The 236918-nt window shown below is 42.4% G+C and overlaps 3 protein-coding genes and 1 long non-coding RNA gene across 13 annotated transcripts; 3 read left to right on the top strand and 1 right to left on the bottom strand.

Annotated features, from left to right (window-relative positions):
* Positions 1-17729: 17729 nt before the first annotated feature.
* LOC108715243 (diacylglycerol kinase zeta) lies at positions 17730-122156 on the top strand. Of its 6 annotated transcripts, XM_018260217.2 has the most exons (33): positions 68770-68871; positions 78202-78782; positions 83803-83902; positions 84287-84376; positions 86673-86750; positions 88657-88713; positions 90137-90205; positions 91824-91895; positions 92041-92157; positions 92240-92311; positions 92436-92531; positions 93709-93791; positions 94941-95001; positions 95195-95308; positions 96549-96689; positions 97439-97517; positions 97985-98040; positions 98590-98652; positions 99251-99324; positions 100464-100575; positions 101001-101200; positions 102888-102988; positions 104669-104748; positions 110273-110317; positions 111746-111815; positions 112503-112543; positions 113490-113746; positions 114517-114548; positions 114691-114734; positions 115121-115241; positions 116626-116662; positions 116942-117041; positions 119929-122156. In XM_018260217.2, exons 2-33 carry the CDS (start codon positions 78244-78246, stop codon positions 120043-120045), a joined length of 3318 nt encoding a protein of 1105 aa, XP_018115706.1. In that variant the 5' UTR covers positions 68770-68871; positions 78202-78243; the 3' UTR covers positions 120046-122156. The 6 variants fall into 6 exon arrangements, with proteins under 6 accessions (XP_041416887.1, XP_018115711.1, XP_018115709.1 ...); XM_041560953.1 differs by lacking the exons at positions 68770-68871; positions 78202-78782 and adding an exon at positions 17730-18255; XM_018260222.2 differs by lacking the exons at positions 68770-68871; positions 78202-78782 and adding an exon at positions 36781-37258.
* Positions 122157-133664: 11508 nt separating this feature from the next.
* Positions 133665-145789, top strand: mdk.S (midkine S homeolog). Of its 3 annotated transcripts, none has more exons than XM_018259452.2 (5): positions 133665-133832; positions 143561-143640; positions 143872-144033; positions 144785-144946; positions 145415-145789. In XM_018259452.2, exons 2-5 carry the CDS (start codon positions 143562-143564, stop codon positions 145438-145440), a joined length of 429 nt encoding a protein of 142 aa, XP_018114941.1. In that variant the 5' UTR covers positions 133665-133832; position 143561; the 3' UTR covers positions 145441-145789.
* A 4833-nt stretch (positions 145790-150622) lies between these two features.
* chrm4.S (cholinergic receptor, muscarinic 4 S homeolog) lies at positions 150623-176646 on the bottom strand. 3 transcript variants are annotated; one of them, XM_018260223.2, is made up of 2 exons: positions 176356-176646; positions 150623-153474 (listed from the first exon to the last, which is right to left on the bottom strand). In XM_018260223.2, the coding sequence occupies exons 1-2, from the start codon at positions 176393-176395 to the stop codon at positions 151979-151981; spliced, it is 1536 nt and encodes a 511-aa protein (XP_018115712.1). In that variant the 5' UTR covers positions 176396-176646; the 3' UTR covers positions 150623-151978. The 3 variants fall into 3 exon arrangements, with proteins under 3 accessions (XP_018115712.1, XP_018115713.1, XP_041416888.1); XM_018260224.2 differs by lacking the exon at positions 176356-176646 and adding an exon at positions 175366-176295; XM_041560954.1 differs by lacking the exon at positions 176356-176646 and adding an exon at positions 156900-160540.
* A 17984-nt stretch (positions 176647-194630) lies between these two features.
* Positions 194631-219424, top strand: LOC121393184. Its single transcript, XR_005960815.1, has 4 exons — positions 194631-195020; positions 196813-196847; positions 215297-215400; positions 219006-219424. It is a non-coding gene; the product is annotated as an uncharacterized LOC121393184 (long non-coding RNA).
* Positions 219425-236918: the final 17494 nt, after the last annotated feature.

Genomic DNA, 236918 nt, shown 5'->3' on the forward strand with positions numbered 1-236918 from the left:
GTGTGACTGTGGGATAACAGGTATAGTAGGGAGAGATGGTGCTTATAGTAACAGTGGATAATAGTCTCTGGGAAGGGAGTGTGACTGTGGGATAGCAGGTATAGTAGGGAGAGATGGTGCCTATAGTAACAGTGGGATAATAGTCTCTGGGAAGGGAGTGTGACTGTGGGATAACAGGTATAGTAGGGAGAGATTATGCCTATAGTAACAGTGAATAATAGTCTCTGGGAAGGGAGTGTGACTGTGGGATAGCAGGTATAGTAGGATGAGATGGTGCCTATAGTAACAGTGGGATAATAGTTTCTATGAAGGGATTTTGGCTGTGGGATAGCAGGTATAGTAGGGAGAGATGGTGTCTATAGTAACAGTGGGATAATTGTCTCTGGGAAGGGAGTGTGACTGTGAGATAGCAGGTATAGTAGGGGAGAGATGGTGCCTATAGTAACAGTGGGATAATAGTCTCTTGGAAGTGAGTGTGACTGTGGGATAGCAGGTATAGTAGGGAGAGATGGTGCCTATAGTAGCAGTGGATAATAGTCTCTGGGAAGGGAGTGTGACTGTGGGATAGCAGGTATAGTAGGGAGAGATGGTGCCTATAGTAGCAGTGGATAATAGTCTCTGGGAAGTGAGTGTGACTGTGGGATAGCAGGTATAGTAGGAAGAGATGGTGCCTATAGTAGCATTGGATAATAGTCTCTGGGAAGGGAGTGTGACTGTGGGATAGCAGGTATAGTAGGGAGAGATGGTGCCTATAGTAGCAGTGGATAATAGTCTCTGGGAAGTGAGTGTGACTGTGGGATAGCAGGTATAGTAGGAAGACATGGTGCCTATAGTAAAAGTGGATAATAGTCTCTGGGAAGGGAGTGTGAATGTGGGATAGCAGGTATAGTAGGGAGAGATGGTGCCTATAGTAACAGTGGATAATAGTCTCTGGGAAGGGAGTGTGACTGTGGGATAGCAGGTATAGTAGGGAGAGATGGTGCCTATATTAACAGTAGATAATAGTCTCTGGGAAGGAAGTGTAACTGTGGGATAGCGGGTATAGTAGGGAGAGATGGTGCCTATAGTAACAGTGGATAATAGTCTCTGGGAAGGTAGTGTGACTGTGGGATAGCGGGTATAGTAGGGAGAGATGGTGCCTATAGTAATAGTAGATAATAGTCTCTGGGAAGGGAGTGTGACTGTGGGATAGTGGGTATGGTAGGGAGAGATGGTGCCTATAGTAACAGTGGATAATAGTCTCTGGGAAGGGAGTGTGACTGTGGGATAGCGGGTATAGTAGGGAGAGATGGTGCCTATAGTAACAGTGGATAATAGTCTCTGGGAAGGGAGTGTGACTGTGGGATAGCAGGTATAGTAGGGAGAGATGGTGCCTATAGTAACAGTGGGATAATAGTCTCTGGGAAGGGAGTGTGACTGTGGGATAACAGGTATAGTAGGGAGAGATGGTGCCTATAGTAACAGTGGATAATAGTCTCTGGGAATGGAGTGTGACTGTGGGATAGCAGGTATAGTAGGGAGAGATGGTGCCTATAGTAACAGTGGGATAATAGTTTCTGGGAAGGGATTTTGGCTGTGGGATAGCAGGTATAGTAGGGAGAGATGGTGTCTATAGTAACAGTGGGATAATTGCCTCTGGTAAGGGAGTATGACTGTGGGATAGCAGGTATAGTAGGGAGAGATGGTGCCTATAGTAACAGTGGGATAATAGTCTCTGGGAAGGGAGTGTTACTGTGGGATAACAGGTATAGTAGGGAGAGATTGTGCCTATAGTAACAGTGGGATAATAGTCTCTGGGAAGGGAGTGTGACTGTGGGATAACAGGTATAGTAGGGAGAGATGGTGCTTATAGTCACAGTGGATAATAGTCTCTGGGAAGGGAGTGTGACTGTGGGATAGCAGGTGTAGTAGGGAGAGATGGTGCCTATAGTAACAGTGGGATAATAGTCTCTGGGAAGGGAGTGTGACTGTGGGATAACAGGTATAGTAGAGAGAGATTATGCCTATAGTAACAGTGGATAATAGTCTCTGGGAAGGGAGTGTGACTGTGGGATAGCAGGTATAGTAGGATGAGATGGTGCCTATAGTAACAGTGGGATAATAGTTTCTATGAAGGGATTTTGGCTGTGGGATAGCAAGTATAGTAGGGAGAGATGGTGTCTATAGTAACAGTGGGATAATTGTCTCTGGGAAGGGAGTGTGACTGTGAGATAGCAGGTATAGTAGGGGAGAGATGGTGCCTATAGTAACAGTGGGATAATAGTCTCTGGGAAGTGAGTGTGACTGTGGGATAGCAGGTATAGTAGGAAGAGATGGTGCCTATAGTAACAGTGGATAATAGTCTCTGGGAAGGGAGTGTGACTGTGGGATAGCAGGTATAGTAGGGAGAGATGGTGCCTATAGTAGCAGTGGATAATAGTCTCTGGGAAGGGAGTGTGACTGTGGGATAGCAGGTATAGTAGGGAGAGATGGTGCCTATTGTAGCAGTGGATAATAGTCTCTGGGAAGGGAGTGTGACTGTGGGATAGCAGGTATAGTAGGAAGAGATGGTGCCTATAGTAACAGTGGATAATAGTCTCTGGGAAGAGAGTGTGAATGTGGGATAGCAGGTATAGCAGGGAGAGATGGTGCCTATACTAACAGTAGATAATAGTCTCTGGGAAGGGAGTGTAACTGTGGGATAGTGGGTATAGTAGGGAGAGATGGTGCCTATAGTAACAGTGGATAATAGTCTCTGGGAAAGGAGTGTGACTGTGGGATAGCAGGTATAGTAGGGAGAGATGGTGCCTATAGTAACAGTGGATAATAGTCTCTGGGAAGGGAGTGTGACTGTGGGATAGCAGGTATAGTAGGGAGAGATGGTGCCTATAGTAACAGTGGATAATAGTCTCTGGGAAGGAGTGTGACTGTGGGATAGCGATATAATAGGGAGAGATGGTGCCTATAGTAATAGTAGATAATAGTCTCTGGGAAGGGAGTGTAACTGTGGGATAGCGGGTATAGTAGGGAGAGATGGTGCCTATAGTAACAGTGGATAATAGTCTCTGGGAAGGGAGTGTGACTGTGGAATAGCAGGTATAGTAGGGAGAGATGGTGCCTATAGTAACAGTGGGATAATAGTCTCTGGGAAGGGAGTGTGACTGAGGGATAGCAGGTATAGTAGGGAGAGATGGTGCCTATAGTAACAGTGGATAATAGTCTCTGGGAAGGGAGTGTGACTGTGGGATAGCGGGTATAATAGGGAGAGATTGTGCCTATAGTAATAGTAGATAATAGTCTCTGGAAGGGAGTGTGACTGTGGGAAACGGGTATAGTAGGGAGAGATGGTGCCTATAGTAATAATAGATAATAGTCTCTGGGAAGGTAGTGTGACTGTGGGATAGCGGGTATAGTAGGGAGAGATGGTGCTATAGTAATAGTAGATAATAGTCTCTGGGAAGGGAGTGTGACTGTGGGATAGTGGGTATAGTAGGGAGAGATGGTTCCTATAGTAACAGTGGATAATAGTCTCTGGGAAGGGAGTGTGACTGTGGGATAGCGGGTATAGTAGGGAGAGATGGTGCCTATAGTAACAGTGGATAATAGTCTCTGGGAAGGGAGTGTGACTGTGGAATAGCAGGTATAGTAGGGAGAGATGGTGCCTATAGTAACAGTGGGATAATAGTCTCTGGAAAGGGAGTGTGACTGAGGGATAGCAGGTATAGTAGGGAGAGATGGTGCCTATAGTAACAGTGGGATAATAGTCTCTGGGAAGGGACTGTGACTGAGGGATAGCAGGTATAGTAGGGAGAGATGGTGCCTATAGTAATAGTAGATAATAGTCTCTGGGAAGGGAGTATGACTGTGGGATAGCAGGTATAGTAGGGAGAGATGGTGCCTATAGTAACAGTGGGATAATAGTCTCTGGGAAGGGAGTGTGACTGTGGGATAGCAGGTATAGTAGGGAGAGATGGTGCCTATAGTAACAGTGGGATAATAGTCTCTGGGAAGGGAGTGTGGCTGTGGGATAGCAGGTATAGTAGGGAGAGATGGTGCCTATAGTAACAGTGGGATAATAGTCTCTGGGAAGGGAGTGTGACTGTGGGATAGCAGGTATAGTAGGGAGAGATGGTGCCTATAGTAACAGTGGGATAATCGTCTCTGGGAAGGGAGTGTGACTGTGGGATAGCAGGTATAGTAGGGAGAAATGGTGCCTATAGTAACAGTGGGATAATAGTCTCTGGGAAGGGAGTGTAACTGTGGGATAGTGGGTATAGTAGGGAGAGATGGTGCCTATAGTAACAGTGGATAATAGTCTCTGGGAAAGGAGTGTGACTGTGGGATAGCAGGTATAGTAGGGAGAGATGGTGCCTATAGTAACAGTGGATAATAGTCTCTGGGAAGGGAGTGTGACTGTGGGATAGCAGGTATAGTAGGGAGAGATGGTGCCTATAGTAACAGTGGATAATAGTCTCTGGGAAGGGAGTGTGACTGTGGGATAGCGGATATAATAGGGAGAGATGGTGCCTATAGTAATAGTAGATAATAGTCTCTGGGAAGGGAGTGTAACTGTGGGTTAGCGGGTATAGTAGGGAGAGATGGTGCCTATAGTAACAGTGGATAATAGTCTCTGGGAAGGGAGTGTGACTGTGGAATAGCAGGTATAGTAGGGAGAGATGGTGCCTATAGTAACAGTGGGATAATAGTCTCTGGGAAGGGAGTGTGACTGAGGGATAGCAGGTATAGTAGGGAGAGATGGTGCCTATAGTAACAGTGGATAATAGTCTCTGGGAAGGGAGTGTGACTGTGGGATAGCGGGTATAATAGGGAGAGATTGTGCCTATAGTAATAGTAGATAATAGTCTCTGGGAAGGGAGTGTGACTGTGGGAAAACGGGTATAGTAGGGAGAGATGGTGCCTATAGTAATAGTAGATAATAGTCTCTGGGAAGGTAGTGTGACTGTGGGATAGCGGGTATAGTAGGGAGAGATGGTGCCTATAGTAATAGTAGATAATAGTCTCTGGGAAGGGAGTGTGACTGTGGGATAGTGGGTATAGTAGGGAGAGATGGTGCCTATAGTAACAGTGGATAATAGTCTATGGGAAGGGAGTGTGACTGTGGGATAGCGGGTATAGTAGGGAGAGATGGTGCCTATAGTAACAGTGGATAATAGTCTCTGGAAAGGGAGTGTGACTGAGGGATAGCAGGTATAGTAGGGAGAGATGGTGCCTATAGTAACAGTGGGATAATAGTCTCTGGGAAGGGACTGTGACTGAGGGATAGCAGGTATAGTAGGGAGAGATGGTGCCTATAGTAATAGTAGATAATAGTCTCTGGGAAGGGAGTGTGACTGTGGGATAGTGGGTATAGTAGGGAGAGATGGTGCCTATAGTAACAGTGGATAATAGTCTCTGGGAAGGGAGTGTGACTGTGGGATAGCAGGTATAGTAGGGAGAGATGGTGCCTATAGTAACAGTGGGATAATAGTCTCTGGGAAGGGAGTGTGGCTGTGGGATAGCAGGTATAGTAGGGAGAGATGGTGCCTATAGTAACAGTGGGATAATAGTCTCTGGGAAGGGAGTGTGACTGTGGGATAGCAGGTATAGTAGGGAGAGATGGTGCCTATAGTAACAGTGGGATAATCGTCTCTGGGAAGGGAGTGTGACTGTGGGATAGCAGGTATAGTAGGGAGAAATGGTGCCTATAGTAACAGTGGGATAATAGTCTCTGGGAAGGGAGTGTACTGTGGGATAGTGGGTATAGTAGGGAGAGATGGTGCCTATAGTAACAGTGGATAATAGTCTCTGGGAAAGGAGTGTGACTGTGGGATAGCAGGTATAGTAGGGAGAGATGGTGCCTATAGTAACAGTGGATAATAGTCTCTGGGAAGGGAGTGTGACTGTGGGATAGCAGGTATAGTAGGGAGAGATGGTGCCTATAGTAACAGTGGATAATAGTCTCTGGGAAGGGAGTGTGACTGTGGGATAGCGGATATAATAGGGAGAGATGGTGCCTATAGTAATAGTAGATAATAGTCTCTGGGAAGGGAGTGTAACTGTGGGTTAGCGGGTATAGTAGGGAGAGATGGTGCCTATAGTAACAGTGGATAATAGTCTCTGGGAAGGGAGTGTGACTGTGGAATAGCAGGTATAGTAGGGAGAGATGGTGCCTATAGTAACAGTGGGATAATAGTCTCTGGGAAGGGAGTGTGACTGAGGGATAGCAGGTATAGTAGGGAGAGATGGTGCCTATAGTAACAGTGGATAATAGTCTCTGGGAAGGGAGTGTGACTGTGGGATAGCGGGTATAATAGGAAGAGATTGTGCCTATAGTAATAGTAGATAATAGTCTCTGGGAAGGGAGTGTGACTGTGGGGAAAACGGGTATAGTAGGGAGAGATGTGCCTATAGTAATAGTAGATAATAGTCTCTGGAAGGTAGTGTGACTGTGGGATAGCGGGTATAGTAGGGAGAGATGGTGCCTATAGTAATAGTAGATAATAGTCTCTGGGAAGGGAGTGTGACTGTGGGATAGTGGGTATAGTAGGGAGAGATGGTGCCTATTAGTAACAGTGGATAATAGTCTATGGGAAGGGAGTGTGACTGTGGGATTAGCGGGTATAGTAGGGAGAGATGGTGCCTATAGTAACAGTGGATAATAGTCCTCTGGAAAGGGAGTGTGACTGAGGGATAGCAGGTATAGTAGGGAGAGATGGTGCCTATAGTAACAGTGGGATAATAGTCTCTGGGAAGGGACTGTGACTGAGGGATAGCAGGTATAGTAGGGAGAGATGGTGCCTATAGTAATAGTAGATAATATCTCTGGGAAGGGAGTATGACTGTGGGATAGCAGGTATAGTAGGGAGAGATGGGTGCCTATAGTAACAGTGGGATAATAGTCTCTGGGAAGGGAGTGTGACTGTGGGATAGTAGGTATAGTAGGGAGAGATGGTGCCTATAGTAACAGTGGGATAATAGTCTCTGGGAAGGGAGTGTGGCTGTGGGATAGCAGGTATAGTAGGGAGAGATGGTGCCTATAGTAAACAGTGGGATAATAGTCTCTGGGAAGGGAGTGTGACTGTGGGATAGCAGGTATAGTAGGGAGAGATGGTGCCTATAGTAACAGTGGGATAATAGTCTCTGGGAAGGGAGTGTGACTGTGGGATAGCAGGTATAGTAGGGAGAAATGGTGCCTAATAGTAACAGTGTGATAATAGTCTCTGGGAAGGGAGTGTAACTGTGGGATAGTGGGTATAGTAGGGAGAGATGGTGCCTATAGTAACAGTGGATAATAGTCTCTGGGAAAGGAGTGTGACTGTGGATAGCAGGTATAGTAGGGAGAGATGGTGCCTATAGTAACAGTGGATAATAGTCTCTGGGAAGGGAGTGTGACTGTGGGATAGCAGGTATAGTAGGAGAGATGGTGCCTATAGTAACAGTGGATAATAGTCTCTGGGGAAGGGAGTGTGACTGTGGGATAGCGGATATAATAGGGAGAGATGGTGCCTATAGTAATAGTAGATAATAGTCTCTGGGAAGGGAGTGTAACTGTGGGATAGCGGGTATAGTAGGGAGAGATGGTGCCTATAGTAACAGTGGATAATAGTCTCTGGGAAGGGAGTGTGACTGTGGATAGCAGGTATAGTAGGGAGAGATGGTGCCTATAGTAACAGTGGGATAATAGTCTCTGGGAAGGGAGTGTGACTGAGGGATAGCAGGTATAGTAGGGAGAGATGGTTGCCTATAGTAACAGTGGATAATAGTCTCTGGGAAGGGAGTGTGACTGTGGGATAGCGGGTATAATAGGGAGAGATTGTGCCTATAGTAATAGTAGATAATAGTCTCTGGGAAGGGAGTGTGACTGTGGGAAAACGAGTATAGTAGGGAGAGATGGTGCCTATAGTAATAGTAGATAATAGTCTCTGGGAAGGTAGTGTGACTGTGGGATAGCGGGTATAGTAGGGAGAGATGGTGCCTATAGTAATAGTAGATAATAGTCTCTGGGAAGGGAGTGTGACTGTGGGATAGTGGGTATAGTAGGGAGAGATGGTGCCTATAGTAACAGTGGATAATAGTCTCTGGGAAGGGAGTGTGACTGTGGGATAGCGGGTATAGTAGGGAGAGATGGTGCCTATAGTAACAGTGGATAATAGTCTCTGGGAAGGGAGTGTGACTGTGGAATAGCAGGTATAGTAGGGAGAGATGGTGCCTATAGTAACAGTGGGATAATAGTCTCTGGAAAGGGAGTGTGACTGAGGGATAGCAGGTATAGTAGGGAGAGATGGTGCCTATAGTAAACAGTGGGATAATAGTCTCTGGGAAGGGACTGTGACTGAGGGATAGCAGGTATAGTAGGGAGAGATGGTGCCTATAGTAATAGTAGATAATAGTCTCTGGGAAGGGAGTTTGACTGTGGGATAGCAGGTATTAGTAGTGAGAGATGGTGCCTATAGTAACAGTGGGATAATAGTCTCTGGGAAGGAGTGTGACTGTGGGAATAGCAGGTATAGTAGGGAGAGATGGTGCCTATAGTAACAGTGGGATAATAGTCTCTGGGAAGGGAGTGTGGCTGTGGGGATAGCAGGTATAGTAGGGAGAGATGGTGCGCTATAGTAACAGTGGGATAATAGTCTCTGGGAAGGGAGTGTGACTGTGGGATAGCAGGTATAGTAGGGAGAGATGGTGCCTATAGTAACAGTGGGATAATAGTCTCTGGGAAGGGAGTGTGACTGTGGGATAGCAGGTATAGTAGGGAGAGATGGTGCCTATAGTAAAGTGGGATAATAGTCTCTGGGAAGGGAGTGTAACTGTGGGATAGTGGTATAGTAGCGGAGAGATGGTGCCCTATAGTAACAGTGGATTAATAGTCTCTGGAAGGAGTGTGACTGTGGGATAGCAGGTATAGTAGGGAGAGATGGTGCCTATAGTAACAGTGGATAATAGTCTCTGGGAAGGGAGTGTGACTGTGGGATAGCGGAATATAATAGGAGAGATGGTGCCTATAGTAATAGTAGATAATAGTCTCTTGGAAGGGAGTGAAACTGTGGGATAGCGGGTATAATAGGGAGAGATGGTGCCTATAGTAACAGTGGATAATAGTCTCTGGGAAGGGAGTGTGGACTGTGGATAGTAATAGCAGGTTATAGTAGGGATGAGATTTTGGTGCCTCCTATAGTAACCGCGTGGAATAATAGTTCTCTGGGAACGAGCGATAGGCATAGACTGAGGCGGTCCCCGCGAGGAAGTTTTCGCTATAGTAGCGGGAGAGAGGTGCCCTATATTAACAGTGGAAATTAGTCTCTGGGAAGCGTGTGGAAACTGTAGCAGCGAGGAGCGTTATATCGGGAGGCAGATCGTGCCCCTATAGTGAATAGGGTAGATAATAGTGCTCTGGGAAGTGGCAGTGGCGTGCGTGAACAAAACGGTTCGCTATAGTCCTAGCTAATGGCAGAGCATACTGTGCCACTATCAAGCTAATGAGAGAGTGAGAGTGAGTGCGTGCTGGGAAATGGTAGTGTGACTTGTGGATACGCGGGTATAGTAGAGAGAGATCTAGCTCGCTACTACTAGTAAATATTCTCGTAACAGTTGGAAGGGGGTAGTGTGGACTACAGGAGATACGTGGAGTGGATATTTAGAAGGGAGAGATGGTGCCTATAGTAACAGTGGATAATAGTCTCTGGGAAGGGAGTGTGACTGTGGGATAGCAGGGTATAGTTATGGGAGAGATCAGTGGGCCCTATGTAAACAGGATAATGTAACTACGATGGGTCATGAGGATAGACACTGCGTCACATATGATGGTGGGGACCACAAGTGCATAGTGATAATAGCTGGTATTGGGTGCCTATAGAGTAACGTGGGATAATACGTTCTCTGGAAGAGGTCGTGACTGTAGGTGATAGCAGTATAGTAGGGAGAGATGGTGGCCTTAGTATACTCAGTAACAGTGGGAATAATAGTCTCGTGGGAAGGGGACTGTGACTGAGTGAGATTAGCAGGAGCTATACAGCTTAGGTTATTGTGCCTATAGTAATAGTAGATAATAGTCTCTGGGACACGCAGGGAGATTATGGACTCTGGGATAGCAAGTTATAGTAGGAGCAGATTGGTGCCTATAGTTAACAGTGGGATAATAGTCTCTGGGAAAAGTGAAGTGTGACTGTGGCGAGTGATAGCAGTACTAAGAAATGGTAGAGATGCTTGACCTTTGCTACAAGTTGATAATTAGTCTCTGTGTGAAAGGACTCGCGTGTGGAGCGAATGCGGACTATAGTTAGGGAGAGTACACACATGGTTGTCCATGTATACATATCTGGAAATTTCCTCGTGTCTGGAGTGTCTGTGATAGTATGTGTGACTGTGGGATAGCAGGTATTAGTAGGGAGAGATTGGTGCGTATAGTAACAGTGGGATAATATGTCTCTGAGGTAAGGGAGTGTGACTGTGGTATAGCAGGATTATAGTAGGGATGACAATGGTGCCTATGTTAACAGTTGGATAATAGTCTCTGGGAAAGGAGTTACTGTGGCATAGCAGGTAGTAGAGAGATAGGTGCCGTATAGTAACAGTGGGAATAATAGTCTCTGGGAAGTGAAGTGTGACTGGTGATAGCAGAGTATAGTAGGGAGAGATGGTGCCTATAGTAACGAGTGGGATAATAGTCTCTATAAGGAGACTGTGACCTGATAGGATTTAGTCAGGTATAGTAGGGAGAGCCTATAGTAACAGTGGGATAAAATGTAGGAATGTACTGGGCATCAAAAAACGGCTGTAAATATGTTTGCCTAATTAAAGAAAATGTAAGTTTAAGTAACTTTCTTATAAAAGTGTGTAAATGTAGCTGCTATTAAAATCTATAGTCTGACCAATTTCATTCTCTGCCCTGGTGGTTGTTAAGTCATAACCAGCAGTTCTGAGCACAAAAAAGACAGACAAAGCAGCAATAGCAATTACATTTATAAACTACTTTAAGACCTTCTGCACTCTGCTTTCTATCACAACCCATTCATTAGTTTGATATAAATCAGAGATTCTTGTGTGTCATTTCCATTAATCGGGAGGAAACAATTCAATCCACGTTTCCGTTCTGATTTCTGCGCACTTAAGGGACGTCCAGACGCCAAGGAGAGAAATTGTTTAAAACATCGCCAGGCATGCTGGGTAAGAGAGAATATTGTGAGATTGCGATTGGTCTGCCCTTTATACATAAAATACCAACAAAATACACTTGGAAATGATGGAAAACTACTACAAAAGGCACTTAGCACAGGTTGGCTGCATTACTCATAGGAAAGCTTATAAAAAATGTATCAAGGCTGTTTTTTTAACCCATTACTTGCCAACGATGTCGAGTCAACTTTGCTGACACTCAGTGCCAAGCAGCGCGGCTATCTTTTTCATTCACATGGTATTTTAAAAAATACGGCTGGCAATTAAAGGGTTAAATGTTTTAAAGGATAAGTAAACCTTACAAATAAGTGAATGTAAAAGTGTTATTCTAAGCACTTTTGTAATTTACAGTCATTATTTATAGGGATGCACCGAATCCAGGATTCCTTCTGCCCGGCCGAACCGAATCCGAATCCTAATTTGCATATGCAAATTGGGGGCAGGGAGGGAAATTGCGTGATTTTTTGTCAGAAAACAAGGAAGTAAAAAATGTTTTCCCCTTCCCACCCCTAATTTGCATATGCAAATTAGGGTTCGGTATTCGGCCGAATCCTTTGTGAAGGATTCGACCGAATCCAAAAAAGTGGATTCGGTGCATTCCTAATTATTTATTTTGTTTTTATTTTAAGATGTCAAAGGATACATGTACTGTTGATATGAATTATGTAACAACATCGCCACCTGCTGTTCATTTTCTGACCATTTTGACCACCAAGTAGTCAAGGAAGTTGTCTGGACAAAGAAAGAGGCTGCTCTGTTGTTCTTCTGCTTAGGAAAGATCTTAGAAAGGTTTCTAATTTTATTCCTAAACCGTAGAACATCAGGGCAGCCTCTTTGTCCTGACAACTTCCTTGACTACTTGGTGGTCAAAATGGTCAGAAAATGAACAGCAGGTGGCTCTGCTGTAACAAAATTCAATGATGTTAACAGTACATGAATCTTTTAATATCTCAGAATTAAAAATAAATAAATAACGAATGTACATTGCAAAAGTGCTTAGAATAGCCCCCTCATCAATTTTACATTCACTTCTTTTAAAGGTTTACTTTTCCCTTAAAGGGGTTGTTTACTTTAACTTTTAGTATGATGTAGAGAGTGATATTTTGAGATGATTTGCAATTGGTTTTCATTTTTTTATTATTTGTGGTTTTTTTTGCTTATAATTCAGTAGCTCTTCAGTTTGCAATTTCAGCCATCCGGTTGCTAGGGTCCACATTACCATGCTACGAGAGACTAGAATATGAATAGGAGAGGTTTGAATAGAAAGATGAGTAAGGAACAATAACAATACATTTGTAGCCTTACAGAGCATTTGTTTTTTAGATGGGGTCAGTGACCCCCATTTGAAAGCTGGAAAGAATCAGAAGAAGAAAGCAAATAATGCAAAAACTATAAAAAAGGAAAAAGGCCAATTTAAAAGTCGCTTAGAATTGGCCATTCTATAACATACTAAAAGTTAACTTGTAGTTGAACCATTCATTTAAGTAAAAGGGTCTTAGTGATTGAGTAGAGTTAATATGCTCTCTCTCTCTCCTGTTCCACAAAGAGTTAATGAGGCGGCCGCAGATGTTCCCAAACATGGAAAAGTCACTGAGCAGGGATTCTAATTCAGCCCAATCAGACCACATTCCCCTAATGAGATCAGGCATCGCTCCAGTGGCCTGCAAACCCCTGCGTCTGCTCAGCAAGACTGGATTCCTGGGCCAGAACCAGCATTACAGAATTAGTCAGGAACTCTTGGATCTGAATAGGCTGTACTTGTGTATACACTGTGAGGGCTGCAACTGTACATTAATGGCAACAGACTGCAACTGTAAATAAACTGCAACATGCTGCAACTGTACATTAACTGCCACGGTACATTAACTGCAACAGGCTGCAACTGTACATAAACTGCAACTGTACAGAAACTGTAACAGGCTGCAACCATACATTAACTGCCACTGTACATTAACTGCAACAGGCTGCAAGTTACATTAATTGCAACAGACTGAAACTGTACATTAACTGCAACAGGCTGCAAGTTACATTAATTGCAACAGACTGCAACTGTACATAAACTGCAACAGGCTGCAAGTTACATTAATTGCAACAGACTGCAACTGTACATAAACTGCAACAGACTGCAACTGTACATTAACTGTCACTGTACATTAACTGCAACAGGCTGCAACTTACATTAATTGCAACAGGCTGCTACTATACATAAACTGCAACTGTACAGAAACTGTAACAGGCTGCAACCATACATTAACTGCCACTGTACATTAACTGCAACAGGCTGCAAGTTACATTAATTGCAACAGACTGCAACTGCACAGAAACTATAATAGGCTGCAACCATACATTAACTGCCACTGTACATTAACTGCAACAGGCTGCAAGTTACATTAATTGCAACAGACTGCAACTGTACATAAACTGCAACAGGCTGCAACTGTACATTAACTGTCACTGTACATTAACTGCAACAGGCTGCAACTTACATTAATTGCAACAGGCTGCAACTGTACATAAACTGCAACTGTACAGAAACTGTAACAGGCTGCAACCATACATTAGCTGCCACTGTACATTAACTGCAACAGGCTGCAAGTTACATTAATTGCAACAGACTGAAACTGTACATAAACTGCAACAGGCTGCAACTGTACATTAACTGCAACAGGCTGCAACTTACATTAATTGCAACAGGCTGCAACTGTACATAAAATGCAACAGGTTGCAACTGTGCATAAACTGCAACAGGCTGCAACTGTACATTAACTGCCACTGTACATTAACTGCAACAGGCTGCAACTGTACATAAAGTGCAACTATACATAAACTGCAACAGGCTTCAACTTACATTAATTGCAATGGGCTGCAACTGTTCATTAATGGCAATAGACAGCAACTGTACATAAACTGCAACAGGCTGCAAATGTACATAAACTGCAACTGTACATAAAGGAAACAGGCTTCAACTTACATTAATTGCAACAGGCTGCAACTGTTCATTAATGGCAATAGACTGCAACTGTACATAAACTTCAACAGACTGCAACTGTACATTAATGGCAACAGACTGCAACTGTAAATAAACTGCAACAGGCTGCAACTGTACATATACTGCAACATGCTAAAATTTACATTAATTGCAACAGGCTGAAACTATACATAAATTGCAACTGTACATTAATGGCAACGGACTGCCACTGAAAATGCAACAGGCTGCAACGGTACATAAACTGCAACGTGCTGCAATTTACATTAATTGCAACAGGCTGCAACTGTTACAAAAACAGCAACCGTACAATAATGGCAATAGACTGCCACTGTACATAAACTGCAAATAGTTGCACTTGTTTACAACATTCATAGCATGACATGATGTTTGTCTCTCTAGGTGTAACATGGACAGTGCTCACACCAGTCCAGTAACCTATAGCAACAGATGTTTGCTTATGATCAGTCCAATGGCTGCTACACTATATACTACCAGGCTTGTGCAAACACCCATTAATGCTTGACCTTCATTCACTGTATTTTCACTCTCAATTTCCCAGTTGTATTTAGCTGACTGATATATTAATAGCTGCAAAGGGTTGCTTTATTTTCCCAAGCTTCTGCCGCTCTCTCTGCTCTTTCTTTTCACCAATTGCTCCCCCTGAAATGTATCTCTTCTGCCTGCACCTAGTTTGGCCAGTGATCCCCAACCAGTGGCTCGTGAGCAGCATGTTGCTCTCCAACCCCTTGGATGTTGCTCTCAGTGGCCTTAAAGCAGGAGCTTATTTTGTAATTCCTGGCTTGGAGGCAAGTTTTAGTTGCATAAACACTTAATGTACTGCCAAATACAGTCTCCTATAGGCTGCCAGTCCACATAGGGGCTACCAATAGCCAATCACAGCCCTTATTTGGCACCCATAGGAACTATTTTCATACTTGTATTGCTTAAGGCGACCACCTGGCCGGTAAAAACGATGGTTAATCCCAATGTTATTAATAGGGAAAAAAGATAAATATATAGGAAGGCCAGTATTTTTTTTCCAGAAAAGGTGGCGACCCTAGTATTGCTCCTCAACTCTGTTTACATTTTAACGTGGTTCACGGGTAAAAAAAAAAAAAAAAGTTGGGGTCTCCTTTCTTTGGGTGTATGGTGTGTCTGTTCTAACTTTATTAGGGGACACCAATTCAAGTCTGGGAATCTGTTTTCCTACCCATAAATTGTCTTAGAACTTGCTAAGCACCCTACTATTTCATTTCTGGGTCCTCCTCTTAAATTTAGGACTGGATGGTCTGATTCCTAATGGGGCTTTTACCAAATTGACCACCAGCTCCCCTCCTGGCCCCACTTGCCACCCCCCCTCCGACCCCCTCCCCGCATACCTGTTCTCTTGCTGAAGTTGGGATCAGATTAGGGTCAGGGGGCAGAGCATGGTCTTAGGCAGAAGAGGGTCTAGGTCAGCGGGGCCCACATAGGGTTGCCATCTGGCTGGTATTTTACTGGCCTGGCCTGTAAAAATGATGGTTGATCCCAATGTTTTCAATAGGGAAAAAAGATAAATATATAGGAAGGCCGGTATTTTTTCCTGGAAAAGGTGGCAACCCTAGGCCCACAACAGCCCATTTGACCTTGGGAATAGGGCATTTTTCAAGAATATATACTAAACTGAACCCCTCTGGACCCCCCTATCCCCCCCAGCAGTCATAGGGTTTGCTATCTTTGTAGTTAGAGGTCAGTCATCAGTCTTTGTGGCTGTTAAACCCAGGGCCAACATATTTTATTTGATACCACCCTCCTATACAGTGAACTCCATCTCTGTAACTATTGTGCATATTACCCAGCAACCCAATGGGGTCCTACAGAGATGCAGTAATTAAACCTGTTTCCTAATCCCAGGAGGTCTTTCAGATTCCTGCACAAGGTTTTGTTTCGCTGCACCCAACGTGGCACCCAGGCAATAACCTCATTATTTGGAGAGAGCAGATTAAGCAGGGTGCTATTATTATGTATGGGTCAGTGTATATGTATTCATTTAAAGGTGGGGGATCCATGCTGTGGAAGACAATGAGGATGCCATTCAGTGGAGGTGCCTGGGTCACAACTCATAACAATAGGATCAGAGATTTGTGAAGGTCAGGAAGCTCAATGGCTTATTCTATAATTGGGATCTCATCAATATTTTGTAACATTATTGTCCCTTTAATAAGCTGGAATACAAAACATAACCCTGCTCAAAATATCCTTTCTCTCTCAGTAACACTTGATAATGTAGATGATGATGTAATTTTTATATATATATATATATCTATATATCTATATATATATATATATATCTATATATCTATATATATATATATATATATATATATATATATATATATATATATATATATATATATATATATATATATATATTACACAAACCTTTAGGCTGGTGCAGTAAGTGCGTTATATAGAATACAGCATTTATAACCATATTTTTTTTAAGTCTTTCATCCCCGTTTTATATTATAAACTCCAACGAGAAATAACATGACCCCCAAAAATGTTGTTTTGAAGCTACAATGGAGTGCCAGTAGAGGGAGCTCCATCTATGTCTTGGGACTGAAAATCTCTGAAATTTTAATTTTTTTAATGTGCCAGTAGTGTTGCCACTTATCATGAGACAGGGTTCAGCCGTTGTGGAGTCAGAAGATCTAAATATGTGATTGATTGTTTTATGTTTTCCAGAGGCCCTTTATATGGTCCCTCGGCATCCTTATAATTCACAGTAGGGGGTACATTATCCTTTATAATACTTAAATGATACTCAGAGTTCCCTGTATAACTCAGCCTGCAGCCTTGTGCCTTTATATGGTCACATAACCCCTCAGTGACTTCTAATATCCTTATCGTATACAGTAGGGGGTACACCATCCCTTATAAAACATGAGTGATTCTCAGAGTTCCCTTTATCCCGTCTAATGACTTCTAATATCCTTATAGCTTACAATAGGGGTTGTCAGGCTGCATGAGTCTAATCTTACACCCTAAGGCAATACTACTTGGCCTCACACCCTGCCTCTGTGTCCCTCACCTTCTCCCATCGGTCTGCACCCCCTTAACCTCTCACTGCTCCCCCTCCAATTGTGCCCCCACCCAGTTGAATCCAAAGCACATGCCTCTGCTGCCGACCCCTAGTTCCAGACCCGTGCACTGCCCCTGTAGGGGAGATCACATATACAGGGGGGGTTCATTTGTTGTGCTGAAGGAAGGCTGCTATTGGTCAGAGCTGACTCATACACAATGCCAGGGGATCATATATTTATTAAAATACATTTGTTTTGATTAATATGTAAAATAGACATACACAGCATGTAAGTGGTTCTATGCACTCCTTTCCATAGATACAAAGGCAGGGGATGCTGCATCATGGGCAGGTATATAGCGATGCCAGCATGTGGGTCACATCTCCTGTGAGTTTAGCACTCGGCTGATCCATACAGTCACTCAGGGTTAATTATTGTCTCTAAGGTGACACGATGAACATTATTGTATTAGAGAAGTCACCTCCTCCTCCTCTTCGTCACTGTACAGGGCACACAGCTCACTGGCTGTCACTCCATCGTGCTCTCAGCTCCTCAGCTCAGCCAGACGCCACTCACACACACCTTGCCCTCTCTACCTGCCAGCCTGCCAGCCTCTCCTTCTGCTGCTTTCCCATTACACATCCCTCCCCTCTCTAGTGCTGCCTTTCTACCCATCTCTCCCTCTGCTCGGCTGATTCCCATCTTTCTCATTTCTTCTTTTTTATTTCTTTTTCCATTCATTTTCTTTCTGAGCCTGGCACTGCTTAGGGCACACGGGGGAGACTGATCTGGCCACAGTCAGGTGGGGGTGACAGTGAGAACAGGAGAGGGCATCTTTAACATGGCAGAGGGAGGGCAAGTTAGGGAAGCAGCCAAGGAAAACGTAAAGCTGGGAGAGAGGCGGGGGTCCTGCTTCCCAGAGATGGGAGAAGAAATGGACGTGGTACCAGGCACCTCCGGGGGCAGACGATGCACAGATCCAGGAATCAGCGTCCATGGTGCAACAGAAACTCTTCTGCCTCTTTATATGAAGAAACAGATGTCCTACCGGTGAGTGAGCACCCCATACATTACCTACCTGTTTAGACCCTCAATAAAGCATTACTTGTGCCAGCCTACCCCGGCTGATGCTTTTACATTATATATGTGCTCTGCATACTATATACCAAGCAATCCATGTTGTGACTACCAGAATTCTCTAACAGCCTAAGTCTGTTATAGTGGGGGTACAAAGACAATTGAAGGGATGCAAAGACAATAGGGGCCCTTCTTTATATTGGACACACTCTTGCCCATTTAGAGGAACAGTAACACCAAAAAATGGAAGTGTCCTAAACGAATGAAAATATAATGTAGTGTTGCCCTGCCCTGGTAAAACTGGTGTGTTTGCTTCAGAAATACTACTATAGTTTATATAAACCAGCTGCTGTGTAGCCATGGGGGCAGCCATTCAAGCACAGGATACACAGTAGATAACAGATAAGTTCTACTATAGTTTATATAAACAAGCTGCTGTGTAGCCATGGGGCAGCCATTCAAGCACAGGATACACAGTAGATAACAGATAAGTACTACTATAGTTTATATAAACAAGCTGCTGTGTAGCCATGGGGGCAACCATTCAAGCACAGGATACACAGTAGATAACAGATAAGTACTACTATAGTTTATATAAACAATCTGCTGTGTAGCTATGGGGGCAGCCATTTAAGCACAGGATACACAGTAGATAACAGATAAGTACTACTATAGTTTATATAAACAAGCTGCTGTGTAGCCATGGGGGCAGCCATTTAAAGCTGAAAAAGGAAAAAAGACACATCATACACAGCAGATAACAGATAAGCTTTGTAGTATACAATGGGATTCTTCAGAATTTATCTCTTATCTACTCTGTGTCCTGCTCTTGAATGGCTGCCCCCATAGCTACACAGCAGCTTGCTTATATAAACTACAGTTGTTTTTCTAAAGCAAACACACCAGTTAATCCATTGCAGGGCAACACTATATTGTATTGTCTTTCCTTTAAAACACGTTCATTTTTTGGTGTTACTGTTCCTTAAATTATGCTTTTGGTTCTGACCTCACTGGTTTGACCAAAGTGCCAAAAGGGGGCAGGTTACGAGTGCAATTCCGGTTTGAATGGGACTTTCATATAATTGCACTCGCCGCTGCTCAGTCCGTCCTGCCTCCTATTTTTGAAGGCAGGGTATCCCTGGGACAGGGTCGGACTAGGTGGGCAGGACACAGATGAAAAAAAACAGGGCGCACCCCACCCAATTGCATGTAAATGTGACAGAGAGGGGTTACATTTAGAGGGGGTCCCTTTCTTGAGTCCCTGTGTGCCCCTGAACCCCTATCTAACACTGTCCCTGGAGCTAGGGTTGCCACCTTTTCTGGAAAAAAACACCGGCCTTCCTATATATTTATCTTTTTTCCCTATTAATAACATTGGGATCAACCATCATTTTTACCGGCCAGGCCGGTAAAATACTGGGCAGGTGGCAACCCTACCTGGAGCAGACGCATACATGTAATTCCCACAACAAACGCCTACTGGATTCCATTGCGTCTGATTCACTATGAAGTGCAAATGCTGTTGCGTGTGATTTAATGCATCAGCTGCAACTGTGTCAGGCACATCACCACCTTGCGACGGGAATTAAGGGGAAAAGCATTGCACTTTGCACATTGCACTTTGCACTTTGCACATTGCACTTTGCACATTGCACTTGCAGTTTTAATGCAGAAGCATAACAGAGTGGAGAATTCATGAGAATGGCATTGCATGTGTGCATCAGACACAGAAGGGAGCAGAAGAATTACATACCCAGTTGCAGTAAGCTCTGACTCTACTTCCTGATTCTGGGCTGCTCTCCTACCCATGGTCAGGCCCATGGTTCTTGTGAAAGTTCTGGAAAGGGTGGGGCATTGGATAAATTTACTGCAGTGCTGCTAATGCTTTAATAGATGCAAATAGGAACACAGTTAATCTCAAATGAAAGAATAAATGCCCTTTGGAACGCCAAAAAAAATAAATCAGGGCTGTTTTGTCTAAATAGGGACAATTACGAGGTGCTTCAGGGCAAACATAGTTGCTTTACAGAGGAACCTCTCCTCTCTGCTGTCATATCAGATAAATTAAAGGGCAATAAATCAAGAAAATAAACAAAGTTTAAGGAGGAGGTTCTATCGCTACACCAGGTATATCTGCATTTTAGATTAAGAGACCTGGCTTTTACTTCCCCTTAGATCATTGATTGCAGGTGCTCGTGGGAAACCCATAAACCAAGAGTTTTTTATGATATTGAGGAAAACAATGCTTTTGTTGTGACTTTTCCGCTGGGAAGTGTCCCTTGGGGCTACGCAATTATTAATTCCATTTCATAAAGGCAACGTCTCCCTCGGTGTGAGATCTGCTTGTGCTGCTTTCTATGGGGAGGCTGGGAGTTCACACATTCGGCTGTTATTCCTGCGCTGGGTTATATAATATTATATATTCACACTTGCATTTCATACTTTCCATACACCTGTGTCACAGAGTCTGCAGAAGTGATATGTGGGCCAGTCTGAAACCCATGGGTCGGATGACTTCAACACAAATACTTTGAGGGTCATGGTCACATTGTCATCAGGGTCGGATTAGGGGGTCCTTGCCGCAAAGCCCCCTCGGGCCCCAAACGGTTTTTCCTGGTGTCCCGCTGGCCGAGTCCAACCCTGATTGTCATTATACCCTCTTGTATGAACATGGCCCTGCTTTGCCCCCTTTCATTGACATTATAAATGGACAGGCCGGGGCAGGTGTATAAATACAGGTGTATAAATACAGGTATATAAATACAGGTATATAAATGCAGACACTTTGTCGGGTTGAGAGTAAGCAGGTTGCGATTTGGTCTGGATTGACTTTATGTCACCAGCACATCACTAATCTGCATGTCTGCTATATTTGGGAAAAGTCGTATAATGTCCAGTACAGGAACAAAGGGATGACACTTGGGTCAGTCTTTACTGGGGTCAATCTCTGCCTGCAGTGCAGGGTGCATAGTGCAAAGAAGGGGCAAAACTCACCATTTCTTTGCACTTTGCACTCTACCCTGCAGGTGGAATTGTCACACGTCTCTGTGCTCATAGGACTCCCCTTACCCTTCCCCAAAACAAGGGGATATATTGGGGCGCTGTAGCACCGGCCCTATGGTAAGCACAGTACTGCCTTGTGCCTGTCTGTGCTTCACATGGGTGGGGCTATGAAATCGAGGGGTGGAGTCATATCAAGCATGGAGTTGGCTGGAGTGTAGAAGAAAGAATGGTGTGGTGTTTATACAAATGGCCTGTAGATGTCACTGTGCTCAAGACTTATACTGTGCATACTTTCTATACAGATTGTGGTGTTAGAGTTGCTTACTGTTGTGTAATGGCTGCATGAGCCTGCTAATAACACACTGTTATACTCTACTCATCCTCGGCTACCCAAAACTTAACAAATTGGCGACGAGGATGGGATGAATCTATGGTGGTCCGCAGAAATTGACTAATTGTTACAAACTATCCGGCAAGTGAACTGCCGTTAAATATGTAATACTGGCTGTGGCTGATATTTTAATAGCTAGGCCGGTGAAATACAAAATCTAGGTGCAGTGGTGTAACTACCATGGACCGAAAAAAAGGGCCCGGGAATAGAACAATGAGTTCATGACACTTCCCACCCCGCTACCTGCTGCACATCCGCCTGATTGTTTGTGGCAGTGTCGGATTGGCTCACCGGGATACCAGGAAAACTCCCAGGGGGCCCTGATGTCAGTGGGCCTCTTACTTCTAACCATTTAGCCTATTTCATAGCCATTCCCTATTTCTTTAGGGACTTAATAATGGACGAATAGAATATAGTATGTAGAAATAAAAGACTAGAAGAATTAAGAGGTTGAGTGAGGAGAGGAGGAATAATAGTTTGGAAAGTGGGTCCATGGTTTAAGGTTTTTCTGATGGGCCCCTGGCATCCCAGAACAACACTGGGGGGCGGTGAAAAATCAGAAGGCAGAAGGGGACAGGAGAAGGAAATTCCATACAGCAGATCCCGCAACTGGGCCCCCCTATTTTCCAGGCACCCTCGCAGTTGCTGGGTCTGCTGTGTGATAGTAACGCCAGTGCCTTGGTGCTGAGGGCAGCCAGACCCCTGGACCAAAGTGCCCTCTAAATATATGGATGTGCTTTTGTAAGAAAATAAGCCTTTATGTCTTTTAATTCTGCCCAATATCTCATTATCATTCATGCACAGACACACAGTGCGCCATCGCTTGAATGTGCTCAAGTACTGTGAGTCCCAATAAAACAATCAGAAGGGAAGAGAATTAATATTTCATGAACGTTAAAAAGGATAAATGGATGAATATTTTATTAACAGAAGAAAAAGGAAAGGGACACTAAGTGCTTGACGGATGTATGCGCATTTAGTGGGCGTGACTATATTTATATATATGTTAAGTGTTATTATCTGTTGCACTGGAAGATAAAGGTGCCGGAGAGTGACCAATTTTAGCAATCTGGTTGCCAGGGACCAAGTTACCCTAGAAACCATGCATTGATTTGAAAAGGAGACTGGAATAGGAATAGGAGAGGACTAAAAAGAAAGATTAGTCATAAAAAGTAGCAATAACAATACATTTGTAGCCTTACAGAGCATTTGTTTTTAAGAGGTCAGTGACCCTCTTTTAAAGCTGGAAAAAAAAAGGCAAACAATTCAAAAACTATAAAAAAAAAACAAAGACCAATTGAAACGTTGCTTAGAATGAGCAATTCTGTAACATACTAAATGTTAACTGAAAGATGAACCACCCCTTTAAATGTAGAAAATGGAAGGGTGACGTAGAAGAGGAGAAATCATCCTGACCCCTGTTCCAATTGAGGGGTTGAGTCCCAATACTGTTCTGTGTGGGTGAGGGGTGCTGGGGTCTCAGTATAATATTCTAGTGGGAGTCCCAGTTCTGTTTTATGCTGGGGATGGTGGTCACAGTGTAATTGCCTGCTGGGTGACACAATACTGCCCTCTGCTGGCAGGTAGATGGAAGTTACAGTGTTGAATTATGCTAAGAGTTTACAGGGTGATTTTATGGTGTTCTAAAGGCGGCCATACACGAGCGGATCTCTACGTGTATGGCCGCCTTTAGAATACCATAAAATCACCCTGTAAACTCTTAGCATAACGTTTGGGATATTAGATTTTGCCAAACGAGTGGATCTCTCCCTGATATGCCCACATTGAGGTGGACGATATTGGCCTGATCCAATCGTGGGCCCTAGGGCCCAACAATTAGATCATAATGCAGCCAAATCACGGGAACGCATCCCCACAGATGTGGCCACGATCCGACAGGATTTTAAACCCTGCTCGATCGACATCTGGCCTACATCGGGCCAATAAGCTTGCGACAGACTCGGTCTGTCAGCAGCTTTTATCGGCCCGTGTATGGCTAGCTTAACCAATAAAAGGGTCATCAAGGGTTGCCACCTTTGCCTAGTTATAAACCCGGACCAGGGGGAGCATGAACCTTAACGCAATAACCCCCGTTTCCGAAGTCATCATGTGTTATCACACACACGCAGGTAGCACCATTATGACTTCAGAAACGGGCGTTATTGCGTCCGTCTGATGTCATTCGGACGATTTCTGCCCTGCTTTCAGAATATTGAATGGTTTTGACAGCCTCTTAAGAAACCAGGCTGTCTGGATCAAAACTAGACAGGTGTCAATCCTAGGCCCATCACCTGTTGTGCTCTAACTTACTCTCTATCCTTTGCAGGAGAGACCCCTCGGAAGCAGGGAGCACTATTAGAGAGGAGGGATCAGCAGAACCCTCTCCGTTGCTAGAAATAATATGCGCCGGGTGCGAGGGGGGAGGGATCCAGGCCCGGATTTGTGGAAAGGCCACCTAGGCCCGGGCCTAGGGCGGCAGGATTTTAGGGGACGGCATGCTGCCCAACCACACCCACATTGGTTCAAAAACACTGGGGATGCGCTGGAGATATAGTCATTTTTTAAATTTCCCATGCGCCAATCCCCATTGCTCCTGTCCCCCTGGAGGGGCGACAAACGGCAGTGTGCCTAGGGGCGCCCACTATGTAAATCCGGCCCTGGAGGGATCAGAAAGGCTGCCTCAGGGTGGCAAGAAGCCTCAAAATGCCCCTGGCTGGGGTTACTAAGACACCTCTGATAGAGAATGGGTTCAAAATAGCTGAGCTTATGAATTGAAAGACACGCATTGTACTTCCTGGGGTACTTGTTCTTGTAGTCAGAGCTGCAGTGCAGGGTTTTTGCTTTATCCCGAGTAATAAGCAGCCTGGAGCTATTGTGACACTTAGGGATGCAGGGCTAATTACCCAAAAACTCTGCACTTATTTCAGTAAACTGTGAGGGCAAAACTAACATCACTTCATCTCACTGAACTGTAACTGCACGTCAGGCAATTAATAACCCCAAGTGCCTTGAAAATTCCCATTTCATATGGTACACGGCCCCTTGAATTATTCATGGAATGGGATTTTTTTTTATGCTGGCTGCAAACTGCTAATTATAAAGGCGAGTCGTCTCCGATAAATGGAGTTTTTAGAGGTCAGGGAGAGCTTCTCTCTAAACATTTCTGCCACTTTGCCGTTTGGTGTGAACGTGCTATAAATATTGCATTGAGTGCGGCAAATCCATTGCCCATTGTTCATGACATTAACAGCCGACCCTCTTTATTTATATAAAATGTAGCACCTTATAATAGACTCATTTATAGGACCCCTCTAGCTTTTTATATTCTACCTTTGCGTTTGTTTAGTGGAAGAAATAATGCAAAAATATCTTATAATGTACTCTCAACTGTAAATGATAAGGATATTAGAAGTCACTGAGGGGTTCTGTGGCCATAAAAAGGCACAAGGCTGCAGGCTGAGTTATACAGGGAACTCTGAGTATCACTCGTATTATAAGGGATAATGTACCCCCTACTGTAAATGATAAGGATATTAGAAGTCACTGTGGGGTTCTGTGACCATATAAAGACACAAGGCTGCAGGCTGAGTTATACAGGGAACTCTGAGTATTACTCATATATTATACGGTATAATGTACCCCCTACTGTAAATGATAAGGATATTAGAAGTCGCTGGGGGGTTCTGTGACCATATAAAGGCACAAGGCTGCAGGCTGAGTTATACAGGGAACTCTGAGTATCACTCATGTATTATAAGGGATAATGTACCCCCTACTGTAAATGATAAGGATATTATAAGTCACTGAGGGGTTCTGTGACCATATAAGTGAATAAATGATAAGGATATTAAAAGTCACCAAAGCGTTCCAAGACCAAATAAAGATATGCAATGACAAATACACATGTTCTGCAAGGTTCTCCTGTTATATCTAAGTCCAAAACAAATTCTGATGAAAGGTCTGGAAATTGCCAGTTGGGCGGGGGCGAGTATGATGAAGTGATTGTTCATATTCCATGTTATTCAGTGTCATTTCTATTCCCTCAGAGTTAAAAGGAAAAAAAGCCTCCCCCTGGTGTGTACTTGTGTTCCAGGCATCCTGCCACTCAATGCAGAAAACTAATTAAAGTGATTTTTACAGTTGACACCAAATGTCAGCAAAACAGAACAGTGTTTGTTATATCTGACTTGGTTCCTGTTAGAGAAATGGATGTGTCTGGCAGAGTTAAGGCTGGCGAGGTGGTGCCGATGGCATCATTGTGATATTGGCTGCCAGATCCTTCTGTCTGAATCATGGGGGTCGGTGGATAAGCAATGGTTTAGTTATACAATGGCCAGAGCAGAGGTTGGAACTGGGTAAGGTCTTTGTTGCAGGAAATACTCCAAGCACAGTTGCAGTATTAGAGTGCATGCTCTTAGATACAATTTATAATGTCATGGCCGAAAAGAAATAGGACTGCTGCGAATTCAAATGTTAATACAAACCTAAACTGCCCTCCACCTGTATCGCCCCTATAGGCAGCTGTGTGTGTGTGAGCGAGGATAAGCAGCATCTTTGTGCTTTGCCATTGGTTTCCTTATCTCGTATCCCGGCTGCGCGAGCCATGCAATCTGTCACTTATCAAGAGAGGTAATTAGCACAATATCCACCGCTCCATAGAGACATGCAAAGCATTGGCCATATGCTTGTTTCTAAAGATGCGCTCCCCAATCATTTGTCACGGTGTATCTGCTCCAGGAATCATGTTAGCATTTCCAAAAAACAGTAACAATTCCAGGCAACAATGGTTAGGGGCTTCTATGGCAGTTATCCTTAAGGCTAAGGCCACACTGGGCATTTTAGGGAGATTTGGTCGCCTGGCGACTAATTGCCTTGTCTTTGAGGTGACTAATCTCCCCAAACGCTTCCCTCACTCTGCGCCGGCTAAAATGAAAAAATCACACGCGGCAATTCTTTTCCGAAGTTTCCTCCTAAAACTTCTGATTTTTCAGGCATTTAAATGGAATCTCCACCATAAAACTGTTTTTTGAAAGAAGACTCAGTATGAGAGTGACGTCCCCCAATATTGAAAATGTAGCTCTTCCCTAAGGTTATGCCCACCCTAGAGCTACACAAGTTTGGGGGCCCATAGGCAATTGTTATGGGAATGCAGGGCTGTTGCATTGATGGACAACATACTGGTTGTGTGATACCCCCAATAGAATTATTACTGCATGCATGGAGCCTTGCTGGGACAATCGCAGCACTATTGGCCAATAGAAGTAGTAGGTGAGTAGTTTAGGGGCACTGTGCAAAGCCTTTAAATAGTTTTTAAGTCACAGTGGTAGGGGATAATAGATTGAGAGTAGCAAAGTTTTGCTCCAGCTGTAGTAACCCAAAGCAAAAAGCTCAAAGTACTGTGTTATATGTACTACACTCCCGCAAATCCACTCCTACTGCAATTGTGCTGCTGGTCCTCCGTTGACCCGGCAATGTCCCTTAGCAACAGCAATTTGGTTTTCGAATCCACACACACACTATTCTCTGCAGTCGGAGACATGACCCTTCTTTTTATTATTATATCACCAATAGTGTCTGTGATACTGTTGGTTATATAATAATAAAAAGAGGGGCCACATCCCCGACTGCAGAAAATAGTGTGTGTGCGGATCCGTCAATCAAATTGCTGTAACCCAAAGCAACCAATCAGAAGTCTGATCAGCAAGCCAGCATGTGCTACCATTTTATAGAGGTTGCTTTGGGCTTTAGCACCCGGAGTAAAGTTTCTGTTTTTACATTAACCCAAGGTCGGATGGGGCTGGTGGTATTTGTAGATTTTGAAGTGCTCAACCCTTCTGGTATACACCTGTTATGGATGAACTTCATCTGCCCATCAGGTCTCATATCCAATATAGAAATGAACCAGTAGCACACTGATTGAAGTGAAAAAATAAGTGGATTTGTTGTTCATTTAGCCCAGGGATCCCCAACCTTTTTCACCTGTAAGCAAAATTCAAATGTAAGAAGGGTTGGGGAGCAACATAAGCATGAAAATAATTCCTGAGGATGTCAACGAAGGGCTGTGATTGGTCATTTGTTAGCCCCTATGTGGACTGGCAGCCTACAGGAGGTTCTGTTTGACAGTACAACTGGTTTTAATACAACCAAAAGTTTTAGCCAAGCCTGGAATTCAAAAATAAGCACCTGCTTTGAGGCCACTGGGAGCAACATCCAAGGGGTTGGGGAGCAACATGTTACTCACGAGCTACTGGTTGGGGATCACTGATTTAGCCCATGTACATACAAAATAAGGGCAATGTTTTGGGCCCTTTATCAAGGATGGGGTTTGTGGAATACTTACCCGAAAGCCCTGGCCACCCTTGGCATGCAGGGGAGTGTATTTCTGGTGTCTTAAACTTAGAAATGGACTGCAGAAGCAACAAGAAGAGGTATGTGATGCGCAGGGAAGAGAGGTTTGAAAGGGGTGCGGGGGCCTCCACAGCTGGGGCGGTGGAACCTCGGGCAATGGTCCCAGTTGAACCAGTAGGCATTAAAGGCCAGACAGAGGGTGGGATGATGACATCAGAGGACAGGATGGTGATGTCAGAGGGGCAGAACTGTGACATTGTAGATGGGACCAGTGACAGGAGTAAGTCTGGTGATTTGGAGGGCAAGCTCAGTGATGTTGGGGGCTATCTGTATGGCTGATAATATTTGTCTGGTTCAAACCAGACAGGTGTCAACCCTATACGCCAGTCCAACACTGACTATGTGCACTGGGTACTGATCTTTTTTGTTTTTGTCTGGCTTGAATGAAAAGCCTGACCCTATCACTTTATATGAAGTTAGTTTCAAGGGGAAATAAAGCTGTATAAAATGACATTCCCCCAAAGCAGCCCTCTGTCTGCTTGTTGGGACTAAGGCAGTGGGTGTAACTGGGTCATTACTGAGGCCTATACTGGGAATGTTGGGAACTTTGCAGTTTAACAGGCTTGTCTGGGAGACTGGGGCTATTTTTCTAGTATAAGCCAAAACTGCAAGTCAAAAAGGTAATTTCCCAGGTTAAGTGGCTTGGTGTGACCCCCATCTAATGTCAGAATGGTGCCTAGAGGATGGGTAGGGGGTGTGAGGGTGAATGACACTGCCCAACAGTCTCCTTATGAATACAGTGCGGCCAAACACAGCTCTGTATTCACAAATGGAAAGCAGGTCTCTGCACTGGAAATTAACATATCCTTCCTATATCCAGAATACATCCACTAACCCCTTAACCCATTCTCTATTTCTGCTCTTTATACCCAACTCCCTCGCCCCCCCCATACCCGAAATGTTCTTTAACCCTGCTCCCCTCCACGCTCTCTTGTACTGCCAATCAGCCTGCTCGCACAGGAATCCTGCTAATTAATTATGTTTGTCAAGCAGCTAAATATACATCTCCATTCTCTGTGGCTGACATGTCGTCTAAAGATCAACAGGGGGAAAGGAGCACATTCTGTTCCCACTTAATAAGGCAAGAGAAACCAGAAGCTGTAAAGAGAAGTGGATGGACGGAGTTTTTACAGCAGAAGCTGTACTGACTGTGCTGCTAGCAGTTATTATTTGTGCTGCACAATCAGGTCCTACAGAATGACAGGCCACTTGTCTTGTCCCAGTTCCTTTAATGAAATACTTAACAAGCTAAATATGACTTAAATATAGGGCTTGCCCCAGTTTTTCCAATTTTGAACATTAGATTTACAGTCAATGACCACACTTATGTCACAGAAAGGTGCAAATACACACATATATATGAATGTTCTTTAACTGTCATCTTTCTATAGGGGTATTTAGATGACAGATAACAATAAACAAGCACTCACCCCAAATCTCCTTCTATCTGGCCTTTAGGCTGGCCCCCTTTAGCTCATAACAAGGTTACATCTATATATTTATATGTATAAATATTGGGGTAACAGTCACCCTGCTATAGTTCCAGGGGTACCCAGGGCACAAATAATCACTCACCCCAAATCTCCCCCTAACTGGTCTTCAGGCTGGGTCCCCTTAGCTCAAAACAAGGTTACAGATATATAGAAACATTTGGGTAACAGAACAGTCACCCTGCTATAGTTCCAGGGGTACCCATGGCACAAATAAGCACTCACCCCTAATCTCCCCCTAACTGGCCTTCAGGCTGGGCCCCCTTAGCTGACAACAAGGCTACAGATATATAGAAACATTGGGATAACAGTCAAAATAAAAACAAATAAGCACTCACTCCAAATCTCCCCCTAACTGGCCTTCAGACTGGGCCCCATAAGCTCATAACAAGGTTACAGATATATAGAAATATTGGGGTAACAGTCACCCTGCTATAGTTCCAGGGGTACCCAGGGCACAAATAATCACTCACCCCAAATCTCCCCCTAACTGGCCTTCAGGCTGGGTCCCCTTAGCTCAAAACAAGGTTACAGATATATAGAAACATTGGGGTAACAGAACAGTCACCCTGCTATAGTTCCAGGGGCACCCAGGGCACAAATAAGCACTCACCCCAAATCTCCCCATAACTGGTCTTCAGGCTGGGCCCCCTTAGCTCAAAACAAGGTTACAGGTATATAGAAACATTGGGGTAACAGAACAGTCACCCTGCTATAGTTCCAGGGGTACCCATGGCACAAATAAGCACTCACCCCTAATCTCCCCCTAACTGGCCTTCAGGCTGGGCCCCCTTAGCTGATAACAAGGTTACAGATATATAGAAACATTGGGATAACAGTCAAAATAAAAACAAATAAGCACTCACCCCAAATCTCCCCCTAACTGGCCTTCAGACTGGGCCCCATAAGCTCATAACAAGGTTACAGATATATAGAAATATTGGGGTAACAGTCACCCTGCTATAGTTCCAGGGGTACCCAGGGCACAAATAAGCACTTGTAACATGTTTTTGGACTTTCCAGGCCAACGGGGTTAATAACCAGCTAGTATACTAGAGCATGGGTTACACTGGACTCTAACACTTAAGGCAGGGCCTTCGCAAAGTGGAAGAAATGAAGGTGCGGTGTAGTGCAACTGCTTTAAACAATAAAGAAATGGGCACCAGGAGGTTCTTGCAGTCAAACAGAATAGATTATTTGTCAAAGATAAATGATCAGAAGTAGATGCAAGTGCATTCCCTGAGGATGTAGTCAAGGCAGTATTTTCGCTTTAGGCAGAAATACCTCACCGTGGTCTGGATCTCACCCAGTGGAGGGGTCAGGGAGGAGAACCTAAAGCACGACACCCTATCTCCTCCTTACTGGCCCTCAGGCTGGGCCCTTTTAGTTCATAATATTCGTCATTTGCTTGTTTCAAATTTGTTTCCCACTTTTCTTATGGCACACTATATTACAACACAAGTCGGACACCCCAAAAACTGTCGCTTTGGTGCTAAAAGAAAAAAGTCTGAAACAACGTTGCTTTTAACTTCAAACATTTTAAAATTGTACATAAGCCATCCACCCACCCAAAGTGCCATCGAATCCAGTTTAAAATGCCTTGGACCGCCCATAATGTCCCCAAGGGACAAACAACCAACTGATTGTTGCACAATAGAAGGAAGAAGTTGTGTGCCCCCCCCCACCACTTCCCTAATCTGCAAGGCAACTGAATTGCACCATGAATTGTGGCACAGACTTATTTTAAAGGAAGGAAACTTATTTAAAAAGAAGTGAATAATTGTATTACAATTCTTGAAGCCTAAATTTAGCTAATCACAGGCCATTGTGACACCACTGAACAGTATCACTGTAATAAACCTTTCTGGCACTTTTGCCTTTCCATAGCCCACTCCCGGTATCAGACTCCCCCAGCCATGCCTGAAGCCTTGTGTGTACTTATGACACTGGCCTTGGGGATGAGACAAAGGCATGAATGGATGAAGCATCAGTGCTAATAGTAGGGGTCATTTATGAGGTCATAAATGATCCCTACTGTTAGCATTGGTGCTTCACCCATTTTTTTTCCCGTCCTTTGCATAATGTCTTGGAGCTCCAAGACATTATGCAAAAAACAAAAAAAAACAAAAGTCAAGCACAACCATGTGAAGTGCTAGGTTTTCTGCCCACAAGAAACCTTGTCATCACTGTGTCTTGCAGCCTAAGTGCTCTATACCTAGGGTTGCCACCTGGCCAGTATTTTTTTACTTGACCGGTAAAAATGGTGGTTGATCCCAATGTTATATATATGGGAAGGCCGGCAATTTTTCCAGAAAAGGTTGCAACCCTATCTATACCACCAGCTCAGGGTGTTGATTTGAAGGGCCTCTTAAGTGGGGCAGGCAGGGGGAAGAGGTATGAAACAATGGGGAATGGTATGGGTTACAAAACAAAGCATGCTAAATTGCATTTAGGTGGGGTTAACACAATTAAGGGATGTCACCTGCCTATGAAATCAGTACAAAGTATGCTTGACATATGTAGGATAAGGGAGACGCTCCTGCCTTCTAAATACATGGAGGACCTTCCACCAGATATCGGTTGGGCAGACTTTCAATATGACCCCATACATAGGTCCATAAGCTGCTGACTCGATCTGGCTTGGCCAACTTGCCAGCCCAAGTAGGGTCATCTTAAGAAAATCCAACTCTTGGCAGTGTACAGCAAGTCAGGAAGAAGTTCAAACACTAAAGCCATGACACGATAAGCAGATCGGAATACTCTACGACCCCTGAGAACTTCCACTGGCACCTTTCAGCTTAAAAACGCACACTGGAGCACCAGCAAAAAGAAGGTCTTGTTTGCCATCAGCCTAAGGGGCAAATTTACTAAAGGGCGAAATGGCCATCGATATCGACACTTTGCCAAAAATCCAATCAGCAGGGACATTGCCAATTTACTAACAGGCGTAGAGGACAATCCGCTAGGGAAAGAGACTATCGCTAGCGCATGTTCGCCCCCTATCGCCAGGCGACTTTTCACTTTGGCGAACGGTCGTTACTAAAGTGTAAATTTGACAGAACGTTACTTCTTTCACCAGAGTTTCCTTCGCCATCTTAGACCTGGCGAACTGATAAGATGAAGCTACATCCTCCTCAATCTTATGTCAGTGACATCATATCCTGTATGAAACTCATAAAAGTTCTAAAAAATGCTGACATTTTTTCATATTTTAAAGCGGGATTGCCTTCAAAAGTCCTAACAATTAAATATTTTTGTGTTACCATTTTTTTCCAGACATTTGAGGGGCATGCCACATTTGTTTTAGGCTGGGCTCATGTCTAGGGCATTAGAGGATCTCCTTTGTCTTTATTTTGCTTCCTTGGACATTTGTAATAATAATAAGTGGCCACTTCAAGAATTTGCACCAACATCTCTAATAAATACGTCTATACGACCTATATGTACCTGCCCTACTCAAATTGACCTAAGCGTAAGAGTACTAACAAAGTTTCACTAGGCACTGCCGAAGTAACGCTAGTGAAAAGGCTGCCAAGACCCAACTTCGCATTTTAGTAAATTAGCGTAGTGGTAACGAATTTCTAAACGTGGAACAACACAAACACCCTGAAATGTCCACACTCAGCTTCTGAGGACAGCAGATAGGTTGGTCATCAAGAAGCTTTCTAAGCTTCCAAATACTGCAGAAAATAGGAATACCGTTTATATTATCATGAGCAGACTGAAAATAGAGTACCTGTGACAACAAACAAAAAAAAGGGTGAGTATGCGACTCGACTTGCTATAATGATAATTTTAGAAATATTGCAATTAGGCTTCCCTTTTAAGTTACATGTTTTGTGGTTTCTTTCCTGTTGTTGAAATAGCAGTGTGTGACTGTGTTGCAGAATAGCTCATTGGTTATTATCTCAGGATGTATATATATATATGTATATATATATATATATATATATATATATATATATATTTATATATATCTAGAACTGGAAATGCCGGCACAGCACGTATACTGGTATAAGGTGCCTGGGTGCAGAGCTATGTATTAGTATTTACAATGGCTCAAAAGAAGCTAGCACACACAGGACTTATGGAGAAAAAAAGGTTTTTATTTTAACAGAAAAAAACTAACGTTTTGGCTAGTTCCCTAGCCTTTCTCAGAGAAGCGAGAAACTTTGAGAAAGGCTAGAGACCTAGCCGAAACGTTAGTTTTTTTCTGTTAAAATAAAAACCTTTTTTTCTCCATAAGTCCTGTGTGTGCTAGCTTCTTTTGAGCCATTATATATATATATATATATATATATATATATATATATATATATATATATATATATATACACATACTCAAACACACTACCGGGGAAGCAGGGGGTGGATTGTACCGAGGCCCGTACAACCACATATCCGGCAATAAGATCACTTCCGTAGGGGGTCCCGGCTGCATAGCCCACACTCGGGCCTGATGCCACCTACTTACTTTATTGACTTTTGGGCAGTTGTCCAAGTCTTCCTGTAAAGACCAGTTGTTGTTTTCTTGCATAAAAGCATAATTGCACACATTTTGATGTGTGCTTCCAAGGGTAAATTAGAACCTAGCAACTAGATAGCTGCTACAATTGAAAACAGTAGAGCTGCTGAACAAAAAGCTGCATTACCAATTGTAGACCAACTCTGTCTACATTACACTCAAATTTAAATAAACTTCCCCCTTTATATATACTGCTTCAGCGGTTTACAGAAATTATACTTACAACAAATAAATCTATACATCTCTCAACTTGATGGAAAATTTCATAGTGTTCTTTCACCCCATACATCTTTTAGGGAAGTGCTTTCCAACCAAAAGATGGCAGCCTGGATGTGGCCCTCCCAAGGTCTGCATGTCCTTTGTTCCTCCTAGTAGCTCAATAACCTTTCTTTTATAACAACATCATTGAAAAGTGATGGTACAGTGGATAACTAGAGTCATACTGGGGTACCCAGTATTCACCCGGTACCTGACTCAAGGGCCCACCGCCCAGCCTCCACCCGAAGCAAAAAAATTAAAGAAGATGGCTGGCTTGTTGGCAAATGGCAGGACCCAAGAGGGTCAGGGGCCTACCAGGATTTTTCCCAGTATCCCGGTGGGCCATTCCGACCCTGCCTACTACACTGAAGCACTGAACACCACTGCCATTGGAAAGCCAAACTAGAGCAATGCAACTCAAGATTATATGGTCTAATGATGCAAACATAATCCTCAGTGATGTCAAAAGCCAGACGTGCATACTGAACTCCCCCCAGAGAAAATTTTAAAGGCTACTTTACAAGATAAATCACTTCTCTCTAAAGCTACCTAGAGGTAATGCTACTGTGGCAACACTTCTCTTTCACAAATCTTCTTGTGGGTAAATGATGGACACACTGTATATATCTTTTATTATAAAGATAAATATGTAATTTAAAGCATTTCACTACTCATCAGTAGTGCAACTAGTAGTAGGGAATTTCCTGGCATTTTAGCCATTTTAGGTAATGCAATTACCTCCTCAAGGCAACGAATATAATTCAGCTGTCTCTTGCCATAGTCATTCCTATGAATCATAGCCCAGTGACCTGTTGGATCAGCAGGGTTTCCCCGAGTTCTAATGATCTTAGGGAAGGTATGAAGTCTAAATCGTGCTACATATGACATAATCTGACCAAAATACCTACTTGTTTAATGATTCCAGTTTTCCTCTTTCTCCGTTGATAAACCAACCCTGCCGAGATGAAGGGAAGATGGTAGTTAATTGGGACAATGACGAAGAATCAGGAAAATAAGTAATTGAATAAAGATGCCATTATTAGTCTGGTGTCTTGGGTGCACCGGTCAGAGGATCCAGATGTAAATTTAATTCAATTTTATTAAGGATATTAAACAAGGAAAGAAATAACATAAGGGCAAGCAGCTTCCTTACCAAGATATTAACTAACTGTTTCCCATCAATGTGATAAAGATCTGTTACTGGATTCAACAAAATGATAACATTAATGTCCGAATGACCATGATCTGAAAAATAGCCGAGATGGCAATATGAATAAATATAAAAATGAATAAGATACAGTAGAATATGGGTTAAGCTGGTGCCTGAGTTTTAGGTGACAACCTTGCCCATATGCTCTGTTGCCCATAGTGATTCCTATAGAGGTTCCCAAATTATGGGGCTGGCCCAGCATAGGGGACATCAGAACACCATGGGAGTGGCTCAGCCAAGAGGCTGAATTTTTAATTTGTTTATATTAGGGTTCTATACAGAACCATTAGGAGGGAGCACTCTTATGACCCCCATGCAGTTCTTGCCCAATGGGATTTTCAAGCCAGCCTCATAGATATCTGCCCCAGCCCTGACCACATACTGTTTAGGGAGACTGTAATTTTGGACCCATACATGGGCCAACTATAACTATAGTTAAATAAATATAACTATTGAGCACACCCATGACTGCGAGGGAGCCCAGTAGGAGACTTACAAGTAGTGCATGTTTATGAAAAATGTGTTGTTCCCAAAATTTAGGGGGAATAAGTTTACTGCAAGGCCCAATAACTTCTAGTTGTTTGGGCCTCTATGTGCTCAGCCTAGATCCGGATTTCTTTGCTGGCCGCCCCTAGGACGCACACGTCCCCATAATGCGGCTGGGCGGCATGCCGCCCTAGGCCCGGGCCTATGTGGCCTTGCCACAAATCCGGGCCTGCAGATCTGCCCCGGGCCAGTAAATTTTTTTAGTAAAGAGGTGTTCTGTCCTGGGGCCTAAAGCAAGTGATTATAATCAGTGGGGATTCCTAAAAAAATGTAGTACCTCCAGTGAGTACCCTTTCCTACTCCTCTAAAACCAACAAATATGAATGTATATTTAAAAAGTTGCTGAGAATGACATTTTCTCTCATTGTGCACATTTTGGGGGGTTTAAATCCCTTTTAGCTAAAAAAAAATAGGAAGGGTTGCAGTAGCATTAAGCTGGGGGTGCCCCACACAGACATGGGTGCTGTCTCCAGAAGATGGTGCTGAAACCTATTTTAACACCAATATCCTGTCAGACAGAAGGCTGCACGCTATCCTCTGCTTTCTTTGCACTCGAGAGGGTCCGTGGGTGGAAACAATCTGAAACAAGAGAAATTATAGAAGGAAGTGTTAAAAACAGGAAGGCGCAACCAAATATCAGCCTGACATGAAGAGTCAAGACACGAGCGAGGAGATGGGAGACATAAGGAAGAGAGATTAGCGAGGCAGGAAAGGAGGCACGAGTAAAATTAAATAGACGAGTGAGGGGAAATAAAAGAGAGCCGAAACAGAGAGGCTTCTGGGAAAGAGAGTCATAGTCATGAAAAGAGCAGAAGAGAGAAATCAGCTTTGGGAAGAGAGGACAGATGGGTGAAAGCAGGGGGAAGTTAGATAAGCAATTTGGTACAAAATCAGCATTTGGAATAAAAAGGGAGATCAGATAAGGAAGGAGGTATAACAATAAGCAAAAGATAATGGAGGGGTGAGTGAGGCAATGCAAAGGGTGCTGTGCTAATTGAGAGCCCAGTGATCAGGCAGACAGGCACTGCTCAGGGTGCGGCTGGTGACAGGTTGAGAGCATCAAGGAAAGTGTAACAGAAATCTGTGCCCATGTGGAAAAGATATTCCTGGGATGTGCCACCAACACCCCTGGAGGAAGAGACAAGGTTAGTGTCCATGAGTATGTATGCATAAGTTTCAAGGGTATTTCTTTTTAGCAGGTTCTACAATGTCCTACTGCCTGGCTGCTAGGGTGACTTGGACCCTATAGCAACCAAATTCCTAATGGATGAGCTTCTGAACAAAGCCAATCACTGAAAAACAACAAAGAATAAAGATCAGTTGCATCAAACAAAATGAATTACCCTTTGGATGGGCTCGCTTAGCCTGCTATTTGATAAGTTTTGCAAAAACTAACATGCGGTGTTATATTCTGATTGTAAGAAAGGCACAACATTTGCTATGATAGGGGATGGGAATGAAAGATCTCTTTGGTAGGCTGGTGAGACTAGAGACAGGGGCTGCAGGTCGCATAATTTTGTAAAAAGGGCTGCTGGGCATTTATTACAGGGGTTGGATCTGGGGCAGCGGGTGCCTGGGTCCACCTGTTGATGGAGATGGGTATGTGGGCATATGGCTCCATAGCAGGCTGGGAGTTATATATCTATAAAGGGGCAGGGTGTTTGGGAGGGTTTATGATGCCATTGGAGGTTATACATGTTACTAGATGAAGAAAAAATGCACTTGGGTCCATAAGTCAGGGTCGGACTGGTCCGTCGGGACACTGGGAATAAACCCGGTGGGTCCCAGCCCGCAGAGGCCCCTGCCGGCCCAGACCTGCCCCCCGGCTGCCCAGCTGTTTTCTGCACATGTGCATGGCATTTTCCACGCATGCACACGGATTGTCGTTTTCTGTGCATGCTTTCAGCGCGTCGTTTAAAGGCTGGGAGGGGGCCCACGAGGACTGATGTCTTGCAGCCCCAGTGGGGCCCCCAAGGCTCCAGTCCAACCCTGGTAGAAGTAGATAGTTCCACTTCCACTGTGACATGGAACTATCTACTACTACTACTGGCCCTTAATAAAATCCTAATACTACTAATTAAATAATCAATCATAAGGTTTAGGAATCGCAGGCTAATGCAGAGTAACTGCTGTTTACATTTTTATTGTTCTTTCATGCGACATGTTTCGGACATCAAGGGCCCTTCCTCAGGGAACTACAGCAGGAACTAACTACATTTAAGTTGTTAGTGTGTAACCCTGAATCCTGACTACTAATTAAATGTCATTATTAGAGATTATTATTAGAAATTATGGACTGCCTGTAAGGAGGGCTAGACTGCATTATTCTTTCACTTTGCTTTCTAATAAATAGTCAGTAACCCATATGGAGATTTTGCACAGATCTTGTGTCTATTGATTTGTTACCATGGCAAATTTAAATACAAGTAAGGGAACTATTATCCAAAAAATGCTTGGTGACTGGGGGTGTATCGACAGATAGAATGTTCATGGGAGATTTTGAAGCGTGCAAAGTTCACCGCCTAAATGTTGTTGGCTTTGTGTTACATTTGGAAAGGCCTTATGGAGGAACTGAATGCTCACTGCACATGTGCATTGACCCCCACCCTCCGACTCCTTTCCACAGCTCCCATTGACCTTAAGTATAAGGCCAATGACATGGATTCTCCGCTGGTGGTGAACCTGCTGCCCCACTGCTCTTCTTCTACTGCTGTGCTGCAGGCACAGCGGATTTCGCATAAAATTCAAAATGGTGCGTTTAGGCACCAAAATCCTCTGTGCAGGCAGTGGAGCAGGGGGCAGCGAATTCTCTGCCTGTGTTTCTCCGCAGGTTGAGATCCATGACATGTGGTCCTGGCCTAACAGAAACCGCAAGTGTTATTACATTTCTCACCAATGCGTTTTTGGGCAAAAAAAAGCTCTCACACCAGAACTTCTGCTGTAAAAGAAAAACTGGCAACATGCGATGAGTGAGAATGCAAATGTGGAGGCATGCCAGACAAAATATTATAAATTGGTAATACCTTATGCATCCCTCCCCTCCCAAAACTGTTCCACTGTCAGACCAAACCTTTTAAGCCTCCTGTTCCTTTCCTAAAAGGCCTTGGAAAAACAGGACTGTTTGGGTCAAAACCGAACAGGTGGCAAACCTGCCAGCAACATTTTGGTGATGTTTAACACTAGGGTTGCCACCTTTGACTTCTGGTATCAGGGGCAGAGCAGTGACATGTGGAGGTAGGTTTATGATATTTGGGGGCATATTTGTGCTTCATGCAGATGTGTTTTTGACATCAGAGGTGGTTATTGGGCAGATTTAGGGTTGCTACCTGTTCGGTTTTGACCCAAACAGTTTGGTTTTTGTAAGGCCTGTTCTTGTCTGAACTTTCTGTTCAGTTTTCAGCCTTATGAAATAAGCCAATACATGAAAAGCATTTAAATACTAAGATGCTCACCTAAACATGGCTTAGTTACTATCAAGTACAGTTCATTTCTTATTATTACAGATACAAAAAAAAAAGCAAATCAATCAAAAATAAGAATGTTTTTTTCTAAACTAGCATTGCTGTATTTCAGAGCTTTCTGGATAATTGATTTCTCTATAATAAATCTCATACCTGTAATTAAAGGATTGGGCTTCATCATCAAGCAGAATATAGCTAGAGATAGGGTTGCCAACACTTGAGAACATTGAGAATACTCAATAGAAATCCAGCCAGTTGCATCTAAGTGATGCAATAACCATGCCCTGGTGCCATAACTTCACCAACACCATTGTGCCCACCTCTGATGTCATCATGCCTGTTCCTACATCACTGCCCCACCCCCAATGTTATCTGCCCCGCCCCCCGTGTTCGGGTTTATCCAACAGCAAAGGTGGCAACCCTAGGCAGATTATTGTTCTGTTTTAACAAGGCTGAAACCCAAATAGGCAGCTGTGATCTGAACACCACTTAGAAAAACCAATTCAGGTCAAAACAGGGCCGCTACTGCCATGAGACAAGGGTAGAACCTTGCTCCAGGGACACAGAGCAGCCAGTTACAAGGGGTGGCAAAAAGCCGCCTCTTGTAACTGTAAAAGCCAAATTTCTGAGTTTAAACCTTAAAATTTGGCTCTGCTAATGCAGAGAGCACTATTGAGCTCAGGGCGCAACAAAAGGGGGTGCTGGGCAGGTACCTGTCCTCTGCCTACCCCTAGTCCATGTTCGATACTTTCGCTCCCCTCCGGCAATCTCTCCCCTTCTGCGCATACGAGCGCACCTTCCGCCGATCTCTCCACTGCATCGCTAACCCTTCTGCCCATGCGCACACACCTTCCGACGCTCTTTCCGCCAAAGGGCATACGTGTACAGACAGTCAAGGGGGAGCGCAGTGGCCAGCCAGGTCGCCTAGGGCGTCCGGTCAGCTTGGCCTGGCGCTGATTGCACTAGTGATGTTGCCCCTTTTGACCTGCTCCAACGCTGATGTTTTAGGGAGGAACTCCACCGGCGATTTCAGCGTGATCCGATGGCCTGCGTAAAAACGCATGTGCCAAGTCGGATGCGACGCAAATAAGGTAAGCTACAGGAACGTCGGATGGTGTCGCAGCGTTAGTCCGACAAGACTGCATCTGAATCCGACAGTTATGTTGCGTCGGATGAACTTCATCCGACATTTCCATCTCTTACTTTATTTCTGTCGCAACCGACTGGACGCCTGCGTTTTTGAGCAGTGCGTCGGATCGCACCAAATCACCCGTGGAGTTCCTCCCTCAAAGGAAAACTATACCTGCAAAATTAATACTTAAGCAACATATATATAACAGTTTATATCATATTAAGTGACATATTGAAAAATCTTACCAAACTGGAATATATATTTAAGTAAATATTGCCCTTTTATATCTCTTGCCTAGAACCACCATTATGTGATGGTCTGTGTGCTGCCTCAGAGATCACCTGACCAGAAATACTACAACTCTAACTGTAACAGGAAGAAGTGTCGAAGCAAAGGACAGAACTCTGTCTGTTAATTGGCTCATGTGAACTAAGAAGTATAGTTTGTTTGGTTTGTTTGTGTGCACCGTGAATCGTACGATCCCTTAATTTCTAAAATGGCAATTTTCTATTTATGATTACCCAATGGCACATACTACTAGAGAAGTATATTATTATGAAAATGGTTTGTTTACATGAAGCAGAATTTTACATATGAGCTGTTTCATATAGAGACCTACATTGTTTGGGGGTTATAGTTTTCCTTTAAGCAAGGAGAGGCAGCATCAGCCCAAGGATCTCCCCTGGGCCAAAACAAACAGATGACAAGCCAAAGTAACACTGGCTCTGTACAAATGCAAAATGTTCAGTGGTTTTAAAGTTCTTTGTAAATACATTTGCATAAGGCTCTCATAGCCCATTATGGCCCACAGTATTCAAGTATCTATTATGGTGCCTTCTATTTTATATACTGTATGTGGTGGAGTAGTGATTATCACTCATTGTTTTCAAGTTACCAGAAGGTGGAGCTCGCTGCTTGGCTTTAGTTCTGGTCAGTCTGAGCAGGCAGCTGAGAAGACGCCTATGTCGGCGGGTCCTTCGAGTGGACGCACAGGCTTCAAACACTTCCTGGTTGGGAAGAGTCGTGTTATTGTGAGCTGGGAAGTGACAGGAAACGTGTTGTGTGTCAGAGGGGAAGGAGCCCTGCATGCCTGTAGCACTGCTGACTGGGGTTTAGAGCTTGAAACGACTCGGGTGGCAGCAGTAGGGTTACTGTGTGTGTGTCAGGTACAGTAGGTTTTGTCTGCTACGGTATGTTTGGCAGCTTTGGGTTATTTTATAGGGAGCTGTGAGTTTTAAAGTGTTCCTGAGGCTTGTTGTGGGCAGTGTGTGTAATATGTGAGGAGCCCAGTGCTGTACCTCTGTGTATAGCAAGTGAGCTTCATTGCTTGTGGGCTATGCTGTAACTAGAAGTGACTGGGCCCCACAGTAAAGGCAGAAAAGCAACCACAAGATAATGATAATATACTGCATAGCAATCATCCCTTCCATGCCCTCTAGCTGCTTTTCAACTTAAGCCCCTTAGCTGTTGGAATGGCTTCCTACCACTGTCACTAAATAGTCTGTTGTGTCGCTATTGTATTACTTTACTGTAATCAGTCCCTTTTCCACTGGGGCAGCAGTGGCACCTTCCGATTGTATTTGTGATTGGGGTGTAGGGTTTCCTGGCTTGGCTGTAGAGCCGGGGGTTATGGTTTCCACGCTGCTGTCAGGTTGCTCATTCGTCTTTAGAATCAGTTTGTTCTTGGATTAAAGGCAGGCGGAAGGAGTTTTATATAAAGGCTACAAGTGACAATGGACAGCTATAACACAAAAACAGGGCTGTAATTGAAGTATTGCCACCTTGCTTGTGTTGTAAGCCTAAGGTAGTGTCAACACCGATTTGAAGTATGAATAATTGTGCCTACGGTGTGCCAGTAAAACACTGTATTAGGGCTGAGTTATTCTGTGTATTGATAACGATGTATGTGTAGACATTGGCAATGTTTTTTCGCATTGTGTGTGTACACTGGTATTTGCAAGCAGTATGCACAGCGCTCTGTGTTGGAGAGACTGATCAGACAGGACTTGTTGCTCTTTTCCTTTGATTTGGGAGCATGGCTTGAGGCGACACAGCTGCCTAGATCTTTGGGGGGGGGGGCAGGTAAGAGGGCATGGACGAAGACTTGGGCAACAGCAGCTCGGGAGCTTCCAGCGAATCGGAAAGGAACCCTGAAACTGAAAGACTTGTGGTGAGCCGGAGACACAGCGTCAAGGCCTTCAGTGGGCTTCGATTCTTCAGGCGCAGGTGAGACAATGGTTGGTAATTCTAAAAAATCATGTGCCATTACTAGGAATGAACCGAATCCAGGATTTGGTTCGGTATTCCGCCTTTTTCAGCAGGATTCGGATTCAGCCAAATCCTTCTGCATGGCCAAACCAAATCCGAATCCTAATTTGCATGTGCAAGTTAGAGACAAGAGGGAAATCGCGTGACTTTTTGTAACAAAACAAGGAAGTAAAAAAATGTTTTCCCTTTCCCACCCCTAATTAGCATATGCAAATTAGGATTCTAGTTCGGTATTCCGCCGAATCCTTCGGGGGTTCGGCCGAATCCAAAATGGTGGATTCTGTTCATCCCTAGCCATTACTATATGACTTTCCCACCCCATGATGTTCTGTGATGTGGCAGGCATGTGACATCTTTATTATTGTCAGTCTCATCTGATCATATGGGTTAATTGCAGTCCTGCGCCTAAATTGCCGTTTTATTTTGTATATGTGTTCTTGTGGTTGTACTGTGTGTAGAATAAAGGATTGTTTCCATTTGATGTTGTCAGCGTGAATCGGATGACTCTATATATTTTCCACTGGTGAATGGTCTCGTGGAACAAAATATCGTATGATGTGTTTTTGCAAATTGCTATTTATTCCATAACAGAAGATTTTGTTACCTTGTGATTTAAGATCATTTTGCTTACTATAATGCAAGGCGGGTGCCCTCTGATTTGGTGGCATTTTTGATACTTACGTTACACTTGTATCCAGACGCTGCAGATCCACAACTCCTACTATCTCTCCATTAGATGAGCTAGTGACGGGATCCTGGGAGTCCTGAAACAGCTGAAGTAACAAAGATTGCCTGTCATTAGATATTCGTTCTGAGTCTTATATCTGGTTCTTTTTAAAGGGGGGTAGTTCACCTTTAAGTTAACGTTTAACATGTTGTAGAAAATTCTGTTAGCAACTTTTCAATTGCCCTTTATTTTCTCTTGTTTCTGAATTGTTGCCTTGTTCTGCCTCTCTTAAGCTTTCAGATGGGGGTCATTGCCCCCGCCAGCCAAAGGCTATTGCTGTTGATTCTTTTTATTCCTCATCTTTCTATTTAGGTCCTCTTGAATTTATCTTTCATTTTTTTCATTCAAACTGCCACCTGGTTTCTAGAGTGAATTGGACCTTAGCAACCATTTCAGGTGCCTTAATCCCTGAACAGAATAGTAATAAACATGAATTAAGCAAAAAAAAAAAAAAAGGTTGTTACCACCACGTGGTATCCCTCCAATGAGCTCCATAAACTCTGTGTGCTCAGCCACCAGCGTCCCGGCTGTATTGTAGATCCAAATGAGCAATTCAGACGGCACTCCGGATCAGTTTGAAGAAGTTTATTGCAACATTAGTGTAACAACATAGCCTGAAGCATTTTCGGGTAGGGATGCACCGAATCCAGGATTCGATTCAGGATTCTGCCTTTTTTTCAGCAGGATTCGGATTCGGCTGAATCCTTCTGCCCAGCCGAACCAAATCCTAATTTGCATATGCAAATTAGGGGCGGGAAATCACGTGACTTTATGTCAGAAAACGAGGAAGTAAAAAATGTTTTCCCCTTCCCATCCCTTATTTGCATATGCAAATTAGGGTTTGGATTTGGTACGGTATTCAGCCGAATCTCCAAAATAGTGGTTTCGGTGCATCCCTAGTTTTGGGAGACATTCCCTTAATCATAGGCAGGGAATGTCTCCCGAAACGCGTAAGGTTATATTCATCTTTCTGTCTCTCAGTCTGCTGCCTTGTTGCTAGGGTAAAATGGACCCTAGCAACCACCTGCTTATATTTCAAACTGAAGAGCTATCGAAACAAAAGCTAAATAATTCAGAACCCCCAAGAAAAATAAAACGTGAAGGCCAGTTGCCAATTGTCTCAGAATATCACTACAATAAATCATACTAAGAGGCAGATATGTGAAACTTGACATTTTTACTAACTTTTACATTTTCTTTCAAACTTTGATTGTGCACTTAATTTTGGAAAAAAACGCAAAACAAATCCATATAAATGTTGATAATTCTACCCCTACCAGTTAATGTAATGGGAAAATACCCCTTTAAAATAATCTCATGGATGAAGTCAACTGTTGTTTGACTTTCATTTATTTATTAAGACACAACAGTGAATTGTGATGCAAATGGTTTCGTCAAGTACATTTGTTGCTCCACATAACCGCTTCCCTTTTTTTTACTATCTGAGAGATAAGGGGCAAATTAATGCCTGGTGCAATGAATATGGTCATTAGTCCCTACGGCTGCTCCTTGTGAACATGGGCAAGTCGCTGGATTTTCCTGTGCCTTCCTCAGTGCTTTTGTGTCTCTTTGCGATTAGGATTTGCTATATGCATTGTGAATGGGACCATTGAAAAAAATATTATACCAACTACATAGCCTGCAGATCGAAATGAATATCGTTCCTCAAAGGTAAAGCCTTTGTATTATATAAATAGAATTGTGCGATTGAGACAATTTATCCCTTTTAACCCATACACCTTCTCTAGTGTTATGTTGTACTACAGCCCTAAGGGTCAATCAGGAGCTATGGAATAAAGAACAGATTAGTTATCCCAGGCATGACATGCCAGTGCAGACTTGTTCCATTCCATACCGTGTTTTTGCTAACATGGAAGTTTTTGGTAGTTTTGCCTACCATGGTTTTTTTTTTTTTCAGTAGGCCAAACATTCAGGGCCAGCATACTCTTTCACTGGCTTCCCATTCAGGCAAGAATGACCCTCTTAGGGCAATACTCATAGGGTCCAGTAAAAGGCAGTTTTGACCCCCGTTTTTCCAAAACAGTGGTATGTACTGTAAAGAAAAGTGGTTTAGTGGCCAGGTTCCCAAACAGTCCCAAATAAGTGTTGGGCTTTCCATCCTAGATTTTCATCTGTAACTATAGAAAAGAGACTGTTCATGTGGTATTTTCATATATTTTTAACTGAGTCAAGGGCAACTAAAACCTTCCTCTTGATCAACTAACAGCTAGGCAGGTTATATATAGACATAAAAGGTTAAACTTGATGGACATATGTCTTTTTTTCAACCTAATTTATTAGTAAAGTCCAACATTCTATGTCTGTGGTCCCCAATTAGTGGCTCATGAGAAACATGTTGCCCCCAGAGGTTCAAAGGGGGTGCTTATTTTTTAATTCTTGGTTTGGAGGCTTTTTTTTGGTTGCATAAAACCAGGTGTACTGCCAAAAAGAGCCTCCTGTATGCTGCCAGTCCACATAGGGACTACCAGCCAACCACGGCATTTATTTGGCACCCCTAGGAACTATTTTCATGCTTGAATTGCTCATGCTTGTATTGCTCCCAGACTCTTTTTACATTTGAATGTGACTCACGGGTAAAAAAAGCTTGGGGACCCCGATCTATGTGATCCTGATTCTGTTGTGGGACTCTACTCAAGTTAGAGTCCTGCATCAGGTCGGGTACCTGCGGAATACCTGCAAAGTGGTCCAGTTTCGGGCAAAAAGTCCCCAATTTCTTGGCCATGCGGGCAGTCCGTGTGTAACCTGGCTGGGTACCCAACATAAGGTGTGGGCGTGATCCCTCCCATCAACCCTTGTGGTTCTTCTAGTCTTTAATTTTTTGAGAAGATTTGGCACCGGAGTGTCGTCACTTCTGGTTTCTCGTGTCCCCTGGGTCTGAAGGTTATTTGGCCTATTGCAGGTTGTGTAGCGGGAACATGCAGGTCAAATTGTGGGTTGTGAGTACTGGTTGGTTGCGGGTTTCATTTTTCAAAATGGACCCACGCAGGACTCTAGCTCAAGTGAGCATATGGGCTTGTGTAAGTCCTCAATGCAGAAAAGAAGGCCCACACTTTTCATCCTTACAGCCCTGGCATCCTAAATTGGATTGTGTCCTTTATTATCTGCAATAAGATTATACCCATATGTATGAGGGTTCCTTCTACACATGGCTCTTGATTAGGCTTGCCACCTCTTCTGGAAAAAAATACCGGCCTTCTTATATATTTATCTTTTTTTCTATATTAATAACATTGGGATCAACCATCATTCTTACTGGCCAGGTCGGTAAAATACCGGCCAGGTGGAAACCCTACTCTTGATCAAATTCACCCTAGAGTGTGTGAATGTTCTAGGGCCCTTAGATTGCAAGCTCCTCTGCAACAGAGGCTATGAATCATATAGTCTTTAGAAAAGCACAGACTAAAATAGGATGGTGCTATATAAAGCACAATAAAAGTTACATTTAGTAATACTGCCGGAGGTATTTTTGCTGATCACGGCAGGGCGCTCTACATGGCACAGGCTGTTACAGTAGAATGGAATCCGCTCTTCTATTCGCCCACACACACACAGCTCAGGCTCTTTTATCTCCTAAAGCTTTCTGATCTCACATATTCCTACCGTCCTGTGGTAGCACATTGTGAGGTGTCACATGCTTCACTTACATCCAGTAGCGAGGGTGTGTTCTGAAAACTCCTTTTTTTTTTTATATATGAACTTTTCTCTGAACAATAGAGAATACGTATAAGGAAAAGACATACTAGGCAGAACCACCTCTTGTCGGCCTGCAACTGAAATTGCTGTCTGGGTCACTGACTTCAGTAAAGAAACCTTAACAACCCCACAGCAGTAGAAATTCCACTACTGATAGCGGCACAACAATGGTAAATAATTTAAAAAAACACCAGAAATCTAAAAAGACAATGTGAACATTGGCTGAGAATATCGCTGTGGGCATGACACTTAAAATTAATTTTAAGCTGAGCTAAATGTATAAACACAGAGGGAGGTCACCCAGACAGTGACTGACTGTCACCATAGAGCGGTTTTGCTGACCGTTGGTGAAGATGTCCGTGGATAGTGCTTCTTTGTTTCCATCTTGCAACACAAATTGCCCTCAGAGAAAGGGACCCTGATGATCCTGTTGGGAGGATGATTTGTAATATCCTGAGGCTGGATGCTGATAAGTAAAGTGCATAACTCCCAACATTTTGGAAATAGAAAGGGGGACTGCGGGTTGAGCTGTAAAAATCGTGACTGTCCCTTGAAAAATGGGACAGTTGAAGTATGAAAGTGGCATTTAAAGTCTCCCATTTTAAGGCCAAGGTTGTATGGTCCAGTATTAGTTTCCCTCTAGCTCAACCTAATGTTCCATGTCTCTTCACCTAGCACCTCTTTATGCACTATTCCCCACCAAACGTCTCCCTAGTACCTAGGGCTCTTTTAACATAATTCTCCTTGCGCCTCTCCCATGTCTTTTGGTGTTCTCTCCAAGCTTGTCTTTCTAGTGCCCCAGGCTCTTTCAGCACTCTCGCTCCATCTGGCATCCCCCAGGCTGCTCCAGGGCTCTCCTTCTGGTGCCCCCGGGGTCCTTTGGTGCTCTTCCATCCCTTGGGTGCTCTCTCTCAAGCGCCCCCAAGCTCTCTCCCTCTAGTGCCTTCCGGCTCTTTCAGGGCTCTGCCTTTAGCCAACCCTGCCCCCTGGGTCTTTCAACTGCATTATACTAGAACCCTTCACTCTTTCAGCAGACTTGCTCTCTCCCCTTTTTGGGGTACTTTATCAACACTCTCCTCTTTTTGGGGTACTTTATCAACACTCTCCTTCTCCTTTTTAGGGTTCACTCAACTCTCTAAACTTTTTTGGGAGTTCTTTCAGTGCTCTGCATTCTCTGGGGCAAATTCACTAAAGGGTGAATTTTCGCCAGCGAGCGTTCCGCCACACTTCGCCAGGGGAAAATTCGCTACCATTACACTAATTCACTAAAATGCGAAGTTGCATCCGGACAGCCGAACTCTGGTGAAGTTTCCCTATCGTTAATTCATCAGTATGACCAATTCATTGAGATCATTCACTAGCATTGATTTCTGCCTAGCAAAACTTTGTTTGAATAGGGCGAGTACATATAGGTCATATGTCATATATGTCTGTATTAGAGATGTGCAAATGCTTAAAGTGGCCACTTATTATTACAAATGTCCAAGGAAGCAAAATAAAGACAAAAGAGATCCTCTAATGCCCTAGACATGAGCCCACCCTAAAACAAATGTTGCATGCCCCTCAAAAATCTTTTAGAGTTAGAACTTTTTAAGGCAATCCCGCTTTAAAATATGAAAAAATTTCCGAATTTTTTAGAACTTTTATGAGTTTTCGGCATACAGGATATGATGTCACTGACATAAGATTGAGGAGGATGTAGTGACAGGTCTAAGGTGGCAAAGGAAGCTCTGGTGAAAGAGGAAAAGTTCTGTAAAATTAGTGAACGATCATTCGCCTGGTGATAGGGCGTGAAACTGCGCTAGCAACGGTCTCTTTTACTATCGAGTTGTCCTCTTTGCCTGTTGGTAAATTGGTGAAGTCCCTGCGGATGAGATTTCTGGCAAATTTTCGTCCCTGTAGTAAATCTGCCCCTGTGACTCTTCTCCTTGCATGTCAGGATTTCCTGGTACAGGTATTGGACCTATTATCCGGAATCATCGGGACCTGGGGCTTTCCGGATAACGGGTCTTTCTGTAATTTGGATCTTCACACCTTAGGACTACTAGAAAATCATGTAAACATTAAATAAACCCAATAGGCTGGTTTTACTTCCAATAAGGATTAATTATATCTTAGTTGGGATCAAGTACAAGCAACTGTTTTCTTACTATAGAGAAAAAGGAAATAATTTTTAAGATTTATAATTATTTGATTATAATGGAGTCTATGGGAGACGGCCTTTCCGTAATTCGGAACTTTCTGGATAACGGGATTCCGGATAATGGATCTTATACCTGTAGTAGTCCCTCCGCTGCTTCTTTTAACATTTTACAGCCCAGAGAAATTTTATCGGCATGCTAGACTTCTGCTTGATATTTCATTCTGTATGTTTTTTTTGTTTTTCAATGACACTTCCATACTTTAATAAAAAATGCAGGCATTCTGACAAACTCGTCCATTAAACAGCATTGCGCTGCGAGGAGCCTTTTTATTCAGTGGAACAGATGGAGAATGCTCGTTGGATGTTATTTATATGGGAGTCAGAAACTGCTTTTATCAAGAGGAATGAGCAGTAGCAGTAAATGTCAGGTTCTAATTTGGTTAATTACATTTAAGCTTTCCTCTACTGCTTTCCCCTCTCATAGCTGCTTTGCACATCATTTAAATCAAATTAGTTTGTCTCCAATATTGAACAATATAAGGTTTAGCCGCTGTCTGTTCTATGTTGAACGTTTATTATATAGTGGCAGCAGGCAATGCTTAGACACACATTTATCAAGGGTCCAATTATAAAAAAAAATTAAAACTCCTATGAACTCGAAATCGAATTTTATTAATAAAATCAAATTTTTAAAAGTCGGGTGAATAGAATCGACCTGAAAACTCGAATTGTATTCGATTCGAATTTAAAAAACTTCAGAGATAAAAAACTTGAATTTCAGAAAGTCTGTAAACCACTCCAAATTGATTCCTGGACGTCTCCCGTTGACCTAAACAGCAATTCAGCAGGTTTTAGGTAGAGAATAGTCGAATTTGAGTTCTTAAAGGGGTGGTTCACCTTTAAGTAAACTTTTGGTATGTACTAGAATGGTCAATTCTAAGCAACATTTCCATTGGTTTCCATTATTTATAATTATTTGCCTTTTTCTTCTGAATCTTTCCAGCCTTCAGATGGGCGTCGCTGACCCCATCTAAAAAGCAAATGCTCTGTAAGGCTACACACTTATTATTACTGCTAATTTTTTTGCTCATCTTTCTAGTAAGGTCCTCTTCTATTCATATTCCATTCTCTTATTCAAATAAATGCATGGTTGCTAAGGTAATTTGGACCCTAGCTACTAAATTGTTTATAATGCAAATTGAAGAGCTGCTGGATAAAAAGCTAAATAACTCAAAAACCTTAAATAATAAAAAATGAAAACCAATTGCAATTTGTCTCATAATACCCCTCTCTATATCATACTAAAAGTCAACTCAAAGGGGAATAACCCCTTTAAAGGGCCGCAGTAGGATAAATCTCGAAAATCAAATTAGAAATTTATTAAACAACTCGAATCGTATTTGAATAACTCCCTAGTTGAATTTGACAGATTTGACCATAAAATAACTCTAAAATTCGAATTTCGAACTTTCAATTTAACACTTGACAAAGCTGCCCCTTAGTGTTTTCTAAATCCATGATATGTGTGTGTGTGTGTGTTTATAGTATGTTCCAGTGATAGGCCATTGGCTCACTAAGCATAATGGGAGTTTTAGTTCTTGGCCATAAGAAATACCCTACCCTAGCTAGTGTCGACCTGAACACCAACGACATGCTTTCTTTCTGCCTCCTCGATAGGAAAGTGCAAGAAACAATTCCTTGTGAGTGGCAACAATTTGCTTGGGGTTAGTTACCATTACTGGTTTAAAGCTGAATACAGTGCAAAATCATAAAAAACAGGTTGCATGTACTGTGTCATGTTGCTGTCGGGTACGGTGACCCTTTTCGCAGCCTATGTGTCGGTGCTCCCCAAAGGAGAACTTTATCCACTGGAACAATGAGAAGCCAATTCCCCATCCATACGTTGTTTGCACTTCCTTGAATTACTTGTATTTCCTGAAGCATGGGTGGGGGGAAACGTACCTTCCTCTAATGTTCTATTGTGCATGTCTGCCCCTGTGGCCTAGGGTAACCCGCAGCATGGATGACACTCCTCTCAAAAACTACAGTATTACAGCAAACAGCTGCGTTTTTAAAGGGAAAGTACCTCCTTTTTTTTTTTTTCTTACCTGGACTCATTCAGTTGGACTTATGTAGCAAAAAACTTAAAATAAATGGAATTGCATTTTATTTTTCAACAGACATAGGGGGTATCATTACACCCTCAACATAAAGGATCTTGGGAAATAGCTTATTAGCCTTATCATGGTGTTTTTTTTTAATCTGTTGAATCGGGTATGTTTGTGTAAAACAAAAATATTATCTGGAAGTTTGAATATGATCTACATAAGCTCAACCGAATGAGCTCTTGTCAAAAATGTTTAAAAATCATTCCCTTTTTCTCTGTACAGGTATGGGATCTGTTATCTAGAAAGCTCCGAATTACGGCATGGCCATCCCCCATAGACTCCGTTATAATGAAATAATCTAAATTTTTAATTTTAATATATATATATATATATATATATATATATATATATATATATATATATATATATATATATATATATATATATATATATATATATATATATATATATATATATTTTGCCAAATAACAGCACTCCAAGGAAGTAAATAACGCCAAAAAGATTAGTAATATGCCAGGTTTATTAGTTCCAACGTTTCGGCTCCATGTTGGAGCCTTCGTCAGGGAAAAGGCTTTGACCTTCTCATGGAGTGCGTTCCAATATCGATTTTTATATATATATATATATATATATATATATATATATATATATATATATATATATATATATATATATATATATATATATATATATATATATATATATATATCCTCTGGACTGCTAACTGCTGTACCCCTGTACCCCCCATGACCTCTTGACCACTATATCTCTCCTATTTTATTGTTTTCTTTTATTGACACTGCAAGGTAATCTGTAAAGAATGGAGGTTTATGCAAGTCTGAAACTGCCATATAAACCAGAGAAAACATACTGTAGCAAGAAAAAGACACCTAAGCATTCACTGTAGTAATATCATCACACTTTGTTTATATAAATATAAAAGGGAATATAAGTAGTGGTCCATTCACGATTCAGGAAATGCATTGCTTGGATTTACAACATTGCCGTCTAGGGTAGCTTTTAGGGATGCACCGAATCCACTATTTTGGATTCGGCCGAACCCCGAATCCTTCGTGAAAGATTTGGACGAATACCGAACCGAATCCGAACCCTTATTTGCATATGCAAATTAGGGGTGGGAATGAGAAATTTTTTTTACTTCCTTGTTTTCTGACAAAAAGTCACGTGATTTAACTCCTTCGCCCCTGGGTTCGGATTCGGCTCGGCCTGGCAGAAGGATTCGCCCGAATACCGAACCGAATCCTGGATTTGGTGCATCCCTAGTAGCTTTATAAGATTCAAATAGTGGATGCTCAGCAGGCATTAAACAAACTGATCAAGGGTTTAGGGAAGAATAGCTACGCCTTCTATGTAAATGGGCTGTGAGGGTCAGTCTTAAAATTACAACAGCTACAAACCCCCTCCCACTACTTCCTACTCCAGTTCTTCCAGGTCAGGAAGTTGTAACATAGAGCAATTGTACAAAACAGGAAGTGATATTATGGGAAACTGCTTCCCCTTCATTCTTACAACACACCATTATATTTAAATGTGTTCATCTTGCTTTTTTTTTTTTTAAAGGCAACATACAACAGCATTTATTTCCCATGAACTTTTAATTATATAAAAAAATAATATAATTTGGTGTAACTTTCCAATATACATTCATAACATATTCCTTTTCACGGATTATTTTTTAAATGTAATCAAAATTGAAAAGGGTGTTTGTCTCATTCTATTCTCTCTTTATGACTTTTGGAACACTGTAACAGAAATCTGTTTTTCCCCCAGGTCTGTTATTTAACTAGCTTCTGATGTACTGTCTCAGAAGTCAGAACCAGAAGTGCAAACAATAAAAAAAAAAACAAAAACAAAAAAAACAGCCAGAGACCTTGTGCTTTTGAATCCAATTACATGTAAAAATGATTTTAGAAAACATTTTAATAGAACAAAAAATATCTTTTGGGTGTGACTCCCCTAGTTTGTGATGAACACTTGTGTTTGCAATTACAGGCTGCTTATTTGCAAAAGATATGTGAAGGCACATTTGCAATATACAAATGATTCTTTTAATGGAGCTCATGTTTATTTTGGCAGGTCTTAGAGTGAAAAAAATACAATATGCAAAATTCTTTACCGCTTTAGAAGATATTGTGTCCCAGTGACTGTGGGATAGCAGGTATAGTAGGGAGAGATGGTGCCTATAGTAACAGTGGATAATAGTCTCTGGGAAGGGAGTGTGACTGTGGGATAGCAGGTATAGTAGGGAGAGATGGTGCCTATAGTAAGAGTGGGATAACAGTCTCTGTGAAGGGAGTGTGACTGTGGGATAGCAGGTATAGTAGGGAGAGATGGTGCCTATAGTAACAGTGGGATAATAGTCTCTGGGAAGGGAGTGTGACTGTGGGATAGCAGGTATAGTAGGGAGAGATGGTGCCTATAGTAACAGTGGGATAATAGTCTCTGGGAAGGGAGTGTGACTGTGGGATAGCAGGTATAGTAGGGAGAGATGGTGCCTATAGTAACAGTGGGATAATAGTCTCTGGGAAGGGAGTTTGGTTGGAAAATAGCAGGTATAGTAGGGAGTAGCACAGTAACGAACTACCGTACTCTTTTGTAGCTATAGAATACCTATATTGTTGTATCTAAAAAGAGCAGATTTATTCTGAAGGTCCCGTGGCATCACACACCCATTTAGAAGATCTGCCTGAGGTTGTATGAATATATATGAAATATTTAATTGGAGTCTTGTGACTTTATAAATCTTACAGCTCATGGTACAAACCGTTCAGGTGAAAGTACAGATGATTTACTGGACAAACAAAAACTGCATTTCTTCCCTTAAATCAACTCTGTTACATATTGTGGTGGGGGGGGGGGGGGAACTGGTTTAGCAGCATGCTGCAAGATAACTACATGCCTAAACTGGTAGCCCAGACTAGAGCTCCTACATTGTTAATGATATCACTCATACACCATTCCACTGCACTATCACCACTTTCACTCTGATCTCTTCATGTTTTACTTCATTAGGGTTGGTGCCCTTCCCCTGACATACTTACTATAATTCCATTGATAAGCTCCATGTAAGCGGCCGGGCAGATGCTGTTGGACAAAGTCCTTGAAATCACCTAAAATACGTTTCTCAATGAGTGACCAATAGTTAGAAATTGACCAGAGGACCCCCGTTCCTCCTGCTGTCTTTTTGTACAGTATTTCCATACTCAAAACTTTTGTACTGTATCTTTTGTTTGTGCGTATATATATATATAATTTTTTTTTATGTTTAACTTGCTTTTTCTTTGCATATAAAGGAGCCACTTTGGCAACAAGTCGGGCAACATTCTTGTCTTGTCGTCCCAAGATTTGTTAGTGACATCATCATGACCAAGTATGGAGTCGGGTTATATGTGACCTCCAAAAGGGCACTCCCTCGTCTGAAGTTTCGCTGAATGTTTTTATTTCGTAAAGCCAAGCAAGCGTTGTACTGGTGCATTGTTAGAGCCGACGGGTGCAGTCCCACACACAAATAAAGTCAAATATGCAGACACACTTGGGTCCCATGCAGTAAAAATGGGGCTTGATCTGCTCAGACTTATTTCACTGTGTAAAAAAAAACATACTGTTATAAATAAATTTATAGTAGTATGTTTTTGTTTTCTTCGTTTGCATATATATATCTATTTTATATCTATTTTATATATATATATATATATATATATATATATATATATATATATATATATATAATTAAGATCAGGGATGTCCCTGAGGAAGGTCACTGTTAGGTGAACAAAACATTGGATTCCTTATGCTTAAAACCACGGGCAGAGGGGATCTAAATATTTGCACTTCCTCTTCCTGGGCTGTTCTCCTTCCTGGTGGTCAGGCAAATGACCCCCTTTGCTTTGATCCGTAAAGAGCCATTGAAAGCATTGTGAAGCATTTTTATGAAGCATGAGCGCCCTCTTGTGGTCAAAGTTACAACAATCCTGGCCAGTAGAGATCAATGGTTAAAAAAAAAAAAAAAAAACACCCTAAGCAAACCCCTCCTCTTTGTCCAGCCAGCAGGAAAGAGAACAGCCCAGGAGTAGAAAGAACAGAATCGGTCTTTATTGAAGCTCGAAAGTGCTTCATCCCCGAAGTGCCTGTGTCACACAAAGTGCTACGGTGCTACTTCACCTTAAAGGAGAAGACAAGTCATCCTGCACTTGTGGTTGCCAAATGTTAGGCACCACAAGTGATTTTTAATGACTTACCTGAAACCCCAGGCCGGTGCTCCTATCAGCAGAAAACTGCACAGGGTAATACCAGTGAGCACCACGGAGCACTTCTTTCCGCCTTCCGATTTCTTCACTCGGCTGTGCATGCCCAGTAAAACGAAACGGCGAACTTTAACTAGAAAGTCGGCTATTTCGTTTACCTGCGCATGTGTTTGCCCTGTGAAATTTGAAGCAAGAAGAAGCCAGAAGAGGATCGCTCCTTGGTGCTCGCTGGTATAACCCCGGGCCGGTGCAGTTTTCTGCTGATAGGAGCACCGGCCTGGGTTTCAGGTAAGTTAATACAATCGCTTGGGGTGCCTAACAACTACACTTGATCTTAGCCAAAAGGCTTGAGAAGTACTGGATCGGAGGGCTTTACCTAAGGAAAAATAGGAAGGAAGTTGGATCTAATTTCCAGGGGGAGATTCTTTAAAGGATAAGTAAACCTTAAAAATAAGTGACTGTAAAATTGATGAGGGTGTTCTTCTAAGCACTTTTGCAAATGTACATTCCTTTTTTCTTTAATTCCAAGATATTAAAGGATCAAGGAAGTTGTCAGGAGAAAGCTGGTTTGATGTTATTCTGGTTAGGAAAGATTTCAGAAAGGTTTCAGAAGAACATCAGAGCAGCCCAGACCCAGACTAGAAATCTGTGGGTTTTGACAAATGCCAGAGGGGCTGCTGTAAAATGCCATAGAAAATGACTACTAAGAGGGCTGCTGGGGGCTGTTTGGGCCTCTGTGTACGAGGAATGCCAGGGCCTATTTTGAATCCCTGTCCAGTCCTGGAGCAGCCTCTTTCTTTTTCCTGACAACTTCCTTGACTACTTGGTCAAGTGCTTAGAATAGCATTCTCATCAATTTTACATTCACTGATTTTTAAGGTTTACTTATCCTTTAAAGGGCTAATGTGAATGGGGCCAGGTACAATGAGGAGAGAACCAGGTCTTTTCATTGGGGCTAAAGGGGAAAAAATTGCCAGGGACATTTAACTGCCCTTGAAGCGTGACATTTCCATTCAAATCTAAATAAAGGGGAACTATTTAATTTTCTGTTGACTCAAGGACATGCCATGACTAGAAAAAGCTTTACCTTCAGCAAATAAAACACATTGAAACAAATGTTTGCAGTGACAGTAGTGAAGATGCTGAATTAGCTGCCTCATTGGCAGATATATTAAACTTCATGGTGCAGATGCTGATTATTTTTTTAAGAAATGGTTCACATGTTTTACAAAGGAGTGTTATTCCCTGCAGAAAACAATACACCTATATTAATATATGTATTTATATCTCTGAACTTTACACATGTGGTATATTACCCTCTATTTTGTTATAATACTATAGCAGGGTGACTTTTACTGCAATGATTCTATATATATATCTGTAACATTGTTATGAGCTAAGGGGGCCCAGTCTGAAGGTCAGTTAGGAGGAGATTTGGGGTGAGTGCTTATTTGTGCCCTGGGTACCCCTGGAACTATAGCAGGGTGACTGTTACCCCAAAGTTTCTGAATATCTGTAACCTTTTAATGAGCTAAGGGGGCCCAGCCTGAAGGCCAGTTAGGGGGAGATTTGAGGTGAGTGCTTATTTGTGCCCTGGGTACCCCTGGAACTATAGCAGGGTGACTGTTACCCCAATGTTTCTATATATCTGTAACCTTGTTATGAGCTAAGGGGGCCCAGCCTGAAGGCCAGTTAGGGGGAGATTTTGGGTGAGTGCTTATTTGTGCCCTGGGTACCCCTGGAACTATAGCAGGGTGACTTACAGCAATGTGTAAATATAGTGGTTCTTGTATGCTGGGACTTGTAGTTTAGTATATACAGTATGCAGTCCTGTATGGGTATATATGAATTTTATACTGTATCAAACACGGTTATATTTATAAATGTGTCGTCTTATATGGAATTCAGTCAGATAATGGCTTCTCCTGCTCAGGTTTATATACAGTACGTCCCGTGTGAGTGAAAGGGAATAGTGTAGGAGCAAGTGGGATGAATTGTCTCCACTGCAATCTGTGTAATTATCTGTGGCCCTATGGCTTGAGCTGTAATATTCTACACAAAGCAACACAATTACAGGAGAGATGCTGAAGGCAATCGGCACAGCTTGTAAGGAAGGGGGAGAGAAAAATCTTTATAAACATTTTGCTGAGTTCATACAGCAAACAACCTTCTTTTCAGAACAAAACAACTGCTCTTTTATGTCGTTACTATTTTCTTTTGCTAATGCACGATGACTAAAACTGACGTCAGTTTGTGGCTATTGAAGGTATGTTGCGTCCTGCCAGGGTGCTCACCCAGAGGCGTCCCAGTTAATTGCAGGCACTATATTATTGTTATACGTAGGCAGCTTCATCTTTGTACGATTGTCTTTGTGTTCATTCACAGAAATAGAATGGCGGGATTTGCAACCAGCATCTTGCTGGAAATCCATCTAACCAATGACACCCAGCTTCCCTGGAAAACACATGTTTTAAAGGAGAATTCAATCCCCCCTATAATAAAACCCACTCCACCCTACTCTACATAGTCCCCCCCCCTCCATGCTTCTGCCCGCAAAGGTTATAACTCCGCTAATCCTGTAATTATCCCTCTTTGCAGAGTAAGCGCAGCGGAGCTCACGGACACCATCTTCTTCTCTTCGGTAATCTTCGGAAAGTAAGCGCCGTATCGGCGCATGTGCAGTTGAAGCAATCTTCTGGTTGCGGACACTGAAAGTGATGGAAATAGCCGAAGGGAAGGAAGAAGACCCGAAGATTACCAAAGAGAAGAAGATTGCGCCCGTGAGCTCCGCTTACTCTACAACGAGGGGTAATTACAGGATTAGGGGCAATTACTTTAGTTATCTCCTGTGCGAGCGGGGGCAGGGAGCGGGGACTATGTAGGGTAGGAGGGAGTGTTTTATTATATGGGGAGTTAAATTCTCCTTTAACTGCCCTTACTTTAAAGAAATCCTTTGTATGCTTCTGTTATAAGGAGAACTAAAGCCTAAATAAAATCATATTGCTAGAAATTAGAGTCCTGCGTGGAACCAATTTATTAAACCTTAACTCGCAACCTGCATACTTACCCGCAAGTACCTTATCCGCAATCTGATCCGCGATAAGGAACAGGAACTGCATTGTAAACCGCAAGTGACTTCATTGGAAGTTGGCGTGATCAGAAAAAAAGGAGTAAAACAGGAAGTGACATCATTGAAAGTAGGTGTGATCAGAAAAAAAGGAGTAAAACTCGCTATTGAGAAGACCGCCGACCCGCGTCTATACCCGCTCCCGAAACTTCTACCTGCAACCCGCAAGGTACCGCAGGTTTTTGTGTGTAACCCATGGGTACCCAACCCACTGCAGGACTCTACTAGAAATGCTGTATTTCATATACTAAATTCATTTTACCAACCTAGAAGTTCAGCAGCCCTAGAACAGTAATGATCCAGCCCTCCACAGTTGCCCCCAGCAGCTCCCCATCTTATTAAGCCTCTTTTGTTTGTCAGTGGCACTGCACATGCTCAGTGGGCTCTGGGCTACTGTTGCTGTTGGGAAGCTGAGCTGAGGGTTGTGGTCATAGAAGCCAATGCTACAATGATTATTATGAATGAATTCTGATGCAGAATGAACTTGTTTCTATGCTGCCAGGTAATGTAAACTATTGTGAGTGGGTCCCTCAGCTCAGGTAAGTGATTGCAGCCCAGAGCATGTTCTATGGACATCAGAAGAAAGCAATATAGGGAGCTACTGGGGCGTCTTATCTGCTTATGGATCTTGTGCTGGTACAGAGCCCCATATAATAAAGTATAGCCTTTGTAGCTTAATTCTGTGCTGAGCCTTAGTTTACAGTCCTGCACAGAACCAGTTTTTGAGACTCCAAACCACAACCTGCATATTTATTTAGCTTTTAATTCAGCCGCTCTCCAGATTGTTTAAGCTCTCTGGTTGCTAGGGTCCAAATGACCATAGTAATCATGCACTAATATGAATAAGAAACTGGAATATCAATAGGAAAGGGTCTGAATTGACAGAAGACTAATAAAAAATATCAATAACCATTACAGAGCATTTGTTTTTTAGACGAGGGTCAGTGACCCCTATTTGAAAGCGGGAAAAGAGTCGGATAGAAAGGCAAATAATTAAACCGCTATAAATACTATAAGGGAATTATGTCCCTGAAACTGAACTTATGTCCAATTGTTCAAGCACAGTTGCATTAAATTGTACTATGCTCTTTTCACTTGATGGACGTAAATGATCCTTTATGTCTTTGTAAAGACAACAGCTGCCTGCGTGGGTGCAGTTCCTTATCTGGTCAGCAGGGGCCGCTCCTGATCTTGTGTGTGAGCACTGGTGCTGTGAGTTGTGGGCTAAAAACAGAGTGCAGCACTTCGTAGGTTATACGACCTTATGAAAGTGGCGTCATAGGTGCAAATGATGTTTGTGTTGCTTGCATAATCATCTGTGGGGCCTTTGTACGCATTATTTAGGCTGCTGCCCCTATCTGCCTTCTCTCTTTCAGCCTGCCTGTCTATAGACCTCTTTCAAATGTCTTTTATTCAGTTATTTTCAGGAAACAAGAGGCAGTAAGTCCATTCTGAAGTATCCCTGAGACAAGTCAGTGTCTAGTCCATGTCTTGCACCTGACCTGGTGCCACTCTCTACTCCTATGACTTTCATATCGCTATATAACTTCTTGTTGCAATCGGATTGTTGGTCTGGGGGTTTGGGGGGATGAATGGAGAAACCCAGTCTGGTCCACCTTATTAAGCAAGCATGAAGCATGTCCTTTTTGTTAACCTCTTGGCCACTTTTTTATTAAAGGGGTGGAACCTTTAAAGGAACCCCAAAAAATGGAAGTGCTTTATAGTAATGACAATAAAATGTACTGTTGCCCTGCACTGGTAAAACTGGTGTGTTTGTTTGAGAAAGACTGCTATAATTTATAAAAACAAGCTGATGTGTAGCCGTTGGGGCAGCCATTCAAACACAGGATAACAGATAAGTACTACTATAGTTTATATAAACGAGCTGCTGTGTAGCCATGGGGGCAGCCATTCAAGCATAGGATACACAGTAGATAACAGATAAGTACTACTATAGTTTATATAAACGAGCTGCTGTGTAGCCATGGGGGCAGCCATTCAAGCACAGAATACACAGTAGATAACAGATAAGTACTACTATAGTTTATATAAACAAGCTGCTGTGTAGCCATGTGGGGGCAGCCATTCAAGCACAGGATACACAGTAGATAACAGATAATTTCTGAAGAATCACATTGTACACTACAGAGCTTATCTATCTGCTGTGTATCCTGTGCCTTTTCTCCATTTTGAGCTTTGAATAGCTGCCCCATGGCTACACAGCAGCTTGTTTTTATAAACTATAATAGAATTACTGAAGCAAACACACCAGTTTTACCAGTGCTTCACAACACTACATTATAGTTTCATTACTGTACGGTGTTCCTGTTCCTTGCTGTCTAGTGCACCATTTGGTAGAATGCTATTCTTCTTTTGTCCATGGCCAGAGAAGTTCTCTCTGCAGGGTTGGATCGGCTTGACGGATTACAAGAGAATCCTCTAGTCTGGGACAGTTCCCATGCACTTTATCCTATATCCTCCATAACACTATATAACCTCTATAGCATTTGTCATGGTCTCATCTAATTGCTGTGAGAGTGGCTCCTGGATGTCTGATTCTCTGGCGGCCCTAGGTCTCATGTGCTACAGGTATGGGACCTGTTATCCAGAATGCTTGTGACCTGGGGTTTTCCGGATAATGAATCTTTCCGTGATTAGAAAATCATGTAAACAGTAAATAAGGCTGGTTTTGCTTCCAATAAGGATTGATTATATGATAGTTGGGATCAAGTACCAGCTACTGTTCTGTTATTGCAGAGAAATCCCTTTGGATTATTTAATGGATAAAATGGAGTCTATGGGAGACTGCCTTTCCATAATTGAGAGCTTTCCAGATAATGGTTTCCGGATAATGGATCCCATACCTGTACTGATTTTCTTTCTTTTGCTACTTCTGTTTTTCAACGGGTTATATAATAGCTGTCTCTTTCTGTCTTCCCCTCGCTATAGAGCTTGTGTCTCTCACTTTCATTTTGACTTTCTCACACTCACTCTTTCATTCCCCCCCCTCTCTTTTTTGGTTACTGTCCTGATACTTACCCCCCTCATTCTGCAAGAGGTGACCTTTATTTTTTTATACACCTCTTGCGTTGAGCATTGCCCTCTCTCTAAAGTTTATCTGCCATTTTGGCTCTCCCTCTTTTAAAGGGGCAGATGTCACTTTTTTTTTTTTTGATGACGTGCTCTGTGATCTTCAGTTGATCTTCATTCTTTTTACATTTTTGTGTGTTTCTATTGATTCAGCTCTCCAGTTTAGATTTTCAGCACTTGACAGGTTGCTGGGGTCTATTTTACCCTAGCAACTAGGCAGTGAGTTGAATGGGAGACCGGAAGGTGAACAGGAGAGGCCTGAATAGAAAGATATCCGGAGTAAAAAGCTGTGCAGGCTGCATGTATTAGATCCAAATAATTGCAAACTGCCCTCAGAAGAGCAACTGACCTATAATCCTGCACCAGCACTAATCCCCTTTTCTGCCTCTGCTGCAGGCTTGCTGGCACTTTCAGGGTTAAATGCTCTTGCAGGATGGCGCTGACCCATACAGCTTCCCTTGCTTTGGACTTGGACAGGTGCCTTCAAGCACTTATGTTTACCTGTGCCATATTGTAACAAAGTATTAAAAAATAAAAAATATATATATATGTATATACACATATACGTGTGTGTGTGTGTGTGTGTGTGCACGCACGCACGCACACACACACACACACACAAATATAAGAGGTCTTCTGCACTCAACCCATGATATATACAGGTGTGGGAAAGCTCCGAATTATAGAAAGGCCATCTCCCATAGACTCCATGTTATACAAATAATCCAACATTTTAAAAAGGATTTCCTTTTTCTCTGTCATAGGCCCCAAGCATTCTGGTTAACAGATCCCATACCTGTACACATGATTATATGTATAGTATAATTGATTTATGTATTGGGGTGGTTCACCTTTAAGGTAACTTTCTAGTATGTTATAGAATGGCTAATTCGGAACAACTTTTCAGTTGGTCTTCGCTATTTATTTTTTATAGTTTTTGAATTATTTTCCTTCTTCTTCTGACTCGCCCCCAGCTTTTTGATGGGGGTCACTGACCCCATCTAAAAAACAATGGGGCTACAAATTTATTGTTGTTGCTGCTTTTTATTGCTTGTATATCTATTCAGGCTTCTCCTATTTAAATTCCAGCCTCTAATTCAAATCAGTGCATGGTTGCTAGGGGAATTTGGACCATAGCAATCAGATTGCTGGACAGGTGCTGGCTAAAAAGCTAAATAACTCACAAGCGACAGATAATAAAAAATGAAAACCAATTGCAATTTGTCTCCGAATATCAACCTCTACATCATTCTAAAAGTGAATTCAAAGGTGTACAACCCCTTTAAAGCGGTTGTTCATCTTTGAGATAACTTTTAGTATGATGTAGAGGTTGATATTCTGAGATAATTTGCAATTTGGTTTAATTTTTTATTATTGAAGGTTTTTGAGTAATTTATCTTTTTATTCTACAGCTCTTTTAAGCAATCTGTAACTAGGGCCCAAATTACCCTAGCAACCATGCATTGATTTGAATAAGAGACTGGAATATGAATAATAGAATAGAAGGATCAGTAATGAAAAGTAGCAATAACAATAGCCTTACAGGGAATTTGTTTTTTTAGGAGTCAGCAACGCCCATTTAAAAGCTGCAAAGAATCTGAAGAAAAAGACAAATAACTATAAAAAAAAAAAAATAATGAAGACCAATTGAAAAGTTGCTTAAAATTGGTCGTTCTATAACATACTAAAAGTTACTTTGAAGGTGAACCACCCCTTTAAGCATTGCTGTAAAAAACATTATTTTCACCTAAAAATCATCTGATTTCTCAAAGTTCTCCCCCCAGGTCTAGCTGCGGCTTTACCCTGCTCGCTTTTTTCTTCTTCTAGCATGTGACTCACACCTTGCAGTTTCAGCCTCTGGGTGTTTGTGGGGGCTGCTCGAAAAAGTGTAGGGGGGGGGGTAGTAGATGCTAAAGGGTAAATAGTGCTGAGAATAAAGGAGCACACTTGGCTGTGCACCTTCATTTTCGCTTTCCATATCTCTGCTCTAGAAATGCACTTGCACGTACGGAGGGTGATGGGAGTTATTCCAATCACGGGCGTGCCCTGAATTTAGAATCCAGGATTCTCTTCCAATAATATTTCCTTTTTCTGAAGTTCTTCGCCCTGCCAAACCATCTCCTCTGTCAGGCAGCCTAGCGGGAGCCAGGGATCCTTTGCAAAACACAAACACCAAACTAGGACTTAAACGCCTTGTGACTCTTGGCTGCAGAACTGGCAGCCTCCCTCTTTCTCTCTCCTTGTCCAACTGATGCACAAAGTGCCCCCATATGCACAACCCCTTTCACACATCTAATGAAAAAGTACTTGCATAATACAGGTATAGGACCTGTTATCCAGAATGCTCAGGACCTGGGGTTTTCTGGATAACGGATCTTTCCGTAATTTGGATCTTCATATCTTAAGTCTACAAGAAAATCATTAAAGGGGAAAGGCTAGAAATGCTGTATTTTGTATACTAAACATAAACATGAACTTACTGCACCACAAGCCTAGTCAAACAAATAATTTATGCTTTCAAAGTTGGCCACAGGGGGTCACCATCTTGTAACTTTGTGAAACATCTTTGCAAGACCAAGACTGTGCACATGCTCAGTGTGGTCTGGGCTGCTTAGGGATCGTCATAAATGATCAAAACAGCACAAGTCAAATAATATCTTCCAGAAGCCGATACAACAAGACTGATTAATAATCAGAATAGGCAGACTGCACCGGGTCATTTAATCTTATGTGGATTTTATAGTTTTGTATTGTTTAATACAAACTTTCTCCAACTCCAGTGGCTGCAGCAAATTAATCCTCCAAATAGAATCCCAGTTTATCAGTTTAAATCTGGCTCCATGCCCTTTGTCCCTGCAGCTGGAGTTGGAAACCGTCAGGGTAGGACTCCACGAGCGATTTTGTCGCGATCTGTCGTGCTGTGACAAAACACATGCGACAAAAATAAAGTAAGAGATAGAATTGTCGCATGGTGATGCAGCGGATACAGACGAAGCACGCAGCATCCGACACTCGTATCGCGTCAGATCAACGCTGCGACACCATGCGAAAATTCTATCTCTTACCTTGTTTTTGTCGCATGCGTTTTGTCGCAGTGCGTCTGATCGCGACAAAATCACTCGTGGAGTCCTACCCTAAAGAGGATGTAAAGGCAAAAATAAAATACAGTACAAATCTCTACACAGTCGACGACTGCTCTACAGGGAAACAAACAAAGCTGCTTGAGTTCTGCATGGCTGGGAAGTAAGGAGAGGGCTCCCCCTGCAGTTCATAAGTATGATTGATTGTTTCCCTGCAGAGCAGTTAGGGACCGTCTGACAATTCCTATCCACAGCAGTAAATGAAGGGAGAATTTTACTGCATACAGTCAGGTTTCTAATAAAAACGGTACACATTATTTAATTAAAGTACATTGAAGATAGGTGTATTTTTCATTAAAGAAAGTAAAAATGGGATTTTATATTTTTGCCTTTACATGCCCTTTAAATAAACCCAATAGACTCTTTTTTGCTTCCAATAAGGATTTATTATATCTTAGTTGGGATCAAGTATAAAGTACTGTTTCATTATTACAAAGAAAAAATGAATCATTTTTAAAAATTTGAATTATTTCATTATAATGGCGTTTATGGGAGGCAACCTTCCCGTAATTCAGAACTTTCTGGATAACAGGTTTCCGGATAATGGATCCCATAGCTGTACCTTATTTTAATGTTTTACTGTATTAAGAAAACCAAATGAAATGGTGATGCTGTCCCTTTCCCTTTAAATCAGCTCTTCAGTCTCTTATTGAAAGATGAAAGGGCAGGGTCACCTGATCTGATCAGTTGCAGCCTCACTGACAGTCTGTTGGAGCTTATTGTGATCAAATTTGATAATAATATTTGACACCCCCAACAAATTTTGAACTTTTTTTTCTTTTCCTGCATTGCCAAGGGCCCCAATTTTTTTCCCCCCTGTCTCTGGCCCTGCTTTCCGCTAAGAAACAGAACCGTTTTCAGTATCATGTGACAGTCCATTGTTACTAATGTGTATAAAAATAAATATATTTAAAAACACAATGTTCTGTTAAAAGTCTGCACATTTTCACTTAGTTTTCTCATTGAACACACAGCCAAGTGTCTCCTCCGGGGAAATGAGGTCTGTGATGGGAGCAGTGTGAAAGCCAGAGCACGTACACACTGCATTAATCCCTTCGCTAGTATGACAGTTCCCACATTCCTGTACATTCCATATTTCTAACTGTCGGCGCCAGCCTCCTCCGTTCCATACACATTGCTAACGCATCATGTGTGACATGCAAACACACGTACATACACACACCAGCGGTTCCCAGGCACACAATCTCATCTTTGCTTCCCTGCTGATTGCTGCAATGGGAAAAGACACTGACTGTCACATGACCAAAGATGGCTGCCTCCATCCCTGCTGCTCAACTCTTCAAGAGCTGACATTCGGGCCCCTGGACCTTTATGCGAAGATAGCAATAAAATTGAGGACATGCTGCCATGTTTGGGGTCATCGATTAAAAATGTGGGGGTTTTCCTTTAAGTCTTTCTAAATACATCCCATGTGCCATTGCTATTGGCCATGAAAACCTCCCGTTGGGGGTTATATTATTTATTCTGTAATATCCAGAGAGCTGCTCAGTAGAACCAGACAGGTGTATTTCATTTTCCTCCCCCCTCACCAGACTGGTGCCTCCTGCCCACATGTGGCCAGACTTGCGCCTGGCATTTATTTACATGTTGCTGGGGCTGCGCTCAAATTCCTCAATTACGAGCCAACACTCATTTATTAACATTAGGCATATTGGCACATGGGCATAACCCATAGCAACCTATCAGCGGCTGAATTTTTCAGCCAGCTGCAGATAGAAAAATGAAAGCAAAAATTTGATTGGTTACTGCCCGTGTGCCAATTTGCCCATTGTTGATAAATTACCCCCTTTGTTTCTAATTTATTTAAAGGGGCACCATACTCTCAGAATTTCCCTGCAGCGTTGTCCTGGGTGCAGGGAAATCCCTATGATGGACTAGATTCAGGGTATCCCTCTGTAAGAAGCTTTGAGAATACATTGGAGTTAACTCTGCTATGGAGAGTGCCATTTATGTCGCTGGTTTTGGCTGGCCACACCCACAGTTGCATCAGGCCCTGCCCCCTTTAGTCTCATGATATGGGATTATGATACAGTTGCAGGTGATAAAGAGCCTCAAAACAACCTCCATCTGTTGACTCTTTAATTCCCTCGCACTGAATTTACACTGGGAATAATGTAATGCAAGGCTAGGCGGCAACGAGATATAGAAAGAATGAGGCTGAAGCCTTAAAGTGATACTGACACTAAAAAGCTACTTTTTAAAATATGAGTGTACATTGAGGGGCACATTTACTAATGGTCGAAGTGAATTCAAAGTGAATTTTCTAATTCAAAAACTTTGAATTTCGAAGTAATTTTTTGGTACTACGACCATCGAATAGGCCAAATTTGACTTCGACTTCGATTCGAATTGAAAAACTTGGAATATTCGACCATTCGAAAATCGAAGTACTGTCTCTTTAAAAAACTTCAACACTTCGCCTCCTTAAACTTGCCGAATTGCTATGTTAGCCTATGGGGACCTCCTAGAACCTTTAGCCAAAATTTGGCTACGTTTTTAGAAGTCTAAGTGTTTTTTTTTTTTTTTTTTTTTAAAAATCGGTCGATCGTTCGATTAAATCGTTCGAATCGAAGGATTTAATCGATCGATCAAACGATTTTACGGGTATCGAATATAGCCATATCCGATCAAAAAAACTTTGACTTGAATGTCGAACTATTGCAATTCGATGGGTTTTTTTCACTTCTAAATTCGACCCTTAGTAAATGTGCCCCTAAAAGTTACCTATAGGTTTTTTGCTGAGAGGTCTGTTTTTATAAATAATTGTTAGTTGAAGTTCCTAAACCTGACTGTTTTACCAACCTGACTGTCCCATCTCAGCCTGTCCATTAGAGTTTCTAATGCTAACGGACTCCTGCTGCACAAATATGGCAGCCCCTTCATACACGAACATGGGGCATCAGACAGGTAATGTAAAAGCATCGGGCAAATACTTTATGGCAAAATTATAAGAAGCATGCAAAGTCAATTTGATGGTAGATAAATTTCTGGTGTCAGTATCTCTTTAATACAGGTCATAGAACTACAATCCCCAGCATCCTCCAGCACAACGCTCAGCCTTTCTGTGAGCATTCATGCCAATGTAATGCCAGTATGTGTAGCGACATAATAACAGTCGGTTCCCCTTATGAGTTAACCCAATGTGCAACACACACACACACACACACACACACACACACATACACACACACACACTTGTTGCACTTGAGAAGACACAAGCAGCCCATCACACTGTGGGATTGACTCATCCTCATACACTGACAGCCTCACACCTTTTATTAACCCACTAAAAGGTTGGAACATCTCTCCTGGCACTTGTCATGCTACTCCCATGGCCACATGGGAAGCTCACACACCTCTCCTTAGCCCTCTGATAGGCTCACACACCTCTCCTTGTCACTGATAGGCTGGGGCACACATGCAGGGCGCTCACTACACACTCTCTCGCACGCTTGGCTTCCTTGAAGTTGATACTGCTGTGTGTCTCCTTGCACAGTGGGCTCAGTTTCCCTTGGCTGGAGTCTCCTGCAACGCCGATCAGGTCACACACTTTATTCCTCTCATGTCTGTCTCTTGTGTAATTGTTTGTGTGTGTGTGTGTGGGGGGGGGGGGTTCTGTCTCTTGTGTGATGGGGGGGGCAAGGGTCTCACTGGGTTCCTGTTATGTTGTGGGATGGCTCAGGGCTAGCACAGCCTTATACCTTGTATGTATTTGGAGCAATATTCTGCACATCTCCAGCACGGGACGGGCTTCTAAAGAGGCGTGGGAGCATTTAAAAAACAAAAAACAAAACAAGCATTGTTGCAGTTGCACATCACAAGTGCAAGTGTGAAGTGGTGGTGCGTGCGTACTGTGTATATACACTGTTTATACAACTGCCAGTGGGTATAGACTTACAAGTAATAGAATATTTATGTGCGTGTGTTGTGCATTTATAATATATGCACATTACTGACCATATCTTTTAAATAGCTAATGTCCAGCTACTTGTGCAATTATTATATGTATCAAAGGGATGCGTATATTGTTTATCAGGCGCGAGTATATTCAGATTATAAACAGATCATGTTTAGTAATATACACATATACAATTACATAAATGTGCGTGTGTATACCTGCTGTAAAAACAACGAATGTGCCAGCATTGCCAGTGAACTATTCATATAGACTGTTTAACTCTTTCACACATGGTCTTATTTTCTCTCTTAGTATAGATATATAGATATATAGATATATAGATATATAGATATATAGATATATATATACTCAAGCCGTCATCCCTTCCTGATGACGGCTTGAGTTTGTAAGCCGAAACGTTGCAATAAATCTACCAGCTTTTTTTCACTTATCAAGACCTATGTGTGCGGAAATTTTTTTGCTTTATAGATATGAATTTTTGTTCCAGCACCTAGGCAATCACCATGGCTATCTGAGTGCACCTATCTCGTGTTACATGCATACATACATACATGCACACATACATACATACAGAGATATAGATATAGATACATATATAGATATATAAATTAGATATAGATATAGATATATATAGATTTTTATTTTTTTTTCCCACAGCAGTACCGGCACTCACGATAAAGTCATTAGTGTGCCTGGGTCTACTGTTTATTTGGCACTTCGAAACGTCAGTCTTTTGCTCTGAAATAAAGTAAAGTTTCACTCCTGTGAGTGCGGGTCCTTCGATTTGCTATATATATATATAATATTTTATATATATATATATATATATATATATATATATATATATATATATATATATATATATATATATATATATATATATATATATATATATATATATATATATATATATATATACACACACACACTCAAAGAAGTAGTTCAGACGGCACTCCGGATAAATATAAAGAGGTTCATTGTATCATGGGTAACAATATTGCCTTACGCGTTTCGGGAAAGCATTCCCTTAATCATCAATGTCGTTATTTTTATATATATATATATATATATATATATATATATATATATATATATATATATATATATATATATATATATATATATATATATATATATATATATACACACACACATACACATACAAGCATATATACATATATACATGTGTGTGTATGTATGTATGTATATATATATATATATATATATATATATATATATATATATACACATACACATACATACATGCATATATACATATGTATGTGTGTGTGTGTATATATATATATATATATATATATATATGTATGTATATATATATATATATATATATATATTTATATACACTTATACATATATGTGTGTGTGCGTATACTGTGTATGTGTGTGTGTGTGTGTATATATATATATATATATATATATATATATATATATATATATATAGCGATAAGGAAGATAAGCACTCCAATGTTACTGGTCAATAATCTTTATATGTGTGTGTGTGTGTGTGTGTGTGTGTATATGCAGAGCCAGTCCAACCCAGCCAGGCGCCCTAGGCAACCTGGCCGGGTACGGTGCCGGCTGAGTGCGCATGTGCGAAACTGTGCTCTGGCGCGCATGTGTGAAACTTTGTGTGCACATGCGCAGAAGCGCAATTCCAAAAATATATGCGTGCCAGGGGAGAGACGGGACCGGACAATGGGGTAAGCGTCAGAGCAGGTACATGCCTGGGGCCCCCCCCTAGCTTTGCGCCCTAGTCACGTCCCTTCTCTGCCTACCCCTAGTTTTGTGCGTGCGTGCGTGCGCGCATTATGCATAGTACATTTCCCTGATTTTACATTTTCCTGGATTTGACACCATTTTATTCTGGTCCCCTGAAAGACATAAAATGGGGGTTCTTCTGTATAAATTCTTCTGTAATTTAGATCTTCATACCTTGAGTCTACTAGAAAAGCATGTAAACATTAAATAAACCCAATAGGCTTGTTTTGCTTCCAATAAGGATTAATTATATCGTAGTTGGGATCAAGTACAAGCTACTGTTTTATTATTAAAGAGAAAAGGGAAATTATTTTAAAAAATGTTGATTTGATTACAATGGAGTCTATTGGAGACATCCTTTACAGAAAGATCCCAATTATGTAAAGGCAGTCTCCCTTAGGCTTCATTTTATCTAAATAATTAAAGTTTTTAAAAACAATTTCCCTTTTCTCTGTAATAATAAAACCGTAGCTTGTACTTGATCCCAACTAAGATAAATTTACCCTTATTGGAAGCAAAACCAGCCTATTGGGTTTATTTAATGTTTACATGATTTTCTAATACACTTAAAGGGGTGGTTCACCTTCAAACAACTAGCTGTTTTCAGACACCACCAGAAATAACAACTTTTTCCAATTATTTTCTATTTGCTATGTGTCACCGTTTTTTCTATTATTGAAGTGGAAAGTGTCACATATCAAATGCTAAAGCAGTTCTGGGAGGGGGGACGCCGACCCTGTAAACTGTTCTGAATTGAAACATTTAGTTGATACATTTCTTAGCAGAATCTCTGGGTTTCATTACAGGCCGCTGTTAGAATTGATACAATAGTTGCTAATAGTCCAGAGATGATGCTGAGAAATGGATCAACTAAATGTTGCGAAATTGTAACAGTTCAGAGTCTGCACCTGAATTGCTGAGCTGCCAGACTCAAACACCAGAAACACGAACATTCAACTTTATACTTCTATTTTGGAAAAACAGTAAAAAAATAAATAATGGAAAATAAATTGTAGTCTTTATTTCTGAGGAACAGTCAACTGAAAAAAACAACTGAAAAAAGTGTTTGGAAGGTGAACCACCCCTTTAAGGTATGAAAATCTAAATTCTGAAAAGATTTGTTATCCGAAAACTCCCAGATCCTAAGCATTCTGGATAACTGGTCTTGTGTTATATTTCGGGACTCGCGTCCCTTTCTCAGACATAAACATGAAAGGGAACATGAAACGCCACATATATTTCAGTATGCTGTATTTCACACACACACACACACACACACACACACACACACACACACACACACACACACACACACACACACACACACACACACACACACACACACACACACACACACACACACACACACACACACACACACACACACACACACACACACACACACACACACACACACACACACACACACACACACACACACACACACACACACACTAAAAAATCAATCGATATTCGTTGCCTCAAATTCGTTAAAATCTTGAAGAAGGACACAAAGCCTGTCTGAAAGTTTAAGACAATAAACCTTGATTTATTTTTAAATATAAAGATGTGAGAGCTTTGTGCTTGATCAATCATTATATATAAAGCATGGTCACAAGAGGTAGTGTTCAGAGTGCTCCCCTCCACTGTATTGTAGGGAAAACCTATTTCAGTATCTTTACTGCTAATATATTTGGCGTTTCTTCTATACGCTCTAAAAATAATACGTGTTTATCTAAATATACTTTGTATAGATTTTTATATTCTGCATGGCAAGTGCAGCTTGTGCTATTAACAAAACAACATTATCCGTTGTGTGTGGGTTTGCTGGGTGCTGATACACGGGGAGCATTGTGTAGATATACCATCACCTGTGCCCTGTGTTCCCCAGCGTGTAAATTCACATTAGTGTGTTAGTGCAGCACCGGTGCTATTAATAGCTGAATGGGGAACGTTGCCTGCCCTCTATTAATAACCGCCTGAGTCTATTTTGTTAGCCCTGCTTTAAACCTTCTTAAAATGTCTGGCTTATTAACCCCTGTGTGTATTATGTACATAACAAGATAACTGCCTTCATATTAGACATCGGCCAACATGACAGGGCCAACATGACAGCCTGACCAATCAATGTCCGTCTGGAGATCAACCACATGTCTTTTGGGCAGGTTTAAACTTTGCCAGACCTTCACTGCACTGGTCAGTAATTCTGGACTTCTGACAGCAGGTCTGCATAGGCCTCTATTGTGATCCGGCTAATAGGGACTCATCAGCTTCCCTCCTATGGCTGTGAGCTGCTATAATTAATCCTGCGGTCTAGTTATGGCCAGGTTCTACCTCACATTACTAAGTGGAATGTATTTTTCAACCGGTACTCCTCCACTAAACAATTGCCATTCAGAAAGGTCTATAAAGACCCTGTGCATGCTAAGGACCATAAAAATCTCAACCTATTATACTTGCTATCCACCACTCCCTTCCCAGAGACTATTATCCCACTATAACTATAGGCACCATCTCTCCCTACTATACCTGTTATCCCACAGTCACACTCCCTTCCCAGAGACTATTATCCCACTATAACTATAGGCACCATCTCTCCCTACTATACCTGTTATCCCACAGTCACACTCCCTTCCCAGAGACTATTATCCCACTGTTACTATAGGCACCATCTCTCCCTACTATACCTGCTATCCCACATTCACACTCCCTTCCCAGAGACTATTATCCCACTGTTACTATAGGCACCATCTCTCCCTACTATACCTGCTATCCCACAGTCACACTCCCTTCCCAGAGACTATTATCCACTGTTACTATAGGCACCATCTCTCCCTACTATATCTGCTATCCCACAGTCACACTCCCTTACAAGAGACTATCCCCACTGCTACTATAGGCACCATCTTTCCCTACTATACCTGCTATCCTATTAACCCACTGTTACTATAGACACCATCTCTCCCTACTATACCTGCTATCCCACAGCCACAGTCCCTTCCCAGAGACTATTATCCCACTGTTACTATAGGCACCATCTCTCCCTACTATACCTGCTATCCCACTGTCACACTCTCTTCCCAGAGACTATTATCCCACTATTACTATAGGCACCATCTCTCCCTACTATACCTGCTATCCCACAGTCACACTCCCTTCCCAGAGACTATTATCCACTGTTACTATAGGCACCATCTCTCCCTACTATACCTGCTATCCCACAGCCACAGTCCCTTCCCAGAGACTATTATCCCACTGTTACTATAGGCACCATCTCTCCCTACTATACCTGCTATCCCACAGCCACACTCCCTTCCCAGAGACTATTATCCACTGTTACTATAGGCACCATCTCTCCCTACTATACCTGCTATCCCACAGTCACACTCCCTTCCCAGAGACTATTATCCACTGTTACTATAGGCACCATCTCTCCCTACTATACCTGCTATCCCACAGTCACACTCCCTTCCCAGAGACTATTATCCCACTGTTACTATAGGCACCATCTCTCCCTACTATACCTGCTATCCCACAGTCACACTCCCTTCCAAGAGACTATTATCCCACTGTTACTATAGGCACCATCTCTCCCTACTATACCTGCTACCCCACAGTCACACTCCCTTCCCAGAGACTATTATCCACTGTTACTATAGGCACCATCTCTCCCTACTATACCTGCTATCCCACAGTCACACTCCCTTACAAGAGACTATCCCCACTGCTACTATAGGCACCATCTTTCCCTACTATACCTGCTATCCTATTAACCCACTGCTACTATAGGCACCATCTCTCCCTACTATACCTGCTATCCCACAGTCACACTCCCTTCCCAGAGACTATTATCCCACTGTTACTATAGGCACCATCTCTCCCTACTATACCTGCTATCCCACAGTCACACTCCCTTCCCAGAGACTATTATCCCACTGTTACTATAGGCACCATCTCTCCCTTCTATACCTGCTATCCCACAGCCACACTCCCTTCCCTGAGACTATTATCCCACTGTTACTATAGGCACCATCTCTCCCTACTATACCTGCTATCCCACAGTCACACTCCCTTCCCAGAGACTATTATCCCACTGTTACTATAGGCACCATCTCTCCCTACTATACCTGCTATCCCACAGTCACACTCCCTTCCCAGAGACTATTAACCCACTGTTACTATAGACACCATCTCTCCCTACTATACCTGCTATCCCACAGCCACAGTCCCTTCCCAGAGACTATTATCCCACTGTTACTATAGGCACCATCTCTCCCTACTATACCTGCTATCCCACAGTCACACTCCCTTCCCAGAGACTATTATCCCACTGTTACTATAGGCACCATCTCTCCTAACTATACCTGCTATCCCACAGTCACACTCCCTTCGGAGTTAAACCAGTTTTGCTTGTTCTTGGAATAAGTTAAGGATTGGTCTGTATGGAGTACCTATCCGTTATCTGTGTGTTTTCCCTCTATCCCTTGAGGGAATACACAACTCTTATTCATTGTCCTGTTAATGATATTCTGATATTTGACGTAACTCAGATGTGAATAATAAAAATGCAAATAAACCGCCCCCTGTATGAACGGGGCACAGGGCAGTCATTTTGCATGCAGATTTGCCCCCACCCCATCTCCCGAGGAGAGGGCACTTTGTTGTGCAGAATATTCAGTGTACAGGAAACACACAAAACAAACCGGCTTCCTGTTTATTCTTTTCAGAGCAGAGGGACCTTTAACCTGTGTCCTTTTTGGCTGTTCTGGGCTGGGATCCAGAATGATTTTAGGAAAGAGGCTGTGAACATCCCGACTAGGGGCACAGTGTATTGCTCTGAGCCCAGTGAGCTTATGACAGAGCCAAGGAACGACAGGGCTTGCACAAATATGCTGCAGGCATTTCTGGTTAAAGAGTTAAAGAGCACACAAATCCGTTATGGTCTGTAGCCGGCACAAATATACAATGGTTCAGTCTTTGAAAAAGCACTTGGCTTGGGCTTGAGTGCCCAAACTCCCCATTCATCCATCCATCTCTCACTGTCTGGCCAGCTGATTGCTGATATGTGCTGTGCTCTACCTAATCTCACCCCCTCCTTCTCTTCCTGCTTGCTGGATTTGGCCTACAAACACCTCCTTTCCAGCTGTTGTGCTTAAAATACTGATCTAGCCCCCCTTCAAGTGAGAGCTTGCCAACGAGACGGCTGGTTCATATACACTATTAGAGATAGAGAAGGTACAGTGCCACGATATGTAAAAGGTTCTTGCGGGGGTCCAGTTTGCTCATGACTACCCTTTCACTTCTTCGTGTTCTGATAAGTGCCAATTCATTGTATGTCACTTAAAGTTTCCCCCAATCCCTCACTTTAATCAGACCCCAAACTGACCATTAATTGTCCTCATATCAACATGTATCTGTCTTTGCACTGATCAACAGTCCTGATGGTCATTTGGTTGCACCATTGTTCCACTCTTGCCTGACCCACAGCCCATTGCATGGTCGCATACCTGTTTCCTTCCTAATCTGTTATATGATTGGGGCATAGATAGACCAGGCAGTTAATCTCCTAAACTATAGACCCTATCCCACCATGGATACAGGTCAGCACCCATGTGATCCAATCATTGACCTGGAGGGCACATGATAATACCCATTCATCCCACTATTGGTGGTGACTTGTATTGTCCAACTTTAGTACTGTTCATGCAACATACAAACCCCACACGGCATTGCATATTATAGCCCTTGTCTTCTTACATTTTAGCTGTGCTATTGTCTCCTAATTCCCAGTGTATGGACTACGGAGTCCCATCCACAGGTTGCTGCAGATCCAAGGGCTTTTGAACCTGTGGTGGCCCTATAGGCAAAAAGTTGATTTTTATTTCAGCAAGTGAAAAAAAATCCAAAAGCATGGATTGAGAGATTTGGGCGCATAGCAGGAAGAAAACGGTAACAGTATGGAGTAAAGAAACCATGGTCCTGTAGTTGTTACTTTGATCCACCCATGTGCAGTTTTCCTGAAAGTTGATCAGTCCAGTTTGATGTCTGTCTTTAGCCTTCAATAGCAGATACTAACCTGCTATCCGAGAGTATTTAGGCCTCAAGAGACCGTAATGTTGGTACATTTACACTTGATAATTAGCCTTCAATAGCAGATACTAACCTGCTACTCAAGAGAGTACATATGCCTCAAGAGACCGCAATGTCGGTACATATGCACTTGATCATTAGCCTTCAACAGCAGATACCTGCTACTCAAGAGAGTATAAAGGCCTCAAGAGACCGTAATGTTGGTACATATGTACTTGATCATTAGCCTTCAATAGCAGATACTAACTTGCTACTCAAGAGAGTATATAGGCCTCAAGAGACTGTAATGTCGGTACATGTAAGTGTGACTACATAAAGAGGAATGTTTGGAGTTGGCATGGCCTCTCTATGCCAAAAACACTGGCCTAAGTACAAGTGAGGTAATTGGTCATTCCTTGCCTACACTCATGGCATGAAGTTGTTCATTAGCTTTGAGCCGTTCCAAGGGCTCTACGTGCACATTCTGAAACCTAATGTCTCACTATGCAGCCCATAAAGGAGACAGAAAAGTGGTCTTTAAAATATTGGAGGGTATGTTGTTGCCTGTGGCATCACTGACAGTTTGGACACTGCCAACTATTGGGTTAACACCCGCCCTTTACTCCCTTGCATGTGGTCACAGGGCTCCCTCTTGTGCGGCATGCCCTTTCCTCAGCCTCTCATCATAATCCGTCTCTAACTGCGTAGATACCAGTAGGGGGGGGTTCGGCCCTGATTAGCAGATGAAAAGATACTAATTAAAACCGAAAACATAGGCAGCCACTCGCGCCACTTCTACACCTACATCAAAGGGCATGGTGCCACTGCTGACACTTGGGGGGGAAGGGGGGATTTAACCCTTATTTTGCTGTAACCACCTCCCATCCCACTGGAGAATCCAGTGTATTTACAGTTTCTCCATGCATGCCTGGGAAACGATTCCCCCCCCCCCCCCCGGTGCTGAATGATATGCAGAATATTGGTCTATTTTTGTGCTGATTTGCGGCTCGCTTCAGGAAGTGCAATATATATATTATTTAGGCAGCTGCCACTCCTTATCCAATTAGAATTGTAATTTTAACACCATGGTTTCTACACCAACAGCCTACTGAAGTGCCGTAAGGTCTCTCAATTGTTGAGACCCCAATGGATACTTTCTTTAAAAGACATTTCCGCAGGAAACTTGCGTCTGCCCCCAAAGAACCTTGCCTTACTCCAACGCCGCGTCGATGTAGCGTGGTTGTCACCACAGGGAAAGCCCGACGTAGGTCCAGTGCTGGCCTACCATCATCTTCCCTGTCCATGCAACGGAGAACCTCTATCAATCCGGCACAACAAGTTCCTCTTAGTGTGGGGGCGCCAGCTCGAATCGCAAAAAGAAACGCGCGACGGAGATCAAGTACAACCACACCAAGACTAAGTCCCCGTTTTGCAGTGCAGAAGAAGCGTGGTGGGAGACTACACAGCATTGACAACCAACTTATTGGCCCATCTATGCTGCTGGCTAGCCTAATCCCTATTAAGAAGGATACAGGGAGAAAAAAGGAGAGTTCTGAGGATGAAGAGTTGATTGACACATCCGATGAGGGAGTCGATTTGGAAAATTTCATCCCCATGGACGTAGGAGCGACCAGTTCTGGAGATGGCTCAAACCTAGAACCTTGCTCCATTGATCATCATAACTTGTAGGTACTAAGTAAAGAGAGATGGAGCGCATTATGCTTACTGAGTGTATACTGACCGGTGTATACAGCTACATAATGCCAGTATACTCCAGGGAAGCACCAAATCCACTATTTTGGATTCTGCCGAACCCCCGAATCCTTCGCAAAAGATTCGGCTGAATACCAAACAAAATCCGAATCCTAATTTGCATATGCAAAATTAGTGATGGGTAGGGGGAAACATGTTTTACTTCCCTGTTTTGTGACCCGCCCCTAATTTGCATATTCAAATTCTAGTTCGGCTGGGCAGAAGGATTGGGCCGAATCCTGCTGAAAAAGGCAGAATCCTGGATTTGGTGCATCCCTGGTATACTCAAATCAAGTGCAAGATTTTTATGTACATTAGGTAAAAAAAAAGGCAAAGCCTGACACGCTTTGCCCAGTAAACACACACACACACACACCCACACCCCAGTGTTCTTTGCAGTTACATGTATTAGAGAAGGGTATAGTCGGTATATCTTGGCTGAAGAACTTCTGGTTTAACAACACTGTCAGGGGTTCTGTGAGTTGTAGACTAACTAAAAGGCCACTTATTATTTTATATAAAAAGTAAGTGAGGCTAAAAACATCCCTGTGTCGTCTTTAACACTAACCAGACGTGTTTTATTTTCGGATAAGAAATTCTCTGGATCAATTCTGTTGATTTATGAAAACCAATGTGCTTTTTGTGAAGTTCTCTAGGATACACTGTGCATCCAATTAATAAGACTAAAGGAGAACTAAAGCCTTAAAAATTAATTCAGCTACGAATGCATAACAGGAATAATTGAGGCTGTCAAAGATGTCTCCAGGAGCTCCACCATCTTGGATCTTGTTAGGCCCTCTTATGTGTGTCCGTGGCACTGCACATTCTCAATGGGCTCTGGGCTACTGTTGTGAAGCAAAGTTTAGGGGTCTTGGGAAATCATCAATCTGAATGTGAGGTTTATCTGCCGTAGAAGCTGATGCTAGATCGCTAATTATTAAATTCTGATGCAGACTGCACTGGTCTCTAAGCTGCCATGTAATGTGACTCTGAATGAATTATTAATCAGCCTTGTGTTGTGACCTTTATATTCTATCTATACTGTATATTGTGAGTCCCTAATGCCGAGCATGTGCCGGGAAATCATGGGGGGCTAATGGGAGCAAATTGAGAGACACAGATCTTCACTGTGGTCGACTCGGGCTGGTACAGAAACCCAATACAGAGTGTGCAGTGTTTCTACCCTGCTTCTTTGTTAAGCTTTAGTTCTCCTTTACAAAGAACTTGATTGTTTTTACATTCTCTCTTCCTCTTTGAATCGACACAGTAGAAATAATTATTGTCCCTAAATAAGGAGCCCTTAGTATAGGGTAATGAGCCGGGGAGGGGGTGAGCATGACAAAACTGTTTCCTCTTTTTAGCCACTGTGCCTATAAAGCCCAAATAAAACCATTCTCCATTTGCAATGTTTAGTGCGGGCAATGACACATTTCAGCCATTGTCCGGCTTCTTTTTATTAGTCGTACAGACTGCCCAGGGTATATGACACTGTTACACGAATGGAAGAAACAAGACCCAATCATAACGGTGAGATCAGATCCGCTTACCAGTGATACTGGGAGCAACAAGAAATTTCCAAGGACTAAAGGCTGAACGTCACTCCTGCAGCTGTTCTTGGCCTTTAAAGGAATTGTTCAGTATTAAAATAAAAACGAAGTAAATACATAACATGTTTCTGATATAGTTAGTTAACCAAAAAGCCAGAACACTACTTCCTGCTTTGCAGCTCTCTTGGTTTCCACTGATTGGTTACCAGGCAGTAACCAATCAGTGATTTGAGGGGGGGGGCACATGGGTCATAATTGTTTGTATTTGAATCTGAGCTGAATGCTGAGGATCAATTGCAAACTCACTGAACTGTTATGTCCCATGAAGGAAAGCTACGGAGGCATTTTATTGCCAATAGATTAGCCACAATAGTGCAAGCTACAATGCTATATTATTCTGCAGAATGCTTTACCATACCTGAGTAAAAAGCTCTAGAAGCTCTCTTTGTTTAGCATAGCAGCAACAGTATTAGCTTGGTGTGACATCACTTCCTGCCTGAGTCTCTCCCTTCTCACTTCTCTCATAGCTTTGGGCTCAGATTACAGCAGAAAGGGGGGGGAGAGGAGCAAATTTAGCATGCTCATGCCCGGGGCAAGGAGGTTTAAGCTGAAGACAGGAAGTCTGATACAGAAGCCCATGTATACACAATATAAGGAAATAAAATGCTGTGTTTCTTTTGATAGAGGACTCGGAGCAGCATTACTTTGAGGGTTTACTGGTATATTTAGGTGAAACTTTCTAAGGCTTACATAGTTTTAACCTTTCCTTCTCCTTTAAAGTCGCTGACTAACTCAGAGTTAGAGAACTGAAAAGCAGGAAGTTGTGTTCTGTTATGTTAGACATTCAGTCACTCCAGCCTTTATACATTACATTTTTGGCTAACTAACTATATTAGAAACATGTTTTATTTTGCACAGCCTGTCTATTTAGCCAGTTTGTATTTTTACACTGTTCCTTTAAGCCGATGGAGTAAAGTGAATATTTCCATTCTCCAGCCTGGCATGTGGCACGCAGAAAGCCGTGGCTGCTTAGTTTATGTTGGCCGGGGTTGGCTTTCGCTCCTGGCAGCTTTTCTTGGGCACCTGCGTAATATCCAGTATGGGGGATGGAATCCCAGAGCACCGGCCGATCACTTGTCTCCCGTATCTCTTAATACCTTTCCCGAGGCTCACGTTTCTCTTCTTGCTCCTGGGTACATTTCACAGAAAGGATTCTTTTTACAACAGACTGAGTCTTCCCTTCCTATTGATTTCCTTATCCCCCGTGCTGATGTTACAGTCCTGTTGTTTCTTTCAGACCATTTCAACGACAAATAGTCTGCTAATGAGCCAATACTAGATGGTAATGCCATAGTGCCAAAGTACCCCCTTCTCATCTGCAGTCAAAGTAGAATGAACATTTACAGTATGGAGCTTTGCATACCTCCCAACTGTCCCTTTTTCAGAGGGACAGTCCCTCTTTTGACAGCTCAACCCACAGTCCCTCATTTGTACTGGAAAGTCCCTCTTTTCTCTGCACTGAACAGCCATAAAAAGAAACAGTTTCTCACTTAATTGGCTTTTAGCAGAGAGCCCAGAACAGCTAACAGGTGCAAATAAGATACTTTGTAACAATTTTGAGACACAAAAACACAGTTCAGATAAGGAGAAATATTTTCAAACTTTCATAAGCTGCCAAATTTTGTAAAACAAACATGGTAATTAGGGGGTGTGGCCACAGAAAGGGGTGTGGTCAGAAAATTGCTGCGCTACATGCGGAAAAAAAATTTTTGTCCCTCTTTTTACTTCCAAAATTTTGGGAGGTATGAGCTTTGGTCCATAGTTTAAAGTTTGAAATTATATTCACAGGCGGTTGCCACTAATGCCAGGAATCCGACAGCAGAGAAAATGCCATTTTTCACAATAGCCTTTGAATGCTTTGTTCTGCCGTGCCCTATGTTGCCATGTAAACATCGGCACAGCACATGGTAGTTTGGAGCTGCCAATATAAATGCTACATTCCACTGCACTTTTAACCCAGTCTGTCACTTTTTGCACTGCTGGTTCTGTCTCAAAACCATGTAGCAGAAGGCAGCATAGCATGCTACTTTACCGATATGTGGAGGGACTTCAATAGGACCGACAGGTGCTGTTTTAAGCAGCAATAGATAATATGTATTGGAATTGTTTCCTTTAAGTGTTAATGGAACAGTAACACCAACAAAATTAAGTGTTTTTAAAGGAATGAAAATATAATGTAATGTTGTCCTGCACCGATACAACTGCAGTGTTTGCTTCAGAACCTCTACTATAGTAAGGCAGCCATTCAAAGCTGAAAAAAAAAAAAAAAAAAAGGCACATGACACACAGCAGATAACAGATAAGCTCTCTTGTATACAATGGGATTCTTCAGAACGGATCTGTTATCTACTGTGTATCCTGTGCTTGAATGGCTGCCCCCATGGCTACACAGCAGCTTGTTTATATAAACTATAGTAGTACTTATCTGTGATCTACTGTGTATCCTGTGCTTGAATGGCTGCCCCCATGGCTACACAGCAACTTGTTTATATAAACTATAGTAGTACTTATCTGTTATCTACTGTGTATCCTGTGCTTGGATGTCTGCCCCCATGGCTACACAGCAGCTTGTTTATATAAACTATAGTAGTACTTATCTGTGATCTACTGTGTATCCTGTGCTTGAATGGCTGCCCCCATGGCTAAACAGCAGCTTGTTTATATAAACTATAATAGTACTTATCTGTTATCTACTGTGTATCCTGTGCTTGAATGGCTGCCCCCATGGCTACACAGCAGCTTGTTTATATAAACTATAGTAGTACTTATCTGTTATCTACTGTGTATTCTGTGCTTGAATGACTGCCCCCATGGCTACGCGGCAGCTTGTTTATATAAACTATAGTTGTACTTATCTGTTATCTACTGTGTATTCTGTGCTTGAATGGCTGCCCCTATGGCTACACATCAGCTTGTTTATATAAACCATAGTAGTACTTATCTGTTATCTACTGTGTATTCTGTGCTTGAATGGCTGCTCCCATGGCTACACAGCAGCTTGTTTATATAAACTATAGTAGTACTTATCTGATATCTACTGTGTATCCTGTGCTTGAATGGCTGCCCCCATGGCTACACAGCAGCTTGTTTATATAAACTATAGTAGTACTTATCTGTTATCTACTGTGTATCCTGTGCTTAAATGGCTGCCCCCATGGCTACACAACAGCTTGTTTATATGAACTATAGTAGTGTTTCTGAAGCAAACACACCAGTTTTACCAGTGCAGGGCAACATTACATTATATAATAATTCCTTTAACGCACTTTCACTTTTTGGTGTTACTGTTCCTTTAACTTATTCTACCTGCTTGCAACATTCAGCCTATTCCCTTGTGTCTTTTCAGAAAAGCCATTGCCAAATCCGGAGCTCAGCACCTGGTGGCTACCCCAAGTGTCCTGCCCAGTGAGCCCGATACCCAAGTGCGCAACACTGTGGACTGGAGTGTAAGTACTGATTGTTGGCATCTTTTGGCACCTTATTCACTATTAATTGTCAGGCATTACTGTCTATAATGTCTATTAAAGTGGTCTATTACAAGTACTCATTGTCCGTATCATCCATTATTTGTAAATGTGTCTGTCCTTTTCTCTTCTCTGGTTCCGGCTCGGTAGCCCATTCTCATTCAGCTCTGTTAGTCAGCTGGTTTCTACGGCATTGTTTCCAGAGTCTCACACAAAAGCATAGAAAGAATAAAACCAGCAAGACAGTGCTTCCATCAGCAATGGCATTTACAGATCATTTTAAATCAACTGACAATTTGTAATAAATGAATTACGGTGTAATAACCTCCCTTTTAATAAAACTCCCTTCTTCTCTTGACCCTTTAGGAATCCGCAGTGTACGGGGACCACCTTTGGTTTGAAACAAACGTATCTGGAGATTTCTGCTACTTGGGAGAACAAAACTGCACCTCCAAAGTAATTGAATTCCTGCTTTTAGTATCCTGATCCCAAAACATCGGTTTGTCCAACATAGTCCTTTACAGACCAGTAAGCACATCTAAAGGTGGCCATACACGGAGAGATCCGCTCGTTGATGTCACCAAATGAGCGGATCTCTCCCGACTGCATCAACGATCAGATGCGGTCCGCGATCCGATGGGATTTCTAGTCCCGTCTGAACGACATCTGGCCGACTTTCAGACAGATATCGGTCGGGGAAGCCCGTTGGAGGGCCCCATACATAGGCCAATAAGCTGCCGGCCCTGTCTGTCGCCAGCATTTATTGGCCTGTGTATGGCCACCTTAAAGGGATACTGTCATGGGGAAAAAAGATCTTTTCAAAAACATCAGTTAATAGTGCTGCTCCGGCAGAATTCTGCACTGAAATCCATTTCTCAAAGGAGCAAACAGATTTTTTTATATTTAATTTTGAAATCTGACATGGGGCTAGAAATATAGTCAATTTCCCAGCTGCCCCAGTCATGTGACTTGTGCCTGCACTTTAGGATGGAACTACTTTCTGGCAGGCTGTTATTTCTCCTACTTAATGTAACTGAATCAGTCTCAGTGGGACTTGGCTTTTACTATTGAGTGTTGTTCTTAGATCTACCAGGCAGCTGTTATCTTGTGTTAGGGAGCTGCTATCTGGTTACCTTCAAATTGTTCTGTTGTTAGGCTGCTAGGGGGGGAAGGGAGGGGGTGATATCACTCCAACTTGCAGTACAGTAGTAAAGAGTGACTGAAGTCACATGACTGGGGGCAGCAGGGAAACACTATAACAATTTGTCTAGCCCCATGTCAGATTTCAAAATTAAATATAAAAAAATCTGTTTGTTCTTTTGAAAAATGGATTTCAGTGTAGAAGTCTGCTGGCGCAGCACTATTAACAGATGCATTTTGAATGAAACATGTTTTCCCATGACAGTATCCCTTTAAGTATAAGTTGCAAGCAATTGCATTTCTGTCTCCCTCTTGTGGTAACATGAGAGAATGACAGGAGTATTTGGACACGTAAGAACCAAGTCAATTACATGACTGTCTTGGGTTTTGATGGGGAAATTTGTTCCTAGGCAAACAGCAGTTGGTGAGATGTCCTTCTATTTATAGCCAGCTGTGTGCATTGCATGGATGCTTTTCAACATTTCATAACGTCAATATGCTGCCTTGTGCCTGAAGGCGTACATGCAACTGCAGTTCACTCAACATTGTTTTGGCATGAAATCTATTCCCTAGTCTCTTGCTGAAGAGTCTAAACCAGGGGTCCCCAACCTTTTTTTTTACCCGTGAGCCACATTCAAACGTAAAAGAGTTGGCGAGCAACACAACCATGAAAAAAGTCCCTGGGGATGCCAAATAAAGGCTGTAGGAATTTCACAGTCTCCACCCATAGTGCAGTTTTCCAGGGCTTACATTGGTTGTTCACCTTTGAGATAATGTTTAGTATGATATAGAGAGTGAAATTCTGAGACAATTTGCAATTGGTTTTCATTTTTTATCATTTACTATTTTGGAGTTATTTAGTTTTTTATTCAGCATCTCTTCAATTTGCATTTTAAGCAATCTGGTAGCTAGAGTCCAAATAACCCTAGCAACCATTCATTGATTTGAATAAGAGACTGGAATATAAATAGAAGAGGCCTGAATAGAAAGATGAGTAATAAAAATTAGCAATGACAATTCATTTGTAGCCTTGCAGAGTATTTGCTTTTTAGTAGGGATGCACCCAATCCACTATTTTGGATTTGGCCGAACCCCGGAATCCTTCGCAGAAGATTCGGCTGAATGCCGAACCGAATCTGAATCCTAATTTGCATATGCATATTATGGGTGAGAAGGGGAAAACATTTTTTACTTCCTTGTTTTGTGACAAAAAGTGACCAGATTTCCCTCCCATCCCTAATTTTATGCAAATTAGGATTCGGTTCGGCCTGACAGAAGGATTCTTCCGAATCCTGGATTCGGTGCATCCCTACTTTTAGAAGGGGTCAGCGACGCCCATTTGAGAGCTGCAAAGAGTCAGAAAAAAAAGGCAAATAAATATAAAAAATACATAATGAAAACCAATGGAAAAGTTGCTTAGAATTGGCCATTATACAACATACTAAAAGTTACCTTAAAGTTGAACCACCCCTTTAAAGCCTTGTGACTTTCCCTTATATCATGGGAATGGGAGATGGGCCAGCAGCAGCCACTTAATGGGTTTAAACTGCTATTCATTGTCTCTCTCTATAACTGCATTAATCCTCTCTGTCCCTCTCTCTGCTTTTAATAGCAAAAGTCAGCTACTCGAAGAAAGTGCGCAGCGTGTAAGATTGTGGTCCATACGCCGTGCATTGAGCAGCTGGAAAAGGTGAGAAAAGAAGCTGGTGTAATGGAAGTTTTCCTAACATGGCTTTCGGATGTCTGGCTATTTCCTACCTCTCTCTATTATTCATGTCTTGTTTTGTTATGACCACTAACAAATAAACAATGCTAAATGGCAAAAAAAAGATTGTTTTGCATGCTTTTATATATAACACAACAATTTCAAACACTGGGGAAAACTGTGTTTGCTTCTGGATTTTAAAGGATCTGCTGGGGAATATTCCCTGAACTGGTGTTTTTCTATTTTTTTTTTTTCAATGAAGAGGAGCAAAAGCCATCACAAGTAACTTTAAGGGTTAGTCCACACGAGCAGATTCGGGGAGATTTAGTCGCCTGGCGACTAATCACCTCTTCTTCTGGGCGACAATCTCCCCGACCAGCCTCCGCGTGTCTTCCCGTCCGCTATAATGAAAAGTCGCCTGCCACCCCGCCAGCGATTTACATTTTAGCCAGTGGGAAGGCTGGGGAAGGCAGTTCAGGGAGATTAGTCTGCACGAAGAAGAGATCTCCCCGAATCTGCCTGTGTGCCCTGACCCTAAAGGGATACTGTCATGGGAAAACATGTTTTTTCAAAATGCATCAGTTAATAGTGCTGCTGTAGCACAATTCTGCACTGAAATCCGTTTCTCAAAAGAGCAAACAGGTTTTTTTGTATATTTAATTTTGAAATCTGACATGGGGCTAGACATATTGTCAGTTTCCCAGCTGCCCCCAGTCATGTGACTTGTGCTCTGATAAACTTCAGTCACTCTTTACTGCTGCACTAACCACAGCAGCCCATCAGCAGAACAATGGGAAGGTAACCAGATAACAGCTCCCTGGTAGATATAAGAACAACACTCAATAGTAAAAATCCACCTCCCACTGGGACACATTGTTACATTGAGTAGGAGAAACAATAACCTGTCTGAAAGCACATGACCAGGCAAAATGACCTGAGATGCAGCATACACACCAATATTACAACTAAATAATAACTAAATTTGTTGGGTCAGAATAAGATTTTACATGGTAGAGTGAATTTTATATTTAGAAATAAAAACTACACCGTAAAAATCATGACAGAATCCCTTTAAGAGTGGGCATTCTGTTTTTGTAGCTGCCAATTCGGGCAAAGCATGCTCTGGAATAACATGATGACACTAACCTCTTCAACCAGACTTTGCAATAAACTGTCTCAAGGCCAGACCAGTCATTTAAAGGACAAGGAAAGCCTAAGTATTGGTGGTTATATGTTAGGCATCCTGCAGTGCATTAAAACAAACAAATGTGCCGACTCAAGGATCTATTTTAGTATACCTTGCATGGGAATTTTTGTTTGGGTACAAGGGATCACTGGGAAATAAAAGCTGCACCAGCCCCGAAATTCACTGAATTCACTAGAGGCTGTCATATTGTTAGAATACCACCCCATTTCCCTGTGAATTAAACTTTGTGTTCTGTTTAAACCAATCTCTAGGTCTACTAAACTAAACACCTAAGTGGCTGCACTGTTTTTAGTCTTCCTGTGTGGAGCTTTAATATGGAGGCCACTTTAGTTTATTTCTGAGAACTGCCACTGCATATTTACCTGTATAATAGCAGTTTTGTGCTGGAGTGTACAGATTAATGTATTCAACCAGCAACATTTCAGATATTCTGAACGTCTTATCCAGGTGGGAGGCAGTGATTGCTTGATTAGCTCTCAAAGGTTGAAACACATATTTTCTTTTAGAGAATGCCTCGCACACAGGAAGCAATATTGCGGCCCATACCCAAAAATAGAAATGGTTCGGCTGTGTGTCTTGTGCACACAAGTTACTACAGTATATGTGATGGAACTCTGTTGTCATTTATGTAAGTTCAATTAAATGATTGTAAAACATTATAAATTTGAATTTTTCAATCCTCAGATAAACTTCCGGTGTAAGCCTTCATTTAGAGAGTCTGGTTCTCGCAATATTCGGGAGGTAAGTACTGAATCTTATGTTGTGGTCTTTCCATCAAGCCCAAAATTCAAGTGGCAAAGAGGACTATGGTGGCTGTTGCACAACTACAACTACCTGCATCAGCAGAGGATGCTGGGAGATACCTTACCTGTGAATGAATGTGAGTCAAGCAAGATTTTAAAGGAACAGGAACACCAAAATATTAGTTCTTTAAAGTAATAAAAATATAATGTACTGTTGTGCTGAATTGGTAAAACTGGTGTGTTTGCGTCAGAAACGCTGCAATAGTTTATACAAACAAGCTGCTGTGTAGCCATGGGGGCAGCCATTCAAGCACAGGATACTCGGTAGATAACAGATAAGTACTACTATAGTTTATATAAACACGCTTCTGTGTAGCCATGGGGGCAGCCATTCAAAGCTGAAAAAGGAGAAAAGGCATAGGATTCACAGCAGATAACAGATAATCTCTGTAGTATACAATGGGATTCTTCAGAACATATATGTTATCTACTGTGTATCCTGTGCTTGAATGGCTGCCCCCATAGCTACACAGCAGCTTGTTTATATAAACTATAGTAGTACTTATCTGTTATCTACTGTGTATCCTGTGCTTGAATGGTTGCCCCCATGGCTACACAGCAGCTTGTTTATATAAACTATATTAGTACTTATCTGTTATCTACTGTGTATCCTGTGCTTGAATGGCTGCCCCCATGGCTACACAGCAGCTTGTTTATATAAACTATAGTAGTACTTATCTGTTATCTACTGTGTATCCTGTGCTTGGATGGCTGCCCCCACACAGCAGCTTGTTTATATAAACTATAGTAGTGTTTCTGAAGCAAATGCACCAGTGCATGGCAACAGTACATTATATTGTCATTCCTTTACAACACTTTCATTTTTTGGTGTTACTGTTCGTTAAAAGCTTCCTCCAACCCATTAGTTTGCATTTTAGGGTAGGTCTATAATAAAGTGCAAATTGCTGGCTGGTAGTCGAATTTAGCTGACAGGCAGTGGTGGGGGACGAGAATAATCATAGTGAGAGATAGATTTGCATGTGGTTTCCATGTGACATCCTAAAAACAAATAGGGGTGCAATTGTTGGAACAGCTGATTAGAACAGGCCAGAGCTGTGGTAACCCCTTCCTGGCAGTCATATTGCATCCAGAGTGCATGTCATCATTATCTTCTATTGACTAGCCATTATGTGACACTTTCCTGGAAACAATATATTTATCTCCAGTACTGATGATAAATAGTGAGCTTGCCAGTATTGGCTTTAGTACACCGTCAGTATTTCTCAGGGTTACGCAGATGCAAATCAGCATGTAAATTACCAGGTGCTTTGCACGACATCAGGAGACCCTGCATGGAGGTTTGTTAAATGTTATTCTGTCATGGCCTTTGTTTTAAGTTCCCCTTTCTGCTTCCTTGACAGCCGGTAATTGTTCGGCATCATTGGGTTCACCGGAGGCGACAAGCGGGAAAATGTCGACAGTGTGGGAAGGTGAGCGAGATGCTTCTCGGGAAACCTGGAAACCCTACCCTTTTATATATCCCACTTTGGGATTGTGCGGTGGGGGTACTTCTTGTTTTTTTATGACTATAACACACACAGGATCCTAGTGGGCCTTCGCCAAGGGCAACACCAAGCCACTCTTTCCTATAGTGTTTCCTTTTTAAAGGGGAACTATCACAAAAAACTTAAAAACCTTTTCTAAATGTAAAGGAGAAGGAAATGGGTTAAAGTAAGCTTTATTAGAAAGGTCTATATAAATACACCAGTAAACCCTCAGTAATGCTGTTCTGAGTCCTCTGTGATAAGAAACACAGCATTTCTTTCCTTCTATTGTGTACACATGGGCTTCTGTATCAGACTTCCTGTTTTCAGCTAGGGCTAGGGCTTGAGCATGCTCAGTTTGCTCTTCTCCCTCCCTCCCCTCCTCCCCTCTATGCCCAGAGCTACCAGTGAGCAGGGAGAGACTTAGGCAGGAAGTGATGTCACACCAAGCTAGTATGGCAGCTGCTATCCTAAACAAACAAAGAGAGTTTCTAGGGCTGTTTCTGCAAAATGAATAGAGCATTCTAGCTTGCACTACTGTGGCTAATCTATTGACAATAAACTGCTTTGGTAACTTTTCTTCTCCTTTAATGAACAAAAAAAATGTTGTCCCGTTTTCATGCTCCCTCTCCCAGCTGTCTGTCTTTAATCTCTCTTCATCCGGGGTCAGATTTTAATTAACAGGTACAGGTTCAGATTAAATAAAGTAGAAAAAGAACAAATCAGACTATGTTCTGGCCATGGCCACAATCTAGGGATGCACCGAATTCCTTTTTTGGATTCGGAGATCCCCCGAATCCTCTGTGAAGGATTTGGCCATATACCGAACTGAATCTGAACCTTAATTTGCAAATCAGTGAAGGGGAGGGAAGCATTTTTTTTTACTTCCTTGTTTTGTGACGAAAAATCACATGATTTTAAGGATTTGGATTCGGTTCGGCCAGGCACAAAGATTCGGTTGAATCCAAATCCTGCTGAAAATGGCTGAATCCTGGCCAAATACAGAACTAAATCCTGGATTTGGTGCATCCCATCCACAATCACATGAAAGTTATGTCTGGCGAATAGCAGTGATAGTCGCCCGTTGATATCGTCATATAGGCAATACATTGCAGAGGTATTGTCATTGGCCGACAGAAACCTTCTAACCTGTCCGATCACCATGCACGAAAAATGTTGGGACGATCCACACACAGTCATATGAAACTTTGATTCATACTACTATATCTTACATCATCTTGGCAGACGGGGCTTCCTTTCCTAGCAAATTTATTAGCGCTCACTCAAATAACTGACTCCTGCACTAAGACATCTTCTAGGCAAAGGCACAATCAGAATCTGACTCCTGCATGAAGAGTGAATGAAGAGATACCAATAGCTTAGAAAGGCAAACTTTTTTAATTCACAAACAGTACAGCATTTTTAATAGTGTATTTATTTTTTTTCACTGAGGTGAAGCTTATATTACATTTTCATTTTCACAATAGTCCCCCTGTAAATCTTGTGAGAATGTACAGTTCTGTCTGACACTGGCTTTTAACATTTGGCCTATTTCTTGTTTTAGGGGTTCCAGCAAAAATTTGCCTTTCACAGCAAAGAGATTGTTGCAATCAGCTGCTCGTGGTGCAAACAGGCTGTGAGTTGGACCTGGGAATACCCACCAAAGTTGTTCTCTCTCTCTCTCTCTCTCTCTCCTGCTAATTTGTGTCTCTCTTGCCCATACACCTGTAAATGTCCTAAAACACTACTTTTGTTTTTCCTTTTTCCCCTCGCGCTTTTAGTATCACAGCAAAGTATCTTGCTTCATGTTCCACCATATAGAAGAACCATGCTCTTTAGGGGTTCACGCTGCTGTCATTGTGCCTCCCACATGGATTATTCGGGCTCGTCGACCACAGGTAGGCTGAGTGCCATTCTCAGTTGCCCAGCGCTGCATATCTGTTTCTGTTGCTGTCTTAGTATTGCTTTTATTCCTTGCAGAGTTCCCTCAAGTCCAGTAAGAAGAAAAAGAGGCCGTCATTTAAAAGGAAACTCAGCAAGAAAGCATCCGAGGTGAATGGAAAGACCCTGTATTGTACATTATTAATCAAGATGGTCCTCTGTAAACAGCGATGGTGCTGTAATACTAGGATGGTGTGTAAAACTGTTGCTTGTAATGGATTGTTACTTCCCTTAGGAACCCAGGCAGCGGCCGTTTATCATCAGACCAGGACCATGTCCCTTAATGAAACCCGTACTCGTTTTTGTAAATCCCAAAAGTGGTGGAAATCAAGTGAGTGCCCGCTCCCTACACTGCTCTTTTCACTTTATCATGGTTTATTGTCCCTAGTTGTGGGTTTTAGTCATGTTAGCAGTTTTGTTGGATTGATCTGACTGTAGGGAAATCTAATTTGAACCTCCTCCTTCACTGCTTTATCCTTTCTTCTTTCCTTGACCATCATTTTCCTTCCTTATTACTACTTTGTCTTTTTCACCTCTGTCTCTTTCAGTTACCCCCCCCCCCCATTTCACCTAAATACCTATCTGCAACTCTCTCTCTTATTACTTTCCTTTCCCAGTCTTCTCATTTGCCATCATTATGTTTGTTTATCTCTTATCCCTTGCTGTCTTTTGTCACATATCTCTCCTTCCTATTACCCACTCTACATCTCTTCCCTCTTTGCTCCTCTTCCTCTTAAGTGTTCTTTCTGCTTCCTCTTTAGGGTAAGGCCAGACGAGGAGATTCGGGGAGATTTTGTAGCCTGGCGACTTATCGCCACGTCTTTTGCGCGACTATCTCCCCGAACTGCCTCAGCGTCTTTTCCCCATAGGCTACAGCGCAAAATCGCCTGCGCTAATGCACACGCGGCGATGCGTTTTCAATAGTTGCCCAAAGTTGCCTCCTTGATCTATAGACTCCTTCACTTCAATCCCGCTTGGGTTAAACCTATTAAAATGGCCATGCATGGGCAGATTAAAGCTGCCTATATCTGTCCTTTAGACTGATTCGGCATCTCATTTGGCCGTGTATGGGGGCTTTGGGTTTCCCTGATCAAGCCCCGATCTATCTATGGCCAAAAATCGTCCAGATATCGATCTGGCAGGTTTAATTTTCTATGTGATTGAGAACCACATCAGCTAGTTGATGCGGTCATCACCCAGTTGTCGCCCATTCCTTCGTTATAATCTGATTGGCCCTAGGGCTGAACAATCGGATTAACTTGATATCGCCCTGCAGTTGGTGGCCATATCGGGGAAAGATCCGCTTGTTTGGTGACTTTGCCAAACGAGCGGATCTTATTGTTTATGGCCACCTTTAGTTTGCACTTTTTCCCCTTGTAGCTGTACAAACACCAACAGATAAACAGGACAATGTATATATTTTTATTAAAAAAGACATGTACAGTTTAAATAATATGTATTATAATGTATGTTAAATACTGTCATTTATCTTTCTATCTGTCACACAGGGAGTCAAAATCCTTCAGTCCTTTATGTGGTATCTGAACCCTCGTCAAGTGTTTGATCTGAGCCAGGGTGGTCCAAAGGAAGCGTAAGTATAAAAGTGCATGGCTCGTCCAAGCCAGGTCACATTATATAGCAGGCAGCTGGGCACTGCTGTAATGAGGCTCATGCAAAGTGCAGAATTTACAGTCCATGCACAGTCAATACACCCATTCACCCTTTTCTACCAGCAACAGCTTCCCATTCATTTGAAAGGAAAATGTGCTGCCTATGATACTGCCAGCAATGGCTGATTGCGGGAGTTTTTTACAGAAGCTGTGTATTTGGTGCCAGCCTTTGTAACATAACCGTACTTTTTGCAGAGATGATGTTAAATGGGGATCAAAATCCAAAAAATTAATTGATATAAATTTACTCAGAGTTCTTCTCTGAGAACTTTTGATATTTACTTTCATTTTCATTGTTTATCAGTCAGTGACAATGCAGTGCATAGACAGAGTTGCTGACCCATTTTACTTTTTAAGAGAGCTGTTAAACTGAAATCCTAGTGTTGGCAGTATAAAACTGCAGAAATGGGTCAGCGGTATATAAACACAAGGATATAAAAATAAATAAACTATGGCTTGCTGTGCCAAAATGGGCACACAATTGCGGGAATTAAAACACCTTACGGAAACCTCATCCACCGTCTTGCACTCATCTATACTATTCCAAGTTTTCCAGCTGTACCTATTATGGAGTATAATACAAAAACACAACAGGTGCAGCGCTATATCAAACACTGTCTAGACCAGGCAATAAATAAAGTAGTCCCTTTGCATGTGGCACCTGTTTATTTATGATCTGTTGTTTAAATGCTGCCGTTTACTTGGCAGACCAAGTCCTATTGCAAATGGGACATTCTGCTTTGCAAGGCAACTTCTGTCTGCTATGCAATGTATTTATTTTACTATCAACAATTTAGAATAATCCCAGTAGGAAGGTGGCTTTGGTTGCTTTGTCACCCTTACTGGAGGAGATTAAGCGAGGCTGATAAAATATCCTGTCTGCCATTGCCCTTGGGTTGCACTGATTTGTGTGCAGCAAAATCACAGGCACAAAACTTTGTTGTTCTGGTATCTGCCAAAACATTTTGGATTTTGGCAAAGAATGTTGCACTTTGGGTACAAACCATGGCTTTTTGCACTACATATTCCCTGTGATCTCATCCTACCCCTTTCTTTTGTCCTCTTGGCAGGTTAGAAATGTATCGAAAGGTCCCTTCTCTGCGCATCTTGGCCTGCGGTGGAGATGGCACTGTGAGTCCCCTTTGGGCTAAATATTTTTTATTCTCCCTGTGTTATTAATGATTGTGTCTCACACGCCCCTTACCTGCATATGCTCCACTGTGCTCTACTTGCTGTTCCTGCTCTAATTGTCTCGCTTATCCCATGAGATTTTTTTTAAATTGACTCATGTCTCTGTTTTTTGCCTGGTCCTATCTTCCCATAGGTTGGATGGATCCTTTCTGCTCTGGACCAACTGCGCCTTTTCCCTCCTCCACCTGTTGCCATCCTACCTCTTGGGACAGGGAATGACCTTGCCAGAACACTCAACTGGGGTGGGGTAAGTAACTTGCCTCCGAAATACTTTCATCTACTAAATCATATGCTGCCAGGAAGCCTGTACTTTTTCCTGCGAAATTCTATGACACCATTTATTCTATTTCTATGCACATGCTTCTGCATTGGAAGTACAGGTGTGGGACCTGTTATCCAGAATGCTCAGGACCTGGGGTTTTCCAGATAATGGATCTTTCCGTAATTTGGATCTCCATACCTTGTTTATTAGAAAATCATGTAAACATAAAATAAACCCAATGGGCTGGTTTTGCTTTCAATAAGGATTAATTATATCTTAGTTTGGCTAAAGTACACGGTACTGTTTTATTATATTGGAGAAAATGCTATTTATTTTTAAAAAATTGGATTATTTGATTGTAATGGAGACTATGGGAGACAGCCTTTCCGTAATTCAGAGCTTTCTGGATAATGGGTTTCCGGATAACAGATCCCATACCTGTAGAAAAGGTATAGTTACCCTAAATTATTATTAACATGTATTTATATAGCGCCAACATATTGCGTAGCACTGTAAATACAACTATTCAAGGCTGTCCATTGGACCTGGGAGTTGTAGACCAGCAGTATCTACAGGGCTATATTCTTTTGACAGACTGTAAAACAGGGGTCTTCAACCTTAATTACCCGTGAACCACATACAGATGTAAAAAGTGTTGGCAATATTCCTGTGTGGTGCTGTTGGCCATTTGGTAACCCTTATGTGGACTGAAAGCCTACAATAGACTCTGTTTGGCAGTTCACCTGGTTTAAGGCAACCAAAACTTGCCTCCAAGCCTGCAATTCAAAAATAGCGCCTGGTTTGAAGCCACTGTGAGCAACATCCAAGGGGTTGGTGAGCGGTCCACTTGTTGGGGACCACTGCTCTAAAATATGAGGGTGTAGTATTGGCTTACTGCAAAAGCTTATTGTCGCAATAGTTAATTGCTTATAAAAAAAACAGGGGAGGGGGGTTCTGCCATATTGCTTGCTATGGCTAGAGCAAGAATCTCTAATAGCTACAGATGGCTGGTAATGTTTTAGTCAAGTCTGTAAGTAATGCCTCACATGTTATGGTGTACAAAGTGGCATTTTATGGAATTGTCTGAGCTCTCCATCTATTTCCTTACATGACACACCCTGTTGAAAGGAATTACAAACAAAAGTCTACCTTATTATAAATAGCCTTCGTTTTGTCATTTACCTGATTTAATCTCACACCTTCATATTTGTTTCTTCCTTTTTAGGGCTACACAGATGAGCCAATCTCTAAAATCTTAAACCATGTGGAGGAGGGGATGGTTGTCCAGTTAGATCGGTGGAACCTGGTAGTGGAGAGAAACCACGAAGCTTGGGAAGATGATAAGGGGGATGGTGCCACAGATAGGGTGAGAGTTGGAGAGTCATTGGTGAAACTGTAATTTGGGGAGAGTACAAAATGATCACAAGAGCTGGCTTGGGTTTGGTACATAAAATCTTTGGTATCTTAGTGATGTTGACAGATCCACATAATATCCCTCTGTGTACCTTCATTAAAAAGCATCCAACTACATACGTTCCCATAGCTTAATGGCTGCTTGTGATATATGTCTGTCTGTAAGATAGCTTCAGGAGCTTATGTGGTTATTGGGGCAAAATTGGCACTGGTATGTATGGTATCATAAGGATGCTATGGAACATCCAATCTTCGTTTGGATCATAGTTGACTTGTCAAACATTTCATGAGCTGGTGCAACTTTCGGTGCCTGCATGGTGCATCAGCCACAGCACCTGCTTGCTATAAATTGGATTGAACAATATTTATCTCTTCTACCCAATCATTCGGGTAACACAAAGTTCACACCACACATGGCCACCTATTCCCTGCAGCCACAGATTCCTGTTTCTGTCCTTTATTCTGTACAGTGCACGACCCATTTTGATATATAATGCTTCAAAATATTTCTCCTTTATTCACTGCATTGGGTAGTGCGTGCAAGCTTTCCGTCATGGTGCTAACTTGCACAAATTTAGCACCCAGTATAATATTTAAAATCAAGGGGTGGTTCACCTTTGAATTTACTTCAGTAAACTTTTTTTTACTTAATTAATTGTACTGTTGCTTGTTTTCACTTACACTGTGCTCTTTGCCTTACAGCTACCACTGGACGTATTCAATAACTACTTCAGTCTGGGGTTTGATGCCCACGTCACACTGGAATTCCATGAGTCCCGAGGTACATTGCTGTCTTCCTGTGTTTTGTGTGCAGCCAAATCCAAGGGCCACTGTTACCATTGTCCGTGTTGGTTATTTATTTCAACTTCCAATGGGTACCAGCCATGGGTGAGGTCTTTGGGTGCCAGCATGAAATGCTGAAGTGGGAAACAATAATAATAATTCTTACAGTAATAAAGAAAAGTAGCTAGGCAAGTGTGGGAACCTTTGACTTTTCCCACTATATTTCCAGACAATGCTGACTCATACAGAGCAGTAAGTCCTTTATCCTGTTACAGATATGGGGCAAATAAACACTTTTTTTTTCTTTTTCGCAGAGAACCTGTGATATAAAGCAAGTTACTGTATAACACATTTGGTTGGGGGGCCTGTGCAATGTGATGATGTATATAGTGAGGGGGCTAAAGAATTGCTTATCTGGTCAGCTGATAATCTGTGCTTTATGTTTGATCCTTTTCCCACCCTCAGAGGCAAATCCTGAGAAATTTAACAGCCGCTTCCGTAACAAGATGTTCTATGCGGGGGTGAGTGTTGATTCAGCTGACTGCAGTCATACTGTTGCTTAATCATAGCCTTAGCACTGAAAGCATTGCTCTACCCTTACCTCTCCAGTTTAGGGTTCATTGATGCTCATCTTTACTTCCACTGCCTCCTATTCTAACTGTGCACGTGTAACATGGCCATAACAGTGCATGGACCTCCATACTGTATACATACTTTTACCCAGGGGGCCAATGGGTTGGATACATATGAGCTCAGCATATGTATGGCCTTGTTTACCTGCAGATATGATTACAAGTTGCTCCCTGCACTCTCTTTCAGAATGTTTGAATGCATATTCTATTTATGCACTGTCCTCAATGCGTCTAATATGCATGACTCACGAAAATATATACACACTGCTGTTTTGCTGCTGTCATTAGTTCACTCTTGTCTTACCTTGTTGATAGTCATGCTTTTGCCATAGTCTGTGTCCTTCCTGGTATACTTCCGTTGTAATCTGATGTATCATGTTCTTCTATTCCAGAACAGCACACTGTTAATTCTCTTGTTTTCTTTGTTTTTTTTTACAGACCGCGTTTTCAGACTTCTTCACTGGCAGCTCCAGGGACCTGTCTAAACACATCAGGGTGGTGGTGAGTATTAGGCCGACAGTTTTATGTCTTCCTTTTATTTTATTTGGTTGCTTCCTTAGTGGTTAGCCAGTTCTTTATTGATTGTGTTCTGTTTTCTGATTACCCTTCGCCCAAAAGAAATGGTATAAATGGTGCCGTTCTGTAGAGCAGCAGCGACTGGAGAAATAAAGAACAAGTTATGACCCTCCTTAAACGGTTTACAGTTCTAAAAGTGTTCCCAGACACACATTATTAGAATTAAACAAAAACATAGATAGTGATCACCGCTATAAAACTGGGTACACGGAGGCAGACATCGGTATGAATACTACAATGTCGGTACATCCATTTGGTTAATTATAGAAATGGTTGCCGCCTAAATGCCTTATTTTTTATCCCGGTCCTACCAGATACTGCTGTAAGATCAGCCTGTGTTTCTGCTTTGGCCATTTATGTTTTGTAGCTAAATTGTCCATCCACCTGCCCTTGAGTCTAGGTGTAAAGGAGAGTTTAATATATGAATGAATTTTTCTTGTTCATTTTATTAGAGAATTTTTTTTATGAATTCTGCTGTTTTGTTGCCTGACAACTGACCACATTTCCATCCTCCCCCTCTCAGTGTGATGGTATGGACCTGACTGCTAAAATCCAGGACCTCAAACTACAGTGTTTAGTGTTTCTTAACATCCCACGGTAAGTGTTTTGAGGGTTACACTAACGAGAGGTTAGATTAGTGTCCAAGTCATAGACCATTTAAAGGAAGATAAGCTTACCCCTTAATGGATAAGTAAACCTTTAAAATAAGGGAATGTAAAAGTGCTATTTTTAAGCACTTTTGTAATTTACATTCATTATTTCTTTTGTTTTTATTCCAAGATATCAAAGGAATGGTGCACTGTTAATATGAATGATTTATGTTACAACAGCGCCACCTGCTGGTCAGTTTCCAACCATTCTGACCACCAAGTAGTCAAGGAAGTTGTCAGGAGAATGAAAGAGGCTTCTCTGATGTTCTTCTGCTTAGGAAAAAAATTAGAAACATTTGTCACATCTTTCCTAAGCAGAAGAACATCAGAGCAGCCTAGTTCCTTCTCCTGACAACTTCCTTGACTACTTGGTGGTCAGACTGGTTGGAAACTAACCAGCAGGTGGCGCTGTTGTAACTAAATTCATTCATATTAACAGTACATGTATCCTTTGATATCTTAGAATAAAAACATAATAAAACTAAATTACAAAAGTGCTTAGAATAGCACATCATTAATTTTACATTCACATATTTTACTTATGCTTTAAGGATGCTGTATGGATCTTTAACTTTGTGTTCACCAACATATGACCTTCCAGATGTTGATGAACACGTGCTGAGAATCTATATCCACATGGAACATTAGCTCTGCCCTCTTAGACTCTGCAGGTTTGTGGGGCAATAACAAGCCCATAATATTGGCTTGGCAGATTTGAAACTATGTTGATGACTGAATTAGCCTCCTATTATGATCCAGTTTAGTCCACCATAAGATGCCAAACAAGTGACTCTTTATGTATACAGTGCATAGGGTTAGATGTCTTCGCCTTTGCTGCCTTTTCAGTGTATTTTCTAAATCAGGCATTAGCAGCCTATAGTTTCCAGCTGTTGCTGGCCTTAATCTCCCAGCATTTCCCAACAGCTAGATAACAACTGGAGATATGTCCTTGATTTATTGTTTCTTTTCATTCAAAATGTTAAATAGGTTATATTATAGCATTGAGTGCTAACATTGCCCAATTGTAGTTAGAGAGGAGTTGTCTTCTGGGATTGTGGCAGGTGACCTTGCCTTGGTTCCCACTAGGTACTGTGCTGGCACGATGCCATGGGGAAATCCAGGGGAGCACCATGATTTTGAACCTCAGCGGCACGATGATGGATGCATTGAAGTGATTGGTTTTACCATGGCATCCCTGGTACTTAGTGCTCACATCTGTTTGTTGTCTGTGTGTCTGTTTGCTTTATATGTGCTGGTGCTGGTAATGTTTCCTGGGTGGGTTGGCTTTACCTGCAGAAGAATACTTTTGTATACCCCAACATAAGTCCTCTACCCTCTATGTGATTTCTAACAAATCCACTTGTGCTCCAGATCCAGCATGATAGTGTGCTGAGCAGGCTTTTGCCTGTGGTAGGTCTATCAAAGCCTCCGTCCTTCTGTCTGCTGTTCTGTGTTTGATTCTCTGTCGGCCCCTGCAGCACGTTTTTCAGTGTACTTTGCTCGTACCCATTCTTTTGTGTACTCACTATAGTGTTTCAGTCTTTTCTAACTCTCTGTTCTTGCAGTGTCATAGACTGCATCTCTTCTTACTCATTTCTGCTTCCTTTAACAATTTCTCTCTAGGCTGCTCTGCAGGTTGGAGGTCACGGGGAGCGTTTGCACCAGTGCCGAGAGGTTCTGCTTACCACCTTCAAGTCCATTCCCATGCAGGTAGATGGTGAGCCCTGCAAGCTGGGGCCATCAGTCATTAAAATCAGCCTGCGAAACCAGGCCAACCTTGTACAAAAAACAAAGAGGCGCACGTCTGTCCCACTGCTCAATGAGTAAGTATCCACCATTGGTCACTGATACTATTCCGTTAACCTGGCCCCTTCCCAAATATCTACTAATTTATTTTGAAAACCAATTACTCGCAATACATTGTTGCATGCACAGAGTGGTCATCCAGCTACTTGCTTGAGGGGTATTCCAGTTGGGCAATTCTTACGTTTCAGACATGTATGCTTCTCCTGGGATACTTTTCAAGAACAAGCCATGTCATTATGGGACCGATTTATAGAAAGGGGCTATAAGTTAGAAGATGTAAAATGGGCACATGAAAAAGCGGTGGGTTCTGAGCCGCGAAGTGAACATGTAAATAGATATAATAGGGCCCAATCAACTGTGCGATTTTGTACTACATAAAGTCGGGATGCCTATTCTATTCAGAGGAGTATTCGTAAGTATTAGGGAGTTCTCCTCCAGGACTCGGTTTTAGGTAAAATATTGGACAAAAATTCATTGTTTGTGTTTAGGAGAGGAAAGAATCTGGTGGCCCATATTTCCAAGAGTCTTTATACCTCGAGAGAGAAGGGTAAAAGTTCATGGCTAGAGTTCAGTCACTTGAGTGACATATAATATTAATCAATACTTTAATTGTACATCCAAAGGGATTATTTATTTGGTAACGTGCGATTGCAGTGCCCCATATGTTGGTAAGACCATACATATGACTAGTACGCGATTCTTGAAACACATTGTAGAAAAACATAAGGGGGAGACCTTGATAAGAAACGGCTGTACTGTAGGTTGGAGGCATTCTGGATCTACCTATTAAAAACCACTGAGAATTTTGGTGGTCTTAATAGTGGGAGATTCGTGTCTTGTAATTTCGTGTTATTGTATTTTCCGGTTTTGTACATATTTTATATTGAATTTGAATTGATTTAAATTAATTTAAATATAATAATTCACGTATCATGGGATCAAATAGATTAATTAATTTGTTAAACTGATTTTCTTACAATTTAATAGAATAAATTCAACTGCACCAATGATTTGTATACTTTTTACATATTGTTTTTTCCTTATGGTTTTGTCCACTTCCATTAGTTTGATCAAACCTATGGAGGTATCCTACATAGTAGATGTTTAGCATAATATTTGGACATGCAATTTTTGTTTGCCCTTTACTTTGGGTTTGGATATGTATATTTGTATTATACAACACATAGGGTTAAATGTTTTTAATGTGTGGGGTTTGCATACTATTTATTGGTGTTTGGCGGGTTGATACCATATGCTTCTGAGGAAGTGGTGTGAAGCCACGAAACGCGTCAATCGTGGGGTATGTTACACTACTGCGAGTGATTTATTGATTTTATTGAACGTAGAGCAGAGACGCACAATGTGATTCGGGGAGATTAGACGCCTGGCGACAAATATCCTCCTCTTCATGGCGACTAATCTCCCCGAACTGCCTTCCCGCCGGCTAGAATGGAAATAGCAGACGGGATAGCACTCTGAGTGCATCTTTTTCCGAAGTCGCCTCACCAGGAAAGTTCGGGCGACTTCGGAAAATGAATCGATCCGAGTGCCATTCCGTTGGCGATTTCCATTCTGGAATGAAGATTTTATGATCCAGAGTTGCCTGGTGCTCTGTGAAAATTGCAAATTTGATTTCCCTTCCCAAATAGTGCCTTATCTCTTCCTTGCTAACTTGGCATATTCAAAGCTTTTCTTTATGTTCAGTCAGCAGCCAGTCCCGGACAGACTCCGTCTGCGTGTTAACCGCATTTCCATGCATGATTATGAAGCGCTGCACTATGATAAGGAGAAGCTGAGAGAGGCTTGTGAGTAATTATTTTCTTATCTATAGTTTTATTCTTGTCCTAAACATCCATTAAGTTTTTTTTCCCTGCTTTCTCCCTACCTTTGAGCTGAGATCAGTGAGACTGACACAAAACATGTAATGGGAGCTACGTAATCTGAATCTGATTCTAACATATTGCAATAACATATATCTGTATTGTATATAATACAGGTATGTATTTTAGCAATATATTAGATTGATTACATAGCACTCTAGATAGAAAGCGTTCTGCCTCAGGATTGATCAAGAATCACCCATAAAGCATCAGTGTCAGCTGTGAACTCATGTTCTGCAAGGAATATTGCACACTGAGCATGTGCAGTGCCACTGACACTCAAAAGATGGCCTACCAAGATGGGAAGCTATATGCACAACTATGAAGCCGTGGTATATTGGTGCTGCACCTCTGAGCTAGTACAGTAAGTCCAGTAGATAAACTACAACATTTGTAGCTACATTTTAAATTCTACAGGGGGGATGTAATTGTGTTCGCTAGAGCAAAAATCATTCGCAGTGCGAATAAATGTTCTCCGAGGGAAAAATGTTGCCTTTGTGAACACTTTGCCGCTCACACGACAGTTGGATTTGATTGTGAATTGCATAGTTTGTGAATATTTGCAGTGTATGTAATAAAACTTTGTAATAGCAATCCAATTAGTGTGACAAAATTATTTAACGAAACTGCAGAGCAGGTGTTAAAGGTTCGCAATGCACAATTAAGATTTGCAATGCAATGAAAGCCTAACAAAGAATATTACAATTTTTATTCACAAAGTTGTGCTGTTTGTGAATTTGATTACCTTAGTCTTTTCTGTAATACCAAGAAATCAAAGTTTTTTTTAGAGTAATTCAAATATGGACTCGCGCTGCTAACGTTTGCTTCATTTATATAAATAAAGTACGTAGCATATGAGAGAAAGTTCTGTAGGATACAATGGGTTTAGTTCTTACACAGGAAGATAAGCAGGGGCTCTATTCAGATCTATGTAATAAGTGCCTCTGTCACATAAAATGGGTCAGTTGTTTTTGCTAAGAAATGGTATATATGCATTCTATATTAACTTAAAATATATAAACAAATGTTGACGTTGCTGGTTCCTTAACTACATTTTTTGGTGGGATACCATTGTGTGCTGCTACATTTCCTATCATAGTACAGGTATGAGACCTGTTATCCAGAATGCTTGGGACCTGGGTTTTTTTGGATAAGGGATCTGCCATAATTTGGATCTTCATACCTTAAGTCTACTAGAAAATAATTAAAATATTAAATAAGCCCGATAGACTGGTTTTGCTTCCAATAAGGATTAATTATATCTGAGTTGGGATCAAGTACAAGGTACTGTTTTATTATTACAGAGGAAAAGGAAAAAAAATTTGGATAACATGGAGTCTATGGGAGACTCTTCCTAGATAATGGGTTTCCAGATAACAGATCCCATACCTTTATTTTTATCCCAACAACATATTATATTTAGCTTTTTCTTGCATCATGATTTTTTCAATCCAAAATGCCTCCCCCCCTTCCTTTTGCATCCATTCTGTTTCCCATAATTATCCTTCTCTGTATTCTTGTTTTTCCCCTCTTCTGATTGCTGCCAGTCCCCCCTCTGTGTTTCTTTCAATCTTTTTTTTTTATTCTTTTTTTCTGTGATTTCAGCTCTCCCACTGGGCGTTATTGTGGTCCCTGGAGACAGTGACCTAGAGACTTGTCGCGCACACATCGAGCGGCTGCAGGAGGTAGGAACGCAATGTATTCAGTACACAATCATGGTATACACACATGCACACAACTGCTTTTCTGCCTCCTATAGGAGCCCTCTTGCATTATCTGCATGACACCATGCACATAGTCATCTAGTTTTCAAAATATTTACATAGATGTCAATTATCGAGTGATAAAGCTCTCTTTGCTTTGCACCAAGGAGCAGCATAATGAAAGGAAATAGACTTCAGCAACAAAGATTTCCCCGGCAATAACCCAAGTGGACTTTACCCTTTTAGGCTGTTACTCCCTATTGCCTGAAAGGCCTGACTAAAGGCCTTCTATCATTTACTGTAACACCCTCTGCTATTCATGGCCACTGTTTGGTCTGTATTATTGTAATGCTCATTAGGATGGGCAGAAAACTGCTCCTTTGGATAGGTTGCCAAATGTGCAGATTTTTTTTTGTCTTATGTGACCACCCATTCGCTGGGTAGGATTAGCACATGGGTGGTCCAATAGAGCAAATACGCTTCATGTTTGGAAACCTAGCCAAATGAGCAGTTCTTTTAGAGCAGTGCTCAGCAATCAGTGGCTGCTGAGCAACTTGTTGCAAAAGCAAAACAGGTGCTTATTTTTGAATTTCAGGCTTGGATGCAAGTTTTATTTGCATAAAAACCAGGTGTACTGCCAAACAGAACCTCCTGTAGGCCACACAGGAGCAACCAAATAGCCAATCACAGCCCTAATTTGGCATCCCAGGAACTTCTTTCATGCTTGTGTTGCTCCCCAACTATTTTTACATTTGAATGTTGCTCACAGGTAAAAAGAGTTGGGGACCTCTGTTTTAGTGTATGACAAGATCCATCAGATAACAATTGTATCAGAATTTTCAGACTTGCCTGATAGCTATCTGGCTGGAAAATCTATCGGACAACTCCAAAAAGATTCACTGGCACTCAAAGGCTTTGGAGTTTTTGGAGTTGTCTGATTTGGAGGGTGCCAACCCCTCCATCACCATGCACCAGGCGTCCATTACAGAAGGCGGTGCCTCTTATCCTGAAATGGAAAATCAATCAGGCCATCTGGAGGCACCCATATTCAGGGATGTTAATTGGCTAATTGGTCTCGAGGGGACAGAGAGCCCTACAAAAGTGTTTCTTAAGGTGGCCATAAACGTAACAATTATGATCTTTCCAAGAAAGATCGTTTGTTTCAATGCATACGCGTAGAGCTGAATTATCAGATATACAGATAGAAACAATAGAATTCTACCTGTATCTGACGATTCAGCACTAAAAGTGGGCAATGTTCAGGTGCCTTCAAAGGCGCCCAATCAAAATTGTCCACCTGGGCCGATCGACCAGCCGACCAATATCCAAGGCTTCTACCGGTATCAGTCGGCTCGTCTTCTGCCATACACGCACTGAATATCATGCGAAATTTAGTTTGTACGACAATATCTGTGTCTATGGCCACCTTAAGCGTATAGAAACACACTACCCAGAGATAAAATGTAAAGGGAATCTTCAGAAGCTTCTCCTAAAGAAAGGGAGAGAAATCTTAGAGGCCGTTATTGATTTACATTGTGTAGTCAAGGAGAAATGTCCTTGCTATACAGATGGAGAGCTACTGGGGCATCTTTGGAGACAGACAGATCTTTACTGCTAAAGGTATGTGGTTGCTTTGGGCTGGTACAGAAGCCCAAAACATAATGTACATAATTTCTAGTCTACTTCTTTAGTTAAGCTTTAGTTCTCCTTTAAACATAGTTGCTTTATTCACAGGTATAGACAATGTGGTATGTCACAAGATGGCATGTTGCTTAGGAATATGCAGACAAAGGCACCATCCTCGAATGGGAAATTTTTGCATGGGTGCAGTCATTACTTTCTGAAGGTACCTTTAAAAGTAACTTGGCTTCCACACTCTGCTCCCCTACTGCATATGATCCGAACATGTGTGTCACTTGGGAGCACCGTAGGGACACTGACATCATGGAAATAGTTTGTATTATGGATTATTCCAGCCTGAGCTGTTTTATGTGGCAGAATCCCAAGCCCTGCTGCTTTATTCTTCCACTCTCTTCCCCTCCCAGCAGCCCCATACAGAGCACTGAGGTCATCCCAAATGGATTTAGGTTTATTTAGCTTGGCGCTGGACCCCAAGCGCTCAGCGGGGAACCGGCTGCTGGGACACCTTCTCTTTCTCTGTGCCGGAGCAGCACCGAGTTTTTACCTTTTGTATAAATCTTCGCTTTCTCAGCAAGTCGAGTATTCTCCACAGTTATTTCCAAACTGGTGGGATGATCACACGGAAATTGCTGGTTGTTTTGCATAAATAGAACTTATTTACAGGGTCGGACAAAGGGGGTATCCAGCATCCTATGGCCTCTTTGGGGAAAGGGGTCAATAAAACTTTGTCCAACACACAACCATCATAATGGATATTCCTAAAACCTATTTTCTGGCCATAACGTGGTTATACATCTGTGTTAAAGGGTTACGGTCATGGGAAAATGTTGTTTTTTTTTTCTTCCCAAAATGAATCAGTTAATAGTGCTGCTCCAGCAGAATTCTGCACTGAAATCCATTTCTCAAAAGAGCAAACTGATTTTTTTAATTTTGAAATCTGACATGGGACTAGACATATTGTCAGTTTCCCAGCTGCCCCCAGTCATGTGACTTGTGCTCTTATAAACAGCCACTCTTTACTGCTGTACTGAAAGATGGAGTGATACCACCCCCCCCCCAATAGCCAACAATGGGAAGGTAACCAAATAACAGCTCCCTAACACAAGACAGCTATTGAACAACACTCAATAGTAAAATCCAGTTCCCACTGAGACACATTCAGTTACATTGAGTAGGAGAAACAACAGCCTGCCAGAAAGCAGTTCCATAGTGCAGCACTGGCTCTTTCTAAATGCACATGACCAGGCAAAATGACCTGAGATGCACCTACACGCCAATATTACACCTAAAAAAATACACTTGCTGGTTCAGCAATGCAATTTTATATGGTAGAGTGAATTATTTGCAGTGCAAGTTGTAAAATGTAGAAATAAAAATCATGACAGAATCCCTTTAATAATCAGGAGTCCTATTTTATACATGGGTCCCCTCATAGACAGAAATAGGCAGGGACAGGGATATAACGAACAAAACACAGGATATTTGAAATTCTATTTGCGGTTGCTCTGGAGAAGGCAATGTGCTTCTGGAAACAAGTTTTTCTTTGTGCTGTTCACATCCCTTTCTGCAGAAAAGCCCATTGCTCCTGGTCTTCTATTGTGAGGCTATTATTAAACACAGTATGACACTGGGAACTTAATGATCTCTCGGTTCACTCTTCTCCGTCACCTCCATGCATTTGCCATTGAGCACAGAAGGCCCTGTGGTAGCCGCCGGCTCCAGAATACATTTTCTCTCTTGTCCCAGCTCAAGATTTATTCTGTCTGCGTGTCATCCAATTCAGGGGAGTTTATGGTAACCGTACAAATTCCAATAGTCTTATAAGGCACAAACACATTTTCATGGATATTCTCATTCCTATGGAAGCTCAGGCATGTATTCACTATTCTGTGGGCACTCGTTTTTACGGTCCAGGACTGGTGTGTAGTTCCGTTCTCCATGTTTACCAGTTTAGCACTGTGGACACAGGCTCAGATAGATCCGTTAATCTGCCACTGAAATTAAAGGGAAACTATCACGAAAATAAAAATGTAATATTCGTTCCATCACACTGATATAAGAAACTTTCTAAATAAAATCAATTAAATATTCTGCATTGTTTCTGAAATAATCAAGTTTATCTTCACTATTCATCTCTCAGCATCTGTTTCTCCTCATTCTGTCTTCATTCAGAAATTGGGTGTCAGATGAATGATCCAATATATCTTATAGGGGGGCTCTTTTTGCCTAGATAGAAGTATTAGAGCTCACCAGAAATCCTGTCTCTCTACATGCAGAATTTGTGCAAAAGGTTCCAGTACAAACAAAATCTAATACATCTGCTAGGAAAGGAAGCCCCCCTATAAGATGTATTGGACCATTCATCTGACACCCAATTCGTGAATGCCGACAGAATGAGAAGAAACAGATGCTGAGACAGGAATAGTGAACTTGATCATTTCAGAAACGATGTAGAATTTTTAATTGATTGTATTTAGAAAGTTTATTACTTCAGTATGAGAAAACGTATATTCAATTTAAATTTTCGCGATATTTTGCGATATTTTTTTTATGTACCGGGTGTATTTTAATTTTATACTTGGGTAAGAGGAAGCACAATATCCATTGTGTAAAGGGAGTGGGCTGTCTGCATATAAACCTGCCCATACAGTTTGTATGAGCGTGGCATTCCTGCAGTGCACTCGTAATTATATAATCACATGGAATGACAAGTATTGGAGAGCAATGAATGGATTAGCCATAATTATAAGTGATTTGCTTGGCTAAACATGCAGGGATTAAGAACCCTGGAGTCCTTTGTTGTCCTGCCATAAAGCACCTCTCCAACCCCAGCTAATGTACTGAAGTCTACTGTATTGGATAGTTTATTTATCCCTTTAGCATTTCCTATGTACAGGAGTCAGTGCATATTTGAGAAGAGACTACAATAAGATCTAAAGCAATCTATTCTGTGACTGGCCCCTCTATGGCAGTTCTTGCCAAACTGTGGGCTGGCCATCTGGGCCAGGGGCTTGGCGTAGGGGAACACAGCAAGAATGTCTGTTAGGAGAGCTGTGGGGAGTATGCCTATTATAACGGGCCCAGTCTGATGGCTAGTTAGGGAAACATTTGGGGAGTGCTTATTTGTTCCCTGGGTACCCCTGGAACTATAGCAGGGTGAGTGTTACCCCAATGGTTCTATATATCTGTAACCTTGTTATGAGCTAAGGGGGCCCAGCCTGAAGGTCAGTTAGGTAGAGATTTGGGGTCAGTGTATATTTGTGTCCTGAGTAACCCTTGAACTATAGCAGGGTGACTGTTACTCCAATGTTTCTATATATCTGTAACCTTGTTATGAGCTAACAATGGATCTAATTATTGGACTTTTATTGTGGGGGCTTGAACCCAAAAAGTCTAAAGAACCAGGATAAAGGGGATAACTGGGGTTGAGTGCTTATTTGTTCCCTGGGTACCCCTGGAACTATAGCAGGGTGACTATTACCCCAATGTTTCTATATATCTGTAACCTTGTTATGAGCTAAGGGGGCTCAGTCTGAAGGCCAGTTAGGGGGAGATTTGGGGTGAGTGCTTATTTGTGCCCTGGGTACCCCTGGAACTATAGCAGGGTGACTGTTAGCCCAATGTTTCTATACATCTGTAACCTTGTTATGAGCTAACAATGGATCTAATTATTGGACTTTTATAGTGGGGACTTGAACCCAAAAAGTCTAAAGAACCAGGATAAAGGGGATAACTGCCGCAGCTCGTCTCTTCCATTGTTACAGGTTACAGCAGAACATTTATGAGGGAATTTTCATTACACATATCATTTATTTTGTTGTGCAAAAGTTTTTGGGGTTAAGATGATGTGGATTTTTCTCTCCAGGACTTTCCTGCCTACCCTACAATCTTACAGCGCCTCGATCTAAAGGTCTGTGCAGTCAGAATATTGTGCCAATGTGTGTTTGTGCCATGTGCTCTTCCCCGTGCCCTGTGTAAATACCTGAGTGCTTTTCCATGTAGATACAGTGTTTGTGGTTGCTGTCCTGTGGGCCCAACTGGCTTTGTTTTGACACAGTGAATGTTTCTGTTATTGTGATGTGGGTAGATGTCACTCCTGTGTATTCATGAGGAGTAATAAACACACATGGGAACCCCAAGTTCTTGCATAAAGATATTTGGCTTGCAGCCTACAATAGAGATTGTCAGTGTGTACCTTTTGGGATATATAATTTGGATGGAAATCATATAACGGGTTGGCATTGGCTGTTTACTAAAGCACTGGCCTGTCCCACAAATATGTGGTCACGGAACAATCAGTAAGTCTGAAAATGCCTTTTGACAAGGACCTCATCAGGTTTTTGATACAGCCTTATTGTGGGCTAAATGCTTACATGATTGATTAGGCACACCAAATGGATGACCAAATCATGTGAACATCCTCATATTTGAATTTGTGCCCTGTGCCAATTTGCTTCCTTAGTTAAGGTACTGGCTAAGCCATATTCTATCCCACGCCCCACTACAGAGCCTTGAAAGCAGAGGAAAAAGAAGGCCTTTTGTACCCCAGATAAAAGTAGGTAAAGGTAGGATAGTGTCTATAGTAAAGCAAATTGGCATCTCAAACTCTCTGGATAAAGGATGTCCAACCTGCAGCCTTCTCCTGTTGACTTTCTGTAGAAGGATTTTTAAAAGACAAAAGGAGCATGAGGCAACACAATTTGGTGCAAGACATGAAGCCATCTTTTATTTTAAAGGAGATGTCGTTTAATAGCAGCCAGAGAATTCCAGGCTACAGTCCTTTATCAGGTTGAGAACCTGCAAGGCAGAAGATCCCTTATTACCCGACCATGTTGGTGGTCCACAGTCAATTTAAATGGATTACTTGGATTGGGTCAGTCCTTCTCAGTCCAGTCACCTCCTGGAGTGTCTTCATTTCTCAGCTATTGTGTGATTGTGTCACTTCTATGTGGTAAACTGATCAGAACATGGCACCCAAACTGGGGCAGTAAAAGTAACCGGTCCTTCTAAGTAAAAGCTGCGTCCAGTTAGGACTCTGACTAGGCCAACACAGATGTCTATCACAGGCTGGATTATGTATAAAGTGAGCTGCTATCCTAGCTCTCTCTCTCTCTCTCTCTCTCAAGGCCCCACCACCACTAAGCACAATCAACTGCGGTGATAAAGTGCTGTAATAATAGTTAGATCTGCTCTCGAGTCCATAATGTTTGCAAGGCATCCCTGTGTGTTCTCCCTGCCATGCAATGTTTTGTGCTTTATATGCGACTCTAACCCGATAAAATATCTGACAGATGTCTGAATAATGTCGTTATTTCTCTCTTCCTTTATTTACATATAGGAGGATGGAACAGCTAGACCCCAAACTGTCTCGTCACAGAAGCTATCCCCAAAATGGTGTTTCCTTGATTGTGAGTATATGGTATATATGACTATCCTGTTGTCTGAAACAAAGTGACCACCCAATATTTGGGATTTAATGGTGTGGGGAGCAGGTGGTAGAACTCCCTTCCATATCAATTTTGCGTATAGTCACTGCCAGAAAACAAAGGCATAAATCACCTCTTGCAATGGCGTTTTCCTGCAGGGCAAGTGCATTCTTGGCGAGTTCTAAACCGCAGCAGAGACTTCCAAAAAAACTAAAGGATTTATGGAGTTTTCGTGCAGTGTGGGGCCCTGTCTTCCACTGTCCAACTGTCATTCTGCACATCTGTCATCGGATTGTGTATCGACATGAATAGATCTCATCTCCATGGGACCGTTCAGTTTGGGGATGGCACAGTATTAAATTAGCGAAGGCGAAATGTGCTATGTTAAAGAATGAAAAGGGTCTAATAACCCATAGCAACCTGTCAGATGTTTGCCTTCGGACATTTACAGGGCTGACTGATTGCTATAGGTTTCTAGTCCCATATCTGTTTCCGAGTAGCTTATCGTTACATCCGAGTTTTCGGGTGATATTGCAGAATCACAAACCTAGTGAGAGGAAGATTTCTAATTTTAATGTTTGCATTTGGCAAAATTCTACCTTACTCTTCTGTATTAGTCGTCTTGCTCACTAATCTGTACACTGTGTGACCTCTATTTCTCTTCTTCAGCCACCACTGCTGACCGCTTCTACCGAATCGACCGGGCACAGGTAATTTTTTTTTAAATTTTTTAAATTTTTTTTTAGAATGGCATTTCCTCACTTGTGGCACTGTACTGTTAAAGGTGCTTTCTTCTTTTTAGCCCCACCCAGGGCATAAGTCATTTATTTAAATACTTTGCACCTCTTCCCAGCTAATAAGAGGCTGAAGAAGAGGCAAGGACTTATCTATTCAACAGATATCTTAGAGAGCTTGGTTCATAGAGCCCTCAGCTCCAGCATAGAGAGGCTACAACATTCTACTAGCAATGATCCAGGACTTCAAACTTGTCACAGGGGGTCACCATCTTGGAAAGTGTCTGTGACACTCACATGCTCAGTGGGCTCTGAGCAGCTGTTGAGAAGCTAATCTTAGGGGTCGTCTCAAATTATCAAGCAGAAAATTAAGTTGGTCTGTAATATAAGCTGATGCTACACTGCTGATTAATAAATTCTGATGCTAATTGCACTGGTTTCTGTGCGGACATGTAGTAAGTATCTGTATTAATTACTAATTAAGGCTTTATTATCTAATTAAGGCTTATTATCAGCCTTATATTGGGACATTTCTATTCTATGTGTACTGTATATTGTGAGTGGGTCCCTAAGCTCAGTAAGTGACAGCAGCACAGAGCATGTGCAGTGAATCAGCAGAAAAGAAGATGGGGAGCTACTGGGGCATCTTTGGAGACACGGATCTTTACTGCTAAAGGGCTGTGGTTGCCTTGGGCTAGTACAGAAGCCCAAAACATCATGTACAACGTTTCTAGCTACTTCTTTAGTTAGGCTTTAGTTCTCCTTTAAGCAAATTACCAACATAGTTTTCTAACTGACCTGAAGGCATTCATGACAGAAGAATGCAGATAAATGTGATGCATTGCATTGCATAGCACTGTAGAAAATGCCAAACAGTGCCAGTTTTACCCCCAGCACCTCACCTCTCTCTTTGTCTTTCCAGGAACATCTGAACTTTGTGTTGGAGATCTGTCAGGATGAACTCTATGTGCTGGATCCAGAGCTGATCATAACCCAGTCGGTTGGCACCTCCCCTGCCCTGCTGGACACCAGCGACAAAACTGCCAGTCCCAACACCCGACTTTTTCAGTTCCCCCCACCTCCCACTTCCCCTCCGCTCACTGCATCACCAGAGGAATCTCACAGAAGCAGGTCAGCGAGTGACACCTTTCTCACCAAACCAGTCTGCAGCCATAACAGGTGAGCTCCACTGGGCCAGGGACTTGGATAATTAATTTTCCTATCTCCTATTTAAACCACTGCCTGGTCACTAGGCTCATTTATTAAAACTGATGCAAGCAACATGGGAGCCCCACTCTTATGTAAATAGGCAGAGAAGGAATGTTACGTGTACACAATTAGTTGTATGTATATACTGTTCTATCGGCAAGAATCTATTATCTGCCACTCGTGCATTAATACATACAATATGGTAGGCCCCACTCACATGTCTTACCATTGTTAGTTTATATTGTACACTAGCAACTCAAAGGCATTGAGAGGCTGCTGGAATTTGTTAGTATAAATTGAGGGTTAACTGAATGTTGGCACATGAGTAATCGGTACCCCTGCCTGTACAACTTGGCTCTGCAGGGTGGGCGTACCTTATTCAGCCTGTGCCAGTATTCACTTGGTGTAAATACCCCCTGTGCAATGGGCACATCTGAGTAGCAGCTGCCTTACAGATGTTGGCTGGCTGCAGATTGATTGATACTAACCACAAGTTTGTAGCAGATTTTACCAGTTTTGAAAGGAAGCTTTAATGATTGCTGTGGCAGGTACAGGTTTTTTTTCAACTTGGCAGTGACAACACTGGGCCCCTAATCCTTGGTACACAGTCAGCAGGATGGCATTACACATATGACAGTTACAAATTTGTTTTAGTTTTGATAAGTTTGATGCAGTGTATGTATACAGAACAAAACAGCTTTGCCATTAACACTTGCATACGTCTTGGTTTTTTTTTTTAGGACAATGGAAGGATTCTCAGAATCTCAGTCTAGTGAGTATCCCATATACTCATTTCATACAGAAAAAATTGCTCAAAATGTTTGTCAGCTGATTTGGGATCTCTGTGAAGGGGCTAAAGGGAATTAAATTGGAGTTTGAATTCTTTTAATTCCAGTTGTGTTCTTTTTCCCTAGATGGCATATTGTTGGAAGCTTCAAAAAATGGCGACCTGGAAAAGGTAAGAATGAAATGCCACAAGCGGAATTAGCATATTTTTTTTGGAAAGAGTTCTAGGGCAACAGAGCTGCGTTGAAAAGAGTACTAGGGCAACAGGGTTACGTTGGAAAGAGTGACAGGGCAACAGTGTTACGTTGGTAAGAGTTCTAGGGCAACAAGCTGCGCTGGAAAGCATGCTAGGGCAACAGGGCTATGTTGTAAAGTGTTTAGTTTTTGGTTGTGATTGTCAAAAATAAGTGTTGTAGGACTGGCACTTTGGTGAAGAGGTTTGATGTTAAACAATGTCACTATTGTGTAATATTTAGGATTTTCTCGGATGCACAGGACTAGGACTGTTCACTTATTTCATATCCGCCTATTAACGTGTTTTTTTTTTTTCGATGCCAGTTTAGGGAGGTGCACCGAGCTGGGGGCAACCTGACCCTGAGAGATGCCCAGGGCTGCACACTCCTGCATCATGCCGTTACCTCTGGGAGCAAAGAGATTGTCAAGTATATCATTGAGCATGGTAAGTGGAACCTCTTGGGTTTTCCACACCTTGTGATCCCAGGCAAAGTTGTATATGTCTAAAATGTTCCTATATAATAGCAGTGGGTCCCTTCCAAGTCCAAATTTTTTGCCCTACACATATACTTTGTTGTACTAATGCTCTAGCCTTCCTAAAGTAATGCCGATAAAATGTTGTGTATTACGACCCTCAAGCAAACATGGCATTTTAATCGCAATCTTGTTCTCAGGAAGAACTCTTTCCTTATTTTCTCTTTCACCCTACTGCCCAGTCTTAACTCCCAATACAGGTATTGGATCTGTTATCCAGAATGCTCGGGACCTGGGGGTTTCCGGATAAGGGGTCTTTCCCTAATTTGGATCTTCGAGTCTACCAAAAAATCACGTAAACATTAAATAAAGGCTGTTTTTGCTTCCAATAAGGATTAATTGCATCTTAGTTGGGATCAAGTACAAGTTACCATTTTATTATTACAGGGAAAAACATTTGAATTATTTGATTATAATGGAGTCTAAGGGAGACAACCTGTCCGTAATTTGGAGGTTTCTGGATAAAGGGTTTCCGGGTTAACTGATCCCATACCTGTAACAATCCAGCCAGGGCTGGTGTTGGCGTAGGGCCGAGATCATTAGACTTAGGCCCTGCTATATTATAGGGAGGGGAAGAACAATTGAAAATAGGGATATTAAACTCAAAGCTTTAGTGCAGGGGTGCCCAAACTTTTTGCAACAAAGGCCAGATTTGGTGAGGTGAAAATGTGTGGGGGCTGACCATTCAGCCCAACATTCTTTGAACCATTAACATTAAATTACAGGAATGGAGTAATCGTAGCAGTAATATTTGGGCACATTAGTGAAATGATCTTCCACTTGGTCTATACTGCTGTCTGTGTGCTGAAGGTGTTAGCAATAGACACGTACTGGAACGTAGTGTCGTCATACTTCTTTAGTTTACTGTACTGGCACATCAGTATGTATATTGACACCTTTAGCCCTAAAGAAATATGCGAAAACAGCGCGTCCAGTACGTGTCTATTGCTAACACCTTCAGCACACAGACAGCAGTATAGACCAAGTGGAAAATCATTTCACTAATGTGCCCAAATATTACTGCATGGCTATGCGATTCCTGATCACATTAATTTCATGAGGCTTAGGGCCCTTGAAAAAGGGCCGCAATTTGCCCAGGGCCACACTTTGGACAGGCCTGCTTTAGTGCAACAACAACTTTAAGGCTAAATGCTATTCCTCCCTCTTACATGTATTCTCTCTAGTCAAGGTTTCCAAGGGCCCCCCATCTTTTCATCTTTCTCCGGCTATCTGTTCATTGGGCACCTCCTATACTTCATTTCTTAAACACTTCTTTTCTCCTTCTCTCCCCCCAGCTCCCACTGAAATCCTGGATGTAGCAGAACTAATAAAGTGAGTTTAAACAAGGTCTTTATTTTTTGTTTTTATTTGCTTTCTAAATGGACTAAGCCAAGTTAGATATCCCCCTATGTACCATTCAGCAGGAATATTGGAAGGTTGTACCAGAAATATTTATGCCAAAGACAGATTCATACTAACCAGATGCTCCCCGTGTCATATATGTTTCTGTATTAAAGCTCAATTATTTCCTTTTTTTTTATTCTCTTCTGTTTACAGCAGAGAGGCAAAGCATCTAACATATTGCCCTTTTTCTCTTGATTGTCTTGGCAGAGGGGAGACCTGTCTGCACCTCGCAGCGTCCTTACGCCAGCGCACAATCTGCCATTACATCGTGGAAGCCGGCGCGTCCCTGATGAAAACAGACCTGCAGGTAAATAGGACTGAAGATGTCAGGGAGAGGAGCTGAAAGGTCAGGCTAATTGGGTCCTGTTGTGCTGAGACACCAGGAGAAGATAGAAATAGTCTGTACAACTGTGTGTGCGTGAGAGCTAAGGCCACATTATGGCTTTTTTTTATCCCCTGAACATGTCACACTCCTTTGCAGGTTGCTTTAAAGGGAAGCTATTGCAAAAATAAAAATTAAATATAAGCTTTATCAAACTGAAATAAGAAAATAATGAAATAATTTGTACCGTTTCTGAAATAATCAAGTTTATTTTCACTATTCCTCTCTCGGCATTTGTTTCTCTTCATTCTCTCTTCATGCAGCAGTTGGGTGTCTGATATCCAATGACAGTTAGATCCAATATATCTTATAGGGGACTCCATTGCCTAGAAGATGTATTAGAGCTCACTCTATTAAAATAACCAGACATCATGTCTCTCTACATGCAGGATTTGTGCAAAAGACAGATATTTTGTTCATACTGGAATCCGTTATTTGAGTGAGCTTAATACATCTGCTAGGAAAGTAACCCCCCTATAAGATATGTTGGATCTAACTGTCAATGAATATCTAACAAAATAACTGTCTTTTACACAAATTCTGCATGTAGAGAGACAGGATTTCTGGTGATTTTAATAGAGTGAGCTCTAATACATCTTCTAGGCAAAAGGAGCTCCCCTATAAGATATATTGGATCATTCACCTGACACCCAACTGCTGCATGAAGAGAGAACGAAGAGATACAGATGCTGAGAGAAGAATAGTGAAGATAAACTTGATTATTTCAGAAACAATGCAGAAGTTTTAGAAAGTTTCTCATTTCAGTATGATGAAGCTTCTATTTCATTTTTGCGATAGTTCCCCTTTAATTTCAGGCACTGCTTATTTCCTGCAGGCTGGACTAACACAGCCCCATACACACTATGGAACCTGAACTGATTTCTAGCTCACATTGTTCTGCCCATTCTCTTTCCAGAGAAAACCATAGATTTATCTGATCTGGCTTATAAACACTATCCATCTGGGGGGTATACACATTTTACACATTTCAATACCTGTTCCCTCGACAGATTTAGTTCTCCCCCTGTTCCCCCCCACCCCACCAGAAGTCTGTCTTTCTATAACCACTTCACCTGAGCCAGGACAGCTGCTGATCCAGAGGCCATTGGTGGGAATGGCAGGGGGCAGACATAGGAGGGGGGTTGGAGAGAACGAAAAGTGTTGGGAGAAGGGATAAGACAGAAGCTGAAGAATTCCAGACAGCTGCAGGCAAAAAAAGGGTCTCGCTCCTCCCAGGTCTGCCCTCTCCCCTGCAGCTGCAGCTTTTAATGCGCATACCATACCAGCTGGTACCTTGAGCACGGCCCTGGTACTGGGATTTTATTCACGTTTCACTCCCCGCTCAATAGATCACACAACTTCTTGCCTTTCTATATAAAAAAAACCGCAACATTTTGGCCATTACCTTCACCCTACAGTCTATAGTCCTTCCATCTCTAATCCTCAACACTTGTGTATTCTGCAACCCCATTCCTCCCGGTGACGGGCTTGGAGGTCTGGGGCTCAACAGGAAACCTCTGAGTGCGGGCCCACTCTCCAAATTATTTTTCCTTTTTTTACTTCATTCACTTTCTTTATTATTTGAATCACTTCTCCTTACATATTATCATCCATTATTTCCTCCATTTCCTCTCTTCTCTCTTAGAAATGGGGGAATGGCTGTGGTATAGACATAAGAGGCAAATAATTGGGTGAGCAGAAGGGCCCACTGATACTTGGGCCCACCGGGAGTTTTCCTGGTATCCCGGTGGGCCAGTCCGACTCTGATTCCTCCCCTTAGCACCCTTTTATATTCCTTACTTTCGAGACTTTCCCTCAATTGCCAGCATCATTTTCCAAATCTACCAGCTCCCCTAACCTTGAAAACAAATCCACCATTGTTTTCATGTAATATAACACTGATTAATACAACGCATATGATCTCCATGTAAACAAATGAAGATTATTGGTAACCTGTCACCAATCCCCACTGTTTCTACATAAAGGGTTGGTTCACCTTCAAGTTAACTTTTATTTTTAGTATGTTATAGAATGGCCAATTCAAAGCAACTTTTCAATTGGTCTTCATTATTTATTTTTTATAGTTTTTCAATGAATTGCCTGCTTCTTCTGACTCTCTCCAGGTTTCAAATGGGGCTCATTGACCCCATTTAAACCACACATGCTCTGAAAGGCTACAACTATATTGTTACTGCTACTTTTTATTACTCCTGTTCAGGCCCCCTCTTATTCATATTCCAGTCTCTGATTTAAATCAGTGCATGGTTGCTTGGATTATTCTGACCCTAGCAACCAGATAGCTGAAATTGCAAACTGGAGAGCTGCTGATTAAAAAACGAAATAACTCACAAGTGACAGATAATAAAATATGAAAACCAATTGCAAAATGTCTCAGAATATCACTCTCTACATCATACTAACAGTTAATTTAAAGGTGAACAACCCCTTTAAGGCTAATGACACACATAAGGCTTCTCCGGCCTGGCAGATGTAATGCCCAATACGCCCCCCCCCCCCACCATGCTGCCTGTCATTGACATGATCAGAATAGTGAGACCCTCCTGTTGAGAGGTGACAGGTGGCTTCCATTCTTTTTGGTGATGGGAGGCACTAGATGGCATCAGGGAGTTCTTTGCTATGTGTGCCATTAGCCTAACACTAGCTGACAGTTGGGATTTATGGCCTTGATCTGCATCCTGAAGCCCAAGCCTGGCAGATAGAAGGGATGCAATACTGCTGTCAGCCTATGACTGCCCTGGGAATACTTGCTCTATAATTCTGCCACCTTTTATCCTAATGTTTCCTTTTTCAGGGGGACACCCCGAAAAACAAAGCAGAGAAGGCGAAGGACCTAGAGCTGGCAGCATACCTAGAGAATAGGCAGCACTACCAAATGATCCAGAGGGAGGACCAAGAGACTGCAGTGTGATGCCACTGAGTGGAAGAGGAGCAGAGACTGTATCCCCCCCCCCCACACACACACACAGACTTGAACCTCTCTTCGGAAAATCCTAAACTTCCTAATTCCCTTTCTGGGAGATCTGCACTTTTGTTCACACCCTCTCCCAGCAGAAGGCCTTACTCTACATCTCCCAAACATCTCCTTCCAAGTTACACTATGGGGAGGGGAGATGTTCCATCCCTTACAGAGACAATGGCACACGCTCAACTCCCGGCAATCATACTCCCTGCAAAGCTGGACATCATTATGCACCAGTTACACTGCAAGCTCCATTGAGGCTAGGGTTGCCACCTTTTCCAGAAAAAAATACCGGCCTTCCTATATATATTTATCTTTTTTCCCTATTCATAACATTGGGATCGGCCATCATTTCTACATGCCAGGCCATTAAAATACCGGCCAGGTGGCAACCCTAATTGAGGCACATGATTATACTTTGGCTCTATGTCTCTAGAATGGATCATTCAATACAAGGAGGGGGGGGGTTGTTCATCCTCTGCATATTTGCATTTATACACAAGAGCTGGCAGTTTTCACAGCAGAGAGAAGGCTACCTCTTTATCACTACTAGGGGTGCAGTTTACAGTGATGCAGCTGCAAATACTCATGTATAAATTGCAATGGCTAAGGTAACGGCTTCCCTTAAAGTGATTGTAAGCAGAATGTTAAATTCTCGTCACCGCCGTTCTTTAGAACAGTGACGTTTGGCTACTGACTGGGATTTGGGGAGTGCAAAGGTCACTGCTTTAGAGAGGCTCCCCTATAGACCTGCTCACTGTGCGTACCTCACTATAGGCCGTATTGTTCTTTTTCTAGAATCCGTGTCAGACCTACTCTTATTTGTGGTTGTTTTTGCACAAGCCCTTGCACATATCCCCCTACTTCGGCTCAGGACTGCCCTGCTCTGGCCATGCCGTGCCCACTTGGGGCTTCATACGTTCTCTGCGTTGGAGTGACCACCTCTTGTGCAACTCGTCCTGTGAATCTTATCGCTGTCTTTCACCTTTGTCCTTACTCTGAGGTGTGTACTAACTAGATATAAGAGCAGTTTGGAGTGTTTACCTACCCAAGCGCTTCAACTTAGTTTTTAACCATATCTTCCTTTCAAAGGGTTTGTTCACTTTGAATTAACTTTTTAGTATGATGCAGAGAGCAATATTCTGAGACAATTTGCATTTGGTCTTCATTTTTTATTATTTGTGTTTTTTTAAATTTATTTAGCTTTTTATCCTGCAGCTCTCGAGTTTGCAGTTTCAGCCATCTGGTTGCTAGGGTCCAAATGACCGTAGTAACCATGCATTGATTTGAGTAAGAGACTAAACCATGAATAGGAGAAGGCCCGAGTAGAAAGATAATTAATGAAAAGTAACAATACATTTATTGAATTACAGAGCATTTGTTTTTTTTTTTGATGGGGTCAGTGACCCCCATTTGAAAGCTGCAAAGAGTCAGAAGAAGAAGAAGGCAAATAATTCAAAAACTATAACAAATAAATAATGAAGGTCAAAAAAGTTGCTTAGAATTTGCCATTCTATAACATACTAAAAGTTAACTTAAAGGTGAACCACCCCTTTAGCTCTCTCGTCCATATCCCAACCGCAGGTCAGATTGTATTTTTGTGAATTTCGTATCGATGTTGCCTCTCACCAGAGCTCTAAATTCTCAAGCCCAAACTGTTTTGTGTTGGTTGTGGTTGTTGCACATAGCGAGGGGAAATCTGTCTTATACTTGACGTTGTTTTACCTTGGACCAGGAACTACATCAATCGTTCGGCCATCTTGGACCAGTCACTGTTTTTTTTGTTTTGTTTGCTGTAGTCACTGGCCATGTCAACCACGGCCCAGCCGCCATCTTGGTGCAGCCGTTTGGCTATTCTTGCCTCCCGCACCCACGAGTATTGTAATCTACAAACTATATTGTCACTGAGACGAGTTATTTGTTTCATACTGTTTTAAAATGTGTTCTTTTTATTTCAGTGGTTTTATTTTAACTTATTGCATATTTTATCATAGGTTTTTTTTTTGTCATTTTGTTATAATGTTGATTAACGATGTCAAATAATTACACTTTTAACCTCCTATCTCTTCTCATTTCATGGTCGGTTGTTCAGAGGCTTCTCCTTGTCATTCCCACCCATGGGGGCGACACTTTACTGCTTGATAATCAAGGTGATATTCAGCCCCATCTTTAGACTAAAGCTGGCCATAGACGCAAAGGTCCGATTGCACTAATCTTCAATAACAAAACTTGCTGTCAGGGGCATAACATCGGCCGATCTGTTCTTTTCTACTTTATTTGATCGGAATGGTTAGTGGCAGGTCGGGAGATGGGGAAGTCCAATCGTTCGAGGATTCGAACGATCGGATCTTTGCATTTATGGCCAGCTTTATTTGGACAAATTCTGCCCATACCCTGTGTTTTTCCATAGGAACCAGAGAGCCTTGAAATAATGCTGCAAGACCCGAGGTGTTGGTGGGGGGTTGCAAAGTAGCATCCAAAGCAATAGTCCTCCCGTGTTAATTGTAAGCAGTTTCATCATATTCCCTGGCACCACCATCTTTTATCTAATCAATGAATAAAATAGGTGGGCTGGTTGCTTTTCAGCTGTAGATGCCAATGAATTTGGCAAGTTCAGATATGAGGCCACTCTTAATATTCCTTTACAAATCCCTTCACCATTCTTTACCACATGCAGTAGGACCATATTGTTATTCTCCATTACTTTAAATAGGAAGGCTCACAGGGGTTTGAAGGCTCACGGGGGTTTGAAGGCTCACAGCAGGCCCAGACTGGCTATCTGAGGGGCTGCTGTAAGGTCCCATAGACAGTCACCATCTAGTTGGCTGGTGGAGGACTATTTTGGCCTCTGTGACTTGGAATGCCAGGGACTATTTTGTCTCCAAGTCCAGACCTGGCTCATGGGGGTTTTAAGGCTCACGGGGTTTGAGGGCTCACAAGGTTCAAGGCACACGAGGTTTCAAGGCTCATGGCAGGCCCAGGCTGGCAATTTGTGGGTTCTGACACATGCCAGAATGGCTGCTGTTAAGGTCCCATAGACAGTCACCATCTAGCGGGCTGGTGGTGGACTATTTGGGCCTCTGTGACTTGTAATGCCAGGGCCTATTTTGACTCCCAGTCCAGACCTAGCTCACGGGGTTTGAAGGCTCACGGGGTTTGAAGGCTCACGGGGTTTGAAGGCTCACGGGGTTTGAAGGCTCAAGGGTTGCATATCCTTTACACAAGCAGGGGTGTTCCCATTGAAGCAATATTGCCATTGGTTAGCACTCGGCTGGTGTGTATGAGTTTCCACAAGATATCTTCAGTGTGTATCTGTCCAGGTTCATGCATGTCTGATGTCTCTTTGTTCTCTGTGAGTCAATATCTATTGGGCCTGAGAACAGTTCTTCCATATGCGATTCTGTGTTACTTGCCAGACACGTCGCAACAATGTGAGGGGGTGTAAACCCTGATATTGGCCAAATCCATCCAACCTTTGCAACAAGGCCGGAGAAGAAGCTGCCATGTTTAATGTGATGGGAGCTGCAGTTGCTTTCTCTGTCCAGCAGAGGCAGTGTCCACACCACAAGTTCTGGCTAGGCTACAGGCTCCCAGCCTTAAAGGGTAACCTGAACCAAAATAAAAGTTTACTATTCCTTTTAATCTCTCAATGGTGTTAACAAAAATAAAAGTCTGTGTATAGTATAGTGGTCACTTTAAACTATGAAAATAAATATATTTTAGACTGTTTAATTAAATTATCAATGAGAAATACAAAGGGCCTCGACTTTGTATTAATGGGATGCAACCCCTAAAACAAACATTTGATATTTTTCTTAATTAGTGAACATATAATTATTTTGGTTTATATGCTCTTTAAAGGAAAACTAAAGCAAAACTACAGAAATAGCTAGAAATGTTGTACATGATGTTTTGTGCTTCTGTACCACAGCCCTTTAGCAGTAAAGATCTGTGTCTCCAAAGATGCCCCAGTAGCTCCCCATCTTCTTTTCTGCTGATTCACTGCACATGCTCTGTGCTGCTGTCACTTACTGAGCTTAGGGACCCACTCACAATATACAGTACACATAGAATAGAAATGTCACAATATAAGGCTGATTAGTAATTAATACAGTTATAATACACAAAAGCCATAAATATCCTGTAAATTATATCCTTATAAACGGTGAGTTCTGATGTCATCAGTTATAAACGGTGAGTTCTGATGTCATTTCTGTCAGATGACTCACTGAAACGTGTGTATTATAATAAATAAAGTACCCCCAGTTGAAAAATATGAGGATATTAGAAGTTACCTCGGAGTTCCATGACCTGTATAAAAACACTCGGCCTTCGGCCTCGTACTTTTATATGGTCATGAAACTCCTCGGTAACTTATAATATCCTTATATTTTACAAGAGGGGGTACTTTATTCACTATATATTACACGGCCACTCCGAAATCAGTGCATTCTGAATATAATCGGCCCTGTAGCATCAGTGCTATGACAGATGAACCTCGCCTTTCTGCTTGATAATTTTCCCATCCACTCAGCTTCCCAACAGCAGCCCCGAGCCCACTGAGCATGTGCAGTGCCACTGACACACACAAGATGCCTAACAAGTTGGGGAGCAAGTTTGAAGGCCTTACTATTTACAGTAGTTGGGGCAGATAAGTGCAGCTGACTCCGCCTTTCCGGACTGAGTTGGCATCTTATTGGCCCTTGGGATCAGCCCAATATGGCCTACTCCATTAATGGACAAAGGAGGCCCAGACCTGCTTGTTGGCTAACCCCACCAAATGATTGTCAATAGGCCGAGCTTCTGGGTTGAGCCTATAACATCTGCTTCTGACTCCTGAAACCATGCCACTAACACAGCTGGAAGAGGGCTGACCTCTGCTATATTGTTTCAGGAGTCTGCACCCAATTCCACAGATTGATGCTGCGTTCAATAGTAATTATATTTATAAATACAAATTCATTGGAAATAAGTCATGAATGTAGAAAGGGAATTTGCTTAGAATGACATTTTAATAGGCATTGAGGATCAGCCATTGCTGCACTCTATACAGGTTAATACAGTAAAGGTGTTGCAGGGAGTGAGGTCACAATGGGCTGTGTGTACTTTTATCTGGGTAACCTTTCCCCGGGCCCAGTGCTCACAGCTCAACACTTAGTCGCCAGAGACTGAATCAGGCAGCTACAGGTCAAGAGAGTTGCCCCCCTTCCATCCGCCGCTCCTGGGCTCCCATTGGAGCGCTAGCTGTAACATGAGACAATCCCTCTGCCCCCCCCCTTCCTCAGCTCCTCAACACAAAGGTTTAACTGCAGGGGAGAGAGAACTGTTTGTAAACCACTTGAGATGCAGTTCATTAAAAGAGAAAGAGAGCAGTGAATGAGGAGGGGGGGGGCATTAAAGTTTGAAATAAAGCCCCTCTCTTTCTGTGCCACCTCCCCTCCCCCAGTGCATGGGCTCTAGCACTTTTTTTGATTAATTGAGAGCAGAAAAAAAAAGCCACATTGGCCAGTGCTGTTCTGAACCATTTCACTGCCTGTCCACTTTAGCAAGGCGCTGTTTATTAACCATTCTTATATAGATTTGACACTGACTATACAGCATTCACAAACCTTTAGATAAAAAGGTTGGACAGGGCGGGTGCTGCACCTTTAACCATCCCGTGGAGAAGGGACAGCGGCTGTTTGTTAGTGCACTTTTACATAGCCCGGGGGAAGGAATTCTTCCAGCACATCTCATTTCCTGGCAAAACTTGTCCCTGCTGATAGGGGCCGAGTTGGAGGCTTTTATTGGTCAGTATATGGCCACTTTTAGGGTGGGTAAAGGGGTTGTTCGCCTTTAGATTAACTTTTAGTATGATATAGAAAGTTATATTCTGAGCCAATTTGCTATTGGTTTTCATTTCTTGAGGTTTTTTACCTTTGAATTCAGCAGTTCTCCAGTATGCAATTTCCGCCATCTGGTTGCTAGGGTCTAGATTACCCTAACAACCATGCACTGATTAGAACCTGGAGAGAACATAGGCCGTGCAGGTAGAAGTGCCCTGGCTGGAATTGAACCGAGGACCCCCAGTGCTGCAAGCTGCCCCCACTCACCACTGTATAATGCTGTCCTGTGTAGTTAGAGAAAGCCACAAACAAAAGAAACAACTACTTTTAGCCTTTAGTAGCCCTTTAACAGGCAACAAATGCAAATGTGCAGTTTAACACTCCCGGGCAGTGCACGTGCCTTTATACAGAAGCTGAGGGAGGCGGCTGCACTTTTGCTCTCCTCTCCAGGACTCCACTTCTGAGCAGGGGGCAATTGTGAAAGTAAATAGCCCAGTGGTGAATTGGTTCCCCCAGCTGTTCCCAAGCAGCACCTACACAGTTACACAAACAAAGCGCTGTCAAGAAATGGGACAAAGGGTCTTCAGATCTTTTCAATGACACTAGTGCTGGATATCAAGTGTCTAATCGACCTCTCCAAACAATACATGAGAATGAGACTGTGGGATAGCAGGTATAGTAGGGAGAGATGGTGCCTATAGTAACAGTGGATAATAGTCTCTGGGAAGGGACTGTGACTGTGGGATAGCAGGTATAGTAGGGAGAGATGGTGCCTATAGTAACAGTGGATAATAGTCTCTGGGAAGGGAGTGTGACTGTGGGATTGCAGGTATAGTAGGGAGAGATGGAGCCTATAGTAACAGTGGTATAATAGTCTCTGGGAAGGGAGTGTGACTGTAGGATAGCAGGTATAGTAGGGAGAGATGGTGCCTATAGTAACAGTGGGATAATAGTCTCTGGGAAGGGAGTGTGACTGTGGGATTGCAGGTATAGTAGGGAGAGATGGTGCCTATAGTAACAGTGGAATAATAGTCTCTGGGAAGGGAGTGTGACTGTGGGAGAGCAGGTATAGTAGGGAGAGATGGTGCCTATAGTAACAGTGGATAATAGTCTCTGGGAAGGGAGTGTGACTGTGGGAGAGCAGGTATAGTAGGGAGAGATGGAGCCTATAGTAACAGTGGTATAATAGTCTCTGGGAAGGGAGTGTGACTGTAGGATAGCAGGTATAGTAGGGAGAGATGGTGCCTATAGTAACAGTGGTATAATAGTCTCTGGGAAGGGAGTGTGACTGTGGGAGAGCAGGTATAGTAGGGAGAGATGGTGCCTATAGTAACAGTGGATAATAGTCTCTGGGAAGGGAGTGTGACTGTGGGAGAGCAGGTATAGTAGGGAGAGAGGGTTTGCCTATAGTAACAGTGGATAATAGTCTCGGGGAAAGGGGAGTGTGACTGTGGGAGCAGGTATAGTAGGGAGAGATGGTGCCTATAGTAACAGTGGATAATAGTCTCTGGAAGGGAGTGTGACTGTGGGATAGCAGGTATAGTAGGGAGAGATGGTGCCTATAGTAAAGAAAAAAAAAAAAAAAAAAAAAAAAAAAAATTAGACAGTATAGTAGGGGGATTTATACAGGGGATAATAGTTCTGAAGGGGTGACTGGATAGCAGTTATAGTAGGGAGATGGTCCTATAACGTGTATAGTCTCGGGAGGGAGTGTGACTGGGGAAGTATGTAGGAGAGGGAGCCTATGTAACAGTGGAAATAGTCTTGGAAGGAGTGTGACTGTGGATGCGGTATAGTAGGGAGATGGTGCCTATAGTAACAGTGGTAAATAGTTCTGGGAAGGAGTGTGATGTGGAAAAGGTTAGTAGGGAGATGGTGCTATAGTAACAGTGGAATAAAGTCTCTGGGAAGGGTACTGTGGAGAAGTATAGTAGGGAGAGATGGTGCTATGTACAGTGATAATAGTCTCTGGAGGGAGTGTGACTGTGGGAAGAGTATAGTAGGGAGAGATGGTGCTATAGAACAGTGATATAGTCTCTGGGAAGGGAGTGTGACTGTGGGAAGCAGGTTAGTAGGGAGAGATGGTGCCTATAGTAAAGTGGATAATAGTCTCTGGGAAGGGAGTGTGCCTGTGGATAGCAGGTATAGTAGGAGAGATGGTGCCTATAGTAACAGTGGATAATAGTCTCTGGAAGGGAGTGTGGACTGTGGGAGAGCGGTATATAGGGAGAGATGGTGCCTATAGTAACAGTGGATAATAGTCTCTGGGAAGGGAGTGGACTGGGGATGCAGGTATAGTAGGGAGAGATGGGCTAAGTAACAGTGGATAATGTCTCTGGAGGAGTGTGATGTGAGCAGGTATGTAGGGAGATGGTGCTATGCAGTGATATATCTTGGAAGGGAGTGTGACTGGGAAGAGGTATAGTAGGGAGAGTGGCTTTGAATGGATAATAGTCTGGGAGGGAGTGTGCTGTGGTATGCAGGTATAGTGGAGATGTGCTTAGTACAGTGGATATGTCTTGAAGGGAGTGTGCTGTGGGGAGCGATGTAGGGAGAGGGTGCCTATAGTAACAGTGATAATAGTTCTGGAAGGGAGTGGACTGTGGGATAGCGTATAGTAGGGAGAGATGGTGCTATAGTAACAGTGGATAATAGTCTCTGGGAAGGGAGTGTGACTGTGGGAAGCAGGTATAGTAGGGAGAGATGTGCCTATAGTAACAGTGGATAATAGTCTCTGGGAGGGAGTGGACGTGGGATAGCAGGTATAGTAGGGAGAGATGTGCCTATAGAACAGTGGAAAAGTCTCTGGAAGGGGCTTTTCGTAGGACCTAGAAGTTAATATCAAGGATGTGATGGGAAGAGGTTAGTAGAATGGTGCTATATAAGTGATAATAGTCTCTGAAGGAGTGTGACTGTGGGATAGAGGTATAGTAGGGAGAGATGGTGCATAGTACAGGGATAATAGTCTCTGGAAGGGAGTGTGACTGTGGGATAGCGGTATAGTAGGGAGAGATGGTGCCTATAGTAACAGTGGATATAGTCTCTGGGAGGGAGTGTGACTGTGGGATAGCAGGTATAGTAGGGAGAGATGGGCCTATAGTACAGTGATATAGTCTCTGGGAGGAGTGTGACTGTAGAGCAGGTATAGTAGGGAGAGATGGTGCCTATAGTAACATGGATATAGTCTCTGGAGGAGTTGACTGTGGGAAGCAGGTATAGTAGGAGAGATGGTGCCTATAGTAACAGTGGATAATAGTCTCTGGGAAGGGAGTGTGACTGTGGGAAGCAGGTATAGTAGGGAGAGATGTGCCTATATAACAGTGATAATAGTTCTGGAGGAGTGTGACTGTGGGAGAGCAGTATAGTAGGAGAGATGGTGCTATAGTAACAGTGGATATAGTCTCTGGGAAGGAGTGTGCTGTGGATAGCAGGTATAGTAGGGAGAGATGGTGCCTATAGTAACAGTGGATAATAGTCTCTGGGAAGGGAGTGTGACTGTGGGAGAGCAGGTATAGTAGGGAGAGATGGTGCTATAGTAACATGTGGATAATAGTCTCTGGGAAGGGAGTGTGACTGTGGGAGCAGTTATAGGGAGAGATGGTGCTATAGTAACAGGGGATAATAGTCTCTGGGAAGGGAGTGTGACTGTGGATAGCAGGTATAGTAGGAGAGATGGTGCCTATATACAGTGATATGTCTTGGAGGAGTGTGATGTGGAGAGCAGGTATAGTAGGGAGAGATGGTGCCTATAGTAACAGTGGATAATAGTCTCTGGGAAGGGAGTGTGCTGTGGTATAGCAGGTATAGTAGGGAGAGATGGCCTATAGTAACAGTGGATAATAGTCTCTGGGAAGGGAGTGTGACTGTGGGAGAGCAGGTATAGTAGGGAGAGATGGTGCCTATAGTAACAGTGGATAATAGTCTCTGGAAGGGAGTGTGACTGTGGGATAGCAGGTATAGTAGGGAGAGATGGTGCCTATAGTAACAGTGGATAATAGTCTCTGGGAAGGGAGTGTGATGTGGATGCAGTATAGTAGGAGAGAGGCTATAGTACAGTGGATAATAGTCTCTGGGAAGGGAGTGTGATGTGGATAGCAGGTATAGTAGGGAGAATGGTGCTATAGTAAAGTGATAATGTCTCTGGAAGGGAGTGTGATGTGGAAGCAGGTATGTAGGGAGAGATGGTGCTATAGTAACAGTGGTAATAGTCTTGGAAGGGAGTGTGCTGTGGAAGCAGTATAGTAGGGAGAGATGGCTATAGTAACAGTGATATAGTCTCTGGAGGGAGTGTGACTGTGGAAGCAGGTATAGTAGGGAGAGATGGTGCTATGTAACAGTGATATAGTCTTGGAGGGAGTTGACTGTGGAAGAGGTATAGTGGGAGAGATGGTGCTATGTAACAGTGGATTAGTCTCTGGGAAGGGAGTGTGCTGTGGAGCAGTATAGTGGGAGAGATGTGCTATAGTAACAGTGGATAATAGTCTCTGGAAGGAGTGTGACTGTGGGAGCAGTTATAGGGAGAGATGGTGCTATAGTAACAGTGGATAATAGTCTTGGGAAGGAGTGTGACTGTGGGAGCAGGTATAGTAGGGAGAGATGGTGCTATAGTAACGTGGGATATAGTTGGAGGGAGTGTGACTGTGGATAGAGGTAAGTAGGGAGAGATGGTGCTATAGTACAGTGAATAATAGTCTTGGGAAGGAGTGTGATGTGGGAGAGCAGGTATAGTAGGGAGAGATGGTGCTATATAACAGTGGATATAGTCTTGGGAAGGAGTTGCTGTGGTATAGAGGTATATAGGGAGAGATGTGCTATAGTAACAGTGGATATAGTCTCTGGGAAGGGAGTGTGACTGTGGAGAGCAGGTATAGTAGGGAGAGATGGTGCCTATATACATGATATAGTCTCGGGAGGGAGTGTGACTGTGGATAGCAGGTATAGTGGAGAGATGGTGCCTATAGTAACAGTGGATAATAGTCTTGGGAAGGGAGTGTGACTGTGGGAGGCAGGTATAGTAGGGAGAGATGGTGCCTATAGTAACAGTAGGATAATAGTCCTGGGAAGGGAGTGTGATTTGTGGGATGGGCAGTAATAGTAGGGGAGATGGTGATCTATAGTAACAGTGGGATAATAGTCGTGGAAGGGAGGGGGGAAGTGAGGATAGAGGTATAGAGGAGGAGAGAGAGATGGTGCTATAGTAAAAAAGGTGGGATAATAGCTCGGGAAGGGGAGTGTGACTGTGGGATAGCAGGTATAGTAGGGAGAGATGGTGCCTATGTAACAGTGGGATAATAGTCTCGGGAAGGGGGAGTTCATTTGTGGAGGGCAACATTACTATTCTTATATGATTTAGCCTAGAATTCTTTCTGGATGGATGGATGGATGGATGGATGGATGGATGGAGGAGGGAGGGAGGGAGGGAGGGAGGGAGAGAGAGAGAGAGAGAGAGAGAGAGAGAGAGAGAGAGAGAGAGAGAGAGAGGAGAGAGAGAGGAGAGAGAGAGAGAGAGAGAGAGAGAGAGAGAGAGAGAGAGAGAGAGAGAGAGAGAGAGAGAGAGAGAGAGAGAGAGAGAGAGAGAGAGAGAGAGAGAGAGAGAGAGAGAGAGAGAGAGAGAGAGAGAGAGAGAGAGAGATATAGATGGACTGGATGGATGAGACGGACAGACAGACAGACAGACAGACAGACAGACAGACAGACAGACAGACAGACAGATAGATAGATAGATAGATAGATGGCTAGGCAGAGAGAGATGATTTAGAATTAGTTAGATACAGATAGATAAATAGATTATCGATAGAGAGAGAGAGAGAAAGCGAGAGAAATACATTATAGAGAGAAAGATAGATGGATGGCTAGGCAGATGACAGAGAGAGAGATGATTATCTGTTTAGTTAGATACAGATAGATAAATAAATTATGTATAGAGAGAGAAAGTGAGAGAAATAGATTAGAGAGAGAGAGATCAATAGATAGATCGATAGATGATAGAGAATTAGTTAGCTACAGATGGATAAATACATTATAGAGAGAGAGAAATAGATTATAGAGAGAGACAGAGACAGAGAGTAATAATTTGCGAGAGAGAGAGATAGATGGATGGATGGCCAGGCACATGAGAGAGAGAGAGAGAGAGAGAGAGAGAGAGAGAGAGAGAGAGAGAATTAGTTAGATACAGATGTAAACATAGATTATAGAGAGAGATGATAGAGAGAGGTGATAGAGAATTAGTTAGAAACAGATGTAAAAATAGATTATAGAGAGAGAGAGATGATAGAGAATTAGTTAGATACAGATAGATAAATAGATTATAGAGAGAGAGAGAGAGAGATGAATGATAGACAATTAGATATTGAGAGAGAGAGAGAGAGATGATCGATAGAATAGATGGATAGATAGATATGATAGAATGATAGATAGATCGACAGAGACAGACAGAGAGATACAGTGGACATTAGTGATGAGGGGGCTGGCCCAATACACATGGGACCCACGGGTCAGGCAGGTTCAGGGCAACCTCAACTCACTTTTTACACTACTGGCTTCTGGTTTTTATAGGCACCCGCTTGCCCCTTTTGTGATGTCATTGTGGGGGGGGGCTCGGGTCTATAACTATAGGAGGAAAGCCAGAAGCAGACAGGCGGGTGTGGGTTCTAGTTGGGATACTGGTGGAAATCCTGGTGGTGGTCCCTGGCTTGTCTGTGGTTCTCATGTGGGACCCCAGTCCGACAGTGATCAGGGACCCTTATAATACCAGGAGTTCTAATCCCCTACCAGCAATATGTTGTGAGAGCAGTGACAGTGACATGATACGATGATTCCATGTGATCTCACCCTAGTGCAGTGATCCCCAACCAGTAGCTCTTGAGCAGCATGTTACTAGCCAACCTATTGGATGTTGCTCCCAGTGGCCTCAAAGCAGGAGCTTATTTTTGAATTCCAGGCTTGACACTGCCTGTCCACATAGGGGCTACCATATAGCCCATTGCAGCCCTAGTAGTATTTTTCATGCTTGTGTTGCTCCCCAACTCTTTTTACAATTGAATGTGGCTCACTGGTAAAAAAAAGGTTGGGGACCCCTTCCCTAGTGTGTTAGTGCAGCTGCTGAGAGTGATTGGTCCACAATCATATCAGAACCCCCACCCTATATAGATACTGTATATAAGTGTAAGGACAACAATTGTATTACACCAACTGGTAACCGGACCCCAAAGTAAAATCATTATTAATTCATTGGGTGCTTTTCCCTTTTGGGCGTGCTCCTATAGCTGGACATGACGGAGCCAAGCCTTTTGCTTTTGTTAAGGGGGTTGCTGGGAGTTTTACAGCTCAAGGGCCATGGGTCGGGCAGCCCTGTTTTCAATAAATAATGAGGCCCCACTACATCTGTTTTGCCCCAGGGGACTGACAAATATCTGTCCATCATAAAACAAATGCCAGAGCTATTTCCCCTCTAGCTGCCCTTTGGGGGGGTAAATGTAGGTCTGTCCCTTTAAGTGGCAGAGAGAGCGCCCAGAGCATTTCAGGGAACGTCTCATAGACCGGCTCAAGTGCCAAATCCATTTATTCCCCGGCATAGAGTTTTAAGTCCAGATTTGGCACAGCTTGATGAGCTGAAATGGCTAGAGTAGCCCCCTGGCCCCCTCCTCTCTCACCTCCTCCCCTCTTTTTTTTTTTTTTTTAATACTTTAGGGGGAGGGTCAGAGTTTGGGAAAACTCCCTACTGGTGTCAGCTGAGCAGATAATTGAAAGGTTTCTGTGTGACTAGCTGAAACTAGTTGGGAGAACACAAAGGAGTAGGAAGATAAGGAGAGAAGTGCAGGACCCCAAGGCTGCTGAAACCTATTCCCCACTAACAGGCTCCGCTCTCCCTTCATTGAGGAGTGAGACAGAAGCAAGGAACGACCCAGAAAGGCAGGTAAGTGGTGGCACTTAGGGGCTCAGGTGGCAGTTGGGAAGTTTTTGCCTTTCCTTTCCGTTTGTTCATTCTTTTCTATTGTTACATAGTAGCGCAGTCTGATCAAAGAGACACTATTTTTATTTTATGAAAAAAGTGACTCCTACCCAACTTCTATTGTTTTCATTATATTTTTATATATCCGTTCCACAGGGGAACAATGTGTAGCGCTCTATGTAATATATAGAACTGTGTATCTATTGTTTATTGATTGATTGCATATAAAGCTTAATAGTGATACAGAGCACAGAGAATGTTTTCAGTAGCTGTTCCAGAGTAAAAGAGCAGCTAAACCACAAAGCTTGCAATTACTGGAGGAAGAATTATGGAGATACATGCAGGGGGGGTTGTTATTATAAACAGAGGTACTGGGGGATCTTTTCTCATCTTGGGTCCTGAAACAAGTTGCCCCTTAAATTTCTCTGGAACCTTGCGTGGGAGCTGAGCGGCAGGATGAAAAGATCTCACTGTAGGGCATTTCTTTCAGGTTTGGATGTAGCTGAATGGGGCTGAGCGGTGAAAAGGCCAAGATAGCAAAGGGGGTCCTACTGTTTATTGCAATGTACGAGGGGGGGGCACTGTGATGCACACAGATAAAATGTTGTTGGGGGTAGAAGAGGGAGGGTGAGTATTCGGTAGGAGTGGATGGAGTACCTAGAAGGGGGTAGGTGAGTAGGAGTGGAGGGTACACAGAAGAGGAAGAGTGAGTAGTAGGTAGGAGTGGATGGGGTTACATAGAAGAGGGTGAGTGAGTAGGAGTGGAGGGTACACAGAAGAGGAAGAGTGAGTAGTAGGTAGGAGTGGATGGGGGTTACTTAGAAGAGGGTGGGTGAGTAGGAGTGGAGGGTACACAGAAGAGGGATAGTGAGTAGTAGGTAGGAGTGGATGGGGGTTACTTAGAAGAGGGTGGGTGAGTAGGAGTGGAGGGTACACAGAAGAGGGATAGTGAGTAGTAGGTAGGAGTGGATGGGGGTTACTTAGAAGAGGGTGGGTGAGTAGGAGAGGAGGGTACACAGAAGCGGGAGAGTGAGTAGTAGGTAGGAGTGGATGGGGTACCTAGAAGAGGGTGGGTGACTAGGAGTGGAGGGGGGGTACACAGAAGAGGGAAGGTGAGTAGTAGGTAGGAGTAGATGGGGGTTACTTAGAAGAGGGTGGGTGAGTAGGAGAGGAGGATACACAGAAGAGGGAGAGTGACTAGTAGGTAGGAGTAGATGGGGGTTACTTAGAAGAGGCTGGGTGAGTAGGAGTGGAGGGTACACAGAAGGGGGAGAGTGAGTAGTAGGTAGCAGAGGAGGAGTACCCAGAAGAAAGAGTGAGTAAGCAGCACAAAGGCATGGAGGGTTACCAGAGTGAGAGTTGATGGGTAGTTGGTAGGGCAGGAGGGGTACTCAAAAGAAGTATGTGGGAAATAAATCTGCGTTAATGGAAACCTTTAAGGGGGAGGGTAAGCTGTAGGTTGAAGGGGGAGTGTTATTAGTAAGAGTAGATGTGATGCAGAAAAGAGGGAAGGTGAGCATCTGGTAGGAGAGATCTGGTGGGGGCGCCCAGAGAGTAATTAGTGGGTAGAAATAATGGAGTTTCCAGAAGAGGGAGGGTGGAGAAGGGAGGGCTGCCCAGAGAAAGACTGTTAGTGATACATAAAAGTTAAGGGGTGCCCTGAAGAGGGAGAGTTACTAAAAGGCAGGAGTGTGTGGAGCACCCAGAAGAGGTAAGGCAAGTAGCAGGTAGGAGTAGAGGATGACACATAGATTAAGGGATGGAGATGTTGGTAGTGGCCCACACGTTGAATGGAAGGAGAAGCCGTAAATTGGATGAACCCTTTGCCTGCCAACGACATCAAATCTACATCATTAGCACAAAAATGTACAAAGTGATGTGGATTCTGCAATTGTGGGTTTTATTAAAGTCTATGGGAATCACATGTCCCAGAGAGAAGTGGACACACTGGGGTAAGTGGCAGGCGTGAAAGTGTCATACAGGAGACAGTTGGGAGTAGTAGTCAGAGAAAGAAGGGGACACAGACCCAGGGGGAAACTAAGGGGAGTAATGGATTCATTATATATAAGGACAATGATAAGAGGTGGCTATGGGAAAAGGCTGCACAGGGATGGAAGATACAATGTATACAGACAGAATGTAGGATTTGGGAGCATCTAGATAGCATGGAGGCCAAGTGGTTAAAGGGGAATAAAGGGTATGGTGATGGAGCTCTTTGTCTGGGAGTGAAATATAACACTTAACATGGGGAGAGCACAAAGCTGCTCTCACTTTGTGGGTTTCTGGGAAAGAACATCTTATTTTTCTAAAAGGTTTTCCATGTTCATGAAATCTCTATAAACCAATGCTCTCCCACTGAGCCCCCCACCTAGTTCCCAATTACAAACTGGTTCTGCACATGTTTGGGCTTGTCAGAGCAGCACAGTCACATACAAAGCAAATGTGAAGACAGCTCAGTAAATAAGGATAAAATTAACTGTGGCCAAGCCTACGCCTCCTTGGTTGGTCAATTTGTGCATTACCTCTGCCTGTCCATGTGGAGATACAATTTGTTCCTACCGCAACTCCTTGCCAAAGCATCTAAAATACCCATCACCTGACACACACACCCAAATACCAACCAATATTTAAACCCTTACTCAAACATCCAAACCTCAGCTTTAACATCTAAACTCCAGTATGGAATCTCCAAGTCCAAACTCCAATAACCAAACTCTTACTCCAGTACTCAGCATCCTAACTACAACATCCAAACCCTTACACCAACATCTAGCTTCTAAACCCCAAATTTATCATCCAAAATCCAACTCCAACATTCAAACTGTGACTAATATCTAAACCGAAACTCCACAACTGAAGGTCCGACCATTATCCAAACTTCAACCGTTGTCTAAACACCAACTCCAACATTCAAACTCTGACTCTAATATCCAAACCATAACTTCAAAATCCAAACTTTGGCTCTAATAAGAAAACTTCAAGTCCAATATCCAATCTCTGACCTCAACATCCAAACTCTGACCAATATCTAAACCCCATATCCAACCTTCTTACTCTGATCAATATCTAAACCCCAACTCCAACATCCAAAGTCTGACTTCAAAATCCAAACTCTGGCTCCAACATGGAAACGTCAAATCCAATATCCAAGCTCTGACTGCAGTTATCTAACATCCTAACTACTACATCCAAACCCTGACTACAACATCCATCATACAAACCCCAACTTTAAAACCCAACTCCAATATTCAGACCCCCATCTCCTAAATGCAAACCCCAGCTCATGCTTTCAAGCCCTGACTCCGACATCCAAACTCTGACCCCAGTATCCAAATGCAAAAATCCTAACATTTTGTCTCAGATGTTTCCATTTAAAACAGTTGAATGCAGCTGACTAGTATTTTAACATAAAGAAGCCTTTGGAACTAGCGGAGAGAAGGAATTTGAGTCCTTTCAGAGGAGAGGCCACAACAACCCAGCAGGTTAGGAAATCTATACACTAGAATTTCATGAAGAGCCCTTATGTTGGGTTGCACAAAGAATCTATAAATACAAATCCCCTCCTACTCCTGCTCACATTACTGTTGGCTCTCGCTAACCAGGCCGCTCTCCTCCACTCCATTAAAAGCCATTAAACTGTCTCATGTGGCTTTTCAAATATTTATGCAGCTTTTAATATACTTTATTTGACCAACATCCAAAGGCTTCTGACCTTGGAATTCCCTGCTCAGTGAGATCCCCTCTCCCCAGCCTTCCAGTTAAACTTAATTGGGCAATTTGTGCGTAATCCTGAATTTGGAAATGTGAGCAGAACAGTTCTTTGTAAAGAATCTTTGTGAACCTAAAATCCACACACAAGGTACAGGCCTTGGGCAATGACATGACTTCATTTGCTGGATTTCCAAAGTAACGGCGATTGGACTGGGATTATACAGTAAATTAAAATATTATGATACGGCGGCAGGTGCAAATAAAGAATTAGGTAGAACCTTGCGTGTTCTTCTGGCGTCACAGGGCAGCCTCTGTATAATTGTGTTGAAGCTTTGCTGATCCATTACTGTTGGTGAAGAATATTGTGTTGATTAATTACAGGAGCTCCTGAAGGAGAGAATCTGGGCTGATCCATAAAGAGTCTGTTGGGAATGAGAAGATCCATTATAGAGGTTGTGGGATGTTGTGCTGATCAATTACAGAGGCTGTTTTAGGAAAGAAGTTGTGCCGATCTGTTAAAGCTGCTTTTGAGGGACAGGGGCTGTTTGGCAATGACAAGTTGTGCTGATCCATTACAAGGATTTCCATTGGAAACAAGATATGCTTATCCATTACAAGTGCTGTTGGGGAAGAGAAGCTGTGTTGATCCATTTGGGGGAATATAGGTAAAGAAAAGTTGCACTGATCTGTTAAAGGTGCTTTTAGGGGAGAGAAGCTGTGCTGCTCCATTGGGTGAAATGTAGGTGAAAAGAAGTTGCGCTGATCCATTATAGGTGCTTAAGGGGGAGAGAAGCTGTGCTGATCCATTGAGGGAAAGTTAGGTAAAGAGAAGTTACACTGCTCCGTTACAGATGCTGCTGGAAGAGAGAAGCTGTTCTGATCCATTGGGTGAAATGTAGGTGAAAAGAAGTTGCGCTGATCCATTATAGGTGCTTAAGGGGGAGAGAAGCTGTGCTGATCCATTAGGGGGAATGTAGGTGAAGAAAATGTGTGCATATATGTTATAGGTGCTTTTGGGGGACAGAAGCTGAGCTGCTCCATTGGGGGAAATGTAGGTGAAGAAAAGTTGAGCTGATCCATTATAGGTGCTTTAGGGGGAGAGAAGTTGTGCTAATCCATCACTGGGGATGTAAGGGGAATGGTGCTGATCCATTTGTGGGGCTGCTATATAAAAGAAGTTATGCTGATCCACTATGGGTGTTTGGGTGGAAAAGTTGTGCTGATCAATTAAAGGGAATAGGCAAAGAGACGCTTTCCTGATCCATCACTGGGGCTGTCAGAGGAGAGTGGTTATGGTGCTACTTGAGGGGAGAAGCTAAATATTAAAGGGGCTAACTGGGGGCAGATTTTTTTCACTCTATGTCCCCAAGCATCAAACCTATGCATTTGTTTATATCACAAAGACTACAAAGAACCGGTCTATTAAGTTCAGCAAATGAAGGAGCTGTGTGGCTCCAGCATTTCCCCTACTTTTTCCACAACAAGTCAATATTTGCCGGTATTTACATCAAGTCCTCCTGTATAGTGGAGACACCTAGTGATTTATTGCCCAGCTATCTCAGCCCCTGAAGCAATTACACAACCTTTCCTGTATTTACTTGCCAAACACCATAAATCATCTCAGGCTGCACCATGGGCAAATAAGATGAGGCCGGTGTCATTCATTCCCTGGTGCAACCATTTGACTCATGCTGTCTGAGAGGTGCAGGTAGTAGGAGTCATTGGCTGGAATATCCATTGCATTCCTGTGGCCCAAGTTGATTAGACTCCATTAGTATCTACATCCCCATTAGTATGATCTACATCCATATAATTTACCCACACAATTCAATGTTAATCATAGCAAAATACAAGACTATCAACTAAGTTATGGGCACCGCTAGATCTCCATGTTTGGCCAAGATGCCAGATAAGACCCGCTCCTCCATTTCGGGGCTAGTGTCCCCTAAAAAAATAGACCAACTGGGTTTTTTAAATCTCTAACATAATATGATACCAAGCCCCAAATATGATATTGGCCTTTATTTTGGGTCCAAACATGGATCTATAGGCCAAGGCTTACTTTAAATTGGGTTTCTCTTCATGGTCCCTGCTTAGCATTCCATTGCCTGTATTTTAATCAACATTAAAGAGGGGCAAGTGCCTTTTAAAAGCCCCCTCTTTGCACAATAAATTATATAAGGTTCCCATATTGAATCTGGTCTTCAAATCTGATCTATTTGCACTACTGAGGTGTCCAATGCCCCTCCATCAGAACCAGCAGGGTTAGGACTTTTAGCCAATCACAGCTTTGGGGAAGGGTAAGCTGCAGTTCTCTGTTAGGTCCACTGATAGAGTAGCAGGCTCCATGCCCACGTTATAGGGATTGGCTGGCATCCTAAAATAGGAAGTGTCCATTGGATGTCAAGTAAGGTTCCAGGGGGGTATTTAAAAAGGCTTCTTTGCTAAATATACTTCTAGATTATAGAGGTCATTTTCAGTTACACAGAGTACAAGTGCCAGCTTGCAAGCTGGTGGCACTTGGTGCAGGGCACATTGCCGCCAGTGCCATCAACCATAGGGTAGGCAGTTAAGTTAGTACAAGACTTGATTGTGGCCTCTGGCTCCTGGTACTCGGCATGACACTTAGGGGACAGGTAGGAGGTGGAAGGGAGAGAGGGCATTTATATGTCTCCGCTTACCCATCATGAATAAAGAGCTACCGAACGCAGGTTTCTAGAAAGCAGAGACCTGTTCCAGTTCTAAGTGCTGGGCACAAAAAGCAAAAGGACTGGGTCTATTTGTGGCACTTAGCTCTCTTATAATGCCCCCCTACACATCCCCTTTAATATTAAAGGATAAGTAAACCTTTAAAATGAGTGAATGTAAAATTTATGAGCGTGCTATTCTAAGCACTTTTGTCATTTAGATTCATTATTTATTTTGTTTTTGTTCCAAGATTTTATGGGATACATATAAATGAATTTTGTGACAACAGCGCCACCTGCTGGTCAGTTTCTGACCATTCTGACCACCAAGTAGTCAAGGAAGTTGTCAGGAGAAAGAAAGAGGCTGCTCTGATGTTCTTCTGCTTAGGAAAAAAAAAACAGAAACCTTTCTCAAATCTTTCCGAAGCAGAAGAACATCAGAGCAGCCTCTTTCTTATTCATATTAACAGTACATGTATCCTTAGAAAAAAAACAAAATAAATAATGAATGTAAATTAAAAAAGTGCTTAGAATAACACTCTCATTCATTTTACATTCACTTATTTTAAAGGTTTACTTATCCTGTAAGATGAACCTAGAGTTTAAAAGGGGTATGTATGTGTGTTTATTAGCCCCCCCCCACACACACACACAAGGGCTTTATCTATCATTTCTTCTTGCAGAGCAGATGGTAATTGGCCCATGATTGCCCCAGATCTGCGGATGTTTATATGGCTCAAGTACCTCTAGATATATGTTTGTGCATTCCTTTGTGTGTGCTAATGTAGATGCTACTGCTAACTGTCAGCCCCTGCTGCCTGCTGAGCTGATCGATTGCTTTGTTCTGACATATTGTATCCTACCCCTGTATAGAAAGATACATTGTCTCATAAATGATTGCATCCTTGTTACAGTTTCATGGGGGTAATTTATGTTGGAATCCTCGGCCTGCTGATATATTGCTCAGTAAATTGCTGCCTGGCTCTGCACGGTGATATATTTGGCTCCAAAACAGAATGCTGGATTCCTGTCGGCTGATATATGTGCAGGGCTGGAATCCTCTCTGTGCTGACAAACTGCTCTGGCAGGGGCTGCATTCCGCCGCCTGTTGACACATTGCTGTATAAACTGTTGCTGGTGCTGAGTGCCTGCTGCTGCCTGGCAGTTAGGAATGGTTTGGGTTTGGAGTGGATAGAAAGCAGGTCAGAGCTCCACATGGGAATCCCCCTGGGTGGAAGGCGATGAGAAGGGCAAATCTATGCTGGGTCCTGTGAGTGGAATTTGCCTGGGGGGGGGGGACAAGGAGTGTAAATGAATGAACTCCCACTGAGCTATGGCTATAGGAAGGTATTGCCTCGGGCAATGGGGGAAAGCTGACAGCAGAAAAGTGTAAATGTTCCTGACCAGGACTGGAGCCCATTAGTGGCCTGAAATGTCCCCTGTGCTTTGTTAGAGCCTCAGCTGCTGCTCCTGTTGTTGCGCTATCTCCTGGGAGTCTGAGTAGGGGGGGAGATACAGTAATATGTGCAGCATAGTCAGGGGTCAGTGAGCTCTTGTCTGAGCCAATCATTCATATGGGCCAGCTTGTAGAGTGGCAACATGTACTACAGCTCCCATCAGTAGTGATGGGCGAATAAATTTGCCTGGCATGAATTTGCGTTGAATTCTCGCGTTTCGCCACCAGGCAAATAAATTTGCGCATCTCCTGTGACTTTTTTTCGTGAAAAAGTTCGCATTGCTCGATTCTTTTTGTGAAAATGTTTGAATTGCTAGATTTTTAGTGAAAACGTTTGAATTGCTAAATTTTTCCGTGAAAACTTTTGAATTTCTCGATTTTCTGCGTGAAACCGTTCGAATTGCTCGATTTTTTTCGTGAACTTTCCACTTTCACGGTTTTCCGCGATTTCCCCCCCGTTTCATGAATTTTGCATTCAAATTGCTCGATTTGTTTTGTGAAAACGTTCAAATTGCTCGATTTTTTTGTGAAAACGTTCGAATTGCTCAATTATTCCGTGAAAACTTTCCAATTGCTCGATTTTTATCTGTGAAACTGTTTGAATTGCTCGATTTTTTTGTGAAAATGTTAGAATTTCACAATTTTTTTGTGAAAATGTTAGAATTTCACAATTTTTCCGCGAACTTTCCGCTTTCACGATTTTAAACTATTTTTCACCAGCGGGAAATTTGCAAATTTTTCAACGAAGCAAAACGGGAGAAATTCGTCCATCACTAGTCATCAAGTCTGGACTGAGAGTCAATATAGGTCCTGGGATTTCAGGGACACAGAGGCCCAAACAGCCTCCCACCAGCCCACTAAATACTGACTTTCTATGGGACCTTATAGCAGCCCCTCTGGCATTTGCCAGAACCCACAGATTGCCAGTCCGGGCCTGTCTCCCATCATTCTCAGAAAAACATTTATAAAAGCCATGGATAGGACTTTTTTTATGTGCAGAACGGAAAGGCCAGAGCATTGGTACATGCGTAGGGCATTTCAGTTTGAAGAATATTTCTGCAATGAAGGACCTGAAATGATTTTTGTTTGGGGCCCAGTATCTACTGGCAAGTGGTTAATTCAACACTATATTGTCACTCGATATTACCAGGCAATGTGTTTCCCCATAGGCCATAGTGCGTGGCAGCCAGTGCCATAGACTGTACCCACTGTGGCAGGTAAGGAGTTAAAAGGCTTCTGATTTGTTGGATGTGGGAGGGATGGTAACACAACAGGAGGGCTATAGGAGGTGATGAAGAAGACTAAACCTCTAAGCCGGTTCAGGAACAACTCCAAAGAGGAACATAATTAGCCCACCTGATTGAAACCCAGGCTGGTTGTTCTGTACCTTTGCATTACACTGACCCCTAGTGTTGGTTAATGAAATAACACTTTAGTAACCCTGCGGATCCCAGATTCGATTGCACATTGATAAAAATCCACAGATATATATATATATATATATATATATATATATATATATATATATATATAAATATAATTATATATATATATATATATGATTTGCTATTAAGCAATTCTAGTTCTATTGATTTCATTAATTTCTTATATATTTCACTTTTCTATCACTGCTTGCCCTGGCAAAGGTCCCCCTGTCCTCTTCTGTCCTGCACCTATAGGACTCCCAAAATCAGCCATGATCCCCCCTGTAGGGAGGTTGGTGGCTTGTGTGTCTGCCCAGGCCTATCCTGGTGGCAGTTTGATCCCTGAGCTCTGCACTGTTTATAAAGATTGGGTTTCTTTGGTGCCTTATCCCAATATTTTCCTTTTTCAGGATGGAATTACGAGCATTTTGTGTCATTCTCTTGATCACAGTCCTGGCCGTGAGTTCACAAGCAGCAAAGAACAAAAAAGGTGAGGAACAGCCCCATGATCCCATTTATGTCCCCCATAAAGGGGAAATCTGGTTTAAACAGAGAATATGCCCCTCTATAAAAGCAGACGTGTATTAATTTCCTTTACCATAGTGCTGGCCAATAGTATCTAGATAAGTGTCACCCACAATAGTGCCATAGGGAAGGTTATTGCCTCTCATAGGGATCTGTGTCACTATTGTAGCATTGATTTCTATATATGTTATTACAGAGAAGGGTAAGAAGGGGGCGTCAGACTGCACAGAGTGGACCTGGGGGAGCTGTATCCCCAACAGCAAAGACTGCGGAGCTGGAACTCGGGAGGGAACATGCAAAGAGGAGACCCGTAAGCTGAAGTGCAAGATTCCCTGCAACTGGAAGAAAGCCTTTGGGGGTGAGAAGCTTCCCATTCACACAGCAGACCCAGTGGCTGCCAATCTGATGGGCAGATAATACTGTATCAGAATATATGTGGATATGTGTCAGAACAAGGCTTTTAGTATGTTATAGAATGACTTCTTCTAATTCACTTTTCAACTGGTCTTCATTTTTAATGCTTTTTTAATTATATATATATATATATATATATATATATATATATATATATATATATATATATATATATATATATATATATATATATATATATATATATTACAAACAACAGCGAGGGCTGATCCTGCTTCTTCATGTATGAAAAATAATTGGTCGTGCACCTCTGGCTTCACTTGAGAGTGAGTGCGGGCACTGTGGGACATTCATATATATATTATTATATATATATGATTATTACTATAATATTATTATATCATTGTTTCTTCTTCTCACTCTTTCCAGCTTTCAAATGGGGGTCATTGACCCCACCAAAAAAAAAACCCAAATGGTTAGTAAGCTACAAATTTGTTATTGCTACTTTTTATTACTCGTCTTTCTTCACAGGCCCTCTCCTATATATTTTCCAGTATATTATCCAAACCCTAGCAACTAGATTGCAGAAATTGCAAATTGGAGAGCTGCTAAAATAAACCACGAATAATAAAAAATGAAAACCAATTGCAAATGGTCTCAGAATATCACTCTCTGCATCATACTAAAAGTTATCTGAAATGTGAACAACCCCTTTAATTCCACCTTTCTCTTTGCAGCTGATTGCAAGTACAAATTTGAGAACTGGGGAGAGTGCAATGCCACCACTGGCCAGAAGGTGCGCTCTGGAACCCTAAAGAAGGCTCTGTATAATGCCGACTGCCAGCAAACCGTGGAAGCCACCAAGCCCTGCTCCCTGAAAACCAAGTCCAAATCCAAAGGTGAGGGTCTATGATGTGTGTTGTGCTACGACTGAGACCTGGGCAGTTGTGGTACTTGTTATGTTTTGGATAGCCGAGGATGAGTAGAATATAACAGTGCGTTATTAGCAGGCTCATGCAGCCATTACACAACAGTAAGCAACTCTAAGATCACAAGCTGTATAAAAGTATGTACAGTATAAGTCTTTAGCACAGTGACATCTACAGGCCATTTGTATAAACACCACAGGACTGGTCCACGTGACTAAACAAGCATACCCAGACTCACAGCAGGGGGGGAGTGCTCAGCTTTTAGGTCAAGTATAGTGACATATGTGAGCAAAGTGTATTTCCAGTCCTAGATACTCATTGAATATAAATGTAAGGCTAAAAGAACAGTAATTTCATATTTCTGTACCAGGTCTACTAACCCATAGCGACCAATCAGATCCTTTGCATGTGACATGACTATTTTTCTCTGTCTTTCAGGCAAGAAAGGCAAAGGGAAGGAGTAGAAGAGCATAGAAGCCATAGCCGGACCATTTTCTGCAACCTGCACTCCTCTTACCCCCCTATTTGTCATGGAATTCCCTTCTTTACAATCTGTCTCCAAATGCACTCTCTGCCCCTCCCCTCTCGAGACTGATGTTTTTTAATCACTAATTTTTTTAGGGAAAAAAAAAGATAAGGAATCTAAGAAAAGAAACAGCCACTCTGCCTGTCTCGACTCCCATGGCGCCACACTATATACCACTACGCCCCCCCCTTTCTCCGTGCTTTTGTGGCTTGTTATATTTCTGTATTTTTTAGGAAGATTACTTTTGGATTTGCTTTTTTTTAATAAATGTACAGTTTGAATTTGTAGCTCTGTCTCTGTGTTTTCTCCTGAGGGTTTTCATTGTTAAAGGGGCATTTAAGCACCCAGAAATCAGTGGGAATGTAATGCTGGGAATCACTGTGCCATTTAATGCTGGGAATCACTGTGCCATTTAATGCTGGGAATCACTGTGCCATTTAATGCTGGAATCACTGTGCCATTTAATGCTGGGAATCACTGTGCCATTTAATGCTGGGGATCACTGTGCCATTTAATGCTGGGAATCACTGTGCCATTTAATGCTGGGAATCACTGTGCCATTTAATGCTGGGAATTACTGTGCAATGTAATGCTGGGAATCACTGTGCCATTTAATGCTGGAAAGTACTGAGCTATATAATGCACTTTGCAATGTAATGCTGGGCATCACTTTGCCATTTTAAGCTGGAAATCACTGTGCCATTTAAAGGAGAAGGAAAGTCTGTTTGCACTTGGGGGTGCCAAATGTTAATGACTTACATGAAACACCAGGCCAGTGCTCCTATCAGCAGAAAACTGCACCGACCCGGGCTTATTCCAACGAGCCCAAATTTCCCTGGGCAAACGCATGCACAGTAGAACGAAACAGCCGACTTGTTAGTTAATGTTTGGCTTTTCGTTCTACTGTGCATGCACAACCGTGTGAAGAAAGAGAAAGCAGGGAGAAGATCTCTCCGTGATGCTCACTGGTATAACAGACTTTCCTTCTCCTTTAATGCTGGGAATAACTTTGCTTTTTAAAGCTGGGAATTCCTGTGCTATATAATGCTGGGAGTCACTTTGCCATTTAAAACTGGAAATTACTGTGCTCTATAATGCTGGCAGTCACTCAGACCCGGATTTGTGGAGAGGCCATCAAGGCCGGGCCTAGGACGGCAGGATTTTAGGGTGTGGCATGCTGCCCAAGCAGTGGCGTAACTACCCGGGGGAGCAGGGGGTGCGATTGGTTCAGGTCCCGCACCCCCTCAGGGCCCCCCGGCAGCTCGTGCGCCACTCTGTTCCGGCCGTACGGAGGGGGCGGGGCCCGGCTGCACGTCCCGCGCCAGGGCCTGTCCCCCTCTAGTTATGTCTCTGTGCCCAAGCACACCCACATTGGTTCACAAACACTGGGGATGCACATGAGATACAATAGTTGTTTTTTTAATTTCCTGTGCGCCAATTCCCATTGCTCTGGTGAAAATGATGAATGATGAAAATTTGAGCAAATAAAAGAGAGAGTACTGGGTCTACGAACTACAGTGGGCCTAGGGGCGCCTGCTATGTAAATCCGGCCCTGGAGTCACTTTGCCATTTAATGCTGGGAATCACTGTGCCATTTAATGCTGGGAATCACTGTGCCATTTAATGCTGGAAAGTACTGAGCTATATAATGCACTTTGGCATGTAATGCTGGGAATCACTGTGCCATTTAATGCTGGGAATCACTGTGCCATTTAATACTGGGAATCACTGTGCCATTTAATGCTGGGAATCACTGTGCCATTTAATGCTGGGAATCACTGTGCCATTTAATGCTGGGAATCACTGTGCCATTTAATGCTGGGAATCACTGTGCCATTTAATGCTGGGAATCACTGTGCCATTTAATGCTGGGAATCACTGTGCCATTTAATGCTGGGAATCACTGTGCCATTTAATGCTGGGAATCACTGTGCCATTTAATGCTGGGAATCACTGTGCCATTTAATGCTGGGAATCACGGTGCCATTTAATGCTGGGAATCACGGTGCCATTCTATGCTGGAAGATGCTATGCCAGTGCACCCTGTGTTACCACTTGTTCATTACATGATCAGGTGCATTTTGCTGCTAGTTGTGTGACTGCTCCTATCAGTCTGAAGCCTCCTCTTCCCTTATGGACAGAATTCTATAAGTGAATGTTGCTGAGCACTTGTCCCAAATGCTTCCTGCCAAGATCCAGGCTCCTCTGCATCACAAGGTAGAATTAAATGCCTTTAGTCAAGGATGGAGCCAGAATGTTGCCCCAGGGCTACTCTCTTCCCAGTGGAGAGCTGGGGCAGAACGTGAAGCTGTATGACAAAACTGGCTGGAGTTTTCTCTTTGCACCAAGGTCTAAAAATCTCAAGTCAAGGGGGTCAGAATTTTAACAGAATGCTTTCTGTTTTGGCTTATCATTTGGGGTTAATCATTCTATGGGAAAGAGAGCTGCCTGAAAAAAGGAAGTGCAGATACTTATTCTGGTGCTAAAAGGGTAAATTCAACTTTACTATAACCTATAAAATTGCAATTTGAATATTCAGTATATAGATATACACACACACATACACAGGAATACCCAGCTTAGGTCAACTAAAGTATGATACAAAATGTTGCAGACAGAATTGCTGCATGCTGTTGCTTTTATGGTACGTCGATGCAACAAAACTTCTGCTTACCCCCAATCTCCCCCACTTACCTCCCAAGTGTCCAGGTAGACCCCCATTTTTACACAAAGCCAACTGAGGTTTTGGTTGTGGCCATAAATGAGCCATATTCACTTATTGGATTTTTCCGCATTCTGCTAACACCATCCCCTTCCCTGCAATGTACAACAGTGCCACCATGGGGTGTGACAAGGTTGGCCCCACTAATTTGAGCTTTACCCTCTGGTCTTTTGATCCTAGTAAAATAAATTAATTTTCCCAAAAGAAGGTCATGTATAGCCACTACATTAGATTGCTAGCTCTGTGGGCAAGACACCCATTCCTCTTCAACAACAAACTCATACCCCCAAAAAAAAAAATCACAGCTGCTATTTATAAGAGTGAAATGGAACGTCGAAGAGAAAATACAGGAGACTGGACAGAAGGGAATAAGCTTTGGTTAAATGTGGTTAAACAGAGTTTAATTAGACCCACTGTCCCCCCAATAGTTAAAGTGGCACTCAGCCTTGATGTAGTTGCCGGAATCATGCAAAAATAATGACAATCATGAAATAAAAGCACTGTATAAAAATATCTAACAATTCAGTTTGTACATAGATAGACTTTCCATAATATAATTTACACAATAATTCATAAAATCCCTTGTCAATCATTGTGGTCCCAGAGACACGGCAGGATTAAGAGTTGGGGTGTATAGGATCAATTCTAGTGTTACCTGGATATTTGTTTTAGTGGAGTCACCCACAGCAGCCAATCAGATCTTTCTTTTCATTGTCATAAATGCCCTAGAGCCATGAAAGCTGATTGATGATTGGTTGCACTGAACTAGTATATAAGGGAAGATTCCATGGGACTAAAACACTGAAATGGAATATATTTTCCATGCATCTCAATAGAGCATGTCAATCTCTATTTAACCACTTGCAAAATAAAAAGATGGTGACCTGGTATTTGTTAATATTTCATTAGATCTTAGCAGCCAATAGAATGCCAGGCTTTGAGAATTCCAAGCCAATCACATGGTGCAGCTTCCAGAAGGGAAAAATTTATTTTAATCATATGTATAGAGCCATTTATTTTCCCTTAAATATGTGTACTAAAAGCATTGTGTCTTTGGATATTTGCATCTATAAAAAAAGCAGGAGCTGCCATAATGAACACTGTCCATAGCACACAGGCTGGAAAGAGGGGATAAGCAGCAGAGACACATAGCTCAGGAGTAATTGGGATGGGGAAGTGATCCACTGGGGTAGAAGGAACAAGAGGAGGGCTGGAAAAGGGACTGAGCGGCGTGGGGGTGCAGACAAAGTGGTTGGGCGTGGTAATTTATGGAGGACCGAGTTGCAGGGAGTTGTGATGCTGTAATGAGGACCAAGAGGTGGGGTAGGGATGTGGACCACAGGCAGGTGTGGAGGTAGGGTTGCCACCTTTTGCCAAAAAAAATTCCGGCTGGTGGGGGCGGGTACACAAAGGGGGCGTGGTGTGACATCAAAGGGGGCGGGTTGTGCCACAAATGGGCGGGGCCACGGCACGGACAGGAAAAGAACCGAAGGACAAGGTAAGTTTACAGGGGATTGGGGGCTGGCCGAGGGGGTCTTTTTAAGGGTATTACAAATTTACCTGCAGCTACATTACCGGTAAATTTGTAATACCGGCCCTGGCCTTGGCAGGTGTTTTACCGGCTAGGCCGAGAAAATACCGGCCGGGTGGCAACCCTATGTGGAGGTCCCAGTAATATTGCCTTGGATACTAATACTACTTGGGCCTGGTTCTGGTATCACATGGACCCAGATGCCTCTTACATAGTTACTGTACATAGCAGCTGAGGCTGAAAAATAACATTTCCATCAAGTTCTAACTTTAAACAAGCACAGATATAGGATCCATTATCCAGAAAGCTCAGAATTACGGGAAGGCCATCTCCCCTAAACGCAATTTTATCCAAATAATTCAAATTTTTATAGATGATGTCAGTGTCGGACTGGCCCACAGGGATACCAGGAAACTCCCGGTGGGCCCAGGTGTCAGTGGGCCTCTTGCTTCTATCCATTTGGCCTCTTTCATGGTCATTACCTATTTCTTTATGAGAAAAAATGTTTAATAATGGAAGAATAAAGTAATTATATATAAAAGACTAGAAGAATAAAGAGGTTGAGTGAGGAGAGGAGGAATAATAGTTTAGGAAGTGGGCCCATGGTCCAAGGTTTTCTGGTGGGGGTAGGCAGAGTAGGCACGTGCCTAGGGCGCAAAGCTGAGGGGGCGCCAGGCTCATGCGGGCTGGAGCGAACTTTCGCGCATGCACAGTTGAGCGCGCACAGAACGGTTCTGCCTGGCATCCCAGTCCGACACTGGATGATGTCCTTTTTCGCTGTAATAATAAAAGAGTACCATGTACTTGAGCCCAACTAAGATATAATTAGGCAAAACCAGCCTACCATATTGTGTTTATTTAAGGTTTACATTATTTTCTAGTAGACTTAAGGTATGAAGATCCAAATTTCAGAAAGATCCATTATCCGGAAAACCCCAGGTCCCAAGCATTCTGGATAACAGGTCCCATACCTGTAGTTGAAATGGTGCTCCTGTATTAAACCACACTAAATCAGACTATATAAGCATTATGGCAGCCCCTACTTAATTATTTATATAGAGCAATGCTGAGAGGAAATGAATTGTTTGTACAACTGCCAATTCCCCTCACTGTATTTCCATTACAGTTGAAAGTGAAAAAGGGAATCAGACGAGAAATTACCCACCACCCAGTCCAACCACACCACATCCCTATGGAATAATAATAATAATAATAACAATAATAATAATGAGGAATCATCCGAAAAGTGCTTATCCAGCAAGAAGGAAACAGATAATAAGGGATGACTGGTTTAGTATAGAAACTGTGAAACCTGTGGGTAGTCCTGCCATGCACAGGAGGATTCTGCCAGTTACCCAAACTGTTACCCAAGCTGGTAGTCAAGTAAAATCCTTCTGGAGTCCAGACTCTCTGGCCTGTCTTTGGCTCCACACTTGATTGGCACTCTGTAGGCTTTCTGTAGAGCTCCCTCCATTGTAGGCTGCTGGAATGTGGTGGCTACTGGGCAGACTGGCTGTGGTGGCTACTGGTGCGCATTTCTGCAATTCTACAACCTGCAGCTAGAGGGCAGCAGATGCCAAGGGTATTGTACCAGGTATAGGAAAGCAGAGCTGAAGCAAAGCAGGCAAAACAACATAGAGAACTGAAGCCTTTGTAAAGAAACAAAAGGAAGGATGGGATGATAAAAAGGGGGGTGGCATGTATTTTGAAAGTACCCCTTTATAGGGAGCGTACAGTTGATTTAATAAACCATTCGTCACAGTGAGTTGAGACAACAGCTCATTAGTGTCTGCAAGAAACCAAAGCTCCATGTAAAGGTAGAAGGGGATACTTGGCCACTGTTCAATTCAGCCCCACCCAGACTAAGTCTATTGGGTAACGGAATTTGAAAATCTGCCGGAGAGCCTCAGACTGAAGAATTTGTAAACCACAAGGTGCTTGGTTGTTGCCCACTGCCCTCCTCAGTGTGGCACACAATCAGTTTGTCTTGACTTTGTACATGTCTTTATCCCGGGTACTTGACTGTACAATTGCAACTTCCCATCTGCCTAACTGCCAGCTCATTACTAGTGCAAATTCCTTCCGTTGGAATCTCTGGCACCGGCCTCTGTCGGCACTGGGGCATTTCAGAAGACTTGCTCGCCGGGCGTATCATGCTCAAGGCTTCTGAAATACCTGCTTCTTGCCAACAGGTCAGCAAACTCATAGAAAAGTCTATGTTGCCTATCTGGCTGTGCCAATGCTTTTGTACTGACACATGAGGAGGTGTTTGAAAGTCTTCTTGAAGGTGGCATTGCAAAGGGCATAGCAGGCTGGGTTTATGGTGCTGTTGACATAGCAGAGCCAATACCCAATGTACCAAACTGTTTCTGGGATGCAAGTCTGGCAGAAGGTGTTGATCAAGACCATGACATTGTACGGTGTCCAGGTAATGATGAAGGCCAGTAGGATAGCAAAGATGGTCCTGGTTACCTTCTTCTCTCTGGCTGCCATCTGCCTCTTTTTTCTGACCTGGTTGCGGGCGATGCTGGCAAACTTTCTTGCGACGTTGACTGGCCTGTTGTTGGCCTGTTCAGGCAAAGGAATGGCACATTCTGGAACAATCTCAATAGCTGTCACACACTCATTGCCTGTCTGCTTGGTGACGATCTTGATCTTTGACCACTTTGAAGCGGTATTCGCTTTTGCTGGCAGTGGTGGCATGCTCTGGGTTGGGGCCAGGACAACCCCTGAAGAGGCCTCACTTAAAGGCTGCTTCTCTGGAGGGTTGTGAGATAGGCTGGCCGAGCTGGATTCATTTGAAGTCTCCTTTTCTTCAGCTGTCTGGAGGTTGGTCATTGATTTCTCAATCTTGCCATTGCTCACCCCGTTCTTTTTTTCAACCACCTTGTCTCCAGCGTCTTGTTTGGGAATGTTCTTTGTTTGCTTAATTAGAAGGCTCTTCATAGAGCTAATTGGCTTTTTTTTCTCCTGACGGGTTTCCGGACAGTGCCTGCGGACCCTGCTCCTGCTGGCCAGAGAGATGTGGATGTAGAGTATAGTCATAATGACCACCGGAAGATAGAAGGCAGCGATGGCTGTGCCAAAAGTGACTGCCGGGTTGCTAAGAAACTGGATATAACATTCCCCACTTGGCACTGTCCTCTGTCCTACAATGAACTGCCAGAAGAGAATAGCAGGGGCCCAGAGCACAAAGGAGAGAAGCCAGGCGGCTGCAATCATTAGCCCTGCCATCTTAGTGGTTCTTCTTGCTGGGTAAGTCAGTGGTTTGGTAACACAGAAGTACCTATCAAAACTAATAATGAGGAGGTTCATTACAGAAGCATTGCTCACCACATAGTCCAGAGCCAGCCACAGGTCACACACAATAGGTCCGAGCGGCCAGTAACCCTTTATAATGTAGAGAGAGTAGAGATTCATGGAGAACACACCGATGATAAGGTCAGCGCAGGCCAGGCTAAAGAGGAAATAATTGTTGACTGTCTGTAGCTGCCTGTTGACTTTAATGGAGAGCATGACCAGGATGTTGCCCACCACCGTGACCAAACTGAGAGAACCAGTAACGGTGGCGATGAAGATCATTTCCATTGTTTGGTACTTTCCAGGAATTTCCACGATGGTTTCATCAATGCTATGGTTGCTGGCACTTGACTCATTTTCCCAAGTGTCGTTTTCCATCGCTGAGGGCCAGTAGGGGACAGAGAGGTTGTAGAATAAATCTAGAGAGAAAGATATAGGATTAGGTTTTGAGCTCACATCATCATCACAAGCATGGACAAAACTTAATGTGGTGGCTAAGGCCAATTCCCAGAACACATGGCAGGAGTTGCATTTGAAAAAAAAAACTCTTCCACTTCCAGAAAACATTGCAGGATAAATGTAGTGCAAGATCTATGGAGAATATCACAGAACACATACGATAAATGTGTTGCCAGTATCATGCATAATGTCCCCCAGAACACATGGCAGAATAAATAGAGTGGCAACCACTTGTATAATATCTCCATCCTGTTTATCACAGGAAATATTTTGGTGTTGGTTTGGGGAGACTTAGCATTTTTAAGCTAATATCTACCTATGCTAAAGAGGCATCTAATTGGCAGATACACAGTAGTATAAATAGAGTGCCAACATAATTTCATTATATATGGAATTGGCACTGTATACAATATATACTGCCATGTGTTCTGGGGTAATTTACATGGAATTGCCACTGTATTTATCCTGCCATGGGGTATTATATATGAAATTGGCACTGTATTTATCCTGCTTTTTGTTCTGAGATTTTATACATGGAATTGGCACTGCATTTATACTGCCATGTCTTCTGAGGTTTTATACATGGAATTGGCACTGTATTTATTCTGCCATGTCTTCTGGGGTATTCCACATGGAATTGGCACTGTATTTTCCCTGCTATTTGTTCTTGGGTATTATATGTGCAACTGGCACTGTATTTATCCTACTTTTTGTTCTGGGGTTTTATACATGGAATTGGCTCTGTATTTACCCTGCCATGTCTTCTGGGGCATTACATATGGAATTGACCCTGAGATACTATGAAGAAATTTGTTTTTAAAATGTCTTTAATTGGCCTCCCTAAACACAATTCACCTTCTGTCCTATGTCAATGGTACAAATTAGATGAGCGGTGAGTTCCCCTCCTTACCAGCAGATGTCACCCTGATTCCATTCACAGTTTGAATTCCTAGAAAATGAAATATTGCTGGCAGCTACTGAGCAGCCTGATGCCATAGATAGATAATTCAGGCATCAACCAAAGCCTTTAATTTGGTTTCATACAATCTGCTAAAACAATAAAGAAAATTAGCAATGCCCTAAATAGTGTTGCTCTGTGATACTCCTAACATGGGCCAAAACCTGGGGGGGATTGAAAGGGTTACTTTGCATTTATTTTCCCATAGAGAACTAAGTGGGAATCAGCCAGGGGCGATCCAGTGGGTGCTGCTGCCTGATGTTGACCCCCTTTCATATTTAAAGGGATCCTGTTACCGGAAAACATGTTTTTTTCAAAACGCATCAGTTAATAGTGCTACTCCAGCAGAATTCTGCACTGAAATCCATTTCTCAAAAGAGCAAACAGATTTTTTTATATTTAATTTTGAAATCTGACATGGGGCTAGACATTTTGTCAATTTCCCAGCTGCCCCAAGTCATGTGACTTGTGCCTGCACTTTAGGAGAGAACTGCTTTCTGGCAGGCTGCTGTTTTTCCTTCTCAATGTAACTGAATGTGTCTCAGTGGGACATGGGTTTTTACTATTGAGTGTTGTTCTTAGATCTACCAGGCAGCTGTTATCTTGTGTTAGGGAGCTGCTATCTGGTTACCTTCCCATTGTTCTTTTGTTTGGCTGCTGGGGGGGAAAAGGGAGGGGGTGATATCACTCCAACTTGCAGTACAGCAGTAAATAGTGATTGAAGTTTATCAGAGCACAAGTCACATGACTTGGGGCAGCTGGGAAATTGACAATATGTCTAGCCCCATGTCAGATTTCAAAATTGAATATAAAAAAATCTGTTTGCGCTTTTGAGAAATGGATTTCAGTGCAGAATTCTGCTGGAGCAGCACTATTAACTGATTCATTTTGAAAAAGTTTTTTTTTCCCATGACAGTATCCCTTTAAGGTAACTTTAAGTATGTTATAGAATGGCTAATTCTAAACAACTTTTCCATTGCCCTTCATTATTTATTTTTCATAGTTTTTGAATTATTTGCCTTCTTCTTTTGACTCTTTGTATTGGTGTTGCACTTTTTATTACTCATCTTTCTATTCAGGCCTCTCCTATTCATATTCCAGTCTCTTACTCAAATCAGTGCATGGTCGCTAGGGTAATTTGGACCCTAGCAATTAGATGGCTGAAACTGCAAACTAGAGAGCTTCTGAATAAATAACTCAAAAAACACAAATAATAAAAAATATGACCTCTCGGTGCTGGAGTGGTTAATCTAACGTATACAATCCAAGCATCGCTCAGCCGGCCTCCATTCCCACAATGATACAAGGAGGCATCTCTTGAACTTTAAAGAAATTACATGGTAATAATGAGACATTAAGGGGGAAGAATTCCTGCAACCCAGCATTATTGTGACACCGAGATCTCTGCCGGTGTCACCCATTCATGAAGAGCTTTGATTCTTCTTCATCTTTTTTTTAGATCATAAATGTAAAAAAAAAAAAAAAAAAATAGGCGGAAAAAGAGTAATTCTGACAGATAACTCCATTATGGAAATACGAGTATCCTCTTTTCTTCTTGATGGATGTTCTGCCCTTCCCTAGGAAAGATTATACATGCAAACCAAACTGCACTCTTGGGAAGTGGAACCCGCTGGGAAACTGGGCGGAATCCCATGGAATTTTGCTAAAAAATCTGCAAACACGACAGAGCTCTCCAACCAAGAAACAACTGTCTGTAAAACAGCACCGGTATTAACGGCCCATCTGGCATGTCTGATCAGCAGTTCATTTTCAGGAAGATTCATACTGTATGGTAATTAGCCTTTCAGCATTGTAATTGTATATATAGGCCTGGCCTTTACAAGGGGCCAGGTGGGAACCCATAGCCGTACCCTTAGAAACCCACTATTAATAAAGCAAATACGTTCATATGCTTCCTACTCTTACAGGAATAGAGCACAGAGCTTACTTGTATCAGGGCCACAAGTATTAACAACCACATTTGCTTCATTAACATTGAGTTGATAAGGGTACAGCTAGGGGTTCCCACCTGGTCCCGTGTACAGTCTGGTTTACATGCTATACTGAAAAGCTAAGCTCCAGTTAATTTAATCAAAGGTCACCAAAACCTATGTGATTTGAATGGGACACGGTTTATTTGCATCCTGATTCAAAAATATTGTTCATAGGTTTAGGGAACCTTTGACTAAATCCATGGGAAATTAAATTTTCAGCATTGTAATTTTATATGAAACACAAAAGGGGGCCTAGTGGGAACCCGCAGATGTACCCTTAGCAACTCACTATTAATGAAGCAAATAAGTGCTAATGTTCTTTAATATTCTTCCCGATCTTACAGAAATATTGGATGGAGCTTATTCACATTGGCTCACAAATATTGTTGCACAGAAGTAGGTGGGACATTGACTAGAAAGCGACTTTTATCACCTGCGTTGAACTTCTATGGGGTCTGGTTGCACTCAGTGCTGGATTGGAATTCCAGAGTTAGGTCCAAAGCAGATCGCCGTGGTTGCTAGGCAGCCCTATCTAGACTCCGACAAGGCTCCATTGTGGACTGCGGCCAACGTCACTCTATGACTTTCACATCTGAATGATGATCAACTTAAAAAATGGTTAGTGGGATGGAGGATTGAACCCTACGTGTCTCCCTCTACCCACCCATCATAAATACATTCCAGGCAGCAATATATTTCTGGGGTACACTCATTTTATCAATGTGTCTGGCTTTACAAGGGGCCAGGTCAGAACCTATCACAGCCAGCTCTGTATTTAAGGGGCATACATAGGTCTCTGCAATTCACTCAGGAGTGGAGAGATCTGCTTCAGTTTAGAAAAGAGCCATTCCTAGATTATGCAAACGTGCAATGATCCCATGGAAACGAGCATTAGTGCCCCTTGTTGGATGCATTAAACAGTCGTAGAGTCTGCATTATGTCTGTTGCTTTCCAAATGCCCAGCCTGTCAAGATGCAAGATCCAAACAGAGGCTAAAAATAGATGCGACTCCCAAATGATCACAAATCCACAATTGGGTTTCACGGGAAGAATATGAAGAGCAACGGGAAAAAGGGACTAACTAAAAGCAAATATTTCTCTAATCCAGAGCTCATCCTGCAGGAAAGCTGCAAGAAAATTCATTTGGGTAAGAAATAACTTACTCGGCCACCAGGTTCAACCCTGAAAATGGAATTGATGGAAAGCACAGCAAATCCCGTAGGTGCTGCCAACTGTATCTCCAGAGCACAAAAAGATTAATGGTACCCATAGCAAGCAGAATATTTCCACATACGGAAGAAACACAATCACTGTCCTTGTTTGTTTCATACGCTGGCACAGATTAAAGGAAAATTAAAGTCTTCTTTTTTTCAACTGGGATCAACTGAACCCGCACCCTCAGCCATTGGAGAACCTATGTGGGTAAATGGTCCAAAGCTGACTGCAGTACTTACCTCCTTTCTGCCACTGCCTCCTTGATTTACTTCCTGGTTGTGGGCTGAACCAAGCTGAACTTTATTCATGGGGATGAGCAGGCCTTAGATTATAGAATGTTTGCAATTAGCTAGAGAAGCTGGAATCAGTACTGGTTCCATCTACTGGTTATCCCAGTGCATTACAGCTAAAAAATGGGACCTTCCATGACCATTGCTCACAAAAAAAGAAAAATAGGCTCAGCCAGTGTTGCTTTATTTAAAAAACTAGAACCCGCAAGGTCTGTTTACCCAAAACAGAAAAGCAGCTCCGGAGGCAGCTTAGCCCCCTCATGATTATCCCGCTACTGGCAGTCAGAGATAATTTCCTTTTCAACGTGTAAAGACGGCAGAGCAAATTAGGACTCATAGGTATAGAATATACTAAAAGTCCCTAATGTAATCACGCCAGTATTCGTTAACCTCAAGCTCGCATTATGCTAATTGTGTTAGCTCACTGAACGAGCACATCATGTTAATGAAACATATCTGCTTCAATACATTTTACCCATAATTAGCTTTCCAGTGGCATGCTGGGAACAATTTCATTCATTATAACATATATGTGTTACCGTGGACTTTATTCTGTGCACTGTGTTGGTCATTAATTTGAAAGGTTGACCAACTTTCTCCAGTACTAAGTGGGACTCCATCTTCTTTTCTTAACATCCAATGAACGCAATAGAGCACATGATCCTTAAGGAACAATGCAGAACATATTTCATTCCAGAAGCTCTGCTACCATGTCCTCAAAGGCTTAGTAATATGTCCTTAAATGCTTAGTAACCAGCAATACAAAATGGCTACCATGTTGCACAGAACATAAAGAAATGGCGGCACCAGTGCCCCCTGAGCAGGATGGTTCAAGTATGTCAAAAGGCAGGGGGAGGGTAGACTGACCTTCCAATTTATCTCCTCTTGGACCACAGCCAAAGACAACTTCTATCAGCCAATTCTCATTTCCACTACAAGCTTGTTTGGCACATGTCTACATCTAATAGTTATGAGAGTGGGCCTTTGATGTTGGGTTCTTGTAGTCCTCTCCTGAGGTCTCCCACCCAGTCACCAGTGCAGTTGCCGGCATTGAGCAGTACATTGCTCATAAAAGTTTTCCACCTTCGATTTGGGCATTTGTGGCCATTCCAAAGATCTCTTTTCCATTCCCAGCTCTCCAAAGTAGGTAGCCAAAACTTAATTTACTGTATGATGTGAAAGAGGATCCTCATAAATCCTGTTTCTAGATCTCTAGGAGCAAGGGAAGAGATCAGGACCAGACCATGGCAGCTACTATCCAACCTGTGACCCCTTCGGTCTGTGTTTAACTCAGTACCGTCCATTCTGAGCTGCCAGTTGCTGTGTTACTGCTGCCATCTTGTCCTACCGACATCATATTGGTCTGGTAAGCCTGTGATCACCTACCCTTTCTACCTACAACTGTAGCTCTGCAGGACCCAAGACAGTGACCCTATTTGCATTGGTTTATTCTGGAAATACTTCTGCCCTTTGGCCCACTGAGGCAGTAAAATACTAGTCAGGTGATAACCCTACCAACCACGAATCGCAAACCTATGGGTTACCCAAATATTGGTTTCTTTGCTGTTCATAGTAGGTCTTCATGATCTCCTTTAATACAGCAAAAGTACATTCCCCCCATACTGTCTAAAATGAGCTTTTATTATGTTTCACATGGTATCTCAATCACTTTATTTCTGGGCCTCATTGTTTTCTTTGTGGCTTTTTAAATTATTTTTTTTATGCTGCTCTCCCACGCCTAGCATTTAAATCTGTCCTTGCGGGGGTCAGTGACCCTAGCGATAAGATACTGTTCTAAATGTCATACGGTGTGCATGTCAGAAAGAGGAGGAAAAGGGTAGTTATTAAATGCAAAAGCCAGATAAAATATATGAAGATGCAAAATACAGATAAATACATAATAACGATAATTTTATCGACGCTGACTACAATATTTTAAGTGTATTGTTACCTTCCATAGCAGTCATAGTCGCAGTAGATGTTGCCATTTCTACATACAGTGAGGTCTTTCTATACATCAGTCCGCATGATCACCGTCACTTTATACAATAAGAAAATCAACATTTTGGCTTAATTTAAAAAAAATAATATCTCTGAATGCGCACATATTAGCCAAACTGAATAATGAAACACTTGGGGATTTGCTCTTCAAAGGGTTTTTATTCCTCTCGCATGAGTTTAAAAGAAGGGCACATCCTGAAGTTATCCGTCAATGTATGTAACGTTTATTAATAAAGCCCACAGGGACGGAAGTTGGAAGGAACCTTATGTTGAAGGCCCAGCCCATACACAGATCACAGAAACCCAGATTAGCTCCGGGCATCAGTTTCATGGACTAACTGGTATGTGTTGGAATGTGGTGGATATCCATATCTACAAAAGATTCGTTTTGGGCATTAGCTTAATGATCCAATAATTGGAAAGTGGTGAACATCCATATCTGTAGACGATTAGTTCTTTAGAACATATCTGTAGATGATCAGCTTCATGTACCAATAACTGAGATGTGTTAGGATATGATATATATATATATATATATATCTGTCCATATGATCTTATAAAAGAAGCCAAGCCCATACGGAGATCATGGCACAAGGTAGAATGCAGGAACCCTCAAGGAACCGGCATGCATTGGGTTGTGGTGGATATCCATATCTACAGAAGATTAGATCTGGGCAACAGTCTAATGCTGCAGTAACTGCCATGTGTTGGGATGTGATGGACATCCATATCTGTAGAACAATAGTTCTGGGCATCAGCTTCATGACCCACTGAGATGTGGGTCATGATGTGATGGATATACATATCCGTCGATATGTTCTTATAAAAGAACCCGGCCCATACAGAGATCATGGCACACGGTAGAACGCGGGGGGTTCTAACCCTTACCTCAAGGAACCCATAATTATTTCTGGGCATCAGTTTCATAAACCAATAACTGGCATGCATTGGGTTCTGGTGGAGATCCATATCTACAGATGATTAGATCTGGGCATGAGCCTAATGGTTCCATAAATGCCATGTGTATGGATAATGTGGACATCCATATCTATAGAAGATTCGTTCTGGGCATCAGCTTCACTGTGAGTTAAGAAGATATGGTGAACATAGTGTCAGACTGGCCCACCGGGATACAAGGAAAACTCAGGTCCAGGTGTCAGTGGGCCTCTTGCTTCTAACCATTTGACCTATTTCATGGTCATTCCCTATTTCTTTAAGGGGCTTAATAATGGAAGAATAGAGTATAGTATGTAGAGATAAAAGAGTAGGAGAATAAAGTGGTTGAATGAAGAGGGGAGGAATAATAGTTTGGAAAGTGGACCCACAGTCTAAGGTTTTCTGGGTGAACACGCATATCTGCAGATCTTATTTATATTTCTCATTGTAGGAAAAATTTCACAGTATAAAAGGGTATTGTTGAGACTCACTCTAAAACAGCACTGAGACTTGGTAAAGAATTCCTGGTATAACTGAATTCACACATCTCAGCTTGAGGAATAAGTGTTGGGATATTGTAGTTATCTATATCTGTGTAATATTTATACCAAAAGTGATTTTAAGATGGGCCTTATATTTCTAGGATAGTGTTGGCTAACCCCCAGGGTATACAAGGGAATGGATAGCTCACAATCAATCTATACATACTGAATGTATATGTATACAGAAATCGAGGAAAAGATAGATGATTTCTGCCATTGAAGCAAAAAGTTGTAAGCATTATGGCATATTCCAGGAACAGAAGAAGAGGGAAAAAAAAAATCCAAGCAGTGTGTTTATACATTTGTTCATATGCTTATATCAGTCCTTTTTCTAGAATTAGCCTGATGTTCAACCCAACACTGCTTTTCAAACACTCGCTCCTACAGAGGAACATTCATGTTTTATAGATGTTTCAAATGAAAACAGTAAGTAATGACCCAACGTTGAGCAACAGCAGCAGAATTTACGCCTGTTTCATAATAAATAATATGACATCCATTTAACCATTTCCCTTATAAAATCTGCCCATGAGTCAGCGTCATGCATATTATCATAATGTAAGGAAGGGGCAGAGTGGGAATACATGAGGAGGCACTGAAGTGTTTTGTCGTTGTAAGTGATATAAAACTTTAATCCAATGACTGCATAAAGCTCTCAAGCAACATTCCATCACTAACGTTCAGCTGCTGCCCAACCTCATGCAAATCCGAGGGACTGGCAAGGGACCGACGAGGATGCGCCTTTTAGAGGAATAAAACCCAAGGGAAACCTATGGCACTAATCACTCCCTGACACTCAGAGAATGATGGAAATTGTTTTCCCCTCGCTTGACAGTTTCATTCTTTCAGAACTGAAGAACATAGAGGAAAGCCCGGGCATTGCGGTCAAGCCTTTAGCTCATGGAGAGACCATGAGAAGAAGTGGAAATGGTAAGATGAAAGGGGGGAGATAAGGGGAGAGTGTGAGAGGGACAGAAGGAAACGAAAAAGAAACTGAAAGAAGAAAAATAGTGGACTTGAAAGGGAAAAAGAAATAGAAAGATTACTGGAAAAAGAAGCATAAATAGAAGTTTGGAGGCAGATGGTAGAGTGGAAACTGGAAGAGGACCCGGGAAGAAGTCTATATATACATATCCAGTATATATACACAAATATATAAAGAATGAAGTAAAACTGAGATACTGTTTATAGGAATAATACTGAGGGCAATGAGTCTAATTAATCAAGAACAGAGATTGAGTGCAAGGAATAAGGCAGGTCTAGCGGTCATCAGTGAACCCAAAATAACTGAAAATCAAAAAAAGCAGACTGTTTCTTTCTGCCTTTTCAAAGATATTTTTTTGTATTTACTAAAGACAAACATCGCACATTCACCCTGGGGTGCTTTTTTGAGATGGACCCTAAACAAACCTACAGAGTATGTTTTACTGAGCCTTTGAGTAAACTTACCTCCAAATTCTAAAAATAAGGGAAGGATTGAGAAAATAGAAAGCATGGAGGATTAAAGGAGATGGTAGACAATAATAAAGGAGAGTGTGGCCACTAAATATCAAGAGAAAAAGGTGCAACAGAAGGAATTAATGTGGTGAGGGAACCAGAGGAGATACTAAGGCATTGAGGAGGGATATAAAGGGAGAGAACTGGATACATAAAAGGTGGGAGGGAAATAAGGAAGAAGGGAGAGATATAGAAAGATACGAAGAACTAAGGATTAAAGGAAATCAATCGAATAGGAGGGAGGACTTGTAGACAAGCAGATGGTGATGCTGAGGAATGGCAACGAGTAAATAAAAAAGTTGAGTGAAATGTGGAGCTGGAGGGAAATACTGAAAGTGAGTAGATAGCAGTTGCTTTAATTCACTAACATGGGCACATGTACTACGCATTCATTTTTGTAACTAAAGGGTGCCGCCCTGATATTACGAAACAAAGGTTTATTTTTAGCAGGGTATTTATCAAGAGCTACCATGAACTGCCAGAATGCTGCTACAGCACCATGGAAAAAGTAGCCTTAATTACATTATGCTGAAAGTGAATCCATTACCAGCAATTACAATTTCATGAACAGCACCTATCTCTCAATTTACATGCTTTCTCAATGTGAATGATGGCTGATATAATGAATGTACTAGTATTGTGATCTACTCAGGAGCCCAAGACCTCCTGGAGATCACACCTTCTGGGCTCTACTATTGTAAATGCTCAAGATGGATCAATGTTAATTCCTATTCTTGATAGACTGGACAGGCTTAATGAGGAAAAGAAGAGAGACAGAGGGGGCAGAGTAGTGTGTGTTGGGGGGAGTGAGACAACAAAGGAAGGTGGGTTAAATGAAGAAGAGAAAGTAGATGAGATACTAGGAAAAGAGGCAGAATGGAGTGAGGAGTCAAACAAAGAAAGAAATGGTAGAGAGAGAGAGGAGGGAGACAGAGAGAATCATTGAAAGAACATTAAATACAGTGTAAAAGGAGGTAGAAAAAAGCACTAGGCAGAATAATAGCGAGGGTAGAGGAGGGTGGTAGAGTATGTAAAACAGCAGGTAAACGAGACAGAGCGAGACAGGGAGGAAGACAATCCTGTAAAGAAAGAAGCTAAAGATTTCAAAGAACCACAGACAGTGGTTGCTATGGGAGCATTAAAATATGAAGAGAAGGCTAAAGTATAAAGCCTAATGAATCTAACAGTATTGCTAACCACATTCACCTGTTGAACAAGCGCTGGAGTTAGGAAATTGGTCCTACGGGCTCTCAAGAGACCAAAAAAAGAAAAATGGAATAGAAAAAGGTATAACCGGTGAAAAAGATGGAGTTAGAGAAATAGATGAGCAGGACAAAGGCCAAGTAAAAGAACAGAAGCAAACCTATGTCTCGCCTTCGTCTGTCAAGTGTTGAAGTTGCAGCCATGTTTTTGCACCAGCATACACATGGGCACAGTGGGACAACACATTGTGGGGTGTGTGTCAGTGTTGCAACAACCACAATGTGCTGCTCTTGGCAAGCACAGGTAGACACAAGCCCTAGCTTTGTGCCATCGTTGGGTCAAATGTGGTGTCTACCATTGATTAAGTCTTGACTTGGTCCACTCTAAAGTCTTCTCCTTCCTTAAAAGCTGCCTCGCAAGCAGAGGGAGTAAGTGAAGTGTAGGTGATAGATTTCTTGCCTGAGTAGGTTAAGGGCTTTCAAAACCACTTAAGTCCCATGTGAGATGTCAAGGCTTGAGGAAAGAGACCGTCCATCTTGCGCTACACTGCATCTACTCATTGAGACAATAAAGGCATCACCTTTGCTCTACTTATTCCCAATGCTAACACAGTAATGCCCTTTAGCTGATGGACAGAGGCCGGGGGTGGCTGGAGGAACGAGGGATTATAAAAAGAGGATATGCTGTTACATGCATATTACATGCACCAGATGTGTTTGGGGGAATACATGGACGCAATCTCTTTACAAGAAATTCATGAATGTGTCAGCCCTATACAAATAAAGGACTATAAATAAATCAATGCAATTAGCAAACATAATACAGTACAATGCCATGCTCTTAAAGTGTATGGCCCAAAGCAATGAATCTAACTAAAGTCAAGATGCATCATCTTTTGGTCTTGAACAACCCATGAATGCAAGCAATACAATCCTATTTGGCAGCAGGGGGGGGGGCAGGCGTTCATACTGAGCTCCTAAGCTCCTTTCCAAACTTGCTCCCCTCCATGTCCTTAATTCTTTAGTTCTGGAATGCATGTGAACAATGAGGAACACCACGGACAAAAAAAAATCTAAGGGCCATGACAGACATTTCACAGATCGAAGGAAAGACTACTGTTATAGGACACAATCTGAAGCCAATCTCTTGTACACCATACACAAAACTGCCTCTAAGAAAATTAGAGAAGCTTTTAGGACTTGCTGTCAGATAATCATGAGCAATTATTTTGATGTTTAATCTAGGAGAAAATGAGAAAAGAACGCCAACCCCCTTCAGTCAACTCATAAACATGGTAGTCCCAAGAGTCAGCGATTGTTTGCTCAGCTGCACTGAAAATACAAGTCACCAATTTGTGAACATATTGATTGAGGTCATTTATAGGTTTATTCAAGAGACCTTCCCATGGGCTTTTCCTAGGGCTAATATGTCAATCACAGTATAAACTCTACTTCATAACCTCTTAACCTTGGGGTATTTCTATTATATATGGGCAGTTGTTCCTATTTAAGCACTTCCAGGTCATACCTAACATCTCCATTGTGTCCCTGGAAGTCTTCTCTTTCTTTGTGCTGCTAATGTATGAGCTTCTACACTCACCAAGTTCTTCCTCCCCCTGACATCACTGGCAATAGCTCGCGCACCTTTATGGACTGGTGGTAATACTTATGCCATGCTAGCATCAACTCCCTTAAACTATTCTGGAGAGGGTCTACTAACCTCCAAAATGACTTACTATGGAGCAGGTTCCTATAAAGAAGAGTTTTCCTCAAAGGCAGCCTGCACTATGGACAGATACGAAAGCAGATGCTAGATGTTGAGTTTCCTTATAGACACATTTATGCTTTGCACCTAATACTCTGCATTCAGTCTAATAAAAATGTACCCTTAGGTTGTCTACTTGAAGATACTGGTTGGCCTCTCTTGAACTAGCCATTAGCCTACTGTACAGTGTATGGGCCAATGATCCCTTTTGCTCATCAATTTTTCATGCAGGCTTGGGTTGGGTAGAAAATCAAGTTGGCCAGATGTACAGTCTCTATCCCCAACCCCCAATGCCTTTTCTTCTCATCTTGACTGCATCTCACCCATTTTCCATTCAGTCGACTATCACCATCATTTTGCTGACCATTTCAAAGACAAAATCAATGCAATCAGACAAGTCATTTACTTGGATTAGACTCCTAATTTCCAATATTCACTTCCATCCCCACCCACCTCTATTTTAAGCTCCTTTAGTCCCCTCTCAAAAATTGAGGTCAACAGATTCTTCTGTTTGCATCCCCTGCTCTCTGCTCATTAGACCCTAATGCTGAAATAATTCCTTTTGCATTTTGCACCCTGCGCTACAGGACCAGAGAGGCAAGGTAATACAAGAGCCCAAAGCACACCAGAAGAGAAACCCCAGACATTAATAATACAAACACTACTACCATAGAAATGCAGTATTTGTGCATCTGCTTCTCCGTTTGTCCATTAGCTCCATTCATTTCCCCTTCAGACCATATAATTATTTATGTTCTGGAACCATCTTTTCTCATTTGTCCACTGCAGACACCTACAGGGCTATCTCCTCTCTTTGATTTGTGTACAGCTGTGCCTCGGCAGTACATATATATGTATATACAGTATGTGTGTGAGCTGGTTGTGTGTGTGTCACTTTGAATCACCATTACTTGTGCTAACTAAACAAATGCTACTTAATTGTGCAGCGGTGATTAGCGTGATTGTGCCCGGGTGCAAATCTGCGGCGCTAATCAATTCTGATTTCCCCCCTGCCGCTGCGCACAACTGTGCCCTTCCATATAGCTACATTATCAGGCAGGGGCGTCTGTTAGACGTCCATCACTAAACAATGTATGGATAATACCTTTACTCTACTAATATCTTAATTACACACAGGAACCATGAATATCCTGTAAAGTACATCCATAAGCCCCTCTTATCTCATCTGTGCTAATTGGTACTTAGTGATGTTACTTGTGGCACAGGAGTCTACATAGGCATGTCAATGAAAAGCCGATTTCCACCCCAAGCATTTGTAGGCATCTGGTGGAAAAATGTCAGTCAACACTTAACCTACCATAGTCTTAAAGAGCAACTGCCTGATTCACAGGTTTGGCCCAGAAACACACATTTGAGCATATTAAGGCTAATGGCACACCAATGTTGCCATTCAACTTTATGGTATGCCATGGTCCTATAGGAACAACAGGTGTTTGCTTCACTACCAGTGCCAGGTGGATTTTGACCCCAATACATGCATTTGAGTGCATTGAGTTTAATGCAACATAGAGGGTCTTGACTGTCAGAGCCATCAGGAAAACAATGGTGGTCAAGCTGCCCCTCTTCACCCGTCTTCTTGAAGGATGTCTAAGAACGTTAGATGATGCATTTCTCCCTCAGCGGAGAAAATGAGGTTAGAAAACCTAAATACTGCTCCCTATGTGTGTAGTAAAAGAAATGAAAAGGATCCGTAGGATTAGGCCAGCGGGCACTGGCATAAAACCTGGTGGGCACCATCTGTTGTGGGTTCTGCCACCCTAGACCCACTGCTTGACCTGTTGGCAGGCAGTGGCAAGGAAGTACATGTTGCAGATTGGAGGTACCCATTGGGGGGAGCAGTGTGGCTTTCAGAGTACAGCAGAAGGAATTGTGAGTTGGGGGCCACTATGGCTGAGCCGGTGGGCCTTAGCCACCCCAGTCCAAAACTGAATAGATTTCGCACATCAGGTGCATTCCGACCATGACATACTTGAATGCCTCCCTTTGTGTCATTAACTTAAAGTGACTAGGAAACCAATAATGGAGTTATACTTTAAAACAGGGTAAGAGCCTGAGGTTCCTGGGAAAAGCTATCCATTGTGGGGCCCTCATACTGGAGAAGTCAATAAGGAGATGGTTCTGCAATCAGCATTGTTACCTTACTGTCCTTTGGAAACACAGTGGTCAGGGCAGCTGCACCCAAAAATAAACCAAGGTATAATATGGGTGCACAATTTCGCCAGTGCATGTGAACGTCCTATCTGCTCGTTAGCCAAGATGTACATGTCACTAAGCATTCTGTGTGCTAGCAGCGAGCCGACTGTTTATCACAGCTTTAGTTCCTCCGCTCCATGTGAAATTATAATGAGGCCTTCCTTCTGCTATCCAGAGACAAGAGAGGGGGGGGGCAGAATAAAGGAAAAATAGAATTAGTGGGGGGGTGAGGATTGAAGTTGAGCAAAGAAGAATCAGGCAACAATCTAATAATGAGGAGCCAGTCATAAAAGAACTACACTCTTGCTGGTTTTAATTAGATTGTAAGCTCCTCGTCGCACTGAATGATTTTTTGTTTGAATGCAGCTTATTCCGAACATTATTAAAGGGATACTATACCCTCAATCCCCCCCCCTGTATTCACATAATAAAGGTCTTTATCACCATCCTTATCTTGTCCCTTCAGTCCGTTCCTAGAGTTATCCTTCCTTAGCAAGAGATTGCTTGATGGTAATGAAATCTTAAAGGCACAACCGCAATAAGCCCCCTACAGTTGCTCATTGCCACTAAGGAGAGACCACCAAACTGCTATAGCCTATTCCATTATTCTCTAAATATCTACATATAAACATATTCTACATTACAAGAGTAGAGAGGGAATGAGGGTCTGGGCTAAGCAGTGGCAGGGCAATAAACCTTCAGCCTTGAGTGTTGAACTACAAATCTCAAGGCTGAATGACAGCTGAAGGCTGTTATGGGGCATGGGGGTCTCTCACAGCCCACTGAGCCAAAAATAACATCAAACAGGCAAAGAGCAGTAGGAACAACTCCCAACAGCTGATGTTCCAACAATGGGGTTCCCACCTTCCCCTGGACATCAGAGGTGGGGGAGCTTATAGGACTCCCACTGACCTGTAGAAACTCTAGCCCTATATACAGTATAGCAGATATATTATCAAACTATACTAATTAGTATTGCTCAGACTGCTTGCATTGAAGTACTACAAGGGACCCCAACAAGAGACACATCTCTTTCTTATCACCAGCCCCTCTACCCCACCCCATCCGTGAGTAACTCCATTATTACAGGAGGATCTGACAGTGATCAAACCCCCAACAGGCTTCTAGCTGGATAATAACCAATACTAAACGAAAAAGCCGTTGTCACATGTACATGGCCAAAGTCAAATTGGAGAACCTGGGGCACATCAAACATCAAAATCAAGACCATTAACCCCAGACATGCCCTAAAAAAAACACTGCAGAAAACAGATAATAAGCACATCATTAACCCCAGGAATGCCGCAAAGATCACGGCAGAAAATGCATAATGCATCCATTGCAAGGCATGACAGTGGGTCATATTAGAACATCAAAGAAGGAAGAAAAAAAGGAGGAAGGGACTTATTTTACTTTTATATTTACCAAAATATTACTGAACGTTGCACGATGAGTTTAAAGGTACAATCCTACAATAAGACATGCAAGGAATTCATGTAAAGGCAAGAAAGGAAAGAGAAAGGATTCAGCCTTTGATAATGGCAATATAAAAGTGCACATTGTCGAATGACACAGAGGGGCAGCACAGACTCACAGTTGGGAGAATCTGGTTTGTTCCGATTTTTGGTAGCGGAATCCAGCCCAGACATAACCAGCAAATAACGATTTCATTAAATTACTCATACAATACATATAGGAAAGCTTAAAAAATGCAAAATGACTCCTCTTTAATGGACATCACCACAAGGGGTGCTGGAAATTAAAGTTCAACAACAGCAGGAGCAGCAGAATGCCTACATTTCCCAGGACCCATAGATAGATAGATAGATAGATTATCATTGGACTCTGTACCATAGATAGATAAGGCTGAAGAAACACACAAGTCCATCAAGTTCCACCTTACTAGTTTTTTCACCAGAGTTCTCCTGTGATTGTTCTGATGGGATCCATTTGTGGGTTATGAGGTTATGGACCAAATTATGCCTCCGGTCTGCAGCCAAGAGCACTTCTGGCCCTCCTATTGGTCGAGGCTGCAGAAACACAAGATGGAAGTCCACTCACTTTACAATACTGGTTCCCCAACTCTGGGCTGAGCCCCCTTAGGGAGGCCCAATGTAGTGCAAGGTAAAAGGGAAGCCCGAGGGGGGGGGGGCAATTAGGATGAAATGTAAAGGGTGAACACTTATTTAGTGTTTTGGATATGCCAAGGAAAGTTAACTGCATTGACCTGGTTTTGGTGAAATGTGAAGGTGGCCTGACCAAAGTTCAGCAGGCATCCAAAAAGTCTCAGCATTCTAGTTTCACTCCTGACCAGGCTAGACACAGTACAGAACCACAGATTGTGGACATATGGGGTTGGACAAGTAGCAGTGCGTCAAGAATATTTAATGCCAGATAATTTGTCTAGGTCTACAACCAGAAGCTACCATACTAAAGAAAGGGCAGGGCATTTCCCATTGAGGGTGACAATCATCCATCCAAAGGTAAATCTGTGAGCCACATTAAAATACAATATCTGGTGGCCCATAACCTCCAGCTGAACAGGAATGATCTATAGACAACAATTGCCTTTGATAAACCCTTTTAACAACACTCTTGCCAAAAGAAACTGTATGCTCAAAAATGAATGACCACACATATGGATGGAAGGCCCCATGGTGGCTTGACTACCACTATACCCAACACCTTGCCATGTGTTATAAATTCCTACCTTCCTAAGCTTTATACGACTATCTCCACCAGAATCCCAAGCACGGTACCTCTATCAGCCATTGCTGAAACCCTACTTGATATCTCTGGAGCTCATAGCAGCGAATTAAAACATTGCGTGACCACTTGGTCTGGTGTGTGATCAAAGAACATTGTCTTCTAGTAACAATATGGGCATGAGACATCTACTGGGTTCTGCCTTGGTAAGGTGGCCAACTGGGTAATAATTGAAGAATGTAACATGTGAGGTCAAGTGAAGTCATTGCTAAACCAAAGTTCTCATCACCCTTATCCAGGCATTAATTGGTTTGAGTTCTACAACAGCAGTTGCCTATATCTGATCCAAATGGTGGGACAGTCTTCTTCTGACTCTCATTGCACCCCAATGTGAGCAAGGCCCCTACTTTATAGGAAACTGAGATGACCAGGCAGGAGTGTGGAAATGTGTAAACCTTGAGCCAAGAGGACAAGTCAACAGAAGGAAAGAAAGACTGGCATTGGCATTCTGGTGCCAGTTTTGAGGTATATTCATCTTGGGATGCTGAACCCCAAAAACACTACTAAAGGACAATGCTTTAGAATGCCTCCCTTTCATTAATAGTGTTTATTGAGCCTGCAGTAGTTTTGCATAGTGACATATCACTTTCTAGCATACACTTAGAATTCAGTTTTGTCCGTGTGGCCTTCAGAAAATATGGGCCAAGTAGCAACTGTGGGGAATTACAAACCCAAGTTGCTATGGATCAGAGACACATTAGAGACAAATGCTATTTCATTATGGTCTGGAGAAATGCAAATGACCGGAATATTCCCTGCAAAGCGACGCTGCTAAGTACCAGGGTCTTATTATAAAACTGGGGCACGTTTCCTCTTTATAGATAACATAGCGGGCATGGGACTGGCCACATTGTCAGATACACAATGAGGGTGAGTCACAAAGATCCTGTCGTTCTATTGCATCGAATTATAATGGCAGGTGAGGTGGGGGTTGAACTGCAGACACATGGAAAGGAGCATGGCCCCTCTTATCCTCAGTCTGAATCTGTGGGCCTTCATCCAAGAGAAAGGAAGCTTCTTCTAGATGCAGAGAGTTTCTCCAGTGCGAGGTGATGGGTGGCCTTCCAGCCCCTGTTTATTGTTATTTCCAGTAAAGGCTGGAGGCTATAGGATGAACATTCATACACCAACAGCAGAAGAAATATTATAAGGGCCCAACCACCGCCATAAACAATGGGGGCAGAAGAGCTGGAATTAAGTATTTAAAGCATAATCATTGTATAAAAATCATTTGCAAGGGTAGCCCAAGCACAATAGAGGGTCCCTATGCACCCACTGCACAAGCTTAATGTCCACCCTTGTCTGGGAGTTATGGCCAAAGGGACACAGGATGGCCGGCCTTGAGTTAGCTCCAGAAAACAGAGCAATATGTAAGCTCCATGCGAATAGGACCCTGGGGTATCCCAGCTAATTAAACACCAGTTCATTAACAGAGTGGCCTACTGGGACTTCATTATTCAAGCCCACAAGCAGTGGGCCGTATCAAAGCCGCTTTTAAGGTGGATAAATGTCCAAATGGACAAGCTCTTCTCTCCCCCCACCGTAATTAGAATTATAGTCTGGTCCGGCATTGCAGAGAAAGCAAGTTCAGTTTAAGGGCTAGTCCACACGGGGAGATAGCGACGCGTTTGCGGTCGCGGCGACAAAGCGCCGCGACAGTCGCCGCGACCGGCGCAGGCGACAGTTTTGTATGGGCGCCTATGTAAAAACGCCTGTGCTAACCACACGAGGCGATGCGCTTTTCAACAGTCGCCTGAAAAAGCCTGGCGAGGCATTTTCAGGCGACTGTTGAAAAGCGCATCGCCTCGTGTGGTTAGCACAGGCGTTTTTACATAGGCGCCCATACAAAACTGTCGCCTGCGCCGGTCGCGGCGCTTTGTCGCCGCGAACGCAAACGCGTCGCTATCTCCCCGTGTGGAATAGCCCTTAAAGAGCAAAACAACTACAAAGAATGTGATTAGCATTGTTAATAGGGATCCAGATCAAACAGAAGATAATGCTTCAATTAAAATCAGTCAGTACGGGGAATTCTGTCAATGGTCATCTCAACCAAAATCACATGTACATGAGCTTGCTGTGCTTGGACCGTTAGTACCCACTGCCTCTATATATATAACATGTGCCTGGGGTGCTAGTACCCACTGCTATTAAATGGATCATTTTCTGCGGGTGCCAGGGCCTTGCTGTATATAAAAAGTGCTTGGAATGTCAGCACCCACTGCCCCTCACTGTATATATTGAGCTTGGGGTGTCAGCACCCACTGCCCCTCACTGTATATAATGTTCTTGGGGTGTCAGCACCCACTGCCCCTCAGGTCTTGGGGTGTCAGCACCCACTGCCCCTCACTGTATATAATGTGACACTTCCTCCAGTACAGCACATACTCATTTAAATACCCCCTGTACCCATCCAAATCATTCACATCAACACCATTGCTACACTCCATTCCTACACTCAATTCCTAAACTCCATCACTTCTACACTCCATTCCTACCCTCCATTCCTACACTCCATCATTTCTACACTCCATTCCTAAACTCCATCACTTCTACACTCCATTCCTAAACTCCATCACTTCTACACTCCATTCCTACACTCCATCACTTCTACACTCCATTCCTAAACTCCATCACTTCTACACTCCATCACTTCTATACTCCATTCCTACACTCAATTCCTAAACTCCATCACTTCTACACTCCATTCCTACACTCCATCACTTTTACACTCCATTCTTACACTCAATTCCTACACACCATCACTTCTACACCCCATTCTTACACTCTGTTCCTACACTCAATTCATACACTCAATCACTTCTACACTCAGGGGCGATCCTGGCCCCTCCACTGCCTGAGGCAGCAGCAGTTGCTGCTGCCCCCCCTCCCCTGGAAATTCGCTCTTAAAGTACCAGGAGCAGCATTTTTGCCGCCCCTGGTACCTAGTGGGGCGCTGCTGCCTGAGGCGACAGCCTCAACTCGCCTCATTGGCGAAGCACCCCTGTCTACACTCAATTCCTACACTCCATTCTTACACTCCGTTCCTACACTCCATACCTATACTCTCTTACACCCCCTCTAACACACTCCATTCCTACTTTTATCACAAACTAACTCTTCTAATACTTTGCCCTTAAAGTACCTCCTTGTTCCTCTTGCAGTAAGTGTAATTATTTCATCATTTTCAGCTCTAATCCTTTTACCACCCCACCCGTGCCCCACACACTGCACTCTCCATGCCAATAACATCTCACATTTCCCATCACTATTTTATACCATTTTGTACCGCTGACCACAAAGCTTACTTCTAATTCCCATCTCCACTCTATCTGTTCCCACATCTCTTCCCACACTCTTACTCTCCCTCTTCCCACCAACTGAGTCAATGTATACTCCATGTTCATTCTTCCTCCTGAACCAACTGCCATTCTGAAATTCTTTCATACTTGTCCCTCCAGTTTGCAATTCATTCCTACGCACGTCTCCCTGTAAGAATGCACCCCTATTCATTCATCCCCAGGAAAGCACCACTCCATTCTTACACACCTCAAATCACTGCCCACTGAGATGTTGCTTCCACCCCGGTGCCCTGGCCCATGATTGATTGGATAGGGTGCATGATCTGTCCGGTAGCTCCCAAGCAGTTTTATACTGCACGTGTGCCAGGCCCAGGGAGCCGCAAGAAACGCCAGGAACCTTGGAAAATATGGCACCTGAAACTGAGCACCCCAGGCTGGTCAGATTTTTTAAAGAAGAGGCCACCAGGGGGTCTCTGGCATTTTTTTTTTTACTTTACTTGACCTTTAAGAATCCTTTGTTGCAATTCCCTGACTCTACACAAGGTCCTCCCAAGTTCCCTTTATAATAAATGTGTTTATCTTTCCTTCCCATCATAAACAACACATTTGCTGAGGAAGTGCACTCTGTATCTGCGCCCCATTGGCACAAAAATGACCTTGCCCAATCTGCTCACACTCTTTGCTTGGTCCCTGGCATCCAAGTAAAACAATTCCTTTTCCCCAGACTAAAGATGATTTGCTTTTAAACACGGCAATTTGATTCCATGAAATTCTCCCGGAACATCAGAACTGCTAATATGGAACAGGCTGAGCCCCCTGTATGACTAGTACTAACCCTGTGCCACAAGCCATAGCCCAATTCTTTCTGCCCACTTTCCTTACACGTCATGCCCTGATACCCCATGCCAACATAAAGTGCCAACAACACTATACAATACTGGCATTAATAATCATATGGAAATCAGTGAAATCACCAATACTTGCCACTCATAATCCATGCAGAGATAATAATTTGCCATTTGCAAATTTGGCCATTAATTGCCATTTTTATTCATTGCCATTTCCCTTGGATATTTATTAATATTCCTGTGCCACGTCTGCAGATAACTCCGCTGATAAATAACCACCCACCGGTGCCAGCTGAGTCCACAGGTAGGGAAGCCAGTACTTACCTTGCACCATGGCTGATCCTCTCGCACTGATACGGCACAATACTGGTAAATACTTTCTTTGGGGCAGATGAGGTAAGAACAACTTGCTCAATACGCCCCTGAATATCTACCCGCAGGCATCTCGGCACCTGACTTTTACCCTGTGGATCTTGCCTAATTGCTAATTGCTTTCAGCCCTTCCCAGCTGTCTAATTGCTCCTTCTATCCGCCCTGACACTTAGCTATTTGCTGGATGCCCTCTCCTATATACGAGAGCCCTGCCTCTTGTGCCTTTCCCTAGAAATATTGTGCCCTTTCCAATTGCATTTTCCATCTCATAAATACCTTCTTGCCAGTGCAGGAGCGCTTCTTCTCTGCTATTACCCAAACCATGAGAACTACCCCCCTAGACAAGTCCAATGTTCTGTTTATTCCAAACCTCCTACACAGCCCTGGGGCACCCACCTTTAGCAAACCGCCCTGTACTTGCTTAAGGAACAAATGTTTGCCTAATAATTGTTATCAAGTGAACTACTTGAATATCACTGGCTGCCTGGCACCCTACTAATGGGAACTTACACCTCACTCAAGGGACACTTGGATATCACAACCCACCTGCTTCCATATATACAGACTGTATTCCCTCTACTGATTGGGGACATTCTTAGGGGCCACTTACACAGCCTGACTTGTAATCCATGTAGGGGGCACATGCCTATCCCAGGCTGTCTCCTATTCTACCCAAGAGGTACTTTACTTATTACTTATCTTTTTCTTGTGTTTTTCTTCTTTTAATTGAAAAAAACCTCCTCTTCTCCCACAATGAGGGACCCAATTCTGCTCAGGGGCACTTGGGAGAACAACTCTTTTATAAGCTGCCCAGTGAGACTTTTAGCCAAACCAGTGGCCTCTCACATGTTCCTACTCTTACACTTTAGTCAATGCGCTGATCAGTGTCTCTCCTGCCCCAGACACACCCACACGGGGGGCAACTGTTTGGGAGGAACTTACCCGAGTGTTCCGGGCGGAGCTCCCCTTGCTGGAAAGTCATGACTCGGGGGATTCAGCGGTTCCCTAGCGCAGTGGCCTCTGTGAAGCTCTCACTGTCCATAACGGCACAAGCGCTTCTCTTTCCAGCCGGTCCCCCCGAGCTCCGCGCACTGACTGTCCCTCACCTCGGCCGGCTGGGGGCTAAGCATCCGTGACGTCACGCACGGCCAACCAATGGCATCGTGGTCCCCAACCCAGTTCCCACCTGGAGCCGCTGGATTGGGAGGGACTAACCCGTTCGGCGCCAGTGCGGAACCTGCAGCTTTGAACAGGGGCCCCGGGGAGTGGGAGGGGCAGGTGCTCAGTCAGGGAGGGGCCCCAGCTCAGGAATAGAATGTGGGACCCTTTGTGCTGCTGGGGCAGAGAAAGATCTTATTCCTAGAATGTCCCCTGACTTCTGGACTTGCCCTCTGCCTGCGCTGGGGAACAGACCAAAGCGAGTCACACATTCATTTCCTGTAATCTGTGACACAGAGCTGACAATCTATTATTATTATTATTAACCCCCTGCCTGCCGTGACTGTGTAACACAGAGCTGACAATCTTTTATTAACCCTCTAGCTGACAAAATACCCATATGACAGTCAATCATTTATTATTAACCCTCTAGCTGCCATAATAACTATGTGACAGTCAATCATTTATTATTAACCCGCTAGCTGCCATAATAACTATGTGACAGTCAATCATTTATTATTAACCCTCTAACTGCCATAATAACTATGTGACAGTCAATCATTTATTAACCCTCTAGCTGCCATAATAACTATGTGACAGTTAATACTCAACTATTAACCCCCTAGCTGCCATAATAACGATGTGACAGTCGATCTTGTATTAACTCTCTAGCTGCCATAGCTGTTTAACGAATTGCTGTGTGTGTGATACAAAATACGATCATCTGCCATTAACCTTTTAGCTGCCATCGCTATAGGATCTCTATGAAAAGCATTTTTTTGAGACCTTTTCCTGATCCTTGGCCCTCTGTGCATCTGTTATTAACCCCAAGTTGCCTTGAGTTTGTGATACAGAATCGCAAGTCCGCACATAATTCTCCCAGTGGTTGTGTGTGTTCCTTTAGGAAATCAACTAATCGGCTATTAACCCTCTGGATGTCGTGGGTGTGTGATCCACAATGGCCAGCCTATAATTAACCCTGCTGTTGCCGTCGATACTGGCTACAGAACAGCAAATGTATTATTAACCGCTTGGCTGCCAGCATGATAATAACCCTTTACTTGCTGACAGGCAGAGAGGTAAAGCGATACAACTGTCATCTCCCAGTGCCATTATGTGTCCCAGCTGCCAGTCAGGCACATGATTAAAGCCTTGCGCTGACACCTCGTTTTGCCATTGTGTGTGACAGTCGTTTGACAGCCAAAGATTTCATTAATGTCTCTGTGCAGTTGTGTTTCACATCTTCTCTCTTTCTCTCTCTCAGGCAGTCACAAAAAAACAACCCTTCCACTGCCAAGGAGTCTGACTCATGTTAACCCTTTGCCTGCCAGGGCAATGGACACAAAATAGCATCATCCCTATGGCTGCCACTGGTGTGGGACACAGGCTATAAACATGGTTTATTAACCCTCTGCTTGCCAGACTTATGTGATGCAGAAGCGTAAACTCTCTATTAGCCCTCTGGTTGCCAGTGCTTTGTGACACACACGAGTCAATTGTTATTGACCCTCTGGTTTCCAGAAGAGTAAACCATTTATTAACCCTCTCTCTGCCAGTGTTGTGTGATGGAGAAGAGTAAGCCATGTATTAACCCTCTGGCTGCCAGTGCTGTGTGATGGAGAACACTAAGCCATGCATTAACCCTCTGGCTGCCAGTGCTGTGTGATGGAGAAGACTACGCCATGCATTAACCCTCTGGCTGCCAGTGCTGTGTGATGGAGAAGAGTAAGCCATGCATTAACCCTCTGGCTGCCAGTGCTGTGTGATGCAGAATGCAAATCATTTTTTTTTTTTTGTAACTTATATTTTATTGTACATATCACATTTACAATAGTAATAGGACTTCCCTGCATTCAAAATGTTCACATTGTCCAATATGTCATAGAATCGGTAACAATCGCTCACCTTAAGGTGTCAGCTTCTAGTCTAGATTAGCTCATTTAATTACCTGACTACCATTAAATAAATCACCATTAATTAGAATGAAAATGATCCAATACCTAAAGTGCGAAAGTGTTAAAGTATCGATAAATTAATTGTTAAATTACATAAAGTGCAAGTGCATATGTCCACCTTCAAGACTTATTAAAATTGATTAATGTTCAATAGAAATTGATAAATGACCAAAACAGGAGAAATCAATTCCCCAACCGCTCAGACCAGATGTAATAGGATGAAAATGGATATAAGAGGAGGTGGAGTTGTCCCAAAACTTTCTATCTAATATATTTCTAACCCTGGGACACCACAAAGCAAAGAAAGGCAGGAAAACCAGGACTGTGGTCTCGATTTTTACGCTAGCCCTATGTATTAGAGAGACTATCTAAACCTCAAAAAAACACAAATCCTGGCCCCCTTGTGACTCCCAGTGGGGGGCTGCAATAGAGAGTAAGAGAAGGAGGTTTGAGCGTGAGAATTCCAAGCACAGCCACCCCCCTTGACCAATTCCGGTTAATTAAATATTAAAAAGCTTGAAGCTAAAGTTTAAAAAGCTCAGTAGCAGAGTTCGCCAACGCGCGTTTCGCAGTAAGGCTTTCTCAAGGCGAATGGCGGCCGTTGTAAAATACTGATACTCAGGGTACGAAACATCTGGACCAGATATGGCCCTTTTAGAGATCCATTTCCATTGGTCTCTACCTTGTGTACCCCCTTCCTTTCCCTCCTCCCCTATATTTCCCCTCTGCGGCATGTTGGGGGTACGTAAGCTGGTCAGCAGCTTATTGGCCTAGATGGTCTCCTGTAGCAATATCCTGAGAAGTCTCCATGGGCCCCTAATGTGATCAGATTGTTGTCCTGGGGACCAAATTCTTGAAACATTATGATTAAGCCTAGCACACAGAAATCTGCCCCAAACAAGTTAGTCACAGAGTACAGATGGCCAATGTTAGATGCCACTAATTAGCTAGAATCTAGTAATTTAGACTATTAGTTAGTCTATTTTCATTAGCTTTATTATATAGGGTCTCATCATTCCTAGGGCCCTAAAAAAGCAACATTTCGGTGTGTCCCATTGGATCCATTAATGTCCTACTTGTACAAAGACTAGAGAGCTTATTGAGATTCTCACAATTTCTGTGCTTGGGACCACACCACAGTGTTATTGGACTGGGGGTCCAGCTTTATTACCCCACCCAGTGGCCTAGGGTGCTGGAGCAATGCTTGTAGGGAATTTGGGTTAACTAGATGGGTAAGCAAGGTGGGTAAGGATAGATCTCCTGCTCTCCTGGTGGGTCAGTCCAGCCCCCACTGTGAACACATAAACATAATTTTTTTTTGGGGTTTGAAATATTTTATTTGGTTTTCACAATAAACAATAAAAAATCAAGATGATAACAAATAGTATGCAGAATAAGAAGATTAATACTAAACATAATTTTTAACCTGGCATGTGCTACCCAGTAACTAATAATGTGTTGCCAATGCATTGCCCTTACATAGTCAAGACATCCCCAACGCACATAAATAATAAAGGTCTCTATTTTCTAGAAAAAGTATTAGGCACTTGCTATTTTAACCCATTTCTCTGTCCACAGACCCCCAGGGCATTGCCCAGATGCAGGTATACAAGTGCCTAACAAGCCTTGGGGCTGTCTTTTAGTTGGCTACAAAGTAGAACAATATATATATATATATATATATATATATATATATATATATATATATATATATATATATATATATATATATATATATATAGATATATAGATATATATATACTGTCCCAACTCTTGCTTCCTATGATCCTATGGATCCAGGGCAGCCCCACTTGTTGCATTCCCATTAAACCAGCTCTGCAGAGCCTTTCCATACACAGTCCCTCTGAAGAACCTCTTTGATTCCCCTTAGACAAGACAAAGGTACTCTCCCTTCTTATCTCCTTGAATATTTCATACAGGGAATAAAATAATGTCAGGAAAATAAACATTAATGACAGGTGGCCGTGGAGTATGAAATCCATGAGATGTGCATTGTGACATATGCCTGGTTGTATATATAGATGCTTATTAGATGGATGGATAGTTACAGAGGAAATATCAAGAGGGAGGCAAATAGAACCCTTGCAAAATAGTTCCTATGGTTTCTTCCTGGCCCCAGAATTGGATCAATTACTGCTGAGTTTGTTTTTTAATTATAACTCAAATTCTCTTTTCTGCTAACGAGGCGTCCAGCCCATTCTTGCACCCATCAGTAAATCATTGGATAGACAGAAAGCCAGGGGGTGTGGAAGAGAAAATGACCAGACTTAAGACGATACATTAGAAAAATAGCCACACAGACAGACAAATAGATACTGATACACACATATGTATATAGAATAGATTGATATATAGTTAGACACTCATGAAAGACAGATTCAAGAGATGGAGACAGAGGAAAGAGAAATTGATATCTAGAAAGACAGCTAGAGATAGAGAGATAGATAGATAGATAGATAGATAGATAGATAGATAGATAGATAGATAGATAGATAGATAGAGATAAATACATAGAGAGAGAGAGAGAGATGGAGAGTCAAACAAATCTACACAGTATAAATATCTGCTCATACTTAATAGCAGATTCTCAGCTGAATCATAAACATAACAGAAGTTGAATCATATCTAATATTGTCTGAAAGAGTTTTGCTAACAGTAATTTGGGACCTTCTCATATCCACTTTCCTGCCATTATGTTCCACTACCATAGCCTCCCTATTCTGGCTTGCTCTTCCACCATTTGTTTAACTTGCCCTTAACATTTGTATAAATTACCCCCTATTGTAAATGATAAGGATAAGGGATAATGTACCCCTTACTGCAAATGATTAGGATATTAGACGTCACTGAGGGGTTCTGTGACCATATAAAGGCACAAGGCTGCAGGCTGAGTTATACAGGGAACTCTAAGTATCACTCATGTATTATAAGGGATAATGTACCCCCTACTGTAAATGATAAGGATATGAGAAGTCACTGAGGGGTTCTGTGACCATATAAAGGCACAAGGCTGCAGGCTGAGTTATACAGGGAACTCTGAGTATAACTCATGTATTATAAGGGATAATGTACCCCCTACTGTAAATGATAAGGATATTAGAGGTCACTGAGGGGTTCTGTGACCAGATAAGGACACAAGGCTGCAGGCTGAGTTATACAGGGACCAAGGGAATTCCAAAGGATTTTAACATACTTTATACAAAAGTAAGGGGTTCAGTTCAATTAACATTACACATCTTACATGACATTGTATCTTCGATTATCTAGATATATTGCATGGAGTATTCAGGTTTCTTTCTATCTCTCTGCTGCTTCTTGAACATGTTACAGCCCATTACTGCGGGAATATCACGGCTCTTCAGATTCTTTACATGTGAGGGTTCTAAGCTCATGTGAGTTCCATTCACACATTACATAGTCATAGGGTGTATGTAGACAATGGATGGAGACGAGCCTGATAACGACACAGAACGCATGATGAATACTTTGCTGTGTTTAATGCAGGTTCTTCTGCATTCGTTCTGCACCCATGATTAATTTGTATTGCACCTTATAGGCACCCCCTGCAGCAGGTAATATGACTACACTGTGTTCTGAATCTCAGACATACAAAGCACAGTAACACATGTAACATGAATCAGCTACATCTCAGCTGCACAACAGGTTTCTTATTCATTTCAGTGCTAATCGCCAAGACATTTTTTTTTAATATGTGAGTTTCCAGAGCAACACAAGAGATTCAACAGATTTTCAAGGAGGTGGAATAGTTGGCACCCGATTTGCAGGTGCATCAGTCACAGAGAGGCAAAATGACTTTATGTGTCGAAAATCTTAAAGAACAAAGTTGCATCAGGAGAAAGCCATCTGTTGTGATGTTGTGTTGGGGCTTGGGGCCAATTAGACTTGGAGGGGCTTCATTATTTTTTATAAAGAACTGGCACAAATATGTTTCATCCTTCACTTGCTGTTGCACTACAAACTCTCCCACTGTTACTATAGGCACCATCTCTCCCTACTATACCTGCTATCCCACAGTCGCACTCCCTTCCCAGAGACTGTTATCCACTGTTACTATAGGCACCATCTCTCCCTACTACACCTGCTATCCCACAGTCACACTCCCTTCACAGAGACTGTTATCCCACTCTTACTATAGGCACCATCTCTCCCTACTATACCTGCTATCCCACAGTCACACTCCCTTCCCAGAGACTATTATCCCACTGTTACTATAGGCACCATCTCTCCCTACTATACCTGCTATCCCACAGTCACACTCCCTTCCCAATGACTATTATCCCACTGTTACTATAGGCACCATCTCTCCCTACTATACCTGCTATCCCACAGTCACACTCCCTTCCCAGAGACTATTATCCCACTGTTACTATAGGCACCATCTCTCCCTACTATACCTGTTATCCCACAGTCACACTCCCTTCCCAGAGACTATTATCCCACTGTTACTATAGGCACCATCTCTCCCTACTATACCTGTTATCCCACAGTCACACTCCCTTCCCAATGACTATTATCCCACTGTTACTATAGGCACCATCTCTCCCTACTATACCTGCTATCCCACAGTCACACTCCCTTCCCAGAGACTATTATCCCACTGTTACTATAGGCACCATCTCTCCCTACTATACCTGCTATCCCACAGTCACACTCCCTTCCCAGAGACTATTATCCCACTGTTACTATAGACACCATCTCTCCCTACTATACCTGCTATCCCACAGTCACACTTCCTTCCCAGAGACTATTATCCACTGTTACTATAGACACCATCTCTCCCTACTATACCTGCTATCCCACAGCCACACTCCCTTCCCAGAGACTATTATCCACTGTTACTATAGGCACCATCTCTCCCTACTATACCTGCTATCCCACAGTCACACTCCCTTCCCAGAGACTATTATCTACTGTTACTATAGGCACCATCTCTCCCTACTATACCTACTATCCCACAGTCACACTCCCTTCCCAGAGACTATTATCACCACTGCTACTATAGGCACCATCTATCTGGAGTTACATTATTTTGCTGGGTTCCCTGCTCCTGTATTATTAGGGATAGATTTAAATACAGATGCCACTAAAGCACATTGGCAGCATGTGTGGCACACAACGGATTATCTTGCATTTTCACATAAAAGAAAAGGATGATTTCTTTAGCTCCAGATGTATCCCCCTGTAAAAAAAAAACTCTTTGCAGTAACTTCCCCCATGTTTTTTTTTTCATGCACCAAACCATCTGCTGTAAGATTACAGAGATGTCTTAATATTAATCACCAGCGATGCCCCCTCCATCCATAGCCAAACAATATTCTCTCTGCAAGCACTGACAGGAGAAGGCTCCTTTAAATGCCAGGCTATTCACAGGCAGGGGAGATCTAGAGGAGGCAACTGAGAATGGCAGAATGGTCTAATGATCAGCTGAGATGCTGCCACCCCTCGAGTGGTACAAGCAGACGACTTATGCCTAATGCAAAGCTGGTGTTCTGTTTGGAGTTTCATTTATAGACCTGGCAAGAGGAGAGTTCTGGGCATTGTCACACAGTCTAGGGACTGAAATGTGGAAATAAACTCAATAATTCCCCTATATAATAAGAAAGTGTAGTACTGAGGTTAACTCATAAAGGTGCATATCTACTACAGAGGCAATGTAAATCTAAGGGGAATTTTTAACATGTTTGTGGTGCCATTTCTCTAGGCTAATTAGAGTGGTAGTACCTTTAAGTTAACTTTTAGTAAGTTATGGGAGAATAGCAATTCTTAGCAACTTTTAAACAGGTTTTCTTTATTTTATTCTTTAAAGTTTTTGAATTATTTGCCTTTTTTTCTGACTTTCAAATGGGGGGGGGGTCACTGACCCCGGAAGCTGAAATACAATTTCTCGTTGAGGCTACATCTTTATTATTATCATTACATTTTATTGCATATCTTACCTTTCATACTTTTCCTATTAAAATTTTTCTCAATTCTCTCAATTTGCTAGGGGCCCAGTAATATCATTCATACCACTGCTTGGTTGCTAGGGTAAGTGGGACTCTAGCAATCAGATATAAATTTCTTTGATTGGGCAAAATTAGGGCATTAAAGGGGACCCATCACCCAAAAAAAAAAATATTCAAAATCCTATTTTATCACATTAGTCAAGCAAAATGAACTTTAATTACACTATATAAATTATTTGAATCTTGTCTGGAATTCATAATTATAGCAAACAGGCAGGAGCCATTTTGTGGACACTGTTATTAAGACAAGCCTTGTATCATCTCAGAATCTTGTTTGTGCATCAGAATGGGGGACCTGATGTCCATCCCCATGCCCTGGCTACACAATTAAATGGTGAAGAGAACGGGGGAATGTGGGGAGAGCAGTGAAATCTAGGAAGTGCTGAATGGAAAGTGAAAGTAATTGTCTGCCCCACCTCTATGCCTAAGGCATAGAGGAGGGGCAGACAATATTTGATTGACAGCTGAGATTTGTTAATGAATTTACAGCAGCAATGAATGCTTTAATAAAAAATAGAAATTGAATTTCATGTTTAATTTGAAAAGGACTTTTATTATACAGCTTTTTTTGTCTAGATAACAGGTCCACTTTAAGGGTTGGACTGGGCTAGTGGGACACTTGGAAAAAATCTGTCCTCGTGGGCCAAACAAACCCAGACCTCTCCCTGCCTGAAACCCTTGGTACGGCCCCTGACCTCCCCCTGCCCAGATCATAGCAGCAAAAAGAATAAGGTGCATGGGGGGAAGGGTGCGGGCCCCAAATGTGGCAGCCCTAGTGGGCCCTGGACACCCCATTCCAACGCTAATTAGGTTTTACATTCCCTTTAAACTAGGGATGCACCGAATCCAATATTTTGGATTTGGCCGAACCCCCGAATCCTTTGCAAAAGGATTCAGTCCGAGATTCGGCCAGGATTCTGGCTTTTTCAACAGGATTCGGCCAAATCCTTCTGCCCGGCCGAAGCGAATCCTAATTTGCATATGCAAATTAGGGGTGTGAAGGGAAAAACATATTTTACTTCCTTGTTTTGTGACAAAAAGTCACATGACTTCCCCGCCCCTAATTTGCATATGCAAATTAGGATTCGGATTTGGTCCGGCCGGGCAGAAGGATTAAGCCGAATCCGAATCCTGCTGAAAAAGGCCGAATCCTGCCCAAATCCCTACTTTAAAGTATTTGCTTTAACTTTGCAGAGGAATATTATTAATATTTTTATGTTTTGTACTACATTTAAATAGTTAGGAGAAACATGGTGCCCCAGAGTAGTTAGTAGATAACTCACCCAATAGTAATGAGCCCATGATTAAGTGCCCTGCATGGATGCGAAACGCGTAGGGCGGATGGAAATGACATAAATCTTCTCTGGTCCTGTGGATCCGTTTAAGCGCCGGTCAGCCCTGCTTCTACTTATCCTTTGTACTACATTTACCCTAAATTAATTCTCCCCCTTTTCGTGAAATCATTATAATGCTTCCACGTTATTTTGAGCTTGTGGGGGGATTATTTAATAGCCTGTTTTGTCGCACGGCTAAATTTGGGTGATGGAGGTTAAGAGCTATTTCAGAACCAATTGGGTAAACTAGACACTGAAGCAAAGGAATCTGTTTTTGGCATCAGATAAAAAGCAGCTGTCAGGGTGATTTCTGAAACAGTCCCGGGTAAAGATGAAAGCGTCGGATTATCAGGAGAAAGCATTAGTCGCCGTTTAAGGAACAGCGAATTCCAGATCATGTGCCACTCATTGGAAACAACACGATAACAAATGTTTGGAGATAGAAGAGCAAAAAAGGTTGCTTAATGTGTTGGGGCTTAAAATACATGGCACCAGATTGTTGACTCAGTGAGGAGGCATAAAAACTTTGCAGATCTCTATCAAATAAACCAGAAAATATGTAAAACACTGTTTCATATAAAAAAAGATTTTTTCAAGAAAAATGTCTACTGATCACTGGATAATCCCATTTTAAAGGATAAGTAAACCTTAAAAATAAGTGAATGTAAAATTAATGAGAGTGCTATTCTAAGCAATTTACATTCATTATTTATTTTGTTTTTATTTCACAATATCAAAGGATACATGTTCTGTTGATATGAGTGAAACGTGTTCCAACAGTGCCACCTGCTGGTCAGTTTCTGACCAGTCTGACCACCAAGTAGTCAAGGAAGTCACTAGAAAGAAATAGGCTGCTCTTCTGCTTAGGAAAGATTTGAGAAAGGTTTCTAATTTTTTTTCCTAAGTAGAAGAACATCAGAGCAGCCCTTCTTTCTCTCTCCTGACAACTTCCTTGACTACTTGGTGGTCAGACTGGTGGGAAACTGACCAGCAGGTGGCACTGTTGTAACCAAATTCATTCATATTAACAGTACATGTATCCTTTGATTTCTTGGAATAAAAACTAAATAAATAATGAATGTAAATTACAAAAGTTCTTAAAATAGCACTCTCGTTAATTTTATAGGAAATAAACTATCTGTTGCTTAAATATTCATTTTGGGGGTATAGTTTTCCTTTAAGTAAACTTTTAGTATGTAATAGAACAAGCAATTCTAAGCAACGTTTCCATTGGTTTTCATTATTTATTCTTTATAATTTTGTAATTATTTGCCTTTTTCTTCTGATTCTTCCCAGCTTTCAATTGAGCCTAGCTGACCCCATCTAATAAGTAAATGCTCTGTAAGACTACAAATGTATTGCTATTGCTAATTTTTAATTCTCATTTTTCTAGTAAGGTCCACACCTATTTATATTCCAGTCTCTTATTCAAATCAATGCATGGTTGCTAGGGAAATTCGGACCCTAGGTACCAGATTGCTTATAAAGCAAATTGAAGAGCTGCTAAATAAAAAGCCAAATACCTCAAAAACCACAAATAATAAAAAATGAAAACCCAATTGCAAATTGTCTCAGAATATCACTTTTTTACATCATCTAAAAGTTAACTCAAAGGTGAACAACCCCTTTAATGACCATTTTGGAGAAACAGGGCTGGTACCTAGGGGGGTAGGGGGATGGGCAGGTACCAGTCTCGGGTTGCCACCTGTTTGGTTGTGACCCGAACAGCCCGGTAATTTGAAGGACTGTCCGGTTCAAAACTGCCTGCCTGGTTTTCCAAACTAGGAACATCAGGCAGGATTCTCTAAGAGTTACATAAATGAGATTCTGCGATTGTATGTTTTTTTAATGGAGAAGTATATAGGTGCTGAAATTTTAATGACGTGGAGAGTTCTATATTGTATGTATGTTCTTATGAATAAATTAAGGTTATACCTTTGCACTTTTATATGTGATGATTAAGTGTATGTGGTAGACTGGTCAGCTACTGTGTTTTTAATGAATCAGATAATTCATATATATTATATTAGTTTTCCAGTACAGAAATATCAAGATATTTCTGCGTATTTATCCATTGCTTGAACTATCAAGGGGGGGGCTTTGGCTTAAGTTTTTTCCCATTTTTGAATCTCCGACATTTAGGGGCATATTTATCAGGGGTCGAATTTTGAATTTGAAAAACTTCGAAATTCTAATCCAAAAAGACCAAGCGAAATTAATTGGAAATTTGTTTTGGCCGAATAATTCCGTTTTCGATCGAATAGGTCCATATTCGATTTTTTCAAGGTTCTAGGAGGTCCCCCATAGGCCAAAACAGCAATTCAGCAGGTTTTAGAGGGCGAAAGGTCGACATTGAATTTTTAAAGAGACAGTACATGATAAATTTAGATTTTCAAATTTTTTGCAAATTCACATCAAATTTGGTCTATTCCCTAGTCGAAGTACACAAAAATAGCTTGAAATTCGCATTTTTTTTCAATTCGAAAATTCACCTTGACCTTTGATAAATCTGCCCCTAAGGGTTAACACTGACAACAGGAATTATTTAGTTTTTTTCCTTCTTCTAAAGGGTTTGAGTTCTGCAGAATTGTTTTGCCTGCTGCCTAAAAACCACCAATTGCAACTTCAGTGGTTTTTCTGTATTAAAAACATTTTTAATATTAAATAAACCCAGTAGGGCCCCCAACATAGATGTATGCAGCCAGGGCCGCCATCAGAATTCAAGGGGCCCCATATGACAAAATTTTCTGGGCCCCAGGTCCCCCCACAAGCTGGGCCGGATTTCGCAATGCGGTGCCCCAATGCTGCATGTCCCAGTGCCGACCGCATCCAGCGCCGATTCTGACTAAGGAGCCGCCTGAGGCGGCTCCTGCAATGCTGCCCCCCCTCACCAACTTATGTGTCGGGAGGGGAGGCAGAAACACTATTGTGGAGAGCGCAATTGCGCTCTCTCGCAATAGTACAGCCGAATTTCCGGTTCAAAAACCGGAAATTCGGCTCTTAAAGGTGCAGGAGCGGCTTTTTGCCGCCCCTGGGATTCTTTCAGGCGCTGCCGCCTGAGGCGAGCGGCTCAGCTCGCCTCATTGACGGTGCGCCCCTGACCGCATCTTGCGCGCACACCCCCCCTCCTCCCGAGGACTTGGGTTGCCACCTTTTCTGGAAAAAAATACCGGCAGCTATAAATGCTGTACATTATGTTTTGGGCTTCTGTACCAGCCCAAGGCAACCACAGCCCTTTAGCAGTAAAGATCTGTGTCTCCAAAGATGCCCCAGTAGCTCCCCATCTTCTTTTCTGCTGATTTACTGCATATGCTCTGTGCTGCTGTCACTTACTGAGCTTAGGGACCCACTCACAATATACAGTACACATAGAATAGAAATGTCACAATATAAGGCTGATTAGTAATTAATACAGATCATTACTACATGGCAGCACAGAAACCAGTGCAATTAGCATCAGAATTTAATAATCAGCCCTGTAGTATCAGCTTATATTACAGGGGAAGCTCATTTTCTGCTGGATAATTAGTGACGAGCCCTAAGCTTAGCTTCTCAACAGCCAATCAGAGCCCACTGAGCATGTGAGTGTCACAGACACTTTCCAAGATGGTGACCCCCTGTGACAAGTTTGAAGTCCTGGATCATTGCTGCTATTGACAAGCTGAGACTTTAGGCTGATGCAATAAGCTCTGTATATAAAATATGGTATTTTAAGCCCTATTCATGTTTAGGGTTTAGTTCTCCTTTAAATGACAGCTGACAACAAGCGGCCGCCTGCACATTTGAGAAACTTTAACACCATAGGTTGGATGAGCCATAGACAGAGTTTGGCCCATTACGTGTCTTCAACCCATTTAAGATGTGCTTGTCTGGAGGGAACAGAGTCAAATGACAAATAAGTCTAGGAAATGATTTATTTCCCCTTAGTTTATTTATTTATTTTGATAAGTGATGTCATCAAAGTATTGTTCCATGGAGAACCCCCCCCCCCCAAACATTTCTTGCCATTAAACAAAGCAAACATTGAGAATTAAGTGGCGGAAGGCTCCTGAAACTCATTTTCTTCTCTGATTTAAAAAAAAAGAAAGGAAAAGAAAAGAAATAGAGGTGCGGGAAAATGATTAAAAATAATAAATAAAATGAAATATGTGTAGGCCATCCAATGACAATGACAATACAGATTAAAGTAATAAGAAGAAATTGATTTACAAAGATTTGTTTTTTTGGCTAACTCTCTAACACATTAAACTTGTAATGGCGTTTATGTCCCCTAACACACTGTCCTTACTATTCACTTAAATTAATATCATATTTTAGCTGTAAAACATTGTATCTTCCTACCTAAACCCCCGGGAGCGGCAGCAGTTCACCGTATAATAGGGTCTCTCGGTTGCATTCTCCGTCCTAATCACCTTGTAATGTGCAGCCCCTAGAGCCGAGCAGCTAAGCACAAAAAGACTTTAATATTGGTTAATTTGTCTTAATATGACACAGTTATCCTTCATTGCTGCTCAGCTATTGGGTGTCAGGAGGATGTGTCTCTGGGCAGACCCTGATTTTATTGTGTTTTATACCCGTTTAATTTACTGAAATACACTGAAAAATATAGAAAGCTAAAATTCTATCCTTTTCCCGTATGCCACTGCCTGCTGCTGCCTCATCCTTAATGTCCGTATCTCTTGCCCACTTCAAATATAATGATATAATTTCTTGTTGTTACAGGTATAGGACCTGTTATCCAGAATGCTTGAGGTTTTCCGGATAACGGATCCATAATTTGGACCTTCATTTCTTAAAGGATAAGTAAACCTTTAAAATATGTGAATGTAAAATTGATGGGGGTGCTATTCTAAGATATTTTGCAATTTACATTAATTATTTATTTTCTTTTTATTCCAAAATATTAAGGGATACATATGCTGTTAATATAAATTAATTGTGTTACAACAATGCCACCTGCTGGTCAGTTTCCCACCGGTCTGACCACCAAGTAGTCAAGGAAGTTGTCAGGAGAAAGGATGTTCTGCTCTGATGTTCTTCTGCTTAGGAAAGATTCGAGAAAGGTTTTTTATTTTTAGCACCCTCGTCAATTTTACATTCACTTATTTTTAGAGACGCACCGAATCCACTATTTTGGATTTGGCCGAAACCCCGAATCCTTCGCGAAAGATCCAGCCGAATACTGAACCGAATCCAAATTATATGCAAATTAGGGGTGGGAAGGGGAAAAGATTTTTTACTTCCTTGTTTTATGACAAAAAGTCACGCGATTTCCCTCCTGCATATGCAAATTAGGATTTGGATTCTGTTCGCCCGGACAGAAGGATTTGGCCAAATCTGAATCCTGCAGAAAAAGGCCGAATCCCGAACCGAATCCTGCATTCGGTGCATACCTACTTATTTTAAAGGTTTACTTATCCTTTAAGTCTACTTTAAACTCATATAAACATTAACTAACCCCAATAGGCTGGTTTTGCTTCCAATAAGGATTAATTATATCTCAGTTGGGATCAAGTACAAGCTACTGTTTTATTATTACACAGAAAAAGGAAATAATTTGAAAAAATTTGGATAATTTGGAAAAAATGGAGTCCGGCCTTTCCATAAGGAACAGGTTTCCGGATAATGGAGCCCATATCTGTATTGCTTTACAAACTTAAAACTCAAGTTTTTTTTTTGCTGGTAAATTTGTAATACTGGCCCCAGAAATGCCCAATATTTTACTGGCTAGGCCTGCAAAGTACTGACCAGGGGGCAACCGTAGACACATCACTGTACATAGAAGCTTAGAATGAACAAGAACACACCTCATACATGGACTTTTAGAAAGTACAGAACCAATGGGGTAACTAGACATTAAGTGGGCCCCACAGCAAATTAATTTTAGGGCCCCCAACACATCCAGAGGTTGTGCTGTTCTACCAATAGATATTGAAATTGCTCATTATTTGGGCATCATGGGGCCCCCTATACTTCCTGGGCCCCCCTGCAACTGCAGGGTCCACTTCCCCTGTACAGAACAGATATCCCACGGCCAAGCTTCATGGCACAATACAAGTGGGGTCATTTACTCACCGAGGTATAGTGGCAAACTTTGGGCTCCGTGCATTTTAGCTACCATGCAATGTTTCTCCCATAATTTAAGCATAATTGTGGTTGTAATTGGGGTGATGCTCTTTGTGAAGTGAACACAATCATGAAAAATATTGTTGGGATGTTGTATTTTCGGTGTTTGGCTTCCAAATGGTGCCTGTGTGCTGCATCTATTTTTAAAGTCCACTGTGGGAAACCTGGAGCCACTGTTCCAACGTTCCCCTGCATCGAGTCAAGCACTTTTTAATAATTTACAAATAGGTGCATGGCACAACTAGGCAGAAGTGCAAGGAGCACCTGTAGATCCAAGTACCTTTAATGAATAGCTTGTGTTTGCACAAGAACTGTAGCACATCATTTGCACATTCAAATTTGGCCCTTCAGACCAACCTGGCAGCTTATCATCCATGAGCTTTTCCATCAGTCTACCTGACCAATATGAGGCTGAAAACCCCACAAGATAGGTAGGGCATCCATGTTACAATGTGCAGGCCTGGATTTGTGGAGAGGCCAAGGCCTGGGCAAAGAGCGGCAGGATTTTAGGGGGCGACATGCTGCCCAAACACACCCACATTGGTTCAGAAACACTGGGGATGCGCAGGAGATACAATATATTTTTTTTTAATTTCCTGTGCGCAAATCCCCATTGCTCTGTTCCCGATGATGAAAATTTAAATGAATAAAAGGGAGGGGACGGCATAGGGGCGCCCACTATGTAAATCGGGCGCTGACAATGTGGTCCTCTTCCCGTGGGTCTGCATGAAGCACAGCATTTCCAAATCCGGCCTAGGGGGCCAAACAAATGGATGAACCTGATCCAGATTGCTATTAGTGAAATCGACAGGGCAGGATTTACATAGGCCCTAGGCCCACTGCCGTTTATCGCCCCTGTCCCCTCCCCTTTATTCATGCAAACTGTCATCATCGGGACTGGAGCAATGGAGATTGGCACACGGGAAATTTTAAAAATGATTGTCCCGAGTGTTTCTGAACCAATGTGGGTGTGTTTGGGCAGCATGCCGCCCCCCAAAAATCCTGCCGCCCTAGGCCCGAGCCTTGGTGGCCTCTCTACAAATCCGGGCCTGGGACCTCACTGAGATTCAAGGAGATTGTTTATCATTTATATCAGTCCCTGGCCCAGTGGAGCTTACAATCGAAGGTGCCAGGCCAATCCAGTCGGGCACACTAGGTAGGGTTGCCACTTGTGCGGATTTCACACGGACAGCCCAGTTTTTGGAAGGGCTGCCCGGGTGAAAAGGAAATTAGGATATCCGGACAGGACATTGAAGGGAATGACATGGTGATCATCCAATCGCTGATCGCCATGTCATCAGTCCCGCCGCTGATGTCACCCACCGCACCCCTGACGGCTCCCACCCCCCCGACATCACCATACCCGCCCACAACGCCACTGGGCAGCTCCCCTAAGTCACAGGCCCACCCCCTTGCCCATTTTCGGAGGGGGAAAATGTGACAACCTTAGCTCTAGGCAACCTGGCTACCTGGCTAGCGCTACCAAAGGGGAGTCGGTGATTGCTTAAAATAAGTGGGAGCAAGGTCCCATGCTAGGGGTAAGCCACAGAAGAGGTATGTACTAGTGATGGGTGAATTTGTCCCGTTTCGCTTTGCCACGAAATTCCACGAGTTTCCAGAGAAATTCGTGAAACGGGCGAAAAATTTTTGCAAAACGTGAAAGCTGACAATGGGGGTCAGTTAATCTTCGCCAGAGTCTAAATTGACGCTGGCGTCAATTCCATTGCCGGCATCAAAAAAAACATTGATTTTCGCCAGCGAATTTTCACAGCAAATTTGCTAATTTATTTACTGGTGACGAAACAGGGAAATTCGCCATGAATTCGTACCTGACGAATAAATTCGCCCATCACTTAGCACATTGTCACGGTTCTAGCCACTCATTAAACACAGTGTCCTATGAATTGTACCAGGAACTTAAAGGGGCTGATCACTGTTACATTAACATTTAGTATGATATAGAGAGTGATATTCTGAGACAACTTGCAATTGGTTTTTGGTTTTTCTTTATTATTGGGTTGAGTAATTTTGCTTTACATTCAGCAGCCCCCCAGTTTGCAATTTCAGCCATCAGGTTGTTAGGCCCCGAATTACCCTAGCAACCATGCATTGATTCGATTAAGAGACTGGAATATGAATAGGAGAGGGACTGAATGGAAAGAAGATAAAAAAAAAAATTAGCAATAGCAATACATTAGCAATTTTAGCCTTACAGGGAATTTGCTTGATAGATGGGGTCAGTGACCCCCATTTGAAAGGTAGAAAGAATCAGAAGAAAAAGGTAAATAATTGAAAAACTATAATGAATAACAAGGAATACCAATTAAAAAGTTGGCCATTTTATTACATACTAAAAGCTAAATTAAAGGTGAACAACCCCTTTAAGGTGGACCGTCCCTTGAACTATAGGATGAAGCAGATACTGTGACTGCCGGGCCCCAGTTCTAGTGTAGAGGAGTACAAACAGGTGCAATTGTTATACACGTGGCACTTGCTGACTGAGTGTCATTGCTCCCTCTTATCTCTAAATCCACATTCTTTGTGAGGAGGACCAGCCTGAATGTATTTGTATCACATCCAATCTCCTTGGAGGCAGAGCTTCTAAAGAAGAATCTTCTGTTTTTTTTCCTCCCTATTAATGAGGCCACTGAAATGTGCAATGGGATTAACATGTTTCCTAAATCCTGACTTATTCTTCCTCTTAATTTGCTGACGCTCCTGATCCTGACGGCCTCCTCTGGTGCAAGAGCCGGACCCCCCTCTCTTATACCCCTGAGGGATACAGCTGCTGTCAAGAGACCGTTTTGGGGTTCTTTTATTCTCAGATTAAATACCGAGAAACTCAGTGGGTGGTTTTTTAGCAATCCTGACATGGAAACTTCCTTCAGAGGAAAATGTAATTCTCAAAAATAATCTTCAATTGGAAGAAATGCCCCTGCCAGAACTACAGCTCCCATCAGTCTCTGCCATGCAAAGTTTCTGCCACCGTGAGTGTTAATGGTGTTATCCTCTCTGTAGGGTTTATCTTCTACGTACTGTATGTTTTCTAGATCAATGGCATAACTATTGGGGGCAGAGTGAGTGACCAAGGCGGGGGTATAGTCTCCATGTTTAGAACCATGTTGCACCTTTCTGTTAACTTTTAGTATGTTATATAATTGCTACATGTATTTCTAAGCAAATTTTCAATTGGTCTTCATTTTTGTTTGTTTTTTACAAGATAACTCATAGTACAAGTTGATACAGGGACTGGTCCGATTGCCATTTTGGAGTCAGGAAGGAATTTTTTAAAAAATTGGGAAAAATTGTAGAGGCTTCAGATGGGGGTTTTCACCTTCCTCTGGATCAACTGGCAGTTGGGCAGGTTAAAAAAAAAAGTGAAAAGGTTGAACTTGATGGACGTGTGTCTTTTTTCAACCTAAGTTACTATGTTACTTACTATGTATGTTATAGGTTTTGAATTATGTCCCTCCTTGACTCTTTCCAGCTTTCAAATGGGGGGTCACTGACCCCATCTAAAAAAACAAATGGTCTGTAAGGCCATACATTTGCTGCTATTGCTACTTTTTATTACTCATCTTTCTATTCAGGCCTCTCCTATTCCAGTCTCAAATCAGTGCATGGTTGCTAGGGTAATTTGGATCATAGTCACCAGATGGCTGAAATTGCAAACTGCAGAGCTGCTGAATAAAAAGCTAAAAAAACACAAATAATAAAAATGAAAACCAATTGCAAATTGTTCCAGAATATCCCTCTCTACATCATACTAACAGTTAATTTAAAGATGAACGACCCCTGTAAAGAAAAAAAACATTTTTTCCCCCTGACCTGGTTAATCTGCCTCTGGACTGATGCAACTTCTAGTTCATGGTGCTGTCCCTTCTGGTTCTGCAGTTCCCAGGTTGGGGGAAAAAGTTGACCTTGCAGGTAGGTGCTATTTCTGCTTTTTTATTACTCATCTTTCTATTCAGCCCCTCTCCTATTCATATTCCAGTCTCTTATTCAAATCAGTGCATGGTTGCTAGGGTAATTTAGACCCTAGCAACCAGGCGGCTGAAATTGCAAACTGGAGAGCTGCCGAATAAAAAGTGAAATAACTCAAAAACCACAAATAAAAAAAATTGTCTCAGGATACCATTCTCTGCATCATACTATTAGTTAATTTAAAGGTGAACAACCCCTTTTAAATTGTGTCTCTGTGTTTGCTTTCCTAACCCACTCTACTGGAAACCTCTTTAAGCAATACCCTTGATATTCTTCATTTTAAATAGCTACAGGGGTTGCAGGCATTGCTAATACACACTGGGACCCTGGGACCTTAGTTTTCCAGGAAGAATAAGATTTCCATGGGAATAAAGGTAAAACTCTAATCCCTAAGGGGGGTGTCTCTCTGCCTAGAGAGAGAAATATGGCCATACAGATGAGTATGTATTCCTGGGGTACAAAAGAGAATTCTATAATGAAGTCTGTACCCTCAGAAGCAAATAAGCCAAAGCTGCATGGCAGAAGCAGCCATAGATATTGCATTCAGATATAAATGCAGTAAATATTGAGTTGCATTACAATCTGGCTACTTTTAAGTTGTAGTAGATAGTAGAGTAGAGTTGTAGTAGTTCACAAGCACACGTAGGCCTCCATTAAAGCAAACGGGAGAGCTATTGAATATATGGGTATTACAAACACAAACCCCCAGGGGTTTTAATGAAGACTTTAGCTTGACATGTTATTTCTGATGGATTGGCTGTAGAATTTGTACTAATAATTTGTTTTACCTTTCAGATAATTCTGTAAAGAGAAAACATGTCCAGGGAAAGGTAAACATGTTTCCCATACTGATAGGGATAATTGCCCTTTAATGTTGCTAAGTTTGTTGGAAACAAAAAAGTTTTTTTCTCCAATTTAGGATAATAAACCTTAGGTTTTGGCATGGTTAATCAATATGTGGTTATTGGAGTCTATAAATTATGGATAATGGACTTTGAGCATTATGGACATGGTTTTGGACTTATTATTGCGGACTATGGACTTTTTTGATTCTCAGTCCAGACCATGGCCCTTATACTTCCTGGGACCCCCTGTAACCGCAGTGTCTTGTGCTGATAAATTACAATGGGGTACTGGTAGTGACCGGCAGTGTTGTTATATTGGGCATGTAGAGGAGAGATATTCTGCAGCATAGCGAGAATGAATCCATGGTGAGATATTATACAGGGCTGCTGAGAGAGAGAAGCACTGCTGATCCATTATGGGACCAGGACTACATTATACAGCCTGGTTGGAGAAGAGAAAAAATATGAAAATGAATATTTGCTTTAGCAAACTGAAATAAGAAACTTTCTAAAGACAATCAATTAAATATTCTGTATCGTTTCTGAAAGTTGGGTGCCAGGAGTTGGGTGTCAGATATTCATTGACAGTTAGATCCAATATATCTTTTGCCTGGAAGATGTGTTAGAGCTCACTAAAATCACCAGTCTCTCTAGAAAGGCAGTTATTTTGTTAGATTTTGTTTATACTGGAATTTGTGTGAGCTCTAATACATCTATTGGGAAAGGAGCCCCCCCTATAAGATATATTGGATCTAACTGTCAATGAATATCTGACACCCAACTGCTGCATGAAGACAAAATGAAGAGAAACTGATTCTGAGAGGGGAATAGTGAACATAAACGTGATTATTTCAGAAACAATGCAGAATATTTAATTGATTGTATTTACAAAGTATCTTATTTCAGTATGTTGAAGCTTCTATTAAATATTCATTTCCAAGACAGTTGCCCTTTAATAGAAATCATCTGTGATAGTCAGTGTTGAGGCTGATTTATTGCAGGGAAGATATTGAGGGAGAAGATGTGCTGTGGCTACTGAGGAAGAAGCAGATCCATTATGGTAATACAAGGGAAGAAACACAGAGTTATACCCTGCAATGGTTTTGGTAAAGAAGCTGATCTGACCCATTATGTGGGGTTATGAATATTGTGCTATACATTGAGTATATGAGTCGAGAGGTGTAGGGTCGTTTCTTCCATGAGGCAAGATTAGAACCTTGCCTCAGTTGGCAGCGAGCGGCCAGTTACAAAGGGCGACAAACAGCCCTTGTCACTGCTCTTGTAACTTTAACAGACGAATTTCTGGGTTTTAACCCCGAAAATTCAGCTCCGCTAGCTCTATTGTGTTAAATGTGATGATGTCATAGTGAGCTTGGACCACTACCCACCTGTAACCCACTGGACACTACTGTTCTTTGCCCTGGCGGCTCAAAGACTTTTCAAACAATGTAGCAGAAGCCCAAAACAGCAAAAAGTTGAGAGTTTTCTCCAAAAAGTAAAGACCAAGATTATAAGTAAAAATTCAAATCATTTATTAGGACATACAGATAACCGCCTAACGCGTTTCATGCCTACTGGGGCACTTACTCATAGGCTATGAGTAGCAGAAGCCACCACAGCTGTGGAGGAGAATATTTTTCTGCTAAATTGTTTTAGGAGTCAGAACCAACAGTGCAGAAAGGGACGGACAAACACTGCTTCTGACAACAATTACATTTATAACCCTGTGCCTCTTATAATCTGATATCAGCTTGTAAGTGGCAGAGAAATCCATCCTACAGCGGCAGAACATCAGAACCGTATCTTCTTATCTGCTTGTTCTACTTGAAGCCGCTGGCTCTTTAAAATCAGGTTTCTAAATCAGCAGGAAATAAAAGCAGCGGTAAGGGAAGAGAAGAAGGGGGGCTGGCAGATAAAACGAGGCGAGGAACAGATAATATCAGGGGGAAATAGAAATGATTGTCGGCACACTTCAGCTAAAACAATATTAATCACAGAATAAACACACAATTGCGCGAAAACCTCAGCATTTGTCTTTATGTAATCGGTACCTGGTGATTTCTAATAGCAAACGCAGAATCCATGCTTAACTGATTTATATTAATACCGCCGGCGCTGCCTGAGATCTTACCGAATAATTAACCCCTTGGGCCCAAGAGCCAGTTTTTAATGACTGCACAAAAATTAATTGGAAATAGCAGATCAGACCAGCTCCATTCTGTCTGAACCTGTTGCAGAATCAGAGAATCTCGATAAGACACGGGGGGTTTTGTGCCGGCAAAATCTATCTGTGTCCCTGACAATTAAACTTTCAAGACATGTGGGGCCCACACTCACCCATGCCAAATATATGCATAACCCTATACAGATATGGAGATCTTTTATCCAGAAACCTGTTATCCAGAATGCCTCGAATTATGGCAAGGCCGTCTCCCATAGACTCCATTTTATCCAAATAATCCAGATTTTTAAAAATGATTTCCTTTTTCTCTGTAATAATAAAACAGTAGCTTGTACTTGATCCAAACTAAGATATAATTAATACTTATTGGAAGCAAAACCAGCCTATTGAGTTTATTTAATGTTTACATGATTTTCTAGTAGACTTATCCAGAATAAACTCAGGTCCCCAGCATTCTGTGGACCTGTAGGTTAATGTCACATGGGGTACTTGTCCAATAGGCCAATGGCTCTCTAGGAGTCTGGCACGAATTCTTTATCAACTCCCATAGGCCTCCTGCTGTGTTATAATTGAATTATCATAAGCTAGAAGAAGACATAGGGGTTATACCTATGGCTGCAAACAGAAGTCTCCATAGAAAGGAAAGCTCCCTAGATTCTATCATACGCTTTAAAGAGAGAGACAGTAAATCTATCATCTTAGAATTCCCCCTTGATAATTACAATTCTGCAGGAACAATCTTGTGGCTTAGAAATTTTGCATTACCTAGCCATAGCCTAACTCACCTTTACTGGGGGAACCCAATAATCATAAACACAAAAGCTTTGCTGTGCTAGTTGTGATTCATATTTTCTCATGTCAACAAAGTGCCAAGGGACCCGTGGCCAAGGAGTTAACATGGGGTGTCCTCGTATAGCATAAGGTATTCCAGCCAGTATAGCCAGATGGGCCTCAGACTTGCCTCCAGGTTCATGAGGAGGACGGCATGAAAGTGGCAGCCTGGGCAATGTGCCACACTATCAATATGCTTCACCTGAAAGGCCAGCTGCTATAACTCGCAAAAGGCAAAAGTACAGCTTGGAAGAAGTCATCCGTCTGCCAATGTGACTTGACTTCTCTGAGCCAAAGTGCCCGGATTATGCCAGACATGAAATGGTAGAGGGAGGCCTTGGCAGCGTCAACCATAATAGCAAACCCTTGCCAGTTACAAAGATCAAGGAAATCCTAAGTAACACTCAGCTGATAATAGAAAGCATTGTCAGTGCCAGTCACACTGGAAAGGGAGCAGCAAGGGGACATATTCCATTTTGAGGTTGGTATTGATTGTATTTAAGAAGAACGATGAACTGCACCGGATTATGAAAAGCAGACGCACCTAGGTACGTTACCGTTCATCGCCCCTGTTCCTTGTGCACATACACAAATTTTCAGCATTGGGTTCAGAGTACTGGAGATTGGTGCACAGGAAATTTGTATCTCCTGCAAATCCCCAGTGCTTGGGTGGCATGCTGTCCCCCTAAAATTCTGCAAAAATGGGCAGGGGGGGTGGGCCGGTGATGTAAGGGGGTGGGCCAGTGACGTAGGGGCGCGGGCTGGTGATGTAGGGGACAGGGTGGGTAACGTCAGGTGGGGGACTGCTGATGCGGCAATCACTTCAATGTCCTGATTTGGAAATCGGGGCAGTCCTTCCAAAAACTGGGCTGTCCGGGTGAAATCTGGACACATGGCAACCATACCTGGGCCTTTGTAGCCTTTCCACAAATCCGGGCCTGACCCTGACATCACTGCCTTAGGCTAAAAGTGCCATTTCATTGTGACCCTTCATGCTGAGTAAGTAAAATTTAAACTAAAGCCCTACATGCCTAGGTGATAACATGGCAACCAGGCCCTATCCCCCTCAACTACCCAGCATCCTCCTAACAAATATTGCCATTTACCGCATGCTGCAGCAGTCCCGTATTCCTCCCACCCAAACCCATGTGGGACCAGTGGCACACCAAGGCCAAGTAGTTCTACACTGTGAGTATGATAGAAATTTCAATACCTGTATGTCTGTGAAGGTCTTCCTTCATCTGGGTCACACAGTATCAAGTAGTATAAGTCTAAAGAAACCTTTTTACAGTTTGAAAACCGCCTTGAAGGTTTCATTTTTGGTTAGAGTCCCTTTTAGCTCATAACAAGATTACAGAAACCTAATAAAATATTGGTGTATTAGCAACTCAAATTAAATTTTAAGAATTTATAGGAAAGCAAACAAAGTCTCTCCAAAGTTGGTCAAGCTCGGGGGGCGTCTAGGAGACCAAATAGGTATTCTTCACAAATATTACCTTAACTGAGCTTTAGGCCATCACAGCTCTGGGCAACCTTACAGTTATGGAATGACAATTCTTAGGCAACTGGACTGAATAGCTATTAGCTTGGCTTAGTCTTGTTTATCTGTCTAGGCCAAAAGGCGAGCTGCTTACTCTTAAGGTGGCCGTACACTTGTTTGGTGACCTTACCAAATGAGCAGATCCTTCCCCAATATGCTTCCCTTGAGGTGGGCAATATCAGGCTGATCCAATCATTTGGTCCGGGAAAAATCAAAAATCAAAAATTAAATGGCACAGTGATTCCCAAAATCTAATGGTACAATGACTCCCAGCATCAAATGGTGCATTGATTCCCAAAATGAAATGGCACAGTGGCCTCCAGCATTTAATGGCACCGTGACTTCCAGCATTTAATGGCACAGTGACTTCCAGCATTTAATGGCACAGTGACTCCCAGTATTAAATGGCACAGTGACTTCCAGCATTTAATGGCACAGTTACTCCCAGTATTAAATGACACAGTGACTCACAGCATTAAATGACACAGTGATTCCAAGCATTAAATGGTACAGGGACTCCCAGTATTAAATGGCACAGTGACTCCCAGCATTTAATGGTACTGTAACTCCCAAAATAAAATGGCACAGTGCAGTAGAACATCAAATAACACAGGAACTTAATGCATCAAAGGGCAGGATGATTGAAAGAAATGCAAGTAAATGCCACTATCACTTTTGGTGCAAGGACACCAAGGAAATCCATTAGGAGTTGTCGCAAGTAGTTCTGGGTGGTGAAAAATAAAGGGATATGTAGTAAGTGTTGTTCCCTTTTCTCCCAAGAGAGAATGTTCTATTTCTGGACCGTATTGTAGAGAAAATTCTGCTTTTGTTTTGCATTGGTCACAAATGGTATACTCTTTGCAGCAAAGGAGCCATGAGTATATTGGAGATATTATGGTTAAAACCCAATTTCATAAGAATTCTGTTCATTTTATCAGAAGGGATTCCATCCTACTTTCTATATTCAATGAGGCAGGAATATCCCTAAGCGGTAATTATATAAAATACCTTACGCTGAGTCTGATAAAAAGAAGGAAAGAACAAGAAGGCATACAAGGGATTAAAGCTCTATATATGAAAAGAGAGCAAGCCCCTGTAGAACAGATGCATTTAAAATAGTATTTCAGGCCGTGCAGCGGCAGCTGTGTTTAGATTCGCAAGACAAAAGCCAATCTGGGCCGGCTTTCAGCAGCCGCTTACTGTTTAACACAGACAAGAACATTGGAAACCCAACGCTTTTTCTCTTGTGCTCTTTGTTTGTGAGCTAAGCACAGAACGCAGGGAAGATTTCATACTTTTATCTGTGATGCGCATATATGTCTCCAACGAACGCCAGGAAATAAATTCATCCCGTCTGCTCACTTATATGGGGTTTTAAAGCAGGGATTATCTTCCATTTATTTCTATAGACAGAACATTCCTTTCCCTGAGCATTTGCGTGTCGGAGTTTCCATATCTCCATTCTCTGTATATAACAATGTATCATCATCTATGTTGCAGGATTCCGCAGTCAGGTCAAAGGGGTGGTTCACCTTTAAGTTAACTTTTAGTTTAGAATGGCTAATTCTTAGCAACTTTTTGATTGGCCTTCATTTTTTCTTTCTTATAGTTTTTGAAGTTTTTGCCTTCTCCTGAGCCCATCTAAAAAACAAATGCTCTGTAAGGCTACAAATGTATTGTTATTGCTACTCTTTATTAGGGATGCACCAAATCCACTATTTGTGATTCGGCCAAATGACTGAATCCTTTGATAAAGATTTGGCCGAATCCCCGAATCCTTTGTGAAAGATTCGGCCAAATGCCGAACCGAATGCAAATCCTAATTTACCTATGCAAAATAAGGGATGGGAAGGGAAAAAGTGGGTGCTTCCTTGTTTAGTGACAAAAGGTTACCCTTCTGCCCCTAATTTGCATATGCAAATTCGGTTCAAGCAGGCACAAGGATTCGGCCAAATCTTGATGAAGAAGGCCAGATCCCGAACGAAATCCTGGATTTGGTGCATCCCTACTTTTTAATCCTCATCTTTCTATTCAGGCCTCTTCTTCTCATATTACAGTCTCTTATTCAAAACAGTGCATGGTGCCTAGGGTAATTTGGACCCTAGCAACTAGATGAAATTGCAAACTAGAGAGCTGCTAAATAACCCTAGTTGGGTCACCATCAAAAGGGGACAAGTGAGAGGCTTTCCAGTCCCTTTGGTTCCATAGGGGAGCCCTAACAGAATCAAAGCTCCTGGTTCACAGAGAGCAGAGCTTGTTAGAGAATGGATGAGGTTGATGATAGACTAGGTTCATGGTTGGGTTTAATGAAAAGTGGTCTATTTAGAGCCCCATTCTAAGTTAGCAGGACCTTTCCCTGAAGGTAGTCAGTTAGCTAATAACTCATGTTCCCTAGTGTAGGAGGGGGTTGCCATGCTATATAAGCAGTATGGTGCCCTCATGATTTCTGATGGTGGCCTGAGAATGGAATATTCTCCATGAGACAAAAATTACGAGTTGCTTGTTTTAATAGGCAATTTCTTATTTCAGATCTTTCTGGACATTAGATCCTATACCTGTATTTAAGACAAATTCATTTTCTCACCCCTATCCTTCTTCCTAAGTTGACACTTCATTACATAAAAACAATATATAGCTTACAGATGCAGCCAATTAAAAAATGTCAGTCTCTTAGATTATTTCTTGCCGACCCCTTCACAGTCTCTCAACTGTATATAAGTCCAAAACCAAGCGTATATATACTCCCAAAAGGTATATGTATAAGAAGAGATCAGCGCCTGTGGCAACAGAAATTAAAAACAAGCATAGCGTAATACGTTCATAATATGAGATATCACCCCGTGCATACACTGGATGTTAAATAGGTGTATTCTCCCCTTTTCCTTCAGGTGACTATTAATGGGGGTGTAAGTTAGCGATAGAGGTGAAGAAAAGATAATGCCTTTCCTGTGGAATATATTCCAGAGGTGGAGCACCTCCACCTTCTATGTAAAATGCCTACTTACAAACCACTGCTGTGGTGTTATGCATTTAACGAGAAGCCCTTTCTGGTCCCTCCTTCAAGGTTCGCCGCTCCTTCCAGGTCCCTAGCCTGAGGCACAGTTTGGGGGACACAACAACCCAGAAGCAAGGCACCACGAGGGAGTCCGGAGTGAGCTGACAGGACCACCCCTGGGAACCCCACACAAACTTTTTATTGGACTCAAAGCGCAAAACCCGTCAGGGCAAATGTGAGTGTAAATTTTTAATTGATTTTAATTAGTTTTAAATAAAAAACGGTATTACACTATCACTGGTTTTATATTCCTGGCTTGGGACCTGGAAGGAGCGGCGAACCTTGAAGGAGGGACCAGAAAGGGCTGGAGGTGCTCCACCTCTGGAATATATTCCACTTCACAGGAAAGGCATTATCTTTTCTTCACCTCTATCGCTAACTTACACCCCCATTAATAGTCACCTGAAGGAAAAGGGGAGAATACACCTATTTAACATCCAGTGTATGCACGGGGTGATATCTCATATTATGAACGTATTACGCTATGCTCGTTTTTAATTTCTGTTGCCACAGGCGCTGATCTCTTCTTATACATATACCTTTTGGGAGTATATATACGCTTGGTTTTGGACTTCATTACATAATAGTATGTTTTGACAGAACTCCTCACTAATACAGGTATGGAACCTATTATCCAGAATGCTCAGGAACTGGGGATTTCCAGATAAGGTATTTCTGTAATTTGGATCTTCATACCTTAAGTCTACTAAAAAATTATGTAAACATTAAATAAACCCAATAGGCTGGTTTTGCCTCCAATAAGGATTAATTATATCTGAGTTGGGATCAAGTACAAGCTACTGTTTTATTATTAGAGAGAAAGAGGAAATCATTATTAAAAATTTTAATTTGTTTAATTATCATGGAGTCTATGAGAGATGACTTTCCCTTAATTCAGAACTTTTCGGATAACGGGTTTCTGGATAATGGATCCTATACCTGTATCTTTATATTTTGCCATAGGATGTACATTATTCACTATATATCTACACAAGCCTTCAGTGTTACTCAATGTCATCATCATGTTGCAAGAGGCTTAAAAAAAAATACAGGTATGGGACTTGTTATCTAGAATGCTTGGAACCTGGGTTTTTACAGATAACAGATCTTTCTGTAATTTTTCTTTCAGCCAGGGAGGGAGGTCAGAAGCCCCTTCTGATTTCCGTGCAAGGACCGGGCGTGGGCCAGTGGGGGCCCATCCAAACTGTGTGTTATTTTTTCCAAGTGGTGAGGAGTGATCCTCAGGACTTACTAGGTGGAGGAACTATACAGTAAATCCCAGTTCCCTGTATCTTTTATTAGGGATGCACCGAATCCACTATTTTGGATTCAGCCGAACCCCTGAATCCTTCGCGAAAGATTTGGCCAAATACCGAACCAAATCCGAACCCTAATTTGGATATGCAAATTAGGGATGGGAAGGGTAAAACATTGTTTACTTCCTTGTTTTGTGACAAAAAGTCATGCATTTTCCCTCCCCATCCCTAATTTACATATGCAAATTAGGATTCGGTTCGGCGGGGCAGAAGGATTCGGCCGAATCCTGCTGAAAAAAACCGAATCCTGGCCGAATCCCAAACCGAATCCTGGATCCTATATTTTATACATGAAGAGAACTCAGGGCCCTGGATTGCAAAGGGTTAATCACTATTTAAAAGAGAGTGTAACCAAGATACCCCATTAGTACCATATTATTTCAATGCTTATTTTGTCAATGAAACCAAAATAAAATAAATATTTAAAAAAAAAATAATAATAATAATAATGTGACGTGTTATGATTGGTTATTCCCGTTGCGGCTCACAATTTTCTCCATAACAGGGGCTTAAAATCTAATAGTATTGGTTTCTCTGTTATTAAGTTAGTAAATGAAATCGCAGATTAGATACCATCTGGATTCCTAGAGATATTGTATATCCAATTGGGCCATACTTTCTTGTATTCAGCCATTGTATTGTGGAGAGATAGGGCATTATTATGACTTCCTCTATCTGATTATATAATAAGGCCAGGGATGTCCTTTGTTTTCATTTAAGACTAATATGTCTCCTAATAGCAGTTAGAATATGAGTAACAAGATGCTGGGCAGGTTTAGCAAACGAAAGCTTGGGCTCGCCCAATAGATACATGGGTAAAAAGTGGTACAGGTATGAGACCTGTTATCTGGAATGCTTGGGATCTGGATTTTTCCAGATAATGGATTTTTCTGTAATTTGGATTTTCATACCTTGAGTCTACTAGAAAATCATGTAACATTAAATAAACCCAATAGGCTGGTTTTGCCTCCAATACGAATTCATTATATCTTAGTTGGGATCAAGTACAAGGTACTATTATTATTATTATTAGAGAAAAAAAAGGAAATAATTTTTAAAAATTATTATAGCAACCATGCGTTGGTTTGAATTGGAGACTGGAATATGAGTAGGGGAGGCCTGATTAGAAAGACGAGGAATATAGTATTTAAGGGGTGGGTCACCTTTAAGGTAACTTTTAGTATGTTATAGAATGACCACTTCTAAGCAACTTTTCAATTGGTCTTCATTATTTATTTTTTATATAAAGTTATTTGCCTTTTTCGCCTGACTCTTAGCAGCTTTCTAATGGGCGTCGCTGACGCCTTCTATAAAAACAAATGCTCTGTAAGGCTACAAATGTATTGTTTTTGTTACTTTTCTATTCTATTCAGGTCTCTCCTATTCATGAAAGCAATGCATGGTTGTTAGGGTAATTTGAACCCTAGTTACCATTTGGCTTGAAATGCAAATTGAAGAGCTGCTGAATAGAAAGTGAAATAACCTTAAATAATAAAAAATGAAAACCAATTGCAAATTGTCTCAGAATATCACTCTCTACATCTTACTCATATCTTAAAGGAACAGTAACGTCAAAAAATAAAAGTGTTTTAAAGTAATGAAAATATAATGCAGTGTTGCCCTGCACTGGTAAAACTGCTGTGTTTGCTTAAGAAACACTACTATTGTTTATATAAATAAGCTGCTGTGTAGCAATAGGGGCAGCCATTCAAAGGAGAAAAGGCTCAGGTTACAAAGCAGATAGCAGATAAGCTCTGTCTGTCAAATGGTGTTATCTGTTATCCATTAGTTAACCTGTGCCATATAGCCGTTTTTCAATTTCCGCCATTGCTCCACAGCAGCTTGTTTATATGAACTATAGTAGTGTTTCTGAAGCAAACACATCAGTTTTACCAGTGCAGGGCAACAGTACATGATATTTTCATTACTTTAAAACACTTACATTTTTTGGTGTTACTGTTCCTTTAAATGAACAACCCCTTTAAGCAGCAATAACAATACATTTGTAGCCTTTCGGAGCATTCGTTTTTTTTAGATGGGATGAGTTGCCCCCATTTGAAAGCTGAAAAGAGACAGAAAGGCAAGCAAATAATTCAAATACTATAATAAAAAAAAAAATACAGTCTTATGAAAGTTGTTTAGAATTGGGCATTCTATAACATGCCAAAAACTAACTTAAAGGAGAACCACCCATTTAAAGGGAGCTTTCAGGAAAATAAAAATGTATTATAAGCTTTGTCTCACTGAAATAAAAACTTTCCAAATATAATCAATTACATTTTTTTAAAGGTTATTGTGGTTGTTACGCCACTGTTCCCTCCTTTACTTTGGTCATATTAGACCTACATACATGTTGAAATGAAAACCAAAACAGCGTGAACATAAAAAAAAGAAAACAATAGAATAATACAATTGAAATGACGCAGATTCCGTGTTATGATTGTTTTTTCTCTTTTTCTCAATCAGTAAGTTAGCCTATGAAATCCCGGATTAGATGCCATCTGGAATCCTAGAGATATAGTTTAACCAATTGGCCCATAATATTTCATCGTTCTATCGGTATACAATGCAGATATAGATAATGCAGAATTTTGACTTCCTCTATCTAAGTATTTAATTAAGGGATGTCCTTTGTTTCAGTTTAAGACTTGTTGCAGTTACAAAATGAGTACACAGCACGCATAAAGGTTAAGTGTGCCTGGGATGCAAACAATCAGATAACTGTCCCAAATAAGCCATGCACTCACAGGTCTTATCCAAGGTGAAAAAACAATAGTAACAAACAAGGGGTCACTGCAATAATAAGTAACAATAAATAAATAAACCCAATAGGCTGGTTTTGCTTCCAATAATTATATATTAATTATATCTTAGTTGGGATCAAGTACGAGCTACTGTTTTATTATTACAGAGAAAAAGGAAATCATTTTTAATTATTTGAATAAAATGGAGTCTATGGGAGATGACCTTTCCGTAATACTGAGCTTTCTGGACAACGGGTTTCTGGATAATGGATCCTATACCTGTAATATGTTTTTCATACTTTGAACAATAAAGAGGTGACTATTTTATATCCGGTGTGCGCTGCTTACAATATTGGATTTGGTGTATAAGCGGCATTGCGGCAGCACCCGGTTCTAATTGATTGAATGGGTGTGCAGTAGACTCCTCGTTTGCGTATAGATATATAGATATATATATATATATATATATAATAAAAGCACCTTGTTCTATTGCTGAATCTGCACAGTAATGTAGATGCTAATTTGACAAGTAGAGTCAGAACAGGAATCCATTTCTTAGAATCAATTTCGCCTTTTACATAACATTACAGCTGCCGGTGCCAACCCAGTAATTTAATAAATGGTTTATTGTCTCTCTCTCTAACAAGGAGATGCGTTTAGTTATGTCTGCTTTGTACAGTCTGTTATCACACGGACGGATCTGTCCTACTTTCTGTTGCGTGGGCAGAAATGACAGGTCTGTAAAAAAAAAGAAAAAAAATTAAAGGAGTGCTGGGGGAGGGAACCCTGTAGCCCCTTAATATGCACTGGATGAGAGGAGGAGGATAATGAGACAGAGATGCAATTATGGGACAGAGAGGGAAAATGGCTACTGTTTGTGTATCGCCGATGTTTCTGTTGGGCCTAACACTATCCAAGGGAAGGATAATCACGCCCATAACACCCGCTAGCCCAACCATTTGCTTGTCCAACACTGAGTACAAAGTATTCAGAGGAAACATTAGGTAAGTTGATGGGGCTTTAGCCACTATTAGGACAAATTTACTCAATATGAATTACACATATTCCTCTCTCAAAAACTGCACAAGCAACACACCACTTCCTGCTTCCTACTTCCTGCTAAAAAGTTCCCTCATCATGGCCACTCCTTTTCTTAATGTAGTGACTATTTATTCCAGCTCCTACACTGGCTCCCCCAGCCTGAATGAATACTGACCTGTCATTCTCCTCATCTTCTGTGTCTCTCTTTCTGGGAGACACAAACTTAACCTCCAGAGCAGGGGTCCCCAACTGTTTCTACCCGTGAGCCACATTTAAATGTAAAATAAGTTGGAGAGCAACATAATGATGCAAGAAGCTCCTACAGGTGCAAAATATGGAATGCTATTGGCTATTGGTAGCCCCCATGTGGACCTACAGGAGGCTCTGTTTGGCAGTACACATGGTTTTTGTGCCACTTAAACTTGCCTCCAAGTCTGGAACTAGGGTTACCACCTTTTCTTATATTTTTTACTGGCTGGTGGGGGGGCGGGAACAAAAGGGGTGGGCCGTGACATCAAAAGGGCGGGCCGTGATGTCAAAAGGGGCGGGGCAACAACGCGGAGAACTGAAGACTGAGGAGAAAAGATAAGTTACAGGGGATTGGGGGCAGGCCGAAGGCTCTTTTTGAAGGGTGTTACAAATTTACATTGCCAGTAAATTGTAATACCGGCCCTGGCCTTGGCAGGTGTTTTACCGGCTATGCCGGTAAAATGCCGGCCGACAGTAGCTTCACTAGAGGGGGGCGGGGCCTGGTGTGTGATGCGCAGCCAGGCCCCGCCCCCTCCGTACAACCAAATTTGAAAGCATTTGTCAATGGCGCGCGGGCTGCCAGGAGGCCCTGAGGGGGGGCTGGCCCTGGCCCGCTCACACCCCCTGATCCCCCAGTAGTTCCGCCACTGCTGGCCGGGTGGCAACCCTATCTGGAACTGAAAATTAAGCACCTTTGCTTTGAGGCCACTGGGAGCAACATCCTAGGGGTTGGAAAGCAATATGTTGCTCACGAGCCACTGGTTGGGGATCACTGCTCCAGTATATTTCCAGTCATTTGTCTCTGTCTCTATATATTATGGAATCTATCTAGTGCTACCAATCCCTATTTCTGTAGGGAAATCAGAGAAGAGCAGGCAGTAACCCTTCCAACACTTTCATCTTGTCTCTGTCCCTATATATATATATATATATATATATATATATATATATATATATATATATATATATATATATATATATATATATATATATATATATATATATATATATATATATATACTGTATGTAAGGCACCTATCTAGTATTAGTGTTACCATTACCAATCCCTATTTCTGTCCCTATTTCCCATATAATGCAGTCCTCCGTAACAAGTGCACTTATTAGAATATGTCAGTGTCACTTTAAATCCCACCGCCAGTCACTAATCTTGTGCCAAAATATTCTCCGCACTCACCCGGAAGCGAGAATTAGCCGACATTCAACTGCTCAGATTAAAACTGATAATTTATTCTTATTGTTTTTGCATGATAAGTGCCCACGGCTCCCATATATTGGCCTTAGCCCCTGGAAGTTGAGTTAAAGGGAGACATGGGAACAGAGGCAAAGGCTTATCCCATAGTGTACAGCAGCCCCCATAAAAAAACTTTGCACATTAGTCATGTGTGAACCGAGATAAACTCTGCCCACATCCGACCCAAGCCCGCCTGAACCTTCTTCCCTTTATTTATAGAAGCCGACAGTGTAAAGCCGCGGGCAGGCAGAGGAGCTCAACCCGAACCCACCAGCATGTGGTGTGCTGAGATTGGCCAGAACACGCCCAACCTGAGGATGCCGTGGGTATCGGGCTAGACCACATTATCACTATTGCACATAAATAAGCAATTAACGGATAAAGAAAGCCCCTAGATTATATAGACTATATAAACTGTGTTAATTGTTCATAGGGCACAGTGATGCTATGCAACTTTCCTTTGCCAGCAGTCCAAATGTAGAGCGCCCGTCCCTTTTATTCCACTTACATTTTGGGTCCCTCCAGCACGACCCTGATTAATGACATCAGAAGGATTTAATGCACGTGGCACAGGCTGCCAGAAATGTCCAGGGCTGTATTTATTCAAGTTAATATAAGCTATACCTATTCAAATGACTGATATTTCCTTGGGGCTTTACTGGCCTGTTTATATTATAATTATAAGCAAATAAAGAAGAAAGGGAAATGGCATCAGATGGTGACGTATGGCTTTCTACATAAATTTATCTACACCTTTTCCAGCGATTCTCAGCTGACAGGTCCAATTTAAAGTGGAATTGATACAAAATGCCATGGAGTGTAGAACAATTGCGTCTCGCTCTCATCCATCATCTCATTCAATAACGGATGGACTCAATAAAGTCCCAGCGCCTAACGACTGCCTTAATAAGCCCAGGTGACACAATGGCAGCACCGACAGGAATACTTAACCTCCCAAGGCAGCTCCATTATATCAAATAAAAATAAACTCTCAGCTGATGGGAAAATAAATCTTACTCAACCCTGTTTTTTCTAAAAACAACTGTGACTAATCTGACAATATTGGCAAAAAGTCTTCCTAATGATATTGCCATATTCAGGCTCATAGTTGAGGTACAGTCAGCGTTTCTCCGCTATTAGACATTATTATGCATCAGATGTCTGTAAAATATCATATCTTCCCTTTTGGCTCAGACCCACGTGCCCATAATGAATAATACACAGGCCAGTAAGGGGGAGATTTGGGGGTGAGTGCTTATTTGTGGCCTGGGTACCCCTGGATCTATAGCAGGTCTCCGTTACCCCAATATTTTTATATATCTGTAACCTTGTTATAAGCTAAGGGGACCCAGCCTGAAGGCCAGTTAGGGGGAGATTTGGGGTGAGTGATTATTTGTACCCTGGGTACCCCTGGAACTATAGCAGGGTGACTGTTACCCCAATGTTTCTATATATCTGTAACCTTGTTATGAGCTAAGAGGACACCTTGACCAAAGGTTGGATCTGCAAGGGGGACATAAAATAAAAATGTCTGCCAGTCACTGCCTTGGTAAGTGTACAAAAGGAATATATAAAAAGAACCATATAATCTTATAATTTACAGATTCAGACCAACTGGACTACTTTTGTAATTAAGGCCTTACTGATGCCACTTCTCATAATCCCTAAGTATGTCCTTGCCTTTAATTCAGGTCCTAAGCAGGTAATTGCTTAATGAGGGTATTGAGATAGAAATCTGCCCACCAGATCATCGTATCATTAAGCACATGGATAATAGAATCTACTTGTCTGAGCCCTGTGACTGTACAAACTGTCTGGGACTTGGGAAAGGCACACGTATTGCATATAATTGATATTTTGGCTTTGAAGTAGCCTTGAGCTTCGCAATAACCAGCCAAGGCCAACAGGTAACCGAGGACCAAATACCTTGGATGACTCCTGCTCATTTTACAGCGATTAAGGGTCATCATATTATTGGGTCAGAACACAGCTCGGAAAAAAAGCCTCTGCTTAATGACAACTGATGTCAACAGCCAGACATTTTTAAAGGAATCTTAACAATGGATCTTTCATTATCAGGGTAATTATCTCTGGACCATCAACAGGGAAAGGAAAAACACAGGTACCCATGTTTGAAGCTTTTGATCTAGTCACATGAATAGACTCTTCTCCCTTTTAGTCTAACGTGGAGTGGGGATTTGGAAGGTGGGGCTGGATCGGTGGTGATATATTTGTTATTATAAATGTGCTAGTACATTGCTAGAGAATTTATCACCCCAGTCATGGCTTTGTCTGGTTTCAAAGACAAAAAGGTAGCAGCCATATTTCTGGGGGGGGGGGGTCATTTGTTTCGGGAAAGTTGTTCTTTGGATGCAGTGTTGTCCCCTGGCATACTTTGACCTATTATATTTGCTGTCTATCAGGCCTACCTACCTTCAGCAGTTTTTCAACTCACCTCATTGGCACAGAGCCCATGGCTGCCAGGGTTGGACTGGGCATCTGTGGCTCATCGTTACTGTGACTTCAAGGGCCCTCTGTGCAAAATGAAGGGACTTTCTCCCTGTGTCCAACCTTGCACTGCTCTGCCCACCCCCTACTCCTGTCACCATGTACTTCCCTCCTCCGTAAAGGAAAAAAACTATATCCCCAAAATGAATTCTTGAGCAACAGTTTATATTAAATGAAGTGGCATATTAAATTGAAGTATATATTTAAGTAAATATTGTCCTTTTACATCTCTTGCCTGGAACCACCATTTGGTGATGGTCTGTGTGCTGCCTCAGAGATCACCTGACCAGAAATACTGCAACTCTAACTGTAACAGGAAGAAGTGTGGAAGCAAAAGACAGAATTCTGTCTATTAATTGGCTCATGTGACCTAACATGTATGGTTTGTTTGGGATGTTTGAGTGGGCTGTCCTTATTTTTTAAAATGGCAATTTTCTATTTATTATTATTATGAAAATGTTTTATTTACATGAAGCAGGGTTTTACATATTAGCTGTTTTAAACAATATATCTTTATAGAGACCTACATTGTTTGAGGAGTATAGTTTTTCTTTAGCATGGGTTTGTGATCGGTTGCAGGTGGGGAAGAGGGGCTGGTCTGTCCGGGAGAGTGGGCCTAGGTCGGCAGGGCACATGAAGGCCTGGGCCCATCAGATTTTTTTCCTCTGACCCAGTCCAATACTGGCTGTTGCTTAGGGTCCCACAATTTTTGGGATCCAGGGTAGGGTGCAGGTAGGGTTGCCACCTTTTCTGGAAAAAAATAACAGCCTTCTTATATTCTTGCCATTTTTTCCAATTAATAACATTGGCATCAAGCATCATTTTTACCAGCCAGGCCGGTAAAACCGGTCAGGTAGCAACCCTAGTTGCAGGAGCTGAAGGTAGGCCATAACCTCTTTCTCCTAACAGCCACCACATCCTCCTCCCTAGCCACCACTGATGCTGCTGTTGGTCCCTTTTTCCCTTTTGCTCCATAGTCCTCAGCTCCTCTTTTATCCCACCTTCTACACATCCCCTAGGGACCCCCACACACACACTGTTGCACCCTAGGCACATGCCTCTTCTGCTCACCCCTAGTTAGGCATTCAGTCAAGTAGTGTCCTCCTGGCATCTACCAAACCCAGACTGCCAATTGGTTAAAATCATCCAGAGTCCATTAGCAGTGCCATTTGCACCACTCCAGCCAACACTTGGCATTGCACTGATGAGTTTGTTTGTTTCTGATCACCCATAAAAACCCAACACTCCCTATCAATAGTTCTTGTCCTGAAATCCTCTGGAAACAGTTTGGAACTCATAAGTAAATCTATGTACTGTATGTGATCATTGCAATAGCTTGAGCACCCAGTGAAGGACCTGATTTGCCTGAACGCTTGTCCAACATTAGATGCCTTATCTGCCACTATTAGACGATACATTTTTACCCTTCAGTCCTAGATCCATCTTCCACGGCCCTTACAAAAGAAAAGGTTAAAAAGACCTTTTTTGAGCGAGTCAGAGATCTTGTGAACATTTCGATTTCAGATGAGATGAACCTGTAGTTAAACACAGAAGATGCCGCCGTGTTTGTAAATTATGCCTTATTTAATCTCGGAATGTGCGTTTCCAGCTTTTCAAAATTCGATTTGCAGAATTATTATTCATTTCTGAGCGCTGCAGACTCCGGGAAGAGATCAGACGGAGACAATAATATTCACCTGATGTCCTTTCTTTCAGGAGAAGATAATGAAGAGCCGAATTTAATCTAAAACGTGATGGCATTTGGGTAATTCTTGCATGTCAGTGCACAAAACGGATACTGGGGATAATTTCTTGAATCAGTAAGTTCCTCCTATCTTATTGGCATCAAACAAAGGCCTGTATTTTCCGTTCCGCGCTCATTTGTAATGCACAGGCATATTAAAGTGACACTGACACCACTAAAATGATGCTGGCATAGGAATGTTGATGTCTCCTAGGTTGTGCACAGAGTTTCTTAAAATGAATTATGTTTAGCCGATAATTTTATCTACAGCTCTGTTTTCCACTGTATGGGGGATGAGGTGGCACTTGCATTGTCCCATCTTGTTGTTAAATTGTTGTGATCTTAGCTCCTCCTGCCGTTATATGAGAGCTAAACTGTTGGGCTGCCTCCAACGATGGGGCCCGAGGTAGTGGCCTGGGGAGCTAAGATTTGGATAGAAAGCCTATTTGCTGCCAGGGTTGGACTGGTGCATCCAGGCCCCACCAGGAGTGCAACTGAAATGGCCCTCCTCCTGATGCCCAACCTCGCACTGCTCCCACCCCCATGTGCAACTCAAAGGTGGTATGCCTACTTCCCTCCTCTACTATGATTGGGTTTGGCTGGAACAGAGGAGGTGGTCTTGGTGGAGACCGGATCTGGGTCATGAAGGCCTGGGCCCAGTTGTTTTTTTCCTTGGGTCCCGTTGGCCCAGTCCAACACTGCTTGCTGCCTTAGATACACCTGAAAGTTGGAAGGTCAGTTACAGTAAAATTCATGATCAATGTGTTTTTGCTCCTCTAGATTTTCTTGGAACTATGGCTGAACTGTAACCCTGGTATGAACGAAGGGGGCTCTGAGCAAAGGTTAGACCTCCAGGAAGGGTTTGCAAAAGTCTGACAACTACCCCCATAGGGCAGTCTACAAGCACTCAACTCAGGCTGCCAGTTTTCTGCTTGGCACCATTGCCTAAAGGGGAAGTCATCAGGAAATGTTAATGGCAGGGGAGCATTCATTTGGCAAGGGGGTTGTTGTGGGATAAAATCCCAGGATAGGTTTGCAGCCCCAGGGTACTGTTAGTCTAGAAAAAAGATTGGTGGAGAATGGATTTAGTGGCCACATAAAAGAAGGTGCCACAAGAGGCTATTAAGGACATCCCAGCGTATAGTCGTCCACTCGGGTTGCCACCTTTTCCCCCAACGAGATCCGGATGGGGTTGGTGATGTCATGGGGTGACAATAACATTTTTGAGGAGTAGTCTTGATGTTTATGGACAGGCCATGGTGCGGCGACCTTTTCCTCATTTTGCATGAATCAGGATTTGCCCGGTTTTCAAACAAAATCCTTCAGGGCGACCAGACCAGGGGCACAGAATAAGATGGGTGATATAATTATTCTAACTGCACTAGACCAGTAAAGCTGATTGCTATTGCCTATAGGGTCAGGGCAAAATTCCTGAATTTTGGAGCAATCAATATAGGCTCCAGTAGGCACTTATAGCCACAATAGCAATGGCACACAAGAACCTTTAAGGAACAGAAGTTTGGTTAAACAATATTAAGATTATTAGCATTGAGGATTTTTTGCCAGTTGAAGCACCGTCTTCTTATTCTGATTGTATTATCATTATTGTTATTTTATTATTATAATCACTCTTGGTTTTCTGAGAAAATTGTGTATTCTGCGTTTCACTGCTTCTCATTACCGTATAAACTTCACCTTATCATCTCGGTAATGAGGCTACAGCATGAATCTGTTATCCTTTATACAAATTAGTAGCCCAGCACATTCCCCAAGAGCCCACGAGGATCAAAGCAATAACCAAATAATAGTACAGTAGAGGGATATTTTGCCCTATTTATAAGGAAAGCATATCATTCATTTATTCTTTCTCTTAAAGAGGAAGTTCATCTCAAAATTAAGCATCACGGGGAAAGAGATTCTATTTTTGTGATGAGCATTGGCCAGTGGTTCCCAACATGAGGCCCATTGTAATGGATATGTTCACATATGTCTCTGTGTAATTCAGGAGAAACAAAAGCAGATTCCCTCTATGCGTTATAAAAATGGGCATCTTAGAGGTAGAGTGTTGTGTGTATATTGTGTGTCCCATTTAAAAAGTCAGGGGACACATGTGAGACCCCCGGAATCCTTGCATGCTGTCCATTACTGGTTTAAAGAGATACTGTCATGGGAAAACATGTTTTATTTAAAATGCATCAGTTAATAGTGCTGCTCCAGTAGAATTCTGCACTGGAAGCCGTTTTTAAAAAGAGCAAACTGATTTTATTTTTATTTAATTTTGAAATCTGACATGGGGCTAGACATATTGTCTTTTTCCCAGGTGCCCCGTGTCATGTGACTTGTGCTCTAATAAACTACAAGTCTGAATGATATCACCCCTTCCCCCCCCCAAGCAGCCCATCAGCAGAACAATGGGAAGGTAACCAGTTAACAACTCGATGGTACATCTAAGAACACCAGTCAATAGTAAAATCCAGGTCCATGGCGACACATTCAGTTACATTGAGTAGGAGAAACAACAGCCTGTCAGAAAGCAGTTCCATCCTAAAGTGCTGGCTCTTCCTAAAAGCACATGACCAGGCAAAATGACCTGAGATGGCACCTACACACCAACATTACAACTAAAATAAAACATACTTATTGGTTCAGTAATTAAATTTTATATGGTAGAGCGAATTATTTGCTGTGAAAACAGTTTCTTTTAAAACTAAAAACGACACCATAATAATCATGACAGAATCCCTTTAAGCAAATGATAGGGTTGTTCTTGTAGCTGTCATGTCTGGAGTATTCCATTACTGAACATTTGTGGCAGCCATTGAACTAGTGCCTTTATACCTTCCTCTCTAGGATAACTGTCCCTGGCCCCTTTTTTTTGTTATTGAATGGGGATTGTAACACAATAGGAGGGTTGTGGGAAGTAATAAGGAAGGTTGTAGACAGCTTAGGCAATGGCACCCTGGCAAAAAGCAGAAAAGTCAGCAATATCTTCATGGAAGCTGGGGGGAATGAAGCAAGAGGGAAGACATATACAATAGGGCATTTAAACAAATGTCATAATTGCTTTTCTACTGAAACTGGGCACATCCAAAAGACCATCGTTAACCAGCCCCCCCCCCCCCAGAATGGTACTACCCCCATACAGATGGTGAAAATGCAGAGCTGCACAGTGGGGTGTCATTACACTTGACTTCTGGTCCTGAGTTTCACCTGATATTTTCATTAAGGCTTTTAGTTTATGATCACTGTCAGAAGGCTGATGACTGAAAACCAAATGGCCAATGATGGAAGCTAGATGGGCCCTTGGTCACACTGGGCCCCTAGGCTATAGCCCTTGTATATGGGAATCCTAGATATTGAGCTCTCTGGGGAGCCCCAGACCAACACTGGGTATAGTAGGTCAAAAAAGCCAACAGTAAAGCTTTATATCAATCATGCCCAACCAACAGCTACAACTCTCAGCACCCTATTAAGGCTCCGTTATATAGACAGTCAATACAATTAACAGAGCCTGGCCACTACTAAGGATGCTCCCACCTACTGTATGTCTTATTGAAGGTGATGGGTGTCTAATTCTGCAGCGATTTAGAAAACATTTAAAAGCCAAAATTACAGTATCAGGATCTTGAAACTTTTCTTTCAATATTTGCTTTAATCTTTTCCCCTTTTCCTTCTCTGCAGGAACAGATTGGATCAATAGAAGATAAAATGTATCTATATCTGGGCACCTGCAAAACGCTCTCAAATTTGTGCTGTGTGTTATCTGAACCGTGTTTGATGGCGTCTCTGAAATCTCTTGCAAGAAACCGGGGCTCTGATCCCAGGTAGAGGGAACATCTTCTCTTTTCATTGCCGGAAAGCTGATGCCTGGATAAAACCAAAGTATAATAGGAAACACCGGAAAGGTTTTTTTCCACCCCTTGTTCTGTCTTGTTAGCAGGGTTTCTAAAATTTGTTTCCATCAAGGAGAACTTCATTCTCATCCAATACACCTTTATTCTGGGCTGAAAACTGACTTTATTCCCTCTTTAGTAACAGAACAAAATGTTAGAGGTGCGTTATTACCGCTTTTCAAGACAGAACTTCAAATAAAAGGTCATTTAACCTCCTCTGTAGAAAGAGATTTTTTTTAAAACCACACACACAAAATGTGAAGTCAGGTTACATAATAATATTAATCACAATACTATCTTATTGATGCAATAACTGGACTTTGCTATTATCTTCTTTTTTAAGAAAGGGGAGGGACTGTGGCTGTGGAAGGTATAGTAGGGAGCGAAGGTGCCTATAGTAACAGTGGGGTAATAGTCTCAGGGAAGGGACTGTGACTGTGGGATAGCAGGTATAGTAGGGAGAGATGGTGTCTATAGTAACAGTGGGATAATAGTCTCTGGGAAGGGAGTGTGACTGTGGGAAAGCAGGTATAGTAGGGAGAGATGGTGCCTATAGTAACAGTGGGATAATAGTATCTGGGAAGGGAGTGTGACTGTGGGATAGCAGGTATAGTAGGGAGAGATGGTGCCTATAGTAACAGTGGATAATAGTCTCTGGGAAGGGACTGTGACTGTGGGATAGCAGGTATAGTAGGGAGAGATTGTGCTTATAGTAACAGTGGGATAATAGTCTCTGGGAAGGGAGTGTGACTGTGGGATAGCAGGTATAGTAGGGAGAGATGGTGCTATAGTAACAGTGGATAATAGTCTCTGGGAAGGGACTGTGACTGTGGGATAGCAGGTATACGTAGGGGGAGGATGGTGCCTATAGTAACAGTGGGATAATAGTCTCAGGGAAGGGAATGTGACTGTGGGATAGCAGGTATAGTAGGGGGAATGGTGCCTATAGTAACAGTGGGATAAATAGTCTCTGGGAAGGGAGTGTGACTGTGGGAATAGCAGGTATAGTAGGGAGAGATGGTGCCTATAGTAACAGTGGGATAATAGTCTCTGGGAAGGGAGTGTGACTGTGGATAGCAGGTATAGTAGGGAGAGATGGTGCTATAGTAACAGTGGATAATAGTCTCTGGAAGGGAGTGTGACTGTGGGATAGCAGGTATAATAGGGAGAGATGGTGCCTATAGTACAGTGGATAAAGTCTCTGGGAAGGGAGTGTGACTGTGGATAGCAGGTATAGTAGGAGAGATGGGCCTATAGTAAAAGTGGATATAGTCTCTGGGAAGGGAGTGTGACTGTGGGATAGCAGGTATAGTAGGGAGATGGTACCTATAGTACAGTGGGATAGTCTGGGAAGGAGTGAGACTGTGGATAGCAGGTATAGTAGGGAGAGATGGTGCCTAACAGTGGATAATAGTCTCTGGAAGGGAGTGTGACTGTGGGATAGCAGGTATAGTAGGGGGAGATGGTGCTATAGTAACAGTGGGTAATAGTCTCTGGGAAGGGAGTGTGACTGTGGGATAGCAGGTATAGTAGGGAGAGATGGTGCTATAGTAACAGTGGGATATAGGGAGGGAGTGTGACTGTGGGATAGCAGGTATAGTAGGGAGAGATGGTGCCTATAGTAACAGTGGGATAATAGTCTCTGGAAGGGAGTGTGACTGTGGGATAGCAGGTATAGTAGGGAGAGATGGTGCCTATAGTAACAGTGGGATAATAGTCTCTGGGAAGGGAGTGTGACTGTGGATAGCAGTATAGTAGGAGAAATGGTGCCTATAGTAACAGTGGGATAATATCTGGGAAGGGAGTGTGACTGTGGGAGGGTATAGTAGGGAGAGATGGTGCCTATAGTAACAGTGGATAATAGTCTCTGGGAAGGGAGTGTGACTGTGGATAGCAGGTATAGTAGGGAGAGATGGTGCCTATAGTAACAGTGGATAATAGTCTCTGGGAAGGGAGTGTGATGTGGGAGCAGGTATAGTAGGGGAGTGGTACCTATAGTACAGTGGGATAATAGTCTCTGGGAAGGAGTGAGACTTGTGGGATAGCAGGTAGTAGGGAGAGATGGGGCCTAGTAACAGTGGATATAGTTCTGGGAGGGAGGTGACTGTGGATAGCAGTATAGTAGGGAGATGGTCTGGAAGGGAGATGTGACTGTGGGATAGCAGGTATAGTAGGGAGAGATGGTGCCTATAGTAACAGTGGGATAATAGTCTCTGGGAAGGGAGTGTGACTGTGGGATAGCAGGTATAGTAGGGAGAGATGGTGCCTATAGTAGCAGTGGTATAATGGGGAGGGACCGCAGGTATGAGATAGCTGGTAGAGCAGCCACTTTAAGTTGAAGAAAATAAGGTGCAATGGCTACAACGAAGAAGATGATTTAGGTCACAGATGAAGGGCTCCAGGCTGAATTTACATAAAATAATGGGACCAAGAATCTGTTTTGTCCCAGACATTTTACTTCTAAATAAAACCCTAGAAAAAAAGCCTTTAATGATGTTAAAAAGACAAGAAAAGAAATCTGACTCTCAGAGCCTAGAGCCTTGTGTAGTGCTCCCCACCATGGACAGTAAGAGCACATGTTATTGAATATACAAGTAGGGGGAACAAAGGGAACCGTCCATGATCCTCTGCGCTGTTGTTTGTGCCTAATATACAATGAAACCTAATGAACTCTCCCGCATTATAAAAGCAATGGATGGTAAATATTTACTTTATGACTCTCATTGTGGAGCGCTTCCATTAACAAGAAACAAATAAATAAAACATCCGAACGGCTCTCCGAAGGAAACAATTGCTGCCTGTGCATGCAGAGTGGCCCCAATGGCAAATCCGCCCATAATAAACGTGGGGCCATCGAAAGCCTCTGATAGCCTTCGTTCTCTCCATTTCCCGCCTGTAAATAACAACCACAGATGGCGTTTCAGGAAACTCGTGCATAATGGTCCAAATGGAACCAATTTATCTCATGGCAGGTTTGTTAAAAACCACTTTCCAGTCCTTTCAGATAGGCCTGTAATTGGTTTTATTTGCCAGTCCAGGTCCAAAGAACAATGAGGCCACTTACATCTTTGTATTAAAGGGAATTAAACCCTGTAGCAAAGTAAGTTAATTCAAATATTATGGAATACGGCTGTAGCACTACTTCTCATAGTCACAACAAAACTCCTCAATCAGTTCCCATCTACCAACTGGTTAAATTAAGGAATGTTGGCCTGGAACATAGTATTTGTACCTGGATAGAGAACTGGCTAAAAGATAGACTACAAAGAGTGGAGGTAAATGGAACATTTTCTAATTGGACCAGTGTTGTTAGTGGAGTATCGCACGGCTCTGTACTAGGTCCCTTGCTTTTCAACTTGTTTATTAATGACCTGGAGGTGGGCATTGAAAGTACTGTTTCTATTTGTGCAGATGATACTAAATTGTGCAGAACTATAGGTTCCATGCAGGATGCTGCCACTTTGCAGAGTGATTTGTCTAAACTGGAAAACTGGGCAGCAAACTGGAAAATGAGGTTCAATGTAGATAAATGCAAGGTTATGCACTTTGGCAAAAATAATATAAATGCAAGTTATACACTAAATGGCAGTGTGTTGGGAGTTTCCTTAAATGAGAAGGATCTTGGGGTCTTTGTAGATAACACGTTGTCTAATTCTGGGCAGTGTCATTCTGTGACTACTAAAGCAAAAAAAGTTCTGTCTTGTATAAAAAAGGGCATTAACTCAAGGGATGAAAACATAATTATGCCTCTTTATAGGTCGCTGGTAAGGCCTCATCTTGAGTATGCAGTTCAGTTTTGGACTCCAGTCCTTAAGAGGGATATAAATGAGCTGGAGAGAGTGCAGAGACTAAGTGCAACTAAATTGGTTAGAGGGACGGAAGACTTAAATTATGAGGGGAGACTGTCAAGGTTGCAGTTGTTTTCTCTGGAAAAAAGGCGCTTGCGAGGGGACATGATTACACTTTACAAGTACATTAGAGGACATTATAGACAAATAGCAGGGAACCTTTTTACCCATAAAGTGGATCACCGTACCAGAGGCCTCCCCTTTAGACTAGAAGAAAAGAACTTTCATTTGAAGCAACGTAGGGGGTTCTTCACAGTCAGGACAGTGAGGTTGTGGAATGCACTGCCGGGTGATGTTGTGATGCTGATTCAGTTAATGACTATAAGAATGGCTTGGATGATTGTTTGGACAGACATAATATCAAAGGCTATTGTGATACTAAACTCTATAGTTAGTATAGGTATGGGTACATAGAATTTATTTGAAAGTAGGGAGGGGTGTGTGTATGGATGCTGGGTTTTCATTTGGAGGGGTTGGACTTGATGGACTTTGTCTTTTTTCCACCCAATTTAACTATGTAACTACTATGTAACAGTCTGTAGTTCCTCTGGTTTGGGTCTTATTTGAGTCATTTAGACATAGACAATGGGTGGGGGTACTATAATAAATACATTAAGGGTGTAAAAACCTGGGGCAAAATGTTTTTCAGCTAAAACTTCCAGTATCCCATGAGAGTTTTCACTTAGAATCAACAACTGTGGTTGGGATGAAGTTTTGACATCTCTGCTGTTGCCACCAAGAATGTCTAATAATTGTTTCACAATGCAATGCATACCCTTTGTATATTAACTAGTCTTTTGTCCCTCCACCAAAGAGCCCCTGTTATTATGAGGAACCAGAGCTCTGGTTAAGAACACAATATTAATGTGCCAAACCCATGAGACAACCGTTGGTGGCCTTAAAAGAAAACTATACCCCCAAAATGAACACTTAGGGTCAGGCCACACTGGGCATTTTGGGGAGATTTGCGCCGGCTAAAATGAAAAAAAGTTTCTAACTTCATTTGCTTTTGGCAGAGAGCCCAGAACAGCCACAGCTGCATATAAGATACTTTTGTAATAATTTTGAGATAAGCAAATAAGTAATTGTAACAATATAAGATAACGGGCCTCTTGGGAGAAGTTATACTCACAGCTTAAAGGGCAATTCACCTTCATTAGCAAAACTGTAACAATTAAAAAAAACACAAATGAACATGGTAATTAGGGGTGTGGCCACAAAAAATGGGCGTGGTCAAACATCTTTCTTTTTTTTTGTCCCTCTTTTTATTTCCAAACTGTTGGGAGGTATGAGATGATACCTATAGTAGCAGCGGAATAATAGTCTCTGGGAAGGAGTGGCCACTCCAGACTCGTCAGTGAGATAAACAGGCTGCCAGGTTGCTGCAAAGGTCAGAATAAAATGTCATAAGGGCAGTTTTCCTTGGGTAAGGCTGCTAATGCCAAAGCCATCAGTCGTGCAACAGTAACTCCATTTTTGAAAGAAAATTAACATTGATTGCAGTGTAACACTTTAGATGCTGTCTGATAGATCAGTGTCTGACCAAAGTGTGTTTTAATTAATTTCATTAGCCTTTGCCTAGTCATCGGGGACACCTGAAAATTTACTGTCCACTTTGTATAGAAGTGATTAATCTCATCCATCCTAAGTGCGCCAATGATTGGTAATCAAGGGGTGCATGACCTCGATTCTTTGTGTCTGTCCCTTTAAAATATGACTCATACTTGCAAAACGACCTCAAATCCCATTTGGCAGCCACAAGTAGTAAATATAAAGGTTGTCTGGCTTTGCTGCTGGAATAAATAGAGGCAGATAGCACATAAATCAATAAAGGATGTTAATGAACATATTGCTACCACAGATGTCTTTAGGAATGGACAAACATGTTTGACTGCACTGCCGGACGCAATGGGATTAATAGCTTCTGTCAAGGGAGTGTGACTGTGGGATAGCAGGTATAGTAGGGAGAGATGGTGCCTATAGTAACAGTGGGATAATAGTCTCTGGGAAGGGAGTGAGACTGTGGGATAGCAGGTATAGTAGGGAGAGATGGTGTCTATAGTAACAGTGGATAATAGTCTCTGGGAAGGGAGTGTGACTGTGGGATAGCAGGTATAGTAGGGAGAGATGGTGCCTATAGTAACAGTGGGATAATAGTCTCTGGGAAGGGAGTGTGACTGTGGGATAGCAGGTATAGTAGGGAGAGATGGTGTCTATAGTAACAGTGGGATAATAGTCTCTGGGAAGGGAGTGTGACTGTGGGATAGCAGGTATAGTAGGGAGAGATGGTGCCTATAGTAACAGTGGGATAATAGTCTCTGGGAAGGGAGTGTGACTGTGGGATAGCAGGTATAGTAGGGAGAGATGGTGTCTATAGTAACAGTGGGATAATAGTCTCTGGGAAGGGAGTGTGACTGTGGGATAGCAGGTATAGTAGGGAGAGATGGTGCCTATAGTAACAGTGGGATAATAGTCTCTGGAAGGGAGTGTGACTATGGATAGCAGGTATAGTAGGGAGAGATGGTGCCTATAGTAACAGTGGGATAATAGTCTCTGGGAAGGGAGTGTGACTGTGGGATAGCAGGTATAGTAGGGAGAGATGGTGCCTATAGTAACAGTGGATAATAGTCTCTGGGAAGGGAGTGTGACTGTGGGATAACAGGTATAGTAGGGAGAGATGGTGTCTATAGTAACAGTGGATAATAGTCTCTGGGAAGGGAGTGTGACTGTGGGATAGCAGGTATAGTAGGGAGAGATGGTGCCTATAGTAACAGTGGGATAATAGTCTCTGGGAAGGGAGTGTGACTGTGGGATAGCAGGTATAGTAGGGAGAGATGGTGTCTATAGTAACAGTGGGATAATAGTCTCTGGGAAGGGAGTGTGACTGTGGGATAGCAAGTATAGTAGGGAGAGATGGTGCCTATAGTAGTCTCTCCTTAAATACTACTACATCTTTTATTTTTTCCAAGATCAATTACCACTTTAGCATTTTTGTCTTTTATTTTGTGCTCCCCCTTCCAGTCTGTGGATACTACATGCAGCTTATCCTGCTCGGATCATGTCCCCATGTTATCTTTGCATACAGCACTTACAGAACATCTATAGCAGAAACCCCCCACTTGGACTCAGCACGGCTTCATGTTCTGTGCCCAGCAGCATCCTGTCATTTTATCCTAATAAGAACAAGTGAAATACCAAATCACCGACCCTCCGGCACTTGGAATGGGGTCTCAGGAATCCAGTGCTCCGTGAATTGTACAGCAGTGATACAGACAAGTGAAACTGGTCCATCAGAACCTCACTCTGCTCAGTGTTCCTGTCTCTGGCATCTCCCGTCTGTTCCTCAGTATAACTCAGTATCATGCAGCTCGGAGCAGGTTATATAAGGAATAAAGGGGAAGCGATGCATGAAAACAGCTGCTCGCACTGGAAGGAACGGGCTGTAACCTCATTATAAGCATTTTAGCCATTAAAGGGGACACAAACCTTTAAGGGGATTCCCACTATTATTCATTAATTACACACACTGAGAAGCAGTATATGTTTGTCCCTTTCTATTCTCTGCACTGCTGGCCTGACTCAGAAGCCAGTTCATTAATAAGACACAAGGTTGCAAGTAAATATCTAATTGGTGGAGATGCTAAATATTAGGGAACCCCAAGGGATTGTAATCACTTACCTGATACCCCAGGACGGTGTTCCTGTTAGCACTGGCCTGGGGCACTTGCTCCCTGTTCTTTGCTCATGTGATTGAGGCAAGAACATCTAAACAGCGCTAAATCTGCTCTCCTGGTCGGGTATAGTTATATGTGGGCAGTCAGAACTGCACAGTAATCTCTCTCTCTGTCTGACTGCAGACTGAGGCAGTACTAGTAGGTTTGATTTTCAATGGAGCTTCATTTAGCAAGTTCCATCCACCTACTATACAGAGCAAGGGGGGAGTTTTATTGAAGGTTAACTTCCCCTTTATTTTTTAAGATTAATGTTTATAGCCTCATTTTGATTTCTCTGGTCTTTTTTTTTTTATAAAGCCTGTGAGCAGTGAACCTACAGTCATGGCATTAGTGTTTCCCTGGGTAGGTAGAGCAGGTTAGGGAAACCTCCAGTGGTGGAATATGGACACTACCACTTTAGCCCTAAATCTCAGGGAGTAATGTAATACAAGGTGCAACATTTGCTACTGGAACATGGAGTACTGGCAGATGAGCTCAACATCAAGGCTGAGAAGGGAGAATATATAGTTACTCTCCTAGATACACCTGAAAGAAGGTCAGTTAGGGAGATTTGCTTTGCTAAATGTTCTTGGAACTATGAACTATGATTGAATGATTGACACACCAAAGTACCCCCATCTCTTCCATCATAAAATCTGTTGTAATTTTACCTTGTCTTATATGAACTATTGCTTCATTTGTACTTTTCTGCCCTTCCTTCCCCATGAAACCCTATTTCATATGCAGTTTTAATAAATATTGGTAAAACAGGTCAACCTGTAGACATTTTTTGGGGTCTTCCTCCTTCCTTCCATTCCTCCTTTCTTCCCTACCTCTTTCCTTCCTAACCTCCTTCCTTCCTTCCCTCATTTGTTTGTTCCTTCCCTCCCTCCCTCCTTTCTTCCTTCATTCCTTCCTTCATTTGTTCATTCCCTCCCTTCCTTCCTTTCCAACCTCTTTCCTTCCTTCCCTACCACCTTCCTTAATTCCCTCCCTTCCTTCCTTCCCTACGGCCTTCCTTCATTACCACCTACCTTGCGTCCTTCCCTCATTTGTTCATTCCTTCCGTCCATCCCTCCTTCATTCCTTCTTTTATTTCTTCCCTCCATTCCTTCCTTCCCTCCCTTCCTTCCTAACTTTACTTCTTTCTTTGTTCATTCATTTGTTCTTCCTTCCTTCCCTATCTCCCTCCCTCCCTCCCTCCCTTGTACTGCTGCAACATTGTCTGGGTCTGTGTAACTGTCACCGATCTGAAATAATCAATATTGTGGACTATTGATCTTCACCTTAAATCCACTGTGACCACCTGGCAAGTCAGCGGATAAAGTTCTGTATTTGTTTAAAGAACCAGTCGCAGTGGATATTGGCTCTACACTTATAGGTCAGCCCTTTTGCCAAGGCTGCAGATCTGATAGGCTAGATCAGTGGTGCCTAATATATAGATCAGTAGACCACTTCAAAGTTCCTGGTAGACCACGACCTGCACACAGGTGTTTACAAAAAAATAAATGTTTATGGCATTATTTTACCTAGATGTGTTTCTGTGGTATCGACACAAGCTCAGTCATTTACTGGTGCACCTGAGCTTGCATTTGATATTTGTAATAATGGTCTTGATTATTATTATTGCAGCTACAATAGATGGCCCACTTTTTCTTTAATAAGCTAGATCTTGTGATGGAGGCCAGGTGATGAGAGTAGATCAGAGGGTGACAAAGTCTGGGCACCCCTCGGCTAGATGGTGGGCCACATTAGGCTGATGTTGTGGTTTGTCCCCTGAACTCACGAGTGTCTTAATAGGATTTTCCACTGATCATTATCTGGCCAAGCCTTAAACAGATATCAGTTGGGGGATATTCTGACCTGACCCCATATATGGGGCTAACCGGTCAATGTTGGCTCAGTTGGCAGCCAATGTCAGCCACGTGTGGCCAATCATTTCAGTATTCAGAGGGAGCAGAAGGGTTGGAACCACTATATTCAGTCACATCATTTCCAGTGCTTGTGCTACTTGTGGGTGATTGCCAACCAGGAGTATGACATTGAAGGACAGCAGGGAGACTGAAACCAACCAAAAGTGACCTGGCCAAACATGGTGTCCTCCAATCCCACCCTGCTTTGGATTTCCCTAAAGGTGGCCATAGACACACATATACGATCGTACGAATCGAGGATTCGTCCGATTTTCGGATCGTGTGTGGCGTGTGCCGACATCTTTCGCCCGGCGGAGATCGGTCGTTTGGTAGATCGGTCAGGTTTGATTTTGACCCGACCAATCCCGCCGGAGCTCATGGCACATCGTAATCTGATCGTTCGGCCATACGGCCGAACAATCAGATTACCCCCGATATAGCCATGCCTGTCAATGGCATATCGGGGAAAGATCCGCTCGTTTGGCAACATCGCCAAACGAGCGGATCTTTGCATCTATGGCCACCTTAAGAGACATAAGGGGCAGATCCTATGTCTACAGATGGGGGGGGCAGGTGGGCCTATGCTGGAAGCAGACTGGTTAGGAAGTGGGTGTGTGGAGGGGTGGGGTTTGCTCTCCTTGACCACACATATGTAGAAGAGAACGGTCACATGAACTGATTGGTCAATTTAAATTACTAAATTATTGGGACGTGTATGGAACCACTCAATTCCCAACCAATATCTGTTCAAGGATCAGTCTGTTCAGATAATTCCACCAATCCAACCAAATGGAAGGGTGGGGGTTCATTATTTTAAGTCCAAGCATTTATTGCACTGCATTTGCTATCAGCTCTAAAGCAGTGATGAGCACCATTCATAACTCCAGGGGCCTAACATGTGGCCCCCAACTACTCAAAGGGGCCACATGTTACACTCAGAGAATAGGGCCCCACCAGCAGAAGCAGCAGCACTGCCTCATTTCTAATCTTTACTCATCCCTTCTATTGCCCCCCGTTCTCCTCTGCCCCATTATCCAGTTGTTGTGCAGATCTCAGATGCTTGGGATAATGGCCTGGGATTAAATTATTGGCTTCCTCTGGATGACATGTTTAGTCTGTCTCTTTGGATTTATCAGCGTAATTTCTGACCTTGCCTGCTCAGGGCTGATTATGATATCATTTGAGCTGCATTAAGCGCTCGTTACTGCTCTGGGGGGCGGCTGCGTGTTCCAGGGTCACCTGATTAACACTGGGAGCGTGTGAGATTCACCAGGAACAGAGGGAACAAAGGGTGACGCAACAAAATGCCAGGATTAAAGGGAAAAGAACAACAGAGAATCATATGCAAAAAAAAGGGAGAAGGATAGAAGAGGATTGTGGGACATAGAAACAGTCATTGTAATAGGATACAGAGAGAAAAGGAAGTAAGAATGAGTTCTGTGACCATATAAAGAAACAAGGCTGAGTTATACAGGGAACTCTGAGTATCACTCATGTATTATAAGGGTTAATGTACCCCCTACTGTAAATGATAAGGATATTAGAAGTCACTGAGGGGTTGTTCTGTGACCATATAAAGACACAAGGCAGCAGGCTGAGTTATACAGGGAACTCTGAGTATCACTCATGTATTATAGGGGATAATGTACCCCCTACTGTAAATGATAAGGATATTAGAAGTCACTGAGGGGTTGTTCTGTGACCATATAAAGGCACAAGGCTGCAGGCTGAGTTATACAGGGAACTCTGAGTATCACTCATGTATTATAAGGGTTAATGTACCCCCTACTGTAAATTATAAGAATATTAGAGGTCTCCAAGGGGTTCTGTGACCATATAAAGGCACAAGGCTGCAGGCTGAGTTATACAGGGAACTCTGAGTATCACTCATGTATTATAAGGGAGAATGTACCCCCTACTGTAAATGATAAGGATATTAGAAGTCACTGAGGGGTTTGGTGACCATAAAAAGGCACAAGGCTGCAGGCTGAATTATACAGGGAACTCTGAGTATCACTCATGTATTATAAGGGAGAATGTACCCCCTACTGTAAATGATAAGGATATTAGAAGTCACTGAGGGGTTCTGTGACCATATAAAGACACAAGGCTGCAGGCTGAGTTATACAGGGAACTCTGAGTATCACTCATGTATTATAAGGGATAATGTACCCCCTATTGTATATATAGTGAATAAAGTACCCCCTATTGTAAAATATAAGGATATTATAAGTTACCGAGGAGTTTCATGACCATATAAAAACACGAGCCGGAAGGCCGAGTGTTTTTATACAGGTCATGGGAACTCCGAGGTAACTTCTAATATCCTCATATTTTACAACTGGGGGTACTTTATTTATTATAATACACAAATTTCAGTGAGTCATGTGACAGAAATTACATCAGAACTCACCGTTTATAACTGATGACATCAGAACTCACCGTTTATAAGGATATAATTTACAAGATATTAATGGCTTTTGTGTATTATAATAAGGATATTAGACATCACTGAGGGGTTCTGTGACCATATAAAGGCACAAGGCTGCAGGCTGAGTTATACAGGGAACTCTGAGTATCACTCATGTATTATAAGGGATAATGTACCCCCTACTGTAAATGATGAGGATATTAGAAGTCACTGAGGGGTTGTTGTGTGACCATATACAGGCACAAGGCTGCAGGCTGAGTTATACAGGGAACTCTGAGTATCACTCATGTTTTATAAGGGAGAATGTACCCCCTACTGTAAATGTTAAGGATATTAGAAGTCACTGAGGGGTTTGGTGACCATAAAAAGGCACAAGGCTGCAGGCTGAGTTATACAGGGAACTCTGAGTATCACTCATGTATTATAAGGGATAATGTACCCCCTACTGTATATAATAAGGATATTAGAAGTCACTGAGGGGTTCTGTGACCATATAAAAGCACCAGGCTGCAGGCTGAGTTATACAGGGAACTCTGAGTATCACTCATGTATTATAAGGGAGAATGTACCCCCTACTGTAAATGATAAGGATATTAGAAGTCACTGAGGGGTTTGGTGACCATAAAAAGGCACAAGGCTGCAGGCTGAGTTATACAGGGAACTCTGAGTATCACTCATGTATTATAAGGGAGAATGTACCCCCTACTGTAAATTGTAAGGATATGAGAAGTCACTGAGAAGTTTCCTGAAGGCTACATAAGGGTGGCAGGTCAAATAAACAAGACAGAGTGAATGAGGGAGATGGTTTAGATAATGATGGCTGGTAGGCTTCAGTGATTCCAATGTAAGAGCTAAAGATCATTATTTAGTAGATCTGTGCCTAATGGTTACAATACATACGGTGCAATGATTGCCAAGCATAGTGAATGTGCAACAAGCAGAAAGAAAGCAGAAAAAAACCAATCCAACTCTCAGGCTGTATTTGCAGTTGCTGCATTAATTGTGTTGCAGGCTTCTAACACCACAGTGGACATTTGTGAACTGCAACCCCCAGCATTTTCCTTAGCAACTACAGTTTAAATGGATAATTCCTGTGTGTTTAGTGACACAAAGTGAGAACCCCACTGGTTTTTCCAGATTTTATCAGTATGAATTCCAGCACATCAATTCCTGGACTATAAATCTTACGCTTCCCAGGTTTTTAATGGAAACTCTATACCAGTTATCCACTGCACTATATAAGCAATTTCTCCTAACAATACCTGCTATCACAGTCAACTCCCTTCCAGAGACTTTATCACTGTTACTAGGCTGATCTCTCCTACTATACTGCTATCCACATTCGCACTCCTTCCCAGAGACTATTATCACTGTTACTAAGGCACATCTCCTCCTACTATAACTGCTATCCCAAGTAACTCCTTCAGAGACGTATACAGACTGTTATATAGGCACCTTCCCTCTATATTCTGCTACAGCAGTCCCTCCCTTCCCAAGCTATTATCCACTGTTCTTAGGCACCATCTCTCCTACTATACTGCTATCCACAGTCAACTCCCTTCCAAGAACTATTACACTGTTATATGGCATTCTCGCTACTATACTGCTTCACGTCAATCCTCCCAGACTATAACTTTTATTATAGGGCAACCATCTTCTACTTATACTGCTATTACAGTGCACAATTCGCTTCAGAGACTATATCCTTTAAATAGGGCTTATCCACATGTCACATTCCCTTCCAGAGGTCTATTTCCACTGTAACCATAGGACCATCTCTCTACTATACGCTATCACAGTACATCCTTCCAGAGACTATTATCATCTGTACTATAGGCATCTCTCCTCTACTATACTGCTATCCACGTCACACTCCCTTCCAGAGATTATCCGTTACTATTAGGCCTCATCTCGCTCTATACCTGCTTTCAACAGTCACTCCTCCCAAGACTTTATCCACTGTTACTATGACACCATTCACTCCTAACATACTGCTATCCAGTCCACCCTCTTCCAGAGACTATTATCCCTGTTACTATACGACACCATCACTCCTAATACCTGGTATCACAGTCACCTCGCCTTCCCAGAGCTTATTATCCCATGTACTGATAGGCACCATCTCTCCCTACTATACCTGCTATCCTACAGTCACAATCCCTTCCCATAGACTATTATCCACTGTTACTATAGGCACCATCTCTCCCTACTATACCTGCTATCCCACAGTCACACTCCCTTCCCAGAGTCTATTATCCCACTGTAACAATAGGCACCATCTCTCCCTACTATACCTGCTATCCCACAGTCACACTCCCTTCCCAGAGACTATTATCCCACTGTTACTATAGGCACCATCTCTCCCTACTATACCTGCTATCCCACAGTCACACTCCCTTCCCAGAGACTATTATCCACTGTTACTATAGACACCATCACTCCCTACTATACCTGCTATCCACAGTCCACACTCCCTTCCCAGAGACTATTATCCCACTGTTACTATAGGCACCATCTCTCCCTACTATACCTGCTATCCCACAGTCACACTCCCTTCCCAGAGACTATTATCCCACTGTTACTATAGACACCAGCACTCCCTACTATACCTGCTATCCCACAGTCACACTCCCTTCCCAGAGACTATTATCCCACTGTTACTATAGACACCATCTCTCCCTACTATACCTGCTATCCCAGTCTCACTCCCTTCCCAGAGACTATTATCCACTGTTACTATAGGCACCATCTCTCCCTACTATACCTGCTATCCCACAGTCACACTCCCTTCCCAGAGACTATTATCCCACTGTTACTATAGACACCATCTCTCCCTACTATACCTGCTTTCCCAAAGCCACTCACCTTTTCCAGAGACTTATTATCATTATTATTATTATCCCAGTGTAGACCCTGACACACAAGAGGTAAGTGTATGGTACCAGTAAGAGTTAAGACAATTTTCAAGTCTAATTTTGGTCTTCCCTGTAAATATTCGCTCATCTTCTGCCCCTTTCTTTGTCACCTCTCCCGCCTCCCGCGCCAGAGTCTGTTTACCCTGCTAATCGCTCACATCTCTGTAACCTTTTCTCCCTAAGGAAAAAGACTTTTCAGCCTAATGAATTGCAGCCTGGGGAGGACGGTGCAGAGGCGCAGGGACAAGGAGCTGCTGTCAGACGAGTCTGCAGGGAAGATCTGAAGTTTCTGTGAAAAACGATCGTGTTCTTCAAAAGGAAAATCGGCTAATGAGACGTTTCCTGCATGATAAGGCAGCCGGCAGCATACAGACTATTGCCCCATTACCTACTGCTGCCTCTCTTTTAGGACTTATTTAGTACTAATGGTCCTCTGACTTTTGCTGAACTACAACTCCCAGCATGCCATGCCCCTATCTATCCGTCTATCCTTATATTCTAATCTAACTATTATACACACATACAATTTAAAGAGCTTAATGCCTGTAAGGCCAAATCACTATGGTTTTTACATACAATGTATCATTATTTCCCAGAATTCCCATGTAATTGCAGTACCCCCTAAGTTACATACAGCAGTTAGTCTGTATAAATGTAATCACCTTTGTAAATAGCTTTTTTAATGGACACAATTTTGTGCTTTGCATTGCACCTTGCATTATTACAAGAGCCACAATGGCCGCCAAGCAGAGCCACTTATGCCTTCGTGGAAGCTTGCAGGGAAAGATAATGGAATGAATACACAATCCATTCATAATATTTTCTTTAGACAAATCCATAGGAAAAAGAAAAAAATGAATCCGCAGTGGCCCTTTAAGTAGCGCAAAATTGCTGGGATAAGGAAAAGCACAAATGCAAACAAAGACCTATTCTGGTGCATCTAGACTTTATTTAGACACAGGAAATGTTCTTTCCCCAAGTCTTTTCCTCTTTGAGATTAGGACAGAAATGTCAATATATCCATGTCTTCTCACTCCAAGATAAGCCTGACAGGCATGATGGTTAGGGCCCAAATTAGACCTGCCTGTAGCACTTGCTGCCAAGAAAAGACAAAGATGGAGAGTGGGAGTGTAAGGAAAAGGGGAGATCATTAATCCAAAGGTTTTTTTCCCTCTGGCGACAAAGCTGAAGACAAGCCCTGGGGCACCAGAAATGTTCTGTTCTGGGACATTGGAACCCTGTAATTGAGATAACTTATACCTTTGGTTCTGTTAAAAGTAGAATTATAGCCTATTTATGTCAATATTAATTTGATATATTTGTCTCTCAATATCTGTGATAGTTTAATATACTATATTTGTCCAACCAAGTTGTAGGCCCAATCGCGTCAATCATTTAGCTTGAACCATATGAGAAAGTCTATGCAGACCCATGGTGGGAGAACCATAAATGAATAAGGGTGTGGCCCTACCTGATGAGATATTCCATTCTGTATCACCAAGCTCAGAAAACCCTAAAGTACCTGTTAGAGATGCCAGAATTGTTGGCCCCATACTCAGGAACCTGTGGATGAAGGGCTTGATCTGCAGGTCAGAAGGTCCAGGTTGCAAATCATTCTGATGAAAATTGAGCATAGGACTGGACAGATATGGGATGACTTTGACGTAGTTGTCCAGCTTAAATATATTGCAATATATGAACACGCAATCCCTGTTTTGTTTAAAGGGTAAGGCATTTTTTAGTAGCAGTATGCACAAAATGTCTCGGTCTTAAACATATTGATAATGTGTTGAGTGCCGAGGACTCTTCCTTGTGCGAGTTATGAGAGATGGTTGGTCTGGATTGCAAATTGTTGAAGAGACAACCCTAAGTAACCCTTACCTTGGAACCGTCAACCTTTTCACACCCACCCAGCTCTACCTTTATTGAGAGGTTGGAAGGTGGGGGAGGTTTTGGTCAAATAAATGGCACCAGGTGAAAACCATGGGTGATCCAGGGGTTTGTGATCAATTCTTTATCTGTCCATTCATCGTTAGTGGGAGGTGGTGTGTTTGGTTGGCAATGATATTCTTTCAGTTTTTAGTTTAACCATCTAGCCACAGTTGTATCCATCCCTGTAGTAGTTGTATAACACAACAGGAGAGTAAAGGACAGACACCCTGAAGACAAGAAATCTGTAATAGAAAGCTGGAAGTGGTTAATGGACTGCTTATGGTGAAACCACCATAGAAGCACTGGAGGACAATGTGAAGATCCCTCTGGCACCCAAAGGACTGATCGTAGAGCAGACACGATTGACTCCTTACTAACAATGAGACACCCAAGACAGCACATACCATTACTGCCATGTCCAAATAAATCCCTAACCGATATCTTGGTCAGAGGTTGGGCAACGATCACCAAGAAGATAAACTCCAGGAATGGTCACTTGGGTACCGAGATGCTACTGTTGAAATCATCCAGAAGGTTTCACCAACAGGGTGTTGAAGGGGGGAGGCTACAGGTTAAAATGAATTTATTGTGTGGGTATGTGATATGATAAGATACTTGGGACTTTGTGTGGCAGTAGTTGCATTCTATCCATTCCTCCATAGTTAAAAGAGACAGATCTGGCACCAGTGATGGCTTATTGAGTTTGATTTTACCCAGAAATGCAACTTTCGTGTAGATGGACTTTTTTTTAGGTATGGTTTTCTCTATAATACAAATTGGAGTCAATAAACTTTATTTTTAATTGGAATCTCAGGGCAATACTGCTGCTTCCAATGGGGACAGAATGCTCTGTTATACAGAAAGCTAGACTCTTAGCCATAAAGCAGGGCAGGACTGCTGCTTACAATGGGGATCAGATAGTATCAGTGCAGCCACTGGGACATAATGC

Source organism: Xenopus laevis, chromosome 4S, assembly GCF_017654675.1.
Source record: "Xenopus laevis strain J_2021 chromosome 4S, Xenopus_laevis_v10.1, whole genome shotgun sequence".
NCBI lineage: Eukaryota > Metazoa > Chordata > Amphibia > Anura > Pipidae > Xenopus > Xenopus laevis.

Coding starts and splice junctions, on each gene's coding strand:
- mdk.S (XM_041591216.1), top strand. CDS start 138,184: ATGCTTATCCATTACAAGTGCTGTTGGGGAAGAGAAGCTGTGTTGATC. Junction 144,034..144,784: donor CTGGAAGAAAGCCTTTGGGG/GTGAGAAGCTTC, acceptor TTCTCTTTGCAG/CTGATTGCAAGTACAAATTT. Junction 144,947..145,414: donor AACCAAGTCCAAATCCAAAG/GTGAGGGTCTAT, acceptor TCTGTCTTTCAG/GCAAGAAAGGCAAAGGGAAG.
- LOC108715243 (XM_018260217.2), top strand. CDS start 78,244: ATGGATACTTTCTTTAAAAGACATTTCCGCAGGAAACTTGCGTCTGCC. Junction 86,751..88,656: donor GCATTGAGCAGCTGGAAAAG/GTGAGAAAAGAA, acceptor TTCAATCCTCAG/ATAAACTTCCGGTGTAAGCC. Junction 88,714..90,136: donor GTTCTCGCAATATTCGGGAG/GTAAGTACTGAA, acceptor CTTCCTTGACAG/CCGGTAATTGTTCGGCATCA.
- chrm4.S (XM_018260223.2), bottom strand. CDS start 176,395: ATGACTTTCCAGCAAGGGGAGCTCCGCCCGGAACACTCGG. Junction 153,475..176,355: donor GCTCCGCCCGGAACACTCGG/GTAAGTTCCTCC, acceptor CTTTCTCTCTAG/ATTTATTCTACAACCTCTCT.